Source organism: Astatotilapia calliptera, chromosome 10 (genome assembly GCF_964374335.1).
Source record: "Astatotilapia calliptera chromosome 10, fAstCal68.1, whole genome shotgun sequence".
In the NCBI taxonomy this organism is placed as follows: domain Eukaryota; kingdom Metazoa; phylum Chordata; class Actinopteri; order Cichliformes; family Cichlidae; genus Astatotilapia; species Astatotilapia calliptera.
This window is the reverse complement of record NC_137431.1, coordinates 30,801,177-31,089,534: the sequence shown is the minus strand read 5'-3', so window position 1 is coordinate 31,089,534 and position 288,358 is coordinate 30,801,177. Positions and strand designations below refer to the sequence as shown.

At 40.2% G+C, this 288,358-nt stretch overlaps 1 protein-coding gene and 1 long non-coding RNA gene across 6 annotated transcripts; one reads left to right on the top strand and one right to left on the bottom strand.

Moving 5' to 3' along the window:
• Positions 1–45,000: 45,000 nt before the first annotated feature.
• LOC113030063 (uncharacterized) lies at positions 45,001–47,745 on the bottom strand. 4 transcript variants are annotated; one of them, XR_013911603.1, is made up of 4 exons: positions 47,433–47,511; positions 46,769–46,893; positions 45,434–45,821; positions 45,001–45,187 (listed from the first exon to the last, which is right to left on the bottom strand). It is a non-coding gene; the product is annotated as an uncharacterized LOC113030063 (long non-coding RNA). The 4 variants fall into 4 exon arrangements; XR_013911604.1 differs by having other exon boundaries at positions 45,001–45,821; positions 46,778–46,893; positions 47,433–47,745; XR_013911601.1 differs by having other exon boundaries at positions 45,001–45,821; positions 47,433–47,523.
• A 44,867-nt stretch (positions 47,746–92,612) lies between these two features.
• On the top strand, positions 92,613–214,591 carry LOC113017693 (polypeptide N-acetylgalactosaminyltransferase 10-like). Of its 2 annotated transcripts, XM_080307335.1 has the most exons (12): positions 92,613–92,907; positions 131,348–131,450; positions 132,482–132,620; positions 141,443–141,609; positions 172,773–172,958; positions 176,237–176,420; positions 188,180–188,297; positions 196,068–196,175; positions 204,501–204,722; positions 205,357–205,473; positions 211,992–212,141; positions 212,883–214,591. In XM_080307335.1, exons 1-12 carry the CDS (start codon positions 92,749–92,751, stop codon positions 213,045–213,047), a joined length of 1,818 nt encoding a protein of 605 aa, XP_080163461.1. In that variant the 5' UTR covers positions 92,613–92,748; the 3' UTR covers positions 213,048–214,591. The 2 variants fall into 2 exon arrangements, with proteins under 2 accessions (XP_080163461.1, XP_080163462.1); XM_080307336.1 differs by lacking the exons at positions 211,992–212,141; positions 212,883–214,591 and adding an exon at positions 205,602–207,938.
• The last annotated feature ends 73,767 nt before the right edge of the window (positions 214,592–288,358 follow it).

The window sequence follows — 288,358 nt, the reverse complement described above, 5'->3', positions numbered from 1 at the left end:
AAAAATGTTGTCTACCCCCTGTGCTGTTAGTTTTTTCACCTTTTTCAACTGGCACTTTTTATGGACTCAAATACACTTGCACTGCATGAACAACCTGTACCACAAACATTGGTTTGACGCTTTTTCCACTACTAGAACCTCTCAGCCGGCACCACCACAAAGTGTTTTTCTTTGTAGCTAAACCTCTGCTTACTTCACTTCTATTCAGCTGCTCTGTGCTGCTTTTTATTATATTTTATTTATTTATTTATTTATTGTGCATGTCTTGAGAAAGTCATTTTTCTCTTTTGCTGCTTTCAGCATAGTGTAAATGTTGCTTACAGCTGCATAGCCTGTGTGTCCTTTAAAGGAAAATATGCTTTATTTTATATTTTACATGCAGTAAATCATGTTTCAGTGTTAGTTGTTATACAAATACATGTATAAATTTTATTTGTATCCTCATGTTGCTGTGTATGCATTTTTGTTATGTATTTTATGTAATACTGTGTGTACTATTATGCAACAAATACTTGTTTCTTTTCTGAGATAGTCCCCTATCATAAATATCAGTTTGGTGGTTTGCAGACAGGAATCAATCAGATCGAAGCAGTAAAAGAATAACTATTTAAGACAAACCTAAAACAGACAATTTCTTGAATCAGTGATAATAAATAAATAAATAAATAATATATTCCTCATTTTATTAGGGAATGACAAAAAGGGAAAACCAAGACCAGCTGTTTGTCAAATCCATTAAATTAGTGTTTTTTTACCTGAACATGTTCTCTAACACTGAATGAAGTTCTTTTTTATACCTTATAACTTTCCAGTTGTCGACATGTCATTAAAGTATTCTGAACTGCACAAAGAAATTAATGTATTTTCAGTATAAAGTCTGATTTTTGTACTAAATGAGGCTGTTGTTCTGCAAAAGTATTTCACAGCAGTCGCGCCAGCCTGGAAAAGTGAGATTACAACATGTCTGGAATAATAAACAATCAGCCTGTCATTTGTTCAGACTGGTACATTCTTTCCTGTTAAAGACATTTTTGTTATTTGTTTTTAATTAGCGCCACAATTTTTCCCTTCAACATATTTTTTAAAGTATTTACGAGTGTTCCAGGGTATTCTTCTCATATTTTCTGGGTTTGCCTGACAGTCTCATCCTATAAACAGCCACGCCAGACAGCCAAGACTTAAAGCTGCTATCTGATTTAGTGGAGAGCTGTATTTGGTGCCGCAGTAAAGTATTGAGCTGCGTGAAGTTGGTGTCACAGTGAGACGGGAGATGCTAGTTAACCTGCTGTGATGAAGTGCTTCAATGCCATTTGCCCAGCAGCAGACTGTGACATTCCAGTTAAACTCGGGGGGGACAAAACATATAAATAAAAGACTTTCATACAGCACTAAATGGTGTAAAAGGTCAGATTTATTTCCAACACAAATCAATATTGTTATCATCCTGCCCGAGTTGGGCTTTCTTTCTTTTCTGTAATTTGTAACAAACACGGGCTTTGATCACAGAAACACTGTCTAGGCAGTGTATTTATGAGTAAAATCAGAAATTGTTTTATTGTACATTAAATATGTACTGTGTAATTTATAAAGGGTGAAAAAAATGTCACACCAGGGAACACACTACCTGAATAAGAGTAGTTATAGGCACACAGGCCATGACAAAGAAAGGTGATGCCCTACCAGCCATAAAATTGCACACAAATTTCATAGAAATTGAATTCTTATTTATTTATTTTTTACAGTCAGCAGCATAACTTAAAAACTAATGAAGTTAACTTGGAAGTATGTTTCTTGTAGAGCTGTCGAATGGAAGAGTCACATCATCTCCCTTCCCTCCAATGAACTATTTTTTTTACAGCAACGGTGGATCATGGAGCTTCTCAAGAGTTCTGAAAGTTAGCAATGTATGCTAGCTAAACCATAGAGATATAGCAGTAAAGAAGTTTGAGATGCATTTTTAAAAGGTAAGAAATGAAAAAACAAGTCTGTTTGTTATCAGCACACATTCCAACTGCTCGTTCAGCACTTGAGGGAACTATTTGAAGGCTAAATGACCCACATGATGACCTTGGATTCTGAACCAGACTCTGGACAGGACAGAATTCAAACTTACTCAAGGCCTCTGGATTTGGAAACCATTATTTATATTAATAATATTTTAATCCAAACCATCATCTTTTCCTTAGCAAAAAACATGTTTTTTATATTGGTTATTCTTAACCAAGTACTTTAGGTGCTCATTCGACAAACCTAATCACAAAACAAAGTAAAGAGCAAAAGAAAAAGCATCTGTGTAAAATATGTCTGTGAAGGTTCTCAGTCATCCAGGCCATCGTAGTCAAAGGAGCTTGCAAAGAAAAGCGTCTGGACTTCTTTAAGTTGCTTGAAGACGTTTCACCTCTCATCCGAGAAGCTTCTTCAGTTCTAAGGTCAAATGGTGGAGAGTCCCAGATATAAACTTCACAATGAACACACCCGAAACTCTGGCTGATTGGGACCCACGCCCAGTTTCCCACCTTGGCTCAGGCGATTAGAGGATCATCAGGGGGTCCTTTTGTCCCTCTGTGGGGAGAAACTCCCACTAGGTTTATATCTGGGACTCTCCACCATTTGACCTTAGAACTGAAGAAGCTTCTCGGATGAGAGGTGAAACGTCTTCAAGCAACTTAAAGAATTCCAGACGCTTTTCTTTGCAAGCTCCTTTGACCATCTGTGTAAAAGTAATATCAAAAGTGTGAAAATGACCAACTCAGCCTGAGGTCTCTTGTGTGAGGGATGGAAACATTCCAACAAATCTGAACTTGTAATTTGGTAAAAATGCTTCCCCCAAACCCTTAAGTCTGGCTTTTTAATGAGACACCTGCAAACTTACCACAGCATCTCCACAACATGATGACGGTGCTGCCATACAGCAGTACCTGGTTCTTTGCTTCGCTGAAGGTCTCACGCTGAGGGAAATGAGCTGAGCTTGTGATGTGTTTTTTGTTGTGGAGGACATTCTACAAGGTTCAATCTGCTATGAAATAAGGCAAGATCAATACATTCAGAGGTAAATGTTACACACACAGACACACACACCATTTGGACAACATCACATCTACAAGAAAGTGCAAAGGGGTTTCTCAGTTGGTAATGCAATTTTTATCTGCCTTGAGGTTCCTTTGCAGAGTGTTTCCTCATATCATTTTTTTAAAGGTTTTTCCGTTGTCATTTCAGGATGTTGTGTGGCAGATTGAGATGATGGAAATCAAACAGTACGTCAGGGGTGGGCAATTCGAGGCCTCGAGGGCCGCTGTCCTGCAGGTTTTAGATGTCACCTTGGGTCAACACACCTGAATCACATGATTAGTTCGTTACCAGGCCTCTGGAGAACTGCAGGAGCTAATTTAGCCATTTAAATCAGCTGTGTTGGTTCAAGGATACATCTAAAACCTGCAGGGACACCGGCCCTTGAGGCCTGGAGTTGCCCACCCCTGCAGTACGTAGTCTATGTAGCTGTGCACAAATGTATACAAAATGAGCTGAAGAAGACTTGAAATGTTTATACTGTTGTTCACTCATCCAATGTCTAAGGCAATAAACACTAGAATAATATGCAAAGGACATCGGCTCAGGTCACATAAATTATACTTCTCTAAATGCTTCTGAGACCTTGACAACGCTATAGACTCTAGTTGCACTGTTCCTATGTCATCTTCATGTTTGCACAGTCAATTCACAGCATTTTATCAGATTAAGGAAAACACTCTCTTTCTTAGACTTGCTGCTGTTCAGAGAACCTGGCTTGAGGACAGTTATTGTAAAATTCCAACTAATAAAACCACAACTATGAAGAACCATGGAAGAGCTTCTTTTACTTCATCAGTGAGATTGATTTGCTCCACAAAGCTTTTATTTTGGGCAGAGAGAGAATAGATACAAAACTCTTAAACTCCATGTTTTGCAGCAAAAAGGAAGTTGATTAAGGTTTTAACGTTTGTAAATGAAAGATTAAAAAGTGAAAGAATAAGTGAAAAGATAACAAATTTTATAATTCTATCACAAAAACTCAAATTCATCAATTCATGGTCAGCTGAGGTTAACATAACTGGCAAGAGTTCTTAATAGAGGTCTAGATGACACCTAGTTATTGTTTCAAAATTGCTAAGACATGGTTTGTTTGTTTTTTAGATTTTAGATTTATTGTTTATTTTATTTCATTTTCACTTGCTACACACGGGACAGACTTGACTGGGGAAAAGAAAAGAATAGAATAGAATAGAATAGAATAGAATAGAATAGAATGCCTTTATTGTCACTATACAGTTGTACAATGAGATACAGAGCATCTCCTACTCAGTGTAAGCATGCCGGGGGGGGGGGAGGGGGGGTACAGTTCTGCAGCGCTATGTACATATGGACAGTATTAACATAGGGAATCACATATATATATATATATATATATATATATATATAGATAGATAGATAGATAGAGATATATATATATATATATATATATATATATATATATATATATATATATATATATATATATATATATATATATATATATATATATATATAGATATATATATATAACCTGCCAATAACCTGCCTCAGTACTACATGGAAGCTCCTGTCAGGCATCATATCGGCTAAGATGAACAGGCACATGGGTCAATACATGAGCGGGACACAGAAAGGAATTGGCAAGAATACCAGAGGTGCAAAACACCAGCTACTGGTAGACAGAACAATCAGCCGAGACTGCAAGACCAGACTGACCAACCTGTGCACTGCCTGGATTGATTACAAGAAGGCCTATGACTCAATGCCCCACAGCTGGATACTGGAATGCCTAGAATTGTACAAGATCAATGGGACCCTAAGAGCCTTCATCAGGAACTCAATGGGGATGTGGCGTACAACACTAGAGGCCAACTCCAAGCCCATAGCACAAGTTACCATCAAGTGCGGGATCTACCAAGGAGATGCTCTGTCCCCACTGCTGTTCTGCATAGGCCTGAACCCCCTCAGTGAGATCATTAACAAGACTGGCTACGGATACCGACTACGGAACGGAGCAGTTGTCAGCCACCTCCTGTACATGGATGACATCAAGCTGTATGCCAAGAGTGAACGAGACATCGATTCACTGATCCACACTACCAGGCTATACAGCAATGACATTGGAATGTCGTTCGGACTGGAGAAGTGTAGTCGGATGGTAACAAAGAGAGGGAAGGTAGTCAGAACTGAGGGGATTGAACTACCAGAAGGCAACATTGCAGACATAGAGGACAGTTACAAGTACCTGGGGATCCCGCAGGCAAATGGGAACCATGAAGAGGCCGCTAGAAAGGCTGCAACCACCAAGTACCTGCAGAGGGTCAGGCAAGTCCTGAGGAGTCAGCTGAATGGTAAGAACAAGATCCGGGCCATCAACACATACGCCCTACCCGTGATCAGGTACCCTGCTGGGGTAATAAGCTGGCCAAAGGAGGAGATAGAAGCCACTGACATAAAGACAAGAAAGCTCCTGACCATGCATGGAGGGTTTCACCCCAAGTCCAGCACCCTGAGGCTGTACGCTAAGCGGAAGGAAGGGGGCCGGGGACTGGTGAGTGTCAGCACCACAGTCCAGGATGAGACAACGAACATCCAAGAATACATTGGGAAGATAGCCCCAACTGACCGAGTGCTCAGTGAATACCTCAGGCAGCAGAAACCCAAGAAAGAGGAGGGAGACGAGGAACCATCATGGAAGGACAGAGCCCTGCACGGTATGTACCACCGGCAGATAGAGGAGGTGGCTGATATCCAGAAATCCTACCAGTGGCTGGACAAAGCTGGACTGAAAGACAGCACAGAGGCACTAATCATGGCAGCACAAGAACAAGCTCTGAGCACAAGATCCATAGAGGCTGGGGTCTATCACACCAGGCAAGACCCCAGGTGCAGGCTGTGTAAAGATGCCCCAGAGACAATCCAGCACATAACAGCAGGGTGCAAGATGCTAGCAGGCAAGGCATACATGGAACGCCATAACCAAGTGGCCGGCATAGTGTACAGGAACATCTGTGCCGAGTATAACCTGGAAGTCCCGAGGTCAAAATGGGAGATGCCCCCAAGGGTGGTGGAGAATGACCGAGCTAAGATCCTGTGGGACTTCCAGATACAGACGGACAAAATGGTGGTGGCTAACCAACCGGACATAGTGGTGGTAGACAAACAGAAGAAGACGGCCGTAGTGATCGATGTAGCGGTTCCGAATGACAGCAATATCAGGAAGAAGGAACACGAGAAGCTGGAGAAATACCAAGGGCTCAGAGAAGAGCTCGAGAGGATGTGGAGGGTGAAGGTAACGGTGGTCCCCGTGGTAATCGGAGCACTAGGTGCGGTGACTCCCAAGCTAGGCGAGTGGCTCCAGCAGATCCCGGGAACAACATCGGAGATCTCTGTCCAGAAGAGCGCAGTCCTGGGAACAGCTAAGATACTGCGCAGGACCCTCAAGCTCCCAGGCCTCTGGTAGAGGACCCGAGCTGGAAGGATAGACCGCCCGCAGGGGCGTGCTGGGTGTTTTTTTAGATATAGATATAGATATATATATAGATATAGATATAGATATATATAGATATATATAGATATAGATATAGATATAGATATATATAGATATATATAGATATATAGATATAGCGTAGTGGGAACAGCTAAGATACTGCGCAGGACCCTCAAGCTCCCAGGCCTCTGGTAGAGGACCCGAGCTTGAAGGATAAACCGCCCGCAGGGGCGTGCTGGGTGTTTTTATATAAAATGTGCAATATACAAGACATGACTAATATGTAATAAATAGTGTTATGTATATACAGTTGAGTTATTGCACATAGAATTGGTATTGCACAGTGGTGGTCCATAGAGGAAGTGGGAAGTGGGGGGCTGTGTTATCTGTGCATGTGTGAGTTCAGGGTGGTTATCGCTTTGGGGAAGAAACTGTTTTTGAGTCTGTGGGTTTTGGTGCTGATGCACCTGTAGCGCTTCCCTGAGGGAAGCAGGCTGAACATGTTGAAGCCAGGGTGGGAGCTGTCCTTGATAATGTTTGCTGCTCTGCTGAGGCAGCGGGAGGAATAAATGTCCATCGGGGAGGGGAGAGGGCAGCCGATGATCTTTTGTGCTGTCTTGACCACACTCTGAAGCCTCACTCTATCTGCTTTGGTGCAGCTGCCGTACCATACCGTGATGCAGTAGGTTAGTAGGCTCTCAATGGACGAGCGGTAGAAGGTCAGCAGCAGGTTGGAGTTCAGCTTGTACTTCCTGAGGACTCTCAGGAAGTGAGCCGCTGTTGGGCCTTCTTGATGACCGCTGAGATGTTTCCTGTCCAGGAGATGTCAGCAGAGATGAGGACACCAAGGAACCGGAAAGTGTGGACCCTCTCCACACACTCCCCGTTGATGTAGACGGGGGCCAAGTCAGTGCTGTGTCTCCTGAAGTCAACAATGAGCTCTTTGGTTTTCTTAGTGTTCAGTGCCAGGTTGTTTTCTGAACACCAGGCTGCCAGCTTCAGGAATTCCTCTCTGTACTCTGCCTCGTCTCCCTTCGAGATGAGTCCGACTACCGTGGTGTCATCAGCAAACTTGATGATGAGAGTGTTGTTGTGGGTCGAACTGCAGTCGTGGGTGTAGAGAGAATACAGGAGGGGGCTCAGCACACAGCCCTGTGGGGAGCCGGTGCTCAGTGTGCGAGTGGAGGAGAGATGAGGGCCGAGTCTTACAGTCTGGGGCCGGTTTGTGAGGAAATCCTTTATCCAGGCACATGTGAGAGGAGGGAGGCCAAGAGCGACCAGTTTGGTGATGAGGATGTCCGGGATGATTGTATTAGAGGCTGAGCTGTAGTCCACAAAGAGCATTCGGACGTAGCTTTGCCGCTGCTCTAGGTGACTCAGCACAGCGTGGAGGGCTGTGGCGATGGCGTCTTCTGTGGATCTGTTTGCACGGTATGCAAACTGGTGAGGGTCGAATTCTGGGGGGAGGTAATCCTTGATGTGTTGAAGGACTAGTCTCTCAAAGCATTTCATGATTACCGGTGTGAGGGCCACAGGGCGGTAATCATTCAGGCTGGAGATGGGAGACTTCTTCGGCACTGGGATGATTGTGGCTGATTTTAGACAGGATGGGATGGCTGCCTGATCCAGTGAGAGGTTGAAGAGTCTGGTGAAGATGAGGGTGAGCTGGTGTGCGCAAGGAAGAAAGAAAGAGGGAAAGTAAAACAGCGGGGAAGAGGAATGGTGATAAAGGGCAAAAAACAACAAAACAACAAAACAAACAGACAAAAAATGCATATATCAATCACCTGGATCACCTGTTGAGAAAGAAAAAAGAGAAAACAAGCAACAAAGAAGAGAGCAATATAATAAACAACATCATCGCGATGATCTATGTGAATATACCAGTAAATACTAAATATTGAATATTATTGTGCAGCACGTAAGATCGACAGCACACCGTTTGCTTTGAGGTAGGAGCCAAAAAAGGTGCTGTTTTTGTGTGTGAGCGCCCGTGTGTACACCTGTGAGCATGAACACGCTTGTATTTAAAAGGTTCCTTCATGTAATGATTTGCTAGAGGGTGTGGGGGGAGCCACAGCCCCGTCCTCCAGGGCATGAGGCAGGTATGGAGGAGATCAAAACTCCAGACATCCAGAGGCCCTCAGAGCACAAGAGAACAAGGAAGACCAACAGAGGGGCAACCGCGCCACTCTCCCCGATGTATGTCATGTATGTTTCTCAGGGTGTCATGCCTTATTGCCTGAGCCTCTGGAATGCTTAACTCTGCTGCACCAAGGGAGGAAGATCCTGCATCAGGTGATCGGAGGAGTTTGTGGAAGTGTCGACGAGGGCAAGAGTCCTTTCACTTTTATACCGAATTCAGGCCATTTCCTTGACTCCTCAAGACACCTTCCACTTTTTGACCTATTTCCAGATTTATTTAAAGGTATTGCAGAGTTATCCTCCGCATTATTTTAGTTAGTTTTAATCACTTGATAAAAAAGTAAAATCATCATGAAACTCAAGACAATTTTATATTGCATATTTTTCTATTAAAAAAAAAAAGAAAAAAAAATAGTTTCATCCACTATATAATAATGGGTAGAATAATGGGTCAAAATGTTAGTATTAATAGGGACATCTACAAGCATAAGGAGACAAGCTCCAGCAAAGAACACTGGGTAAACTTCAGCACCTTGGACAGAGATGCAACCAATCAAAGTGTCTTAGCAAGATGAACAATACCATTGTCTGCATATGGCCATCCAGACCCATGTATGGCCCCATGTTTTTCTTCGTTTTTTGGAGACCATACACTGGAGCATTTTATGCTGCTCAGGTACACATTAATGATGTATAGTAGTGTGATTTAAAGCGATTCCTTGTGCACTCAAATAAATCTTAGTGTAATGGAGGCTTTAAGCATTATAAACTTCTCTCAAAGTGATATTAGATCATATTTTTCTCTTTGAATTGGACAGCGGATACAAGCAAGTGATGGGACAATAATAACCCAGCCTTTCCAATTGCAATTTACTACAGTAGCTGGAGAAAGCAATCAGTGGCTGTGTGCATTGATGGGTTTGTCTGATATTAAGGCACAGTTTCACTGACTTTTCATTGACTTTGACATACACATTTTTCACATACACTAATGAGACCGTGGAGTTTGTTTTTGTACAAACATGCACAGATATCCCTAATCACAGAGATGACTGCATCTGATTATGCTTGATGCACCTTTGTGATGGAATTTTAATGAATGGGATTCATTGGAAAGGAGAGAAAGCACATCCGCGTCTGCATAACGCTCTCAGAGGGGGAAAAAAGAAAAAAAGGAAAGCAAAACAGGGACAAATACACAAATTTTTCCGACATAACAATTTGTCATTTCATTAGTTTGCACAATACCAGCAGGATAGGCACCTGCTGGCCCTGGCTGTACCATCCATCATGAAAATATGCCACCAGTGTCCATAATCACTCTGTGCAGACAGAATAACGAAACAATAGGCCACATTGCATTCACTTCTCCCTAACCCCACCCCCCATCTCTCTCTTCTCTCCCTTTTTTTCTATACCCAAGACGAGGGAAAGGTTGACCCGCTGTTTTCTGTTTGCCATTTAGTGAGCATCTATTATGGAGATGTCAGAGCACAGAGACTTGGTCTCCCACCAAGAACCTCCAGCAGGCAGATATACGTGAACTTTGTTGCCACACTTCTCTCCATCTCTCCAGTCGCGAGCAGCTTTCTTATCTAATAAAGTAGAACCGACGTGAAAAACAACCTTTAATAACAGAAGTGACCTTTTAGCAGGGAAGATGGTGTGTGTGTGTGTGTGTGTGTGTGTGTGTGTGTGTGTGTGTGTGTGTGTGTGTGTGTGTGTGTGTGTGTGTGTGTGTGTGTGTGTGTGGCGCTGTGACGTGGGAGATGGTGGTTGTGAGTTGTCTAGATCACGACCTCGGGTGCTTTCATCTGCCTGCATGGCTCTGTCGACATGGTGGATGTATACATTTTTAACATTTCAGGAACCAAAAAGCATACTTGTGATCCAACAGAATATTGGTGTGAATACAGTCTGGTGACGGAGAAATTACCTCTTTAGATGATGTTAAATACCAACATTTGATCTACATGAGGTCATGTAGCATGGTAGCACTAAATGGGTTTTTGCATCAGTGCTGGTTATGCTGCCATCACATGAACTCCAAGGTAAATCATATATGTTTGAACAGTTTGTTGTGTTTCTTGAGGCTTTGTTCTGGCTTTTTTGACCCAGTAAAATAACATAAAGCGAAAAGAACAATATAGAAGAGTATGTGGCTCTGTTGTGTTAATTGATTTGATTCATTCCCAAAGTCAAGAAAATCTTGAGAAGAGAAAGTGTAGATAATCATTATGGGCATGGAAGCCATGAAATAAATTCTACCTTTACAATGTATTTAAAGAAAAATATGAAATTCTAAAATGAGCAGTAAGAAAGTACACATTTGCATTAATAAGAAGAGGGACTGGAGGGAAATAAATGAATTCTTACATCTCCACTGCTTCCAGCATCCACAGCTTGTGCCTTCACCTTTTTTGTTTACCGAATAAATCTGTTTCCGTTCCTGCCTACACTTCAGGCATCTTTGTATGCGTCTCCGGCTTTGATGAAGTGATTAGCACCATGCTGTTACCCTTAATTGACTGGCATCAAGGAGAGAAGGAATGAATATTAGGAAGCCCGGCTGAAAGATGGAAGACAGGGGTCACAAATTGCAAATAATTTTGTGAGTCCTGTGTTTATTCGGGGGTAGCAGGAGTCACATGGCATATGGTGTTGTTGTTTTTTTCATTAGCAAAAAAAAAGGAGGTAGATGTTTGGAAAATTAGTCGAAAATTTAGGCCAGCTGCATGCTCCGCAGGAAGAAATGGCATCAATTAAATATAAGGGAGAAAAGTGAGTGCAGGAGCTGTACTTGTATACCTGCATTCATTAGAAAGTAAACCTTTTTACTCCACTTAATGCAATTGTGTTGTCTTGATTTCCTAATGAGAGGTTGTACTTGAACCATTAAAGGACTGTTTCTGTGTCTGCTTTTCAGCATCTGGATGAGATATTTTTGCTGCCCTCGCTTCAGGCAGCTATTTAATGCTATTAAGGCTCTGATGAAGTGATTAGCAGCATGCTGGCTCAAAGACAAAGAGACTAAGCAGGGAACTGTGATAAATAGCAAAGGTCAGATTTTGAGATTTTGTTTAAAATAAATATATGGATCCTGAATTGGATAAGCAGAGGAAAATGGATGGATGATTTTAGGGCTTCGCATTTTGTTCAGTGTCATTTACTTAAAAAAAAAAAAAAACTTCACAGTTAGAATATAACAAAACTATTTTTCATATTAATATGCACTAAGGAATATGTTAATAAAAACACAGGGTTATTATTATGTCTGTAACACCACCCAGAAATCCAAAGGCCTTCATTCAAATTAAGCAACCATTTGGATTTTCCCTTTAAGTGTATCAACCATGTCGGGAACATTTGTCTATTTCATTTAATAAAAAAGTTAAAATATTTTTAGCATTTTTTTTAAACGTACATCATTTACCTTCCTACAGCATACAGTCACTGATGACTGTTGGGCTGAATATTGAAGAGTTGAAGTAGTAACGCAGAGTAACACTTGATAATGGTTATAAGGATATTCTCTGGGCCAAGGGGAATTCGAACCGGATTTCCTGATCTAGATAGTAGTAGGATAATTAAAATAAGAGATGTGTTAAAAAAAAAAGAAGCTAACTTTAGCTAGCAAAAACGAGCTTAAAAAAACTGAGCAGATAACTCCTTAGACTACTGCTATTGTTGTTATTATGATTATTATTTGTAGTTGTAGTATCAGAACATAACAAAGTGAATGTAATATTGTCATCATAGCCATACACAAGCATACAATTAAAGGATGCACATTTTAAAATATAATTCTGTGGGAGTTGACTCACTTTAGGCACCAGCCTCAAGTTGTCATTTGAGGAAATGCAATTTTTTTGTGCCACACTTTATTCTCCAGAACCAGAGGTTGCCACGTGGGCAAAGCTTAAATTGTACTGTATACACAACTCTCCCAACATTTAGCATGCACAAGATCTTAGTGCTGCTTTCTTATTGGCTGAATGTTTACAAAATAATCCAGCACAATATTTTAAGAAATGTTTGATCCATTTGTTGATTAAATGCTTTCCTTCGAGAATGTTTTTCAGTGAATATTTTGTTACCATAGCAGTCATTATTCTTAAAATATGTAAAGCAAATATGGCAAACATAGTTTAAATTTCCATTAAATTAGGATACATGAGTTACAGTAGCTAGAGGAAAAGAAACTATCTAGCAGAGAGGGGGGGACAACAGGGGGCCATAATTTAGGAGTGACAGGCCTCTGTGTTAGCCTATAAATAAGCTGATTTGTGGAAGGCTGCGTGTCTGTCATTAGAGTGAGCTGGCCTGAGAAATGCTTGCAGAGAGGGACTTTAAATCTAGATGAAATCTTCCTTTGTGGCTGCACCTGCTTGTGATGGAGTAAATATTAGACAGTAAATGAATCACCGTGGATGGAGAAATGGTGGGAAGGTTCTTGTTGAATCAGGGCCCTTCGAGAGCCTCTACAGCCTGCGCTGTTCCAGAACAATAGCGAGAGAATGTAAATCACATGCAGAAGTAAACATATGACAGGACAGATAACGGTGAAGAAGGCTGGTTGGAAATGTCACCCTAATGAAAGCAATGGTTCAGCTCTCCTCCTTGTTTAAGTGCCATATATATATATATATATATATATATATATATATATATATATATATATATCTTGAAAGAAAAGCGACAGCAGAGCCCTGTCTGTTGGAGGAAAGCAACTGCACACCCTGCTAGAATCTGCAAACATAAAGAGGTGGCTTGGCTGGCTTGCACTGTCCCTCCAAAGCCTAATACCTCAGCATAATTACTCTGATGTAAAGAAACTGCCTACCACCCACCAAAAGTAATGAGTCAAATGTGCTGTCCTCCCATCAAAGTTCATTTATCTCAAATGAGGGAATCCATTACTGCGGCATCTTAGCATTGCAAATGCATCTCATGGAAGTAATTTATTGTACAAGGATTTACTTAGGCCAGCATAATGTTGTCATGATTCACAGTTAAAACACACACAAATACACACACACAAATACACACACACACACACACACACACACACACACACACACACACACACACACACACACACATATATATATACATATATATGGCTGTTGACATGTGTCAAGACATGTCAGGATAAAGACTGGGTGAAAGTCTTTATCCTGACATGTCAAGAATCCAAACATTTCTGTTTGGAGCCTGCTTGTGGTTCAAGTTCTATTAGACAGTCATTGTTGAGGTTGCTTCGGTTGAATTCAGGTAAACTGTGTGTGTAAAACAAATGCACCCAGAAATTGCCCACAGAGACTCAGTCAGCAGACTAGCTGCTGGGATTCCTGATTGCTTTCATTCCAGCCAGTTTAGTTGAGCCAATCCTCTAACAGACAGACACATGAATAGCAACAGAACCTTGCTCCAGCACCAGAAGATAATGTGTTCTGTGCAAACAATCTTGAAGCAAAGAGGCAGGTGTGTTTCTCTGTATCAATCTGCCACAGCACTCTGGCTTAAAAAAGGGCATCCAGTACAGTTTGCCTAAAACAGCTTTGTTTTAATGCCAAGGGACTATGTCGTGCAAATAATTAGAGGCCTTTCTCACTTGCGATGAAGCACTGCGACATTCTCATATGGCCTTAGAAAGCATGAGGGATAAGGTCATTGAGGATGACTGGGTAAGCCATGTGCCTAAATTCAACACGGGCAAATGCAGAGCATTTTTTAAAGGCATAGCCCTGCTGTTGGCTTTTCATCATCTAATTGTCATCAGCTTCTTACAGTTAAATCAAAATGTTAGGGATTACAAAGAGATCATCTTTATGGGGATTCAGTCTTCCAACTCATTCCTTGTTGCTGCTCAGAGATTTTAAAGTCACAGTATTTAAAATCTCACAGCTAAATCTCAGTAGATTGAAGTCAGCTGAATTCTGTTTTCTTACCTTCTTTCTCAACTTCTTCCTATCTTTTAAGTACTTAATCCCGACTACTGTGGCCGCTGTAGGACAAACATGATTTAGTCAGCCACAAGAGCTCAAAACATTAAATTTAAACGGTTCCCCATAATGATCATGGCTGGCATGTTTCTACTATTCTTTGCGGAAAAAACACACTTTTTCACTATATTTTAAGATATTTAAATGAGATCAACACTTAGCAATAAATCAGAATTGCTGCAATTATTGTTCGGCCGTATTTAACACTTTTACCTCATAGTCTCCTCAACAATGCAAAAATAAAAAAAGTGAGCAAGGCTATCAGTCCACTGTTTACCTCAGCTTGTGTTCATGTCTAATTGTCACAGTTAAATGCAGGAAGCTGTAAATTTTATGAAAGCAGTCTGATACAGGTTGATGAGTCGGTGAAGCTCACTTACGGCTAACGACAGCAATACTGTGGTGAGAAAGATCTTGAACTTTTCTGTTGGAAAGCACTGCTGTTTTTCTCACTGTTAGCTGGCATTAGTAAAACTTTCTTTGAGGTTAATCTAACATTGTTGGACTTGGACACTTAGCAAATAAATAATACATTCTCATATAACTTGAGAATGTAAGTAAATTGCTTATCAGATGGAAAATGTTTTAGGACATTCAAGCATAACATTAGGTCTCTGACACACTGTGTACAATTATAAAACTAAATAAATAAAACAACTGAGATTTGGTTGCAGTGAAGACTTTATTCTTTAATTCATTGAGTTGAGCAAAAAGATTCCATAAAAATGTGACGAAATAAAGCATTTTTTAACACAATCCCTTCATTTCAGGGACTCAAAAGTAATTGGACAAATTAAATAACCAAAAATAAAATGTTCAAAAGAATGTTTATTGGATTAATTCTTATGAGAACGAATTAATTTGTTGGATTGTAGGATTGTAATTACACACTAATTAATGTATATTTATTAGTAAGATTTTTCTGACAGTGCTCCAGGTCGGGTCTCTTGTCACGTGGAGTGACCTTGAAAAGGACATGTGCAATTATATCACTACATCTCGAAGTCAGCAGTCTAAGCAGACATGCCCAGACTTCCACTCTACAAGGTCACTGCCTTCAGTTGTGGATGAACACCAAAGCAATCAAACGCCAGCCTGGTGACATGTGCCCAGAACACATCAACTGGCTCTTCATTGTGGAAGAGCAGCAACTCTACTCCAAGGACCTTCGATTGACCAAGATCCTCATCCTAAGGCTGAGTCCAGCCACCTTTCTAAGAAACTCATTTTGATCATTTGTATGTGCAGTCTCATTCACACCCAGTCGATCAATCGACAAGTCTTGCTTTTTTACTCTCACCTCAGTCTTCACCACAACAGACAGCATTTGCATCACTGCACTAATCCATTTGTTCTGATCCGATCTATCAATCCTTCTAGCCTCATTTGTTAATAAGGCCCTGAGAAACTTACATGTTTCCACTTGAGGCATCAACTTGCCCCTGACCCAGAGTGGGCGTGCTAGCTGTTTCTTCACACTCATCCGCAAACGACCCCAGTGCAAGCTGGAGGTGATTGCACACTGAACGACGTCATGTGCAAAATGCAGAGATGAGATCCTGAGGTCAGACACCTTCAGAAATATTTCATTTTGCATATAATGAATATAAATAACATGAAAGATTTTAATTACATTTTGAAAAAATATTATATTCTAAGATATTCAGATGCACTAATAAATGTTTGGTAACTGCTGAGAAGCTCTACTTAACATTTTGAAAAGAAATCAAGAGTCTTGGATCTTGAATCTTGAACACATGCATGTCTAGTAAAGTTAAGGTAATGAAGCTGGTGCTACAGCCCAGAAACTGCAACAGGTTTCAGTGTTTCCCAGGAACACATTTCAAGGAAATGTCAGCAGTATCAGCTCTCAATACTGACACTGTAACCTAACATTTCCTTATTGTAATGTAAAACATTTCAACTTAATGGGATTCCAACCCCAAGCTGACAGTTCAATTTTATAGTTAATTATAAAGAAATGTGTAGTTTTTGTTGGCTTGTTTGTTTCATATGAAACCATCATGAGCTCCAATGTGTTTATCTTTTTAATAACAGCCAAAGAATATCGTGGTTTTGTTTGTTAAGTTTTATTCAAAGTACACATCTGGCCTCAAATGCTCTGCATCTGGGCCCTCTCCCTGGAAAACTAGTCACACCAGCAGTCAATTCCCATTTGTTCTCTTAGGAAGAAAGAAATAATCAGCAGGAGGGTGATCCAAAAGTATTAAGTGTTCATGAATAACTGCCTGCGCCAACGGGCAAAGATTACCAGATAATGTTTTCATGTACTAGCAGAGAGATTCTCGCTTTCATTGAGCACAGAGTTCATCCTTAACAAAGTGCCTTGGCTTTAGCTTAAAGGCAAGTTTTCACCCAACCCTACTGACAAAAAAAAGAAGTACTAACCCTTCACACTTTTTTTCTGTTCTGACTGCCGGGAAAACAGAGAAACAAACTACTGCAGAAAGCGAGAGGCAAAGCAAGCACTATGTTGACAGTAGAAAACATCTTCCAAAACAATGTCACCCAGTAAACCTCAAAAAAAATACATATATATCATTTAGGTTTTATCCGATACCGGTGCCAAATCAGTACTTTTGAAACGGTGCCGGTGCTCAAACGCTGCTCAAACGGTGCTCAAACCGGTGCTTAAAGAATGGAGAACACAAAATTGGTCCAAAAACCTCTCATGTTCAGCTGTTTTTTTGTAAAAAGATAACAATGTTAGCCTTTTCTGCAGCTATAGGGCATATATGGTATCACTCTTGGCTGGAAGCAGTGCTTAAACAATGGAAAAAACACAAACTTTGTCCAAAAACCTCTCATGTTTAGCTGTTTCCCTCTTTTTCTTTGGTCATTTTAGCCTTTTTTGCCAGGGTGAAGGGAGTATCTGCCATCAAAGAAGAAGACAGCCGCATGTAGCTATGATGATGTTTGCTAGTTCACCTTACATGCATTAATCTAATAACGTGGTTAGCCTACTCAACGTAAATTACACACGAACAACATTAAGCTACTCACGCAGAGAAGAACGGCTGCTGCTGCCATCATCATCCATCATCATTTCTGCTACACTGGCAGGGCTAGGGCCCAGGACTCTCCTCCTCGGGTTTTTGGGGGATGTTGCTAAATCCGGGTCCGATAACAGGCACCACACCCGCAGTAGATGTGCTCGGTGTGAGGTCTCGCAGCAAGCTATCAAATACGGCACATTTCTCGGCTTTTAAAAAAAAACGCTATGCGTCGCCAGGTGTTTCATCGGATTCGAGGTGTTACCTCCTCTGACAGTATCACAGTATCAGCTTAAAGCACTTGTTGCAGGCTGCTGAGTTTGCATATTTTGCTGTGAAGTACAGCCAGACTTTTGACCGCCTCGCCTTGGGCATTTTTAATCTGTTGCTCTACTCTAAAAGAACGTACGTACCTGGACCCGCCTACTATCCTCGGAAACGTAAAATGATTGACTAGAATCTGAAGTGTATCACAGCTCAGGAAAAGAAAGCACCGAAATAAAGCACCGAAATAAAGCACCGAAAGGTGCGTTGCTTTTCGGTCTGGTTACTACCGTTTATGTCAGAACCGGTGCCATCATGGCACCGGACACCGGTACTCATCCCTACTCAGGGATTTCCCAGTCGTCTTAAGGTTTTCACTCATGTTACAAGCTTTTGCTCCCATGATGACTCTATCTTTAGCCAAAGCTTCCAGTTTTGCTTCCTGCAGGAATCTCAAAACATGTTGCCTTCTAATACAGTAACAGCCCCAGGCAGCACTCCACAATATTCACATTGCAAGGGAGCAAATTTATTTTTGACCTGAGAAACAAAACCAAAAAAAATATGCCTAGTATCGCTAGTATCGCACATAGCAACATTGGTATGGCCTGGATCTGGTGGATCTGGCCCAAACAATGTGCTTACATATGGCCCACATACCGCAAAGGATGACGGCCATTTGGTGGCCCAGATCAGGTTTGCCAGAGGTGGCCCACACATGGGCCAGCACAGGGCCAGTTGCAGACACACTGGTGGCCCTCATTTATCAATGAGCACTAGAGTATAAAAGCTAGGGAGATTAGCAGGCTGACCCCAGCTGGCCAGCTAATGTGCTGAGCTACTAGTGAATTGTGGTGTCTTCAGGCTGTAGAGAAGTCGGAGGGGGTTTTATGACTCTTAAATCCCTTTCTTTCCGATTTCCCCATCAGTTTGGGGTTTGTTTTTGTCTTGAAAGACATGGTAAAGCCATCTCTTTAATTTAAACCTTTTAATACAATCTTGTTTTATTTGTTAATTTACCTTGACACTGTTTTTTCCACCTTTTTAAATGTGTCCCTGCTGAAACACCTGAATAAATTTAGTGGATCATTAGCAAGACTTGAGTGCATGCTGAGGTGGCAACCCTTGACTCTACTCAAGTAAATTTAACCTCCTAGGAGCTGGCGTCCACATATGTGTTACCACATATCTGCTGTAACATGACTGAAATGGCTGAATAGCCACCTCAGCATGCAGCCATGTTCTATAGAGTCTTGCTAGTGACCTACTAATTTTATTCAGGTGTGTTGCATGTACCATTGCTTCCAGTCTACACCCTGCCAGTTTGTTAGTTTAATTATTAGGGTGTAAACTGTATAATTCTAGTTTTTCCTTTGTGTAAATTTGCTTCTGTTCAAACTTTCCTGTGGCTTTTGTCTCGTGGTTACTACTCAGCCTTGCCCGTCAGCACACTCCAACTCAGCCTGACCACTTGGTGACCCAAGCTCTCTGCTGCCAGTTCCACACTCAGCCTGTCACTCTCCACTCATAACAGCCAGCCAGACTTCCTGACTTCCCTCAACTATGCCCTGACCTCAAGGCCAAGACTCAATGTGTGACTCAGTACTTGCATTAAACATTTCCTGTTTGCTGGAACATCAATATCTGTGCTCTGCTTCTGGGTCTCTTTAATTTGTGTGACAGTTATTGGATTTTTTTTTCTGTGGGTTTTTTTTTCTGTGTGCCAAAGGTAAGACTTCCACCCAAGTATTCTTTCACTTCTTTTTTTTTTTTTTTTTTTTTTCCGCCTGTCCCATTTGGTTCTTTAGCCATTAGAATTGTTGTCTGAAGACCAACAAGGATACCCAATGGATTTACTTTGCCAAATGGATCATCGTGGCATTGCCGTATTGGTCCATTTGGTCGATCTTTGTTTTTATTATTTATTATATTTTATTTTCAGATGTTACAGACGGGACAGACATGAGTGAGAGATAGGAAAGGGAGAAAGAAAGAGGAAGGAAAGGAAAAACAGAAGGGGAGAGGGACAGTGAGAAAGGGGGGGAGAAAAAAAATCTCCTGGATCACCTGTTGAGAGAAGAATAGAAAACAAGCAAAAAAAGACAAAAAAAAAAGAAACAAAGCAACATACTAAACACAACACCATCGCATTAATCTAGCTAAGTGTAAACAGCAGTAAATACTAAATATTCAATGTTGTGCAGCACGCAGGACAGATGTGCTTCGAAGTAGCAGCCAAGAAAGGTGTAATTTGGGTCTACGAGCAGTGAACACCCGTGTGCATACCTGTGTGGATCAGCGCGCTTGTATTCCAAAGGTTTCTCCATGTAACGATCTGCTAGGGAGTGTGGGGGGGCCACAGCCCCGTCCTCCAGGGTGTGAAGCAGGTATGGAGGAGATCAAAACTCCAGCCATCCAGAGGCCCCCAGAACACAAGAGACCATGGAAGACCAACAGAGGGGCAGCCGCGCCACTGTTCCAGTAAGAGCTGAGGAGAGTCCCAGATGAGGGTTCACTCAGCAGCCGCGGAGCAGAAGCCAGGGGGAGTTGCAGTGACGCGCCCGTGAGCTCCGCCGGCCGCCAGCTGTGCCTGAGTGACCGAGCCCCAGGCCAAGAGACCGGGGGCACCCCACCCCCGAAGGGGCCCGAGTGAGCTCCAGGCCCCGATAAGCGGCCGCCAAGGAGTGAGCCGGTGTGTACCTGGGCGCCCACCCCCAGACACAAAGAACCACCAACGCACCGACACCTGAGGGAGTCCGCCACCGGCAGGGGAAGTGGTGGTAGGTGGAGATAGGCCTCCAAACCTTGGAGGGCCTGAGGTGTCCCCAGAGAGGTGGCATCTGATACCCAACCTGACATATAGACACAGACATACAGGCACACACAGACACAAACATCCATTCCCCCCCTCATGCTCTCATATGCACTCACTCCACACTCAACCAACGTGGAGACAGACATAAAGAGACGCTGTACACCCGATCACACTCCCCAAGCGTACTCTACAAACCGGGTCTAGGTGCCCCCGCCCCTGGAGGGGGGAACTGCACCCAGACCCAGGTGGTGTTACCCTTTTCCCTGCGGTGGGGAGAGGCAGACCACCCCGACTCCGTAGCCGCAGGGAGGCCCCACACTCCAGACCGCAGTCGGACGGCCAACTCCACCTAGCCCTCCCGCTCCAGCAGGCCGCAGAGAATGGGGGTGGGAGAAGACTCCAAACCTCCCTCCACCCGCTCATTGTAGTGTTGATGCATGTGTGTTCTAAGGTGAAATTAAAACCCAGGAGGGCATGGAGCTACCTGCCAAGGAGCAGCAGGTAAGCGCATAGTCCCTCCTGATAGCCCTCAATGTCTAAGTGTATTTAAAATTGAGAGGTGGGCAACGACGCCAGGGGTGAGGTGTACACCCTGATGGTAATTTGGACTCCGTGATTGTGCCCACCCCCAAGATCCTATATCGTTAGCTTCATAGCATAAGTGCCTAAGTCATTGACTTAGTCAAATGACTTAGGCAATTATGCTATGAAGCTAACGATATGTATGTGTAATGAGAGTGTGAATAATGTGAATGTATAAGTTGTGGGATAAAATTGAGGCAGAGGCAGCCAGAAGGGGACAGAGGGGGGGGTAGCCTCCTCTGCACCCTGGTGACATACCCCTACTCCAAGGCCCTGCATGTGTGGGTGGTTGTGGTGGAGCGGGAAGAGAGAGGCAGCTGGAGATGGGGAGGGAAGGAAGGGAGGGGCAGGTAACCCCTCCCTGGGGCCAGCTCCCCCGCTGACCCCAGTAGGCACTCCCACACTCCGCGACCCGCCAGGGAAAGGGGGCCCAGGCCCATCCAGACCGGGGCCCAGTGCAGCAGCGCCTCCCGGCCCCACAGAGCCCGGGACAGTCCACCCAACCCCACCACAGAGAAAACTGCACCCACCCCACCATCCACTCATCTTCCAGACTACATAAGACAGTAAACGCCCAGGCTGAGATCTTCCTCCACCTCTCCTGTATCTCCCCCTCCTGCAGAGAGTTCCTGAAGAGAGGAAAGCTCCTGCAAGATGTGACCATCTCCCCCACCAGTTGAAGAGCCCCCCAGGTGGTTCGACGCACCGGCGGCACCCTGCTCCAGGGCCGGGCCCCCATGCACCCACCCGCCCACAACCCCGGCAACACACCAACCAGGATCCAAGCCCCCGAGGCCCGGCCCGGGCCCCAGCCCAGAGACGGAGCGCCCCCAGAACCTCACGCCCATCCCGGACCCACCCAGGGCCAGCCAGGCTACCAGGTCAGTAACCCACGTCCGTCAGCACAGACCCTCCCCTAGCCCCGCTGCACGCAGCCGCGAGGAAACAGTCACCTGAGAGCCAACAGAGCCCCCAACCGGACATGACCGCTACCCCGGTTGAGCCCCCCTGAGCAATTGATCTGATGTGGTGGCAGAGGCTGTATCAAGACTAATGTAATCTAATAGATAATTTCTATATTGGTTAGAATTAAGATTATTTTTATTTTTCCAGTTCATGAGGACTGTTTTCTTGGCTATGCATAGGGCAGTGAAAATCATATGGGCTATATTCTTTTCTGAAGTGACATTATCTAAGCTGCCCAGTAAACACACTAAGGGGGAGGTTGGAATGTTACATTTCAGACACTTTGATAAGTCTTCACATATCTCGCGCCAAAACTTTTGCACTGGTGGACAGAACCAAAGAGCGTGGATGTAATTGTCTGGTGTATTGCCTTGACAGTGTGAGCAGTTGTTGGAAGATGTAAAGCCCATCTTGAACATCCGATGACCTGTATAGTGCACTCTATGTAGTATTTTGTATTGTATTAATTGCAGACTGGGATTTTTAATTAATTTAAAGGTTTTTAAGCAAATCTGAGACCAGAAGTTTTGGTCTAAGCTGACTGATAAATCTGCTTCCCACTTTGCAATAGGAAGGGATATTGATTCATCTAATTTAGAAAGTGTTCTGTATATTTTAGATAATAATTTGGGGGATTTAAGAGTAAGAAAATGTGCCGCACTTAGTGGTGTTTGTAATTCAACTTGACTGAGGTTAAATTTCTTTTTTACTATGGATTTAATTTGTTGATATTCTAAAAATCTTGTCTTGTTGATCCCATATTGTGCAACTAGTCTGTCAAATGGAATAAATTCTGTTCCCTCTAATATATGTTCTAAGTATTTAATTCCTTTACAACTCCATTCTGGGAAATTAATCATATTATTGTTTTGTAATATGTCAGGGTTATTCCAGATAGGTGTACGTTTGCATGGGATTAATGAAGACTCCGTTATTTTTAGAAACTCCCACCATGCTGTCAGAGAAAAGCTGATGTTGATACTTTTAAAGCATTCATGTCTTTTGATGTTTGAGCTAATAAATGGTAGGTCTGAAATCTCTAGATCCTTGCATAGTGCCTGTTCAACATCTAGCCAGGGCTCAACTAAGAAGGTATGTTTTAACCATTCTGAGATGAACTGAAGCCTGTTGGCTAAGAAGTATTGGTGAAAATTAGGCAGATCTAATCCTCCTCTATCCTTGGTTCTTTGTAGCGTTTTTAAGCTGATACGCGGGGGTTTATCTTTCCAAAGGAATTTGGAAATATATGAATCCAGAGATCTGAACCAATCTTGTGATGGTTTGTTAGGGATCATCAAAAATAAGTAATTTATTTTTGGCAAGATCATCATTTTTATAGTGGCGACCCTTCCCATGAGTGATATGGGTAAAGATTTCCATCTAGTCAGATCGCCTTCTACTCTCTTTAGAAGTGGGATGTGGTTTAATTTAGTTAAGTCTGAAAGCTTAGGAGAGACATTAATACCTAAATATTTAATATTTCCAGATTGCAGTGGGACAGAGGAAGAATTATGGAAGGAGCAGTTAATGGGGAGAACTGTAGATTTTGGCCAGTTAATTGAATAATCTGAAACTCTTGAAAATCAGTTTATTAAAGTAATTACCTCAGAGAGGTTGGTTTGTGTGTTTTGCAGAAAAAGCAACACATCATCCGCATAGAGACTGATTTTATGTTCTATGTTCTTACATTTTATGCCCTTAATTGTTGTAGCCTGTGTAAATGCTGCTGCTAGAGGTTCGATAAAAATTGCAAAAAGTGAGGGGGAGAGTGGGCATCCCTGTCTGGTGCCCCTCAGAAGATAGAAGCTGGAGGATGTCTGGTCATTTGTTCTGATACGAGCTGTTGGGGAATTGTATAATATTCTTATCCAGTTTATGAAAGAGTTTCCAAAACCAAATTTGTGTAAAGTTGCGAATAAAAATTTCCAGTTAACTCTGTCAAATGCTTTTTCTGCATCTAGAGATAATATTATGGTTTCGATGTTTTTATCGTATGAGTAGTCTATTAAATTAAGTAATCTACGAGTGTTTGTTGAGGAGTGCCGACCTTTTATGAAACCAGTTTGGTCAGGATGAATTAAGAGGGGGGTCATTTTCTCTAATCTCTTTGAGAGAGCTTTGCAGATTATTTTAAGGTCTACATTTAAAAGAGAAATTGGACGCAAGATGGAAGGAAATTGAGAAAGAAATCGAGGGAAACAACATTCAGATTTTTATCTCTGACAAACATTTAATGACAAAGAATAAAAGTGGAATGAATCAAATTGTGAAATTTACATTAGACATATGGCACACAGTAATAGAAAAATGTCAGTTAAAAGAACAATTATTTATACTCAGATGGTTTAGACATGATAAAAATTTCAAGGCAGGACAATTGGACCAAACATTCAAACAGTGGGAACTAAAAGGGATTACAGCAGTTTGTACCCTTATGAAAAACGGAGGATTAATGAGTTTCCAATGTTACATCCCCCAGGAGGATGTCTCTTCTCCCTATTAACCCTTTGTTTTGTCCAGGCTCCACCTCCTCTGTCCTGATTGGATGCTGTGCAGAGTCCGGCTGATTGGTAATCAGCAGAGCACTATTTAAGGCCTGTGGAGCTGTGCTTCTGGGCCCTCCGGCCATTTTGGTTGCCATACTGGTGCAGGCTTGCATGCCTTTGTATTTTGTGTGAGCATTATTGTTTCATGTTCAGACTGCTTGTAGGGGAGAGCTGCCTTTTGTTTTGACACCCTGTTTTCTCCTGTTTATGTGTTGTTAGGTAGGTTATGGTTATAGGTTGTATATTTTGTTTCTTTGGAGTTAGGTAAGTTTCTTTTATTTCTACGTCAGGGATGTTTTGTTTGTTATGTTGGCCTTGGCTCTCCCTGACGTTACACCTCGGTCTGAACCCATGTCCCATCACCAGTATTAAATAAACCTTTTAAATTTACCATCTTGGCTCCTCCTTCTCTATCCACATTTATGTTCGTCCCTTCAACCCCCTAGACTAGCCAGGGGACGTAACATAAATTGGCGGCTCGTCCCGGATAAAGGTCCTGGTTAATCCATTTGTGGATGGTGAAGGTTTGGAGTTGTTTGTTTCTGCTGGTGTATTTGGCAGAGGTAGTTAGTATGGCAACTGGTGTTTTTGCTTTGAGTGCATTTTTGAGTAATCCTTCTTGGGAGGAGCTAAATGCGTGTAGAAAACGTGATTTGTTTGCTATAGCAGCACACTTTGAGTTAAATGTATCAAGGCAAATGGTGAAAGAGGACTTGAAAACTGCTGTTTCAAACAAACTTGTGGAAGAAGGCCTGCTTCCTGTTTCTAAATCACCTCGTTTGCCAGTTCCTCTTGACAGGACCCCTAATGAAGGACTGAAGCCTGCTGTGTTAAAGGACCAAGGGCAAAACCCTGCTGCTGTGGAGCAACAAATGGTGGAAAATTTAAGCACTAATGGCTCACCTTCTTTTGCTACTCCATCTTCTCCTCGTTCAAGACAAGAAGTATTACTCAAGGTACGTTTGGCTAAATTACAATTTGAGGCTCAGGATAAAGCCCAAGCTCGTCAGGCAGAGTTGGAACTTCGCAGGTTGGAAGCAGAGACAGAAAAGGTGTTAAAGCTGAAAAAGTTGGAGCTGGAGTTGCAGATTGAAAGGGAGGTCAGACTGCGTCAGTTGGAGCTACAGGCACAGACTTCAAGAAGTACCACTACTCAACCTAGTTCTGCAAATTCATCTGTTGGTGAAACAACCTCCTCCCATGTAAACCCAGGTGGTTTCAATGTGAGTAAAAACATTGTGTTGGTACCTCCATTTCGTGAATCAGAAGTTGCGCGAATGTGTTTGAACGTGTGGCTGCCTCATTGCACTGGCCAAGAGAAGTTTGGCCATTGCTTCTTCAGTGCAAATTGGTAGGCAAAGCACAAGAAGTCTGTTCTGCTTTGTCTTTGGAAGAAAGTTTGAAATATGATGTAGTGAAGTCTGCTATCCTTGCTGCTTATGAACTTGTTCCCGAAGCGTATAGGCAACGCTTTCGCAATCACAAAAGAACAGCAAATCAGACTTTTGTAGAGTTTGCTCGTGAAAAAGCTACTCTTTTTGATAGATGGATAACAGCAAGTAAAGTTCCTGACTACAACTCCTTACGTGAACTGATACTGCTGGAAGAGTTCAAAAATGGCCTGCCAGAACGCATTGTTGTACACCTTAATGAACAGAAGGTTTCCACTTTGAAAGAAGCAGCTGTGATAGCTGATGAATTTGTGCTGACTCATAAAACTGTTTTTGTGCAGAAACGTGAAGTTACCACCAGAGAACCTCCCCCACGAAAGGATCCTTCAAGCCCACGACAGACTTTTGCTCCAAGGACTGAAAGGGAATGTTTCTATTGTCATAAACTTGGTCATGTTGTTGTTGAATGTCCCGCTTTGAAGCGCAAGAACCAGTCACCAAAAGGAGTAGGATTAATTAAAACCATCCGTGCTGAGAGAAGGGACCAAAGTGAAGGAGTTGATCCCTGCTTCAAACCCTTCCTCTTAGATGGCACTGTGTCATTGACTGGGAAGCCTGAGGATGAAAAACCCATTCGAATACTCAGAGATACGGGAGGGTCAAGATCTGTGATTTTATCTGATGTATTACCCCTGAGTGACCATTCCTCTTGTCATGGTAGTATTCTGATTCAAGGAGTTGAAATGGGCTATGTCGAAGCTCCTTTGCATTATGTACACATCAAGTCAAAGTTGGTTAATGGCATCTTCTCTGTGGCAGTACGCCCCTCACTTCCCATAAAAGGGGTGCAGTTCATTTTGGGAAATGATATTGCTGGTGGAAAAGTGCAACCTGTTCCCGAAGTAATAAATGATCCAGAATCAAACTTGAAGAGCAACGACCTAGCAACATGTTTTCCATCTGTTTTTCCTGCTTGTGTTCTCACCAGGGCTCAAGCAAGACGTAAAGCTGCAGAAATTGATTTGTCAGACTCTTCGTTGGCTCAGGCTCTGGCTACAGATGATTTGCAAACCCTGATTGATCTTAAAAGTGGTTCAAAGGATACTACTGAGAAGTGGAAGGATCTACATCTTCCACAGTTAGACTTGCCAGTCACACGTGAAAGCCTTGTTGCTGCTCAGAAGTCTGATCCCTCATTGACTAAATGCTTTACTTCTCTTTCTGAAACAGGAAATAAAAAGGCTTCTTATTTCTTGGAAGATGGGGTCTTGATGCGCAAGTGGACTGCCCACCCAAGTCTAACAGCAGACGTAGAGGAAAGCTGTTCTGATGACTGTGACTGGAGCACTACTTATCAGATTGTTGTGCCTCTTGAGTATCGTCACTACGTAGTCTCCCTTGCACATGAGCACCCTCTGTCTGGTCATTTGGGAGTTACAAAAACGTACAACAAGATACTCAACCATTTCTTTTGGCCAGGATTGAAGGCTGATATAGTTGAGTTTTGCCGCACTTGTAAAACATGTCAGATTGCAGGAAAGCCAAACCAGACAGTTCCTATAGCTCCTCTTCATCCTATACCAGTACTTGGTGAACCTTTTGAACGTGTCATTGTGGACTGTGTTGGTCCATTGCCCAAGACAAAGAATGGTAATCAGTTTTTACTGACTGCAATGTGTACTTCGACTCGTTTTCCAGAAGCTGTCCCACTCAGAAGAATAACTGCACCTTTGGTGATTAAAGTTTTGACAAAGTTCTTCACTACTTTTGGTTTACCAAAAGTAGTCCAGACAGACCAAGGAACTAACTTTCTGTCTAAACTTTTCAAGCAGGTCATGCAGACTCTGGGGATTAAGCATGTTGTGTCAAGTGCATACCATCCTGAGTCTCAAGGAGCATTGGAGCGCTGGCATCAGACACTCAAGGCAACATTGCAGAAATACTGCTTGGATACTGCAAAAGAGTGGGATGAGGGAGTACCCCTGATGGTGTTTGCCATGCGCGAAGCTAAGCAAGAGTCCCTTGGGTTTAGCCCAAATGAACTAGTGTTTGGTCATTCTGTCCGGGGACCTTTGAAGTTGTTGAAAGAACAGTTCTTGTCAACAGACCATGTTGTGAAAACTAATGTTCTGGATTATGTTTCACAGTTCAGAGAGCGCCTCCATAAGGCCAGGTTGGCAGCTGCAGAAGCCCTCTCCTCTGCTCAGGGGAAGATGAAGAGTTGGTATGATAAGAAAGCCGTTCCTCGATCTTTCAATCCAGGTGACAAGGTTTTGGTTCTTCTACCAACTGCTAGCTCTGCATTGTCTGCCCGCTTCTGTGGACCATACCAGGTGGATAAGAAAGTAAATGACACTGACTATGTGATTAAAACCCCAGACAGGAAGCGTAAAACACGCTTGTGCCATCTCAATATGCTCAAATCTTTTCATTCTAGAGCTGACTCTCTCTGTGGTCCTGCAGATAAGTCTGTGGCATCTCCGTCCGAGCCAATCTCATCTCCAGAACCTCTCTTGTTGAACTCTTCCTCAGGATTGAGGTCAAGTTTAGATGAAGACGGGCTCAAACTTTGTGATGCCAGCTACCAGAATGCCAGAATGCTTAATTCTGAGGTACTGTCCCAGTTGTCTATATATCTGTCTCACTTGACCCGTGAGCAACAGTTGGACATTGAAAGGCTCGTCACCATTCATTTAACACTCTTTGGGGACATGCCTTCCCGTACTACTGTAATAGAGCACGACATTGATGTTGGGAATGCCGTGCCTATTAAGCAGCATGCTTACCGTGTGAATATGGCAAAAAGGGAAATGATGAACACAGAAGTAGACTACCTTCTGAAGCATGGATTGGCTATCCCAAGCTATAGTCCATGGAGTTCTCCGTGCCTGGTTACGCCAAAATCAGATGGAACACCTCGCTTTTGCACAGATTTCCGCAAGGTAAATGCAGTAACAGTGCCTGATTCCTTCCCACTGCCCCGGGTTGAGGACTGTATTGACAGCGTCGGATCTGCTGCTTATGTGAGTAAGCTTGACCTTCTTAAAGGTTATTGGCAAGTACCTCTGACAGAAAGAGCATCAGAAATCTCAGCTTTTGTAACACCTGATCACTTTTTACAATATACAGTCATGGCGTTTGGAATGAGAAATGCTCCTGCTACCTTTCAGAGGTTAATGTCAACTGTATTATCTGGTGTGGCAAACTGTAATGTTTATCTTGATGATGTGGTCATCTATTCTTCCAGCTGGTCAGAGCATGTTGACACCTTAACCACTGTGTTCAAGCGTTTAGCTGATGCTTCCTTGACCCTCAACTTGGCTAAATGCGAGTTTGGTAAGGCTACAGTGACCTACCTTGGAAAGGAAGTTGGGCAGGGCAAGGTTCGCCCAATCAGTGCAAAGGTTAATGCCATTCTTAACTTTCCTGTGCCAACAACACGCCGTGAGCTGCGCAGATTTCTGGGGATGGTTGGTTACTACAGGTGTTTCTGTAGGAATTTTTCTGAAGTCGTAACACCACTGACAAACCTGTGCAGCCCGAAGGTACCATTCATTTGGAGTCCTGAGTGTCAACATGCTTTTGAATGTGCAAAAGGTCTTCTGTCGAGTTCACCTGTTCTTGTCGCTCCAGACTTTTCTAAACCTTTCAAGCTTGAAGTGGATGCCAGTGAGGTGGGGGCTGGAGCTGTTCTTCTTCAGGATGATGGACAAGGAGTGAGTCATCCTGTCTGCTTCTTTGGCAAGAAGTTCGATACTCATCAAAGGCGGTACTCGACAATTGAAAAGGAGACTCTGGCCATGCTTCTGGCTCTTCAGCATTTTGACGTGTATGTGGGATCTACTTCCCAACCTGTGGAGGTCTTCACTGATCACAATCCTCTCGTGTTCCTCTCTCGTATGTATAACAACAATCAACGATTGATGAGGTGGGCTTTAATTTCACAAAACTACAACATTGAAATAAAGCATAAAAGAGGATGTGAAAATATTGCGGCCGATGCCCTCTCAAGAATGTGATGGTGTAAGGTTAACAAACTTATACGTTTGTTTTTCTGGGTGGGGGTGTTACATCCCCCAGGAGGATGTCTCTTCTCCCTATTAACCCTTTGTTTTGTCCAGGCTCCACCTCCTCTGTCCTGATTGGATGCTGTGCAGAGTCCGGCTGATTGGTAATCAGCAGAGCACTATTTAAGGCCTGTGGAGCTGTGCTTCTGGGCCCCTCCGGCCATTTTGGTTGCCATACTGGTGCAGGCTTGCATGCCTTTGTATTTTGTGTGAGCATTATTGTTTCATGTTCAGACTGCTTGTAGGGGAGAGCTGCCTTTTGTTTTGACACCCTGTTTTCTCCTGTTTATGTGTTGTTAGGTAGGTTATGGTTATAGGTTGTATATTTTGTTTCTTTGGAGTTAGGTAAGTTTCTTTTATTTCTACGTCAGGGATGTTTTGTTTGTTATGTTGGCCTTGGCTCTCCCTGACGTTACACCTCGGTCTGAACCCATGTCCCATCACCAGTATTAAATAAACCTTTTAAATTTACCATCTTGGCTCCTCCTTCTCTATCCACATTTATGTTCGTCCCTTCAACCCCCTAGACTAGCCAGGGGACGTAACACCAACAACTAAAAAACAAATACAAATTGGAAAATAGAGATTTCTTTAGATATTTGCAAGTTAGGGACTACTACGCAAAACAAATAAAATCTGACTGGCTTGGGAAACCACTGGGGGTTGTCGGAAAAGTAAAAGATTGCTATGAACATAAACAATTTAAAACTATTTCCACCTTCTATAGGTCATTAGAAGAAAATAGACAAGATTCAACACTCTATATTAAAAAGAAATGGGAAGTTGAACTGACCATAAAAATAACAGAGAAAGAATGGCTCAATATGTGTGAATTGCAACACAGTACAACTAATTCGCCGTTGTGGAGGGAATTTTGTTGGAAAAATTTGACACGTTTTTTCATTACACCCAAAATAAAAAGCAAACTGACCTCAAGTTTACAAAATTGTTGGAGATTGTGTGGAGAAATGGAAGCGGATCATTCTCATGTATTCTGGAAATGCATTAAAATTAAAAAGTATTGGGAAGACTTAAAAATGAATATGGATAATATTTTGAGTTATACATTCCCAAATACTTGCCAAGTGATGTATCTAGGAAACATAAAAGAATACATACAAAAAGAGGACGTGTATTTAGTCAAAATAATTCTGGCCGCAACAAAAAAAGCAATTACAAAGAAGTGGTTACATCCAGATCCTCCCACCCAGCGGGATTGGATCAGTATTGTAGAGGATATCTCAGAGATGGAAAAAATAACACTCAACATTAGACTGATGGGAGGTAAATACGACAGACTATGGAGGAAGTGGAAAACATTCAGAAGTGACACAAATGAAATAACATAATAGGTTTTCTTTTCTTTTTTTTTCTGCAACGTGATAAATGGAGAAAGATATGTAAACTCCAGACTCTATGTTTGTTTATATGTATGTCTGTTTGTTATTTTCTTTACTGTATGTCCACAATGTCAAATTAACCTAATAAAAATCAAAGTAAAAAAAAAAAAAAAAGAGAAATTGGACGATAGCTTGAGGGAAATAAAGGGTCTTTGCCTGATTTTAGCAGGAGACTAATGTTGGCAGAATTCATATTTGGTGGTAGTCTGCCATTTTCCTCGATTTCCTGCAACATGCCGTGGAATACTGGTGCCAAAATTATCCAGAATTCTTTGTAGAATTCTGCAGGGAAGCCGTCTGGACCTGGAGCCTTATTATTGGGCATACTTATCAGGGCTTCCTGGAGTCCACTTGGCGTCAGTGGCGAATCCAGTTCCATTGCTTGACTATCTAGTAATTTTGGAAGAGTTACGTTGTCAAGAAACAGATCAATTTCATTTTTAGATGGGTTTATTTGTGGTGAGTATAAAGTTTCATAGTATTCTTTCACTTCACTTAAGCACTGTTGTCAGTTGATTTGATTTTTACCTTCATGCACTGGCCTCGGGAATATAGTATGCTGACAGTTAAAGCTCTGTTTTAAAGACATTTAAGGGTACATTTGTAGGGTGAAGTGGTGTCACAACATTTGCCTTTTGTTTTGCTTTGTATCCAGTTTCCAATTTATTTTCACCACATGTCACTGGTTCAAGTTCAGGCACTAAAATATTTTAATAGTTTTACACAATAAAAGCATTCCATTAATGAAAAGACTGAAAAGATTGGATGGTTTTTCAGGTTTACATTAACCCAGCAAAATTTATATTGTGAATAATGCCCCAGGAATAAAAAGAAAAGCGACTTAATAGACCAAAACATACTTTAACTTTGAGATAGACTGAGCAGCAGAAAGGAGAGAATGATTAGGAAATGTGGCTGATGTCATCTGATTTCAATTCAATTTTATGTATGTGCCACCAAATCACAATAGCATCACAATAGCATTTGCAATAAGGCGTTTAATATTTTAAGGTAATAACAGTGAGAAAACCCCAAGAATCAGACTACTACCCCCTTTGAGACTGGTGTATGCACACATAGTGAGTGAACAAGAAACAAACAATTACTCAGGGTCACCTGATCAAGTCTTAACTATATAACTTTATTGCTGTATTTAATCCGTTTAAATCAAACTCTCCTTCGTTTCCTCACTTGAAATGGTTCATTTGTGCACGTATGAACAGAGTAATTGCACTCGTGTGAGGACCAAAATAACCACACCGAGTGCACCGTTGGAACAACTGGCCTCCTTACAGGTCCAAACAAATTCCAGAGTGGTTTGTTTATGGTGTGAACATGATGCAACCCCTATCTGAACCAACTACCAGGTATACATTGCAGCTTTGCATTCTCAGTACTGGAAGGTACCGCAGATGTGCAAAGGTCTGTACAAGCTAGCAACTAGCTTTTAAATGAACATAAATTCTCTATGTTCTCCAGCAGTCCAGACATAAGCACCTTCTTCCTGTATTTACGTTTGTTGTTCCTGCCCCAGAGACATCTGGACACTGGTTTGTACTGACACATTTTGGTTGGCTTGGAGTTCACTTGAATTTTTCTCTGTGTGAAAATAATTAAAACCACTGGAAATAGCTACAAGTTTACATGCTCGTCAACTCATTTGGACCAGAGTAAACGAACTGGAGGTGTGAAAACTCCCTTAGACTTCAAGCCTATTTAACAAAAAGTACAATTAAGGACCTCTTAAGGGATATAATGTTTGACCAAACATTTGCAGTCAATGCAGCGTGGAGGGTTAATACTAAAGCGGGCAAAGAAATACTAATACTTTATAAAAAGCAGGGCAAACTGGGAATGTTTATATATAGCTTTGTTGGGGTTTTTTTTATAATAAGCACCTTTTTTAACGCTGTTTTTACAGTTTGTAATGCCTGAGTTTTAAACAGACTGGAGTTGTACAACACATTACAAATCCATTACAAGGCATGTGCTTTTAAAAGGTAAACCCATTGTGAAATAAATACCAGGAGGACAAAACTGCTGCTGAATTTCACTCTTTTGTGCAAAGGTCATGTCTTTACATCTGTGCGGGTGAATAGACTGAAAACCCTCTTTAGGCCGTCATGTCTCTTTCAGCTTCACCACCTATTCATCACTAAAGTGGTTTTAAAGAACCACAGCTTTTCTATTTACCTGCACAAGTGTGCTTACTTGACTTAATTTAGAGAGCAGGGCAGGTCATTGTTTTACCTTATTCTACTTTGTACAGGTCCCTTTATTGTTAAGATAAGATAAGATACCTTTATTAGTCCCACGGGTGGGAAATTTCTGCTTGTGCAGTTTTGTTATTGCACAAGCAGATTTTAAAGGTGTTTGCACTGAAAGGAATGCATCCACTCTAATCATGTTCATAGTAAAGGAATTAAAAATATGAGTGAATGAACCAAAATTACAATTTGACAATAAAAATGCATTTAAAATTAATAGAAAATAGATCCATAATGCATTAATATGCAGTGTTTTCTTCTCAAAAACACTATAAATGTTACCATTAACTGATCTAAAACCATGTATGTTTTTTTAATTCTTCATTTAATTTCAAATAAATCCAGCCAGATAACAGTAGTCACCATTCTGCTCAACATCCCCATCATCTTATTTTCACCAGGAACCACAGCAACCGGGAAGTTTAGCTGATCAGTAATCACAATCTCAGATCTCCTTCTTCAGAGTCTCTCCCATATCCAAGGATTAACTTTAACAACTCAGCAGGAACTGCTGTAGATAAAGCAGTGTGGTCTGATTCATGCAGTGGCTGCAGGTACAGGAGTTTCTGTTGTAATATATCACCATCTATGTTAGAGAGATTCTGTTAATGTACTATTGCGTATCATTTGTTTTCAGATTTATCAACACAACACAAATTAGTGCTACATAACCTGGGATAAGCTGTGGCCCGGGAGGTATTGCCCTTTATCCACTAAGTGATTAGTACATAAGTGGTTAGTAAAGACTAGAAAAACACAATCTATACATGCTGGTACATTTACCATGGATATTCCATTTACACTCAGCTTCTTAGGACTCATTCCTGGAAGTTTTGTGTGTTTCTACAGTATATGCAGACTATGATTCTAATGAGTCCATCTTAATTAAAAGAATTATTTGTGTATTGTGAGATCCTTTTTAAAACTCTTTACCATTGCATGTCTTCAGGAGTAGCCTCAAGGCGCTTAATGTTGTAAGGTAGACCCTACAATAACCCATACAGAGAAAAACCCAACAATTATATGACCCCCTATGAGCTAGCACTTTGGTGACAGTGGGAAGGCAAGGCAAGGCGAATTTATTTGTATAGCACAATTCAACAACAAGGTGATTCAAAGTGCTTTACAGAGACATTAGAAACAAAAACAAATAAAAAGCATGATTTAAAATTGATTAAAACAAGCAAACAAACTAACTAACTAAACACACACATTTCACACCTGTTCGCGCGATCTGAACCCTTATCGTAAGGGGAGCTACCAGAAGGAAAAACTAGATAGAAGACATGCTGTGGAAGAGAGACGGAGATTAATAACAAGTATGATTCAATGCAGAGAGGTCTATTAACACATAGTGAGTGAGAAAGTTGACTGAAGAAGAAATACTCAATGCATCGTGGGAATCCCCCAGCAGCCACACCTATTCAGGGTCAGCTGGTCCAGCTCTAACTATATGCTTTAGCAAAAAGGAAAGTTTTAAGCCTAATCTTAAAAGTAGAGATAGTGTCTGTCTCCCAAATCCAAACTGGAAGCTGGTTCCACAGAAGAGGGGCCTGAAAACTGAAGGCTCTGCCTCCCATTCTACTTTTAAATACTCTAGGAACAACAAGTAGGCCTGCAGTGTGAGAGCGAAGTGCTCTAATAGGGTGATATGGTACTACAAGGTCATTACGATAAGATGGGGCCTGATTATTTAAGACCTTGTATGTGAGAAGCAGGATTTTGAATTCAATTCTGGATTTTAACAGGGAGCCAATGAAGGGAAGCCAATACAGGAGAATTATGCTCTCTCTTTCTAGTCCCTGTCAGGACTCTTGCTGCAGCATTTTGGATTAACTGAAGGCTTTTCAGGGAGATTTTGGGACATCCTGATAATCCAAGACATTAGCATAGTGTTGGAATACACTGAGGTTGTTCTTTGTCACTAATCTTGTTTGTGATATTCAGAGACAGGATCTCAAATTTTAGCCAGTACAGAAACGATGGTCATTTGTGGAACTGCAGTTTGGCAACTTTTCTTTTGGAAGATGTTGGCTTAATCAGAATAAAACTGACAACACACACTAGAATCAGCACTTCCAAATCTATATGTTTCCTCCATAGGCTGGCTGGACTCATCCTTAAAAATTGAGATGCTTCTTAAGTACCTCCCCCTTGAAGGTTTTACAGAATTTTACAGAAATACCAGCCAGGTCAGTCTTGTAAAATGACTATTAGAGATGCATTTATAGTGCAAGGGCTGGAAGATATTGCTTCTCACTGGATGTACTGCCTTCAGATTTGGACACTGTGAGTCAAGTGAAAACAGTTTTCAATTGAAACCTGGTTGAATAGTGAAACTGCAGTGGCACTGCAAACAGTCAACACTGAATTTCCAAGAAGCAATGGAAGAAATGTCCAGATATGCCAAAGAGGTTGTACAACATAGAGGTATGGCCATGTAGCCGTTTGGTTTCTAGTTATACCAGAGAGTTCAGTTTAAATTAAAATATACAATCATATCAGTGCTTTTAGCAGCATCTGATAGTTCGCGTGTTATGCAACTTTGTGGACATTTAAATTAGAATTTGGACAAAGAAAATCAAAATAGAAGCATGAGGCATATGGATGGCAGATGAAAGAAGAAAAAACAAACCAATACAAAATAAAAAACGCCTGTTCTGATAATCTGCATTAAACAACATTTTGCATTGTCTCAAGTGCCTGAGAAATCACAAAGACATGTTTGACGTAATTCACTTCGTTATCCCTGCAGAGATCTCCTTTGCATCAAATAAATGTGATAGGCTGTGTGCAGCAGACAAATCACCAAGCAGCTGATAAATATTCACTTAACCTTGTGTATGCTAGTGGCTGTATGGAGCTGTGACACAAACGACCAATTATAATGTAGGAGCCTAATTTAGTTAGGAAAACTGTCAACCGATGACTTAAAAGAAAACATTTGAAGTTAAAATCTCATGTGTTCCCCTTACTTCCAGCATATCAGTGACGCAGATCTTTTATCAGTAATCTGATCTTTCATCTCCGTTGAAGCCAAAAATAACTCACAAAACTCATCTCTTTCTGACATCCGTTACTTTGTGTGTGTTTTCTCTGATAACACCGCTGGGCTGTGTTCACCATGACTTGTGCTTTTAATCAGATGTACCTCCCAGCAAATGCAGCTCCCTCATTAGCATTCACTGTGTTCACCTCAGTGCACTGCTGGCCGCTCACACTCCCACTCACAGTGCTGTCTTCTTCACTGTAGGATATGATACATAATGCATGTACTCCAATGGCTCCCCCCTTGCTCTCTCTCGCTCCTATTCTATTCCCTTATCCTCCGGTCCAATGAGAATAATGGGGTAAGGGACACAATATTAACAAGAAAAGAAGGAGATTCATTACCTGGTTATCCACTCAGCTGAACTGACCTCAAGCACTATATGAGCAGCCAAATGGCCTTTATGCAAATGTTGTTCAAGTCAACAGAACTTGTGCTGTGATAAACTGCTGAGGATGGGAAGGATAAAACATAACGACTGGGGAAGAAAAAATCAGGTTTGCTCAAGATAAAGTAAAATAAAGCTAACAAAACAGGCACAAACATAAAAGGGCTGTCAGGAAGTAACAGCACTATGCAAAGTTCTTAAGCCACTGCTCGTTTCTTTAGATTTTCACTTCCAAGGAGTCAGACTTGCTTGTATTGTTGTTTTAAAGTGGTCTTAAACAGTAGTTCTCCAGGTTTTCTTAAGGTGTTTCAAAATGTTTCTTTGGACATTAGTTCCTTTTACACTCATTTTCAGTCTAGTCATTGTTCTTGATCATTTTCAGAGGAATGTGGGGTTTGTTAACTTGGACGTATTAATTAGTCCATCTTCTCCCATCTTATCCTGGGCCAGGTCATGGGGGCAGAAGCCTAAGCAGAGAATCCCACACCTCCCATGTTCCCAAGCAAGCCGAGAAATATAATCTCTGAATTTTTGAATAATTCAAGCATAAAAAAGACACCTTATTTAAGAGAAGTGTCATTGCTAGCAACCTGTCAGAAACCCCCAGGTTGGACTGAAAATCAGTGGCAACAGGTTATATGGAGTGATACATCCAATTTTGACATTTTTTCTTAGAACCTTTGTGAACATGTATGGAGTAATAAGAGTAGTACAACAGCAAGTAGCTATCTCTAAAACATTATGGCTACTCTGCCATGATTTGGCACTACATTTCAGCCAGTGGTGTCAGGGATCTTGATTATCAATATCACTTATTGATTCTAATTGGCTCCATTTTGAGAGTCACCACCATCTCTAAGAAATAGAGAGAAAATAAAGGAGGAGAAACAGAAAACAGCAGGTGGACAAAGGACAGTCAGGGGACACTGACAGTAAAGACGTGAGTGGCTCACAGTTAGCCTAAAAAGTAGCTAGCTAGCCAGCTAATATCAATTTTATCCATTCAGTGTCAGATGGATAAACATCAGTGTGGGACAAGATGAAGGGACTGAAAGAGAAAGCAAATGAATGTGGAGGTGAAAGAGGAAGAGCCATTACTGCCCAGTGTCTGCAGGACAGGAGGACCATTATATTCTGGTATAACAGCTGGCCTGATTACATTCAGTCTGAGATAGTTACCGCAAAGATAATGCACGTGTGTTTCAGTAATTAAAGCGTAAACCACAGGCTCCATAAACACCTAACCTGCTTAGAATTTAAATGTGGTATCAGTGGGATAGCACATTTAATTTTTATCTAACTGAATTCAAATCCATTCAAACTCAAACACAAAGTCTAAATAGAAGTGGATTTCACAATTCTTTTTGTATGCTTTGGCAGAAAAGTCAAGTGAGAAGTCATCGAGAACTAATACAAATGGATGGAAAGGACAACGAGGACACCGAGTACGAGAACACTGAGACCGAAATGCATGAAACAATGTAAAGTTGAAGGCAGAGAGATAAAAGGAGAACAGAGAGAGGGAGTAGAGAGACACAGTAAAGGAGCTCAGGAGACAGAAAAAGAATCAAAAAGAGTCAGAGACCACAGAAGTCATTTTTACTCTCCAAACATCTTAAAATGCACATATAGATCAAGGAAATCCATTTTTCCTTCTGTACACACTAGTGCACCTCTGCTAATTTCAGATGCACCCCAAGTCATTTTTTTTCCAGAAAAAGGGTTGATGGTCCCTCTGCTGTCCTCAGGTTGTGCAGAACCATGCTAAAAAAACAAAAAAAACAACAACCCATAAATAAAATCTTAGAATGTGAGGTTCATTTACACTCAAGGTCAGGATCTGTCAGCCTTTTTTTTCCTTGGGGAGAGGGACTAAAGGACTACAAGGACTAATCCTTTTAAATAACAATAAATCTGGTATGGAGGAATGTAATCACCTCAATATTAACAATATTATCCACTTTTATATGACATCTACAGTGTCTGAGGGCTACATAGAAGAATCAAAGTTTGAGAACTTCTGGAAATTTTGAGAAGTCCTCTGTAAAACCGTATATAAGACTTATAAGATGTTTTTATTTCACTGACTTGCTGTGGAACGAGGACAATTGTACATTTAATGATGCTTTTCTTTTCCCTGTGCTGTTTATTCTACCAAAAAAGAAAATCAATAATGTGTGGTTTGGACTGTTTCATTTGAAACAGTTGTTGGCTGTTTGCTTTTAGCCTGTGATTGACAATAGCTTATGTGATTAGATTTGTTTCTTAGCAACAATAAAAGGACACTGCTGGTGCTTTTGCCTGTGCGAGGTTGTGAGAATACTGTGAGAGTCGTGCTCATCCGTACGTCTTTCCTCTTGGCTTCCATCACGTTCTTCTCGCACCGCGAACACCTTGTACGAAGTAACTAATTCCCTTCAGATTGGAAATTCCATTAGCACTCTTTACTCCTTCTCCCTCTCCTTATCTGTCAGTGTTCCTCTCTCTGTCTCCCAGCGTTCATTCTGCTCCTCTAAATAAACCTCATCAATCCACTGCAACAACAAAGTCGCTACAGTCTTCAGAGGCGGTGAACATCATGCTCTGCTGCACCTCAGACACCCCTCCGATCGAGCCTGGAGGTGAGAATTCACATTTCGGCCGAGAAACTGCAATTCAAGGCTGTTCGTTGGACAGTGGGAAAACAAATTTTGTACCACCAGCTCTTTTAGAGGGTAACATTATCATTTTGTATTGGAATTTGTAAAAAAAAAAAAGAACATCTGGAAACCAGAGTTGGTCGTCTACACGACTGCTAAATTTAAACTGTTATTCTAACATGTGGCCTTTCACTGATGTCTCTCTAACCTCGACATATGAGACAGAAAATCAAAGAGGAAACTCGGTGTGATTCCATAGAAATCAACCCAGCAGTTGCTTTATATACTTTTGCGAAATTGAGAAGAGTTTGTTAAATTTCAGCCTTCACTGGCTTTGCGGTTGTTTTTCTTGGCTTCTCTTCATCGGCTCCCTGTTTAATCCAGAATCGAATTTAAAATCCTTCCCCTCGCATACAAGGTTTCAAATAATGTTATTGTTGCAAAACCGTGCAAAGAGAAGCACAGTAGTAGTAAAAACATGACAGGCTATAATTTTATAAATTCAATCCTGTCTCAAAGATGCTCATAGACTAACTTTGTTTATATCAATACACTAAAGCAGCACAGTGCATGCCCCAAATCCTCACATTAATTCTTTTTGCAGATACAATGCTAACAATTAGCAAATCAGACATGAGGCTTCCATCTAATATGATCACTATTTTGATGATAATGGAGTTGTTAGCAGCCATGCATGAGAAGCACTATATTGTGAATTTATTACTGAACCCTCTGTTTCTTTGGTTTTATAAATATTAGATACTTTTGTATCCCCAAGCCTGATAAATGTTTGTCTAACTGGACCAGAAAAGGATCCAGCTCAAAATAATAAGAGCTAGAATATCAACAAGGGCACCTTGGGACCAAGAACCATGCACTCCTATTAGTTCAGCCTCAGTGTTTGCTTAGGGCTCCCACTAGGTCAGGAAAAGCCAACAATAAAATCAGAGCCGCTGGTTTACAGTCACGTAAAACATGATTTAGGTAAAATCAATAGAAGTCGTTTAAAGAAAACCAAGAACTAGCATGATAAAAAAAACAACTACACAAATAAATACAAACAATAAAAATGTAACTATGATTAAAACTAGGCAAAACAGTCTGTGGCAATCTTTGTTCTGCAGTTACATGAAGACTTACATGAATTTTGGACACGTTTAATCGCATATATAATAAACCAACCTGACCAACCATACACAGACAGCACTGAACCACTGGATGAGGTTTTTTCTCTTGAGCTCATTTCGGGGGTTGGAATAGTGGCGGGAGAGAACGAAACAACTTTGTCATACTGCGGTTAGTGTCTCATTTTATTTTGTTTTGTTTTTATTCATATTTTTTCTCCTGCTTTCACTTCTTAGTTCAGTTTAGATACAAAAAAATGGATAGTTTGCCATATCACAGTAAAATACGGCATAACTGTCGCATTTAAATATGACTCATGTGGGTCATTTGTGACTGTTCTTATGGGAAGATTTGGGAGTGGCAGCTAAATTGTTATGCTTAGCATGAGCAGGGACACCAGGGAGCAGTAAACAAAAAACAGCCTTTTTTCCAGCAGTCAAAGAGGAAGTTCAGCTCTTCTATTACTACGGGGTGTTTATTTCCAGGGGAGTGATGGAAATTGTGTTAATTTGCAGGTGTGCTTGACAGAGACTGAACCTGGCAGTTATAGCTGTAAAATGTCAAAAAAAAATAGAAGAAAGAAAACAAAACATACCACATATATATTTTGTGGATGATGAAATACATTTTAAAGATACATACAATTATTTAGCGAAACAAAAAGAACTCATTGTTGTGGTAGTAATGCCACTAATGGAAGCAACACTCCCCACTCATGGAGCTGCAATATTTGAAAATGTCTTTTGTAATACTCATTAGCATTCACTTCATGCAGCAAGGAAATAGAGATAAAGGGAGAAAGGGAGAGGCAGAGAGCATAAACAAAGACTGAATAGGCAAATTGGAAGCAGAATAGTTTAGCAAATTAGGTGACAATGAGTGCTTCACCCATCACCGGGCCTCAAGGCTCCCCTGCTGTTTGCTTGAAGTCGTTTAAAAGAAAAGAAAAACATGTCATAATGATAATAAGCTGCTTTGAAATGAAGGAAAAGCATTTAAGGTCCTGCGTTGTTGTCTCTCAAAACTCAAAACAACTTTTAGCCAGTTGCACCTCAAGTGATTTATATAATCTTAGGTGAAGAGGTTATAGGTATAAAATAGCCAGGTGATTATTTAAATCAATTGTTGTTGTTATTGTTTTATTAAGGGGGCGGGGATTATTTATCTGTATGCGAAATAATCACATTAGCATTACTAAGCAGTTATTACATTACATGCATTACATAATTTCTTTAATTATGCTGTGCATTCACTCTTTTAGTCCAAAGAATGATTTTAATAGATTCGATCCACCCCACATAAGGGTGGATCTTTCCACTGTGTCCTTAACCAAACAAAGCTAAGAGCTTTATGTGCAAAGTGATGTTAAACCTGAGTTATCCAAGCTTCATCTTCAGGTAACGAAAACAGTGATGAGCAGCTCGGCTTGTAGCATTAAAGCCTCGATTCCTACACATTTTCGTTTTCAGCTTTTCACAGTTCCTGTGTGTTTCCCTATGAGGAATTGTGTCCATGTGTTGGATTGTTTGTTGTTAACTGATAATTATGTGACTGTATCTGAGGCCATGTCAGCAGGTACTAAATATTTTTTCAAAAGTATTAAATACTGGGTGATGTAATTTTTAAATGTACTTTTCTTTATATGTAATCCTCTAAAGTTACTTTTTATGAAAACAATCATTTTTATGCATTAACCAAGTTTGAATGCTCTGTGCTGTTATGTAACTGACAAAGTTCCAGTACAAGTATACACAGCCAGACGTGGCCAACATAAATAGCCCACACAGTCACATTTGTATTAGATAAGGCTCTGTGGGTGGGAGGGGCTGCCATAATGTCACTGCAGCTGGTGGATCATCTTCTAAGGTTAAAATGTCCACTGCTCTGGGTGACTTTAATCTGCCCTGGTGCTGCTGGAATGCAGCAAGCCTCATCTCTGCCCGACCTAATCTTCAGTGTAATCCACAGACCGACTGCTTTCCCAGCACTATCCTCTGCACCCACCACATGAGCTATTTGGAGGCATTAGAAAAAGCAGAGAAACTGTCGCTGGCTTTGTCTTTTACTGCAGAGTAGACCAGTGCTTTTTAGATTTAGCTGGCCTGAAAATTCACTGGATTTTTCTGTCTTAAAATCAGATGCCACTGAGGACACGCATAAAGCCATCGTCTGAGACACCCATATGGCTTAGGAGGCAAACGCCTTATCTTTTAGGCCACTGGGGCTAATAATACATATATAGCAGACTTTCGTTTATTATGCCATTACAGATGCCGTTTCTTAAACTTAACCAAGACTATAAGACTTGACACATGTTTATGCTAGAGCGAGTTTTAATGTCAACTGGAAGGGAGGAGGGCAAGTTTGGGTTTGACTGTGAACTGAAATCAGCTGAAAGAAGCTAAAAGTAAAATGGAAGTAAATGAAGTAAAATGGTGAAAAATGATCAAGACTAATAGATGGCCTCTTTTTAAAAATTTCAGAGTTCAGTCTGCGCTGAATTTATTTTATTATTTGTAAAATAGTTAGTACAGCCCTTGACCTCAAAATTCTGCTGGACTCTCAGATGGCTCCGCCTCTATAAACTCTCAGTCTGACACAGACTGCACTGTATTTTATTTTATGTTATTGCTTATCCAAAGCCATGACTGTGAGGTGTGGCTCATAAATGAAAAATGTGGATGCTGAAACAAATCAAACAGACAAGGCCAACTATTATCAGCAATTTGAATCAAATGTGAAACCCTCCACCAAAGTGAGGACAGGCAAGGAATTATATATTTAGGAGAGCCACGGCAACTCTTGAGCCGCAGAGGTGCTCGCATGGCTTCACGAGAGCGATATTTTTATTTGGAAAAGCGGCTCACGGTTTATCAGTGTGTACAGTGGTTTTAAACTGATACACGCTCAAACTTTAATGGATTAGTCTCACTCATTACACTGTCTGTCCGCTCTACTTACCAAAATACACGTTTATCTTCGGAACAGGAGAGAAGGTTATCAAGCTCGGTGTAAATAATTTTACCTGTGGCACTGCTGCTTTATGGTGACGTTCAAGGTGAGAGCAAATTGAAATTTTAATGAATTAGTTCCACTTGTTTCATTGTGGTGCTTTATGGATGTGGGTCAAATGGGGGTTATCGGGATGATAGTCTCATGGCGTGAAGACAAAAAGGTGAGGGAGAGCTGAGAAGTAACAAACTGAAACTTTGCTTTTATAACCTCACAACATCTGATAAGATGAAACGATTCGAAGCTGCGATCGCACACCCAATGAAACTCCCAGTACCTGCTTTCCAGATGGACAAAGGGCAGAACAATGAAAGGAAAGTGTCTCCTGCTGTGTCTCTACAGTTCTTCTCCTCTAAGCAGAAAGCTCCACAAAGAGAGGGAATTGCGACAAATGTAATCTGGGAGAAGATTGAGCTGCTTTTTAAAGTCAGCACCGTCTCACAATGAAATGCAGCACGCCGCGGCGAGGTGTCTGCAGCTCCCAGGGGAGTTATGGACATCAAGTAAACAGCAGTTGAGTTGTAGCTGTCAGGGATTTGAAGGTCAGCTACGCTTTCCTTTTTATGCGTCCATCACCTAAATGCACATTTTCACACACCAGTTAACGTCACTCAGAAAATAGTGCGCTGTCAGTTCTGCGATCTGGTGACTTAAAGGTTCGTTTTATTTTAGCTGGGAGGGGAACTGATCCATACATCGTTAAATGAGGGAAACCTTTAAAACAAAGCCTTAGTGGAGTCCGGGTGCTGTTAACAGTTTTTACAGACTCGATCAGCTAAAAGTTGAATCTTTTTATGCATCTTTATTCAGATAAAAATAAAACTGAGACATGCTATCAAGTTTCGATCTGAAGTCTCCAAACCTCATGGAAATACATGTTTCATAACGTGCCTTCTTCTGTCCCCTTGTTGGAATCTGAAATTCCCGATCCATCCAATATCTTGAACATCACAAGAAAGAGGTCAAGAAGTCACCTGAAAAAAAATCTAGATCGATCATATGGCTGTGGCCAGTGTGCTTCATCACTCTAAAGCTTTTGTTTTTATTAAGTCTCAGAAAGTATGAGATTAAATGAGAGGGAGCAGAGTTTATTTCTCTTAAATTGTCTTGCTATTGATTTTTGAAGTTCCTGTTTCTCTTTTTTTTTTTTCCCCTCTGGGTTTCTATAAGAAATTAGGCACAACAGTACAATCACCTGCACAACAACATAATCAACTTACAGGGGAAAGAGAGCCGTTCGATGAAGCCCATATTTCCAAAGAGTTGATTCTACAAGGTTTATGATTAGTTCAGTAATGGAGTGCATTTTCACTACGGACCAAAAGCAACAAAAACAAAGCCTACTCTACGAATCCCTGGAGATCTGCGTTGAGTCTGACTTCTAAATGTACTCTTCCCATCTCCTTCCCGACTTTTCATCCTTTCTCTCCGTCTATCTCTGCAGTTTTGGAGGTTTGTGATGCAGATCTCGGCTCCTGCGCCCCTCTGCCCCTGAGTTATCAGTCATTTGTGTTCTAATCGCTGTGTCCAGGAGCAGCCCTGGTCTGGCTCCAAATGGTGGCAGCTCGCCCTTTATCACAGCACAGAACCCAGCCAGGTTACACACCGCTGAAAAATCAACATGACGGTGAACAAACAGCGAGACATGTTAATATCTGTTTACACAAAACTGTTCGAGTTTTTGATGTAACAAAAGAGAAAAAACATCCTCTTCATTCACCTAACTCGTCTATTTTTACATAGGTAATGAATATAAACATATATCAGATCCACTTTGAGGGTTTTTTGGAGGTTTAGTTCCTGTTGGGGTTTTTTACCTTTAATTAAATTAACAGCATTGATTGCTATAAAAAAAATCATGTACTTTTAAATAATGTGTTATTTGGACTGCTGCTATTAGAAAATATCATTTTAATTTGATTTTTGTTGAACATTTAGAGCAAGTTGACATTTTGTAAAAATCTGTGAAAGGACAAAAACTATATAAACAAAGAGCCTGATAGAATTGGATGTTTCCAGTCTTACTGGCTATTCAAAGCACTTTGAACTGCAGTCTACATTAAACATGTTTTTATCTACCTCACACGGTTATACGTGGCTCATTCAGGACATAACCGGTGTTGGGCAGGTTACTTTGAAGAAGTAATTAGTTATAGTTACTAGTTACTTCTTCAACAAAGTAACTGAGTTAGTAACTGAGTTACAATGTTACTAAAGTAACTAATTACCAGGAAAACAAACTGTGTTACTTTAAAATATGTTTAAATATGTAACTTAGATCCCCTCTTAATGGAATTTACTAAAATATCAATTACTAAAGAAAGGAGAATAGCAAAAATAATAATAATTATGTGCTAACATGCAACTAAAATTAGAAATAACTACAACACAGGTTGTCTTTCTGCTTTGGTTCTTCACTGGGTGCCAGCCTTCTGTGAGGAAGGATAGGAGGAGCTGTTTATGAAGACCTGGACAACAGGAAACAAAAACAGGCCCACAAACAATAACAAGGCCGGAGCCATCACAACACAAGTGCCCTATTTTTGTAGCCTTACATGTCCTACCCTGCACGTCCTGGGCTGGGAGAAGACCCAAACAGCTACAGGGCAAACGTGCAAACTCCACAAAGAAAGGCATCGGCAAACCAGGAACCGTCTTGCTGTGAGGCGAGAGCCCTAACCTACAAGTACAGTGTCACAGCTTAAATAAGCTTCCTGGCTGACAGCAGTCATATTTGACTATAAAGAAATAAGGACAGTTTCATTTTGTGTTATTCAGAGTTGCAAAACTGCCAAAAAAGGCACAAGCGAGTACTGGAGATGATGTGGCTGACAAGCCAGAAAATGACTCATTCTAATTACATTTTCTACAGCTCGAATAAACTCAACAACCTGTAGGTGAGTGATTGATACACTGCTTGGCCTGAATATACACATTACTCCACTAATGCATTCTGAAAATTTTACAACAGTCTTTAGACTATATGAAAACAGACAGGGAAACACCTACAGAAGCACATTAATCCCATTTAATCACAGGAATAATATTCTTTTACGAAGCTCACAGAGAATACAGAGTGTTGTTGATGGAAATGATTGAACTAATTTCACGGGGAAAATTGCAGGTTTGACACAGATAGCACTTTGAGGCATTTAATTTGGTTATTAGAATTTCTAATAGCTCTCGCTCATACACACATTTTCACTGTGAACTACTCACCACGCACAATTGTGTAGATGCGTCCTTTCTAGTCGAGCATCAGCACCCATTGTGTTCAAGTCCCATTGTCAGATTTGACACATGATGAAATGAGTATTACAGCACTGAAAGGGAGAGGACCCCTCTGACAATAGCCACTGCTGTGGTATGACAATAATGAGGGATAATGGAGAATTGAGCTCACCATCCTGCTGTGTTCTGACCTGACAAGTGACTGTGGAACCATGGTGGAAAAACACAGAACGGTTAACATTTCACCTGATTCTCCAAGAAGGCTGACAGACTGACCTGAGCCAAGTCCAGTGATAAAAAACAGAGAGGAACACAATGACAGTATCAGTGTGCACATATCACAGAGTCACAGGTGAATTGGTCACACTGAGTGATTTTTCTTTCTGTGCCTTCTGAGAGCTTTTCAGAGTCCACTCCAAATGTGTGTTCATCAACAATAGGTGTAACCATTTAATGAAACTCTGAATCAGTGGCGCATGATACAAACACAGTCAGCTTCATGCACTATTGTTTCCATACCTTCTGCATTTACTCATCCTGAACCGGTGATGCTATCTTGAGCTTCACCACTATTGGTGAGTCAGACCTTTGCAGGTGAATGCACTTGTCATGAAGTGCTTGTTTACACTTAATTAGTGTCACTTGTGTGTAAGTAAATGTGCATTAAGTTGCATTAGTAAGTGCGAGGCTTTATCATTAGCATAAGAAACACTCCTGTCTTGACTGCATTAATGAAACATTACCCCCTTTTCTTCATAAGAAGCTGTTGTATGGAATTATATTTGTGTTATGAATAGCGTGCAAGCTAAAACATAATCACAAGCAAACAATTTCCCTTCACAGGTGCAGGTATTCATTCCCATTCGTGCAATTAAAATCCTTGTGCGTGAATTCAACAACCCGCACGTGTAGAACTCATCAGCCAAAGAAGCAGAAAGTACAAAGAAGCCATCGCTAAGACAAGAGCCTCCACTTGATGAAGGCTGCAGCAGATTCAAGCAGCTCTCACATGCAGGTCTGCTCTCAAAGCTGATTTCTGTTCGCTCAGATTAATCAGACTTTTGATATTATGAAAGCAGAAGCCGACGGGAGGAAGACCCCTAATGTGACTGGTCACTGTCAATGCAGTCACGCTACAACATCTGTGATTGATGCGTTCAGGCTACATCAGCAACATGTTTTATACCATATTTATTTACAATTTAAAGGCAGAAATTTCAGAATTTGCTTTTGAATCCTCTGGTTTTTAAGATTTCTCCAGCATTAAAATATTCCACAGATTGTTGCCACAGCAACAAAGAACTGTTATTAATTCATCAAACTTCCTATTCCAAGTTGTAATCACAGTAAAATGAACTCAGTGACAGTTTGTTTAGCATCACCACTTTGAAAATGATCGGTCACATTAGAACTCTGGCCTCCTTCAGTGTGACTGTTGTGGATTCACTGCAGATCTCCACATGCAGACTCTCTTTTACACACCTGGTTTGTTTACACAGGAGCACTGTTATTGCAGTGTGCACCTGTGCCTGTGAAATAACATTTTTTGCTCATGATTACGTTTCATCTCACATGAAACTTTTGACACAAATATAGTTCCCTCGGGGTAACAACTACTGGCTAACAGTTCATCGTTTCACTTTTAAACATGAACACAGTTCAGAATCTGACTGAATGTAAACCTGGGGCATTTGTACTGAACTATTTCGCTACTTTCTGCTCCACTTCCCTGTCTTGTTTTCCTTCACTCTCCAACCAGTAGCAGCAGATGCCCCAAGAGCTGAGTTGTTTTAGAGGTTGTGCTCATTCACACAGAATTGTTTGTTGGAGTTTTCTCTATAATATTGTAGATTCTCTAAATTAAAATACCTTAAAGTAACTAGCAGCTATTTAAGTTGTACTGAATTGACATGTTTAGGTGATATGTGGAAGGTTTTTCCATACATTTACATTTGGAAGAGAGGCTGTCAGGTTAGTACCCAAATGCATGGCACTGAGGCATGAGACTCGGTAGATCAAGGATCAAGCCTATATTCTGGCTACAAAATACTAATCTAACTCAAACCTAAAATGCAGAGTAACAAAGGAAGCTAAAAATCAAACTGAATACTTGAATAATCATTTAATCGTCCAAAAATATAAAAATCCTCGGTGCAAGAGTCAGGTATATCTGTGACGACCCACTCCACTCTGCCCTTCAGCCTGTTGTGTGGCAGGTCTCATCTGCAGGCATGGACAGGTGGTGTGGCTTGTTTCCAGTCAGTGAGACTGGCAACACCTGGGCCCAGTGTGCCAGTGCTCAGCTGCTGTGTGACTCTCCTGCCTGGGACACCTTTTTGGAGTTTGGGGCTGTTTTGGTTTAGTTTTCTGCACTAAACAACGTTACATACACCATTTCTGTCCCTGATTGTACTGATTACATACAGAATGGTTACTTTAAGTTCTGACCTTGTTTCTTTCATTTAAAGTAATGTTTATTTCTTCTAATTGGCACTCGTGTGCATTTCCCTCGTTGTCGTGGCTGTGCGGCACGGTTGGTGACACTATGAAAGAGGCAAAAAGAAAATAACCAAAGAGGAAAAAACAAAGAAGGGAAGAAAAAAAGGATAATATGCTCAAAATCATGACGAAAACCCCTGCCTGCTATCATAAAATGGCCTATAAATAAAACTCCAGTATTCCTCTTTTAAGCATCAGCTGCTCTCTGCATGTTATTTCACACCATGTTGTGTGACTGCACTCAAACACAATCCTGTACTCAAAGCAGTTTGCACTAAAATTGTATGTTATACATACATAAACCCATGAAAATCAAAGCATTACATCCAATAGCATCAATAATTGGAAATCAGCTGCTTTTCACATTTGGAATACTGAAAACTCCCTAAAGTTCATGCATGGGTTCGTTTTTCTAAAAAAAAAAAAGAAATTATATCAAATAAATGAAAATCGTGTTTTCTGTCATGTTAAAAAGATGTCAAATATGTGTTTCTCAAATATACATCACATCAAAAAGAGGGTTTCATCAACATACTTCTCCTTATCATGCAGAGACAGAGAGGTTTCTTATGAAGAAAAAGGGAAAAAAAACACTTTAAAATAACTGATGGGTTTCATCACCAAATGCTGCACTTCAATTTAGGTAGAAACGCACTGCTCAGGACTTAATAGTTCAGAACAGAAGACGATTGTGTCTTTGAAATGTAACTATTTTGTGACTAAAGCATCCCACTTTGCAAATCACTTCAATCCCCCTGCCACACGGAGTTTCATTTTCATGGCAAAAATCATTTTGTCTGAGCAGGCGTCTCATTTCAGATGGTGAATTTCACTGTGAAATGAGGCTTTTCAGAGGAACAAGTCGCTGTTTGCTGTGATTACACTTGAATGTCAAACACTTGCAGGAGCTATCCGAGTACTGCGTACCAAGTATGGAAATAAAAACCCAAGGAAGAAAAGGCATGTATGGAAACAGACAAATTCATATTCAAACTCCGTGATGATATTTTACTGATTAGACTGAAAATCACAAAAACAAAGGACAAATATTTTTTGACATATAATTTTTACACTTTGGGGGGTTTATCTGGAGAGAAACATCAGGAAGAATTTGACCACCTAAGATGACTCACTTGTGTAAAATAAATAGGTACTTGCTCTGGTAAATTTTATACTCTCTGTCCATATCTGTTTTAAATGATGTGAGTGTATACACACACACACACAGAGGGATGCTTTAAAAATAATGTTGGGACTCTAGTGTGTGGAATTACCTTTGTTTGACTGTAAAATCTTTATGAAACTATCCCATTTTTCTTTTCATTTTAAAATAAAGTCAAAGGAACGAGCTCATCTGTCGTCTTCACAGATCGCAGAAGGAGGTACTATAGGTCAGCTTTCGCCTGCATACAGTTCCTGCAATACTGCAAACCTCTTTGAAACCCACCTCTGCCACAGCTCATTGTTTCATGTTGCACATAATCAAACCAATGTGATATGTGTTGTTACTAATGCCTGCTCTGCTGCGTGAAGGGGACTTTTTAAAGTGCTCTTCTATAAGCACTCCAGGTACACACATGGGAGGTTTCAGAATAGAGCCCTATAGCCAAATGTAATGACAATGGTAGTAATAGAGGACTTGACCGAAATAAATATAACACACGTGTTCGTGGCCATACCTTTTCCACGTATCGGAGCAATAGGTTCTTCTAAACAGCTTAAAAAATGAACTACAGTATTTTTGTGGATTTGGATACAGTCTGTCTCTTCATCTAATCCAGACTAGCCCATGGTTAAAGTTGGGGCGGAGTTGGGTCCAGACAATGTGTTGCAAGTCACTTTGTTCCTTTCGTCATTGAAGCTCTGTCTTAATATCTTAGTATGTTTGGAATCTTGCTTCAAAGTTAATCTGGGAATCTAAGTATTATTTGTAGTAGTACATGGCAGCAGCTGCAGTGACAGATTATAACAGGAGATGGTAATGTGGCGTCTTACCAACTTTTGCTGTTAACTATTCATTTTGTTTCCTCCCAGCTTGTTGAATGGGTTACTGGCAGAACCCACTGGTGGTAACCCACTCAGTTTGCTGTAAATTTTTATTTTCCTAATGTGAGCACATTTGTCTTACTCTGTTTTGACAAATAAAAAGAAAAAACAGCAGCTCAAATACTTCAAACAGTTAGTATTTGTCTTTGAAGTATTTAGACTATTTTGCACTCAGAGAAAAGTTAAGCTGAGAGGATGTGGAGATCTCTCCACTTTTTCTTTACTTATCTTTATTTGTACCTCAGAACACTCCACTCTCCATCTTTGGCCCCTTTTTTTTCCTCTCTCTGTGTGTCTCTGCACCAGGCATAATTAATCGCCCACAGACTGCTGTTTACACTGTCTGATGGTTTCAACAGAAGGAAGCTTCTCTTAGGCAAAACTCTCTACCTCAGCAGAATCAAAAACACTCCTAAAAGAAGAGAAGAAGAGTTTATTTCCCGATGAGTCCTACAGGGGGTCGGTTGGGGAAACATACACCCGCATTTAGGAATTTTCACAGACTTTGAATGTGCTTTATTTTTCTTTTCATTTAATTAGCACATTTCCATATGTGGAAAATATTTTTTTCTCGACATTTACTTGGATATTAAATAAAAGAGAAGAATTACATGATGTAGGTTTCTGTTTGCAAGCTTTGTGATTACATCTGTGTTTTTAGCTGACATACTCCCACTGACGCATTACATAGATTTAAGTTTCCTTCATCAGCATCTGTTTAAATGTATTGTTCTGAAGTCATTTAATGGTGAAAATAAATTGTACTTTGCTTGATTATATACAGCAACGCTGCTGTTGAAACTTCTTTTCTGTCACAGTTTTGGATTTTGCTGTGTTTCTGTGATTCATCATATTAGGGAAGCATGATAGCCCATAGTATATATGTTACCTGTTATGCCAAGTGAATCAACTGAAAGGGATACATTTAACCTCATTAGCAAATATTAGCTTAGTATATTGGTTAATTCTATTTAAAGCTCTATTTAAAATATGTTTAGATTACCTAACTGTTTATTCACTACATTTAGCTATTATGCTCTAGCATACAATTTCAATTGTTTCTGTTTTTTTGGACATAGTATGTATTTATTTATTCATTTATTTATTACCTAGCTATTTCAACTTGTATTCCCTTACTGACCCATTTAAGTTTTCTTTTTTGGCCTTGTACTAGTTATCCATTTCTTTTATGTAAGTGTTTTCTTTCTTCTCTAAAAGCTTCCCCTAAAGACCTTTTGGAAGTCACTTCATTGATGCTGTGGCATCATAATGTTCTGATACATCTCCTGCAATTGAATTTGGTGTTTATATCCAGAATTGTACAAATCTTGTGCTCAGTGGAAATAAAGGAAATCCCATAAATCAAATTCTGCTTATTCCAGTTCAAACATATTTAACATTTGATGTTTATATGGAACATAGTGCAAAATGTCATGATAAATACTAACGTTGATGAGCCTTTATTTGTCGCTGCAATGTTACACGTACATGTTACATGCAGTGAAAATTGGACCCCTTCCAACCATATATACAAACGAGGCTAATCAAGAGCAGCTGTGTCCTGGGGAGAGAGGAGAGTGAGAGAGACAGAGGGGGTAGGAGTGGCAAGAGAGGAGGAGGCAGAGAGAGCGGGCAAACACCCCACCCACACACTCCCACAGCCTCACAGGATGTAACATCCCCCCCCCCCCCTTACATTCACGCTCTACCAAAACAACAACAACACCTTATTGTGAGCTGCGTGACAGTGCATCAGCTACTATATTGTTAGTACCTTTCTTGTGTTTGATCACCAGATTATAATCCTGGGCCAGCAGTGCCCAGCGCATCAGTCGCCGGTTGTGGTTGTACATCCGGTTCAGAAAAACGAGGGGATTGTGATCTGTGAACACTGTCACAGGGGAAGAGCTGGAGCCCACATACACTGCAAAATGCTGCAGAGCTAAGGCTTCCTTCTCTATGGTAGAGTAGTTCAGCTGATGGCATTTGAACTTCGCAGAGAAATAACAGACCGGATGGCACACACCCTCCTCATCATCCTGCAGTAGAACAGCCCCGGCTCCAGTGGCACTGGCATTGACCTCTAGCTTAAAGGTCGAAAGAAGTTAGGAGCCACCAAGACAGGGGTGCTGCACAGGAGGGATTTTGCTGAGTCAAAAGCATCCCTCTTGTTGTCCATTTCCCTGATTGCTCCCTCTAGATATTTAAGCCCTGTGTTCCCGTTTGTCATGTCGTTCTTCCCCCCGGTTGTATTTGTTTGGTGTTGGATGTAATTAAATGGCCTATTTTTGCTTTGATGAAAGTCTGTGTCAATACTTTCGTTTTTTTGGGATTTTTTTGGAGACCCGTGTTAGTCTTTTTTGCTGGCTCGCCCTCCTCAAGAGCGGTGAGCGTGGGGGCATTTTTCCCTTATTTCTATTTTTTCTGTGTTGCACACCGGTTGCCTAGGCCGGGGTGTAACAAACAAGTCAAGTACATCTTTACACTGGGACGGAGGAAGATGAGACAGGTGGGCCTCGGCCTTAGCTAAAAAAAACAGAATTTGACAACCGCCCACATTGCTGTCCCTCAGAAAGGGTACCCAGATCATCATCACCCTTAACTTCTACACTTAGCAGGGTAACAGGGACTGAACCGGGGACAGCCGTCCCAGCGGTGTCGGATGGTTCTGTCATGCTGGTGTCTCTGGTATGGTATGATTTCAGCATGTTAACATGACATAGGCGAGTCTTCCTTCTGCGTTCTGGGGTGTTGAGAATATAGCTGGTGTCAGACACTTTTTTCACTATCACATAGGGGCATGAGAAACGAGCCATGAGGGCAGAATTAGGCACGGGAAGCAACACAAGAACTTTGTCCCCAGGCTGAAACTGTCTTTCCACTGCTTTTTGATCAAATTGTCTCTTCATGTTTGCCTGGGATACACAGAGAGACTCTTTTGCTAACAAAGTGCCCGTTGCCACCTGTCCTTGCATGTTTTCACCACATTAGTTTTAAGCACACAACTGCTGAGAAAACTCTCCTTCAGCACATCATTTCGTCTCCCTGTGGCTGTGTCCTGACTGCTATTCGCATCTTTGTTGCATCACAAGCCTGGAAGAAGCTGTAATGTTGTAGCTCAGCGGTCCCCAACCCCGGGCCTCGGACCGGTAGCAGTCCGTGAGTCGTTTGGTACCGGGCCGCGAGAGTTGAGGCTCAGGTCTGAAATGTATGTTATTTTGTTATTGTTTTTATCGTTAACACGGTTTTCCTGGGTCTTTTCACGTGTGTTATGAACAAATCTTCTTTTTTTCGGTAACAATACTAGTTTTATTTTGTTGTATTTATCCGCGACACCTTAAGGGCTGGTCCGTGAAAATATTGTCGGGCATAAACCGGTCCGTGGAGCAAAAAAGGTTGGGGACCGCTGTTGTAGGTGGAGCAGTTTTGTGGTTTGCTGTTTCAGATAATTTTGAAATAAATGTTTAGAAGTGCAAATGCAATCATGAGATGATACATATTTGCATATAAGAATAGATCTACGGTGAGCACAAACACACAGGTATCCAGGTTTTTGTGGTTTTGTCCATATTCTGAATATGGCATCTACAGTAGAGCATAGTTTTGTTGATCAACACTCCTAACTGGCCATATATCGAAGCTCTGCAATTAATTTTATGTTCCTTGTGCACAAACAAAGGGCAATTACTGCTGTTTTTTTCACTTTAGGGTACAATGTGTATATGGTTCCTAGATTAATTATTGTGCATGGAGGGAATGACTCACTTCACTTGAACTATTTAATTTAGGTTTGGTTGCCATAAGAACACAACTGGCATAAAAAAACACAGTGTAAATTATTTGACGGGTAGTTTTTCCATCCACACTTGTGCGCCTTCTCATTTATCACTCTCCTTATTTTCAGATTTTTACTAACAGTAAAGTGTTGGGTTTTTTTTGTTCAAATTCTTTTAAATGTGTAAATAGAACACAGAGCCATTTGGGAGAGATGGAACATAAAGGTGTTATGCAAATGTAAAGCTTACACTAAAATATCACTCAATATTTGCAGTTTTAGAGCCTAAAAAAAGAGCGGAGGAGAACTGCACGATTCGATTCAATTCGATTTGAATCTGGGAAATTTTGCCTCAGACAGTCAGAAATATTATAATTCAGATCAGTACATTGACATATTTTTTGTATCTATAAAAAGGAAGCTGACACACGCAAGACTTTATCAAAGGTGTGAGCATCACAGCAGATGCCTTTGTCTCAAAGTAGCTGAAGATAAAACACAGAAAAACATGAAGGTGATTTTCCTGGGATTTTATAAAAATATTCTGCAGTACATCAAAAACGAAAGAAAACCATTAATCATCATATGAACATTACCTCTGAAGTTACAGCAGTTTTATTAGAGACACAGCTAAGCATTTTGCATTTTGTATAGTTTTAAAAAGTTTAAATTTGTTCAGAAGCCTGTTGAACGGCAGAAATTAGGTTTTCTTTTTGGAAGTAAGTAAAAGGAAAATAAAACAGCGTCCGACAGCGCTGTAAACAACAGTAGACTTGTGCGTAACAAAGAAGCGAATAATGCAGAAAACAGATTTCGGGGATAGACGGGAAACTGTTCTTGAAGTACAGAGAGAGAGAGAGAGCTGTGCATGAAGTGTGATTTTTATTGTGGTGGAAGCAAAACAGTAAAAGTCAGAGTGAATTCATGACGATGTTTATGTGAAGCGTAGTTTGGATCTTCTTTTGCTGCTGGTTCGGTCAATATTGTTTGGAAAGAGATCAAACTAACAGCTTTAGAATCAGTGCAAAAAGGACGTAAACACAAAGCGTGGACCCGCCGAAACATCAGAATCAGCGAGCTGTCGGCTTTCAGCCCCGACGGTGTCCGTGCCGTCGGGTGAGAAAGGCGACATCTCAATGATTCTGATCCGTCGGCGGGTCCGCGCTGTGTTTACGTCTTTGTGCAGAAGCCGTGTTCCTGCTCTCATTTACTGTTTTAGCTGTTTGGTGGTTGTTGAAATTTTGTGACGTTTCACCTGAGATTCTGGAATTTTGGGCAAAATACATTTATATAAAAAAATCGATTCAGGATTTTAATGAATCGATATCACGTTATCCAAGCCAGAATCGATTTTAATCGATGAATCCAATATTAAAACCCACCCCTACGCTACGTCTGCCTTCTGTCCGCAGCTCGGACACAAAACATTTCACTGCATCTTGTACTCTGTATGATTGTGTATATGACAAATAAAGTTTGTTTATAAAATTTGGACACCTCTGGACACTGGCAGAGGGAATTATGTTAGGCTGCTGTTCGTGGACTACAGTTCAGCATTCAACACAATAATTCCCTCTAAGCTTTTCACCAAGTTGACGGATCTAGGACTCAGCTCATCACTGTGTCAGTGGATCCTCAACTTCCTCACAGACAGACCCCAATCAGTGAGGGTGGGAAAACAAGTCTCCCCCTCCATCTCACTCAGCACTGGAGTGCCTCAGGGCTGTGTTTTAAGCCCCCTGCTGTACTCACTGTACACTTATGACTGTGTAGCCACATCCGACACCACCTCCATTGTCAAGTTTGCTGACGACACTGCTGTTGTGGGCCTGATCTCCGACAACATCGAGACGGCCTACCTGGAGGAGATTAGGAACCTGGAGACCTGGTGCCAGGAGAATAACCTCCTCCTAAACATCAGCAAGACTAACGAGCTGATCGTGGACTACACTACAAAGCAGGCGAGGAATTACAAACCCCTCATCATCAGTAGCACGCCAGTGGAGAGAGTGGACAGTTTCCGATACCTGGGTGTCCACATCACTCAGGACCTGTCATGGTCCTGTCACATCAACACCCTGGTTAAGAAAGCCCGTCAGCGTCTCTTCTTCCTCAGAAGACTTAGAGACTTCCATCTGCCACTGAAGGTGCTCAAGAACTTCTACTCCTGCACCATCGAGAGCGTCCTGACGGCAAACATCTGCACCTGGTTTGGGAACAGCACCAAGCAGGACAGACGAGATCTGCAAAGGGTGGTGCGCTTGGCAGAACGCATCATTCAATCAGAGCTCCCTGACCTGCTGTCCATCTACACCAAGCGGTGCAAGTCCAAAGCTAGGAAGATTATGATGGACCTCTCCCATCCCAACAATGGACTCTTCTCACTGTTGAGGTCTGGGAAGCGCTTCCGCTCCCTTAAGGCCAAAACAGAGAGAATGAGGAGGAGCTTCTTCCCCCAGGCTATTCGGGGCCTGAACCAGGTGTAGGACTGGACTCTCCCAAACACGTCACTATAAGACTGGACTCTCACACACGTCACCACACGCACCACCACACATTTCCTATAATCCTATAATTCCTATAATTTATAATCCTTATCTTTATAATCTCTTCTGCTATTTGCATATTCTTTACTGTAAATTCCTAAGCTAATTTGTAAATTTTTGTAGTAAACTGTAAATTGTAAATATTGTAAAACTTTTCTTCTGTCATTTAATGGTCGGGCATTGTACAGCTACAAGCATTTCACCCCCATGTCATACTGTGTATGGTTATGTGTGTGTGACAAATAAAATTTGAATTTGAATTTGAAATTTGTTTGAAAAAGACAAATTCGACTCTTTATAAACATGGAATAACAATTGAATAAGGTGAGTCATTAAACCAAATTCAAAAATCTTCATGTTTTCATGAAAATCATATCTTCATGTTCATACTTGTTTGGCCAAAGAAATTTCAAAAAACTTTTTGCTCTGACCAAAACAAAATTTGTGTTTTTTGTGCAAATGTTAATATTTTGAGTTTTTCCCCAGCCACACTGTTCACTTTACCCCACATTCTTTACTAATCATTTTCATTATTGATATTATTGGGGTTTTTTAAGATCTTGTATGAATCAACTTGTATGTTTTTGATATTTAATTTCAGTATACCATTTCTATTTCATGAGATCTCTGTATAGTACATTTTTCTTTTTCCATGCTTTTTGTCATTCACATCAAGTCAGTACATTTATGTTTTCCACCATATACTTTAAATCTATTTTTGAATAAGCACAAACTTGTAGAGCAATGCTAAATGTTTTCAGTAAAATATCATATAAAAAGCTATTCTCCCAGTTATGCATGCACTTTTTCCAGAGACCGTTATTACACCAAATGAAGTAAGCATTTGGATTTGACTGCCTTTGAGTTTTAATCTCGGTTTGCAGTTCGACTCTGCAATGCAGCAATCACTAGTGTATAATTTCTTTCCTGTGGTTCCAGTTTACTCATCCCCAACAAGTGCATTAATATGCCAACTGTTTATATGTTTGCACTCCTTCCTCGACTCAGTCTCGAAATCTCTCTGCATGAGAAGGAATTATTAATCAGATACTAGTTTCCCTGACTGCTTCCTACTGTTATACATTAACTGTTGCATCAAAAGCTGTTTGTGCAGCTTATAAGTCGAGGATGCGCTCTCCTCTGTGTATTGCTTCTACGTGCAAGAGGAGGAGAAGGAATACCCTTCAAACACACATCCCAAAAGTAATTATATCTGCTCCTCTTTTTAGTATTTTGTAAACAACAACTGAGCAGAAGTTGGATTTGTTTTGCCTAAAAATGAGATCAAAACATAAGACACAAAATAGCCCCTACACTTCTAGTTCATTTTTAGGTTTGCATCGCATCACATTGGTTAAAGTTTTTCATCTTTTCGAGAATGTCTTGCCTCGGCTATCAGTGGTTGCTGAATATAATGTTCTGTAACAGTTTATGAATATCTAGATGTTAAATTGTCACACATATATTTAATCTGGTGCAACTTCTTATATGGATTTTACCAAGCATACAGTTCCTTTATATATTTGTGCACAATCTGGTAACCAGAACACGTATTTGCACTGGTATGTGAGTGTAGGTACTTTTCCACAGACATCAGAGACCGTAATAGTGTTTGTGTCACACTCCATATATTTTTGACAGTTCCAAAATAAGAAATGAGGGAGGCACAGTAATCAGACACTATCTCACCATAGCACTGTAGTGCAAATGTCTGTTTTCATTATAAAGTCCAGTTGTGAAGTATTAACGAGACTTGATTTCCCTGCATGCTTTTATTGATGTGAATGCAGAGAATGCAGGGCCATTCTCACACAGACTCTATCAGCCAAAGTATTCTCTCGTCTGCCTTCACACGCATATGAATTTAACTGACATCCCATTCTTAATCTGTAGTGTTTAACATGATGTCGGCGCAACCTTTGCAGCTATAACAGCGTTAACCCTTCTGGGAAGGTTACCACATGGTTTAGGAGCATTTACAGGAATTTTTGACCATTCTTTCAGAGCCACATTTGTGAGGTCAGACACTGTTACTGGACGTTGGATGTTGTTGGACCAGTCTCCGCTCTAATTCATCCCAAAGGTTTTCTATTGGGTTGAGTTCAGGACTCCGTGCAGGCCAGTCAAGTTCTTCCACACCAAACTCGCTCATCCATGTCTTTAAGGACCTTGCTCTGTGCACCGGTGCACAGACATATTGGAACAGGAAGCGGCCATCCCCAAACTGGTTTCACAGTTTGAGGATGAAATTGTTCAAAATGTCCCGGTATGCTGTAGCATTGAGTTCCTTTCAACTCCTGAAAATCGCCAAATCCAGATGTCAATGGACAAGCAACTACTTTTGACAATATAGTGTATGTTTCACACTATGATTTACTCATGAAAGGTATCATCAGTTCTTTAAGAGTTTTGTCATTGTTTTTTCTTTGTTTGCCCATTTTTATTTATTTATTTATTGTACCTTGTGTGACTCCTTATTTTAGTTTCCTGCCTTTTTAATTGTCTGGCCTGTCTGAATTCATTTTCCCTATGTATAAGCACCTGCTCTCATTTCCCAAATCCACACTTTCAATCCTTGGACAACAGACATTTAACAAAACCTGGAGTCTCATGTTAAAGTGATGTCAGCTAAATACGATGATTGACATAACTCCGTAAAAGTATTGTGTTATAACACGACTACTGCTGTGTTGTTTAGGGACAATAACATTTCCGAGGAAACACGTAACCTTCTGAGTTTCATGTAATCATAGGTGATAATCCCAACTCTAAGCCTACACTAACCCTACAGTTTGGAAAAAGGCAAAACTGACTTTAAGGGGGGGGGGAAAAGTGTTTATCTGTGTCAGTTAAAATATTTTTCTTCTTAGTTCTGTGATTGCTGAAACTTTTGAGAAAATTTATTAAAGAACAAAAGTTAACCTAGATGAGGACATGCTGTACCGAGACAAATTAACATGACACAGGCAGGAATGACAGAGAACACAAGAACGTACAAATTAGAGAAATTAGAAAAGGTTGTAATTTTATTTATTTTTGTCTTTGTCACTAGCAGTTCTTTATCTGGTCTTTGCAAAAGATTTGTTCACTAACATTCCTGGTTTCAGATCTGAATATAGATCAATAACTCTAAAGACTTTCCCCACGTAAAATCTGTCCAGAACTTTGAGTAATCCTGCTATCTAACAAATAGAGAAAGAAAATCAAATCACATTCTGTACTTGATGGAGGGAGGTGAGTAAAGAGATGCGACAAAGAAGAATTTTTGAGGAATTCAAAACAACAAGTCCTATAAGACTTGGGAATAATCTAGCTGTCCCCATTCCCTTCAGTAGTGAAGGCTTGTTTTATATTTCTATTCCATACGTAGAGAGGAATATTACATAATCTAGATTGTATCATATAACTATGTCCCAAATGGTCTCAGCTTCTTAGTCACCACAGGTCACATTAATGTTTACAGATCTTGATTTTTAGTTTGAAAGCACATTTTCAATCATTAACCATCTGAACTGTACAGATGGTTATTCCAGGTGTCCAATAAGCACAGTAAAATCCGCTATGCACAGCTTTTTCTTCTCATTATTGGTTAATGGCACAAAAAGTTTGAGCCGAAAAGCCATGACACTGAAATTACTGATGGTGCAGATTGTATATGAATATATTCTTGTTATCAGCCCACTGAGAATACAGGATCACGTTCAGATCGGTTAAGCCATGACGATGAAACAGATGAATAATGTTTAGGTTGATCATGCTCTGGGACTCAGATTTAAATACTGAATTTAGATGGTGATGGGAAATAAAGCGAGTTGATAGGGCTCAGGGGTAGTATCTTTGAAAGGATGAGCTCATTCCTAAATAATGGTGAGCTAATTCCTATACACACTGTAAAAGTTGCACAACCAGCAGCTTGTGAGACTGTCAATAATGAAAGAACGAAGGGGGGATGCTGAGGGGTTTAACGTTCTGATTATTGCATATCCAGTGTGCTGTCAGCTTTTTTACTGCTCCAGCAGATTTGTGGCATCTGACAAAGCCCCGGGTTTAAAATCTTGAGTCAAGCATTGTTTCCATTGACATAAAGCTCATTGATTCCACACTGGACTGCCTCACTCTTGATGACCTGCTTGACTTGCATTCACTGTTGCCATTGTAATACTGTCCTCCTGCACTGGTTGCAGAGGGGAGGCATAGGGAGCCATTCAGACCTGAGAATCCCTATTTGCGATGAAAAGAGACAGAAATTTCTTCTTTAAATTGGACAATTGTTAGAATAGAGTCCAAGCAGAGGTAAAGGCACTGGTACTCTACGGTTGCTTTGTGGTTTCTGGCACAAAGAAGTTGACAATGGTCACCTTTCAGCCCAGTGGTTAGAGGTGTTGGGCAACCAGGTTGGTGAACACTCTTGGCTTTCTGTTTCCTGAGCAGATTTTTTCATGTTTTATCGTGTCATATTGCCTCGATTAAGAAGGTAAATAACAAAAGGAGGTGTAGTTTGCATCAGAGAAGAGGTGACCTGAGTGTAGTTTGGATGACTTGATGATGAAATCCCACATGTTGGGAACGATCATAAAGGAAACCCTTTTATTTTAGGCATTTGTACAGCTAGTTTTGTAATGGAGAAAAGCTTTTCCCAAATTGGGCCAAAAATAAAGTGGTGCATTATTAATTTAGTTCAATTCAATTTTATTTACATAGCACCAAATCGCAACAGCAGTCGCCTCAAGGCAATTATTAAATCCTTTGAGTGTATTATTTACAAAGTGAATAGCTTATTCACCTCTATCGTTTTCTTACTGGTTTTTCAGCTATGGTGGAAACGGTCCTGGAGCAGGTCCCACTTTTTTTTGTTCATTACAATCTGGGCAGGACTGACAGAGAGAGTCACAGAACCATTCAGGCTCACATCCACACTAAGGCTACGTCCACACTAATGCATTTTCGTTTGAAAACGCATCGTTTTCTCTCCGTTTTGGCCTCCCGTCCACACTGAGACAGCGTTTTCCCCAAAGGAAAACGCATCTTTTTGACAACGCTCTTGAAAACGAATCCATTTGAAGACGGTGCTTTCGCGTCACAATGTGGACAGCAAAAACTGAGACTTTTAAAAACGATGATGAATTTTAGTCATGTGACCAATTAAACAAAGATAGTGGAGGGGATTATACAGCACTTGTTTTGTTTGCTCTCAATCTTGACAGCCCTATTAAAGATTAATGGTAAATGGCCTGTATTTATATAGTGCTTTACTAGTCCCTAAGGACCCCAAAGCGCTTTACATATCCAGTCATCCACACACACGGCATTGTAGCCACAGCCACCCTGGGGCGCACTGACAGAGGCGAGGCTGCCGGACACTGGCGCCACCAGGCCCTCTGACCACCACCAGTAGGCAACGGGTGAAGTGTCTTGCCCAAGGACACAACGACCGAGACTGTCCAAGCCGGGGCTCGAACCGGCAACCTTCCGATTACAAGGCGAACTCCCAACTCTTGAGCCACGATCGCCCCAGATTAATATCAGTCTGTACATGCTCCAGATAGCTTTTCTTCAAGTTCTTTAATTCTCACTCGCTTTTGCAGCTTTGTACTTTTGTGTTACTCGCAGCAACAACTCCACCTCATTGTTAGTCCATTTAAAAAACTCAGTGCTTTTCCTCAACATTTTGCCGCGACGTTTCGAGCCGCAAAGTAAATAAACGGCAGACAAAAATGAGGCAAGCCGAATTTTCTTGCGTTTCACGCATGCGCAGTACAGGAATGTAAGCGTTTTCGGCCGTTTCAATGTGGATGCACAACTCTGTGAAAATGACTGAAAACGCTAGTGTGGACACGGAGTGTTTTCAGATGAAAACGCCGTTTTCAAATCTATCCGGGCTAGTGTGGACGTAGCCTAAGATTAACCTAAAATTCACATGTCTGCACTGTGGGAGGGACCCTACGCCACCCAGGCACAGGGAAAACATACAATTTCCATTCAGAAAGGTCACAACTGACCAGCAGGGTCAAACCCAGAACCTTTGTGCTGTGAGGCGACAGTGCTAACTACTGCACAATCATGCCACGTGTAACCTTCAAAGATACCGTATGAGTCACTTCTTTTTTATTGCTCAATCCTGATAAAAGATGCTTCCTATAAATCACATCAGTTTTCTTCCATACTGTAAAAAGTCCTTGCTGTAAAAAACTCTTGTGGTTTGGCCATATTTCAACCATCCTCTAAACATGTTGCTGGTAACAAGCATACACTGTTCCAGCTACATACAGACATAATTTGCTCTCGCAAAGCTGTCTTGTACTGCAGACCTGCCTTGTCTATACAAATGACCAGTGAGATGATGAATGCTGTTGTCATTTCTACACAGCACTGCAGTTCTGGTGAGAGACGAATCAATGTAAAAACTCCCCAGAGATCCATGCTTCTCTCTATATCCCTGCCACAACACATACACTCACAATGACCACAGCATGACAGTCCCAACAATGCCTCGTTTATCATTCAGTCTTTGTGCCCCTCTCATTGTGAGCGACAATGAGAGGGGCACACTTTTCTCACCTTGAATTACATGCATGTAACAAATGAATGCCACAAACACGCTCCTCTGTCCTGTGAATGTGAAAACATGACCTACACTGTAACTCACTTCCCCACTGATCTCACATCACAGTGTTTTCAAACCTTTAAAATACTTTATCCCGCTTAGTATAGAGTGAATAAAATACCTGTTTTTTTAACTGTACATTATAATTAAGGGAACCTGACTGACATATAGAAGTCATTGACATTTGTAACCTAGCATCTGATCAATCACAAAGCACCCGTGCATGAAGCAAACCCTTATTTCTTGATTATTTTACTCTAAATGTCACCATAATTTATAAAACAAACATTGTGCTGTGTTAAGTAAAACTCAAAACTTTCCAGTCCAACAAATAAACTCATCAAAAAAGTTTTTAATAGATGGATCAGGTGAGTGATAGTGTCCTTCTGCCATAGACCTCAGACTTGTTTTTGCTAGACGATTGGCCCCCTGCTGGCTATTATGCAGCTTTATAGAACATGATACTGTTTTCTGACCCCACATCCATATTTTATGGACTCTTTAATTTGTGAAAACATTTGGTTCTTAAAATGTAAGAAAGCAATAAGACATATTACATTTTTTGTTTTTGACACATGTTGATTGAACCATGTTCCTTTCTTGTCTAAATAACATGTATTTTATTTTAAGTACCTATTTTAACTGCCAACACTACAGTAAGGGAAAGCTTAAATCAAATTCCTTATTCTTGGTTAAATATGTACAATCCCACTTCCAAAAAAACTGAGACGCTGTGTAATTGTTTGCTTATTTTACCGATTAAAATGTGTCCTGTTTTGGGAATTGTGTTTGTTTTTCACTATGCTGCTCTTGGTTGTATTTGATGTAATTAAATTGGAAGGAGCCAGTATATTGAAATACTTGGAGCATCTTAAAAAAGGCATTTCCAAAAAATAATTACCACTCTCATGTCTGTAAACTAAATGTGAAGAGAAGCCAGGGTGTGAGTTTAGCCAAGTGCTAACACTGGGGAGAACGACGGGCTCTGCACCGCTCTGTCCAAAATGACTCTCTCTACAAGCATCTGTCTGGATCATTTATGTCTATTTTTGCTGGTGTTTATATGACACTGTATACATACACACAGGCAAGTTTGTGTATGCCATCTGTCTAACCATACAGACTGGAAGAGTCCAGCCCAAGTCCAACTCTCGGCCTCACACACTAGCTCAGGCAATTTCCCCACTAGAGAGATGATATTCCATGTCCCAAGAACCAGTTTCAGCAACTGGAGACCAGTCTGCCAAGATACACATTGCACCGAAACCATACAGCACTCCAGGAGGTGTTGGGTCCACCTGGAGGGCTGACCCATGTGCCTCTGTTAAACTGAACCTACCTGCTGGGCCCCAGTGAGCTAGACCTCAACTAGCAGGAGCTCCCCAGTGAGCCCCTTCCTGCCTCCAGGGACGGGCTCCAGGGTAGGGCCCCAGTAACCCAGATCCAGGCCCATGGTTTTATTTTTCATCAAATTAGTCTTTTAAAGGCTTGTTCTGGCCTCTTACTCAGGACCAGTTAGTCTTGAGAGACCCTAGCACAGACAAATTTCCCCCAACAAGATAGTCCCTGTGATCATTAGGACATACAGACTCCTGTACTACAATAAAGTGGTGATTTATGAGGGGAGATATTTTTTTTTTTCTAATAGAGTTTTTGCATGACTTTTACTAGTTCACTTTTTTGTCGTTGAGAGGGTGTACATGCTGACAGCCTTTGGGAAGGTAGGGCTTTTCAAAAACTGCAGACCTCAACAAGCAAGTATACATTTAAGTGGTGTGGCTTCTTGAAGTGACACAGAAGTCTGCATATGACTGCTGTCAAGTGTGACTAAATGTAGGCTTATTTTTGAGTTATTTCAAAAGTCTCCTGCTGTTCATATTTCAGGATTTTGCTCTCTGGCGTTTCCCCTTCTTCCTCGTCTTCAGACTTCCTGCTGTTTTAGAAAAAGAACAAAAACACCGTTGATGAATAAAAGAAAACAACTTTCCTCAGCACATAGCACCTCAAGCTTTTTGTGGCCGACACAAATCAGTGTGATATCGGGGAACACAACAGGTGATCGCTCTTTTATCAGAACAGTAATAAAATATGATATATAAAAACCTACAGTTTAGTTCCTACCTGTGGTTTTATTATACATGATTCTGCTGAGATAGTGTTGTTTACTTTCCCACACTGTGAGGGAGATGTGGTCTGGAATTTGGCATTTCACTGTCAGGAGTTTTATTTAGTTAATCTCAGACCACATTTTCATTGTTCTTCCCTGACCAAAGACTAGATGATAACAAGTTAGCAGACCATCACAAACTGGAGAAAACACTTCAGCCGGAGCCTCGCTTTTAAAGTTTCTGCGCATAACAGCAGGGCCAAACAGCACTGAGAGGGTTTTTTGCCAGAAATTGTTGAGCAGAAGTCCAGCAGTGTCTCGTCAGTAAGGTGCACAGACCCTGCTCTTGTTTTTCCAGCCCAGCCACTCTGTGCTGTTTTATAGAGACAAGGAAGGGAAAATATTTGATGTTATTTACTGCAGCTTTCTCTTAGCAAGGTGCTCTACTGACACTGGTGTCAGCCAGTATATACCACAGTCGATGTTAATTTCAAATGTAACTCCATTGCTTTGTCATTGGAAACGACAGCATGTTGGTTCAATTAGTGAAAACTGGAATTAGGATGTCTTGTACTGGATGGATGTGGAAGCTGGCAGTAAGTTTGAAAATACATGACTGAAAATAAAGTTTTACATACAAAACTTACATTATGTTCACTAGTGCTAAGCATGCTGTTGTTATGCTACCTATGGGCAACCATGTGAAAGTCACAAATCCCCCCCTTTCTAAAATTATCCTCAAAGAATTCAAGGAAGGAGGTATTAATTGTGATATTGATGAGTCAACCATTTAGCACAGAGAGCAAATATTAACCTCTGTGTCAAACATGTTCACCTTTCACTGGTGACAACAGCAGATACAGCCCAGAGATATTAAAACACAAAGATGGCACAGCTGAGTGGACACAACCAGTTCTCTCTTTTTTAGAGATGGACCGATCCGATATTACGTATCGGTATCGGTCCGATACTGACCTAAATTACTGGATCGGATATCGGAGAAAAATTAAAAATGTAATCCGATCCATTAAATATCACGAAAGCAGCTCACAAAACTTGCGACACGCCGTAACTCACCTCAGAACGTTAGCACGTCGGAGCAGTATGCATCACGTGATAGAGCGGCTGTGGCATGCGGGACCTGTCGGTGGTCTGGATAGCATGTGGAGCTTCGCTAGCAACCCGGCATTTCATCTCCGACAAAGTTATCCCCGAGAGAAGTAAAGCAAGTGTGTAAGTCCATCTCTGAATGTTTGTAAAGCATTCCTGCGTTAAGCTTAACAAGCGATATATGGAGCGACTGCCTCTTCTGGCTGCTACTTCAATCATGAAACTGCTTAACGATCAGCTGATCGGCTTTTCTGTCACGAGTCCGTGTCTCTAGTTTGCTTTTGGCCCACTTTGCACCAGAAAGAGGAAACCAGCGGCTGAACAACAGCAGCACGTTTAAGCTTGATCAGCTGTTGTTAGAATGTATTTAATATTACTTTCTACTTGAGGATCTTTTTCTATGACGGCTGGTAACTGTGCAGGGGCGGATCTAGCAAAGTTTAGCCAGGGGGGCCGATAGGGCATTAACAGGGAAAAGGGGGCACAAAGACATACTTTTCTTTCTTATTCTCATTTAAAATGTCTAGCTTTTAATAAGTAATTATCTGACACCCAAAGTTTTAATTTGATGCAAAATGAATAGAAGTCAATTACTGTATATAGTAACTATTAAGTCTAATATATATACCCTAGTAAGCTATAGTACTTTTTCCTTTGGGAAGGTGCCATCTGTGCAGTCTGCAATTTTGTTGAAGAAAGATGTTGAATCTATTTAATATTTTAATATATTGAAAAATAATTGATTTCTGTGCATTTTTTTTTCACACTGCATCAAATTAAGGTTGATTACGTCGATTAAGCATCATGAGGTGGAGCGTGAGGGGTGGTTCCCTATTTTTTATTTATTTATTTTTGTTGTTGCTGGGAGTTGGAACCCTATTAGTTAGGTTGCTTAATATTTACACTAAGTACTCTTTAAAATACCAGAATAGGGAGGATGGTGTAGGTTTAAGTTTATTAGATTTATCAGTATTGCTGAACTATGAAATATTTTTTTTGCATACAGGTATAACAGAATAGCTTTAGTGTAGTTGTTGTTTTAAACTTGAGTATGAACTTATACAAAATGCAGCAAGATATTTAAAAAACAGTTTTGTTGATTAAAAAACACTATATCGGATTCATATCGGTATCGGACTTTAAAAAGTGGTATCGTGCCATCTCTACTCTTTTTCCCCGCAAAATTCACGTAACTTGAATGCTTTCCAAAGGATCAGACAACAAACGGCCTCCACAGTGCACCCATGCATGCCAACGTACAAATCTGAATAGGCAAAGTTTGTTACCAATACAGCAACGTTGCCACAATACCATCAACTTTTTCCAGAAATGAAATTAAGGTTAAAGGGTTCTCTTTACTAACACACATAAGTACCTCCAAACAACTCAAACACCACAAACACACTACTGCTAGGACTCTTTATGACTAGTATTGACAAATTGGTGTCAAAGGAAAAGTTATCACAATGAGGAAATGGGCGGTGTGAATATTCATGAAATTCCACACCACTCTCACCTTCACAGAGGGACTTCACCATGAAAACTAAAGTTTGTTTCAAGTTGTAGACATTTTTCCTCACTTGTCAATTAAATATTATAACAACGGAAAACATAAATAGGTCTTAAGTCTTTTCATGCCTGAAATAGTGAAAAAAATCTGAATTCTCTTTTGCACTTCAGAGTTTATATCCTCTAGGACACATGTCTAGGCTCCAAATTCATCACGAATATAATGCGGTCCTGTAATATATCCACAGTCCTTCCCCCGCTTTCAAAGCTGGTGTGACAACTTGAGCATTACACGACATCTCATGAGACTCAGGGAAATGGGCCACACTGCAAAGGCAATATCTCCCAAACTATGAAGACATCACTGATTGCTGCGGACTACCAAAGCTCATAGGATGCCAAGGGAAATGATTAAGGGATTAACGTTTAGAGAAATAGTGCTTTAGCATCATCAATGAGGGAGACAATTAAAGTAATATAAAACCCACAACAAGAAGTGACAAGGGAAGGAAATTAGAAAGCTGTGGGCAGTAAATGTTCCCAAGGAACTTATTTAAAAATGACTATCATGTCTGGAATGATGGAAAACAAAGGAGGAAGGAAAGAAATGTTTGCCTGTGAGAAATTCAGAAAGGACAACCAGAAGTTTGTACATTGTAAGAAAAGGAACTAAAATGTATTATATTTATATTCCAACATTTTAAGTTTTTTTTTAAACTGCATGTCACGGTGATAGGGTGATTATCCCAGCTGTCATAGGAGGGGAAAAAGACGGGTACATCCTGGATGGGTTGCCAGTCTAGTCCACAGTACAGTCAACAGTGAACCCTCACATTCACAAGTACAGACATCTTGGAATTACCAGTTAACCTAATATGCATGCCTTTAAAAAGAAGATGCAAATACATAACAAAGAAACTGGTGCTAACCACTATACCACTTCTTCCCCATCTGAGGCCATACTTGTGCTTTTCATGCAGTCACAGGTATGCTCTTAGATTCAATTTTGCTTTCTCAGTGAAATACCTTCTACCAGACCCAGTGAAGGTATTTCACTGAAAAATGAAAAAGAAATGCGAGAGCATACCTGTGCTTTTCATGCAGTCACCCGGGAAATGCAGCTCACACTAAAGATTGAAATACATCAGAAGGTCTGAAATCCAAATTCCTCAAAAAACTGGAGATGAGTCATTCAAAGCACAAAAATTACAAACAGTTTCTGTATTTTATTTAAAAAAAAGTCATCTTTTGCCATCTTGCTAACTAAAAATCATGTAGCAGTCAACAGCTCTGTTTGTGATCCACAAGTTAGCAATTTTAGTGAACTAGTTTGGAAACTTGCTCCTGAATAACACATCATAATATTAATAATCATAATAATAATAATAATAATAATAATAATAATAATATTTCCCATGGTGGAGTTTGTGAAAAACTGGATAAAGTCAGCTTACACATGTGCACCCATGTATCTGTATCGCCTGCTCTGCCATTACAAGCAAACCTGTGCTGTTCATGGTGGAATTGGAGCTAAAACCAAGAATAACACCATATGTGCACTGATGCAATACCTTGTTATAAAGCTAATAAAGCAGTACTTTATTATAAAGCACACTGAGCAAGCTAGTTTTACAACCCATCACCCATTTGGCATCATCGTACCTTCAACGTATTTTTAGAAGAAGAAGAAAGTGTGCTTTATTGGTCCCCGTGGGGAAAATCCCTCTCTGCATTTAACCCATTCACTCAGTGAAGCAGTGGGCAGCCACTGGGCGCCCGGGGAGCAGTGTGTAGGGACGGTACCTTGCTCAGGGGTACCTCAGGGTTGCTGTTCAGGGGAATCGAACCCCCGACCTTCCGATCATGGGGCCACCACTCTACCTACTGAGCTATCCCTGCCCTACAATTTACAATTGATATCTACAGTTAAACATTTAAGCAATGCCACATCACTTACTACATAAAGAATTCTTAAATAACATAAGAAAATACAATATTAAAAATATTAGTTAACTATTACAGAGTGGTTAAAGACAGTCTTGTTGCTCCTTCCAAGCCTAGCCTCCCAGTACTTGTGCCTACTTTCTTCATCTCTCTATCTCACTTTTTTGCTAACTTCTTTTTTTGGAATACTCTCTGTAACTTCCTCTTTCCACCACCAAGTCTCACCTTCTTGGCAGTTCCCCTCACCACTCCAGCTGTACTTTTCCAGTCATCTGATAAACCTTTACCTACTACTGAGTCTGTCTCAGCTCCTCCCTGAACTCTGTGCAACATTCTTCCTTTTTCTAATTCCAACAAATGCCTTACCGCTACCTGTGTGCACCCTCATCCCTCACTCCTTTACATCACCCTGTGTTGCTCCCTCTTCCAGAAGTACGTGTTCAGTTCTTGGGTAATGTGCTGAGCCATTGACTGTGGATATTTAAAAACCTTCTTTCATGTAAAATTTTAACATGGTTGCCTCACAGCTGGGATAGGCTCCAGCGCCCCCCGCGACCCTGAAAAGGATAAGCGGAAGCGAATGGATGGATGGATGCCTCACAGCAAGATGGCCCTGGGTTCCCCCCGTGTCGGCGTGGGTTCTTTCCAGATACTCTGGCTTCCTCCCACAGTCCAAAGACATGCAATTGTCCATAAAGTGTGATGTGAGTGCAAATGGTTGTTTGTGTTAGCCCTGCAACTGACTGGCGATCTGTCCTGGGTGTAGCCTGACTCTCAATCTGTGACAGCTGGGATAATTGCCATAGCTGCCCGGGACTTCATATAGCACATAATTTACTATTTATATATTATATATCACCCACTGCTAACTCCTAATATGTATGAGTAATAACTATTAAACAACATCTTATTATTTAGACAAGATGAATACACAGATTCAGGTGTGTATACTGATTATAATAAAATTTATACTATGAAAAAAGTCAAGACATATTAAACATAGATTTTTGAAATGCAGAATCTATTTTTAAATTTGGATTATCATCGCTTAAATTTCATGTGTTTGAAGAGCAACACACATGCATTCATTCATACATGAATTTTGCCTTTCAGACTTCACTGAAAAAAAATGGAAGGACAGAGGAGAGAGAGGGGGCAACTAATTGACTCTCAAAGGATATCGCCCCTGCAGGATTTTATCGATCTCTGTGACAATTTCACTGACGAGCAGATAAGGACCCGTGATCCGATCATTCCAGCCTCACCTGTGCACTCTGCCTGCAAGCTCAGTGTCCTTGACGTTTGTGCTGCAGAGAACTAAACATTAATTATCAACAAGGGAAGGGTAATTGCAGTGACACAGATAATATGTTACCATGCTATTACTTATACATAAATGCATTTCAATACAGAGAAATCATTTGGAAAAACTGAACATGTTTTGTTGAGATAGAGAAAATAACTAATGTATGTGGTGATTAGATTCCAAGGATCTCAGCAGTGATTTAAGAGAGGACCTCCCAGAGTCTAGACTGGACGTGATGAAGATGATTGGATGGAGCTCTGAGTGACTTGGTTGGACTAGTGTAATGATATTAGTTTGGAGTTTGATAGTGTGGGAAAGTAGCAGTGGTGTAGAGAATAGACTAGCAGCTGAGCATCCAGGAAAGCAGGGAGATGAGTGATTACAGATCTTCTTTATTGAACTTATGCATAATCTTGTTTTCATTGAATTTTATGTAAATTATTCGGGCATTGGTTCAAAACAAGTGGTAAATATTTCCTAGATTAAACAGAAAAGGCCAAAGGGTTCAGTTTTTGTTAGTCTCCAGAAAGCGAATATGCCCTCGTTCCAAAGAGCTTTATCACTCAGGGATAAACATTGGCCATGTATTGATTTATATATGAAAAAAAACAAAACAGAGAGTATCGATGTTATGTCTGCAAACTGCCCAGAAGCTGCCGAGCCTTTGCGGCTCAAAACGCCGTGCATTAAGATGTCACCATGGAGCCAAAAGTGCACCAAGTACACAGACTAAATCAAACACCTAAGCCACTGGCTCGAAGCAGCAGATGAATGTGTTAATTGATCACACAATCACAGCTGTCTGCCTGCAAAGTTTTTCTGCCACCAAGTGGTCAGAAAAATCAATCAGTGCAACTTTAAAGAAGCAAATCAAATTGTCACCCAGGTTGGTTTATCTGTTGTTCTTTAAGAGTCATTTTCAAACGTTCAAGCTACTGCTGAACATTTTCAAGGTAATCAGCCTGCTTCTCTGCACCTCCATCCACATCTTTAAAGTTTGTGCATGTGTGTCACGAGTAAAGAGAGGATCAAACATGAGTTCATGAATTTGTTTGATGTGCTTAAACCGCAAAATATTGACGTGCAAAAAAGGAGCTATGGATCTTTCCACCTGACAGAAACAATTATGCTTCCTGAAATGCTTCCTAAAATGCCAGCATTCCTGTTTGCATAGCATTTGCATCACAGTCAGTGATTCAGTAGAATATAATAAGATTAACTGGATTAGTTAACCGGAATTGATTTTTCCAGCCCATAAACCCTAATGAAGATTCCACTGAATCAAGCCATCAAATAACAAGCAATCCAGATGCCAACAATAAACACCAATTGCCACCTTCAGTGGCAACTGCTGTGCTACATTCTCACTGTGAAGGTTGAGGACAGTGTGCATGCCAAGCTCTCCATATGGAGCAGCTGTTCCAATCTAATCAGATGCTTCTACTGAAGCCTTTTTATTGCATCAATATCTAGAAGATTATTTGGGTTTAATGGACAGGTGGCCTCAAGATAGCACATGTGAGAGGTTTAAAATGCCAGACTTTGGGCCACAGGCGTTATTTAAAACTGTGCACGGAAAAAGACAAACTGTCTTACTCGGTCCTTTCAAAGTTCCACAGTGTAAGGCTCACTTGATATTTTTTGTTGATATTTTGTGTTTTCTGATACATGAAACACAGTGTGGTGGATCCACATACACCGTACGTTAGTGCCGAGAATTTAGACATTTTTCAGATAAATTTTAATAGCTGTTTTCTCAAATTCCCAAAATCAATTATTTAATACTTGAGTGTTTGTATTCTTGTTAAATTTGAATATATATATATAATATATAATCAATCAAATGCAAAAATCTTTGCCAGTGAATTCACTGGTTTCAGATCTTTCACAACTAACTGTCAAACATCCAAGCGTGAACTGAAACTTACAGATAATTAGAAGGTAAAATAAATCCAATTAAAATCTTCTCTGGAAATGTGGAATTGATCATGCATCCATCTGGTGTTAGACTTAAGTTAATTTTTAACAGGGAAAAATGGGAAAAATGAAAATCAGAAGGTTGCCAGTCACTGAAATTTTGGTAAATGACCTGCGATGCTGTTACCAAAAGATGGGGGTGGGGGTCAGGGAGCTTGGGGGGTTAGGGTGCTTGACAAAAATAACCTTTACCTGATTCAAATGTGTTGAATTTCCTATTCAGGGTCAGATTCTCAGACATGTTGAGAGGACTTCCTGTGCAGCAGCTGTTTTTAGATCACTCCATCAAAGTTCTGTTATTTCTCCCTGTACTTGTGATGTGCAAGTCAAAGATAACCTTTAGTGATCTTCAGCTTGACTTTCATTTTCATGAAGTTGGTAAAGTGAAAGGAAATCTATCCAAGTCTGGCCAGCAGGCTGTTTGTCAAAGATTGTGTTTGTGTGGCCCAAAGCTTCCTGCATTTTCAGACTCTGCTCGTATATAAAGGCACTTTGTCACAGACCAAACTGCAGGTAGTTTAGACTGAATGTTTTCCTTAGAAGCGCCACAATGTTACAGTAGAAACTTGTAACGCGTTACTGTAATCTGATTACTTTTTTCAAGTAACGAGTAAAGTAAGGGATTACTATTGCAAAATCGGTAATTAGATTACCGTTACTTTCCCGTAGGAACGCTGCGTTACTGCGTTACTAAAACCGTGATTTTTTTTGCGAGAATGTCTCATGACAGTGACGTAAGCAAGTGCGACGTTGGTGACAGCAGCTGTGTGCAGATCAACAATGGATAATATATCGAGTGCGGGAGAGAGTATGAGCGTGCAGCGTTTAAAGTGTGGAAGTACTGACCTTACTTTGAGTTTGATTCCATAAAAAGTGACAAAAACATTAGCGTCCATCGTGCGTGGGAAGAAAACTTCTTTTTACAGCGAAAAAAAACCCTAAACTTCCGAGCAAGCACCGAGTAGCTACGACGTGATGGGAAACTCACAGAGACACTCGCGCGGATTCTTCAACTGACCGCAGCACACCTACACCAGGGTAACCCTCCGCCTACCCTGCTCCTGCTTTACAGGTGAAAATAGAGCAAAAGGACCGCTGAGTCTTTGACTTTATTTATTTTCTGCTGTGTTTTACTTGCATCTGTTTGAAAGAGTGAGTGAAAACACAAAAAATATTTTATTTTATGTGCTGGAATGTGTAGAAAATAGGTTTAAATGTTAAACTAATTTATTCAAGTCAGAGAATGTTGCATATAATTAAATGTTTTGCTTGATGCATAAAGTTAAAAGATTAAAACTGATAAAACAAGTTAAAAAAAGAGACTTTTCCATTTGATTACATTTTGTATGATGGATTATGTAGAAAAAGTAGAATTGGGCTGAAAGATCTATCACTTTATCACCTCTTCAGGTTGTAAATCGTGTTTTTAAAAAGTAACTAAGTAACTAAGTAACTAAGTAATTAATTACTTTTGAAAATAAGTAATCAGTAAAGTAACGGGATTACTTTTTGGGGGGAGTAATCAGTAATTAGTTACTGATTACTTTTTTCAAGTAACTTGACCAACACTGGTGATGATGCTTGATATGAAATTCGGGTCATTCTGAAAAAGAAGTTGATGCAACTCTGAGATCACCCACGACATGCAAACGGTGAGAATGGGACATCCAGGGAACAATATGGAAAAAAGGAAGGTGCACTAGTCCCACTAGAAACATGATTTTGTTTGTTTTTGGTTTTTTGTATTCCCAGATGCCAGGGACCAAGCAGTAAAGCATAGAGGACACAGGTGTTTAATTCAAAAGTGGGGTTTTATTTACCCAAAAATATGAAAAATAATTAACAAAGCCAAAAATTTAAAAGGGCAGATCAATAAAAGAGGTCAACTCAATAAACTAAACTCAAAATAACAACTAACAAAACCTCCAACAAACATAAGACAGAATGCCTTCCTGAAATGACATATAAGGGAACTTAAATAATTGAATATAAATAATAATTAACTAATTTTCTCACTCACTATGTGTTAATAGACCTCTCTGCACTGAATCATGCTTGTTATTAATCTCTGTCTCTCTTCCACAGCATGTCTTTTATCCTGTCTTCCTTCTCTCACCCCAACCGGTTGAAGCAGATGGCCCCGCCCCTCCGTGAGACAGGTTCTTCCTGGTAAAAAGGAGTTTTTCATTCCCACTGTCGCCATAGTGCTTGTTCATAGGGGTCATATGATTGTTGGGTTTTTCTCTGTATGTATTACTGTAGGGTCTTTACCTTGCAATATAAAGTTCCTTGAGGCGACAGTTTGTTGTGATTTGACGCTGTGTAAATTAAATTGAATTGAATTAAATACTGCTTAGCTAAACCATCTGACACTCGAGGGGAAGCCTGCCATATAACCAACTAACACAAAAAAATAAACAAACTCCAAACACCCCCCAGGCAATAAAGCATGAGGCTGTCAGCAGTACTTCAGGTCCCTCAGCCCTTTGACACATTTTGCCAACCAGGAAGGAGAAGCCAAACCCCTAGGTAACTCAAACAAGGAAAGATGTATTAATACAACATAAAACAGAACTTTGACCTTGCGCTGTCCGTATGTGTGCACCCAATAGAATAGAATAGCACTCAGAATAGAATAGAACTCAACTTTATTGTCAATGCACATGTCACAAGTACAAGGCAACGAAATGCAGTTTGCATCCATCCAGAAAGTGCTTCAGCAATAATATAGATATATTACAGAATATGGATCTATTATAGGTATGTTACAGTGTACACGGTATGAAGGTATGTTATGAATATGCTATAACTATAAGTATGTACAGACATATTTATATATCCATATCCATATTTATATAAACATTGTAAGGTGTGATGGAAAAATAATAAACCAATTTAATAAAGAAACAATACATTGGACAATAAGTAAAATATATTTAAAGTAGTGACTGCAAAAACAAAATAAAGTGAAGCAAACTAGTGGTGAGGTGTGGATCTTACCGTGTGTGGCTTGCCATCACACCAGAGCACTTCAGATTATGTGTTGTATACTGGAAATTACTATCAGCTTTTTATGTACAGGTTCTGAACACCAAAACACAGCAAATCACACTCCTCCATATTCTTATATGATCCACTTCCATCATCAAAGTTGGAAAAACTCCCAGATCAGGAACAGATCAGAACAGCTTAATACACAGTACATATGCACAATTTAACCAGGTCCTTGACCTTTTGAAGAGAATATGAATGTAGCCCAGGAGTGTAATTTATTTTTATAGTATAATATGCCAAGTGAGGTTATGGGAGTCAAGGTGGTGACAGGTAATGGTTCAGACATCCAAGGTTGTGACAAGCGTTTGCATCCTGTCGTGAACCTGGAATTAACATCTGCCCTAGTACTAGCTACAGTTAGGATCCTTCTGCATGATGTTCAGTTGACTTTCACTTAATCAGATTTTATTTGTTATAACCTTGATTATTCACTGACATTAACAATAATGAAAATTCTATGCACAGATATTGCTGAGTGTCAGTCAGGCTTTATAAAAATCCATCAAATCTGACAAAAGCTATTCAATATTTTACCTTCATACAATGAATGTTTTCCAAGTTACAGCCAAGTTACAGGCCCTTACTCTAGATAACTGGATGCATTTGTACTGTATGCTGCTTCAATTTTCCCAGCATTTCAAGCCCTCAGAACTTCAAAAGGACACAAGAGAGCCACATGAAATTTTTAGGACTGAAAAATACTTTTTGGCTCTTTGAAAAACTGTAACCAAATTAATTTTAGACCAACACCAAGTGTCCCAGTGTAATTTCAAATCTTGTTTTTATTATCCAAAATTTTACATCAAATATGGACTATATCAAAGATTCAGTGGGAAAATTGCACCAGTCTCGTGTGTATAACACAGAGGAATGTTTTTTTTTTGAAAAGCATTGGTGCTGAGGCTGTTTGATCTGTTTAATGAAAATTCTCTGGAGAAAAATTCAAAAAGTGCATTCTGGGTAAACTTTAAAGGGTTACATTATCATGTGGGATATGTGGCTGATCAGAACATGTCATAACATGTGGAAGGGTTTCTTTTTTAACTGCATTTTGCTGCGTGCGCATCTTCTACCTGTGATTTCATTTGTGTCAAAGTCATTTTTTTAATTTGGTACTTCCTCGCAGTCACTAGCCTCCCATACCCACCTTGTGTACCATTCCTCCCTCAGCCGTGTTTCGCTTATATCATCAGTCTTTTCTGTCATTTCTACTTATGTTGTTATACTTTTGTCACTTAGTAATCTGGTCATGTTTTCTGCCAAGCCAGTAAAATAAAGTCACTGAACTGAGTCTGCCTGTTTGCACACTCTTTACCTTTTGTCATAGTGGGGACAATTTTTCTTTGAAAGGTACACAACATCACCAACAGAACACACATTAACATAATATCACTTCTTGCTGGGAAGAAAAAACATGTTATTGACTTGAATTGAAAAGTCGAGTTTTTCCTCAAAGTATTTTTGTGAAGCCAGCACTGGACAAACCACGGAGGCAACGCATTCATCCAATTCAATTCAATTCAATTCAATTTTATTTATATAGCGCCAAATCACAACAAAAGTCACCTCAAGGCACTTCATAGATACAGAGAAAAACCCAACAATCATATGACCCCCTATGAGCAAGCACTTTGGCGACAGTGGGAAGGAAAAACTCCCTTTTAACAGGAAGAAACCTCCGGCAGAACCAGGCTCAGGGAGGGGCGGGGCCATCTGCTGCGACTGCTTGGGGTGAGAGAAGGAAGACAGGATAAAGACATGCTGTGGAAGAGAGACAGAGGTTAATAACAGATATGATTCAATGCAGAGACGTCTATTAACACATAGTGAGTGAGAAAGGTGACTGGAAAGGAAAAACTCAATGCATCATGGGAATCCCCCGGCAGCCTACGTCTATTGCAGCATAACTAAGGGAGGATTCAGGGTCACCTGGTCCAGCCCTAACTATATGCTTTAGCAAAAAGGAAAGTTTTAAGCCTAATCTTGAAAGTAGAGATAGTGTCTGTCTCCCGAATCCAAACTGGAAGCTGGTTCCACAGAAGAGGGGCCTGAAAACTGAAGGCTCTGCCTCCCATTCTACTTTTAAATACTCTAGGAACAACAAGTAGGCCTGCAGAGCGAGAGCGAAGTGCTCTAATAGGGTGATATGGTACTACAAGGTCATTAAGATAAGATGGGGTCTGATTATTTAAGACCTTGTATGTGAGGAGCAGGATTTTGAATTCAATTCTGGATTTAACAGGAAGCCAGTGAAGGGAAGCCAAAACAGGAGAAATATGCTCTCTCTTTCTAGTCCCTGTCAGTACTCTTGCCGCAGCATTTTGGATTAGCTGAAGGCTTTTCAGTGAGTTTTTTGGACATCCTGATAATATCCGGATAACATCCAGGAGCACGTTTAACATGCTGGGTCAATAAGACTTTACATTTCTACTGCCGTGGACCTGTCGATCACAGAGTTATCATTGACTGGTTTCACTGCAGGAGAAAGGAGAGGCCGTGCTCCACACTGGGGGATCAAAATGAAACATCATCAACAACATATGTTCAATCAGTCTTGCGCAGCAGAATGTCCATTAGAAAGACGTGCATCAATGTTTATATGGGTTTAATGAGCAGGTGAAAACTAAGTCTGGGAATTCAAGGCCCATTCACACACAGATGCACACTCACACGCAATCTTTACAAACAAAGTGAACAAGTCTCCGAGGATTGTGTAGGACTTTAGTGGGATTATAAACAGATGTTGGGTACTGTAAAAGTCAAATGAAATCTGTACAGTGAATGAAGGTCAAGGACGTACTTAAAATGTGTCGACATCACACTTTAATCATATTTTAACTCCGTAATGCCAAATGTATCATATTTAATACATTAATTTTAATAGATAACTAATTTTAATTAGTTTTTGAGACCTCGACATTATCAGTGGGATTCCCTACTGAAGAACCTGAACAAATTGCACAATGAATTTTGAAGGAATAAATTGCACAGAAATACCAAAAAATATCAGATTCAGCTAAAATTATACTTTTCTTTAATTTATGTATTTATTTGTCAAAAGGTTAAAAAAAACTCTGTATGACATTAGCTTAACCACAGTTTAACACTGCAGCAATAATGCATTATAAAGCTTAATCACAGACTCTATAAAAAAGATGGACATGGTTACCGTGCTGTTTTCTTTTACATCCATCCTCTTATCCAACTTTAGGGTCACAGGGGGACTAGACCCTATCCCAGCAAGAGATAGACGCTGGACAGAAGGTCAGTGTGTCGCAGAGCCGACACCTACAGTTAATTTAGAATCACCAGTTAACCTAACCCCACTATCTACAGGTTTTCTAACTGTGGGAGGAAGCCAGAGTACCTGGAGAGAACCCCCAGAATTGTGGGGAGAGCATGCAAAGTCCACACAGAAAGGCCCCGGCCAAATGGTGGATTCGAACCCAGGACCTGATTTAAGTTACCAGTGCTAACCATCATATCCTCACTATCGCAATGTTGTTGATTTGAAGCCAGATGTGATCACAAGGTAATGTTTATAATTGTGATTTGGATAGTTTTCCCCTTCATAACTGTGCAATGGGTAATCTTTTTTATCTTTTGATACCTTTGAGCTTCAAAGTTGGCTGCTGTGACTGTCAGATGTCCTGGCCGGATGGTAAGGCCCAGCAGACAGTTATCAGCTGTTTGGCTGCTCCCTTGTAAAAAAAGAGTTGCTACAGAGGGACATGCTCTGCATGTTTGATTTGACAGAAATTTATGCTGGACGTCTCCAACTGGAATTGAACCTGCAACATTTCACTTGCCACGAAAATGTGTAAACCACATACCCCAAATCTGACCAAATCAGACCTCGGGTACATGAAATTCCAAAGATGAGGCTTAAAAACGGTCTGTTTTAACCTTTCGGTCAAGTACATCATTTTTTTTCCTTTCCTTCAAAATAAAAGCCTGATTACTGCCATCCTGAAAAAAAGCAAAAAGTGATGTGGCATTCCTCCTAACCATGGTATCATAAACCAGCTGGGTGTATCTTTTGGCCTGTATGAATACTCATGTTCAACATGCTGGCATGTAACCGGTCATTGTGGGCAAAGATTAGCTCCATTAAAAGACAGAGTGGAGCTGGAGGTGTTGGAATTGCTCTCTGTACTAATTCTGCTCTCTCTATTCAGGACTTACAGGGAGATAATGGCTCATTCCTTTCTCGTTCTCCTCGTCTGTACCAGCCCGAGTTGTGACAATTCAATCTGTTCAGTGTCTTCCAGCATGAATTATGGATGAACCCCGCAACCTCTGAGTGTGGTGGGGATTTACGTTGATCGAGCAGCCTTTTGCTCCGTAACTCCTCCTTTTTGTGTCAAAGGCTCGGTGTGGATTTGAAAGAGGTCAGAGAGAGAGAAAAAAAATCAAGGTAATTTGCAGCGCATCAAAGCAGAGTATCCTGTTAACATGCCGTTACTCCCGCGGTGGCAGACTAGTGATTGACTGCTGGGAGCTGAAACCCATTAGCTGTGTTCATCCTGCCATCGAGCCCCTTCTGACAAACAATTAGTACACATCAGCCCATTTAAGCAGACAGTGCTTTGATGGTGCAGCCCAGGTCAGGTAAATAAAAGGCACTGATTTGCAGAAAGATGTTTTTATCTATAATCCTGTGGAATGCAACTACAAAAAATTCTGAGGGTGAAGATCAGTGCTAAAAGTTATCAAAAAAAACAACTGCAAAGCATGTCTGTTTCTATTACCAGCTTTGGAGAAATTCTGACTTCTTCCTGTTTTTGTGGCTATACTCTAGAGATGCCAGTGTCGACTTGCCAGTTAGTCAGCAGGCCCATCACTTCAATACATCAGCAGCTATGGGACGGATTAAGATTAAATGCTTATGCCCATTTACAGTGTCTACTTTGGTACCCAGACTCTTGACCTTCCAACGGCTTAAAATAATTCAATTTTGTCAAAGGCTCCAGCAACCCATGGTGTCCTTTGATACTAATGCCATAATGCACTGGGTTATTAAAATATAGAGATGGATGTCACTCCCACTTCATCATATTGTTAAGGACCCCTTTATTAAATTTAAATCTACCAGGTAAGATAAAGGATGTGTTTTTAATGAGGGCATTTTAAAGTAGACTATGATCTTTAACCTAAAAAAAGAGTAAAAAGCAAGTAAAGAAAACTCCACTAATCAGTGTGTGAAAACTAAACAAACGGAGTGTCGAATCTGAACTCTGGGTGACAATGTTGTAAATTTCTCAGCCAGGAAACCAAAGTGTTGGACTTTGCCTCTCAAAGATAAGATAAGATAAGATAGATAAGATAGAACTTTATTAATCCCTCGGGTGGGTTCCTCTGGGAAATTCGATTTCCAAAAAAGCCCAGCACCGACAGAAGTTACAGAGTTATACACACACACATATATATAAATACAGAGACAATATAAATAAAATATACGAAGGGGCTAAATAGAATAAATAGGAATAAAAATAAAAATACAAGTGAATTGCACATTTCAAGTATTGAGTCTATTGCACCGTTGACTATTTACAAAAGTATTGCACAAAAGGTATTGCACAGTGAGGTGAAGAGGCACTACAGCTTAGTTGTTCCCTCCTTTGTCCTCCTGTTTCCCCTCCCTCTCCCCTCCAGAGAGGAGTTAAACAGTCTGATGGCCTGAGCCATGAAATAATTGCCAGAAAAAAAAGTAAATACCAGCTACATCTGACATTGTTTGTGCATTTTGTTTAATAATGTAGTGTGCAATTTATATGCTGATGATACAGAAGGCTCAAACACTCACAAAAACTCATGTAGATGATACACTTACAGGGTTAATTTCCAAATTTAGCTGTTTTCAGTCCCATTACCACAGATGTATAAAATCAAGCACCATTTAAGAGCTCACTTTATTTGAGCACGCTACTGTAATATGATGCCCCCATTACTAAAGTCATTTTGTGAAATTTCCTAAAATCCTAGCTATTCCACAGTTGACTTTAAGTGGTTTTACTGCAAAGTGGGAATGTTATGAGTTATGATGATCTGCCATTTTAATGTGCAGAAAGAAGTCTCCCACTGCTGCCAGTGCTCCTCTAGCAAGAATATGTATACATATAAAACCATCCAACATATTTATGCAGCACTGCTGCCTCTAGATAAAAGATTTCCCAGTTCATCCAAATGGGTCTTTTCTGGGCTTTTTAATATCCTCCCAGGTTACCCCACCTCTCACCCTCTGACAGCTGGGACAGGCTCCGCCACCATTAACTGGCTAAGCAGGAAAATAGATGGATGATGTCATTAAAAATGGCCAAAAATTCAAATATCGAGGTCAGTGTTTGTCCAGATAATGAGCCTAAAGCTCAAACTGTTCTAAACATTCTGTTCATGGCTTGATTTTAAATTATTGGTTGTGTTTACTGTTAATGAGAGCAGCAATTCCTAATATGGTCATCTTAAGCACACGGCTCTGGCTTTGAGCTCACGTTTGTTGGAAAACCCAAATAAATATAGATTCCTTCCCTCGTGCAGAAACAACACACAGACAAGCAGTTGTTACAATTAAAATTATATGAACATAAAAGTGACAAATCACATTAAGTCTAACAAATCAATACGTTTAATGGGCATAAACTAGAACTAAGTCCACAGTCATGTACCTGCAAAGGCAGCAACACTCACTCTTTTTTGAACTTAAAAGCCTTACAAATATGAACAACAGTAAAACAACATAAATCCAGTAATCACATCACAGTTATTTCATTATCTGGTTATTATTTATCACAAACACTGTTCAGTTATCTGCACACTTGCACTACAATCAGCTTACAGGAAGGAGGAAAACGATGGCGTGGTCTGCAGCTGCTGACATTAGTTTTATTTTTATTGCATCAAAGGACAAGAACATGATGGCAAAATACAAACTGTAAAAGAAAGATGTGCTCCCTAAGTCTAAGGTTTTGTTTGTTTAATGATCTCAGACCACGTTAGAGAGTAATGCAAACATAATGTAATGAATTAATTTCCCCAGGATGTAATTAAATAATAATATAGTACTTCATTGCTTTTTCAACAAGGTAACATGTAAAACAATATATATATATTGAGAAACAACCCCTGGGTCACAGCCTACGTGTGGTGCTTGCACATGAGCCTGAAATGATTTCATTTCTTTCCGATGAATCAGCTCTGTCTCCAGCTAGTACAGTCTAGGAGTCATTAGGGATGATCTAACGTCAGATCAAATTTTATTTAGCACTGAAGAAGAGTGATATCACTGTGTAGTTTGTCATGTAGGATGGCCGGGGCCTGCAGGATACAATTCATCTTAACAAACATGTCGCTGGGACTTTATGTCTTTAAGGGGAAAAGCTGACAGGGTTGATTAAAGGATTGCTTTGTATTTTCTTCCCGAGTCTTTCTTAAAGCAGCACTCCCATGCAGTTTTCTGTTGCTGTATTTGTCCATACTGGGCGTGACATGATTGCTTCCTAATGCATCTCTTGTACAACTGATAGATATGTGCAAATTTGCATCCTAACAGTTAACAAGACTTAAACACAGCAGTCATATTATCAAATGTTTAAATAAAACAAGAATTGTGCGCTACAGGCCATGTTACGGCAATGCCCACACCTGTTTTATGAGGAGATTTGCTATTTGTTAATCAGTCACAATGTTGTGCACTTCGCACATCAGTATCAGCTTATTGTTATCCACATAAATCCAAAATGTTACCCAACCCAACATCTATTGGGGCCGTAAAAGAGTACGTCTTTCCACATCAGATCACAATATATGCTTTCCAAAATGCCTAATTAAGTTAATCTTTATTATCTAAAGCTTATATATTATTTTAAAACATCCTATAGTGGTGGAAGGATGTAATCTTTATATAATATAGAAATTAATCTATTCAGAGATTGGGTTCAGTACTGTCTGACAGCATGCTGTATGGCTGTGCATGTTTCAAAGAATTCTCTGATAGTAGGTCATCCTTCATATTTTCCTTTTTGTTCAAGCCTGTTGTGGTGTCAGCCACACCCTGTGGTCTGGTGTCACATTGAGTTTTGCCAAGTATTTTTTTTTTAAATCCTTAACTGTGCTGGTCGCATGCAGAGACAGACAAGCAGCAGTGGTGTGGTGCTAACACTGATGCAACAAACACTGAATAAGAGAAAGTCAGCAGGCATACAACAGGGCATCTCAAATTAAACTGAAAGCACCTTCTTTCCCCTTCCTCTAGACCATCGTATTGCCATACTGTATAGTATGTAGGAAACGGATATAATGCGTTCCAATGCATAGTACAAACTCAACTCTGAAAAAGCTGTAACACTGTGTAACATGTAAAGAAAAAACACAATGCCATGAACTGCAAACTTTATAAACCTATATTTTATTCACAACAGAACAAAGAAGACATACCAAATGTCTAAAATAAGAAAATGCAGCATTTAAAAAATATATATTAGCTCATTTTGAACTTGATGACAGCAACATTTGTTAAAGATGTTGGGACGGGGCCATGTTTACTTCTGTGTAGTATACCCTCTTCTTTCAACAGTCTGTCAGAATAATGTTCTGAAATATGTCCATCAAATTGAAAATGAGCCAATATTTTTCTTAAATGGTAAATTTTTTTGTTCAGTTCAAATATTTTCTAATCTTTTCTTTCCTATATTCTGTGGTGAATAAAATACAGGATTGTAGATTTACCTGCTTAATCACAAACACAGACTGTATATAAAGAATGGACGTAGGCACCACAGCATTACCCACTGGTTAACTGGCTCCAAATTCTGAAGTACCAGTGTTGCTGTTCATGTTTGTTTTTTGGGCCCAAAACTCAATATATTTGCAGGAGAGGATTAAGGCTTAAATAATCAACTTAGGCTAGCTAGCTTATAGGGGTGGTGGGGGGGGATCGATGCAGCATAGTATCACGATATTTTGTGTGCCAATGTTGTATCGATACAGGGACAGCAAATATTCACCAGATAAATATTTTATTAAATAAATTAAAATTCTCTAGATGGTGGTTCATGAGGTGAGCCCTCATGTTCTTAGTATTTCCAAAGATAAGGTTTGCCAAGCAAACTTAAAGTTAATCAGCTCAACCAAAAGAAAAAAACAAAAAAACAAAAACACATCCCACACTGGACACACTCAGGTTCACAAATCTGCCTTCTAATTCAGAGCAAACAGTAAAGTAAGTAAACCTCCTTACATCTATTAAATACATACATTGGTAAATGGCCTGTATTTGTATAGTGCTTTACACTACATTCAGTCATCCACCCATTCACACACTGGTGATGGCAAGCTATATTATAGCCACAGCTGCCCTGGGGTGCACTGACAGAGGCGAGGCTGCCAGACACTGGCACCACCGGGCCCACCACTAGTAGGCAACAGGTGAAGTGTCTTGCCCAAGGACACAACAACCGAGACTGTCAGAGCCGGGACTTGAACCGGCAACCTTCCGATTACACGACGAACTGCCAACTCTTGAGCCACGATCGCCCCATTGTTCACATTTTTGAACAATGGTGACTTCCTGGTGATTGTACTGAGGGCGAGGCCCACTTATGGTCAATTTTGATAGCAAGGGATTGCACAGATCGCCTGATGGGAGGCAACCTTTCAGCAAACAGTTGCACTCAGACTTGGAAAGACTGCAATCACTCAGAGAAACTGTTGCATGTTGACCGATAATTGCTATCTAATTTATGAATACAGATGGCTTGCCAACATGTTGCCATCAATCTGAATGAGTCTGTCAATGAGGACAACTCGAGAGGATTCGACTCAACTAGCTGCCTGCTGGTTGTATTCTGGTTATATTTCTGTACAGCAGGAAGGTTGCTGTGAAGTTCTGTTAAATGTCATTTTCTTTGTAGACAGCAGCAGTGTGATTTTTGATAATTTATCACAGTGAATTGCTGTATTATCAGAAACAGATTGCATGTAATTGCCAACTTCACCCTATTCACTCTCAGATTGATAGCACCAGCCATAAGTGATGGCATAACATTTATAGCAGGTTTTACAGAGTTGCCATGTTTGACAGTCAAGATAACTTTATCTTATCAGATAAAACAGATACTGACAAAGTTTAACTGTGACGACCTTGAAAAAAGGAGATAAACTGTGATAGATGTGCAATACTCATCATAAATGGAAAAACACAATAATATTGTCTTGTGAGTGAGGTATTATGATAATATCGTATTGTGGGGTGTCTGGTGATTTCTGCCTCAACTAGCCTGGTTAGCAAAGTACATCCATGACTCTTTGGATGATCTATACTCCATAACACACAAATAGTATAGGAGTATTTCCCTCTTAAAAATGGAGCACAGGCTTCTCGGACAGTCTACTGATCCAATTAGCAGCAAGAATATTCTTATTATTGTTATATATAAAAAAAATTTGTTCAGTTCAAATATTCAGCCACTAGCTGTCTCATTATGCTAATGCCATCTGTTTCTGTGCTTGACTTTTAGTCAAAGTGGCCATCCCCCTAATAATGCAAACCTTTATACTTCATCGAAAAATAAATAAAATAAAATAAAACTGGTTAATTATTCAAAGGTTCAGACTTTGCACAGATTTCATGGATGGAGAAGTTTGCACTTCAGACCAAAACTACATTTTTGCCCCTGTGCTGTAAATTAGCTTATTTTTGCTGTAAAGATGAGCATTTTAACACGGCAGTTTGAAGAATGACTCACAGTCAAATTCAACATGTTCTTGGGACGCCTGGTTTCATAAGACTAAGAGGATGGTGGGAAAAACTGTTGAAAGAGGCTTTGCAAACTAGTCCTGATGCCACAAGTCTCAAGCTAAAGGCAGCGACAGAGATATAGGACAAGAGGATGAATGATCAAACCCAAAAGAAAATCCTTGTTTCCTGTTTGTTCACACATAAATAACGACTGAAAAGGTATTGAATGGTGGGACGTGAACAGCTCCCAGACATTCCAGCTTGCAGCTTGAACTTTTGCATCAGCCCTAACCAAGCCCAGTGTACCCAGAATAAAAGCTACAGGCCACAAATCAATTTTCTCGTAGCAAGTTGCTTTGCAGGGCATTATGGGTTTCCAGATGACTGGAGACAAGGAGTTAGTCAGAAGCTGTTTTAATGCAGATGAGGTGGGAAAGTTGTTGATTTTTTCTTTCTGTTTGTCAATTTGCCACAAGACTGACAAAATATGTGATATACTGGTGGGTCAGGAAGTTCATTCATTACTTGTTGTAGGTACATGTCCACCAGGGAGAAGATAATTATTATACTGTGTTTATTTCATGCCCAAACATCCAACTAGGCCAACTCATACAGAATTGATGTTAATTAGCTGCAGCTGACTTAGTCGTCATTTATGGCTGGTAAAATCAATGGCAGTATAGCTGATTAATTTCACCTTGGACAGCTCATTAATACACTCTTATAATTAATGATATTCTGTGCATATGGCTTTGCCTTTAGAAGCTCGCACTATGAAAACTCATGTGACAGTCTCTTCTCTGCTAACAACAATTATTTCAAAACTACACTCACACAAGCCCACAGCAGACTACAATACACAACTAATGCTTAAAAAATAAGTGTGCTGGCTGCTTCTGTCTCTATTACAGGCACGGTTGCTTAATTTCTTCCACCACTGGCTCTACCTCAGCTGTATTAAGGGGCTAAAGGTTGATTTGGACCATGCTGGATCAGTAAATACTAGGGGTGGGTTTTAATAATCGATTCATCGATTAAAATCGATTCTGGCTTGGATAACGTGATATCGATTCATTAAAATCCTGAATCGATTTTTTTATATAAATGTATTTTGCCCAAAATTCCAGAATCTCAGGTGAAACGTCACAAAATTTCAACAACCACCAAACATTTAAAACAGTAAATGAGAGCAGGAACACGGCTTCTGCACAAAGATGTAAACACAAAGCGCGGACCCGCGGATCAGAATCAGCGAGATGTCACCTTTCTCACCTCACGGCACGGACACGGTCGGGGCTGAAAGCCGACAGCTCGCTGATTCTGATGTTTCGGCGGGTCCACGCTTTGTGTTTACGCCCTTTCTGCGCCGATTCTAAAGCTGTTAGTTTGATCTCTCTCCAAACAATATTGACTGAACCAGCAGCAAAAGAAGATCCAAACTAAGCTTCACATAAACATCATCATGGACTCCCTCTTACTTTTGCTGTTTGCTTCCACCACGATAAAAATCACACTTCATGCACAGCTCTCTCTCTCTCTCTCTCTGTACTTCAAGAACAGTTTCCCGTCTATCCCCAAAATCTGTTTTCTGCATTATTCGCTTGCTTGTTACGCACAAGTCTACCGTTATCAGCTTCCTTTTTATAGATACAAAAATATGTCAATGTACTGATCTGAATTATAATATTTCTGACTGTCTGAGGCAAAATTTCCCAGATTCAAATCGAATTGAATCGAATCGTGGATCAAATCGATTCAGGACCTTGTGAATCGATATCGAATCGATTCTCGAAATCAGTGACGATACCCAGCCCTAGTAAATACCTTCTCTCGCTCTCTTTTTTTTTTTACTGCGATGTGCAATAGCTTTCTTTGAAAACTACTCCCAATACATCTTCCAATACAATCGTTACACTGAGATTTTAATTTAAAAAAACACCACTGACAGTATTTTATTAGTGATCTGCAATGATATGATGAAGTTGTGCATGCATAAAATAGAGCACATAAGTCAGTTACTACATGCAGAAGGCCAGGGGTTTTCTTTTCTAACTGTAACATTCGTAATTTGTTAAAAGAAGTTTTGTAAACTGTATTTTTTGTTTGTTTGTTTTTGTATAGTACATACTACATGTTTCACACATCACCGAGATGTAGTGAAGATACCAACTCTGCATCTGTGGCATTGCTCAGTTTAGTAGATATGTTTGCAGTATAGCTGTTTGGGGTGTATTTCTTTACTGTGACATCACTGAAAGCACAGAGGTAATTCCCTCCTGAGTGGCAAAGACAAAATAACCAGTGTCATTCGCAAACACTACTAAAATTGGAAAGTCCTGCCTGTGAAATCGACTGCACAAATATCCATCCATCCATTCTCTTAACCACTTATCCAATTCAGAGTCACAGGAGGGTATCCCAACTGACAGTGCGCAAGAGGTGGGGTACACCCCGAACAGGTTAACAGTCCATCGCAGGGCTAGCACGTAGAGAGAGACAACCACATGCTCTCACATCCACACCTACAGCCAATTTAGAACCAGTTACCTTAACAAGGTTAGGTTGGGATCGTGGCTCAAACATGGAACCTTCTTCATATAATGGTGGAAATGGTGGTGCACATTATCACCTAACTTCATCAGAGTTCCTGGTTCAAATCCTGGCTGGGGCCTTTTGGTGTGGAGTTTGCGTATTCTCCTTTTGCATAGATGAGTAATCTCCAGCTGCTCCAGCTTCTCCCAGTCAGACAAAGTGGTGATTTTACATTTTTCATGGATGTGAGGCAGTTAATTGCCTTAAATCAAGCGGTCTACGCATGGTTAAATGGCTTGTAGTCTAAACTGCTTTGAGTGGTCAGTAAGACTAGAAAGCACTGTACAAATACCAGTCCACTTCCACTACACCTGTGGAAATGCGCTGTGGACTTTACACATCAAACGACTTGCTGTATAGAATTTCTAGAAGCAGCCACCCAATAGCAGGAATCAGCCACCATAACAAGCGACTTCTTATGTAGCCATCAAAGGGAGTATATCCAGTCTTGACTTCCTAATAAAATTAAACCTAAATGTTGTTTAATTTCAGTTGTGACATAAAACATAGAATTTTTTTCTTCAGAAGCATGAAATAATTTTAGACAGCTGCATTCACTTCTATTCATTTAAGACGATCTTCTAGGTAACCTACAAACAATTTCAGTACAATGCCACAAATAAGATTAAATGAAATATTACCCAAATTAATGCTGCTTCATAAATTACCAGGGGGCATCAGCTGAGATGAGATCTGGTGATTCAGAAGGTCGCACCATGTGACTCATATGATTTATTTAAATTCATACTAAATCATTAAACGACTTCCCCCCTTCTCTCTGTGGTAGACAAGTAATTATGTCTCAAGCAATGCTGGATTCCCAAGTTCAGGATAATTTTTTGAAAACTTGCCTTTCTGATTATTTAGCTTTCAGCTCATACACACAAATCGGTCAACGAATTCAATATCAAAGCAACTCTAGCAGTCGTACACACAATCAGGTGCTTCAGGGTCAAAGTTCACGACTTTATAATCTCTCAGTTTCACGTGCAGAAGCAACTCGAATATGGCGGGTTTCACATGTGTGCCGACACTTTCAAGCAAAGTTGCAAAAATAAAACTGGACTGATAAGGAGAAGGCAGCGAACGCTCTTAAAGTTTGGCATATTTACGAGGCGTATTTAAAGGCAGCACAGGCCGTCGGCTGTTTAGAGAACTTTCCGGGCTCATAGACGGGATGATGGTGCTGTAGCTTCACTCTGTTGGCTATAAGTACACAACAGAGACTTTTAGTATGAAGAGTAGTCTTAGTTTCTCTTCGGAAAAAAAAGAAAGGGAAAAAAAGTCATCTGTTGAGGTTGAACCTCCAGCTTCCCTCCTCCCCCCCCGCTCTGGTTTAACTCCTCACTCCCCCTAGCGGCGGAGCTCCCAGCCGAAGAGCGTCACAGTGCCGGTGTCGGTCCCCACAGTCGGAGTGAAAGTTGTCTCCGCTCGGAAAAGCGGGGGTTCGGGACTCGCCAGTTCGCACCGCCGTAGATTCACGCACTTACTCCCGGAGAGATGAGGCGGAAAGAGAAGAGGCTGCTGCAGTTCGCTGGGCTGCTCATAGCGGCTCTTCTTTTTCTCCCAAATGTCGGGTTGTGGTCTTTGTACAAGGACAGAGTCTTCGACAACTCGCCCGACTCAGTGGACGGTCCGGGCGGCATCCCCCAGATACAGGTAAGGGAGGCTCGGCCGTAGCGGCTTCTGTCGCCGTGTGACCGCGGTGGAGGTGTCCGCGAGAAACACTTCAAATGGGAGTTTGTTCGCACTGAGGAGGCGCAGATTCCGCGGAGTACACACTCCACAGTGCCCCTGTTCTCGCTTCGGAAGGTTTAACCCCGATATATCAAGCTTTTAGCTGCATTCCCATGCTGTGCGTGCGTGTGTGTAACATGACTTGCCAAGATGGACTGTGTTTTAGCGCTGTCTTAGCAGTGGGAAGACAGCGGTTAGAGCGACTAGGATGAACGGGAAGCCACGTAGCTAACCCCGACCTGAGCGTGGCAGTAAACTTACAATAACACAGACTTCAGGAAGTTGTCAAAAAATGTGAAGCTCGCCGTGCTGCGTTCACAGGGTGACAGACGTCAGATCGCGGTTAAAAAGTGCAGGGAAGGATTACTTTCACGTGATCGTTCCTTTGTATCCAGACTCTGTTCTTTATCACCTACAATGTATCGCTTTATTTAAAGAATATGAAAAGAACCACCTATGTGTAGGCCTACATAAACGCATGTAGCAAAACGAGGCTCTACAGTCTGCTGGCTAGTTTCAACACAGACGCCCAACCTCTTTTCCCCCCACAGCTCAAGGTATCAGCTTCAAACTGCGTGTACTGCCAAAGTAAGCGAATGACAACCAAAGATGTTCAAATCAGAGTGACATAAACCGTGAAACACTCCCGGGCTTGTCATACTGGGAAGCAGATACGTGGTGGCGGTGTTGTGAATCCATTTTTGAGCGCTCTGTAGAGAAATTGTGCCACAATTTGCAAAATGTTACTCATTGCAGAGCTTCTGCAAGTTCTTGTTTGACAAGATTTTCATGGGCAGCCACTCATGAGAAATAAATGAACATCCTTACAGGCTCTCCGGTCAGAAAGTAGTAGACAACTTTCTAGCTCTGTGAAACTTCATTTTGCCTAAACACAGTTTTTCCCTCAATGCTTTCACATTATGTGTATTATGTGTTCAGTGCGTAGGTTCTCATTGGGCCTTCATCTTAAGGTGATGTTGAAGCAGCTGATAAAGTTGGACTGAGATATTTAGCAGTAGCTGCTATGGTTAGCATCAGCTAAAGTATGAGTAGGAATGTTAGACGCCTGCATGTGTGTAAAAAGAACTTTGCGTTGTTATATCGCAGCATTGTATTTGCTGACATAACCCTTTTTTTGTGCAGTGAGTCATTTCTGTTACATGAAACTGACTGAACCTGATGGGTCACATTTAGAATAGAATAGGACAATAGCTTTTAGTTGTCATTGTACATGTACAACAAAATTGTAGGTGCTTCCTGTGTCTTTGCAGTAGCCTACATAAATGTAGTGTGATGGCACACACCCACATATAGCACTGCTTGAGTGCCATGCCATATAGTAGCTTGTTATGCCCCTCTGCGGCTGCACTGCCAGAGACTTTAGGTGTTGTCTGGGTCTAATTGCTGATTGTCTAGCTGGAAAAGCTAACCTCAGGCAGGTCTTTAAACACACCTCGTCAGCTGACACAAAGGCGTGTCTGAGGTTAGCTTGGAGGAGTTGGCACTACTTCTAATCACCGTGCTTTTTTTTTTTTTTTTTTCTCAAAAAAAAAAGCTTAGGTTATTACTTAATTTAAAATAAAAGCCAATATTTCATCAAACTCTGTCAGTTTCCACTTTATGTTGCAACTTTGAGCTGTGTTGTAACTGTATCTTTGATTCCTTTGCTCTAAGAGACTATGAGAATTAAACCAACACATTGGTTGTGCAGGCATGCAGTCGTAAAAGACAAGACGCACAGCTCAGGGGGGATGCTCTGGATGCTACGCATTGGTCACATGCTAATTGGCACCTACAGACTAACAATGCACAGCTGTGTGGGGTGCTTCTTGAACATCACTCATCCAGCGTGTGTGGAGACGTTGCTGGGTACTCTGGCTGCCCAGAAAGACGACAAATGAAAGACTGCCAGAATATTCCTAGTGGAGCTCATGCTCAATAACTTGGATATAGATTTCTGAAAGTAATTATTTGGCTTGTATGGAACACCAAACTAGTGTTACATGATATTTGAGATTTTCTCTTACATTGTGCATTTGTATCCTAATGTTGTATGGGTAATGTTGTAAATTTGTAACCACACCCTGAAGGTTCAGCAGCTAACAATGACTAATGATATATTATGATGTACTTGGTTTGAAAAGTGCACTAAACAGGCAACCTGTAGAAGCCAAAATAAAAATCTGTTGACAGATGCCTCCACTTTCAGCCTGTAAATGAACATACAGGTGGGGATAACATGACATTGAATTTGTCTCAACAGCCAACAGAATGTTTCTGCAGTAGGGTAGAAGAGTAAAAAGCTTTTGGAAATAATGTCATCAGATTCAGTTAGCATGGGCTGACATAAGTTAAAAAGGAATGAACAAGTGAGAGGCCCAAGCTGATGCTGGGTAAGTTATGTTGGTCCACTTTCCTTTTTTTTCCCCAAGAAAATGAAAGGGCCCAACAAATCAGACCACATTTGGTAGACAATGGCAGCTTCTCTAATTCAAATGAGCCAAAATCTGCTGAATAGAGGCTTTCATGGATGTACGGGCTTGCATGTGTGTTAGTGTGAACTTTGTGGTGGTTGCCGATTGCCAGTTGCCCAGTCTAGCAAACTTGGCTGGAGTGGAGAGGACAGAGAAAAGGCAGCTTTGGTGCATCAGTTAGAACTTCTTTCATATCTCTGAATTAATCAAACCACTTTGCTATTTAGCCCGCAGATGTTAATAAATGCCCCCTCAGAAGTCCACAGTGGTGTCTTCTGTGTCTTGTTGTTATCTGTGAATAACATTGCATTGTGGGAATGATAAAGCCAGCCTATTCTGCACAGATCTCTACGGATTACTTTCCCCCGCTCAAGTTTGTATTTGATATCTTAAATGACAAAGAAATGTTTTGAATGGGGATTAAAGGACATCCGCAAGGCAGGGAAAGCCTGTTACATATTAGCAAGCTGTGTGATAACAGCTGTCAGCCGCCACAGCGGTTTGATAAGGGAGTAGACGGCCTGATCTGAAGAATGAAGCCAACTTATACCATTAATAGAAGAGAATTTAATGGCACAAGAATGCTGCAAGTCATTTAACAAGTTCCGTCTTTAACAAAGACGCCAACTCAACTTTTTCGATGTGGCACCTTCAGTGTAGATGGACATGTTCATCCATGGCACTCTGCACTCTGCTAATATAATTCTGTCTGCATCAGGTGCACGTAGTGTAAGCTGTAATCATGTGCCCGTGCATATGGTCTCTGAATGAGTAGTCCACACTGCTCCAGAAAACACAAGCTGGCTTAGCTCTTCCCCACCGTGACAGTGACAGAAAGGTAATTTGCACATTTCCTGGCTCATATTAAGGACTCGTGTTGAAGCAGAGGTGGCTCAGCTTCCTCCTGCCTGCTCCAGCAGTTCAGGTTAAGTGGAGGTTAGAGAAGATGAGAAGAGAGGGTGGAATTAAAAAAAGAGGCTGTGTGGTCTGACCTGCTGCCGGTTGTGCTGAGCAGCTAACTGATTGCATGAGTGGACTGGCTGATAAAAGCATTTATGCTAACTTGCTAAAGCTTTTAATTGTTCTTACACAGTGTTTTGGTATTTTGCTAAAAATGTTTCTTCATAAGCAGAGTTTTGGTCAGGTCTTAACTTCCTCATCAGGAGTGACATCATTGACCTTTCGAACTTAAATACTATTCTTAATGGTCTTGAATATTTTTAAAGCTATTCAAATCAAGTTGCCTGATTTTATTTTATTTTTTTTTTAAACATTAATCTCATTTGTAAAGGGTGCCTTTAATGCTCATTTTCAGAACATACTTTTATCCCCCTTTGGCAGGCAGCACTGTGGGCATCCAAGTTTGTGAATACTAACTCGAATGGAGCCACGTAGGAATATTCAAATTGACACCATAGATTTATCCACTAAAAATCTCAGATGAGTTTGAATATGAGTGCCCTTGAGGTCAGGTTTTCTGAGAGTCTTGCCATAACCAAAGAAGGAAGTGACCTAGGATTTTGAAATTGATACCATAGGTGTATCAACTTGAAATGTTGGATGAGATCAAATCTCGGTGATTTTGACTGTAAGGTCAAGTTTTATGAAGATCTCATGAACATGATTACTCAAACGATGCAACTTAGAATTTAGAAATTGATTATCATAGATGCATCAACTTGGAGGCTAAGGGGTAGCCACTATTTTTATCTTTACAGTAGCTTTACTGAAATAGCTTCACATCATTGTGTGGACAAAATAATCTGTATACTCAGGCTTGGTGTAGGCCTTCAGGTCACCCTCTGTCTGTAAGTTCTGCTCTCCTTCTAAGGCTAGTTTTCCTTTAGCTCGGCTTTCTTCTGATTGGCTTCTGCTAGCTCTGTGCTTGCAGCCAGAGTTGAGTGCCTGAGATGACCAACGTTATTGTCATCATGCTGAGCTGAGATTAGGAAAAAATGTGTAAAGTGATGCATTTAGAGCAGTCTGAATCCTGAGCTTTTGGCTGCGGCCAGCATGATTATGAATCTGAATAAAAGGTCATTTTAAATGAACAATCTCCAAATGTCACCGCTTATAGTTTGAGCAAAAACCAAACACAGGGGACAGCTGTACAGCATCTAGCCTTTATTGGTAAACGTGAGTTGGGGCGATGTGCAAGTGTAAGGCAGGTCTTACAAGTCTATCACAGGGTTAAAAGAGAGAGACGGAGACCAATTCACACCCACTTAACATGCATCTCTGTGGATTGTGGGACAGAGCCGGAGTACCTGGAGAGAACCCACTCGGGCACAGGGAGCACACACAGGAAGCCGTCAGCTTTATGACAGGTTCAGACTCTGCTGTGAGGCAACGCTCCTATTCACTGCACCAACGTGCCGCCCACAATTTTTCAGAAAACCGCTGATGATCATTTTATGACTGGGGCTGCTGCTACCAGATGTGCCCAGCTGTTATGTAACAGATAACTATGTTTGGGCCAAGACTTTCCATTCATTGCACCTTTCGCTGATAGAATCTAAGGATGAACGCAGGTAATTAAAGCTAGCGAACATCGAAGGCCTGCTCGAATATCATTGGTCAATCATGCCGGGACTACAAATGACTAAAAGCAGAAACTGGAAAGCTTTGGCACAAAGTGTCATCCCTTGGCTGCAGATTCCTCGCTGCCACTATATGTTTATAGAGGTGATGATGGAGAGACTCATGCTGTGTTTACTTAGTTTGTTCAACGCCTGGAAACGGCTGGTTAGCAAGAAGAGATGTTCACAAATAGTGTTGCAGTCTGTCAATATTTACTGCCAGTGATAAATGTACTCAGGCCAGGGGAGTGTCATTGATACAGTATATCGGTTGTGTTTTAATGTCACTGGAGATGTGTTACACCTTTGTGCTGCAGGCTACGTCAACATCACCATCGCAGTGCTGCTAAAATTACCAGTACTTGTTTTTTGTCTTACAGTTTTGGTTGTCGATTTTTTTTATTTATTTATTTATTATTTTTTTTAAAGAAAGTCTTTGAGGTATGTGTGTGCGTTTGCTGATTTTGGCTGATTCGCATTTCTGGTAACATCTTTTTACTTTAACCTCTTTTTGACTGTTTTGCATTGGGAAACCTGATTTATAATATTTCTCGGTGTACTGTGGAAGTTATAGGAGTGACACTTTCATTACACGCATACTACATGTAAATGTAGTGATATGAAAACAGGCTGGGTCTTTTTTTCTTTTTATGTGTTAAAGTGTTGATGAAAAACATGTCATAGCGGCAGTGATTTTTAGGTAGCTCTGCTCTACACACAGCTCTGATTTTATGGCTCTGAAGTGGTTAAAACTTGAATTTTCACCATTGCAGATACTTATTGTTTTGTTTTAGGCACTGATGTGATGTTTGTGAAATTTCATGTGATTTTTCTATTGCATTCCAAAACAGCTGATGGCAGTTTCTTTGTGCCTCCTGACTGTAAACGGAGATATAACATTAAGGTTGAATATGCAGCAATAAGTACTCACCACAGCAAGTAGCTCCACATGTTGGACTTTTTAGCCTGGATGCCCTTCCTGATGTAAACTGCAAAGGGATTTGTTTCTCCTTCCTTTGAGCTTTCACTTGTTAGGCGAGTGTGTAAACAACTATGGATCCACTGATTATGCAGTTATTTAAAATTTTCAATGATCATTAGGACAAATACTGACCTGGAGGAAACTCAAGCCCAGCTGAGCCTAAAACTAGATTGAACTCCATATACTTGTTAGTCGTCCTAGGTCAGGTTCCATTTATACTGGCTCCTGCTAACTGGATGTGATCAGTTCTGATAAGTCCAGAAGATATAGTGTGCACTTGGAAAGAAAGTTGGCCAAGATTCACAACCCTGTCACAGCGAAATGAGAATCATACAGGCTTCTGTACACTGGAGGCTACATTTATGAGCCACACACTATAGGGTGGGTTACTGTTCATTCATCACTGCAGGACCTTGTGCATTTCGCCTCTGACACATGTGCAGTGCGGTACACTCTTTGACTCACACGTACTTGCATATACTGCTTTTACAGTCAGCAGAAGGTCACTCAATGACAGCCTGGTCTTATTAATGAGCAGAGCTCATAGTAAACAAGGACATTTATGTAGAGTGCCTCAGGAAAAGGGGAATCCTAACAGGGGAAAAATATTGCAAGAACATCTTGTTTAAAATTTTTTTTTTTTTTTAAACTGCAGTTTGTTGAACCACAGCTTACTGGACAAATTACTCGAGCGCGCGCTAGTTTCTGTATAAATACCCCCAGTGCTTCAGTCTGATTTTGAATTCCCTGGCTGTCTGCTTGTGATGTATTCCTACCCCACAGTCACAATGCAAATCAGATATTTGTTTGACCCTTCTGTCCTCCAGGCTTCCCACGGGCCTCGAAAAACATTGAAAGTCTGACATTTGTACTTTTGGGGGAAATAAACAAACCTTTGATGCTTTATTTACTTTTTATTAATTCCAAAGAACCATTTACGTGCTGTTATGTAGCTGCGGCTTCACAGACGTATGATTGGACCCAATGAAAGGATTTTAATTGGGAAACTGCATTTTTAACCTACATTGTTATAGACGAGCAAATACTTTAATGGCAGTGTATTGTACGCAGAGACTCTCTGTACATATTAGCATAATGTGGGTGTTACTTATGAAGCCCCTTGAAAAACATAACACGTTAAATAAATGATATCTCCTTTGGCAGCCAAAACTTCTATAGGGAGACGTGTAGAAGTAAGACTTGACATTTTTCTCATCTACAAAACTAAATTCTAGGAACTGGGCCAGCTAGACACAAAGTCATCTAAATGCCCCAGATTCCGATGCCCCGGAACGATCGTCTTCAGGGCCTGGTCCCTGCTTTTCCTCAAACTGTTTGACCTGGAGCTATGTGTCTGTTTCCACTGTTGCTATTCTGATAAACATTAAAGTTGAATAAGAGTTTAGCCTTTGGTCCTGTGAAAAAATCTCTTTTCTGCTCTATCGACGTTATGTGGGAGAGAGGGAATGATGTTTCATGCCAATAGCAAGCAGCGATTTCAGAGTGCTCGGGAACCTCGAGGCTGCGCCTACAGGAAATCTGAATCCAAAGTGTGCAGAAACAAAATTGAAATTGAATGGATTTAGGCTGCCCTCGCAAAACATGTTCTTGCACCAAAAATACACGCACACAGGTCTGGCCTTCCAGGCACGTTTCTGGAATTGGGAGTAATTTTAGGCTGCACTGAATTTCTTTATTTGACAGCAAGTGTAGGAAATGCAAGCTCTCTGCAATTAAGGAAATCACATCAACGCTCCGAATCCTGTGGGGTTAAGAGCAATTAGAGGGGCTGTGAGTGCAGGATTAAGACAATTTAACATGGTTTATGATAACCGCAGTGCGAGTTCATTACACTGCACACAGCTGTACATTAGGATTTGGTGAAAATAAGAGCTCCGCACTGCATTCATTTTGTACTCGCTGAGGTAATTGCTGAGATCGTGAATGTGGATTTAAAAAAAACAAAAAAGAAAGATGAAGAACTTGTTGGACCTTTTTTTTTTTTTTTTTTTTTTAAATTAGGATTTTTGTGTGCATGTATTGCTTAGTTTTACATTAAAATACTTAATTTTCATATAATCTAACTCCTTACGTGATTTGCTGTGTTGGGCTGTGCATTTAAATAAAATGCTGCCAAGTTCAAAGATACGAGCACTTCTTTGTTGTTGCTAGCATGGTCCTTTACTTTAGCTAGAGCTTAAACACGGATGTGCTGCATTTAGTCACATATTTCATTCTTTAACTTTTCTTTTTTAGCTGATGCACTGAATGCAACACTCTGCTGCTGATTCCAACACGCAAACCTGGCGCATAACCAATGCCAATATTTATTCTGCTTTTGTTTAACGTTTGTATTCCAGTGAAACAACTGTTATTATATGTCATTTACCCGCTGAGTGATCTTTCACCTCTTAATCATGCTATCACCAGCACAAAAACACTCACCCACCGATGACTGTAAATTCCTATATATCGGCTGATTTATGGAGATTGGCGCGCGGGTATGTAGTAAAAAATGCACTGATTGCAGTTTTCTTGGTCATTCTGGTGTTTTTAAACATTAGTAAGTTGCACGATCTTCTCTCACTTCCTCACAACAACAGGAAATAAAGCACTCTCTTCTATAGGAAAGAAGTACAGATAATTAACAGGGGAAAATGTTGTGTTTTCTCACTTTTGCCTGACATATTTTACTTTACTAAGCAAAAGTAGGTGCAACAGGTTTGTATAACAAAAAGCCAGCAACTCCATTTTCTGGTGTTTCTAACTTCACAACGTAACGTGATGTCAACTCCTTCTGTTTGTCACTCGGCTCCATAGTTTTCCTTGTTTCTGCTTTGATCCTGTGACTGTTCATAATGAAGCTCCTGGCTTGCGGCTGGCTCTGAGCTCTGGGAAGCTTTAGCTTTAACCACTTTTTCCCTTGTTAGCTGCTTTTAAAATGTCCATGTTGAGCTGTTACAACTCCACGGTTTGCTTCACTAGCAGCTGCCGACCTGTTAGGTGCGACTATTTGCCTGTGACGCTGGCTGTGTGTAAAGCATGAAAGGGCCCAGCATATAAACAGACTTGCGATCACCAGTCTGAGCTGAGAACGCTAAAAATCATCCAGCTCTGGTCAATCTCTAATGTGAAAATGTCAGGGGGCATTCTTTTCATATTTACATATAAAAACATACAATGCGTTAAAGTGCAGGCAAACACCTTTGCCATGCTGTGTAACCCCTAGAGGGTGCTAAAAATACAAAGCAGAAACCCCACAGATGTCAAACAGGATGAGGGTACAGAAACTCAAAATATGTTGAAATGACAGTGAAGACTACTGATCATCTCACAGCCCTGAATGATCGAGGTGAGGTAGGTAACAGAGATGACGTTGTGTTAGCAGCATGCATGTATGATTTATTGATTAGAAATATGAACCAGCAGTGAGAATATGCCACTTGCATCTTATCTGAATCTTCGGTGGGAAGCTGTGACTTCTTTTTCTGGACTGAACGTATGAAAATTGGACAGTTTACTGTTTCGTATGGTAACGATGAGCAGCATATTCTGTTTTTGGAGAAGATGGGAACTGAGAATGTTTTCTGCTTGTTCTGCTGGAAATTAATTAGTTGCACGATCCATCGAGTGCTTGTTTCAGCAAACACTAATGCGATGGTGCTGTTTTCATACAGTTCCACAGAGGGCTTTTTTTTTTCCTGCTCTGCAAAAGCTGAAATTTTCAATGAAATGCAAAATATGTAATAGAAGCAGCGAATTGTAACATGAGATGTGGTCGTAGTGAGATTAGAGCGAATCACCCGGCTGCAGGATTTTGCGATCAGGAGAAAAGCTCTTAACATCAGTACCTGATGCAGTCTCACTGAGCTGTGGGCTAGCTGTGCTGCTAGACTGGGAAATGAGATTTTATCTTTAATGTGTTAAGCCTCTGGAAATGAGGGAGACTGAGGGGTGAAAGTCATTTGCAAAGACAAGTGGAGTTACTCGCTGCAGTCTCAAGTTGTTGTATTTTATCACTCTGAGCGGAGAGAGAGAGAAAGGAGGGAGGAGGGGAGGAAACACCTCAGGAGAAAAAGGCAGAGCACGCGGGTAAAAGAGGTGTTTGTTCACAGTCTGACTTTGTTGGAGAGCGTTTCCTCCCCAGGTTCCTCACACAAGGCAGACGTTGAATCGCTGCTGGCTGCGGCACAGACTGAGCGCGTGCAGAGGCTGCTTTGTATGCCTGGCAGGGATCTGCTGCCCCAGATCAGCACAAGGAGCCAAAAGAGGGACAGGTGCAGCTGAAAGCCTGTGGATACAGAGCAGGGAGTCAGGCTTTTAATTACAGCCACGTGGGTTATGAAGCCGCTTTTTTTATGTTCAGATGATTAAGCTAATCCCTGGATGCTAATTTAAGGCCCACACTGTACTTCACTGTGCTGAGCCTCACACAGAAGAAGGTGCACTGTTTTATGTGGACTGTATAATATGTGTTTATTTATATAATTAGAGTGGCCTATTTCTAACATAAATTTGTCTTTAAATCTACATAAAGTCACACTAACCACTGGTCAGGTGTTTTAATTTCCCCTTTCAGAGATTTTTCCAGAAACTGTTCTTCCGTATTATTTCACATAGAAACGGTGGCCTGAATAATTTAATCACTGATGCAATAGTTTTTCTGTTAGTTTTAAACACAAGCAGAAAACCTGCGTTATAAACTCTGGAACTTTAAAAAATCTCAGCACAGAAATGAATGATTATATTGAATTAGTTCCTATTAGGTTATCGCTGAGTGTTGTTTGATTGGATACTGTTTGTGTGGTACTAATTTGGTGTCAGACCACCTTAAGAATTCCACTCAATGGATAAATAGTTGGAATTGTGTCACAGGTTGGGACTGCCCTCCTATCTTTTGTGTTGAGCTTGAATACAGACAATGAGTCTCAGCATGCAGTAGCAGCCAGTGGGGAAACCCTGGACTGAAGGCATTTGTGTAATGGGTGTTGACTTGTTCCCTCATGAAGACGACCTTTGATGACCTTCCTGTACCCTTAATGAGGAGCTTTGGCACCATATCCTCCCCTCCTCCCCTTTGTGAGTGTGGACGCTTCATCTCTTTGCTCTTGAATGCTTTGCTTCTTATATTGATTTTTATTGATTTTTATGCTGATTTTTTCCCTTTTTTCCGTGTGAGCTTACCTGCGATAACTTCTGGACACTTGTAGATCATTAGGACTAGAGTGTTCTTAACAGAAACAGCAACATTTTATGGTTACCTTGTCCTCAGCGCTCCGTGTGTCTGTGGCCTAGACACAGCTGAAGCCTGATTACAGCGTCTGGGCACCGAGCAGCCTCAATAGCCTGGAAAGGTGCTAACCGCTAGGCTAACTAGCAACAAGATGCCTTCCCTCTCCACAGATGACTACCACAGCCTCCTGCAGAAGATTGCAGTACTGGAGACAAAAATTCATCGCTTAGAAGTAAACGTGGAGGTAAATGGACTGTGTGGAAATGAAACAACCTTGCCTTTGATTCAAAACAATGGCGATGAGCAAGCTAGTACACAGCTAAGGAGCACAGATAACATGTGCATTATTATAAATCCTCAAGTGATAATCCCCCCTTAGACTGTCTTGGTGCAAAACCAAGACATAAATCATGTCTCCTGGAAGGGGGAGGACGTATCACAGGCAGGGCACAGCGAGCTGAAATCTCTGAAACCGACTGGCCTTCACTTCCTACGAGACAGAGAAGCTCTTCTACCCCTATATACGGGAGGAAACAGGACTGGACAACCGTGAATAGGAAGGTTAACAACAAACCTCCAAAACAACTGAATGTGAAACTGCAGAACAGATTTGCTCCACTATCAAAGGACCCTGGATCTATATCGGACAACCATCCATCTAAAAGCAGCGAAATAAGGTCTGAAAATCTGTTGAAAAGTGAAAGGCCACAGGGAAAGCTAAAGGCTAGGCCTGAAACTCTGATTGTGGGTGACTCTGCCGTAAAGGATGTACAAAGGATGTGCGGTAAGAACACTAAAGTCCTCTGCTTTCCTAACGATATGGTCAACAACCTGAAGGAGAGAATTCTTCAAATTGCAGATGAATATCCAACTGTGACAAACATTGTTCTGCATACAGGGTCAAACGATGTGTCCAAACAACAGTCGGAGGTTCTGAAACGGGACTTTACTGGATTATTAAATACTGTAAACTCTCTGAATGCAGCTGTATTCATCAGTGGACCTGTACCGCCGGTCAGAGGAGGAGACGAGAGATTCAGCAGGTTGTTTACACTGAACAAATGGCTTATATCAGCATGTGCTGACCACTCAGTGCACTTTATCGACAACTTTAATATTTTTTGGGAACGCAGGCATCTGTTCAAAGCAAATGGATTTAATTTTAACAAGTCAGGGGTGAAACTGTTCACCTCCAACTTGTTTTATTCCATACGTCATCCATCCGTGCTTGGTGCCAAGGCTGAGATAAACGAGGAGTTATCTCATAAAGAGGAACAAACAGTACTCCAAGAACAGACAAAGCCCAGCAGAAACCTTGAGGAGGAGCTCCATTTGCCCCCACCCGGGAAGAGCCTCAGAAAGGAGAGACATCCATGGCATCTGAGGAAGAGCCTCAGAAAGGAGAGACATCTAAGGCAAGAAGAGGGGTCCCTATTTGCCTCCAACTCTCTCAACAACACCAACGACCAGGACAAGGGACCACGACCTTCCCCAGTCCCCCAAACCCCTGACAGGCCATCACCCTCCTCCCCCTCCCTTTCTCCCTCCTCCCCACACCTGAAATTCACTGAGGAGATGATGGAGCGGGTCAATGCTGGGCTCAGATCTACCCCGTCCCAATCCCTTTTTGTCCCCCATAAACCCCCCACCAGAGCGGCCAAAGGTTCGCCATCGAGCCCCACCCTCAACAGAGCAATCGAAGTCACATTGCCCAGCCTCGCCCCCCTTAGTTCCTCTTCATGCCCTGTCTCCGCAGTCTGATGCGTGATGTGTGAAGGGTCCGGGCTGTGAGGATTATGGCAGTGATGACTTTTCCCAGGAGAAGCTGGGACCCTGTTTACTAGAAGGTTTTAAAATTTCTGTACTTTTAGGTGACAGGAGACATGTGGCCTGGTCAAAACACAGAGAGCTGCACTCTAAAAGATCTTTAAACATAGTAAACATACCTTGTGTGCCACAGACTGCTCCCAAACACGAGGGGACAAGTACCGTAAATGTCGGGCTATAAGCCGCTACTTTTTGCACAAGCTTTGAACCCTGCGGCTTTTAGTCAGGTGCGGCTTTTCTATGGATTTTCCATGATTTTTGTCATATCGTAAGACGATTTGTTTTGTGTGTTCCGCTGTTGTACGGCACTACGTTGCCTGGCGGAAGGATCGGGGTTCAAGAGTGGTATGTTAGTCACATGTCCGTCCGCCAGGCAACGTAGTGCCGTACGAAGTAGCGCGAAAAACAAACTTCAAAGTAGCGCTACGCGTTCAGCGGGAGTCGTGGATGATGAGCGGCGATAAACTTGCAAGTTATGCCCAAAAAGCAAGTTATGCCCAACTCTACCGGTGGATTCTGACAGCGTGGAAAAGTGTGAAAACATCCACGATCACCAACGGATTTTGAAGGGCTGGACTGCTGCATGATGGAGAGGAGGACACCGCCACGGCCCTTCTGAGGGTGTTCGACTCTGACTCTGACAATGAGGATTTCTTTGGTTTTGAAAGTGATAACGAAGGAGAGAAGAAGAGTGGATGACGAAGCCATCCTGAGCCTGTTTGTATCCGACACTGGAGAAGAGGACTTTGGTGGTTTTAGTGCGGAAGAAGAGAAAGATGGTGGTGAATGACTGACTTTTCTTCTTGTTAAAGCTGTGTCACTGCACCTGAGCCTAAAAGGTAGGCCGAATCTATTGTTCTGGTGTGCTGTAGGTTATTGTTATGTACTACATGTGCAAATATGTACCCATAACTTGTTTTTCAAAATATTAATAAAAGTGATGTCTCCAAACAGCCATCTCTTTCCTGACAATTCCCTTTGTGCATATTCTCTTACATATGATAAGTCAACATTGAAACACCTGCGGCTTTTAGTCAGGTGCGGCTAATGTATGTACAAAACAGGATTTTCCCCTGATTTTAGCTTGTGCGGCTAATATTTAGGTGCGCTTTGTAGTCCGGGAAATACGGTAATACCTCTAAAACACTTAAGTTGGCTTTATTAAACATTAGATCTCTAGCTGGGAAAACATTTTTAATTAATGATTTAATCACTGAGCACAGCCTTGATTTTATGTTTTTAACTGAAACTTGGTTGGACCAAAGTAACAGTGGAGCTGTTCTCATCGAGACGACCCCTCCTAACTACAGTTTTATCAGTGAGGTCAGGCCGAGCAGGAGAGGAGGAGGGGTTGCTGTCTTATTTAATGAATCATTTCAATGTAAGCAGCTATCTCCTGGAAGTTTTCAGTCTTTTGAATATGTGGCTTTACAGCTGAAGGCCCCATCCAAAGTTGTGTTTCTTAATGTTTACAGGCCTCCCAAATACTGCACAGACTTTTTTAATGACCTCAGTGAACTGCTGTCTGTGATCTGTGTTGATTTTGACTGTGTAATTATTGCTGGGGATTTTAACATTCATGTGGACAACCCTCAGGACAAAGGGACTAAAGACCTGAGTAACACTCTGGGCAACTTTGGGCTGACTCAGCATGTAACAGAGGCCACACATAATAGAGGACACACTCTTGACCTACTGATCTCCAAAGGCCTGAGCATTTCAAAGGTTACTGTGTCTGATGTGGGCCTGTCTGATCATTACTGTGTTTTCTTTGAAAGTAAAATCTCAGCCCACACAAATATATCAACAGCAGTGATCACAAAACGGTGTATAACTGAACACAGTAGTGCAATTTTTAACCAGGTCTTCCCATTAACACCTGACCTGCCCAGAGGGTCAGGGTCAGTCAATGAGCTCGTCAATAGCTTCAATGCTAACATGTTAAATGTAATGGACACTATTGCTCCCATTAAGGTGAAGGTTATCTCTGGAAGGAAAGTCTCCATGGAGAAACTCCACACTGGTGAAAAAAGAAAAAAGAGAGTGTAGGAAAGCTGAGCGCAGATGGAGAAAAACAAACCTCCAGGTTCATTATGACATTTATAAAGAGAAACTTCACAATTATAATTTACAACTGAGGAGTGCAAGGAGGTCCTACTTCTCTGACATCATCACTAAAAACAGCCATAATGCTCGGGTCTTATTTTCTACAGTTGACAGGCTAACAAACCCTCCTGTGTCAGTGGCAGCTGAACTTCATTCGACCATGGCCTGCAATGACTTTGCCAAATTCTTCACTGAAAAAATCCAAAAAATTAGACAAGCAATTGGTACATCAACAGCAGATCCAGGATATGTACTGTGTCCACCAAAAAACTGTTTAAACACCATGAAACAGTTTCAACCTATTAACAGCAAAGACCTGGAGGACATCTTAGGTCAACTGAACTCCTCCTCCTGCTGTTTAGATGTCCTGCCAACAAGTTTTTTCAAAAAGGTCTCAAAGACTTTAGAGTCAGACCTGTTACAGATCGTCAACTTTTCTTTATTATCAGGTGTGTTTCCAGAATCACTAAAAACTGCTGTAATCAAACCTATACTGAAAAAGGACAATCTTGACAAGACACAAATGAACAACTACAGGCCGATCTCAAATCTCCCGTTTTTAAGTAAGATCATTGAAAAAGCAGTTTCTCAACAGCTCAGTTACTTCTTAAAACAGAATAATTGCTACGATGCCTTCCAGTCAGGTTTTAGACAGAACCACAGCACTGAAACCGCTCTGACCAAAGTGTTTAATGACATATGTCTGAATACAGACAGTGGAAAAATGTCAGTCCTAGTTTTACTGGATCTCAGTGCAGCATTTGATACAGTTGACCACAACATATTACTCAAACGACTGGAGAACTGGACAGGTCTTTCAGGAACTGTACTAAACTGGTTCAAAACATACGTAGAAAACAGGAAATACTTTGTATCAATAGGTAACTTCACATCTGAGCAGACAAGTATCACATGTGGAGTTCCCCAAGGTTCCATCTTGGGACCCCTTCTGTTTAACATCTACATGCTCCCACTGGCACAGATTATAAACAACAACAAAATAAACTATCACAGCTATGCAGATGACACACAAATATATATCACAATGTCACCAGGAGACCGAGGCCCTGTACAGGCTCTTGGTAAATGCATTGAGGAAATCAATGACTGGTTGTGCCACAATTTTCTCCAGCTAAACAAAAACAAAACTGAGGTAATAGTCTTTGGCGCCAAAGAAAAACGATTACAGGTCACCAGAGAACTTCAATCTATACATCTAAAAACCACAAACCAGGCGAGAAATTTGGGTGTAGTGATGGATGCAGACCTAAACTTGGAAAAACACATTAAGACAATAACAAAGTCAGCTTACTATCACCTCAAGAATATATCAAGGATAAAAGATCTGATGTCTCAACAGGACCTGGAAAAACTAGTCCATGCATTCATCTTTAATAGGCTTGATTACTGTAACAGCATCTTTACAGGTCTACCTAAAAAATCAGTCAGACAACTACAGCTCATTCAGAACTCTGCTGCTCGAGTCCTCACTAAGACCAAAAAAGTGGACCACATCAGTCCAGCTCTGAGGTCCTTACACTGGCTGCCTGTCCGTCAGAGGATAGACTTTAAAGTTCTGATGCTGGCCTATAAAGCTCTGAATGGTTTAGGACCAAAATACATCAATGACCTCCTGACCCAGTATGAACCATCCAGATCCCTCAGGTCATCTGGATCCGGTCTTTTATCAGTTCCCAGAGTCAGAACCAGACACGGAGAAGCTGCATTCAGCTTTTATGCTCCTTATATCTGGAACAAACTCCCAGAAAGCCTCAGATCAGCTGAAACACTCAGTTTATTTAAATCCAGGTTGAAGACTCACCTGTTCTCAGCTGCATTTGAATAAAGCACCAAATCCACACTTTAAGCTTAAATTTCAAAACTTACATTTAACTACTGATTTTATCTACTGTTCTGATTTTATCTGTTTTGATTTTATATACTGGTTTGTTTGTTTGTTTGTTTGTTTGTTTGTTTGTTAATTAGTTAGTTAGTTTATTTGCTTGTTTTAATCAATTTTAAATCATGCTTTTTATTTGTTCTTGTTTCTAATGTCTCTGTAAAGCACTTTGAATCACCTTGTTGTTGAATTGTGCTATACAAATAAACTTGCCTTGCCTTGCTTTGCCTTGCCTTAAATATATTAATAAAGTTATGGCTTAATGGCCATTAGAATAGACTCTGAATTTTTTCCAAGGGTAGCTGTAGAGGCAGATACTGTCACTAGTTCTGATGCTATTAGCAGACTTGAAATGTGACGTGTTTCTCCTAGTAGGGTTTTAAGAGGTAAAGTGTAAAATACTGTAGGACAAAGCACCAGTGTTGACACCCCTGTTCTAGGTTATTCTTGAGTGAGTGTCATGTTGCTATATTTGCTGCAGACACCATCATTTAATAGCGTATGTTACGCCTAGGGCTGCTCGATTATGGCAAAAATGATAATCACGATTATTTTCACTGAAATTGAGATCACGATTATTTGACGATATTTATTTAACCCTTTAAGACCTACTATAGAACCAAGTCCACCAGAGCTTATATTATTTTTTTTACATGCTGTAGTGCCATTTGTGGGAGCATTTCAAGTTGCTATACATCAATACAACTGTTATAGCCCATATTTTAATAATATGTATGCATTAAGTGCATAGTAATTACATAAATTGCAAAAAAGTGCAATAAACTACAAAAAAAATTGAAAATCGCTTTTGTTTTTTTACATATATTTCTACTTGGAGAAATTTAAGAGGTTTATCCCTCAAAACTTTAAATACAATAAAGTTGCAAAAAATAGTTTCCCACCACAGGAAATTTATTTTGAGTGTCTTCATAGTTTTATTTTGGAGATACAGCAATTTTTATATACTGCAGGAAAAACAAAAAACAATCCTATGATGCAAATTTGCAAAGAAAACAGCATGTGCATCATTTCACTGTGGGAAGTGTTACGAACAGCTGATAGGAACGGCAAAGCGTGTTTCTGGAATATTATGTTTTTGTTCCTGCAAGCGCTTTTTATGCAATTTTTGCAAAGCTATATGTGGAACGAAACCGTGACCGAGGACAAGCTGATGGCATCAGATGTAAGTACAACTCCTCCGGTTTCATATGCAAAACAAATTATTGCGCTAGCTTACACGGTTCAGGTTCTACAGGGATTTAAAAATAGTTACGCAAAACGGAGCGTGCTGCTCTGACCGGCTTTAAAGGGTTAACAATGACTTTAAAAAAATAATATAAAATAGTGTGCAACACCACTGAAGTTTTTTTTTTTTTTTTAAACTCTCTTTTCAACCAACGGCAGTCACTCTCCAAATAACTTCTGCTTAGGTTTCCGAGCTTCCCTCGGGTCCTCTTAATCAGCGGTCTCCAACCTTTTTTGCGCCACGGACCGGTTTATGCCCGACAATATTTTCACGGACCGGCCTTTAAGGTGTCGCGGATAAATGAAGGAGGGGCTAATAATCGGCTCAGTCATTTTTAATGATCGTTGAAAGCCAAGATCGTAATCGTGATTAAAATTCGATTAATTGAGCAGCCCTAGTTACACCCACCTGTTTTCTTTTTGGAGCCAGGTTTGTAAAAGTGCAGCTGCAGGCCAGTGGCAGGCCTTGGTAATGTATTATAGTTCTGCAAACCCAATAAGGAAAGATTTCATGCTGTGCTATGATATAGTAGATCTGACAATAAGACAAGAGGAGCATTTCTCAGCAATTTCTGCTGTCTTCTTCCAGCCATAATATAGACTAAAACTTCCTAACACTGACAAATAAAAAATGTACAAGCTGCTGATGGTTTTAAAAAGCAAACAAATAAAAAAAAAAAAACAAACAGAAATGAACACAGGCTGACGGATGCTAGTATAAAGCAACACTCTGGTTACTCACATTATATTTATATTTTGTACTGAAAGTGTTTGACTGCCACAAAGAAGAAGAGAACACAATGATAATCCGGCTCTTAAAATTGGTACTCAAAGCGTAGAGAACCTTTTTTTTTCCCGTTTAAAAACAGTAATAATGATGCAGAATGTTGTTGTGGTTTTGTTTTTCTTTTCTGCTTCAGTTTTGCTTCTGGAGGTGTCAGCGGGTGGGCTGAACATGCACACATGCATCCACCCACCGTTTGGTAATGTATCAGGTTTCTGGGTGATTTTAAAATATGACCCAACCCTAATCTACACTAACCAAACAGGTTGCTGTTGCCATCTGGATTACCGTACCATGAGAATGGATGAAATGTTTTCAGTGAATGGAAATCCCAAAGCTTCCTGTCCAAACCATTACCGATGTGTCTGTGCCGGTGGGCGATGGGGAAATATTTTCAGACTGCCAGCGAGCTATTGTTGCAGGTTATCTGTCCCGCTCCAAACGCTGCCTACATTGTAGATTATCTGTGTTTGTTACATTAACCATGTGAACACTGGCTCTGCCCCTTGTACTCCTCATTATCAGCTGCTTGTAATTGAGATGAAGTAGGAATTAAAGGTCACCTACTGCTAACTGCACTAGCCATTAGTGTTACTCATCAGCTGAATTCCTGAACTGTAAAACGTTCCTGATTAACTCGTAGCACTGAGAATATGTTATTAACTGTTGCTTGAGCTCTTCTTCAGACCAGGTTGTCGGTGTTGTTTGCTCACAGAGCACAGACTCGGTTTCCTTTTTCTTTGCTGCAAAAACTCAGTGTGCACTTGACCGCAACGCCTGACTTGTGATGAGTTTATCTTTCTCAAGGGAAAATGCACCATTGTAGTTTTTCTAGAGAGATTATTTTTGTTTTTGCTTGTGTTCTTTCAGTGTTGAGCTTTAAAGTGTGAAGTGTGTGTGCCTTTCTGCAGCATGTTCTCTGAGTCTGTGCCTTTTAAAGGTACTCCGCTGTGGGCTTTGTGCATATGAGATAAAAAGCTCTGTGTGTGTGCGCACAAGCACAAAAGACAAAGCAAGATCTTTTCTACATCACCTGCCTGGCTGCACAGCAGTAAAGATAAGTTGATAAGGCAAACTGCAGGCATGGCAGTTAAGTCAGCCAAGCATCATGGAGGAGGAGGGCAGGCGTCGGCGTCCTTAGCACGTGATCCACTTCATTCGAGGCAGGTTGCTGCTATGGTATGTTTTTCTCATTCAGCTGTGTCCATTAACAACTGAGCAGAACCTCAGAGCACTGTGGTGTGTTCACATGCCTTTCAGTATTGTGGTTATTCTCCTCTCTGGGGAGGAATGTGAATCAGAAATGCCAGTGGGAAATCCGGCTTCCTTTTCCAGGTTCAAGGATTAAGAATAAGTCAGTGAAATAAATGTGGATTTCTGTGAGAGAAACACATTACACGGCTTATAAAGACTTCCTGACTGAATTTATTCAGGTCCTCCAATATTTATTTTTTTCTCACAAAATTTACATAAAAAAAGTTTTTGCAGAGCGAAAGCACTGCCTCGGCAGGAGCATAGCTGAACCATGGCACAACTAAGACTGTAGTGAAAGACAACTGGTTATATAATGGTGCTCATAATTGAATAAGTGTTTCCCCAGATTGTTCAGTGATAGAACCAGAAATGTAGGGGTTTGTTTTTCAACACTTCTGAATGCTTAAAACACAAAACTCATGTCTAGTGTTGAAGTGATAATGGCTGATACTGCATTATATTGAACAGTCTAATATTCTGACCCATAAACGAGGGGGGCACAATATTAAAAAAAACCAAGACCTTACCTGATTTCAATTATGACACCCTATTCCTCTTCAGCACGTCTCCTTGGCTGGCAGTGCACTGCTTCTAGTGCTCCTGCTTTAGTTCACTTCCTGGAAGAATGGCCACTTGCGTTTGAGCATGTGAGCATCCCACACACACACACACACACACACACACACACACACACACACACACACACACACACACACACACACACAAAAAACCCCCTGCTTATTCATTGAAATGTGAGTGGTCACTGATCATTATTCAGGTCAGCTGCTTGTGGCAAATCCTCTGGACTTTGTAGTCAAATTCTGCATGGACAGTCTGGCCACTGGTTAGCCTGCTTAGCTTCTGGGGGTAGCCGGCAATCATCCAAAAAAGTGTAGCATTCCCCCCTCAGCTCGCCAATGAGACAATAGAACAGGGACTACAAATGTAAATGGCGCCAACGCCCCTTGCCTATGTTCATTACTATAATGCCATAACTGCCCAACCTAAGTTTGGAGTCCATATTAGTGAGATAAGGATGTGTTTTTTTTTTTTTTTTTTTAAATTAAATTAAATTTTATTTATTTAATTATTAAAACCATTGACTCACTTTTTCATTCGCAAGACTCTTCGCTTAATGCTTGTCATTATCAGCATACTGGATATATTAAAGGATCATTTTTCAGCACTAGAGTTGTCGCAATGAAACTATTAACACAGCAGTATTAAAAGCATACATTTCTCCATCCCTCTGCTTTCAGTAACACCTGATTAAATTCAAGGAAAAAAAGAAAAAAAATCTGAAAAACCTGCTCGCATATAGAGCCCGGTGGGAGCAGGTGTTGTGTTGTAAAAGCTTCCAGCGTTCCTGCATAGCCTGATTATCCAGAATAATCCATGTATGAATGAATGTAAACATAGCAACGAAGGCTTCGGCTCTCTCCTCGGTGGCACATCAGCAGCTGCTTCTTGCATAGCTTTGTCGAGCTTGCCTCGCTTGCATTCCCACAGTCGTGATTCATGCCATCAAGTTTCCAGAATGAAACCTTTCTTCTCTCACCATTAGGCTATTGCCATCCCGGTTCCCTGTGAAGTGTGATGCCTTCATTTCATTTCTGACAGACTGTGGTGCAATAGATGTTTCCTCTAGTTCAGACGGCTTCAGAGGGCTGGTTTGAACTGAGGTAGTCGGCCTCGTTTCCTAGTCTTAAAGTACCGGTACTTTTTTTTTTTTTTTTTTTTTTTTTTTTTTTTTCTCCTCAAACTGCAAAAAAGGCTGCCACCACACCAGCACTTCTGAACAGCTGTTTGAAGATTGACATGCTGTCTCTGGAAGAAATTGCTGCATTTTTTGCTCTGCTGGACCATGGCCTTTCTTACTGAGCCACTCACCGAAACAGCAGATGATGTCACTGCCAGAATTCATGAGATTTGAATTGTGTGTATAAATATATATAAAAAAGAAACACCGCCACCAACAGAAGCAGCCTACTGGGCTTGAATTATAGTAAGGAGAACATGTCCTATTTTCCTTGTCTAGGTAAAGTGAATAAATTGATTAGTTATGCAAGCTGTGTGGGTGAGGAAAAGATAAAATAAGCAATAAATGTTAAGATTTATTTCTAAGCTGAGGCAATATGGTAGCTGATGCAATGTACAACAAGTCCAGTTTAATGTCAGCACCCTGTCGCCTATCAGCTGCTTTGCACTGAGCAACTTTTTGCCGTTTTCTTTCTGCAAAATTGCTCCAGATACCCGTTACTTGTACAATTTGTGGTATTATGGACATAATTTAACATTTGTTAACACGTATACTAGAACAAGAAACCATGAATGCAGATCACTAAATAAACCAGTGAGCCACTCAGTAACTGGAAGGTCAAGAAGATCAGCACGAGTTGCTGTTGCTAGTTGGCACAACGTTTTCTTTCCTCTCTCTCCTCAGGTTTGCCAAGCTGAACCAGCATGACAGTCTTCACTAGTGGGGATAGTTACAAAGCTTTCTTCATTATGAATGAGCATACATGTTTTTATTGAACATTTGAAGAACTAGCAAAAAAAACACAAACTCTTGTAGAGGACACAAAGTCCGAGATAGAAACGACAAGGAGCAGGTGCATCTAGTACAGGTAGAGCTGCTGCAAAAACCCACAGAGTTCAGCAGCCAGCGCAACAAATTCTGGATCCTTGGCTTTTAGTTGGCAGTTAGCAGCACATCCTGCGTCCAATGTGAAAGGACCTTTATGCTGTGCACTGTAACTCACAGCCATGGTCCTGGGTCAGCCCTGACTTTGTGTTAAAATAATCCTAAAGTAATAATGGTATTTCTAACCACTGATATACTAAAACTTTATCCTTTCAACAGCTGCTGAAAGTTAGGGGATCTAACTGCTATCGGATATTTATATAGAGATCCTCCGGCTTCAAACTGTATTACCCTTCAAGGACCTGCAGTTCAAAAAAGCGCCCCTCCGACAGCCAAACCATCTGTTCTCTGATTTGATAGTTACATTTGTGATTGACATGACATTGGCCAATCAGATGAAAGGAAGAAAAATAGGGTCAAAATTCGTACTTGTAACTTGCAGAGTTTCACCCGTATTTTTTGGCTAAGCCCACACACAAATTCTTTTTACACATACAAAACTGATTTACAAGTACAAAATATTTATGACCACAATTTGAGCCCGTAGATGTCTGCCTTCTCGGAAATGATGAGCACAGAGCTGATTGGTGAATCACCTGTGTTGCTGCATGTGGAAATGGGATTTGAGTTTCTTTCAGCTATGAACGGTTGACTGGCACGTATGAATTAAGCTCATGACAAATATGTCATGCTGCGTGAAAAATAACTCATCATCTTAGCTGTCATTTAATTTTACCATCCTGCCCCTGAGAAGATCCCACACGCCTTTAGTGTCAGCATGTTTCCAATTCTACTGGCAGCAGTTCAGCTTCTATAAAAGTCGGATAAATAATCTCGGCGTTAGATTTACCCTTTCAGTGGAGGTCAGAAGGGTTCTTCTTTATGTGTGTCTGGTGGTTTTTGGACATGGACGACACCCAGCCTCAGTGGTTAATGTCTTTGCTTAATGTTTACAGTTTTTTTCTTTCTGCACATTAATGAATAAGAAAAATACTGTTGATGTGAAATGAAAATGCAATCTTAATCTCTCAAAGTAATAATGATTTTTATTTTGTATTTTAATTAAGATTACACCGTGCCATTTAGGAAAATTGCTGCTTTCATAGAAGGAGGCAAACTTTTTCTTTAGCGAAACCTTCTACTGCCCTTCTTGAGCAAACCAAATGATAAGGAATGATGGCAACAAAGTCTGTAACCTTTAGAAAATGCTAATTGCTCTGCATAACTGGGGGGAACAAAGAGCGAACCACCGTTCTAACAGGCTAAATCGTTGAGTGCGTTAAATGTCCTGCCCTGCGTTATTTGTCAAATGGTATTTCATTTGTGTAGCTCGAAATATTAAAGCATAAAGTGGGATGACTTTCCAGAAGTCTCTGCTGGGGTCAATATTTTTCTTTTTGCATCTAGAATTGTCCTGTAAGAAAAATGGTAACTAGCTGCATCTATGAATCACCGAACTTTCTGTAACTGATCAATCCTTTGATTTGAAGAGGGGAAAAAGATATTAATGACTATTCTACTCAAACCCTAGAATAATAAACATCCTGAGGGTGTTTTTTTTTTTTTTTTTTTTTTTTTGGTTCAATGTTGTTTTTAGAAAAGCTACTGATAATTGAAGGGAGGTTAATCCCTTATTAAGGAATCAGCTTAAATTATTATTGTTGAACACCCGCATTCACAAACCAGTAGAGTGGAAACTACTGTGAACTTTTCATTTTTTTATTTGAATCTTATATCTCCTTCCCCATTTCTTCTTCCATTGTTGGGTCCCTTCATTGCTTAGGGGAACTGGTGCTTGTCATTTGTCTCTGTACCCAGCCCTGATGTGTGCAGCAGGCTGAAACAAATTTGTAGATGTTCAGCTTGTTATTCTATTATGAACCAGCCACTGAATAGGGTCTTTCTAAATATTCACAAAGCGTTGCCTCTCCCTACTTTGTTTCACATTATGTTCTCATATTGGACTGTTGTCTGCTGAACCTCGAGCTATCATCCGGTGGCCTGATTGTCCCTTTACTGAAAAATGTTGATAATTGCCTTCCAGTGGAGCTGTAAAAGCTCTCCCTGCTGAGTCCATTGATTGGCTCTTTCTAACCAGTAGTGGAAGGAGCAACTTGCCTGGGGCTCTCTGGCTCTGCACAGCACAGTAAGCTTGGCATGGCTTGGCGAAGCAGCCGTAGGGAGATGTATGGAGGGATGCTTGCAGGATTAGGGGCGCTGAGAACTGATTTGCTGATCATTATGTAAGCCACATCTGTCCTCTGTCCCCTCAGTGGCAGCCGGCCTCCCACGCTGAACACAGCCAAACCCGGCAGCAACGTGAAGCGATGAGACTGAGTTCTGCTTACAGAGTGGAAGCCAGGGGATGAGGCGGGGGGGGCGCTGAACATTGTCCTGGCTACTCGTCAGGAAAAAACATGAAGCAGCACGAAGATAGGGGTAGCTGGAAAAATGATATCCATATAATGGTGCTTTTAATTTTAGTATAAAAGCCTGCAAATGGATGTAGTAAATCATATTATCTTTGATTTAATGCTGTAAGAAAGTTGTTTTGTTCAACAATTTGTCTATATTTTATCATTTAGTCTGGAATTGTCATGACTGTTTATTCAAATAGTCACGATAGTCATGGCTCGTTTGAAATTTTACCGCATTTTGCTTTCAGAACTACCTAAATGTTTTCAGATCCTCCTTCTGGGTTGCTGAAGATTTGTCATCTGCAATTCCATCACATCCCATTAGTTTGAGATTATTTGAGCTTTGTGACCTAGTATCCTTCTTGAGGCAGCCATTCTAACATGGGTACACTGTGGTCATAAAGTGATAGACACGATGAAGAGAAATAGACCTTCATATGATGCTCACCTGGTAGCATGGGGCCAAAACACTCATGTAGACAACTTGCTGGAAAAATGCGTCCTTTTGGTTTTCTGCAAAAGGAATGATATGTAGCGTGACAGGACAGAAATTTATTGCCTTGCTTAAGGATACCACATCAGTGCACGTGGTTTCTATCGCTGTACCTTGATTGGATGTAGGACTGAAAGCAGTTTGTGCTTTTGCATTTAAAAAAAAAAAAACGAGGACCGTGGGATGACGACATCTAGCTCAGTTGGATCAACAAAATGCTCTTTGAGCTGGCAGTATTATAGTAGTGTAAAGTATTTCCATTCATTCACTTGCTCAGATGGGATATTAAGGAGCTTATCTGAATGTGTTTTCTCTGATAGGTTTGGACAAGAGCCAACAAAGGCTGTGATCACAGCCATGGCATTACTATTGGAGTGCCTTAAACATCCATTATATTATCTGTCCTCTGATAATTACGTTCTTTTAAATGGCACGGTGTAATCTAAAACCTTTCTAGAAACAAGTCCTGTCACTTGGCAATCATCTCAGTAATACCTCTTGGCAAATTTTTGGGCAGTTTTGTTTTTTAAGCATTATCTAAATTAACTAACTTCAATGGTTATCCTAAAAAACAGACTGCATGTGTTAAATTGCCAATTTCCTGACCTTGGTCCAATTTAGGGATTTATTACTGTTAGTTTACCAGGAAGTCCCGTTGAGATCACAATCTCACAATCAAAGTGTGATCTGGGCTAGGTAGCTGAAATACAACCCGACATATCTCAAAAATGGTACAAATACAACAAAAAAATATAAAATCTATAACAAAATGCACTATATATAATATCCATAACATAAAACGTTAAGTGGCTTCATGAAACAAACGTCCATAAGTCTTCTTCCCTGCATCCGTATAACTTCATTCATGTTCAAATTTAGGCCTTTCTGTAAAGTATTCCATGTCCAACGTGCATACTCAGAAAATGCCATTTTCCCAAGATCTGTCAGAACTCTTGGTTCATAAAAACAAACCATTCAGAGAGTGAAGCTGGTGACTATTGGTACTGGGAACAGGGATGGGTTTATAGGTAAACTATTAGTCTAGCCATTTAGAGGAAAATATACAAGTGCTGTTTTCTTTCATTGGTTAGTCAATGCCAACATGAAAAATCATAAGACATGCAATTATGAATCAGAGACGTTGCATTTGTAATCAAGCATGGTTTTAAAATTCTGGTCCCCTCAACCAGATTTTCGCAATCCTTGCTGTTGCAGAATCCTTCCATAGATTCCAATACCTCTCTCACAGAGTCTTTGGTGTAATTTCTCTTTTTCAATTGCATTCCTCAATCTCTTCATTAATAGATGTATATTTCATCTGGTACTAATTTTTTTTTTTTTTTTTTTTTTTTTTAGTACCTTCAAACTGTCTTCACATTAATGAACTAGATAAAACACTGACAGTTTGTTTTTTTTAATTGCAAAATAAACATCATGCAAGCGGTGAAACTGTTCACACAACATTTTAAAATCTCGAAATTGCCTTTTTTTTGTGTCTGTGTGTCACACTTCCAAGAATTAAAGAGTTTTGTGCCAGGAGAAGGCAGAGAAGCAGCCATCTGTCATGGCCTTTGTCCAGTCCTCTGCTCAGTATCTGTGGTTGCAGCAAAGCTGTGGCTAATGACTCTTATTGGTAGCTGAGACTGTGTGGCAGAGCAGCTGGGCTCTTTTTTCAGGGAGGTCTCAGCGCCTCAGTCGCCGCCCTGAGAGCCTGGTCTTTAGCAGTGGAGCTGGAGCCCAGGGGACATTTGAGAAGAGTCAGAACTCCCAGTCGGCTTTTCTTAAACTCAGTTTTTGGGTTGATGGGGAAAAAAAGCTACAAACACTTTATTTTTAATGGCATTAAAATATTCTACTACTTGTATTATGTTTGTACTCTTTACTGTCGCAAGTTGCTCATCTCTTAAATTGCATTTTTTTTTTAGAAGTAATAATTTATCCTTAAGGTTTATTTATCTATTACCTGTTCTCTTGCATATTGGTTTGACACCAAAGGAGATGCCCACATCTACAGTTTTGTTGAATCTCAGGCAATTTTGGCTGGTGGTATTTACAGTGGTACAGTGCTCTGCCTTTAGAAAGTACAGTCTAATGCTTCTATGTGATGAAGCAGGACAGCTGGCGCAAGCTGACGTGCCCGTGAAGAGGAGGGAAGAAGTGGAGGTAGAGGAGGAGCAGGGGGTGAGGTGAAACAGGAAAGGCAGGTAATTGTGTCTCTTGGGGTTGAGGTGGATCTGCCTGTGATCTGACAGAACAGGAAAAGGAATTTAAAAAAAAAAAAAAAAAAAAAGCACAGAAAGGTTTCCTCTTCTCACGCTGAGCTACTGACTGCTCTCAGCAGGTGGAGAGGAAAGAGAAAAGAGAACTATTGACCCAAGGTGGTCTGATTCATCCTCCTCTGAGAATGAATGGGCAGTTCTGTTCTCATCACATACCGCACCGCTGGTAATACCAGCTTTCCTTCTACTTCAAACATTATCCCAGACACCAGATTTCTTTCTTTCTTTTTTTTGTCATGAAAATTCAGTTCCTCAAATGCAGGAAATCTTTCTGAAGCAAATACACGATTAAATTGCAAAATTCACTAACAGAAAGTATTCACGAATATTAGGTGATCTTGATCCTGACTTGATTCCTAGTCTGTGTGATGTCATATTACGTCGACGTGTGACCAGAGTAGTGAATTTTCCAGCGCGTGTACGACTAGCTAGCGCGCATGAGGTTTGCCCATCTCCTCCTCCAGCTCTGTTCAGCCTGTGTTGGAGTCCTTCTATTGGAACTGAAGCAGGCTATTTCATTGGCCTGCGATTCTCCCAAAATCCAAAAAGTGGTCACCTTTCATTTACCATTTGAATCTTTGGTAAAATGATCAGTTTCTTGGTCCTCCTCCTGATTAAAGCTGTTCCTCCTCGATTACTAGTTTCACAGTGTGTCTTTTGTTCTGTCTCCTTCTCCTCACCTGCCCCTCACCTCCAACGGGTCGTGGCAAATGGCTGTCTCTCCCTAAGCCTGGTTAAGGGAGTTTTTCCTTCCCGCTGTCACCAGGTGCTCATAGTGGGTCATGTTCTCCCCGTGTTAGCGTGGGTTCTCTCCGGGTACTCCTGCTTTCTCCTGTAGTCCAAAGACATGCAGTAGTAGGGTTCTGTTAATTGGTCATTCTAAATTGCCCATAGGTACGAATGGTTGTCTGTCTCTGTGTGTAAGCCCTTCGACAGACAGTCAACCTATCCAGGGTGTTCTGTCTTTCACCCTATGGTAGCTGGGATAGACTCCAGCCCACCCGCGACCCTGAAAAGGATACGCAAAAGAGAATGGATGGATGGATATATGAAAATAAACATGGATTTACTAAAGTCAATTGTTACAATTTCATGTGCAGTAGCACTCAGCGGTCACTGCGGATGAGGCTTTTTTGTGGAACGGCGGCTGCAACTTCTGAACAAAGGTGTACGTGGATGCTGGGTTGGATCCAGGAGTGGCTGGGCTGGATATGAATAGAATCACTGAGAGTAAAATAAATTAGAAATTTTTGGAGGACATTTGCTTAAGGACTACTTTCAGCTGCGGTCAAAATCCAGAATTGAATAGCTATGATCTTTGTGCAGCAAAAAGCAAAGTAATCAGATTTTGAGCTAATTTTGCCTGCAGTTTGATTGCAATCTTTGTGGGTTAGGAAAATCCATCAGGTGGACACAACAAACAGGAATTCAAACATCTGACTTTCCTCAAATTGTCTTTCTTTTAAAAAAATAATTTTATTTTTATTTTATTTTTTTTTACAGTCAGTAGGCAAGAAAATGAATTACAAAACGAGAGGAAGAGGGAAATACGGGACCAGTGCTTTTATTTTCTTCCGTCCTTTTCAGTCCTTTTAAGGTGGCACTATTACCTCGGCATTGTATCCGTACAAATAAAATACCAGTCTGAAAACATGTCAGTCGCCAGCTCACATGTGCAACCGATTCTGCCGTGGGTGTCACAACAACCTTAGTAGAAAGACTGAATTCAGCTTACATGAGGGGCAGTGTTTTGTTCAACTTTCTAGTTGGATTTAAAAAAAAAAAAAAAAACTGTTCCGGCTTTCATGAATTAAAAAAACAACATCTGTGGTTCATCTGTGAAATCCCAAACCTCAAGCAGTCTCTGTACCCACGGATGGGAAAGAAATAATAAGACACAGAGCGGAAAAACAGAAATGAATGTAAGCCAGACATCTGTCTCTGAGTGACCACACATACACTACCTTTGATTCCTTTGCTCAGGCAGAAGCAGACCTACTGCTGCTTTTGTGAGTGTCTCTGGCATGTTGGAACTGTGTGGCTCTGATGTCCCTCAACAGCTGCTGAGAGTCTAAACCCACAGCACCAGCATCAGTCCCACTATCTGACCAAATAGCAGACATAATCTGCTGTTGGGCAGATTAGCAGAAGACCACATCGGCATGGAAATGAGGTTAGGCAGCCAGCGTTTCAGAGAGCCTCGCCATAATCTGAAAATCCCTCCATCGAGGTCACCAGGAGGAAAACCGATGGACCAGTGACTAGAGTTTCACTACCCTTAAAAATGCCCCCAATTCAGGTGATGCCCAGGCTGAATATATGCTATCCTTATTAATTTCCCTCATATCATTAAAACATGTGGACTTCTTTTTACGCAAGATGTTTGCATGTAGGTCATTAGTAGCCACTGGCACATTAAATCACATCATTGCTGTGGAAAATGCTCCTCTTTGAGTGGCTACAAGTCGTCATAGTTGCCCTGCCACATAACAGTTTGCCTTCATGTTGCAGCCTATGCTCTTTAGGTATACATTTTTCTCTTTGAGTAAACTGATGCTATTGTAGTATGTGAAAAATGTGCAAAACACCTCTCCCACGAGGCATCCTAACCCTGTGCCTGAAACACATCAACCCCTTTCCAGAACAGAGGAACGGCAGCTCTGTTCCCACCTCTAAGCGAGTGAGTTCCTCAGCATGCTTCAAAGGAATCAGAATTCTACCACATGTATCTACAATTGACTTCTTCCTGTCACTAACAACAGTCCATGGGCACAGGTGAGGGTAGGAGTGTAGATGCACCTGTAATCTACAGGTTCAGCTTCACGCTCAGTTGTCTTTAACAAAAACAGATCGGTTCTACGATGGCCGAGGCTGCGCCGAGAGCTCTGTAAACCGTCTGATGTTTGGGAGGAGGAATACAGGGAGCAGTCTAGAGCTCAGTATTCAGAGGGAGACACCTTTTTAATAATGCGTGTCGCTCCAAGGAGACAAATTCGTCAATTTGAACAGACTGATATCACATTTTTAGGTAGATTAAGGAACGCGGCTTTGTCTCCATGTCTTATGCAAATACTCACACATTTGCTGCCTGATACTCTCGGTCTGTCTTTTATGAGTCTGTGTGCAAACACTGACTGACATGTGGCCTTTTGTCATCAGTTAAATAGACCACTAAAAGGCTACATTAAATTTAATGGGGGCTCATGGTGCCAGGTGACAGGAGTTACATCCCTGTGCTTTCAGCTCTCTCGCAGCTTTTCTTCTTCTCTTCCCTCTGCTTTCCTTTAGAGCATTTGTTCCTGTTTGCGTTGCATTTAAGACGTTTTGGGGGCCTGTCAGTTAATATGAGAGTGCTGCATGGAGACAATGTGCCCTGTGAGGATCATGGTGTCACTCTTTCAGTGACTTATCAGGGTGTTTGGGCTGAGTCTTAAATATTGATGGAGCCGAAAAGTGCCCAGAGTGGAATGAGTTTGTGGCAGCGTGGATGCTTTGTGATGATGGTGATTAGCAGAAAGGAGGGAGGCAATACTCTGCTGTGGAGTACCGCAGAGACGCAGATGATCATGTCTGGTATCGCCTTAGTTTCCGTTCCCTTTCAAGCCGCCTCTGGTCCCGTTGTGTGTTGCTCATGAATATTCATTCTCCGGCTGAGATGAAACTAAATTTAACTTTCACTATTGTCAAAAAGATGGTTTAAAGGTACTAAGGTCATAATAAAAGTAATCATTTATATTACAATATTTTAATGTGGTCGTTTCACATTGTTTAACAAATATACAAGGTAGAATATGAAAGTACTTTATACAAACTGTATGAAATGTACTGATGCTTGAGAGGGTCTAGACAAACTAATTTATAAACATTTTCTTCAGTAAAAAAAACAAAAAAACCTCACAAAAGAATGAAGTCGTTAAAGGGTTTGTGTTCCGTGACAAACTCTTTGCTGCTTCTGGCTGCATGCCTGCCTTTTGATCAGCGGTTTTACATTTTCTTCAGCACATTTAGCAGCTATTCAAACCAAAATCAGCCATGCATTAAAGCAGCACAGCTGGCTTTGTTGGGAGAGTCTTGCTTCAGGTACTTACGAAACATGAAATACAAAAGATTTAGCAGGTGTTCAAACCAAAATCGGGTTCTTGAATTTTAAGCTTTTTCACATCCTAAATCGCTGAACAGTAGTGTATCAGTAGTTTGTCTGGGTAGACCCGGAAGTTTGGAGTTCTGTGTCTATCCTGCGGTCGTCTGCCAGCTACTTCTGTTTGAAGCAAAGGAGCAGGGGCTATATTTTAGGGTGAGGCTGGACATCTATCGCTAAGGCAAAAGAAACTCATTCTGGATGCTTGTATCCAACACACCGTTCTTTACTACCCAATCTCATCACCAGAGCTGATGAAAATAGGTTAATTGATTGACGAATTAAAAGTTCGCTCTCGCTTGTCCACAGTGGGCCAGTGCATCCGTATGAACTCGTCAGGTAGGACCTATAGTGCTATACCTGGAATCGAAAACCCAGGCACTACACCCTACACTACGGGTGTCAAACTTGTGGCCCCGGCAAACGAAATAATTTCACGTCAGCCGGTATGTGTGAGCCAAATCTTCAGCCCTGCTAAGAATCCATACAGGCAAATGCGAGACTTTATTTTGATGGGCACATGTTGTAACCAATCACGTGCAAAGATGGACTGGGGTCAAGAAAGAAAGAAGGAAGGGGTGGGCAGATGTTCTGGGGAGCAGAGATGCAGAAATGTGTGCATGTAGCACAGAGTCACAGCTCAGTGTCTGAGTGTCTAAATGAGGTTCGCAGGCCCAACTGTGTGCTTGAAGCCATTTATAATCTAACTCGCCGTAAACAAGCAAGCAGAAATTTTGGACTTTTAACTGTATTTTAATAAGTTTTACAGTTTTTTCCTACGGATTAAAAACCTCCCTTGGCCATTCATACTACTCAAAGTAATGAAGCAATAAACAACTAAAGATTGAAACGTTTGTTTTTCACTTTCTACTATAGAAATGTCAGTTGTTTAAAAAAAAAAAAAAACAAAAAAAAAAAACGACTACAGTTAAAAAAACAAAAAACGAAAAATGGGGAAAAAAAAACCTGACCAGGCTGGGCAACGAGCTACCAGAAGTTTCTTACAATTTGAGTTCAGAGTTGTCAGCTTTTTCTTTATCGCGTAGAAAATGCAGTTAAATGTAACTTCTTTACACTGAGAGACAGGGGAGTTTCACTGGTCTGGCCCACTTAAGATCGAAGTGGTCAGTATGGACTGATTCTTATATAGCGCTCAGTGCTTTCTAAGTACATTCACACACACTCATACTCCGATGGATGCACCTGCTCTACCTCCTGAGCCACCCCTTATTATGTGGCCTATGAGTTAAAATGAGTTTGACACCCCTGCTCTAGACCCTTCGTGGAGCTCTAACCTGTGTCTTTCGTAGCTGAGCCTTGAGCAGTGTTTCAGGTTCAACCTAAATAAATGACATAGATGCAACACCCTGGGTCACGATCCCTGCCATTGCAAAGTTGTAAATTAAACTACACAAATTTGGCACCCTCATTACAAAAAGTAATTTACCACAAGCTTGTGTGATTGGACAATGCTGCATTCTTTCATGTGCCATTGAATTTGAGTTTGGCTTCATTAAAATTTGTCTGCTACTGTAAATCAGCTCTGGGGTTACTTGTAGAGCTTTAGGAAAATGTGTGAAATGTAATGAAATCCTGCTTAATCCTGTGAGGGCTAAATCCTTATAACAGTCACTGTAACCTTAAACATAACTGGTGTTTTTGAAGAGGGGTGGGGAAAAATAATTTTTGTAAGAATTGCAGATAGTTTGTATGTTTCAGAATGTTTCTCTTCCTCTAAGTCCAGTCTGAATAATGAGCACAGCATATAACCTTGCAAGGAGCAGCAGTAACCAGTTGGTTGGTATGACACGCAGTGAAGTATTCAGGTCAAGTTGTTTTATTTTCCCGAAGTAATGACATCTCCATGAACCTTAGCAACAAGAATGACTTAACTGTAATACTCCATGCCTAGCTGTGCCACAATCCAGTTAACTAAGAAAAAACAAGTAGATTTTAAATGAATACACTCAGTTTATGGGGTTTTCTGGTGGCCCTCCTTACCTTCTTTTACTCATCCAGACCATGTGGGCATCACTGTTAACCATGGCCACCTTGAGCTGAATTAATCCTGTTTGCTTGTTGTGTAGAGAGAACTCTTTTATATCCTCTACCTGACTCTAACCAAACCTAACAGTTTAGTGCGACTCTGATGTGAAGGTTTTTGCATCTAGATATCAGCTTTATTAGTTAGTAGAGATGTTCACTTTTAACTGCTGTTGTTCTTCACATTTCTAGCTTTTCAGTGACAAACTTGCAGGCTGCTTTTAGTGTGAAGCTCTTTTAGTCACTGTGTTGTTTTAACCTGCCACCCACAGCACAAAACCTTAAAACTTTGCAGACTTTTACTTTTTCTTTTCCTCTTTCATTACCCACGTGTGGACAGTTGTTTTCATGCCCATCCTTTTCCCGTCTATTTCAATTACTTTCTTTCCTTTAACCACCCGCCCACGTCCTGCGTCCACAAAACTAAACATGTGCACACATTAGCTGAAAACTTTCCCCCCTCTCCTTGTCTTGTTTTTCAAGGTCTTGTTGAGCAGCAGGAAAAACCCCAGAGGAATATTGTGGCGATGTGCGCTGAAATTTTAATCAGGAGGAAATGGGGCGGCACAGTACTGTTCCTTTATAGTATGAATTTGCACAGATGGACTCTTGCTGCTTGTCAGATCCATATGCGACACACTGAAGGTGTCTGCAACAGAAAGGGAATGAAGTAGTGAGATCATGGGGTCGGAAAAGGGAGACCATGAAAGAAAGGAAGGACGAGTAAATGGAGCGGAATCAGTTTAAAAACAAACAAAACTTATTTCATTTATCCACACCGTCTAGTCAGTCATCTTACAAATGGGCTGAAGGTTTTCTTCGGTTGACCTAAGAGGTTGAGTACTTCATGAAGGGATGATGTCTTGGAGCACACAAGTCTTCATTGGAAAAGTCAGAATTTAGATTGAATCGTGAGTTGATGCAGTTTTCTTCACACAATTTAATCTGCTCTAATCAATGTACGAAAGCTGTCCAGTACAGTTATTACAGCTATTAAAGTTACAGAGTATTCAAGTACAATTCAAGTTTACCATACTAAAATTGGAAGTCTAATTCAGGCACTGAGAATGTTTGCGGTGCCATTTATCAACAGAAGCTATTACTGGCTGCCCCGTTATTCTCAAGGGGTTGTTACAGCGGGCAACTCCGCATGTCTGATTTACCAAATCAAATCAAACCTTTCCTTCTGCAACCCCAAAGGGATTTCTCTCTCTCTCATCCTGGGACTGAACCGCAGATTTTCTGCTTGTTAGCCAAATGTGTGAACCATTAAACTATGCAGCCATGCTACGTATCAAAAGAGGATATAGTAGTAGTTCCTGTATTTCAGGCAGCCCCAGTTGCCTAAGTATAAGGCCTCCCAACTCGGGGATTGCTGGTTTTTGAGCTTCGTGTGGTGTGTGAGAAGCATGGCAGGTTATTTACTTGGTTAACTAATTAACTGATAAAACATAAGCATTACAGGGTTAGCTGGTGGTTTGATATCCACTTTCTTCAGTCTGTATGTCACAGTCGATGAGGATCAGTTTATCGCAGTGTTGCATACAAATATTGCCTCTGACATTAGTGCCAGTTTTGTGATACCACGCCAATGGCAGCATTTTGGCAGTAACTGTTGTCTGATAGACTGGCATAGAATCTCTTTTAGTTTGAGGAGGGTGTTGGTGGAAAACTGGTATTTGAGTGGTCAAAAAGACAATAAATATGCTGTTCAAGGTTTTCCACCCCAAAGTTTACCAGCCAGTTTCTATGGTTTGCTTGTTTTGTAGTACTCATGGCCCCAAGCTAGAGCATGGCCCCTGGATGTGTAACTATAAATTCCTCTTTTGTCAGATTTGGTCATCTTCAACCGTCATATTTGTTACACCAGAAACGCGTTGTTAAGCTTGTGGGAATGTTTTGCCCCCAGATGGAGCAGAAAATTTCCCATACAAGGTCATACTGAGTAATGCATATATTAACTTGACAAAAATCTAAACCCAACATAACCCTTAAATTGTCAAAATGATCTCTGGGTCAAAGGGGTGGGGGTGGGGGGGGAGTCTGTGCCTGAGTCTGAAGGCTTAATCAAAAAGATTAACCTAAAACGAAATCTTTGTAGTTATATACTGTCCATTAGTTTGTTATTCAGGGTCGTATTCCTCTAAGCCAGCAGTCTGTTTAATAATTCATAGTATTTCATGCAGTCAGTGGTGCCATTTGTATTTAAAGTGTTTCACTAATTGCCTCCTCCCATCGAGCTAATTATTTCTCCATTGTGCTGTGATCCTGTAATTCACAATGCAGAGTCACTGAAAGTCACTCAGCGTGTAGAATGACTAAGTGCAAGAAGAAACAGCCTCCACCTTTGTATGCTGAGCTGGTGTGTGTGTGTGTGTGTGTGTGTGTGTGTGTGTGTGTGTGTGTGTGTGTGTGTCAGGGCATTGATATTCTCCTCACAGGGTTGTCAAGCATGAAATAGAAGAGTACATTTTCTGTGGATGAACTCTCAGCAGAGCATTGTTAGATAGTGAGAGCTGATGCTCTGGAGAAATCTCTTAGCTGACACAGATACTGACGGGGTGAGGTAAAAAAGACTGAGTGTGCTGCTCTGTTGTGTAAACGACTTATGTTGGTTTTTCACATTTTATTTCATTAACAACAAAAAAGGTGTCTTTTACCATCCTCCTGACCATTTCTGTGTGCGAGGTGGCTGAGCCTTTGCAGGTTTGGCGTGGGAGGTTGTGCGCTGGTTTGGAACAGAAATGTCTAGCACTTGAGATTCAGCTTCAGTCAACTGGACAATCAATGATTATGTGACTTTGCCGTTTTTACTCTTCAATCAATCTCCAATTTTCACTGCACTTCCACATTACTAACCGCTGGCAAACGTTATTTTTGGTGCACATCCAAATTGATCCCCAATCACTGGATTAGCAGATGTTTTAGAGACATGCTATTCTTCTGTTAGTCAGTCACAACTCTGCTCATCCTTGTTACCACATTTATCTAAGGGCCTCCCCATGCCTGCCGCCTAGTGCCGGGCAAACGGCACCTTACGAGAAAGCTGACGCCAAATTTACATCACATCCCCTGTCGCAAGCCGCCATTTTTGCTGATCGTGCACGTTTCAACTGACTTTTACTGAAATGAAGAGATGAGTCGACAGTCATGTCTCTTTTATATATATCAGTCCAGAAGCTCAGCGATTCTACAGGTGGAGGTGCTGCAATAGTTTGAAAAGATGGGATCACTCTGTATTTCTTTTGTTTCTGTTTTTGTTTTTTGCTTCCACTTTTTTTTCATATTCACCTTCTTGTACCAATCCTGATGTGGAGGTTTTGTCTGAGTGATTTAGTTATTTACACAGCATTACAAGCTTGGCCCAGAAAAGAACCACTTCTTTTGGGCTGCCAGCAACCATTTGATGTGGTTTGCGTGTCTGGCCTGGGTGCCACCTGGATACCTCCTTGGTGAAGTGTTTTCGGCATGTCCTACTACTTACTGGGTCAGTTAATGCGTTTCACCTAAGCATTTACTTCATTGATACACAGTCTACGATGTGGCACTTATTTCCAAAGAATTACTAAAATAGGAGGAACTTGAGGAGCAAAGTTAAACCAAGATACCAACTTGCAAGCGTGCATAAGAAGCAGCTGGTTGTGACTGAAGCTAGAAGTTCTCTTACATTGCTTGCTTAATAGCTTCAAGCTGAAATTGGTTGAACATGTTGTGAATGATTGTTATAAATCAGGAAGTTCTGGAAGCTCTTCCCTACTTAAAATATCCTTTTGCCGTACAGTTGTAAGACACACTGGAGTACAAAATATGAACATCTGTGGAAATGTGTGCTGTATGTCCACATGGCAGCCAATATACTGTTCACTGGTTAATCCAGCCATCAGAGCAGAGCAAATGCAGATGTGTCTGTGTGTATGACGGTGCTCATAACCATCCCTCTGTCCAATTCTGTTTTTTCCATCAGGGAGTGAATCGTGCGGGGAAGGGCGCTCAGCTGGGACGCAACGGTGTGCGGCGAAAAGACTGGCATGACTATGAAGCAATCAAAAGAGACGCATCTCGATCTGGTTTGTCAAAATCTCTTTTTACAACTCCTGAAAAAATGAAACTTAATGAAGAAAGATGCTTTTGGATTTGCACACACACACACACACACCCAGAGCGTTGCTCTCCTGGTATCCAGCAAGGGTGTAAATCTGTGCTTTGGATACATTACTGGTGCCATAAATACTGTTTATATCTTCTACAATCATCACTGATTGGGTTTAATTTTCTGTTCAGGGAAAACAGCTTTTACACACTGAGTGTAAATTAGTCCAAATGGGTTTATCTCCTGAAATGAGCCGTTAAAGGCTAAAAGTTATTTTCCACTCTTCTTTCCTTTTGGAGGGAAACGTGGGTAATTTCTGCTTAATGAAACATGCATGTCTGTAGATGATTAGAGTTGTTTTTTGTTCTCCACAGGACCATACTTCTTCTTTTAATGAATCCCCAAAATATGGTGATGTAATATTATCCTGTGTGGCTTTTTCTTTTGTCGTTTTGTTCTCAAACATTAATCTCCGATTTATATATCCAGAGACAAACTAATATATTTTAGATTAGTTTTGACTTCAGCTATAGTTAACAAGTGGGTGTGGAGAGTGTTCTAGGATGGATGCAGCTTCTAGGTCTAAAAGGTGGAGCTTTCTAAGCATGAGAAGGGGGCGACTCCTGTGGGTCCAAAGGGGGGGGGGGGGGGGTGTGTGTGTGTGTGTGTGAGAGAGAAAACATTTCCTGATGAGGTCATGGACTCAATTGCTAATTTGAAGTGTTCTTAAATAAAACACAGCATTCATTTGAGTAAATTGGTATTACAGTGAATATAATTTTAATTCCAGTTATAATTCTGTAATTCTAGTTCGTTAAGTTCTTTTCTTTATCTCGTGCACGCCTCTCTTCCTGTAGTGATGCAGTCACTAAAAGCCCAAATTCACTTACTGTTTAATTTCTCCCCTCTTGTTGAATTTCTGTGAAGAGAATGACGTGTGAGATTTGCTTGCTCCCTTTTGGTCTGTATAGATTGAAGTTTTTGTGATGAAATGTTGTTCATTTGTAGGTAACGGTGAACAGGGGAAGCCGTTCCCCCTGACTGATGCTGACCGGGTCGATCAAGCCTACAGAGAAAACGGCTTCAACATTTACGTCAGCGACCGCATCTCCCTGAACCGCTCTGTTCCTGACATCCGCCATCCAAAGTGAGTTATGTGTGTTTTCGGTAGAACACCAAAAAACTTGTCACTTTATAGTCTTATTCATATGTTTAAAGATAAATCTGCAGAGTCTCTAGCGTCACTCTGTATATGAGACTGCACATTACTGGCCTGCGTAGTAAAACACTCAAAGTTTTACTACACGAGCTGCCATTTGATTAGCAGTAGAGTTTTTACAGAGGTAGACTTCATGAGTCAGTGAATAACTGAGTGTTGTTCAGTGCTGTTCCAACAGGCTTATGTTGGGGATTTTTATCACATCTCAATCTGCCATATCAGTCATTTCTATTGAGTGTGAGGTGGGCACCAGATGAAAAGAAAAAGAGAAAACACTTCTTAAAATTTCTAGCGAAGTGGCCAGTAGCCTCAGGCAAAACTGCCATTTTCTACAAAAAATACATCTCTGTTGGTGTGAGCATTTTCATCATAGAGGCAAAAATGGGCCACACAGGACCAAGGGTCTGCAGGTTTTCATTCCAGCCAAAGACTGCAGCAGGTTATTTTACAGATTGGCATTCCATCAACCGGAGAGGAAAAAAATGAATCACCTGCTGCAGTCCTTTAGCTGGATTGAAAACCTGCTGGTTCTCAGCTCTTTGTGTAAGATACATGTTGTGCAAGGCTAATATTTGAAATCAGTGATTCAGATAAGCTTTCTGCTCAACAAGATGCTGATTTACACTAATTAATAGTGAAGGTCAGTGGAAATGTTTCTTTTTTTTTTTTTGCCTTGAAAAGGACGGGAAAGGCGTTCATAATGTTTAGGTTTAAGCATAAAACTGTGTATTACAGTGCTTTACAGAACAGAACACAGGCATACTCGCACAAACACAATCAATGTGTTCATTGCTGTTTAGCTGAGAGTACGGATGTCAAACATGAGGCCTTGGGAGTAGCCAGCAGGCTGGCTTTTGGCTTGAAAGAAAAAACAGTGAAACTTGCAGTGAAATATATTTTAAAATGAAATGCATTGCTGTTACCAGCATGGCTATGTTCAGACAGTAAGACTATACAGGAGTGAAAATGTATGGAAAGTCCACACATCCTCACAGGAAGCTGGCAGCAATGTGGTGACCACAGGCCATAGAACCAAAAGAAACAAAAAACAACTTAACTTAACTTTGGACCTACTTTAAGCTTCGGCAGAGTGATTCAAGCAACTACTGATGAGAGTGAAGGATACTGCTGATTGACATTAGAGGGATACAAATAACCACTAAACTGGTATGCAGTTGTAAGGAAAGTAAATGTAATTAATGTGGAGACATTATGATGCAATTACATTTATTTTACTGAGACATCAGGCTGTTCTTCATATTTGTAGGATGCACTTGTAGTTCTTTAGATAGGGCATTTTATTCTGTTCTTTTCTTCCTTCCTTTTGATGTTTGGTTTTACTACCTCAGGGATCGATTCGGGCTGTATGTGGCCCATGAACTAAAATAAGTGTGACACCTCTGGCTTAGAGCTAGCATATAGTTGGTACATTCGCTGTTTGGGTCAGATAAGGAGGTCAAATTCCTACCAATGATTAACTGTGTCTGAAGACAACTTTAGGCTTAAACACTACATTTGGTTTAGTTTGAATGTCCAAAAAGAGCCTTGATATGTCCGTCCGTAACGTCATCTGACTGGTTGTGTTACTTGAACAAAGAAGAATCGACTCTAAAGTTCAGACCTGATGAAATTCCACAGCAATAAAAGAGGAAAAATGTTGTAAAGCTGTTTAACCAGAGTGAAAGTTTAATGAGTTTGGAATGGGTACTTTTTCTGCAGTATATGGTAAATGGCCTGTATTTGTATAGCGCTTTACTCAGTCCCTAAGGAACCCAAAGCACTTTACACTACATTGTATAGTAGTGTATAGTGTATATATAAATATTATGCTATTTAGCAACTTCAAAATCCAAATGGTTAAATATCCTTCTTTTAATGCACTGTTTAAAAAGTCTCTTTAGTCTAATTTATTTTTAAACATAACAATTTTTAACAGATTGAAATCTTTTGATTAAGTGACAAATGTTCACTTAGATCCACAAGTTTGATGTTTGACAATCACCAACAACTGCATTATGTTCACGTTATTTTCATTTTACAATGACCAGAGCTTAACTGTATCTGTGCTGAAATGGACGTATTCATCAACCCAGCAATCCACAGGTTCCATACAGGCATCATCCAACTCTCCTGACACGTGCAGACATGATAAAAGTAGTCAAAACTGAGAAAATTGTCACAGAAACTCAAGAAGCTTAAATTAATTTAATTTCTGAATACATTAACACTACTTATTGAACTTAAAGAGTAGGTGCATTTGGGTTTAGCGTGTGGTCAAAATCTGCTATGGAGGCTTGAAAGAGTTTAGTGATTTCTAGAGGAAAAAATGCAAAATGTCCAAAGTGAAGCAAATACCGATTTCAATGTAAAGCAGAAAGCCATTATTAGACACCAGGACAATTCTGCCCTAACCAAAACCTACTTGGTAATGTTTGCACCTTTATTATCCAGGCTGGCTTTGGTCCAACTCATTACGACGAGCACTGTTTCGAACAATTGCTCCGATTATCAACCTGACCAGCCTATTAACAGGAGAGAGTTGGCTTTACACACAGAAGTTGATAATGCACCATGTGTCGCCCATGTACTTGTAAACCATGTTCTTGATAGTAATTAACAGTGTCATTGATGTCCCCCTGTGTGCAAGGTGTTAGGAAGTGACAGAACATGTGTGCCACGTTGTACGGGAGCAGCTTTCCGTCTGGCTGCTGTGGGGCTGCGAATATTTTTCAACCAGGATTTTCTTGGGAGGAGAATGAGTGCAGAGGATGGAGAAAGTGGAAAGTCTGGCTCTTTTTGATTGGTCACAGTGAAGCAACAGGGAAGCTTAATAAACGAGACAAACTCAAAAACCCTTTATGACCCCCATTTCCTGCCATGGTTATTGAACTGGATGGAATGAATAACATATTGATGATTTTGCTAATCTGTGGCCAAGAGGCCATTAGAGTCCAATGGGATTATCTCCTTTGGAGTTTAAATAAATGTCTGGCTTTACTGTTGGAGTCTGCAGAAAGCTCGTGGAATAAAAATGGTGTGAAAACAATTTTGTTCTGTGGGAACATGAATGTGCATAGCAAACGCCACCCATCAGTTCTCATGTTTCTAGTTAAAGGAGGGGTTCATTTGTAGAAGCATTCAGAAGGCAGATTTTATGAGCAAGAAGTGTAATGTGTTAACTTCATTGATTGGAGGTCATTTTAATCAATTCTGTCATCTTTGTTTGATTACTCCGAGATGGAAGATGATCCCAAAGGCAAAGCCTTGCTCAAACTTCTAATAAAGCCAAATTCTGCAATTCCTGAAATGGCCACTTGAGGCTCTCTTCAAAAGCAGGTCTATTCCCGTAAACATCCATGGAAAATGCCGCAGCTTTGTAGCAGAAATGAATGCCTTACTAGCCTGGTACAAAAGGCGGTTATATCTCGGTTGCTAGTTCAACATCTTCATAACATCTTTATAGGAGTTATGATTTTTATAACGCATCTTTTTAAATTTTATCGAGGCCTGTTCATTATTAAAGATTTTACCTGTTTTGAGTGACATATTCGTGCGAAGTAGGCTGCTAGCAGTCCACTAGGCCTCACTTCAGCTCACTGACTGGGCCTTGTTTTTTTTTTTTTTTTTTTTTTTTTTTAATGCTGTTGCCTTATGTAACGCATTTAATATCTGACAAATAAAAACTGCTGTGTGGTACAGTCCATCCAAAAAGTCTGTGCTTCAGTTTGGACAATGACATTGTAGAATATTAAGCTGTTTTGCAGCACTGATTAGCAGAAAAAAACAAACCATGCTGGAGACCAGAATTGGGAGTCGGACCCAGCACGCTTTTGTTCTAGAATTTATGCCTAAAACTAGAAAAGACCAGTTGAAGAATAACATGAACAAACAACAAGTGCAACCGCTAGCACTTAACTTAACTACTACTTGGCTTTACTCTTCATGAATAAGATGAGACAAGATGTTTGCTTCTTTGTTTACTGCCCCGGTGTCGTGGACTTGATGCGATGACGAGGTGCACATTAAGCTGAGCATTTTCTAGTATTCAAAGTATTCAAAGACAGATGCTGTAGAAGCACGGTGAGCCATATGGGCCCGTGTTTGCAGTACAGAGTGCTGGGTTCTTTCCAGCTTCTCCTCTGACTCATTTAAGAACAAAATACTGAAAATAAACTCAACGGCAACATTATAAATATCATCTGCTTAACAGCTTTGGATCTGGTGACCCGATTCGTCACAGATCAGCCTTGAGCTCTTTCCCTCTACCTGACAGGGCTGTTCTCTGACCCTGCTGTCACTTTCTTGTGGGAAGCAGTTTTAAATGCTTTCCCTCGCAAGGTCCCTCCAGGACAGCATTTATGTTCTTTCTGATTCCCCCCCCCCCCCCCCCCCTTTTCTTCAGATTTATAAAGTTTCCACATCCTGTGACCTTTATGAAGCATTTTCCATCACAGAGCCAGTTTCCACCAGTACGGCATCACGGTGGCACACTTTATCAAGTTTATATTGGACAGGGAAAGTCTTTATTCAGTAAAGGTACAGGTGCTGGCACAATGATAACTTAATAGAAAAACTTGGAGTTCTTGTTCTTGCCTTTTTTCTGGTTCAACATTTTGGACATGTCTTTCACAACCATTATTTTAGAAGAGGTTTTTCATTATATATGACAGCTTTGAGTTCATAACTGGATCTTTGCTCAGCCAGAACCACCAACGGGCGATGGTTAAAATCTGACTCAACAGAGTTCTGTTGAAGACTGAACATTTTTATTGTCTAGGCCACTTGGGCTTGTGGGAAACTAGCATGAGGACCCAGATGTAGGGCTGGGTATCGTCACTGATTTCTAGAATCGATTCTATTCCGATTCACAAGGTCCTGAATCGATTTGATTTGAATCTGGGAAATTTTTCCTCACACAGTCAGAAATATTATAATTCAGATCAGTACATTTACATATTTTTGTATCTATAAAAAGGAAGCTGACACTTTCCAGACTTTATCAAAGGTGTGAGCATTTTGCACCTGAGATTCTGGAATTTTGGGCAAAATACATTTATATAAAAAAATCGATTCAGGATTTTCATGAATCGATATCACGTTATCCAAGCCAGAATCGATTTTAATCGATTATTAAAACCTACCCAGATACTTCACACAGGGGTAACGGGGATGGGGGAGGCCAGCAGGTGTATCTGTTTTACTGGTCAAAGTAACAGAGTGACGGGTGTCCGACAGCTGTGTGCCAAATCTATTCACATCAGGCTCGGGCACCTCTACAGGATTCGTATATCCATTTCGCTCTCGCTCACTACCTGAATGACATGATGGAGAGACACAGAGGATGGGTTTCAGGCAGCCACACGGGCCTTGAGAGACTTAATTACTGCCGCGATAGATTCTCCTCTTGATCTTTCAGAGAGCGAGAGAAAGAAGAGACAAATGTCTAGAGGGGCAAGCCAGCAGGTGGTATGCTTCATTAGATCTTATTAAAAGAGCAGCTCATTGTTCAGGTTGGGCTGGTAGAGGTCGCACAGCAGTACAGCAAGGTAAAGGGCAGCTCCACAGGTTCCAGAAGAATTTCTACCACGCTCTCCATTAGCATTTTAAATAATAACCCCAGCACAGAAACACATGGAGGATTATTCTAACTATGTGGTAACTGCATTTTGGTAAAGGCCAAACAGACATGATGATGAGGCTCTATGAACCTTTGTTACAAAGAGAAGGGCTTACATGTACAATGTACCCAAAGAAAAGGTTGTATAGAAAATCCGATGAACTTGCAGAGTTAAAGGTAAAAGAATAAAACATTTTACAATGCTTGCCACTGAACTAATGAGTGTGGGCATGCCTGTTGCTAACACAATACTATAGTACGCTAGTATGCTACATTATACAGTGGGGCAAAAAAGTATTTAGTCAGCCACCGATTGTGCAAGTTCCCCCACCTAAAATGGTGACAGAGGTCAGTAATTTGCACCAGAGGTACACTTCAACTGTGAGAGACAGAATGTGGAAAAAAAAAAAATCCATGAATCCACATGGTAGGATTTGTAAAGAATTTATTCGTTAACCAGGGTGGAAAATAAGTATTTGGTCAATAACAAAAATACAACTCAATACTTTGTAACATAACCTTTGTTGGCAATAACAGAGGTCAAACGTTTACTATAGGTCTTTACCAGGTTTGCACACACAGTAGCTGGTATCTTGGCCCATTCCTCCATGCAGATCTTCTCGAGAGCAGTGATGTTTTGGGGCTGTCGCCGAGCAACACGGACTTTCAACTCCCTCCACAGATTTTCTATGGGGTTGAGGTCTGGAGACTGGCTAGGCCACTCCAGGACTTTCAAATGCTTCTTACGGAGCCACTCCTTTGTTGCCCGGGCGGTGTGTTTTGGATCATTGTCATGTTGGAAGACCCAGCCTCGTTTCATCTTCAAAGTTCTCACTGATGGAAGGAGGTTTTGGCTCAAAATCTCACGATACATGGCCCCATTCATTCTGTCCTTAACACGGATCAGTCGTCCTGTCCCCTTGGCAGAAAAACAGCCCCATAGCATGATGTTTCCACCCCCATGCTTCACAGTAGGTATGGTGTTCTTGGGATGCAACTCAGTATTCTTCTTCCTCCAAACACGACGAGTTGAGTTTATACCAAAAAGTTCTACTTTGGTTTCATCTGACCACATGACATTCTCCCAATCCTCTGCTGTATCATCCATGTGCTCTCTGGCAAACTTCAGACGGGCCTGGACATGCACTGGCTTCAGCAGCGGAACACGTCTGGCACTGCGGGATTTGATTCCCTGCCGTTGTAGTGTGTTACTGATGGTGACCTTTGTTACTTTGGTCCCAGCTCTCTGCAGGTCATTCACCAGGTCCCCCCGTGTGGTTCTGGGATCTTTGCTCACCGTTCTCATGATCATTTTGACCCCACGGGATGAGATCTTGCGTGGAGCCTCAGATTGAGGGAGATTATCAGTGGTCTTGTATGTCTTCCATTTTCTGATGATTGCTCCCACAGTTGATTTTTTCACACCAAGCTGCTTGCCTATTGTAGATTCACTCTTCCCAGTCTGGTGCAGGTCTACAATACTTTTCCTGGTGTCCTTCGAAAGCTCTTTGGTCTTGGCCATGGCGGAGTTTGGAGTCTGACTGTTTGAGGCTGTGGACAGGTGTCTTTTATACAGATGATGAGTTCAAACAGGTGCCATTCATACAGGTAACGAGTGGGGGACAGAAAAGCTTCTTACAGAAGACGTTACAGGTCTGTGAGAGCCAGAGATTTTCCTTGTTTGAGGTGACCAAATACTTATTTTCCACCCTAATTTACGAATAAATTCTTTACAAATCCTACCATGTGACTTCATGGATTGTTTTTTCACATTCTGTCTCTCACAGTTGATGTGTACCTCTGGTGCAAATTACTGACCTCTGTCATCATTTTAAGTGGGGGAACTTGCACAATCGGTGGCTGACTAAATACTTTTTTGCCCCACTGTATATCTCCAGTCCATCTGCAATTTATTTAGGTTACACTTCATCGAGCAGGTTGAAAAGGAATAAAGCTATTTTTGCAACTTTTTTGGTCATTAAAAATATTAAAAGATTATTAGGAGGAAGATTTGCACATTTTTCCTAACTTCTAAAAATAAAGATTTCTTCCTCTTCTTGTAACACAACAGCTCATTGAATGTCCTTGAATGTTAGACTGTAGCTCAACAGAATAAGACATCTGAAAATGTCGTCTTCACAAAAATCAAAAACTGTCCCTGATTTAAATTTGGCCAATCAGTGCTCATAGGTCATGTCATTGTGTGCTTCAAACTTGCACTTGTACACAGAAAGTATTTAAACTGTTAATCTGTTTTAAGCTGGCCTTTTCAAGTCAAGGACCTTCACTGGTGATGAGAGCTGGATCTCAAACTCCAATCCAGAGACCAAACAACAGTTTTCAGCTCGCAGCATCCAAGCTTGAAAGCAACGGTCAGGTGACCAGTAACGTGTTTGTTTTTCCAGCGTTCACAGGGTTTTGCTGTGAAACTTGATGTTCAGACTGTCAATGCAGTGTTCTGCTTTAACAAACTGAACTATGGTGTGTATCTACCATAGTGTTTTGGCACAAAGTGGATGGAAAATGCAGGCCATTACTGGTCACACCAACACAGTCGTTGCTCATCAACCACTTGTTCCAAGATTTATCTCCTGTAGATGTATTACCCATGTGAATACTGTAATAGGGACAACTTTGATCAGAACAGACCAATAGTGACCAATTCCAGGGAGCAATCCAAAATTACATTTCTGTTGGGGCCAAACGAAAAGGCCTATAATCCTTTATGGAGTTGGAGGCCTTTGTTATCACGCCTTGAATTATAGCTATTTTTCACTATTGTCTGTCATTTTCTAGATGAGATTTCAGAGTACTACTGAGCATTGGATTGGTTTGTCGTACTCCCCCGCCCCCCACCCCTTTGCATGTACTACACAGAAAGCAGAAGGCGGGAACCGCAGTAGCAACAACCGATTTCAGAATACCACTGAGCTTTGGATTGATTTTTCCTAGAAAGAAGTGTGTGTCGAGATTGTTCGTGGTTGTTAGTATTACTAACAGTAATTGGGCATCGAAGTCATCAAACTTTGTCCAGTAGTTAATGAGATACTTCACACTGGCTAAAAATATATTATTACATATTTCCCTTTTGTCTATTTCCCCTCTTATTTGTGTCTTCCATGTGTTTGTGTAGCTGTAAACACAAGCTGTATGCAGAGAAGCTGCCCAACACCACAATCATCATCCCGTTCCACAACGAGGGCTGGTCGTCGCTGCTCAGGACGGTTCACAGCGTGCTGAATCGCTCTCCCCCACAGCTCATAGCCGAGATCATCCTGGTCGATGACTTCAGCGACAAAGGTACACAGCGCACACACGCTCATCACTACTGAGGAGAAAACACCTGCGTTCGTGTACATACGCACAGTCTGTGTGGCTTGCTACAGATAACTGAACTTTAGGTGAACTATTTCTGCTGTTCTGTCCTCCCCTGCTCCTTTCCATGCACAAACACAAACCACTGAATCATTTGTTTGCTAGTAATGTTGACTGTTGCACAAATACCGAGCTGCTCAGAAGTAAACGTGGCGGCCAGCTTCTGCGGAGGCCCAAAAGTGATCCCAAGACACTCATGCGTATGTATATTATAAACAGACCGGGAGAGAAATGGAGACACACTCTCTCATAGTGGTGAGTCAGGATTTCAGAAATGTATCTCACTGGGCCTGTCGGCCATTTCTTAACAAGACTAGAGTCTTGTTGCTGAGAGCCTTGCCTAAATTCACTTCTGAGCATTTGGTTGGTTGTTCTTGCCAGTATGGTCAGTAAAAGTACAATAAAATAAGAAACATAATGCATACTGCAGAAATCTTATTTGTAACCCATTCAGTATAATTCCAAGAATATTATTTCTATCTGCAGTAGTAATACTTGGGGTCAAGGCTGTTTTCTAGGTCCTTCCTATTAAGCTGGGCCATATCATACCGTTCATGGTAATACCGGTATAATGTTGGGCAACGATAAGAAAATGAAATATCGCGCTAGAATATGGGTAAAACGCACATGCGCAGTGCCTATGTCTTCATACGCACATAGCGGCGACGGAGAATGAGAAGAGCGAAAGCGGATTGGTTTGTAAAAATGCTGCAACTTCAGTGGTGTGGAACTGGTTTGGCTTTCGTCCGTCAGATACACAACAAAACACTATCTTTGGTAGAGCATGCTAGCGGGCCGTCGTTATTACTGTTTTTTGGAAAATACGGCACACTTAAAATCAATCCTTTGATTTTTCTGAAAGTCAACAGTGCCCCTTATAATCCCGTGTGCCTTATGTATGAATTCTGGTTGTGTTTACTGACCTCGAAACGATTTTATGTACACGGCGCTCGAAAATCTGTCAAATGTTTCAGTACGACTTTGCTGAGCTACGAAGCCGCACCGCTTGATGGATTGTCGGAGCATTACAGCTATCGTAGGCAGGCGCCTCGCGGAGTGATACGTACTGTGCTTCAACATAATGTTACTGTATTGTGTGTGTATAACCTCTTTTTAAGTTTTGTGCATATTATACATGGTTATGCTGAGGATGTGTCGGCCAGTTTCCACTGGAAATGCCTTTTAGTTAAACTGTCAGCAAGGAATTTGCATTTGCACTGTTAAATTTTTATATAACTTTAATGCAGATAAAAAACAGCTGCTTGTTTAAGTGAAAATGCATTGATGTTTTTTTTCCCCTAATAAAGTTGTGGAGTTGTAAAGTATTTTGTCTAGTGTCAATTATATCGTCAGTTATATCGTTATCACAAATTTTCAAATGTAAATCGTGATAAATATTTTTGGTCATATCGCCCTGCTCTACTTCCTATCCTCGTTTCAACTTACTTTACGCAGGCAGCTGTAGCAAAAACCCAACACAGACCACTTAGAACAGCTATGATACTGAATAAGGCAGAAACAGCAGGAAAGGGACAGCTGGGTTTCAAAGAGGCTTGCAGTGGCGCAGCAACTTAGAGGAGTTGGTGTGGTTCAGCTAATTTGGTGGTGGCCCAAACTAATATTACACTTGGTTATATTAAATGCAAGTCCTAACCAAGCTCTATGTGCAAGCTCGTAACATCAGCTGAGCTTTTTTGTATCATTGTAATAATGCCAGGGCAAATGTTTAGCTTAAGCAGCTAATGCTAGATGTTTGTCATGGCTGTTTGTGTATTTTCCTTCTAGTGGGTTAGTTTTCAAAGCAAAGCCTAAAGCTTCCCTGTCTGCATAAAAAGAATTTATATTGTTAATGTGTTCGGAGCTGCTGCCTGCAGCCGTCTCTGAACAGATGCTGATGATGAGGGGGTTCTGTGGCCCGGCTAGTGTTAGCGAGGTTAGCAGCAGAATAATCTACTTTCTGGTGTGAACCGGTATTCTCACACAGACAGCTTAATCAGTTTGAACTCTGGAATTAATGTACAGCTTTGAACCCTTACATAATAAATCGGGGGGACAAGTGCAATGTTATCAGCAAGGCCTCGATGGAGGTGAGAACACGATATTAATCACGAAGCCTGCTGCAAAGCCACCGTGTGATGCATAATTTCAGGTTCACTTTTCCAGCTCCTTAGATATTAAATAATTTATGGAGAAAAAAGAAGAAGAAGAAACTGGCATGAAGGAGGATTTTTACTCGACTTTCAGAGGTGAACTGCTCTTGTCGGTTGTTAAGGAGACAGGTAACCGCTCACATTTTATCAAACCCTGTCACTTTCTTTCAGGCTGATTAACAATCTCCGTGCTCCATGGCAGCAGGCTAGCCCGCAGAGTTACTGATGGCCTGTTATATTAATTGGCGCTGTTTTGTTTTGGTGCCTCACTGCTGACATGAGGAAGATAAACAATTGATGAGATGTTTTTGTCAGTGCAGTTATATTTTCTGAGGTGCTAATTAGTACCAGGTTTATATGTTGTGTAATTATAGCCTTGTTGCAGAGCGGCGTTTCAGGAACAGCCTCTTCTCTCCTTTTAATATCATAATTAATGCAACTATTCCTGTTTGACTTAGAGGATACCTGATGATTTATATTATCTCTGTGCTTGCTGTGCTCAGCTTTGTGTTGTATTGACGCAACAGAACTTTTCTCTTTGGGTTCAGGAAAGTTTTAAGTGGATTGTGAACTTCTGCTCATTTCAAGCTAATTTAACTTCTTGTGATGTTATTTTTAGATGTTAAAAGTGTAAGAATCTTAAAATAGATTAAATTAAATGTGAAATTAGAGTACTGTTGTTCCCAGTTTACATAAATTGCAATTTTGTAATGTGCGTGTAGGTGTGTGTCAGCTTCAGATCAGTTCTTGTGCTCAAAAGTTAGAATTCAAAAGACTATTATTGGAACCGAACATCATGTTTAATGAATATGCAGATGAAAGATGTAGCTCTAAAGTTATATACTCGATTAAATCCTCCCCTGAAAATCATTTTCTTGCGTCTTTTGAAGATAACATTGTTTATTTAAGTTTAATGTGTTGCTATAGATTTTCACTTTCTTTGGTCAACCAAAAAGGAAAGGGAAGCGGTTGCTGGAGCTGTACGTGGAAGTCATCATTATTGTAAATACTAAGAAGGGAGTTTTGGGTAGGAGATTTTCTTTTTTTTTTTTCTTTTTTTATTCTAATGCATTATTTAAAAAAATGGGACCAGACATTGACTTAAGATACTTAAAAACAAGTCGAATTAGTACAAGCACTGTGACAGGTTAGTGAGAGTGAGGGTTATTGCTTTGTAACAGAAGGCTGCAAAAGGAGGTGGGAAAGAAGGATGATGAAAGTTGAGGGGAAAAAAGGCACTAGGAAGAGATACTTAAAAAAAAAAAAAAAAAAAAGATTATAACTGTCAATATTTTAATCGTTAAACTGTGGCTGCCTTGTTGGGATGCATAGGTGTAAGATGCGTTACTTACAGGTCTTTTTGGTAATTTGTCAAACTGTGGCGCTCTGGTTTGGGGCATCTTTGAAAATTTTGAAGTTATTCCTGACGTGACTTTTTGTTTTGGTTTTTTTTGTGTTTTTTTTTGGGGGGGGGGGGGGGGGTTGGTAGCATCAGAGAATCCTAAATAATGTAGATGTCCAATGAATAATGCCGAATTATTGTTTCTTAATTCATCAGCTGTTTTGAATTTGTGTGGTAATGCATGTATTGTGAAAAGAATAGATAAATTTACATATTTGAGTCCCGGTTTGGTTGAAGCTTTAAAACATTCAGGTCACTCAGTACTCCAAATCATTATTATTGCAGCTGGTCCACCACTGTAATTCTGCCTCTAGATGACAAATAAACAAGCACGTTTTTGTTTTGTGATTCTGAGAAACTGACAAATTAAATCTGTCTCATGCAGTGTTGTAAAGTTTCAAAATCCACTCTTTCCTTGTGCTCCTTCTAATTTGAGGGTTTGAACTTCTTCACTCCAGCTATGGAAGAACTGTGAAATCTAATACAAGCTTATTGTAGGTTATTTCTTTTCTTTTTTTTGAGTGACTCAGTCAGTTATACTTTTTTGTATATTGACTGATTGCAAAGCACAGCCTGCCTCCTAACACAAAGAACAAAGCCACACAGAATAATTGACTGTGGCTGCTGAGCATTCACACCTATAGATGATTTCAGGAATACCTTAATGGGTTCTGATGCCTAGTGGTATTTAGTTGAACGAGACTTGAATATCCACAAGTAATCTGAAGAGAAATAAATCAGTGTCATTATAAAATGAAGCCCAGAGGACGATCAATGATGAGACCTAGAAGTGTGACAATAATGTGGCTTTATAGTGTGAATTATCTAACTGAGTATTGCAAAGGTTGTTGTGATGACTCATGCCTATGACCACACAAAGGTCACTGTTCAGTTGTTTTTGCAGTACCATATGGCATTTCCAGGTGTCAACATTTTATAAAAAAAAGAAAAAAAAAAGCAGACTTTATTTACCCTCTAATATGTTAAAGAAGTTTTATTCTGAGCATATTATCATAAAAAATTCAAATAAAATTGAAGGAAGAAACTGGGTAAATGGAAATGTGCACAATTTCTGATGATTTGGTAAGATTTTATTTTTATAATTTCTTACTGTTAAAAAAAAAAAAAAAAAAGTTAGACTAGACTCTGTATTGTCATCATACATATACAACCAAATTGTGGAATATTAAATACAATCTTTGTAGTATCTTCAGTTCTCAACTGTGTTCAATCCAGGATCATTCATGAATTTTAACCAATGGGAGATGAAGTGAGGATAATGTCATAGGAATACCAAAAACAGAAAAAACACTTATTACATTACATTTTTGTAATACCATTTACAGGTGTGGATTCAAACGGTAAACTTTTAGATTTTTGTATGTTAAAGCTATTAATAACTTCATAAGTGAGTTATGCCACTACTGGGCAAGTAAAGTACTGTAATGTACATAAACAACGTCTTAGTATATAGAAAATAATGTCGTATAATATAGAATGAATGGTTTACGGTATAGCTGTAGCTGTATATACATAATTTCTCCATAGGCATCAGTATTTACAGTGTTTAGATGTGTTAAAATGCGCTACGTTGTTGTCAAAATGTCCTATAATTGTACAACAGTTTGTTACAGTGCAGTAAAAATGCAGAAAATCTATTTCCAGAGTTAATTTATTGTGTTTAAAAAAAAACACCACTTAAATAAGTAGTGTTGGGGAGACGCAGTCTAAAGTTCTATATACAAGAGAAGTGCACTGTGGTAACCTCGTATTGTACATTTTGCTTGTACAGGCAGCAGTTCAATAAAGCTGGGACTGTGACTTGAAGCTTCTCAAAACCAGCAAAGACTGCTCCTCCCAAACTGAATAAGCAATGTAACATTCACAGATGTTTCTTTTTTCAGTTTATCAGGCGCAAAAAAACACATACTGAGTGAATCAGTTATTACAGAGACAGCACACTGGGATAGATGGGGTATGATTACAGTGGTGTCCTCAGGCAACCGAACAAAAGTGCACAAGAACATAAATTCAGTTCCACTGCAAAGCAGACATGGGCGTTTATCAAGAGGTTGATGTGCAAATTTATGCATCGCTCTGTGATGAAATGGGAAATAATTATAATGGGGGGGAAAGGGGAATTTAATTTGGATGAGATGGAGGATGGAGAGATATGGATAAACTCATCAGAACAAGCTGGAGGAGAGAACTTCTGTTGTAGCTCTGAACTAGAACACATCAAAGTGGATTATAAAATAAGAGCACTTTTTATTTTTTATTTTTTTTGGTTTCCCACATTATTTATTATGCTCATGCATTTATGTCTTCATTTCTAAATGCCAAATAATGTTACAAAAAGTCATGAATATATCTGAGCAGTTCAGCAGGCCATCAGTTACCATGGCAGCTTGAGGTGAACATTTATTATGAATAGGAAGAAAAGTTTTTTTGTTCAAACTATAGAAGGGGTGTCAGGTCCCTATGCTGTAATCCAGGTAAGAACATCCCAGGTTGATTCTGCTCATCTGAACACAACATATTTATCACGCAGTTGATAAAAACACTGCAGTCAGATGAGCAAAATCATCTTTGTGTCTATAATCATGTAAATTTCTACTGATGTTAGCATTTGATTGTAAAATTGAATTCAAACTGCCAATAATAGCTTGTTGATCTTCAGGGGTTTAGGTTTGGGATATTACAGGTTGTGCTGTGCTTGTGTCACCTTGTTAGCGGGCTAGCGGCTGAAAATGTTTTACAGGCATTGCCTGATAAACTTGCATGTGGTGTTGTTCTGTCTTAAGTGGCATCTTCAGTGCAGAAGAATTAGTTATGTATTCATCTTGTGTCTTTTATAAGAAGAAATTACTTAACTTTGAAGCCTTCTTTTAGATTTATTAATCTCATTTTAAGTCTATAGATGTCATCACAAGTACTAAACAAAACAAATTATTCATACTTATTTTTAGCTAATGAGAAAACATTTGTTAATTCCAGACATTGTGTGAACTTGACATCTTAGCAGGGTGAACATTTGTCCACATTGGTTTGTCCTTCTGCAGTGGGAACCAGCTGCACCAAGGACAGCACAGGTAACTTTTAAAATAATCTGCACTCTGAGCACCGTGGGAAATATATATAGACTTCCCACAAAACCCATCTGACCCCTGCCTTGAGTGTTATGATCCTAGACTCATGAACAAGCCTAAGCTACAGGAAAGCTTTTTGCTACTCCTTTGTTCTTTGATTCTCATCGTTACTGTTTACCTTTAAACAAAACAAAAAACTAACTTGCACAACATAATCTCTCTTTAAACCAAAGCCCAATGTAAACCAACCCCACAAAAAAGTAAGCTATTTAGTGTATCCGAAGCCAATGCGGTCAACACAGCCAGACTCCAAAGCAGCAGATTAAAATATACATTTGAAGTTGTCCTTTTAAATGTCATCTTTAATTATGCAACCTGTTTGGGAAAATACAAAAAAAAAGAAACGTTCACACTTTTCTGTACAAAATGTTCGCTGCCAAGTAATGTTTGTGTAAAATCTCTGCTGTAATTTCAAAGTGATGCTTGATTTGGCTGTTGCCACCCACCGGCGTGGAAGAAAAATATTACATTTAGCAATATTTGCATCCACATTCATCTGTTTTTCAATACGTTGCACCTTGTCAGGGTAACGTGATCCCTACCTCGCTGTACCCTTCTCACACACGCTCGCCCACGCTTACCTCTGAGCTGCTGGAGAAGTTCATTCAGGCAGAACACTGACTCATAGGTAACACGCAAAACACTGAAACCTGCTGTTTTTGTCTTCTGTCTTCTTTTATCTCCTGTCTTCCCTCCCGTTCTTCTTCTTTTTGCTGTTCTCCTTCTCTGCATTTTCCCTGCATGTCTCTAATCTTTTCTTTGAGTGTTCACGTTTCTGTTTTGTCATTTGTTTTGTCTTATCTTTAGGATAAGACATGTCTGCCCTGTTTCATCTCTTTGACGTCTCATCTTGTTTGTGCTTCTCCTTTCTTACTTTTCAACTGTACCAAAAATAAAAAATAAGATGAGTTAATGTAACTTATTTTAACACAGCTGTTACTAAATTAAATAGTAAAGTTAATCCAGCACAGTATGTGAAATTTGTGTGGCTCATCCTGTGTTTTAAGTCAGCTCTGCTTATTTGCAAGTTTAATGCACTTAATGCTATTTTTTTTAGTTAATGTTTGCACTATATTCCACACTAAGGCTGTTCAATATAAGGATATTTATCGGATGATAATATAAAAACATCTATCGTTTCATTTTACGCTATCGTTTGTTTCATGGTGTCGCAAAATAAACTGTTTACGGAAATATTTTTCATCGTTTTAATGGTCATTATAGTGGCTATATTAATCTGTTAAAGTTCTCTCTTATATTTAATATGACAACACTACGGACAGACAAGCAACTGTTTTTACGCGTTGTCGTTAGCAACCACGACGGTAAAACAATGGCGTTGCTCCGCCTTCCGCTTGTTTGTTTTGCAAATAAACCTTTCACAATAAAGCTCAAGATCCTGTTGAGGCTTTTCAAAATAAACTAAATCGTGAAAGAGTATGCAGAGTTTTACGGATGAGAAACAAAAAAGAGGCGTTAGGTGCTAAAAAATAAACCTTAGACTCAAACATTAGAACAGGCTTTCTAGAGCACGCTGTGTAATAAATACTCGCAAAGAAAACGGCGTCCGTTACAACTTATGTCTAAAAATGTATAGCTAAAAGTCTCAACTTTAGGTACACAGCACCCAGCTGAACACACTTCATGCAAGTCGAGCTGCTCAAGATTCACAGAATTTACAGAAAATGTAAAAATTTTGTGATTTATATCGTTATCGGGATGATAGATGTCTTATATTGGGATATGAGATTTTGGTCATATCGCACAGCCCTATTCCACACACTGCAGAAGTACAGTGACACGGTACACAACATAAGTTATTGGGGAAAAAAATACAGTCCCGATCCAAAGTTTAAGACCACTTAAAAGTTTAGGACCACACCTCCAAAAAAAACTCTAGTTCAAGAAGACAAGGCCTTTGTTTTTGAAGCTCTTCAGTCTCAGATTCTGATGGTTATGGGTCTGCAGTCGACACCAGTAACACCCTTAATTTGGGTCGACGATCGTCCAGTGTCTTGACGGACGGCCAATTGGAACCATCAGCGCAGTGCTGGTTACATTTTTTTGGGGGTCTTCCACTTGACTTTTTTTGTTCCATAACCATCAGGATCATTTAAGAAATCCCAAAAACCTGTCTTACTGCATCCCACCTCAGCAGCGATGGCACACATTCAGCAACCCTTTCCCCTTTGCCATCAGAACATCATGACAGTGTGACTACCTGACAGAAAATGACACATTTTTGCACAGATTTGGCCTTTTAAAGGCATGTGGTCTTAAACTTTTGATCAGCTGTGAAACTGCTTGTTTCATTTTAAGTGTTGTTTTCAGTAAATTGCATGCTCAAAAAATGTTTTGTCTCAGTCCCACTTCTTCTTGTTGCATGTTGAAGCTCTACTTTGGAACCTTGTTAAGATCCAACCATGCAAAGTATGAATTTTTTTTTTCTTTTCTTTCATTTTATTTTTGGTGCCATTTTTTTCAAGTGGGCTTAAACTTTTGATCAGGACTATATGGGAACACACCTACAAAGCTGAGTGTAGGCAACTACGCTCTTCTTTAAATGAAGTTAAATGCACAAATTTAGCTCAAGCTATGACTGCATTATGTGGCTTTGAATCCATTTCAGTGTGGTGGGTTTACATTTTTTTTTTTTTTTTTTTTTTAGTGGTTTAATATCATATGTTATCTGACTTTGACATTTCTTCATATTTCAATTCTTGGTTATTTCTGTTGACTCTTGCTTGCTTGTTTTATTTGCCCTGACTGTTGCAAAACTTTCCAGCGTCGTTCATTTGTCATCTCACATTAATGCATTGTTGTCCTTTTTATTTACATTTTTTTTTTTTTTTTTAATTAGTTTTCTTGTGGTCTTTTACCTCACGGCTGTGACATTTTGCAGTTGCAGACAAAGAACAAAACCCGCCAATGGGCAAACTATGTAATGGATCTTATTGGAACACACAAACCTGACATTCAGAGAGTAGTTCCTGTAGTGCTTTTTCCCCTTTTTAGATCTAAACCAACATGTTTCCTGTCTAATTGCTCGATGTTGTCAGTAATGTAGTAACAGCAGTTCTGAGCAGTCTCCCTTTTCAAATGACTTCCTGAAACAGATTCCCTTTGTGAGCTAAATGGAAATAAATTTCTTTGTATCAAGTCTGCTGTGTTGCAGTGAAATCTTGGAGTATTTAGTTAACAAGTAGTTTATAATCACTTTTCATTTGTTTTTTGTTATTTTGAGTATTTTAATTGCTGTATTTTTTTTTTAACGGTATTTTTTTACTGTTGCCTTCAGCTGCTGTTTCTCAATAATTTTTCAAATTTAGGATAAAACGTTCTTTCATTTTTTTTCTTGCCTTCCTTCCCTCCTTCCATTCCTTTCTCCATCCTTCTGTCTTCCTCATCCATCTTTGCCTTCTTCTTCTCTTCCATTGTTCTTCTTCTCTCTTCTTCCTTCTTTTCATGAACACATTTCATCAAAAGTCATCATATATAAAATCATAAAATTTTATTTTTAATTAATTTTTTTATGCAACGGTTTCAAAAGGACAGCCATCAAATTCCAAAGAGGTCATTTTCCCCCCCAATTTAAACCAGGTTTTCTTTTGTAAATGAAATATGGGTTAATGAAACCTATAAATCACTACATCATGTTAATTTACACACTGTCACGGCTTTTTTTTGCAGTATGATACATGTGAGCATGAATAGCTTTATGTATCAATATTAGCTCAGTACAGCAAATTACATTAGGTGAAGAGCAAAGCTGAGTTTAGTGCAGATCAGGCATCTAATCAACACACAGCTTGCTGGTTAAGGTCTCAGTCAATGTACATTGATCTGACAGAGTGGATTGGTGGATCTTTTCTAAATTACCACCACTGTTAGTCATGATATGTGTACACTCAGTGCTGTGCACGCCTGTGAGAAGCTAAAGGAATATAAAACTGGCCACGGTGATGCATTGGTGTGAGTCTTAAAATGATCCTGAGTTGTCATCGTAATGTTTTCTGCTTGTTTCTTCTTCTCCTCTTTTTTGGGACTGTGATATGTGTAATCTGTGGGAGTGATCTCCTTCTCTTCCAGGCATCAGATCAACAAAGCTCCTAAATCTGACTCTGGTGGAGCCTTGAGCCTGATTGGCTGCTGGGATTGTTGGCTGCGACATTACTAACCTCAATTCTGCTCTCTTCTAATCTCTTTTGCTGCCGACATGGAAAAACTTTAATCATTAGAAAATGATTGGCAGTAAATATCAGTTTTCATTGTATTTCAATCAAAGAACAAGTGTTGCTCTTTTTTTTTCTTACTTTTTTTTTTTTATTGCCACTGACATTCAACAGTCATAAAGTAAGAAATTCATCATAGAAAAGCAAGAGGGACCAATTTCCCCTCCTACAATGGTCTCAGTAGAAAATGATATGATGTACCCTCAGCACCTGCTGGGTTTTGATTAAAGCCTACGACTGAAAGAATTCTGCTTCTGGTCCAAAATCAGCCCCCTTTCTTTTTCCTTCTGTAGATGAGAGGGAATCTCATCATATGATCTGTCATGGCATGCCTGAGGTTGATTACTCAGCAGAGTACCACGCACACGTTATCGTTAAAAGAACACATAAAGCACTTTTATTTGGTAATAACCTAAATCATTATCAGATGAAGAAAAGAGGATTACCTTATCTACTGTGTACGTATAGTAAATGATTAAAAACACCATGACATAGGCTCCCCTTATCCTTAAAATTGCACTAATCAACACTTCCTTTCCTACAATAGATGATATTACTGCAGGTAATTTGATTGGCATTGCATAAAGTGATTAACCCACGGTGCATTCTCACCTGATCCTGCAGGTTCCCTGAAAGAGTTGGTTTTCCAGCTGTTTGCTTTGCCATTTCAGCCCTTCATTTTACTTTGTTTCACGCCCATTGCTTCTACTAAGCTTTGAACCAAATGAGAATGATGGCAGACAAAGTTTGTAACTAGTTGGTGAGCATAATGGAGCGTTCAATGGCAAACAAAGAAATGTTTGGGGTTTTTTTTCCCAATTCCGTATTAGAAAGCTGAGAAAGGATACTTTGAAAAATCTCAGTACAGCTTTTTATAAGAACTTTATCCATTAGAACCAATAACACCTCCAAACATGTCAGTATTTCAACTTTGCACTTTTAACAATCACAGTTGCTACACTAGAGAAAACCGTGGTTGAAGACCGTAGCGCCACCAAACTCTCTGCAGTGATGTCATTGACCTTGAAATTGTTGCTATGAATCTAAGATCAGGTCTTTGTCTTTAACTGATAAATTGGCAAAAATGTACATGGATGTCAAGCAGTTTAACCGCCAAATGGCGTAGGCAGTTGTCAGCCTTGCTCTGACATAAGAACATGACCTGAACACAACCGTTAGCTACTAGCTGACTTGGGTCCCCTAGTACAACCGTCCCCAACGTTTTTTGTGCCACGGACCAGTTTAATGTCAGACAATATTTTCACGGACCGGCCTTTAAGGTTTCACGGATAAATACTACAAAATAAAATGATACGACCAAGACAAAAACGATGGTGTTTTGTAAATATAATAATAAACACGAATTCATGTGTAATTGTGTAACTTTATTATCAGCATCCTCCTGAAATGCGCCAACAACACTGAGAGTAACATCCTCCCCTCTGCCCCTTAATGCTCTCTGATCGCTATGGTAACACGTAAATATTTCTATCAAAATAAGAGACACAACTACAACACGGGAAAAGACCCAGGGAAACAGAGTTAACGCTAAAAACCCTGAAAACCATAAATTTCACACCCGAGCCTCAACTCTGGCAGCCCGGTACCAAACGACTCTGCCCGGGGGTTGGGGACCGCTGCCCTAGTGCAAAGAGATCTGCAAAGATTCTCTCAGATTGACTACAAGATGTTGGGAGTCTGCTTGTGTTTATACATTGGACGACACTTGTATGCAATCCTTTATCAGTCTGTCTGACATTACACCGCGGCTGTTTGGTGACAGATTTCCATCCACCTTGCAATTGAAAGTGGTTGTTGAATGTTGAGGGTCTTGCACCCTTAACCGTCGACCAGTTGGTGATCACAACTGCAAATGTAATAAAACAACCAAGCAGCCACCGACTTTTTTTTCTTTCTGTCTCTTTCCCTTCCCTGTCTTGTTTTACTCTACAATGATTGAACCATGAAACGGTGGTAGGCACTTCAGCAGCCTTATCTCTGGTTCGAACGAGTCGTTAATGTCTGATTTGTCAGCTCTAAAAGTTGTCAATTATCACTTAATGATTTTTCTCCTCTTAATGAAAAACTAAATTTAGAAAATAAAAGATTTTTTTTTTGCTGTGTTGTTAAAGATAAAAAAGAAAAACCCAAAGGATTTTGATTTTGCAGCTCCATTCTTTCTCTTTGGCGTCTTATCTCTGGCATATTATTGTGCTCAGACATCGTCGTAGCACAGTTTCATTAAACCAGGCACCATGTGAATCCAGATGTATCCATCACTGTTAACTGTGTTCTGTGACAGTGACGGTCCCGCTCAGCAGGACCACCGAGCCACACTGCAGTATTCACTGGAAGCCTGTCACTGACTTGAGATTGATAGTTGGATTATTCCCTCCGCTGCCTGATGGGATCAATTAGACAACTGTCTGAAAAACAAACATAACATTTGATAACACTGAATTTTAATGAAGGGAGGAAAAAAATCGGTATGGTAGAATGAAAGTATTAAACTTGACACTGATTGTATTCTCAAATGTTTAGTGAACGGCTCTAATTGTTTCCAAACATGTAATTAGTTCTATATCCTCGGTAGGAAATTTGTTGCCAGCAATTTGAGATGGCATGACACGTCCTAAATGATAGTTATCGTGTTTTGGCAGGAAAATGAAAGTGCTGTGTAGAGGCAGGTGATAAATGGGCATGGGAAATACATTTACTCACAGAGTGAGACAATCAAGAGGCGTGAAACAACATTCAAAGAGGGGAAGATGGGTGAGAGTTAATGGGAATGACAATGTCAGAGATGTGAGCTTGGTGCTTTGTAGAAGAATGAAGCGATTTATGACTTTCATCAGACCATATTAGTGAATACCTTGGACATTAGGTCGTCTCTGGCACACCTGATGGTTGACCATGGTTGATAGATTGGACTGTAAAAGGCACCTTCACATTTGAATGAATACAATGGATAATTAGAACAGAGGTTTAAGAGAAATATGTATAGAAGAGGCCTTTTTTCAGTATGCATAATTATTTTATTTTTTTCCCACTTTTTAGTGTGAGATCAGTGTTGACTTTATATTTGCAAGGACATCTGAGAACATCAGGACCTTAAAAGGGAGCAATTAAATGCTAGTGCCTGGCAAACATTGGCCACTTTGATCAGAGTACTTTACTGACACTGCAATCCGGTTGTTCAGTGATGATGCGACGAATCCTACTTCCGGGCCTAAAGTAGTCTGCGTTTAATATGGCTTTTGTGTTGATAACATGTTTAATGTTATGTATTTTCTTCTATTTGATCTCAAAAAGCTCCTAAAACAGTCAGTGATGACTGTTGACCTCCCTCGGCTTTTATTACCACTAATCATTTATTTAAGCTCAGTTTTTAAAACCTTAGGATGTAACTACAGCCCAGCCCATGCAGCAGTACATGAATGACTAACCTCGTATTGTGGATGGATTATCTCAGTTGTTCTCCTGGCTGAAGTTTGGTCCTTTTACAGCATCCTGCCATGCCATTACATTTGTTCCTGACCACCGAGAAGACTCACGTTAACTTTTATCGAGTGGAAAAAAAGTTAGCTTGTTTATATTATGCTAACATAGCTGTGTCGCTAGCACATCATTATATACCAGCTAGCCCAACTTCAGTAACCCTACAAACGTCACTGCTGTTTAGTTTTCTGTCTTCATTTATGCTGGAAGTGATAGCAGAGCTGTACGTTTTAATTTGTTTCCAAAACCCTGCAGTCAGGACATGCTATATTGTATTTAGATAGAAGCTAGCGAGCTAACTCCCTGCTAACTTCTAACTCCGTTAAATGTCATAAATTCCGTTTTCATGGATGCCTGGATGTTAAACTCAATTGTTACACCTGGTAGAGCAGAACGCTGATCATTTTATTAAAGATGAAAGACTTTAGACAGTTTTTCAACTCTCACTAATGCCATAGTGATCGTTTGATATATGGACCTGCAGCGGAGTTTAGGCCCAGACACGGCTAGTGACGTCAGACTGAACAACCGGATATCAATTGAGAACTTTAAATTTGGGAAAATAGTCCCCCTCTTTTGGGGGTTACAGTTATTATAGTCATCATACACATTCCCTTTTCCTCGCACCATAAAAGGTAAGAAAACTAAACCTTTTCGGTGGTTACTGTCAGTCATTTAAATGCATGAACTGTTCCTCTGCCTTAGTAAATGCTTTGAGTCATTGGTGTCAATTAGTCCTAGAATTTCATAATGGCATTTCCATTTGAGTGGATAGTTTGAAACAATCAATTTTGTCTTTTTATTTCCTGATTTTAATACCTGCTGTGTTTTTAGATAGATGGCATACTTTTAGTTTTATAGAACATTACTGGGAGAATCACCGCAGCTTTTTTTTAAGTCTCTGGAAGTCGAGCATATTATCTGACAGGATTCATCACAGGAACATAGATTAGAAAATGCAGTGAAATTATTTCATTCCTGTATATTTGATTTGATTTTTATTGAACCCTGACAGTTTGTGCTGCTGATGGGAACCTTTGAACACTCCCCAGACAACAAAGAGCCAGAAATGTATAGTGTGAAGCAGGGCTGCGGATAAACCACTTAGTTACTTTGGGGTACTTGATTATACGATGTCAGTTTTACCAATGAGAACCTACTTATGCTTATAAGAGACTATAGCATGAAGTATGTGCTGTTCTACTGGGTCAAGTGTTGCAGGGATCTTTCAATAGGTTGGTTGTGCTGCATGTAAATATTGTCTTAGGAGGGTTAGAGAAAGAGAAATTTCCAGAATGTCCAACTATAATCTGTTTTCCTCTTTATTCAGCAGGCTAGAAAGTCCACCTTCAGAATTGGTTTTGGTGTTCTTGCTATTGTTTTGTGGCACATTGTGAACTGGATGAAACACACATCTAAAGCATATCATTAAACACATCTCTTACTGTTTGGCTACCATCTTCTTCTTACTTTGAGGAGTCTCCACATAATGTGGCTCCCTCACACTATTCCTAACATCCACCTTTGTTACACCAGCCCTCTGTATGGCCCCTTACCGACACTCAAGAGTCTTCGGTGGTTTCTTTTTCTCTTACCTGGTGTTTCAAGTATCCTTTCCAGTCTATCCACTGTCTGCACATGCCCAGACCATGTTAGCTTTGCCTCTCTTACTTTTTCTCATAACTCCATAACCTCTGCTGTCACCCCGGACTCATCTCCCACTCCTCCCACTCCTCCCACTCATCTACATTTACTACCTCTACTCCTTATTTTACCGTTACATCTGTTCTGTGTTGCTTTAAGTTTTATTCCTCTTCTCTCCAGTGCATACCTCCACCTCTGCAGGTTCCCAGCATCTGTTCCCAGCTCTCACTACAGATCAAAATGTCATCTGCAAACATCAGTCCATCGAGACTCCTCCCTGACCTCGTCTGTCAACCTGTCCATCACACTACAAACAAAAAGGGGCTCGGAGCCAATCTCAGATGGAATCCCACCCCCAGCTCGATTCAATCTGTCACTCCTTCCACATACCTCACCGCTGCCTCACTGTCCTCATACATGTCCTGTATCACCGTCACACACTTCTCTAGATCCACAGAGACTCAGTAGTAGCGCCTTCTGACCTGCTCTGTACTTCTCCATCAGCACTCTCAAAGCAAACATCACATCTGTAGTGCTCTTTTTCAGCATGAAGCCACACTGCTGCTCACCTCTCTCCTTAACCTAGCTTCAAAAACTCCAGAGCTGCTTTGCATGTTGAACTGCTCTCTCTGCAGAGCAAAATTGCCACTAATTCACTGCACAGTTGAGAGCAACATTGGGCTGACACAGCTACTCTATATATCATTAATAAAGGTTGACGGTCCTGCAAAAGTCTTGGAGCTTTCTTTTTACAGTTACTATGATGTGGTGCATCTCATGCCTGGGTTCTACTACTTTGATGAGAGCACAAAAACTCATATTATCTCCAACTGACAACAGCTGGTCAGTGTATTGGGGAAGAGCTTGTTATTTTCACAGGCTGGGAGTCGTCTCTGGACGTTTTCTTTGGCTTCTTCAGTGCTTGCTGAAAAGCTGCCTGTTGTCGTTTCCTACTGTATGCTTTAGTAACTCCTTAAACTCTGCGTTTATTGAAACTGGCTTTTCAGATGTGTTTTTCATTCCTGTTTTTTGACATTTTAACACAGAATAGCAGAGCACAGGATTTGCTTTGTTTAGTCATTGGTAGTTTTACAAATATGCATGTGAGTAAATGAGAATGGCACAGTTTCCAATTCTGATATTTTGTGGTAAAGATAATTGGCTTGAAGAAACTAGGAAACAATTGCTCCAAGTACTGACCAAAATAATGAGCCAATTGATGTACAAATATAGGTATCAACATGACCCTGCTGACTATTATTGGCACACTGACTATTATTCATCATTTATTTCATTTGTGATACCTGAAGAACTTTAAAAGTAGCCTGTTATTTCTGTAAATACTTCCTTGTTACCTTTGAACAAATAGGGGAAGAATAGAAACAAAATCAAAACAAAGACCAGGATGTGAGGGAAAAATAAAAGATTGATTGGACAGGAGGTTATTCGTTCTGTATCAGTATTAGTGGGCTAGCGCTGAGAGCTTCTGTGACAATGATTGTGACAAAATTGAGTAGCCTGTTAGCCCTCAACTTAGTAAAGGAAAAAGAAGACAGATGGCAAAAAGAGAAGGATTTAGAAGGACAGAAATAACACAATAGGGCAGGAATCCATTGTACACAAACAGTGTAATGTCAGGAGACATGGATATTCTGTGGACAAAGATGCCTGCGGTCTCAGTGAAACCAGTTAGACCTGCCAACCTGCCCAGCTACAGTAAATGATGAGCTTCAGCTTGGTGAGAGGAGAGAGGGATGAAGGAGGAGGGGTGGCGGTGCGGGGAGGTCAGCTCACTCTTCATTAGGCTGTAATTGAATTTCCACAGCCCGTGCAGGGAGGATGTTCAGCTCTCGCTCTCCCTGCAGGGGACTGTTGGCTTGCTCCAGCTTCCCAACCTCCCCAGTACTTTCAAGGTTAGCTCAGCTAATGGGCTAGTTTCTCCATGGATTTTTCTGCTCACCATCTGTCATCTGCATGTCTGACCATGTAGGCGAGTAGGTGCACACTCCATTATGTGATGCTGTGGTTACTAGAGAAAGAATACAGTAGGGGTGGGCAAAATAGCCCTAAAATTAATATCACAGAATTTTGAGAATTTACACTAACAAAATTTCTGAAATGATATAAAAAGCTGAACAGCGTTTTATTGATGCTCACAGCATGCAGACAGCAACATAAGTAGATGCATTAAGTAAAGGCATTTTCCATTATTCTTTTCCAGTGAGCTACTGTCACTGATGACATTCTTCCGAATTTGAAATGAGAATCTATTGAAACAAGATGCACCAGCAGCATTATAATGTAATAATGGTGAAGCAGCAGAAATCAAATGTAAGCACAAACTGTAAAATAACTGCTTAACACAAGTTTATCCATAACTGTCACATAATAAAACATACATTTTGTACAGATCTTGGTTTGAGCCTTTTAACCATTTGCTTTAACGCCCTCCTTTACGTCAGTCATTTCCATCCACCTCATGTCATATGGAGCGCATCTACTGAGTGCTCCAACGACTGGTGGAGTCATTTTAGATTTGGGTTGCAAAAGTTCCTAAAGTAGTCAAAAAGTTTGTTTCCACTTTTAGAGGATCATTTTCATGCAAAGTACTGTTTTGTTGGAGGTTGTTGAAGTAACTCGCTTTCCTGGCACTAAATCACTATCGGAGGCTGACACGCCCGGCCTGGTCTTATTGTTGTGCGCACCAGGAAAGGCATGGTGTTGCTATAGCAATATTATTGCCATTACGATGACATTTTTATATTATATAAAAGTTAATTGTGAAATAATCATAGAAGATATGATATGGAGCAGCTTTACTAGGAGTGCAGAATGCCACCTCTGTCCTGACTCAGAGGACTCAGCAGTGTCTTATTGTTAAAGCTGTTCACAGACTCCAAAAATGAGTCTGTAGGTGGCCTGTGTCTAAATCCTCAAGTGACTTTGAACAGTTATAAAAGAGAGTTGGTGTAAATTTTGTATTTTTGTATTTTCTTTTTTGTATTCATTGATAATGTGCAAAATAGAACTTCATAAACCTCTGCAATCTTTGTCTTTGTTTTTCACTGGTGGTAGACTATGGTATGGACTATGGCAGATTAAATGAATGAAAAAGTGCTAAATAATGTTTTAAAACATGAAGGTCCAGTGGGACACAGGCAAATGTCTCCTGGCTGCTAACCCTACAGAACTGGAAGCTATGCCACCAGTCTATTTCAGTGTCCTGACTAGATCCCTACGATGGGCACGTTGCCTCTCTGTGGTCGCTATTGTTTCAGCCAGTGCAAAGAAGAGCTGCAGGCAGTAGCCTCAAGGAATGGAGACTATACTTTAAAATCCATATAAATGGTGTACAGCATGTGCTTCTGAGAAGGTGACCCCAGTCGTTCTCAGTGTTCTTGTCTGCATTGCTCACCTGTCATGTCATGTTTAATTTGGGGGAGCTAATGTTGTTTCTCTAATAAAGCCGTTTTGAGGGCCAGGGGGTAAAAGGCGGTGCTTTTTGTATTTTTTTTATTTTTTTTATTTTTTTTTTTTATGTTACAGGAGAGGCTGTGCGAAGTAGTGGAGCATGTTATGTTTTATCAAGTGTTTGCCTTTTTAATTGGCGTATGCTTTAGAGATGAGAGCTGTTCTCTGGGGAGGCTGACTTCATTAGCACCTGTAAGCATCCAGATATGTTGGAGAAAAGTGAAAAATTGAGCGAGACAGAGAGCGGCACATAAAGATCTTTGTTTTCCAAAAAATTCTTGCCACAAAAGATTTCGATTCAAAACGTGTCCAGTGTTCTGTACCCAGCTGTGACTTACAGGGATCATTTGCATGTATATTAGTGCAAATGTCTGGCACTCTGCCAGTGTAAAGGAGACAATCTTAGTATCAAAATAATTATCCATATAGGTTAATAGTTGAGCACAAAACAAAAGAGAAGGGGAGGAACAGGGGAGAGAAATGTACAATGATATGAAAAATGGTCAATAATACAGGGGATAGTTTGAGCTGGAGAGCTGTTACTGTGCTTTAATGGCCTTCTCTGGAGAACAGAGCCCATTTGTCTGCTGTGCAATTTGGAGAAGGAAGAAACTCCAAAGTAAGCACCTGGAACAATTAGTGGCTGTACGCTAGCTGAATGTTCAGCTTTTCACCAAATCTGAGACGTGTTTTATTACCTCCTATGTAGGGATGGGTATTTATAAGATTTTCACGATTCCGATTCCATTTTCGATTCTGTTTAACGATTCGATTCTTTATCGATTCTCTTATCAATTCTTTTTTAAAAAGAAGATTAGCTTAGAACTTTGTTTTATATCTTCTCTTTGAACAAGATAGAAATTTAGAGGTAACATGGCCTTACAAACCCAACTGTGAGATCTTAAGAGATCCAGCCTACGGTTCTTCCATGGGGTGTCACAGGGTCCCCAGGAAAAAAATTTGTAAATATAAATTAATAAAATGAATACTCTTCTGTAGCAATAACAAAGTATAACATAAATTATTCTGTAGCAATTACACAAGAATATCCAGTAATGTCCCTGCCTACAATTAAACACATTCACTTACCGAAAATCGAGGGCATCTGCTGTGGCAAATGGGTGCAAGCCTTTGACCACAAACTTGTCTGTCCTGGCCTGAAAGGAGACTCTACCGGTAGACTGCAGCGACAACTGCCAGCATCTGAGCCAGCCAGACTCTGTCTGTCTCTTCGTGGTCGCCTAAATGCACAGTAATGGCAGGTTTGTAATAAGGCAGATCGCGCTAACATAATATGCACTGTTAGTTGATTATTTACCTGCCGCATTAACAGGAGAGGACGTGCAAACGTTACCGCTGCTGCTGGGTTGAGATTCACGAGTCGAGCGGAATTAAAAACACGACATTCATTTAAGGTCATCGTGTGTTTTGTGAACAAATACTTTTGCATATTCGTAGTGTTTCCTCCCTTAAATGAAATATCTACTTTGCAAGTATTGCAAGTTGCCCTGTTGTCATCCGTTCTCGTAAAGTATAATCAAACTTTTGAGCGTTTAAGCCGCTTAGGCGCCGTGTTTCCTGCCAGATAAATGACGCTCCGCAATGTGGTGACGTCATTCGGGGCGACTGGAATCAATAAGGGAATCATTTACAAAAATGGCAAACAATTCCAAGGAATTGGAACAGTGGGAACGGCAGTTTTCGATACCCATCCCTACTCCCATGCATATTGGTGTAACATTTGCTGCGGTCTGAGACTGTCTTGATAAATAGAACTTACCTTTAATGCACACCAAGTCACGTGATCACTCCTTGCTACAGCAAATGTTCCCTCTGTTTTCTTCAGGGCAGAGCTATTGTTTACTGGCCGCTTTATGTTACTAACCTGACCTGCAAACTTAGGGAAGTGACTAACAGAATAAGATGAGCAGTAGAACTGCTTCCCTGTGAAGCAGGGGTGTCCAACTCCAGGCCCCAAGGGCTGATGTCTTGCAGGTTTTAGATCTCACCCTGGGTCAGCACAACTGAATCAAATGATTAGCTCATTAACAGGCCTCTGGAGAACTTCAAGACATGTTGAGGCGGTAATTTAGCCATTTAAATCAGCTGTGGATCAAGGACACATCAAAAACCTGCAAACCTTGAGGCCTGGAGTTGGACACTCCTGCTGTAAAGGGTATATGGTTTCAGCGAGGGTGAGGAACTTGGATATTTGTGAGGGACTCAGATTTGAGCTGGTGCTCCTTCCACATTGGAAGAATCCAGTTAAGTTGCTTCTGATCTCCTGGACACCTCCTAGGTTTGGTGTTTTCGGCATGTTCACCTGGTGGGAGGCGTGGAGGGGGGGGAGTTGAATCCTTTTATAATAGGAAGTAACTGCTAGGAGGGAATTAAAGAAGAGACTAGAGAAACAAGATTATAACTATAAATATTTTTTTGGCAGATCAAGAACTAGACAGTCAAATTATGTGACAACAGGAGGCAGCTGACGTATCTTTAATCCCACATAACACTTCTTCAAAACAGACAATTAAGGAAGGCTTAAAATCACAAACCAAACCAATAAGTATATAAAACCCCTCCATTGACACTCAAAAGAGAAGTGTTTGTGTTTTAGTTTGCATCATGTACATTTGTTGGCATGAAGGTGTTTAAGCACACATGATAAGTGTTATTGAAAAATGACTTATTGATCCAAACATCCAGCGTGCCATCACGCTTTGCCATTTCTTTCCTTTATTCCTAAACGGTACATAGAAGAATACAAAGTGAGCAGTTTGATGGCTGTTGTTGCTTAACAAATAATAAAGCACATCATACAAAGACTAAAGAACTGAAGCATAGTTTTGAGAATTGATAGTATGAAAAATATTGCTTATGCCAAAGGAAAAAAGCATTTGTTTCCTTTCTGAATTCTTCTTCGCTTGGCCTGAAACAAAGGTTGGGTTATGAAAAAGCTAAATGTAGTTGAGCCATCGAGTTTAATTGATTTAAAAAATCACATTGGGAACCAAAAGCTTATATTTTCAATAAAATATTTTTTTGCTATTCCATTGTCAACAGAACCTGGATGATAGTATCTGTGACAAAACTTAAATTCTCAGGTCCAAGCTGGCAGTCTGTTCAGACCGTGGAAATGACTCTCAAGGACTAACAATCCCCACAGGGATATTTTTATAGCAGTCGACAGCAGCAGTACGGGGCTGCTTGACAGGATGAGGTTTGGAGATTTAGAGTGAGCACAGCATCAGTGCTGCCACGTTAGCAGTGACTCTGTCTTTGTAGCTGTTGCTGTTCTGTCTGTTTGGCCACTGGCTTCCTCTGTCATATCAAATGCTCCCACTTCTGCCCAGTTTCATCTTTTTTCATTGTTTACATTTATTTTTGTTTTTTGCAGACTACTTCTACAGCTTTAAGCGCAATGCGTAAGCATTTAGAGAGTTGGTGTATTTCAGAGAGTAAACATGGAAAACAGTCAAATGCGTCAATGCATGCATATTCCTTTCTCACTGGTCCAATCTTCCCAGAAAGCTCTTCACACCCCAATAATATGAGCTTGGTTTGAATTATAAAATGTTTGATTTTTGCTTGTAGCTAGTTGGAGAAATTTATAAATTCAGTGAATCAATATGTGAAGCATTTGTGATTCCTTCTGGGCCAACATGGAAACTATTTTTTAACCAGTTTTGCCATTTGGCTCCTTTCTGCTGTTTCTGTGGATAGAAAAGCAAAACATGGTCTGAATCAGGGCAGACTGACCTGATCAGAAGAGCATGCTCTCTGCTAATGCCTCGCTTTTAATGGATTCCCTCTTAGACGCACTGACTGAATTTTTTTGCAGGCTTGACAGTTGGTCAGACATATAAGAGGTCAATTTCACTCGTAGACCAGAAGAAATGGAATGCAAGAACAAATTTTCTTTAAAAAAAAAAAAAAAAAAAAAAAAAGGAATACAGAGACAGGAAATTGTCCTTGAAACATTACCACCTATAACCTAGAAAACAACTGGAAAGCACGGATGAACTTTTAGCCTTTAGTCTCTTTAAATCCAGATTCTGAGCTTGCTTGTTGGTTGGATGAAGAAATATGTTTGACTGTGAAGGATATTATTTAGAGTGGGTCTGAAATAACTACGCTCTAAATGCGGTCCACCGATATAAAATCCAAATAAAAGAGAAAACCAACCATTAGCTGTAATAAAGCCAAAGTGGTATCAACCATTAGTGAAGTCCCTTCTTCAGGATTCAAGGTGAACATCTGGGCTATCTTGGTGTTTTAAAAATGAATTAGAGCAATGGGTGGAACTGAGTCACAGAGGGCAATACGACAAAGTATTTTCTAGGGGGTTACTGATTAAGTGGCAATAAGGTCATTTTCTGTACTAAAAGAAGTCTCCAACAAGTGTAATTACCTCCTGCTTGGATCTAGTATCCTCCTTTTTAAGGCAACATTTTCCATGTACATGGTCCTACATGTATAAAACACATCTTACTTCTAGTGTCCTATTTAAGGGAAATGGAAGAAACATGGAAAAACCAAAGAATTGAAATATGCAGGAGAACTGAGGCAGCCCCATAGAGGCGGTAGTGTTTGCTGTGAAGCAGGAGCTTGTGTGCCTGTGCTCTAAATGTTTGACAGTGCTTGAAGGCAGAAACATGAAATTGTCCGTCCTCTCCTTGCTTTTCAAAATATTGCTTTCATCATTTTATGATGTGACAGCAAAGTGCACATCTGTAATACATCTCTTATCATTGGCTCAGTAGATATTTAAGCAGTGTATATTTTGTGTGACTGGGGAAGATGAGGGGGAGTGTTCTTGAAAAAGAAGGGGAAAAAAATCCCTCAGACTGGCTTATGTCATCACGGACTTTCCGTCAGCATCCTTCTTTTTTTATGACTGTTGCCAAAAAAAAAAAAAAGCTGCTTCAGATGTTTTCAGCTTTGGCTCAAAGAGAGGATGTGTGATAGAGTTCACAGAAGCAGCCGAATATTTTGGAGGAATAAATTAGCAGCTTGGTTCTTTGGTGCTGTGCCAAGACTTCTGGGAAGTAATCCAGCACGTTGGAAAGATGAGATTTGGATGACACATTGGATTCACTCTAATTTGAGGTTAATTGAATTGAAAATCCCCCCAGCTTCTACCAACACAACATATACAGGAAGGAATGATGAACTGTGTTATGGATGTGTTGGTTATTTTATACAGCTGGCGTTTCTGAACCCCTCAAAATATTCAACAAATCTGGATTATTGATCAGGATTACAGATGCTTCAGCTTTTTAGTCTTTGTTTTTTCTTCTTACTCTAAGGGGGTCTCTTAAAACTTTTTTTTTAAACAGGTTGCCGAATAGCTACAAGTAATGTAGAAAAAGTTTCCAAATAAGAGTCAAAATGAATGAATTCATATATGTAACAGACAAGAAAAAAATTTGTCATATGTTTAAAAACAAATTAGAATTTTGGTAAAATAGCAATGTTAATTGTTAGCTAGAGGATCAACAATCAACCAAATTGGTAGCTAATTTAGTCCATCAATGGGTAAAATAGCTAAAATTATAAAACAAGAAGACTGAAATTTATAGTAAAAAAATATGGTTAACATAGGACATTCCTAGCTAGTATAATGTCCAAAGTTGAAATGGCTACCATCATCATAATCATCTTAGTTAATAGTTAATTATGGTTAGCAGTTTGTTCTTTTTTTTTTTTTTTTTTTTTACCTACCAAGGTGGATAAATATGTTTTAGCAAAATCAATAAATAAAATGGATAGCTTAAATTGTTATGAAACTAGTTGTAAAGTTATATTTTAAAGTATGGCCAGCAGTTGATGGCTAGCTGCACTTGGGTTACTTTTTTTTTTTTTTTTTTTTAAATATTGACATTTTAGGCTAACAGTTGAAATAGCTAGCTAACAACCTAGATTAACTCTCAAACGTTTTAGCTTGACATAATGAAAAACTAGCAAGTGGGATAGTAGCTATTTAAAGAAGATGAAATACTAAGGCAACAATTAAACACCGGTTAAGACAGAAACCATACCTGTTAAACGGTAACCTGAAAGCAATGCATCAGTAAATGATGAGTTGTAAACGTCCACATACGGTTTAAACTGAATTTAAATTAACACATTTGCCACGTCATATCCACATCAGCAAATGTTTAAGGATTTTTATCCATTAAAATGGGTAAATATGCCATTGAAGGCGGAATATTTACCCTCATGCATAATTTTCATGACAAAACTTTTGTGATTTCCCCCAACCCCAGGTTTCTCATGGTTATAATACAGGGGATTTTTCATCTTTATATTAAACAAAAGATATTGCACCACAAGACCCTGTACACTTTTTAAATATTGAAAGGTAGTTTGTTCCAATCTTTGCAAATTTGCAAAACATTTTTGTTAAGCAAAATGAGGCGCGTTGAAGTTGTGGATAAAGTTAAGTTGATGTGATTAAATATTTTTATAGTTGATATTGTGATTTTTTTTATTTTTTTTAAAGTGAGTTTTTTTTTCTTGTTTAGCATAGTTTCTTTGCTATAATGTGTTTGGAAGGTGGTCTTCATGATTACTTTTGAGGTGCTACTAAAACTGGTATTTATTGCATGTACAGTATCTTGGTCAAATTCATATTAATCTTTTCTGTGATCTGGTGGTTCTGGGGCTGAAAGATCTTGGGAACCACTGTACCAGTTAAATACTTGCTCTGGTGCCCACGTTTCACCCTGACCTCTTCTTTTTTTCCCCTCTTAGTTTTATTGTTTGTGGTTTAATTCTAATAAATGACTAAGAGGAAGATGCATTCCTGGAACAGAAAGAGATTGAAGGCAGCGATTGTTTGTTAGTTCGGTAAATGGGGTCTACAGAACTGACCCCGGCATCGACGATGTCCGAGCCCTCTTCATGTCCTGGATTTCACATTCTAATAATGACTAATGTGTTTGCCGATGTCAGCCTGCTCTCATTAGAGTGATTTATAACCCTGGCAGTTTTCAGTAAACCAGAGGAGCCGTATTCCAATTTATTCAGGTCAAATTAACCATTCATAATTAGACACCATAACCTTTCCCGCTTTCCTTTCCTAGTCTGAATGCGCTTTACATGAAATGCAAATGTTCATTGTTTAATCTCCCTGCTTGTCATTAGGGAGGCTATGTAAGAATCGCCCCATGCAGGGCAAAAGTTTAGCCTGAATCAATCTCCTAATGCTTAATAGCTAATGGGCTGATTTATTGCCATGTAATGAAGGTGAAGGCCTTCTTTTCTCTAATGGTGGCATTGACCCTATGGAGCCCCTCAGCCATTATTCCAATGTCAAAACTGTGTAGCTTATATTATTGCTGCAATGACTCATTTTAATATAAAGTATATCACCTATAAACTTACTAATCTCCAATTACTCTACTTGGCTGTAGGAATTATTTGAAAGATTTTACAAGTACAGAATTGGCAAGTATTCTGAAATCTGTTACATTATATTGATTTTTTTTTTATTATATAATGAGACCTGAAACACACACACAGAAACATTTTGTATTAAGGTTGGGTGATTTTTTTTTTTTTTTTTTTTTTTTTTTTTCCTCCCCCTCAAAAAAATTTCCAACCAACCATAATCCATCCAACCACCAGTAACTGGTGATACATCCATGGAGATCTATGTATATCTGTGTCACAAGATTATGTTAAAGGCACATAGGTCATCAGGAGGGAGAACAACAGTGCTTATATTTTATCTCACTACATACATATTTGTCAGCCACAACATTAAAACCTCTGACAGGTGAAGTGAATAACATTGATCATGCAATAGCCTCCTGTGAGTCTTTGGGCTGTGATATGTCATGCATTTTGAGGTTACCTAGGCATGTACAACCTAGCTAAAGGCTATTGTACACTCCTCAGTGTCATTGGCTTCCCCCAGCAGGACATTATGTTCTGCCACAAAACAAACTGCCCGGGAACAGCTGAAGAAACATGACAATGAGCCCAAGGCACTGACCCAACCTCCAGCCTCCCGCCTCCCCAGATCCCAATCCAATCTAGAATTGGCACCATTCAGTGGACCTAGCCTCCTCCATAGAGGCTGCAGCCCACAGCCCACATGTCCCACAGGAGCTACTGCCAGCATTTTGGTTACAAACACCACAGGATATCCCCAAAGGTCCTGTTGTAATGCCCCAGACAGGTCAGAGGCATTTTGGTGGCGTATAAGGAAACAACCCAATGTTAGGCAAGTGCTTTCAGAACTTTTCCAACTATCAGAACTTATGCCAGTTTTAATTGGATTGAGAAGTGGGGCACGTCGGGTTGTCGGTCTATCACAGGACCAACAGGGAGAGACAGAAAGTTGATTTCATTATCACTTTGCTAAATAAATTATTTCCTGGCTTTAAAGTATTTTTTTTAATATTTCAAATTGGATAGGGCTAATTAGAGCCAGACCACTTGAGGCGGGCTGCATCTCAATTGAGGCCTTCAGGATTACGTAGCGGAGACCTCTGTGACAGTTTGATAGACAGCACCTCTCACTCTGGTCTTGATTACTGCTGTTGTCTAATTCGCTTTGCTTTGCTTTAATAATGTCTGATTGGGGAGTGTTTGGACCAGGTCCTGTCTCTTTGGACTAGCTGGGAAATGATGGTGAATTTTGGTGTTAGGCTTCAAGTGATGAGCTGTCATCTTCTTAGCCTCAGTTTCATTAAAAAGTTAATGAAAGTTAAAAAAAAAAAAAGGATGAAGGGAAAGTGTGAGGATGGAGACAAATCGGAGGACCAGCTGGCGTCTGGTTTGTTGGTTTTGGCCAGTTCTCCCATTTTCAGTGCCTCTGATGTCTGTTGGGATTAGGAGTACCTCTCCAAGAGGCAATGGCTGCCAAGCAGCATCAGAACAGAGACGAGCGGAATGAGGGATGAAGGTTGGGAAGTGAAGCAACAAAGGTAGAACAAAAAGTGAAAGAATTACAGCTGGAAAGAAACAACTGAGTGCAGAGATAAAGACACTGTCAGTCATTTGAGCAGCTGCAGATTACAGTTTGAAGGTGTAAAAGGACTGCCGCCTTTCCTCCTTCTACCCTTCTGATATTCAAAATCCAATTAGTGGACGTGTTAGAGGGAGCTCCTTTGTGACAGTGGGCCATTTGTAAGGAGGAACACTGACAGAGGTAATATTTTAATGTAAAGCGTATCTTCCTTTATTATGTATATAATGTTCTCTTTTTGTAGTCCTGAGAAATGTTCTTGTTCACATTTTTGATGTTGATGCAGAGAAGAGGTGCAAAAGAGAAGAAAAAATGGTACAATGAGGCACATTTATTTGTCTGAGTCACACTGGACCTCATTCGTGTATTACTATGAATGATTTAGACTTCTTTAAATAGAGGCGATATAGTGATGGGCTTGTGATGTGCCTGCAAAAATTTTGCTTGAAGCCTCAATGGTGTCCCTTCTATGTTAGTTAGTTCTGTGTTAGCTTTTTGGGGAGCTGGAAGCTACCATGTTTGGACAAGAGGGTGAAGTACCAAAATGATGAGCTTGGATAGGTATTTGCACATGAAACTTGTATGAACAATTCACAGAAACACATGTTTTACTCTGTTAATTGGTGTTGAGAAACTATTAGTGCTAATAAAATGGTAGACTCTAACTTAACAGAATGGAAACACAACCCATCTTTGCTGTGTTTGATACTTCTGTGCAGGCTTCTTTTTTTTAGCCCCAGAGATTGCAGCATGGATATTGTTCAATGAAAGCAGAGTTTGTTGGGTTTGCAAGGTCTTAACTTTATAATGTAATGTGTCCTAATATATTGTGAGTTAGCACTAAATAAATACATTTTTAATTGAGTTGGTCAGTACCTTAGAATGGTGAAGGCACACTTTGATCATGACGTCTTTCTTCTTCTTCAAAAAACCCAAGCCTCTGCAAATGATTTTTGACCTCAAACCATGTGCTCAAAGAGACTTGATGTGACATTTGTTGCGTTTTTGTTTTCTGGCGCTGTAGTTTGACTGTTTGGTGAGCTGGAACATGATCCTCTGCAGAGTCACTGTAGACGTCAGATTTGGAGGCAATTAAATCATTTGTCTAACAGTAGACAGATGGATTAAAAGACAGTGCTGAGTCATGTCTGTCTGTTGGAGACTATTTAGGAAGCACAATTTGTTTGGTTTGCTTTTCCAGTGCATCTGTTTTGTCTTTGCTCACAGTGGATAACATTATAACTGCGACCATTCACGTCCAGTTGGTTTGTAACATATAGCGTCTTATCAAGATGTTCCCCTTTTGAGGTTTAAGTGCAAATGATTTTTTTGGTGGTTACTGAATATTTAAACAGAAAGTGAAAAGCGATGGATGGATTGAGGTGGAGTACATTCAGTTTTCTACTACAACACTGGACTTTCTGGGTTTTTCTCTGCAATGGTTGACAGCTTTAGAAACATTAACACTAGACAGATGGCCAGTGAAACATGGCTTTAAGTGTGACTTATTTTTATATTTATTGACCTGTCACAGCTGACTGGGCGTTTGAGCAGAAAGACTTAAAGGCTCCATTTAGAGCAGGATTGATTTCTGTCAAAGACGAGCTGTGATGAAAGATTGGAGAAAATGTGCATGTATAAGCCCAGTCTCTGATTGATTGACGCTTTCAAGTTGCCCTGTCTTTATATATATGTCGCCATATATATAGATCCCCCCCCCGACACACACACACACACACACACACACACACACACACACACACACCATCCACCCTGTTCCAGTGTATTTGCCATTTTAGGCGATGGAACTGACCATTTGACTGACACCTCACTCTGGGTTGAGATTTACTGTCACTGCTGCTAGAGAAACACGGGAAAATGGCACAGCTGCCATGCATAGGACCAGTGGCTCAGACATGAACTTTAATAAAACTCTTTGATCGTGTAATTTACTCAGTGAAGGGATTGTTGTTGGGAAAAGGGTCCATAATGGGACATTATGAGTTTTGGGTAGAATGAACATCATCACAATTTTGGCAGCAGCACTGTTTCTTTTTGTTTTGTGTTTTTTGTATTTCTTGCCAAAAGCCTTTATGACCGCACATTAGAGGGGCTGATTTAATTCTTTTTTCATTCCTCGCAGTTGGTTTCTTCCTCTTGAGGGTAACATTCTGTCTAATGACTGCAGATATAAAAAAAAAAAGGAAAAAAAAGTCAGTGAGTGTAGAAAAGTAAGTAATATAAAGTTTTTCTCTGTATGGGTGAAAGTACGTTATGATGTAGAGGCCTTAAGGGGGACATTTCAGTGTGGAGCATGTGGCAGCAGCAGATGTCGTGTTTGATGGTGACAGCTAATGGGTTAGTTTTCTTTTCATGTTTTTTGAAGAGCATTTTTGTTGTGAGGGTTTCCTATTTGTGGACAGTTTTCTGAAGCAGTTCATGCCAGTAGATCCGTATTTACCTGCACGCATTAACAAGGTATGATATTGATCCTCTCTATACCATTATGGCATTTTTTTTTCCACTCTTTAAATTATGCTCTCTCTCATGTTGTCTCTTCAGAACACCTTAAGGTGGCACTAGAGGAGTACATGGTACGGCTGCCAAAGGTTCGCATCCTGAGGACCAAGAAGAGGGAGGGTCTGATCCGGACTCGCCTGCTTGGAGCAGCTGCTGCTAAAGGAGAAGTCCTCACCTTCCTAGACTCGCACTGTGAAGCCAATGTGAACTGGCTGCCTCCACTGCTGGGTGAGGACTTCATTATTGAGCCATGACCCTTAACATGAGCCCAATCCTCAACCGGCCTGCACTGTGTGCCTAGGTCATAACCTTAGTGATGGCTGCTCTTTACGTGTGACGTTAAACTCATTTTGGGGAAAAATAAAAATTCAAATTCAAATTTTATTTGTCACGTACACAGTCATACACAGTACGATATGCAGTGAAATGCTTAGACAACTGCCCGTGACCTAAAAAAAAGAAAAGGCTATGAATAAGAGGAAATAAATATGAAAAATTAAAAAGGGTAAATTTAACTAGGAAGGAATAAAATATAAATTAAGGTTAAAAATGAAATAACTGTACAACACAATTTAGAATGAAGGGTAAATTTAACTGGGAAAGAATAAGATAAAATATATAAATTAAAGTTGAAAATAAAATAACTGTACAACAAAATACACAATACACAGCATAGAACTATATAAGAATGTATGAAGAAATATAAATAAATAAATATAAAAAAATATATATATATGTGTGTATATATATATATATGTATATATATATATATATATATATATATATATATATATATATATATATATATATATATATACCGTAATTGTCGGGCTATAAGCCGCTACTTTTTGCACAAGCTTTGAACCCTGCGGCTTTTAGTCAGGTGCGGCTTTTCTATGGATTGTCCATGATTTTTGTCATATCGTAAGACGATTTGTTTTGTGTGTTCCGCTGTTGTACGGCACTACGTTGCCTGGCGGAAGGATCGGGGTTCAAGAGTGGTATGTTAGTCACATGTCCGTCCGCCAGGCAACGTAGTGCCGTACGAAGTAGCGCGAAAAACAAACTTCATAGTAGCGGTACGCGTTCAGCGGGAGTTGTGGATGATGAGCGGCGATAAACTTGCAAGTTATGCCCAAAAAGCAAGTTATGCCCAACTCCACCGGTGGATTCTGACAGCGTGGAAAAGTGTGAAAAAATCCACGATCACCAACGGATTTTGAAGGGCTGGACTGCTGCATGATGGAGAGGAGGACACCGCCACGGCCCTTCTGAGGGTGTTCGACTCTGACACTGACAATGAGGATTTCTTTGGTTTTGAAAGTGACAACGAAGGAGAGAAGAAGAGTGGATGATGAAGCCATCCTGAGCCTGTTTGTATCCGACACTGGAGAAGAGGACTTTGGTGGTTTTAGTGCGCAGGAAGAAGAGAAAGATGGTGAATGACTGACTTTTCTTCTTGTTAAAGCCGTGTCACTGCACCTGAGCCTAAAAGGTAGTCCGAATCTATTTTTCTGGTGTGCTGTAGGCTACTGTTATGTACTACATGTGCAAATATGTACCCATAACTTGTTTTTCAAAATATTAATAAAAGGGGTGTCTCCAAACAGCCATCTCTTTCCTGACAATTCGCTTTGTGCATATTCTCTTACATATGATAAGTCAACATTGAAACACCTGCGGCTTTTAGTCAGGTGCGGCTAATGTATGTACAAAACAGGATTTTCCCCTGATTTTAGCTTGTGCAGCTAATATTTAGGTGCGCTTTGTAGTCCGGGAAATACGGTATATACACAATAACAGCAGCTGTACAAGTGTAAAAGTGTCCAAAAATCTATTAAATACGATTTTAAAAAATAGAATAAAATATACCAAAAAGTGGGAAATTTGCTGGGCCAAAAAATTAGACAACAGCTCTCACTCTTCATTGCCTCATTACAACAACCATCATGTTTGTTTTAATGTTTCAAGCACATCTGCTCTTCATCAGATAATGAATGTTGTTGGTCATGTGAGCTCATCACGTGAAGATGTCCATTCAGAGCCCATATATTACATAGTTGCTAGATAAATAACATCTCAAAGTCATGTGTGGGTGGTGCATTACACACTGTTAACTGTCTGAAATATTATTGAATCTCTGAATAAGTAAATAAATAAATTCATCCAAGAAAGAAAAATGTAACACTTGGGGGGTAAAAGCACTAAAAAATAAATGAAAAATGAAATAAAAAATGAAGGTTGTATCATTGTATACAGACAGCCAGAAGCTGAACCAGCCAGACATAAAAATACAAGGGATCATAAAAAAAACTAAAATAACATCAATTTATTGATTGAGACCTTTAGGAGCCAAAGTGTAAATCCAGAAGTGTTCTTATTGTTAGAGTAAAGTGTTCTCTCCTTGGGAGATGTACATGCTCAGTGCCAGCATAACTCAAGCAAGCCACAGTGTGATTCATACGCTTGGTGATTAGCAGCTGAACTTTCCTGATCATGCTTTCTTGTAGCACTCGATGTTTATGCCAGCCCACACAGACATTTAAGCATACATATCACATTTTGAAATCCAGGATATGAGTTAGAATGAGTAAAGAATACTCATTCTATGGGCTTGGACTGCATATGGTTTCCATGTAATGTGATCATGTGACCAGCAGCATTTGATCTAAGGTGCCTCTACTCTGTGTATTGCTGTCTGAAGGGCAGGTCTGTTTGTTACAACTACCCGAGGTGTGTGAGCTAAAATGGTAAATGTGCTTATCAGAAAAGTGTTTGATATCATTCAAATGAGAAGTAGGGTCATTTTCTGACTCCTGTGGGATCTAACCTGCTGTAGTCAGAGGAGTGGCTCCCTTACTGACGACTAGAAAAACCGCAGGTTTACGACATTTTTACATCTGTACGCTGCTTCGATTATGCGCACACAACTAATGACAACACAATGACACATGTAAAATAAGTGAGCGTTATAATTCATCCATTAGATTTCAGCCAGTCACAAAGCAATAAATCTAAGCTAGATGGAGCTGAGAGATATGAGGCGATGGTTACTGATTTATACTGAAACCTTTTAACCTTTTTTCCTGTAAAAGTAAATGGTAGAAAAAGAAATTAATATTTTGTAAAAAATTATCAATCATTTTATTTGTTCCTAAAAACATGTTTTTTACCAATGGTAAAAGATAAATCATGGTAAAAATGGTCAGGATTGATACATTTCAGTTTGTAACACAGGAGCAAATTTTCATTTTGTACACACACACACACACACACACACACACACACACACACACACACACACACACACACACACACACAGAGTTTCACCAGTTGTTTAAACAGCCCACCGACCCCTCATAACCTGCAGTCTGTGGACAGGAGGGTGGGTAGGCTTTGCTTGGCTGTAAAAGGTCTAAAGCCACAAAGCTTGGAAACGACTTTTCTGCACCATCTGTTGTCATAACCTGCTCGCCATCGTGTGTGCCTCCTTCTGTCCCTCTCAGACCGAATCGCCCAGAACAGGAAGACTATCGTATGCCCGATGATTGATGTCATCGACCACGACAACTTTGGCTATGAAACACAGGCGGGCGACGCCATGCGAGGGGCGTTTGACTGGGAAATGTATTACAAGCGGATCCCGATCCCCACAGAGCTGCAGAAGGACGACCCCAGTGAACCCTTTGAGTGAGTGACTCTGATACTTGGTTAGGGATTTTTTTTATTTTTATACCCATTATCTGATTGTGCCATGACTAAATGCATGCATCTGTTCCATGGGTGACCCCAGTGGGACTTAAAGCTTTTCAACTGGGTTTGTCTGAGCTGTGCACCTCTGAATGATTTACACCACACCGTGTTTATTCACTGAAGGTCTTTGTTGGCACTGCTATGCTCATACACGCGTTTACACCTGAGTGTTGCATAGGATGGATACTAAAGCACTCGACTACTGCCCCATTAAGCTGCAAAACATGAAAATGAATTCCATTTCCAAAGTGGATAAATGCCAAAATCCCAGTCTTACATTCCAGAGTGTACAGAGAAATGGAAGCTTTCTCGGATTTCAATGAACGAGTGTGGCGGTGAAGTGAAGCTGCCAGCTCGCTGTCTTAAATGTTGTCTCTGATTTTTAATGCCAGTACAATATCTATATCAAAAGCTATGTCATTATAAAAGACTGATTATGTTGCAGCACTGAACTATGACTTACTTGGTTTTTCTTGTCAGGTAGGGTTTATGAGTGGGAAAAGAGCGACATTCAGCTATTTTTATATTATTTTGCTACTTCAGTTAGGGCAGAGCTCTTCAAGGAATTACTTAACCTTTACTTTTAGCTGCTATTGTATTAGCTTTTATGCAGCAATAGCTTAAAAACAGATCTATGTAGATCTGTGAGTTCTAGAGTTAAAACAATTTAGAGATCGGTGGATATTTAGGTCATTTCACAGTCACCTCATGTTTTATACAGCATGACAATTCCAAAAAATGCAGTTTGTCAAATGGCCTCAAACTAAGTCAAACTCTAGCTAATAAGACGAAACTTTATAAAAATGAAATGGGAAGTGATTCATTTATTTATTTTTCTAACTCAGCCATATAGAGATATTGAGAGACGGGTGCCTTCGCTGGGCTGCAGCTCAGCTTATTCAAGTCATTAGGTCCACTTCCAACAAACACAGTTGGAAGTGGACCTTCCAACTGCGTTTGTGCTATTTGGAGCATTTGTAATGCAGTTGTCTGGCAAATCATGTGGCCCACTGTGTGGTTAATTGTACTAAAAACCCACTGAAAATGTCTATGCTTCAGGTTTGGTGAGTGAAATTCTACCCAATTATTTGTACCTGCAGTAATTAGCAGGTATTGGTGTCTGTGTTGGACCCATGTGGTGCCTGGGTGCTCTTTGCACTAATTGACATTGCTAGCTTAGATGATAACTGGCACTCGACTAGGGCTGGGCCATATCATACTGTTCACGGTAATACCGGTATAATGTTGGGCAAAGATAAGAAAATGAAATATCGCGATAGAATATGGGTAAAACGCGCAGGCGCAGTGCCTTTGTTTTCATACGCACATGGCGGAAAAAGCATGGCGGCGATGGAGAATGAGAAGGGCGAAAGTGGATCGTTGAATGAAACGGATGAACCAGAATTGGTTTGTAAAAATGCTCCAACTTCAGTGGTGTGGAACTGGTTTAGCTTTCGTCCGTCAGATACACAACAAAGCACTATTTTTGGTAGAGCATGCTAGCGGTCCGTTGTTGTTACCGTATTTTTTTTGGAAAATACGGCGCACTTAAAATCAATCCTTTAATTTTTCTGAAAATCGACAGTGCCCCTTATAATCCCGTGTGCCTTATGTATGACTTCTGGTTGTGTTTACTGACCTCGAAACGATTTTATGTACACGGCGCTCAAAAATCTGTCAAATGTTTCAGTACGACTTTGCTGAGCTACGAAGCCGCACCGCGGCGTAATTGTCGGAGCATTACGGCTGTCATAGGCAGGCGCCTCGCGGAGTGATACGTACTGTGCTTCAACATAATGTTACCGTATTGTGTGTGTATAACCTCTTTTTAAGTTTTGTGCATATTACACATGGTTATGCTGAGGATGTGTCGGCCAGTTTCCACTGGAAACGCCTTTTGGTTAAACTGTCAGCAAGGAATTTGCATTTGCACTGTTACATTTTTATATAACTTTAATGCACATAAAAAAAAAAACAGCTGCTTGTTTAAGTGAAAATACATTGATGTTTTTTGTTTTGTTTTTGTTTTTTGCACCAATAAAGTTGAGGAGTTGTAAAGTATTTTGTCTAGTGTGAATTATATCGTCAGTTATATCGTTATCGCAAATTTTCAAATGTATATCGTGATAAATATTTTTGGTCATATCGCCCTGCTCTACACTCGACCCTCTCCCTTAAAAGCAGGATCCTAAAAAAAACAAACAAAAAACATATTGGTGATGACCACGATGCTGAAAGTGAACATCACAACCCAATGAGTGACATCATTGTGACTACAGTTGTCCCTCATATGGAGTTTTTTTAAATTGTTTATGTTGACGTTTCAAGCTGTTGGTTGGACAGAATGAGCTGAGACATTTTTGTGTGTGTGTTGTTATTTTTTGATAATTTGTGAGTCTCTTGTTTAAATGATTGGCTGCACATGTAGTTAACCATTTGAGTGTTGTCTATAAAGTTTCTTTTAAACAAAGATCAGTCACAGATTAATGTGTTTACAGTGTCATTGGATATTATTGGAATGTTTTGACCTTACAATATAAAGTGCCTTGAGGCCACTTTTGTTGAATTGATTCCCCGGCAACACTGCCTCTCTGCAAAGAAGCCTAATAGGTTTTTGCCATACTTTCTTCCCCTTTCTGTACCTTTTAAGTAATGGACGCTGAAATAAATAAATAAATAACCAAATAACTGCATGGGATGCCAAACACTCCATTTGTGAGCTTTGAGGGATTAGTTAGACATTTGTCTATGTTTGGATGCCAGAGAATATTTGACTATCCTGGGGAAATGCTGTAGGCATGATCAGGCGGTAATGCAGGAGGATAAGAAACTAAAGAAGAAATGAGCTGCAGAACAATCAGAATCAATCCTCATTTCGTGAATTAGTCTGCTCTTCTTACCCAATGAAATGACCTTCATCAGTGCAAATCCAATTTGAGTCGCAAAGATTTTCATTTTCACTCTGACATTGCAGCAGTGGAGAACGAGGCATGGTGGGCTGGCAAAATCCATCTCGGAGGTGTGCGTGCGTGTGTGTTTGAGGGTAATGGAGTATGATTTTTATCCCCGTCCTCATACCTCTGTCACTGTCCCTGTCCCTTTTGTTAATGCCATCAACACTCCCTTCATTTGTCTCTCCCCCCCTCGCTCTCTGTCTCTCTCTCTCTGCTTCTTTAAGTTTCATTTAGCAGTTAGCTCAGGCTAACAAGGTCAGTAGACTGAAATGGAGAATATCAACTTGAGCATTTGTAGTTTAATCTCAGTTGTTTGTTAGAAAGACCTGGACCATGCTGTCCTTTACCTCAAATACACCCAGAGATTCTGTTCCTTTGTAGGAATTGATACTTTGTCTGAGAAGATGGTCTAAAACGAGCAAACTTACCATTCATCAGTTGCAGTTAAAACAATAAATAAAAGTACAAAACTAACAGGACAATAAATATAATTTTCACAGGTCTGACAAATGCTGTTAACAACTTTGCCAAAATCAAATGTAACTTAAAGGTTATGAAATCATGATTTAATTTAAACATAATTGTTGTGGTATCATCAATCTGATTTACTCTGACAGCAGTCAAATGGGTACAGAGATTTTATATTCTGGCAAATGTACATGTTGAGCCCAGTACTTTACTTATGGTATTGCATTTTCTTGCTGCTTCTGGCCTGTTAAGGTCACTTTAGTCGATGCCGGTCAATATTAATTCAGTAGAGCTGCTCTGTGGCGGAGGGCTGAAGTCTGTACTGTGCAAATCCAATTTGCCATTTCCATTTCTATTGTGATTTTCTTTTATTGAAAAGAAATAAAGTTTAATGTTGACATGCGTAGGAAGGTAATTACAGGCATTCAGAGTGGTGGAATTTCCGTTCTCGTCTTTAAACACTACAGCAGTGTTTCGCAAACCCGGCTGGACAAATTTGTGGCCACCATCACACCGGTCGATGTTCAGCTTGCACTTCACAGTGTGGGTGAACAGGTAATCAAAAAGAGTCTGTATGGGGTCCTGGTACTAGCAGATGGTCTGCAGACTTTCACTGTGTGTGTGTTTGTGTCTGTTCAATATAAAGTAATGACATTTTTAAAGTAAATAGACTGTCCTGTCTGCACATGAGACTGGGACCCACGCTCTGGACAGATTGTTTTTAGTGTGCTACAACACTGAATTACGTTGACAAGGCGAAGACGGACCCACATTACAAAAGCAAAGAGGATCTTCGGTAGTGCTGGCTATCCACTTCATCCATCTTAAAAGGTTGACCGAGTCAGGTAAAGCATGAGATACTTAAAGACCTTTCAGGTAGTGATTGATCTGGAAATGGATCAGAATATATTTTTGTTTATTTTGTGGTTATTATCAAGAGATTGGGGTATTTTTGTCCCCCCTTTCTTGTACTTTATCCTCACTATAGAAGAACCATGTTATGGAGAGACACATTGACCCAAAAATAATGACGTTAACTGTGGTTCTGCACAGTTGCTACTCCTCTAAAAACCACAGTACTAAGAGCAGTGATGGGATTAACGGTGTTGCTTTTTTTCAGTAAGGAGTAATCTAAAGAATTACTATTCCTGTTGTTACAACGCCGTTACCGTTACTAACAAGAAAATGCGGTGCGGTCGCGTTACTATTTTTCAACAAACAGACGGTTGAAGCTGTGTTCAGCTTACTGCAGTTTATATCAGTTGCACGGAAGTAGCTGTTGCACGGAAGTAGCTGTAAGTAATCTGGGCGCTACAGCTTTAAGCAGCTGCGCGCGCTCCCGCGGGCGGCAATCACTGTCTGGTAGACGATCACTTTTTGGCACAACACCTGGGGCTAAAGGGGCAAAACAATCGCATGAGTGCTGCTGTTTGTCTGAGGAAGAATAAAGTAGTCGTGGTAAGCCAATCACATGACCACTTTAAGATGACAAAGCAACAAGGTGAGAGAGAGAGAGAGATAAAGACAGCAGAAAAAGAGAGAGAGCGAGTTTTGAGATGTGAGAGATTTGTGATGTTCAGCGTGTTTGGAGTGTGTAGTTACTGTGATGTCTTGTAGTGTTGTGGATAGTTTTGTGTTGCGTCAGAACAATGAGGCGACTGCTGTCTGCAGGTAGAAACAGGAGTGATACACCTGCTGCTGTCAGACCTGCAGGTATCAGGCTGTGATGTTCTCCTTTATAGTGGACAAATTATTTTTTTGAAGTGGCACAAATAATTTGTGTGGCATCTTATTGAATGCAGAACAGCTGATTGTTCTGTAAATGGTTTGAAATGGTTATAAAAAAAAGGTCAAAGGTAAATGGCTGCAAATAACTTTGTTGTTTGCAAAACTTGTGCATAGGATTTTGAAATTGACAATTTATATTTGCATTTAAAGTTATGAAATATGATCCATTAAACATGTTTGTGGTTGTCACAGTAAAAAATATAACTTTTTCTACTCGGATTTTATGTTTTTTGTGTGATTTCTAGATCAATTGTGTTAATACAGTTTGTCAAAATGAAAACATAACTGTAAATTCAGACACGTGAGGTTGTGCTGAAAAGAATGATACCAAACAAGGGAAAGGAAATAGTTTTTAAAGGTGAAATGTAGAGGGAAAATCATAAGTAGTCAAAAATGGCCAATTATACCCTGGACCCCAGATAGATAGATAGATATATATATATATATGTGTGTGTATATATATATATATATATATATATATATATATATATATATATATATATATATATATATATATATATATATATATATATATATATATATATATATATATATGTGTATGTATGTATGTATATATATATATATATATATTTTTTTTTTTTTTTTTTTTTAAGTAACGCAAACGTTACTTTTCAAGTAATTAATTACTTTTAGAATCTTGTAAATCAGTTACTAACTCAGTTACTTTTCTTGAAGAAGTAACTAGTAACTATAATTAATTACCGTAATTGTCGGGCTATAAGCCCCTACTTTTTGCACCAGCTTTGAACCCTGCGGCTTTTAGTCAGGTGCGGCTTTTCTATGGATTGTCCATGATTTTTGTCATATCGTCAGACGACTTGTTTTGTTTGTTCCGCTGTTGTACGGCACTACGTTGCCTGGCGGAAGGGCATGTGATCAGACACACAGTATCGGGTTCAAGAGAGGTATGTTGGTCACATGTCCATCCGCCAGCCAACATAGTGCCGTACAAGTAGCGCGATAAACTTGCAAAAAGCAAGTTATGCCCAACTCTACCGGTAGAATCTGACAGCGTGGAAAAGTGTGAAAACATCCACGATCACCAACGGATTTTGAAGGGCTGGACTGCTGCATGATGGAGAGGAGGACCCCGCCACGGCCCTTCAGAGGGTGTTCGACTCTGACACTGACAACGAGGATTTCTTTGGTTTTGAAAGTGACAACGAAGGAAAGAATCTGAGTGTGGATGACGAAGCCACCCTGAGCCTGTTCATATCCAACACTGGAGAAGAGGACTTTGGTGGTTTTAGTGGGCAGGAAGATGGTGGTGAATGACTGACTTTTCTTCTTGTTAAAGCCGTGTCACTGCACCTGAGCCTAAAAGGTAGTCCAATCTATTTTTCTGGTGTGCTGTAGGTTATTGTTATGTACTACATTTGTTACTCATTCATGAAGCACAGTACATGTTTCGTACTTGTAATTACTGCTACTTGTACATATACCTGAAAAGTTATGCAAATATGTACCCATAACTTGATTTTCAAAATATTAATAAAAGGGGTGTGTCTCCAAACAGCCATCTCTTTCCTGACAATTCGCTTTGTGCATATTCTCTTACATATGATAAGTCAACATTGAAACACCTGCGGCTTTTAGTCAGGTGCGGCTAATGTATGTACAAAACAGGATTTTCCCCTGATTTTAGCTTGTGCGGCTAATATTCAGGTGCGCTTTGTAGTCCAGGAAATACGGTACTTTTTCAAAGTAACTTGCCCAACACTGCCAAATAGTCAAGGCACCTAACTGTAAACCCACAATTGTTAATCCCATGTTTCAATGAATGAGATGTTTAGTTTGGCTTTAGAGATACAGATAACTTTGACACAGGTGGTGCTGAATAGAGGAACTAATTCGGGAACGCCAAAGTCAGAGTCATAAATTCATAAATTCATTTCAGCCACTGGTGTTGGGGGTCTTGTCAAAGCTGATGGAAATGTGAATACTCCATGTAATACCATTTGGAGACCAACCAGTAACTGTCACTGACTTCATTTTTCAGCCCTCAGCCATGATGGGCTGCTAGAGTATTGTGTTGACTTTAAAGCTCATAAGAACTGAAAAAGTCCTGTTTGCCCAATATACTGTGTTACTGAAGTGATTTATGTTTCAGTTAATCACTGCATGCATTTTTCATTTCTCTAGCAAAATATAAAGAAATGAGGGGCATCTCAAGACTTTTGCACAGTACTGTGTATACGAAACGCTGATTAAATTATATGCCTGAATAAGATGAATTAAATATGTCCTCCCAAAACGTTTTTTTTTTCCTTCCACAAACAGATTTTTTTTTCTGCACAGCGGCAAAACAAAGTAGTTGCTAAGCAACTCAGGAGCAGCAGTGTGAGTAGTGACTGGGTCAACTCATTATCATTTTAAATTAAGTGTTTTGCAGCAACAGGGTTTTTTCTGGCTTTGAGTAGTGGCTCCCTGTTTGAAAGAGAATGAAATTCATTGTTTTCAAGAGGTCTTTGTGAATGTTCACGTGTGTGTTCAGGCATTTGTGAGAAACAAACACGACAAATGACCACGAAATGATGAATTAGAGGTTCCACAGAATCTGACAGAAACGGAAGCTGAATTCAGTTTTATAATACAGGTATTAATTGGACATTCATGCATAGAATAATATGTCAGATGTATTCAAAATTGCGTATAGAATTAAGTGAAATGCCCTGTTTTTCTTTGGTGTGCAGTATATCTGATGATGCTAACCAAATGTGGATTTTGTTTTCAATTTAATTTTATATGAATCAAAGATTTAGCAATGTATAATAATATCCTACAGTCCAAAAACAGCTTTTTGATCTCATAGACAAAGACAATGTACTGTCAAGTCAGTCCACCATGACATTGGACAAAATCTAAACAAATCAAGCCATTAAAACTCAATTCCAAACATTAGAGGCTGTACAGGTGCAGTCATTAATACCATACACTAGGGGTGGGCAATATGACCCAAAATTCATATATCGATATTTTTAAAAAAAACTCTATATATCGCCCAGTCCTACCATACACTACAAATTATAATTGACTGTGAAGTCAATGACCAGTTCTTGAGGGGGAGGCTGCAATTGAAACAATCAAAAGCTGCTGATCCATTGACCTAGTCAAGCTAATTGATACGAATGGAATAGATGAGACTATCTTGAATGGGACATGGTTTGTTTCCATCACCTGAAGCATTTTAAAGCATCTGCACCTGAGATGATGTCGCCTGGCCTGGCGTACAGTGGAGTGCAACTGGCTCCCAGGCAAAATCAATAATTGTTTTATTATGTTTTATGCTTGTTATCAGTATAGTTGAACATACATGTGGTTGTTACCCTGCCAGATTAAACTTTAACTTGTGGTTAAGTGATCTTCATATTGACTAGCTTGCGAGATGTCAGTGCTGTCATTGCCGCTGGGTTTCCTTCCACGCAACTCTGGGAAGAGTGTTTGTGTTTTCTCCCTCCGGTGAACAAGAGCTAACAATCACCACCCCATAAATCAGTGCCCACGCAGTGTCTACGCTCTCTTTGCTAAACTCACACAGTCTGCTGACCATACCCACCATCAGCACTCACACACAGACATGCAGCACTGTTTCTCTGTGCCCCTGCAGCTACTGTTGTTCACCCTTTGTCCTGTGATGAAAGTCTGTCTGGTGCATTTCACTCTGCGCTATTCCAGGGAAGCAGATTGTGTGTGTGCGTGTGTGCGTGTGTGGCAGCTTTGTTTGCTTCACTTTGTTTCCTCCAGCATACAGCAGTCACCAGTTATGGACAATGAACTGCACAAGCACAGTTATCTGGTCAGACAGGTCAAGTATGCCTGTGTGAAAGAATTATTCAAACTGTTGCAGAAAGCCGCGCTTTATCAGAACAAACGTAGGCAGGGGAAAACAAGCAGCGACCTCAGCTCGTGTTTTTATGGCCTTTACGACGCTTAATGTGTGATTTAGGCTCAGTCTAGTTTCCATTTTAGTTTTTATCACTATGATCACAAAGCTGGTTGTTAAGGAGCAGTTACGCATTACGGTTTATATTCACCGTTACCACCATAATACATACTTGGACTAACGGTAAAAAAATGGAAAAGTGCTGCTGGTAAGAGGCAGATTAACTTCCATGTGAAATTTCTTTGATTTAATGATTAATTTAAGGGGAAAAAAGCCAAAGTTGGCAAGCGATCTCTCTGAACACTAGGGCTGGGCCATATTTTACCGTTCACGGTAATACCGGTATAATGTTAGGCAACGATAGGAAAATGAAATATCGCGATAGAATGGGAGTAAAACGCGCATGCGCAGTGCCTTTGTTTTCATACGCACATGGCCGATTGTTGAGTGAAACAGATGAACCAGAATTGGTTTGTAAAAATGGTGCAACTTCCGTGATGTGGAACTGGTTTGGTGTTTGTCCGTCAGATACACAACAAAGCACATTTTTTTGCAGAACATGCAAGCGGCCGTTGTTATTGTCGTATTTGTCGGACTAAGATGCTCTTAAATCTGGGAGTAATCTGGGTCCTAAACTCCGTATGCTTCAGGTCAAACAACACTGCAGCATCACTGAGCGTTAAAAACTGTCTAAATTCTTTCATCTTTAATAAAACGATCAGCATTGCTGCTTTACCAGGTGTAACTATAAAGTTTAACTTCCAGGCATCCATGAAAACAAAAGTTATTACATTTAACGGAGTTAGCAGGAAGCTAGCGGAAGTTAGCTCGCTAGTTTTGCTAGTTAGCTAAGCATGATATTGCATGTTCTGACTGAGAGATTTCTGAAAAAAATCAAACGTACAGCTCTGCTATTACTTCCAACATAAATGAAGACAGGAAACTAAACAGCAGTGACGTTTGTAGGGTTACTGAAGTTGGGCTAGCTGGTATATAATGATGTGCTATGTGATCGCTAGCGACACAGCTATATTAGCATAACATAAACAGTGAAGCTGGAGGACGAACACTAACACTTTTCCACTTATAAAAGTTAACGTTAAGGTTCTTCATGGTTAGAGACAAATGCAATCGCATGGCAGGATGCTGTAAACGGACCAAACTTCAGTCAGGAGAACAACTGAGATAATCCATCCACAATACGAGGTTAGTCATTAATATACTGCAACAACATGGGAATAGAGCAGCTGCCAGAGAATTCAACATTAATGAATCAATGGTACAGAAGTGGAGGAAGCAAGAAGAATGAGTTTAATAAAGTTTGATTTATCTGACTGCTTTGTTTCGCTTAATGTGCCTTATACACTGCAGTTTAATGTTGCAAAGCACCTCTTTTTAACTTCAGTGGATATTATACATGGTTATGCTCAGGATATGTCAGCCCATTTCTACTGGAAATGCCTTTTGGTTAAACTTTCAGCAAGGAATTTGCATTTGCACTGTTACATTTTTATAAAGCTTTAATGTACATAAAAACCAGCTTCTTGTTTAAGTGAAAATAAATGGAAGGTTGTCTTTTTGCGCTAGTAATGTTGTGGAGTTGTATTTTGTCTCGCATCAATTATATCGTCGGTTATATCGTTATCGCAAATTTTCAAATATATATCGTGATAAATATTTTTGGCCATATCGCCCTGCTCTACTGAACACTGATGGGACCTGAGATTATGGTCCAAGCCCATCATATCGTCCATGCTAACCGCTCTAGACTCATAATTCACTAACAATAGTATCCACCTTGGTTGCAACAAAGACAAACGTGGTGTTTCAACATGAGAATGATTGGAAAATTAATTCTGTAGTCCTCAAATTTATTTTCCTTTTATACCCTTTGCTATTAATTCCCATACTGCTACAATTTAGATTAAAATAAAAATAAAGCTCTGAAATTCTGAGCACTAGTGTATCACTAGATAATAACTCTGGGCACAAATGCCTTGTAATGTTTCAGGAAATAGAAGGAAACGAGGCTTTTCTTGGATTTATAATGCTCTCTGTGAGGTTATGTTCTCATCTGTCTTGCATTATTTCATAGTTCAATACAGAATATTCCCCGTGGATAAAACTTTTCTTTCTCTGCCCGCCTGCTCCTCCCGTTTTCCTCTTGTTGTTGTCGGTGTCCTGATGAGAAGCTGTTCGATATTTTACGTTCAGTTTTGCTGCAGGGAGAAGCTCCCACTGCACTCTGAGCTGAGGACTATTATGTTGTTTGGCACTGCTGAGCTTGTCATCCCAGTCAGTATTCTCACTGGTTCAGATGGGTTAATTGGTTTTGTGCTGTGAAGAGTGTCACTGGGTTGCCACACACACGTGGGGATGTGAAAAACACAGCTCTGGAGTGGGATAGAGCCGGAATTCTCTAACACACTTTTCTGTTTATTTAATCCTGTGTGCATTTAGCAAGTCACGGGATGTTCAAACCTGGCACTTTATGTGTGTGGCTAGCCTGGAAGATTTGAAGTCATTTTAATACTTCCTGTTGTATTCCAATATATGCTCAACTGTGCCTTTGTGTCTTTTAGGTCTCCAGTGATGGCAGGTGGACTGTTTGCTGTCGACAGGAAGTGGTTCTGGGAGCTCGGGGGATACGACACCGGTCTAGAGATTTGGGGAGGGGAGCAGTACGAGATATCCTTCAAGGTAAAAAAAAAAAACCAATTTAAAAAGAGAGAAGAGTGCACACAAGTGCAGTGTAGCGTCGAAAATAATCAATAAAATCACTTTGACGTCCGTGAAGAAAGCTGACTTGATTCCCAAGACGTGTTGGTCCTGGTTTAATGTTTGGATTCAGGCATTTCAGTTTGGTACTGAATATACTAAACCCAGGGTTATGAACCGTGTGTGTGTGTGTGTGTGTGTGTGTGTGTGTGTGTGTGTGTAAGCAGAAAATGACAGCACTGAAACCTCAGTCATGCTTGTCACTGACTCATGATCTTGTAAAAATTGCTTTTTCCTATTATTTAAAAATTTGTATCCAAAAGTCACATGACTAATAAGTCATAATAAAACTGTATAGAAGTGATGACATCATAATTGGAAAAGAAATTCATTTGAAATTGAGATTACAGTGTTGAATCATTCTCTAGTATTTTGGTGCAAAATCTCCCTTATGCATTCAGCTGGGTTGAGATTTAGAGACCATGAAGGTCAAATTGCATAATTCACATCATTTCATAAACCTCAAGCCATCCAGTGAGCCCTGGTGCCCTCGGATTACCTGTGTCCTGTTTCGTCATAGGATAAAGATGATCACGCTTCTAAGAGGACCCAAAATGCTTGCTGTCAGAGCGCCTCAGAACTTTTATGGTTTTCTTGTGGAATTCCTTTGACCTGCCAGTTTTTAACAGACAAGTCAAATCATCCATTAGCAGGAAGCAGTGGTGATTCAGGAGACTGGGGTCAGTAAGAAAACAACAGTTAGACTGTATGCTGTCTAGCTTTTTGCACATCCTCTAGCACTGAGAGTGGGCAGAGGAAGTGGTAGAAAGTATAGTCATCTGCAGTGACTCAGTGTTGCTGTCAAAGATTAAAGCCGAATAAGCCCAAAATCACCAACAAGTATATGAAATACTGTTTACTGATTCAAGGTTAGCCTGTGAAGGGGAAAAATTTGAAGTTCATGTGAGTACTGACATACTCAGAAAGCAGACACACTGGAAAAAAGAGGCTGTCAGGAGAGAATACGTGTTCATGGAGATATTGTCAAATTTGATGAAAATCAGAGAGCAGAGTGTTCAGAGGAAATGGGAACAGTAATGGCAAGGTGCAACAAAAGGAGAGGGTGGGGGGGATAATATCAGAATCAACAGGAAAGACCACGTCATTGTCACTAAATTGAGAATTGGTTACAGTCACTTCAAGAGATGTCAATGTCAGGAAAAGAGACGAAGGAGAGAGCTTGTGAAGAGAAAAGAGGCGAGAACAGGTTAGAATGCATTAGAAAGCAACTGGACTAAATAAAGACTGCAATAGAAATGGGCAGACCTGGATGAGAAGAAGATAGTTGCACAACTTAAATTGCTGTAAAGCTATTAAGAAAAGAGGTCTTGTTGCTAAGTGCAGGAGTAAATGAAACATTTTTCATTTTTCCTGAACCACCTCCTTCTTAATAAGCGCTTACTGATTTTAATGCTCATATGCTCAGCATTACTATATTTTGACATTAAACAGCTTTTAAAGAATTTTGGTCCCATGTGCTTCCCTCTCTTTGGTTTTCCCCGTATCTCTTTAACTAAGCAGCTAAAAGACTTGTAAAGCAAATGGTGCTTCCCTCATTGTGGTTTCAACTCATGAGCCAAATATAATCTGTTGCATCTACGACTCTCCACATTAATCATACTCAGAAGTCCCTATTAGATTATGTTTTTGTCTGGTACTTCACCATGAATTATTCTACAACACAGCCATAACTGCTTGCGACTTGGCCAGTATGTTAAGCAGTGGTCTCCCCCTCCTCTCTGCGTGCGCCGGACAGACAAAACGGCCCGTCACAATAATTGAATTCTGGTTTGAATGAGTAAGGACTTTTGTCGTCTCACTCAATTAGACACAAAGGCCACTGCTGTGTAGTTTGATGAAATTGGACATATGCTCCTGTGTGATAGTACTGCGATTGTTCCTTAGAGTGAAATTTCCAGCACAGAGGCATTGTTGTTTATACAAATTGAACACCTAAATCTAATTTTCCATCAAAACAGTTTTACTTGTGACTGCCTCTTCATATTAACATAATGCCATTTTGCTATTGATACGGAATAAGAGAAATTTTAACGTATGCCTTGCATGAAATGTTGCCTATGTGAAAAGTTTTACTTTCACATAGGCAACATTTATGACCAAAGGGCAAAAAATATTTTTTTTTTACATCATTATATACATAGATTTACAAATTTATTAGAGCATCTGTCATAAAAACAAGGGAACACTATTAGTTAGTATACGATACAGAAATATTTCAAACATGTTTAAGACTAAAATTGTTACTATTTATTATATAAAACCAACTGAGTTCATATTCTTATAACTAAACTTGAGCCAGCATACTGGATCTCTCTGAGAAGTTGGAAATTAATCAAGCGTAATCTACTAAAACTGATTTTTAGATGAGTAAATAACTAATCTGGTCAAATTCATGGATAACAACAATTTTGAGCTTTTGCAAACTGGTGGATTAGTAAAGAGCAATATTGTTAGTTTAGGGCAACCGTGGCATACATTTTAGATGGTGGTAATAATTTTGTAAACCAGCGGTCCCCAACCTTTTTTGTGGCACGGACCGGTTTATGTCCGACAATATTTTCATGGACCGGCCTTTAAGGTGTCGCGGATAAATACAACAAAATAAAACTAGTACCGGTACCGAAAAAAAGAAGATTTATTCATAACACACGTGAAAAGACCCAGGAAAACAGAGCTAACGATAAAAACGATAACAAAATAACGCTGAAAACCGATAAAAACCCTGAAAATTATACATTTCACACCTGAGCCTCAACTCTCGCGGCCCGGTACCAAATGACTCACGGACCGGTACCGGTCCGAGGCCCAGGGGTTGGGGACCGCTGTTGTAAACGCAAAAACTCCTTGACAAATGCCAAAAAATAAAAATAAAAATAGTCAAAGCATCCATCCATCCATCCATCCGCTTCCGCTTTTCCTTTTCAGGGTCGCGGGGGGGCGCTGGAGCCTATCCCAGCTGTCATAGGGTGAGAGGCGGGGTACACCCTGGACAGGTCGCCAGTCTGTCGCAGGGCTAACACACAGGGACAGACAACCATTCGCACTCACATTCACTCGCACATTCACACAATGGCAATTTGGATTTTCCAATTAACCTATCCCCTCAAGCTGCATGTCTTTGGACGGTGGGAGGAAGCCGGAGTACCCGGAGGGAACCCACGCAAACACGGGGAGAACATGCAAACTCCACACAGAAAGACCCCGGCCTGATGTTGGAATTGAACTCAGGACCTTCTTGCTGTGCGGCAACAGTGCTAACCACCGTGCCACCGTGCTGCCCTGCCCTGTAGTCAAAGCATGCATTGATTTATCTCTAAGACTTTAATTCTGTTGGTAGAATATATATTTACATTATTATATTAGCATTAGTTCAGTCAAATAAATAACCATTTTTTCCACATCTCCACAAGTTTTTGGTTAGGTTCCTGAATTTCTTTCAGTGCTAAACATAAGCTGATACTATAATTTTGCATCAATAATCTCTTTGACTTATTTGCCCAGTTGCTCCGGTTGTCCGTAGTTGCTTTGCAGACCTCAACTTGTCTGCAAACACTCACCAACTACTGGCCAAGCAGCAGTGGAACATGAGAAACACTTGAAATCACTCTGGTCAGTGTTCGCAAACAAGCTGGTGTCTTTCATGCAACTAGATGCAAACTTGGTCGCCATGATCACTTGCAGATCTCTGGGCCTGAGTGATGGAGGCCTAACAACTTAATGTCATCATACAGAGCCTAATCATGGGTTCTTTCACTTGCATCAACATCTCTTTGACTATAAATTTGTAGTTGCAGTTAAATGCTATCAAATGCAAGTTCAACACTTACCTTTTATCTATTGGACGTCACTACGGAATGACAAGAAAAATACTCCAGCTAAATGACGCACGAGAAAATTCAAAAGCACAATAATAATATACAGGGAGAAGCTAAACAATAAGGCAAAGGGTTGCTCTTAGGAGTGGTTGATCCATATGAACACTAAGAAAGGTCAAATGTTAAAAATAGTGCTGTCATCTCATTAAAATGACGTTTATGAGCTAACTGCGCTAACGCGTTGACACCGTGCAGCCCCACACGCGGGGCGATCTGCAGTAACTCTCTAACAGAGATTTGCCGCATTAATGCGGTTATGGCATTAACGTCATGTTAACGAGATTAATGTTGACAGCACTAGTTAAAAATAAAAATCCTTCAAAGATAAAGTGGGTTTAGTCTTTTGTTACTATTACATTACAGCGCTCCATGTTTTAGAGCCGCTGCATGCAGGAGACTGCAGCCTCATTGTTCTTGATACCGGTCAGAGGCTTGTAACAACCGCAATCAGTCGGATCACATGGTTGTATTACAAAACCTGTTTTTAAACAAACAAAATCATAAAGACTTTGTTTGATTCTAGCTATGCTACCATGTAGCTACAGCCAAGATAACTGCCACGTTTCTTACAAAATGCTGTTGTTGTTTCGTTCTTCTGACTGCTATCCTAGCCGTCGGTTATCTTTTTCACCTCAGTTTCTCTTTGTTCTTTTCAAGCTTGACTCTTGTCGTTGTTGCCCTCCCAGTTCTGTACATGGGTCTAGGTGTGGCTGTTGTGCCTTGGTTCATTTTAAAAAAACACAGTTCATTTGAATTCTGACATGAGCAGCATCAAAACTTGCTGCTGATCAGCAGATGAAGAGCTGTGGTTCAGTTTTCAGTTTAGAGGTGGTCTAAAAACAAATGTAGGAGGAAAAAATATATGAACTCACAACTTTAAACCATTTGCTGGCTGATGAACACTGCTGCCCGGCTGACAGCTGTGAAAGCTTGAAAGGAGTTTTATGAACCACACACACATTTTCTGTGCATCAGGCTTTACTAGCAGACACCATTCATCTTTAAATAAATGCGCCGTTCATTTTTTGCTTAATTGGGCAAGCAAACTCTGCATGAAAGGTTAATGGATTTAGTGACTAAAGCTTTGAGTTGGTAACAGGAAGATTGAGAGATTCTTGGGTGAGATTAGTTTTATTTGGACTAAAAGAAGAGACTCATTCTTCCATCATACTGTTGTTGCTATAGCGTTTCCTTCCCTCTTTGTCCTTTTAAATGAAAAGACATCAAAGCCCTTCAAGAGACATTTGCAATGCTGATTTGTTAAAAATAATTTAAGAGCTACATTGCTTTCATCCATGTTTACTCGTTTGCATTCTTTTCCCGGGTCTTTTTTGTTGGTATGCTAGATTTCTTGGCATCTTCTCCTAAAAAACATCGATCCGTAGCACCACTGCAGTTGGAGTGCAGAGCCAAAATATCTTCTTAATACATTAAGAAGGATTCCCTTTCTCTCATTAAGGTAACCATTCCTCACTTTACTTTTCAGATGTAAGTTAGTGCCAAAAGTCAGGTATAATCAGATTGATTATGTGTATGGAATTAAATTATTATGCCAGTGTAATTGCATTCTATAATTTGTTTTTGAAAGGAGCTATATAAACAAGATGGTACTTTAAAAGGACACAGCTTTTAAAGCTGCTCTGGGCCGCCGTGCTGTGGTTTCTGGTGTTCATGTTTTGAGGCGAGCAGATTGTAGAGGTTGAGGTGTTAGAGGTGAGTGATAAGACTTTTAATTTAATCTGACTGCCACTGAACCCGAGCTCTTGATCCCTCCTGCGGTGGGGCGCCCCTGTTATTAAGCTCAAGTGCTTCAGTGCAGGGATAAAGGGGATGGAAGGCACCAGTGCAGCAGGTCAGACTTTTCCCCCCTACAGCACAGTGTGGAGAGGGTAGATTCAATCTCTTATTTCCCCCGATTCTGTTTGTCCAAGCTGGAGCGATGCAACAAACTTGACAAGGAGTAATTGAATTGAAATAGCAGCCAGCTGATGTCCACTCTGGAGAATCGGGAGGGGAATGAGAGTATAACAACATTCAGGTGGGAAATTATAATTTTGCTCTCGTTACTATATGCCTGAGCTTAAATACAGCCTCTATCTTCATCACCAGAGAGGTTTCTTTCAGAAAATGTCTTGACCTTCAGCCGAAGGCAAGGAAGACTTTTCTAGATTAAAGTGTCTGAATTTCAAATTGTATAAAGACAACATATTATGACTGTTATATCATCAGACGTTCAGGCTTCAGAGGTTCAAGTCACGACAGAAGTAGGAGGAATGCAAGATTTAGGCGGATATGGAGGACAGTGTGCTGTAAAGGTCATGGGAGGTTTTGGTGGAGATCTCATATAAAGTACACTCAATAAAATCTTACATAAATCTTAAATCCTGATTTAAAGTAGATGTATTTTAATCTGGCTTTTAGACAGATTTTGATCTTCTTCCCTAATCTCCTGAAATGCTTTGTCCATAATATTCATAATCAACTAGTATGTAAGCCTTAAACTGGCTAAACGGGCCAAATATTTATTGGTATTTCATTCACTGGTATTGATGTTAGTTTTCTAAGGTGCTATGAAAATGAGTTACACTAGTTTGTTTGGAAGAGCAGATTTTTGCATGTCTATATATAGACGAGAACACCTCTACAACCCACATGTCCCATCCGATCTCCTTAACTGGAACATCTAATTCCCAGTAGCTTGTGGAGAAGTCAGCAGCACACATTTCTAAGTAACATGTTGTAGCCTAAACACATCTGTATTGGATATTAGTTTGATCGTTATTGTGCAGCACACTGTGTTAATGTTTCAGCTGAATCTTTATTAGTTTTTTTTCTTGCATATTTTATCGACACGTTTATCTGTTAGTCAGATTGTGTTTGTGCATAATTGAGACTTAGATTAAGATCAGACTACATTTTATGGTTGATACCAAAACTCTGATAATTAGGTGGTAATTAATTAATAGGTGGTAATAATTAATTTCTTTCAACTGTTACACGTCTGCATCATTCAGCTAAATAAAAAACGGGTTGACATCAACAGCACACTGAGAGAATAAATTCAAAGCTTGTAATGTAAAAAAGATAATCCCGAACTCTTTGGGGTCAAAAGTTCATATAGTCAAACTTTTGACCCCAAAGTCTTCTCATTAATTTAAAGTGTCTAATCACTTAAATTCTAGTTTTAAATTACTAGATTTTCACACCCTGTAGACTTGAAAGGTAGCTCTGCTTTTGCTAAGTAGCATACCAAATCCAATTTGAGTCTTTGTCATTTAGCTAAGCATGATTGACTTGTCTCATTCTCTTCGGTGTAATTTCCTCTCTTTGGTCTCTGAAAAAAGTTCATGTGTTTCTAGATTGCACAAAGTTCTATCACCTCTGCAGTCCTTTATAAAATAGGATCCATATCTGTAGTTCTTTGAAGTTTTCAACTCTCTTTGTGCTACTTGAACCTGCTGCTTTTGTTCCTCTCTCCAGGATTTCATGACCAAGTCAGCATACCTTGCACCCCTGTGCGTACCCTATACAGTCCCTACCCTTCTTCAGTTTAAAGGTCCCTCTCCTACTTCTCCCATTTATCCTTTTTTTTTCCTTTTATGTTTTGACCTTGTCTACTCTCAGTTGCTTTTTCCTGGTCGTGTCTTCCCACATTTTGTCTTTCTCACATAGTTTCTGTTTCATCTCGGAAATGTTAACCTCATCTGCCCCTCTCAATTCCAGGCTGTTCAGTTACACAAATTCACTCTCAGATATGATCTTTATCACTGCTGAGTCCCCGTCTCTCTCTCTGTAGGTGTGGATGTGTGGTGGTCGGATGGAGGACATTCCTTGCTCCAGGGTTGGGCACATCTACAGGAAGTATGTCCCCTACAAAGTTCCTGGTGGTGTCAGCCTTGCCAGGGTAAGTCTCAGATCTGTCTTAAGCATTATGGGAAAGCTTGATGTTTTCCATTTCTGGTGCCTTGTATTTGTTCAGTGACCTCATGGTGAAATGTCTTGCCTTGTGCAGAGGTGTCGGTTAGGAATTTCTCACCTCAAAAACCCTTTCTTCTCTTTACTGTCCAAACAACAAAAGCCAATGCGCTTTGGAGCGCCACAAACATAATAACCAGTCAGTCTAGGTGGTGCTGAGCAGAGTGTAATGAATAACTACACAAAGTAAATGCAAAGGAAATCCATTAGTTTCTTTAATATGAAAGGAAACAAAATCCGAATCAGGTTTAAATAACTAAATATCAGTATCAGTCTTAATAATGCTGCATTGGTTGGGCTCTACAGATGTTGTGTGAAAATCTATAATGTGTATGACTTCAACTTTGGTCTCTAGTGTGAGTGTTAAACTCCTTCCAACCTCCAAAAGTGGATTTCTTCACGTCTCCGTCTACGCGCAATATTGATGTGTATTTGGACACAACTCGGTAAACAACAGACAGACAAAAATCGTGATCAGGGACATTAAATGTTGGGCCATCGCATAAAAACTGTTACACTGATTTGTGTTTTTGTGCATGAATGTATTAAAAGTTGCAGCTATTTCACAAACCCTGCTTTCGAACTCGGTTGACATGCATGACCTCCACCTGTTTCTTCATTTAACTCCATCTCAAAGTTCTTCATTTAAGTCTCTCAGTGAAATGGGGGAATGATCGTTGCCATGCACACACAAACATCAGCAGCCTAAACTTTCTAAAAGTTGTCACCTACACACACAGCATACAACTTAGGGGAGCTAATTATGAGAAAATTCTTTCTTTATTCCATGGCAGCTTTAACACTGTGAAACAGTATGAGAAGTGTTAAAAATGGCTTTCTGGCCTGTAGCTGAACATTATTCATTATGCATGACTCAGCCTCATTCTGACACCTGGCTCTGTTTGGCTCAGATGAATATGTAATTAATCCCTTTGGCCTCGGTTTTTGCCTTCTTGGTCTGACCATTAGCCCCACAGTGAGGCTGTATTGAATACTGATAGCAAACAAACAGGCTGGTTTTAACAGTATAAAAGTATTGACTGTACCTGGGGCTGTTATGAATCTGGTTTTTGTTGATTTCTCTACTAGTTTACAAAGAATCAAATAATAATACAGGTTTTTATTTACTACTGACTTGCCCCATTAGACTAGATGAATTAGCGCGATCTTAGGTCAAGATAACTCTGAACACCAAAGGCTCTTTTTGTACCACACAGTGATGGCTGAAGTCACTGACCAACTGTTGTATTTCATTTTAATTTTTAATTTTGGTATTAGCTGGTATATTTTATTTTGGCCATGGCTTATTGTAAAAATGTAAATAATATAACAAAAAATCTTCATGTTCGGCATGTATGGCTCTTCATTTATATCTGTTTTCAAACACACCTGATAGAAGATCTGACGGAAAAAATGTTAGGAAGAGTGGAAGGTGTGTGTGTGTGTGTGTGTGTGTGTGTGTGTGTGTGTGTGTGTGTGTGTGTGTGTGTGTGTGTGTGTGTGTGTGTGTGTGTGTGTGTGTGTGTGTGTGTGTGTGTGTGTGTGTGTGTGAGAGAGATCTACAGAGCTTTTTTTGTATGTCAGCTTGGGGGGAGAAAAGATTGGCATTTTCTTGTTTTGTTTTTTAGTATATTTTTTTTCTCCACATGTCATTATCATGTAAGTCATTTTTAAAATGACTTACATGATAATGACACAAAGCGCTGTCACACACAAACAGCACTTTAAGATTTACCTCTGTTTTGTGGACCTTAGTTATCAGTTCAGCTCTAAAAGCATAAGGTTGGTTAGCACAATTTACAAAGTGCTCTTAAGCTGTTATTTTTTGTTTTGTTTTGTTTACTTTTTATTTGTGATTTTTCTTTTTTTAAACATTGGTGTGAAAAACACTGACCAGTGTTTAATAGACACTGAATAACATCCTTATATAAGTAAATACTTACTGTACATGGCTGGCAAATTTGAGAGTGCCCAGGTCTCATTACTATATATATACATGTTCACTTCCACGGACATGACCCCCTCCAAATGACAGTAACAATCACTGAGCGTATTTTGGATCATTTGTGTTGTCCAGACTCTTCAGTAGGGACTGGGGGAAAAAAACAACAACAACTACAAAGAACTGCTTCTGTATATTTTATAATGGATTAGTGCTAAATTTATGAAGATAAATTTAGAAGTTCTAAATTTATGAGAATGTGTCAGTTGTTTTGGAAAACATAACTTCAAATATATCCTCCAACAAAACATTCAGAGAGATGGAGCTAGATGTTTATTTCTATATATCATATCAAAATAAATCAAGTCAACTCGAGCTCTAGTATGATCAGCAAAATGATGGAAAATTTCATTTAGCAGCACAAGTATAATGTTGTGTGAGGAACACAAATCAATAGATTAGTGCAGGGGTGTCAAACACAGCAAACATAATCACGTAATCAAACAGCCCATTGCATGACTTTGCAAAGTGTGAAAACTGCCAAGGAGGGCATAAATTTGCATTTTTAGCTGTGTTTTTGGCAGTTTCACAGTCGTCTTACTAACAGACATTTCTTATTTAAGATCATATTTGGACTTTATGTACCCCACCATGTAAAATGAGTTTGATAGCGCTGGATTAGAGCTTCGACTATTTCGCAAACATTCGACTTGTGCAAATCCACCCCTCTATCCCTCTGCTCACTGAAGCATAAAGTTCTCCTGCAACATGCAGGAAGACAGCAGACGGCTAACAATTCATAACCCCAAAATGTTAAATGTCACAATGTGACACCATAATATAAAATAACCAATCAAAACAGCAGGAGGTGGAAAAAGTTTAAGATTTTGTGTGGTAAAATTGCTGGGGGGGCGGGGTTGTCAATCTGATGATGTGCTCTGGCTTTGTGGGTAAATAGGGCATAAACTTAAACCACTATTGATTTCCCTTAGGTGGCTAAAATCCATTTTGTTGCTGACTGTGTCGTCAACAGTCCATGACTTTAGTTCCGGTGCCGGTCAATGCTCCCGTCTGCTTGGCAGCTTGACACCACCTGCTGTTGATGACACACTGTTTGTGGCTCTCACTTCAAAGCAACTGAACCAACCCCAACTGAGTAAAAAGAGTTTTCCCAGTAAAAAGCTTATCATTCTAAACATCCACCCTTTTCCCCCCCGCCACTTTTATCAAACTTAGGGTTGCAGGGAGGCCAGAGTCTGTCCCAGCTCCCATAGTGTGCGAGGCGGATACACCCTGGAGCAGTCACCAGTCCATCAGAGTGCCTTAACTGTTTCAGTTTTAATAGTAGAGATCTGCTGCACAAAATCCAGAATGTATATCTAGACATGCAGAACTAACGGACTGAAGAATTCCCTTAACAGGACTCAATAAAGACTTTGGTTTGTGTAAGGATTTAGTCATGGCTCACTAAGAGACACTTCTCCCGTGCTCTAAAAATCTTTTGCCTCAGGAAAGAATTAAACCTTCAAGACTTTTTTTTTTTTTTTCATTTATGTTGATTTTGTTTTAAGTATCGTGGTGAGAGAAGCATTTCAGCAGGTACAGATAAAGAGAACAAAGGATCTCCAGACATATTTATAGAGTTTTGTGTGCACGTATGTGTGTGCACATCAGGGAATCTCAGCCCCCGCTAAGTCCAGTCGGCACACAGGAAGATAGAACCACTGAACTGCACTTCACCTAGGGAGCACAGAGCTTGAGTTTTGCTGCAGGCGATGAGCTTTGCTACAGGGATTTTATGTGTGCCTGTGTGTGTGTGGCTGGAAGCTTTTCTTCACTACATCTGTACCTCCGAGGGTTGGAGGATTTGTATTTATTCCTTCCTGGGAGGATTGCTGAACTTGTATTCTCATTCCTTTCACCATCCCTGCCTCCAAGGCTGCTACCATCTATACTCCCAGGCATGCGTGCGCACCCCAGAGGCTGACGCCTCAAAGGCTTCAGATGGATGGATTTCGCATTGCTCAGGCTTTTATGTTTGCAACTCAAAGCAGGCTTAAAGAACCTGTGTCAGATGTTGTCTGTGCTGCCATTACTGTCGCTCATTTTGCATCGGATTTCTCTCCTCCTCACCTGTTTTATGCCTCTTAGTCATGAATATTAATGCTCTTATAATGAGACAAAAAGGGTGGGGCTTTTTCTGTGAGCTTATGTCACTACATGTATAATTTAGTGGCCTAAATGTACAATAAATAATGCATTCTTTGTAGCTGATGTCTTACATTTGGGTGTTCTTGTTCATTTTAAGTTGCTCTCATTAGATCTTATAACAATCTCTGTTGAGCGACGGTTCACAGTGGACATTGATGGAGTCCTTTACTCCTCTCTCAGATTCTCAAGACTTCTATTGTCCTGTGCACTTACTCCACCTACACAGAGAAGGGAAACTCTTTTGAGGATCCGAGTGTTCAATGTTGTACCAAGAAGTCCTGGAAGTCTTCTCGGGTGATTCGAGCTCTACTCGCATCTTGACATGTGTAGATTCTACAGTGTCTCTCAAATGATTCACATAATGACCAACATCTTAAGATATGGTAGGTCAGGAAATCTCAGTGCCTTGCAACCAGCACCATATGACAAATTTGACATGAAATTGACGACACCGCTACTGTCGTGCACGACCCGTTGAAAACAGCAGCTAACATCTTGATTTTTATAACCTGGCAGGTTGTGCCAACGGTGCGTTTGCCGAGTGCACAATCGTGCCGTGCACAATCGTGCCATGCACCTATCGTTCAGGCGAATAACGTAATGGATGTGGTTGTGCAATGATATTACCAGCACCACATGAAGCAACCAACACAACTCCGCTAGCAGTTAAATATCTGGAACTCTGTCGGCTTATAAAAACTAAAGAAGCATCTTGTTTGCCCAAACAACCTACATGGATATATTCTGTTTATTTGTTTTGTTTATGTAGCTTGCAGTAAGTCCATATTCTATTTTTTTTTCTCCTTGGTTTTCTATCAGTATCTGATGGTTTAAAAAAAAAAATTGTTTTTCCTCATGATTTTAGCAATTATTTTTTCAAGATGTGATCTTGTAAAAAGACATTAAATCAGACCTTTACGTGTTTCACTTTTTCAGAAGGGCTTCTTGTTTCGTAATCCTTATTTTTTATTCTCCAGGACTTCCTTGCACTAAGAGTAGCTCTTAGTGATGAAATACCAAGAAAAGTCTTAAAATTACCACTTTTTCTAAGAATTTCACCTTAAGGTTGGGGTTATCGAAATGGTTATTCCCAAGGCATATTAGCCCTTAAATCTGGTTGGAGTGGTGACTTTGACCTTTGGGTTTCTTTAGGGGAGGAGAAAAGGTGGAGCCACTGGAGTGCATCAAAAGAAGATGCCCCCCCTCTGAGTAAAGAGGAAGAATGAATGCAGTTGGCATTTGGGTTTTTCTTTCCTGATAATTCATCTTTTCAATCTTTAGTGAATAATGTCATCAGTATATAAATATAAAATAAAAACAAGTTGAATTGACAAAGCAGTAATACTTAAGTGTGGATTCACAACATCAACTCACATTATGCATATTGCTCCTTTTCTTCTGTTAAAGCCAAGCCAGTCTCACAGCTGATTTCAGATTTTCTTATTTCATAAAGCTACAAAGAATGTTTCAGATCCATGTGTAATGTCATTAGAGACCTAATTAGGCGTAACAGCTTCCCAACACCAAGTATATAGAAAAAAAGAAAAGAAACAGACAGTTTTTCATCCTTTATAAAGGCACCTTGTAAATTAGCACATAATTCAGTTCAGTGTTATATCTGCTTTCGTGACTAGAGACAAGGTACTTTTTTCATCTCTCGCCTCCCGGGGCACAATGACAGGTCCTGTATGATGACTGGCCTCCTTTCTACTGAGCGGCTTTGATCATTTTGTCATGTCAAATCAATCAAAACTTCAAGGGTGGCAGGATGTACAAATGATGGCTTTGTTTGTTGCAGTGAAGACACGATGCCCAGAAAGGCAGGAATTTAGCTAACAGGCCAGCTAACTGTAAGACATTAAAGCAGATTTTATTTATTTATATATTTATTACAAATATTTTCAGACAGCAAAAGCAGAAAAAAAAAGGCATAGGGGAGAATATTAAATGTGCTGCACAGCGTGACAAAACTAACACAGAATCTCAGATAGCTGTTCTGCAGATTACGAGTCTGGAATTAATCTAAAGGGAATTTCACCACTTTGATGATCAAACTGGTGGTTGGTTAGGGAATAGACGCAAGTACAATTGGTCCAGTTTCTCATTAGATGACTTTGAAAAACTGAAACTTCACAAATATTTAAATTTCTAACATATTTCATGACTTTTTATCAATGCATTTATCATAAAGAAAATTCATTAGATTTCTTCACCTATTTGCAGCTTTTGTGAAATCTTTCATGGCTCTTTTATGGAACAAAATATATTATTGATTTACATATGGTAAGATGGTAAATATATTAGAGGGTTACCTGCACAAACAAAGCCTGGAATATCCATTAGTAACCAACTAGTAGCCACAAAGGAATGTAATGTGCATGTGGACACTTGTTGCAGCCAATAGCCCAAATTGTAATACACTGAAACAGCCACGTTATTAAGAAAAAAGAGGAAATATTGGCTATAAAGGCTTTAAAGACAAAAACAACTTTCTCTACCTGAAAGTTGTTGTAAAGTTAACTTGGGCGTCTTTGAAGTAAAACTCTTAGTCTCCCACAACATTTTGATGAGATGTGATGCAGGAAAATGCTCCATTTTGTTGATGTTGGACCTCCGCCTTTGATACTGTGAACCATCATGTTCTGCTAGATAGGCTAAGACACTGGCTGGGTATATCAGGGTCTGCTTTGGAGTGGTTTGAATCTTATTTGCATGAACGATCCTTTTCTGTGGCTACCTCTGAGTACAGTTTCTCTTCTACTTTTCTTGCCTATGGTGTGCCACAAGGTTCTGTTTTGGGGCCTTTATTGTTTTTGTTGTATTTACTTCCTCTTCAGCACTTATTGAGCACTTTTAAGGACATTTCTTATCACTGCTATGCAGATGATATTCATTTATATATCTCCTTTAAGCCCAAGATGTTTCCATGCTACAGATTTTGCATAAGTGCCTAGACTCCATTAGAGGTTGGATGGCTGAAAACTTCGTTCAACTAAATGAGGGGAAGACTGAAGTCCTTGTTTGTGCTCCTAAAGGATTTGCATCTAGTGTTATGGAAAACTTGGGTCCACTTGCTACATTTGCCAAACCTTCTATCAGGAACCTCGGTGTAACTTTTGACTTTTGAATTATAAATTGTCATTCATGCATTTGTTTCATCTCGTCTGGATTATTGTAATTCTTTGTTTGCTTGTTTATATAAAGCCTCTTTGGAGCATCTGTAAGTTGTTCAGAAAGCTGCTGCAAGTCCTCCAAGTACTCCCATGTCACACCCCTGCTGATTCAGCTGCACTGGCTCCCTAATAAATTCAGAATCCACTTCAAGGTTTTGACCTTGACATTCGAGGCTCTGCGTGGACAAGCACCAACATATATCAGGGAACCTTTACATCCATACATTCCCAGCAGGTCCCTGAGGTCATGTGATTAGGGCTTGCTGGTTGTCCAACACACGAGGCTGAAAACTAAAGGCAACAGAGCTTTTGTAACTGTGGCCCCTAGACTGTGGAACTCTCTCCCTTTGAGCCTGAGATATGTGGATTCGGTGGTCTCTTTTAAAAACAGCTAAAAACGTATCTTTTTAAACTTGCCTTTGGTTGATTTTTGTTTTTATGTTTTAGCTTCTGTGAAGCACTTTGTTTTGGGTTTTTTTTTTCTTGAAAGGTGCTATATATGTTTTTATTATTATTTTTTTTTACTTTTAACTGCATTTCCTGCATTACTTGATTGTCAACCAAAGAGGCTGCTGTCTGATGAGCCAATTCAGGCACTACATACACAAATCACTGCTGTCAGTCAGTTTGTGACAGCTTAGCAAATTGGGGTATTTGTTGGTCCAGTTCGTGCAGAACTTGATCATGTAGTTGTGTAAGAAGCAGAATTTGAAAGAAGAATTTACTGCATATACAAAGAACTAACCTGATGGTAGCAAAGTTATTCTGTGAGCCTCGGCTTTTGCCAATAAATGAACCAACAACATTTTTATAAATATAGTCATTTATTTGATTGGTGTGAAAACTTGATGTCTGTTGTTCTGACAGTTAACAGTGTGAAATGTGGTCTGTAACTGTAGAGTTAACTGAGAAACCATTCTGATCTCAGAACCTGAAGCGAGTAGCAGAAGTGTGGATGGACGAGTACGCCGAGTACATCTACCAGCGCAGGCCTGAGTACCGCCACCTGTCGGCAGGAGACATGACTGTGCAGAAGGAGCTGAGGAACCGGCTCAACTGCAAGAACTTCAAGTGGTTCATGAGTGAGGTGGCCTGGGATCTGCCCAAGCACTACCCACCTGTGGAGCCTCCTGCTGCTGCATGGGGAGAGGTACAGTTGCTCTTATCCTCTAATTAAAGGCAGCCTAATTGAAAGATGGAACTAGAGCTACCAAGAAATGTGTGTTAGAAAGTCATGACAGTGAGTACTTTGAATATGTAATGTGAAGCTATTTTTTTCTCAGCTTCATGTAGTTTAGTTTTAAAATGCCACTTTGTGTGCCAGAGGTTCAGTCTAAAGATAGTTGGTCTTGTTACTGGTGTCTTAAGCAAATTCTTCCTTTTCTCCTTTGGTATGGCAGGCCAAAAGATAAGAGTAATTACCAGCGGTTTCCTCTAAAATAACTCAAGAAGCTGTCAGAAATTCTCTCCATTTGGCTCTAATATTCCTATCTGTCTGTCATACCAGACTGCTGTCTGGAGCTGTGCATGTCTGGAGCAGTGCATGAATTTAATTAGAGCTTAATTGCAGTGTTCTTGCCTCCTGAAATAACCCAAACTAATGGTGTAATACTACTTGAAGCTGCCTGATGATTTTTTTTTTGCATTATATTCTTTGTGATTTTGGTAGTTAAGAAAACCTCTGATCTCTGTTGAAGATGTACAACTCTTATTGCCTGAATAACGTCTTTCTGCCGTCTTTCATGCTTATGTGACTCTGCTCTTATGTGTGTTTTTTGGTGAAGATCCGTAACGTGGGTAGCAGCATGTGTATGGAGAGTAAACATTTTGTGTCGGGGAGTCCTATCCGCCTGGAGAGTTGTGTGAAGGGACAAGGCGATGTGAGCTGGAGACATGGACAGGTACGAAAAAGTCACTGAAGTCAGTTATTAATCAGTGTAGCTTGAATGGAGCCTGATTAAGGTCATGTTATTAGTTCACCTTTAACGTCTAATTATTACTCATTTAACCCAAGTTCTTCTGTATACAGGGAGAGTGGTGAGAAAGAAGTCAACCTGTGTGCTCACAGTAAGCACGCCTAACACGGTCCCATTGATACAATCACTGTAGGCGGCAATAAAGAAAACCTGCAAATCCAGAGAATTAATGCGCTGACATTGTCCAGATCATAACAAAATGTGCATCTTCATTAAATTAAAATCTCAAAATAGAATCCAGACATATCCTGAGGGGAAGCGTAAGCTGCAGCGTAACTGTATTAGGCAAACTCAGCACAGCATCATCGCTGCCTGTGCTGCTCGCGTTGGTAACCTGGAGTGTGTCTGCCATGTTGTCAGATCTTTCTACTGACCAAGCTGAACTTGCAGTACAAAGCTCAAAAAATGTGGCCTTTGCGTACAGATTTATAGGCGTCAACATGGTTTGACTTTTTAAAGACAAGCCCAAGTGGCCGGTGGAGAAACTGCAGGTTTTGCCAATCCGTGAGTCCCAGAGGATGTTATGATTCCAAGGATTTTGCAACAGAAACGGCCTTTTTGTTTTTTGTTGTTTTTCTTTATATTTTTCAAATTTCCCACGTGTGGGACTAATAAAGGTTATCTTATCTTATCTTTTTCTATTTCCATGGGAGTTTTGGTTCATCCATCATAATGTTTTTTTTTCTTTCGTGTTTTTGTTCAGGTTTTTTTGTTTTGTTTTGTTTTCATCAAAGACTTGCGTTCTACTTTATTTTACTTTTTTTCTTGTGGACCTGCCCTTAAATATTTGAAACCCTTGCACACACAGTTCCCTTTTTATTTTTAAAGCCTGTTTTTGAAACTTTTAACTGCCTCCTTTTTCATACATTAATTCAACATTAGGCATGCAGAAACCATACTTTGATCTTCTTTTGATACCCGGGCCAAAAGTCGTTATTTTAGAAGTTTTTAATAGTTTAATTTTCCCCATATAATTTTAATAGTTGATGTAATTGCACCCTTGATTTCATCAGGATCCTGGCACGCTTTATTAAAAGAAGTTGCTCTTTAATTTTGTCAGTGATGTGTTTCACTCTCCGCCCCGTACTTACTCAGAAGATTCATTATACTGTGGTCAGATTTCCCAGCATTCCCTGCATTGGGAGTTTTCTGTTAGCTTCGATAGTGTGGGCCAGTCCTTACATTGCTGAAGGTGGCAGGTGTACAGGTAGGAGTGATTTATTATAACGGCTATTTTCTTGCTGTGTCATCAGGCTGTCCAGGATGTAATAAGCATTATAGCGATCACCTATACTCCACAATGTAGATTTAAAAAGAAATCTAAAGGAAAGCGTAGTCTGGTGGTCCACAAATGTGCCTTTCAACTACAAAGTTGAGCGATTTTAGGTTTTTCCTAAGGGCACATTTATGAAATCGCTTAAGTAATTGGATTTTGTCAGCTAACGAGACATAAATGTCAAAAAAAATAGTGCCCGCATAGATGGAAAAGCTTCTTCATTATCTCTGCATTGTTCTAAAAGGACTCTGCACTCACACTTCACAGCGTAGATCTTAAAGCACAGCTCATAATACAAACTTAATGGATTGAATGTCCCCTTTTGTTTCCACAGCCAAAATACTGCGCCTCACAGCTCTGACAGTTTAATTGCTTTAATCTGAAGATGCATTGTAGTTTAATTTGTGTCACAGTCTCAATCTGTATTCAGAGCCAGCACGAAATGCATTCGCTGCAGCTCACAGGTGGCCTCTCTGGCAGCTGTCCTTGTCGGGGCTTTTCGATCCTGTACAGGAGGAGTGGAGCAAATCATTCAGACAGTGTTTGGGAGCCAGAGGGGCGACAGTCACCTGGACACAGATGGAGATTAAAAGTTTAATTTTGTATGTTTGGTTTTAAGTAAGAGCGAATTAGACTTTTTTTTTTTTTTTTTTTTTTTGGTCTGGATATGTCTGGAATCCAGAAATACTTCTACATTTACCAAATCAAAATGAGTCATTTGCTGGTTTTAATGAAACTAAATGCAAAAATCTAATATGAGTTGTTAGTTGAGACGTTTCAATTCATTGAACATATCAAGATTTATCATAATCGTTGATTTCACGGCTAAGGCAGCTTTGATATCAGCAGATTATGATATCAATCATTCTGATGAACTCATCGACATGTAGACAAATGGATAAGGATCATAAGAAGCTGCGTTAATCCATCACTGTCACAGAAAACAAACTAAGGGTCAAGAAAAAGAACAATTGATACAGCACACGTTGGTCTTTGTTTTTTAGGTTTAGAACCATGAATAAAAACTGTATGTAATTATGGATATACTCTGTATTCATAGATATAAGATAAATACAAAATTATTGAATCAAAAATAAAGCAGTTTTTACCAGAAGTCCCAACCGATTCTTATTCTTCACCGTCAGGTTGCCAAACCAGGCAGCGATACAAAAGAACATCACAGATTCAATAAAACTTCTATAAAACAAAGACAACATCTCAGATGAGACATTAAAAGATCTCGTTTTCCTTAAAAAGAAAAGTCTTTGTTGAACTTTTTTAGTAGTGGCATCAGTATGAGATTGAAAACACAGTTTATGGTCAAGTACCACACCTAGATATTTATAACTCTCAACTATCCCAGCTTTAATGATAATATGTGATGAGCTATCAGAGGACTTCCTAAAATCAATAATCATAGTTTTTTCCCCTCCTTTAGTTTAGTTTTAGACACATTAAGTGAAAAGAAGGACTCATCACACCAATTTACAAAATCATCTACAACCTGTCCATGGCCTGACTCGTCCCCCACTAGAAGACTGACGATCACTGTGTCGTCAGCAAACTTCAGGATGTATCTGTTCGTGAAATTACTGCGACACTCATTTGTGTACAGAATGAACAGAAATGAGTGTCGGCTATCAAATAAAACACAGTAAAATTCAGCAGTATTTTAAAAATTATTACTAATTTTCCCAATGACCTAAAGGCTACTCTAATAATAAAGTAGTAAAGTGTTGTTCTCATTTCAAGTAAAATAAGGCTTCTCCTTAAAAATAATAAGAGCTTGTCTTCAAATAGTGTTTAATTTAAAATAATGAACAGGTTTAGTTGGGGTTTCCCCTTTTCTTCATTGTTCTGAACTAAATTTTCTTTAAGCCTCCTTTCCCCGCCACCTGTTTCTCCTCTTCAGACTTCTGCAGCTCGTCCTCTGTTTCCTGTTTTCACGTGTGCTCTGAATAAAAGATTTGATTGACTGCTTAGAGAGTTACAAAGCCCGCAGTTGGGTCTGTGTTTCCTTTGTACATATACGTGACTATAGTAAAGACAAAGGAAAAGGCTGCACACATTAAAATAACCTTTGCAGAGAAAGATGGAAACAGTCTGTCAAAATCTAGTAATATGTCTGCGTCTGTGAAGAATGACGGGGAATCATAATAACAAAAGGTACACTATTGCTCATCTGTCAAAAACATGATACCTTGCTTAAGCACCTTCTATGACACCAGCAGTCCAGAGAGGAGGGTTTTGTAGCGATTTGATTATATTGTGGTCATAGACTGAACCTGACTCTTCTTTTACAAAACTGTGGTCTTCTTTCAGACCACATGCACTAAAATGCACCCAGTGTAGTGTATTATATTAGGACATTTTTCTGCATGCAGACATGTTTATGGGCTGGTTGACATGAGGACAAAGGATAAACATTTTCAGTAAACGGTTAAAAAAATATCTGCTGTGTACATAACTCTTTCATTTGGTTAGTATATATAACACCCAGCACGCCCCTGCGGGCGGTTTATCCTTCAAGCTCGGGTCCTCTACCAGAGGCCTGGGAGCTTGAGGGTCCTGCGCAGTATCTTAGCTGTTCCCAGGACTGCGCTCTTCTGGACAGAGATCTCCGATGTTATTCCCGGGATCTGCTGGAGCCACTCGCCTATCTTGGGAGTCACCGCACCTAGTGCTCCGATTACCACGGGGACCACCGTTACCTTCACCCTCCACATCCTCTCGAGCTCTTCTCTGAGCCCTTGGTATTTCTCCAGCTTCTCGTGTTCCTTCTTCCTGATATTGCTGTCATTCGGAACCGCTACATCGATCACTACGGCCGTCTTCTTCTGTTTGTCTACCACCACTATGTCCGGTTGGTTAGCCACCACCATTTTGTCCGTCTGTATCTGGAAGTCCCACAGGATCTTAGCTCGGTCATTCTCCACCACCCTTGGGGGCATCTCCCATTTTGACCTCGGGACTTGTAGGTTATACTCGGCACAGATGTTCCTGTACACTATGCCGGCCACTTGGTTATGGCGTTCCATGTATGCCTTGCCTGCTAGCATCTTGCACCCTGCTGTTATGTGCTGGATTGTCTCTGGGGCATCTTTACACAGCCTGCACCTGGGGTCTTGCCTGGTGTGATAGACCCCAGCCTCTATGGATCTTGTACTCAGAGCTTGTTCTTGTGCTGCCATGATTAGTGCCTCTGTGCTGTCTTTCAGTCCAGCTTTGTCCAGCCACTGGTAGGATTTCTGGATATCAGCCACCTCCTCTATCTGCCGGTGGTACATACCGTGCAGGGGCCTGTCCTTCCATGATGGTTCCTCGTCTCCCTCCTCTTTCTTGGGTTTCTGCTGCCTGAGGTATTCACTGAGCACTCGGTCAGTTGGGGCCATCTTCCCAATGTATTCTTGGATGTTCCTTGTCTCATCCTGGACTGTGGTGCTGGCACTCACCAGTCCCCGGCCCCCTTCCTTCCGCTTAGCGTACAGCCTCAGGGTGCTGGACTTGGGGTGAAACCCTCCATGCATGGTCAGGAGCTTTCTTGTCTTTATGTCAGTGGCTTCTATCTCCTCCTTTGGCCAGCCTATTACCCCAGCAGGGTACCTGATCACGGGCAGGGCGTATGTGTTGATGGCCCGGATCTTGTTCTTACCATTCAGCTGACTCCTCAGGACTTGCCTGACCCTCTGCAGGTACTTGGTGGTTGCAGCCTTTCTAGCGGCCTCTTCATGGTTCCCATTTGCCTGCGGGATCCCCAAGTACTTGTAACTGTCCTCTATGTCTGCAATGTTGCCTTCTGGTAGTTCAATCCCCTCAGTTCTGACTACCTTCCCTCTCTTTGTTACCATCCGACTACACTTCTCCAGTCCGAACGACATTCCAGTGTCATTGCTGTATAGCCTGGTAGTGTGGATCAGTGAATCGATGTCTCGTTCACTCTTGGCATACAGCTTGATGTCATCCATGTACAGGAGGTGGCTGACAACTGCTCCGTTCCGTAGTCTGTATCCGTAGCCAGTCTTGTTAATGATCTCACTGAGGGGGTTCAGGCCTATGCAGAACAGCAGTGGGGACAGAGCATCTCCTTGGTAGATCCCACACTTGATGGTAACTTGTGCTATGGGCTTGGAGTTGGCCTCTAGTGTTGTACGCCACATCCCCATTGAGTTCCTGATGAAGGCTCTTAGGGTCCCATTGATCTTGTACACACACACATATATATATATATATATATATATATATATATATATATACATACACACACATACATACAAAATGCAGTGCGAGTTGAAAAAATCTGCCTATTTAAAAGCTGCTCCCTTTTCACAAACGGGCACCACAGCAGGTAACTCCACGTGTTGGATTTGGCAGAGTCTTACACCAGATGCGTTTCCTGACATTTGTGTCTCCGGCTGGAATTGAACCAGCTACCTTTCGGTCATCAGTCAGATGTGTTACCCTCACTGGATATGGGGGAAAAATGGTGACTAAAGTGTAGTGAACTCTCCTGTCAGTGCTGCACTGCTTCCAGTACGGCTGCTATTTTTAGATTGCTCCCTGAAAGTCTGATTCACACTGAATGGACACAGACTGGCATTTGTATCGCACTTTTCTTCTCTTACTGACCATTCAGAGCACTTTGCACTGCAAGCCAATTTCACCCATAGCACTTCACACCTACAGCCAATCAGAGAATCACAAATTAACCTAACATGCATGTTGTTGGGTTTTGGGAGGAAGCCAGAGTAACCAGGAGAGAGGAGAACACAGGTTTCATACAGAAAACTCCAGAAACCGAGGTGTTCAAGTCTCCTCCTGTATAAAACAGGTCAGAAGTTCCCATCAATAATCAAAGGCCACAACTATGATAAACTTTTAGATTTTTATAAAATTCAATTCTGAACTCTACAGAAGCAAAACAGCACAAAGGAGCAAAAGCAGCTTAATAGGAAAGTGAAAGTTTCTTACAGTAGGTTATAAAAACGATTTCTCCCACATTGATATTTTAACCCTGTATCGCTCTTTTCAAAAGTTCTGACCTACAAAACAAACGATTCATTTCAAGTCCCCTGCAAGTCCCTTCACCCTGTGCTGAGAATTTTTCATGTCGCGTAAAGATCATCGCACTTCAAAAAAGGAAAAAATCATTACGTTATATCTCCTGCAGGTGTTTACGTTTGGCTGGAGAGAGGACATTCGGGTGGGCGACCCCATGCACACGAAAAAAGTTTGCTTCGATGCCATTTCCCACAACAGCCCCGTCACCCTGTACGACTGCCACGGCATGAAAGGCAACCAGCTGTGGCGCTACAGAAAGGTATGACAGAGATGAAGCGGAGATCAGAGTCGGAGCCTTCGGCGTGGTTATGTGTAATGTTTGTGTGGTGAGCTCTTTCTCTGAGCCTTTTTGTTTTCCTCTTACAGTACAAAACAGCAAAATTGCAAATGTAATTGCTTCAGAATGAATGACTTCAAGAATGCTTAATCAGTTCCCAAAGCTTTGCACTTTTTAACCGAATCTACGGGGCTCATTATGTTGTTGTGCTTTTATGCTCGGCTATTACAAAGGGCCACGTTTCTATTTTTGTAACCATTGTGGGATTTAATGTAGCCACAAAGAAACATGCTGGCAGCAGTAAACAACACAAGTTGAAAGCGTTACTTGCAAACATTGGTTTAAAGTGGACCTGTTATACCCATTCCCAGCTCTGTATATTCATTATTTGATTCTATTAGAATATCTTTGCATGAGTTACTGTTTAACATGAGCTGAGTTTTAGTGCAGTCTTTATCGTCCACCACAAACAAGCCATTATAGTTCCTGTCCTCCACCCTTAACCCAAGATTATTCTCATTGGCCGTCCCTCACAAACAGAAGGTTTGAACAGTCGAGATATCCCCTCTCGCTGACATAAAACAGACGAGACATGAAAATGTTGAGCATTTAGAGCAATAGCTGTCAGGGAGTCATTGTTTCAAACACTGTCCATGTTTCAAATGAGCTTCCAAAGAGTTTCTCTTTGACGCAGCCCGTCATCTCCCTTGTTTCTCCCTCCAGGATAAGAGTCTGTATCACCCCGTCAGCAACAGCTGTATCGACAGCAGCCTGAACGAGCGGCGTGTCTTCATGAACACGTGTGACCCGTCCTCGCCCACTCAGCAGTGGCTATTTGAGAAAACCAACGCCACCGTGCTGGAGCACTTCAATCAGGGCGCCAAGTGAAGTCCTGCAGCATCCACGAGGAAGGACTCACGCAGAAGTGGAGCTGCTGCTGCTGCTATTGCGAACTGGGGTATTTCCCATTTACCTCGCAATGAGGTGACAGCTGTTTCTCTTTGGGGTGCTGGGAGTGAGGCAGGACGGCACACAGAGGGGGTTAGTTAAACGCATTAGTGTGAGGGAAGATTGGGTTTGAGTTTGATTGATGGGATTTGTGTAAAAGTTACTCTGTGAGAGATGGGTGTGTTCTGTCGGGGTGCTGCTGTGGCAGTAGGTCTGTCTCACTTCCTGATTTTTATTTAATTTTTTTATCGTCTGCCATTCCTCTTTATTTCTTTTGCCCGTTTCAAATCTCCCTCTCTTCCCCTGTACTGTTTCCTCTCTGGGGGTTTGTTGTTTGCAGTTCTCTCTCCCTCTCTTTCTGTCCATCTACCTTTTATCCTCCAATCTCTCCTCCCTCGTTTCTCTCCCGGTCTGCCACTGCCTGCATGTCCGTCTCTATCTGCCTGCATGACTGCACCTTTGCCCACCTTTTTCATTCTCCCTCTCAAATATCCTTATGTCTCTCCAGCTCTGACAACCTCCCTGGGGGTAGATGAAGGGGGGGAGGGGCTCTTGCTGAGCCAAAGTCGTACTGACACCTGGGTGAAGCCAGGCAGAACCACTCTGAAAATCACCTGGTGAAGTGATTCTCCTTTACAACCTTCTGTTCCCTCCCTCATCCTTCCCCTCATGTGTGTAACTCCTGGTCTGCGGGCAGAGCTGCATTGAATGTAGTGGGTGAAAGTTGACAAAGACGGTCCAAGGAGATAAGACCTTTTGCACGTGCCTCACTTATTTGTTCCTTATTCTCTGCTTTCCTGTCTGTATTTATTGATTAGTCCTTCACAGATTTGTCACTGTGCCACGTTCTTCTTATATTCCTCAGAGGCGAGCGCTATCCGATGCCAGGGTATGTGCAGGCTGACTCCTGCTGGGTAATGGTGCAGTCAGACTAGATTTTGCTTTCTTCATAGAGGTCCTGCATCTCTTAAAATAGCCAATAAGAATGCAGGCTGTCTGAGGCCTACGCAGAGATAAAAGCGACAATGGCAAACAGAAGATCCAAGGTAAGGTCATCGCACTGCAACAAGGCTCCAACAAGTGCTTCCTGTGAGATCTCACCCTGGAGTGGGTCCATTTATTTGAGAATGCTTTGAGAAAAGCTCCTCAAAGCAGTGACCACTAAATCAGGAGGTATTTGTTCAGAATTTAGTTTTAAGGTTGCGTGGTTACTGCGGTTTGTTAGCTAAATAGCCGTGCTACTTCGCATCACTACGACGACTCCTCATTATTCATACTACATCTCATAGGATTTGCAGTATACAAGCAAGTGTGCTTTTTTGGCACTACGCACACAGCAAGATGTTTAAAGTTTGGGGCTCATTTGCCTGCTACATTCAACAGTGTGTACTTTGTTGGGGCTGTACCAAAAGCAAATGGAGAAAACAATATGCAATTATTATAATAATAATAACTAGAAAGTGCATTTTCTGAAGAAACTGCAGTGTGAATGCTTGAATCTGAATGTATGCATTGAAATGAAATAATTACTGAATTTAAGTTAAAAATTTTGAATGAGATAAAAAAAAAAAAAACCGAATTTAACCTGAAAACAAAAGTGCTGAACTGCTAAAAGCTGAAGGTTACACAGAAGAAGAAGTTGGAAAAAAGCTGAAAATGTTTTAATTGTAAATTAGAAAACCCTAAGAAATGAGAAGAGAACATTTAGAGTCAGAAAACATCTGAATGAATATTAAAAGTTCATATTCTTTGAATCACTGAATGACTAAAATGTGATCCCTCCACTTGGACCCACACAGTTTAAAAAATTTAAAAGTCTGAGCTTTGAAAGACACGGTGTTGGAAAGAGAACAACGATGGCGACGTTTTGAGGGTAAAATGATGGCTTTAACACTGTGGACACAGCAGCAGTTGAAAGAGAAGTGTTTAAGATGAATCTTGGCAGAGTGAGACAGAGAGCTCGTTAAGCAGGCAGGTGTGAGCCTGGTTGCTATAGTGACCGCACCCAATGGCTCCATACACACGTACACAGACATGCGCCTCACTTTTGCTGCTTAAAATGAACAGAAACGTCAGCCCTAAACAAATCGCTCCCAAATGAAAAGTATAGGTCGTATTGACAAAATTCTTTCACCGTGAGCGGCAGCAATGTCCAGTCTACCAAATTCTCAGTTTTCATGGCTGTGGAGTTTATTATATGGACGTGGTGACAGTGTAAAGACACCATGCTCTTCTGATTTTCAAACGAACCTTGTGAGCCATTTTAACATTAGAGTCTATGGAAGAGTTGGAGGGAGGAGGCTGTGCATTGGTGACATTTATGAAAGAACCATAACACCTAGTACAATAGTAAACACATTGGATGAAAGAGGACAGCCATGGCTACGTTTTGAGGGTAAAATCATACCTGTAGAGCAAACGCTGTGGACACAGCAGCAGTTTTAAAAAAGATTTTAAGATTAATTTTTTTGCTCCTCTCACTCTAGCAGTTGAGCTGTCTCACTCTAGCCCCAACATTCCGTCCCATACACACCCATTATAAACTCTGAAACGGGTGAAAAAACATCATGAAACTTAAACTGGAACTGAAGAAAAAGTATAATAGATATTGAAAAGATAAATACAAGTTGAATAGTTGAATGTCTTGTCTTCGTTTTAAAGTTTGAATGGTGGCTCTATGTGAACGTATGTTGAAGTAGTAAGAGTTTAAAAATGAGTAAATTGAATGAGAATTTGAAGGGTCTCCCCATTGAAATACATGGGAAATTTTTGTTGAATAAAGTTGAATAAAATTAAAAATATAAATGTTAAAAATGAGAAAAGTAGAAGCACACCATTCCAAAAGAAGAGGAATCTAATGGTGTTTGAATGGTTTTTCTAAGTTGAACGGTTTTGAAGGAGATAGTCGGCGAAAAACGTACGGAATAGAAAATAATAATAAAGATTAGAAGAACAATACTGTGAATGCTTTTCAAGCATTCACACTAATTATAATATGCACTGTAAGTTTTCCCAAGCCAAACTTCTGTCTGACTGCACCACGAGAGCTTCTTTGTCATTATTGTGGTGACAGTGGGAGTGGGAGTAGCTGTCACACCTCTTTGAGTTTCTCCTTTGCTTTCTGTGCGCTATTTGCCGCTTTCCACTCAGTCACTAAAGCAACCCGGTCACAGACGTCCAAGCAAGGGGTCTCGTCAAGGTGCGGAGCAGCAGGCAGCACCACAAATAGACCCCTGCGCGCCCGGATGGCTGGCCGTGTGACTGACAGGCCAGCTGATTCTCAGCAGGGCTGCCTGATTGGCCGGCCACCATGCTGACACATCACTTTAGAGTACAGTGTGAGCGGGAGTAGAGACCAAAAGGGGAAATTATCCAGGATAGCCTCGCCAAGGTAGCTCTGGGATTGAGACTAACGTGTGTGTGTGTGTGTGTGTGTGAGTGTGAGAGGGGGGTTTAAAATGCATTAAGCACTTATGGAATGATAAACTTGAATGAAATCTTAGTGCCTTGTTAGAAGAGGACTAGATGTTGCTGTGTGTATTTGCAGAAAATGTGTGTGGCCTGAAATGTCCAGATGAAAATAGGGAACAATTCCTCAATTCAGGAAGTGACTTTGCTTGGATTTTTTTTATGCTGTAAAAGACTCCTCAAGTCTTTGAACTGATCATGAATTGACTTCTGGTGCAGGACCTTGAACGCACCACTGGCTTTGTGAACACACGTGTAACTGCTGGCTGTGAATAGAGCTAAAAAGACTGTTTTTTGTTGTTTTCCCAGCATATTTGCTCCTGCTGTCAAAAGTAAACCACAACCCTAAGAAGACCTTTTGTTGTATTGAAATCATGATATGATGCTGTGTTGTTTTCCCACTTGTTCAATCCAGAATATTATAATGAGAGAGGAAATTGCTGTCTTTGTTTACCAGTGTCGCCATCCGCCTTTATAAATCCTTTTCTTCATTCTGTTTTTAATCAAATGTGCTTTCATCCTTTCTTTGATCCTGTGGTTTAGCTGATGGTGATTTTGCTTGAATCCCTGTTTGACACTATGTTTTGGGATGTTCTGGTCTGTCGCCTGCGCACATTCTCTAATCCCATTTTGTGAAGCAGAACAATGTTCAGTGTGTGCCATTTTAATCATCAGATCCAGGTATTGGGCTCTGGAAGATATTAACATGCAGTAGTAGACCAAAAGAAATGGTAATATTCACTATATATCACAATATTTCAGTATTTAAGTCAGATATTAGAAAATGTTGGGGAAAAATATATATTGAGCTCCTTGTTGTGTGCAGATTAAAACCTTTTCCAACACAAATGCAAAACGGATTTTATCACAATCAGTGCAAACAATGATTTGTTGTTTCCAATTCTGTCTTATCACATAAATTGTTCACACAAATGCTAACCAAGAACCCATATTTAGATAGCAGAGCTGGTAGATTTGCAATGAGATTATTGAGAGGTGAAGATAAATAACTATCACAAGTGTTTTCTAACCTGTTCGACTGTTAAGTTGTTAAAACCTGATCTACTTTTCAAAAAACCCTTCTTGAGTTACAGTAAATGGTTCATTTACCAGCATGTAACTGTTATTTATTAGCAGCAGGAGCGTACTAAATGAAACCTTTTTGTTGTACACTGTACACTGTCAAATTGTTAAAAGATGACTTAGAATTATTGTTTCAGACCACCGAGTAAGATTACCAGCAGATGATCCAACAGGAACAATTTGTTATCCACTGTATATCCAGATATGATTTCTTTGAATTTCTTTTCTTTGACATCATACTAGAATTGATAATGGGCTGGGCTGTTGCTGGGATTGTTTGTTTGTTTGTTTTTTCTAAAGAATTGTCAATACGAACACTCTTTGTGGAAGTTTTATAGAAGGTGGGTACATAAGGCAACATTTTTGGTTCAAATGAGACTGTCGAAGTACTAAAAGTTACTTTATAGTTCTCTCTGAGAAAGTGTACTATTCTTTAATATTTCATCTTGTTTTTCTTCTCTCACATTTATCCTGCAGAACAGTTTATTGCATCTGTTTTTCCTTGAGTCTGCCAAGCCCAACTGTCACATAAATCTTGGATAAAAAGAAGAAGATTATCATCATTACAGACTTTTGGCTGTGTTGTATAGAATTAGTAAGAAAAGTGTTTTAGGTAGCTGATGTGTTAGCTTGTGCTTTTTCAAAGATGTTTTAGGCATGAAGAGCTGTAGTAGGGCCAGAAAATCCCTTATTCCAATAAAACATCAGGGGCAGCAGGATCAAATGCAGTAGGACGAGCTGATTTTAGAGAAAATGTAGAACTTAGCTGTCAAATAGAACGCCATGATTAGTCAACTGGAAGGCCAGTGTTTAAACAGGTATCTGACAGTTTATTGACAGTAAATCATGATATAATTTGACCTGGAACGTGCTAAAATGCTTTATAGAATAGCCAAAGTCCTATTTTTAAGTAACAAAATATAAAATACAAAATTACAGCAAAAGTCTTATTTAGATGTCCTAATCTTCCCTGCAGAGTAATCTTCATGTTCCCCTTGCCTCAGCTGCGCAGAAAAGAAGCAGAGGTCATTGCTGGTATTTAGAGTTGAGTCTTTTGGGTCTCACAACCAGAATCGTCATTAACATGACTTTTTTTTTTTTTTTTTTCCCTTCAGGAAAATGTTTGGTAAAGCCCCAGTCACACAGGCCTGGATCCACCATGATTGAGATGTTGGTGCTATCACTAATAAATCTGAGGTTAAAATAACATTATCAGTATAACAAATTAAGCTATCTCACTACAGTCTAAACTCAGCTCTCTGTCCCTGTTGTTGAAAGAATAATCCCAAGCTTGGCATGTTTGCCTCGAGGGCAGGAAGACGAGGAGCACCTTTTGTGAATTTTTTTTTTTTTGACAGTTTAGTGAGTCGTCACAAAATGATGGGAACTGCATTCTGCAGATAGGATGATAGCACTGATAATCAGCTGTTCTGCAGGAAAGGATGGGGGAGGAAACGAGATGATGCCAAAATTGCGTTCATGCTCTTCATCTTTACTGTGTTTTGTACAAAGTGCATTAAATTAAAAATGAACTTAAATGGATCTGTGTCTCTGGGGAAATTTCACAGGATGTTGCCAACTGTATCCCTTCAATTATGTTTAATTGAATAAGCTTTTAAAAGTTTGGGTTTTTTTTCAATCAGAGTAATATGTACCTTTCCATTGCACATGTAAAGTTTGTTTTATTACATCAAAGGATAACTTGGGTCGAAGACTTTCAGGCACTGCTTTATTTCAGCTTTTATCCACTGTGGTAAAGTATTTAAGTAAAGAAAAACTTCCTTGCAGACACTAGGGATACGAATTTAGCAAATCGATTTCACTAGCACTTAACATAGATCGGTTCTCATTGGCACCGTTTTTAGAGTCGACACCATCACTAAGAAACATATCAAAGGAAAGGAATTGAACTACTGGGAACTGTTCCCTACAAGACCCGATCCTCAATTCCTGTCCCTAGCTGGCACCCATATAATGGTATAAACCACAGTTCAAGTACACAAACACTTCAAATGTAATACTTTTCCACAGCTGCTGGGATAGAGCAATCGTAAATGTGCTGAAACGTTTTATAACGTTAAGATCCAAATGCATTTTTACGTTTTTTTTTTCCCACCTTCACATGTTCAGTCGAAAGTCTGTTGGGCAGAATAATCGTAATTTACAGGAGCAAATGTTTTTAATGTCAGTGGCCAACGTGGCCCATCACACAATGTTGTGTAGGTGTGTGAGCTTTGATGTGTAGGGAAGTGTACATTTTGTATCTCAAAAATATCCAATATTTTTTTTCTACTGACATTGCAACTGTAAAGGTGTATTTAGGTATTTAACAAACTGTACAATTAAACTGGAATTGTATGATATTTTTTTCTGAAAATTGTAAAATAAAAAGGTTTCTATATTTGGATGAACGTCTGTCTGTGCTTCTGGGACTTAATTTTTAAAAAACAATTCTCCATAGTTGAATAAAATAGTTATCATCAAATCAGTTATCACACACAAATGAAGTTATCATCAAATCAAGTCCTTTTATATAGTTTTATAATGGGGGGGGACTTATACTAGAAGCCTCTCGCCTCTAACCACCTCTTTAAGCCGGGAGTGTCACTGCGATCCTGCACCCAGGGCACTTGGGGCTTGGTCCAATCTCTTGGGTTGGGGTGACGATGTCTCCCCCCAGCATCGTCCTGACTCCCCCTTGCTGTAGCATGCATCTTTTTTACCCCCCCCCCCCCCCCCCTTTCCTAACATCCAATCCATATAGCTTTCTCAGTTTTGCCCTCAGATGAGACGAAGACATTCTCAGTCTGTGTGAGGCAGTGACCAATCAGCGTCAGAGATGACAGAGCACCAGGTGGGCGAAAAGGCTGCTCATTCTAGTTGCGATCGTCTTCCCTAAATAACTTCAGCGTAAACGTCTGGTGCTCACAGCTTTCTAATTTCCTCCCCTTGTCACTTCTTGTTGTAGGTTCTGTATGGCTTTAATAGTTTCTCTGACTGATGGTGCAAAAACACACTTTCCACATGCGCTAATCCCATAATCATTTCCCCCAGCAACCCGCTAACTCTGATAGCTTTCAGGTTTCAGTGATTTATCCGTGGCTGGAGTGATATTGCTTTTGCAAGTTGGCCCATTTCTCCCAGAGTCTCCTGGGATGTGTCGTAACTCAAAACTTTTCATGTTGGCTGAGAAGGACTGAGAACGTTCTGGTTTGGTAAGAACACTTATAGTGTCCGTGTTATGGGAGCTTTCATGTAATTGCACAGTCACAACACTCGAGCAGCAACATGCTGATCAAAGGACTGGTTTTAGGTTTCTGAGAGTAAAAAAAGAGAAAAAAAAAGTTTCAGTGATGATGCAATGTATTCAGGGTGTGCAAACCAGACTGATGTTATCTGCATACTAATTGTTTTCATATTCATATTTATTTCCAGTTAATTAGCAAATAATCAACATTCCCTGAGACTCGGGAGCTGTAACTGGGACAGATCAGGCTATTACATTAGCACAGTGTTCCTCTAAAGATATCCATTAAGTTTCTTTATTGGGCTCAGCACCATTATAAAAAGAAAAACACAATCCAATTGTCTCCCATAATTCACTAATACCCCCTCTCTCTGTGCTGCTTGCTCTCTGGGCCAACAGCTCCTTCAGATTACACAACAAAATGGGAAGACGTTTCAATGACAGAGTGTCACGGTTTTGATTCCACGCATCTTCAAAGAGTACAGAGGGTTTGTCACATTGAACTGCACAATTATATGGGGGTGTGGGGAATATGGTTGCCTTTTGTTTTGCAATTTCTTGTCTCACGTCATTTTGTTCCATCCCACGCTGACAAGAAAAGTTTCGGATGGAGGAGGAAGGCTGTCTCACACATGAAGGCTTAAATTGCAACTACCTTTAAATACAGCAATGCAAGGGTGGCCACATCATATTGCATCTGGCATTGCTGTGAAGCAGTGCTGGGTTATCTCATTAATTCATCTAAATGCAGATGACAACATAGTCCAAATACATACTGAGTTGTAATGACAGTGATGCCATGTGGTCTTAAGGCTTAGCCAAGTATGGGTTTGCAAAATAAACTAAATGTCATATCAAATATATAATGTACTTCATTTGATGCCCTGGGAATACAAATGGACAGCCATTTAAGAAATTGCATTAAAACTTTGTAAGTAAATTTGAACCTTTGGTAATGCAAATTCTGTAATATCTGTACAAACTGCATTATGTATGTGTAGCATCCCTCTTCATCCACAGCATTTTGTTCTGTATCACAGGCGTATAACCTGCAGCATCAATTACACCCAGGTTTCATAGTTCTCAAAGCATAGTTTTATGCATATGAACATGGGGCGTCCTTGCTAATGGGAAAGTTACACAGCTGTTGAAAAAGAGACACACCCACGCACATCTACACATCTGCCAATAAATCTGTTATTCCTGTAGGAAAATGGGGGGGAAAAAAACATGTTGACAAATTCTTTGGTCATGCCTATCATAACACATTTTTCCCTGCAGCAAAATGTGAAGAAGGCATCATCGCCTCACATAAAATAATATAAGAGATGGGAAGAAACGAAAAAAACAAAAGCAAAACGTACACACGCCACCGCATGAACAAATATAATAAAAAGGAAGAACAAGGGACTAAATAACATTGTGTTTGTTTCCCATGGCGTCGCCCTTCTTCTCTCTCTCAGCTATCAGCCCTTTGCCCCTCAGTCTTATTATCTCGGTCTTGGGTCAGTGAAGGATAATACAACTCCAGCCTGAGAGATAATACATCTCCGGTCAGACCTCACTTCAAAGCAAACTAACAAGCTCCACAGACAGACACACTTAGCTGGTCCATGAAATTCAAAACGATACAGAGCTTGGGCTGAAGCGGCGCCCGTCATCGATTGATTCATTGTTAGTGGGAGCGTCTGTGGGGAGAAAACAGAGGTGCAAATTCACTGTCGGGAGGCAGAAGGAACTTAAATGTGGGATAGGGTTCTTGCCTGTGCTCTCCTTCTCCACAACTCAAACAAAAAGCAAATGAAGAACAATAGTGCAGACTTAACACTTCGCCACAATGTAGTTCTGCTTAACTCCAAACCACTAACATCTGTGTGTGTTCCTAAGAGTAGAGAGTAACTGATGCTAGCTGTTATGCAGGTGCTGTTTTGGATGTTGAACATCAGAGCAAAGCTTTTTAGTACTCTCCAGCTCTCCGTTTTTGCTTTTCTTCTCAGTTCTCAGACATTTGCTTAAAGCAGCTTCTTTCCTTATATTTTCTTAGTTCGGCCTATAGACTACAGTAAAAACAACAACAGCATACTGTGAAATGTGTCCATTTCTCTGTGCTCTACAAGTCTTTGGTGTTGCTTTGGTGACACCAGCTTAACCCTTCCCTCATGTCTCGATTCTGAACATTATTAGAAACATCTTCAATGAAAAATAAGCTATAAATTTGTAGAAGAATACATCATGTCAGTAGCTGTCGCTGGTAGATGTCTGCTTATATAAGTGCTGCAATGCACGGGGAGTTTGGGCTTGGTGGTAGGGGGTCAGCCACGTCCCATGGATAAACCTCTGGGACCGCTAGATCAACTCTCACTTGTGGTTCCAAGATGTTGCTTGTGCACAGCAGCAGCCACACCTCAGTAAGCTACTATTTTGGTTAAGTTGTCCACATCTTCTGCTTAAGCCCAGTTAAATACAGTAGACAGATGCATGAGTATATAGTGAGACCCATGCATGCGTCTGCCAGGAGGAAGTTTCTCTTTTCAAAGATTACTTAGAAAGGGAATCAAACATAAATAGCACAAAGTTTCTCTTTTCAATCACAACTTCTTACCTTTGCTGGTAAGGAGAGATTGCTAGAGATTTCAGAAAGTCACTGAATCAAAAAGAGGTGTGCAAGTACAACAAAATGTCTTTCTCTGACACCAAACTCGAGGTGATGGAGCTGTAACGGCAAGTTACATTTTTATGTGCGGCCAGACTCGTGGATGAATGAAGGCGATGTATGATCCTGGCAAACATGAACACGGGTGTTTTGCTTTTCTCTGTTTTAAATGAAACTTTATCCTTTGATTTTACATCAAATAGTCTTTATCTAAAACTAAGTGTTATAAGTAGAGCAGGGCGATATGGCCAAAAATATTTATCACGATATATATTTGAAAATTTGCGATAACGATATAACCGACGATATAATTGATGCGAGACAAAATACAACTCCACAACATTACTAGCGCAAAAAGACAACCTTCCATTTATTTTCACTTAAACAAGAAGCTGGTTTTTATGTACATTAAAGCTTTATAAAAATGTAACAGTGCAAATGCAAATTCCTTGCTGAAAGTTTAACCAAAAGGCATTTCCAGTAGAAATGGGCTGACATATCCTGAGCATAACCATGTATAATATCCACTGAAGTTAAAAAGAGGTGCTTTGCAACATTAAACTGCAGTGTGCAGTACGCATTTTTCGGACCATAAGGTGCACGGGATTATAAGGCACATTAAGTGAAACAAAGCAGTCAGATAAATCAAACTTTATTAAACTCATTCTTCTTGCTTCCTCCACTTCTGTACCATTGATTCATTAATGTTGAATTCTCTGGCAGCTGCTCTATTCCCATGTTGTTGCAGTATATTAATGACTAACCTCGTATTGTGAATGGATTGTCTCAGTTGTTCTCCTGACTGAAGTTTGGTCCGTTTACAGCATCCTGCCATGCGATTGCATTTGTCTCTAACCATGAAGAACCTTCACGTTAACTTTTATAAGTGGAAAGGTGTTAGTGTTCATCCTCCAGCTTCACTGTTTATGTTATGCTAACATAGCTGTGTCGCTAGCGATCACGTAGCACATCATTATATACCAGCTAGCCCAACTTCAGTAACCCTACAAACGTCACTGCTGTTTAGTTTCCTGTCTTCATTTATGTTGGAAGTGATAGCAGAGCTGTACGTTTGATTTTTTTTCAGAAATCTCTCAGTCAGAACATGCTATATCATGCTTAGGTAACTAGCGAAACTAGCGAGCTAACTTCCGCTAGCTTCCTGCTAACTTCTAACTCCGTTAAATGTAATAACTTTTGTTTTCATGGATGCCTGGAAGTTAAACTTTATAGTTACACCTGGTAAAGCAGCAATGCTGATCGTTTTATTAAAGATGAAAAAATTGAGATAGTTTTTAACTCTAAGTGATGCTACAGTGTTGTTTGACCTGAAGCATACGGAGTTTAGGACCCAGATTACTCCCAGATTTAAGAGCATTTTAGTCCGACAAATATGACAATAACAACGGCCGCTTGCATGTTCTGCAAAAAAATGTGCTTTGTCGTGTATCTGACGGACAAACACCAAACCAGTTCCACATCACGGAAGTTGCACCATTTTTACAAACCAATTCTGGTTCATCTGTTTCACTCAACAATCGGCCATGTGCGTATGAAAACAAAGGCACTGCGCATGCGCGTTTTACTCCAATTCTATCGCGATATTTCATTTTCCTATCGTTGCCTAACATTATACCGGTATTACCGTGAACGGTATAATATGGCCCAGCCCTAGTTATAAGGTATAAAAACATTTTTTTGGACCGGGTGAGGGCTTTATTGAGACATTACTGACATACTTTGAATTTAACAACTGTTGCGTCAGACAGTTTGGTTAAAAAAACAAACATAACCAATGCCTCCAGGTGGTTCTTCCGATGAGCGTATGATGTCTTTGATCATTTAAGAATTTAACCATGGTCAACTTTTGTAGCAAAAGTCTTTCAGGAAGGTTTTCTAAGACATACTTCAAATAGCGATGAAATAAAGAATGAAAACACAGACTAGAACCAAAAGGAAAAAAGACCGTTTTCAGGTGCAACAATTTGTTGACTTTGAATGCTTCTAACCAGATCTGTGAAAACACGTACATGTGTAAAAGGAACATTTTCACATCAAGAATGCATTGAGATTCCTCCTCATTGAGATTCCTCATAGTTTCCTCAAATGGTCCCCGATGCTGTAGTGTGGGCTCTGAGGACTGTGCAGCGCCAAGGTGACAATGACAAGAAAAGTGAGTTTTATCTCCCTGCATTGATTAAATAAAGGTCAGAACATTTATTTTTAGAATCATTACACACTCTAAAATACTGATGCTGAATTGATTTTGGTTGTTTTCAGCTGGTTCTGATTGATGAATGGGGCCCATTGGTGATTCTCATGCGGGTCGTCGTGTCTGTGCCGTTGCAGGGATACATGGAGCCAGACTAGGCTGCACGGATTTTGCATCGATTTGTCTTCTACTAAAACTTGAGCTATGTAGAGAAATGACAACAACATTCATCATCGTCTTTGCTGCTTTAAAGAACAGAGATGAGAAAAAGTTTTAGAAGCGCAAGATCATTATTGTGTCCAAGTCTGGATGAGCACACCGAGCAGAGTCTGGTGAAATACTGGGAAAGGGGCATGACGTCTACATATGTTAATGACTCGAGAGGTGACTAATCCTTTTTCCCCAGCATGAAAGGATTACACAACGAGAAACAGGTAGGAAGAGTTTTGACATTTGAAGAGCCTGGAAAGTAAGAGGATGAAGATTTATTCTAAGAGCAGCTTTGGCAATAGAGCAAATTTAGTTGCCTAATCTTCGAGCTTTTACTGACTTTCTTGCATTATTGTCATACTTTTAGCAAGTTTTTCAAGTTGTCATGTTAATTTGTCTGACAAAAAGAAAGCAGGAGGGCAGGAGACCAAGATAACTGTATAGTATGTATAAATACACACACACATACATGTATACACACATGCCACTCTGCGTGGTTTAAATCATTCTCCCTTCCAGAAACTGACTCATGCACGCTCACCCAAGTCACTCAGAGCTCCATCCAAGGCTCAAATTTTCATCTTTGTCACCACCAGCGTCCAGACTCTTGGGGGTCCTGTCCCTGCTGGATTCCATTCTGCCATGGAGGGTCATTGGAGTTAGACCCCAAATACAATCATTCATCTCTCTCTCTCTCTTTTAGAATCTCTTAGGATGAGGGTTAAGGTTAAGCCTAGGGGTTTGGGTTAAGTAATTCTTTAATAGAGAGAGTCAGTCGGCCCATATTAAAACAAAAGCTAGCAGCTACAGTAGCTGTTGACTAACATACAGTTATTGGTTGGACTCCTTTTGCCAACATGCTAAAGTCTTACCTTGTTTTCACTCATGAGTGTGAGTTTGGAGCTTTTCATTGCCAGCTCGCATTTTTTTTAAAAACCGAACAATACGTAGCATCACATGCCGTAAATCTGGTCAACTCTGGAGACAGAAAATAATGTTTAAATCACATACTTTGTGTGCCGATCATCTGTTGCCTGTAGTCCCTTCCATGAGCACTGATGCTTAGCAGCAGTTATTTTAACCAAGCTTCTGAGCTCCGTGCTGCTCCTGATGGTTGGGCCAAAACCTTGCATGGTAGCTCACTGTGTGTGTGAGCATCTGTGTGTGTGGATGTGTGAATGAGCTCCAAATGTTTTACCTCAATTTGCGCTGAAGAGAAAATACAGATTCTGTGTACAAATATCAGCAGCTCATATCTGTCGTGTTAATGTGTGAATGCCAAGCTGTTTACTCAGTATTCAAAGACTATTTTAACTCCATGAGGTTCCGTTTAAAATTCTATACTCATTCCTAATCTTTCCTATCTTTGAGGGTACAAAGTCAGATAGAAGCTATTAAATCAAGTACAAATAGACAAGAGATTAAAGTGGCAAAAAAAGAAAAGTGAGCGATGAGCACATGGTCAGATTGCTGAGCTGAGGTGATGAGAAGAGAGATAATAATGGACAGCAGAGAAAATTAGATGTGGGGAGGAGAAGGGGAGATAAAAAGGTGAAGTGATGCACTTTAATAATCCCCACAATCACTCACACTTTTTCCAGGTTTACGTTCAGGGAATTCGAATACTTTGCTGCAGAATTTGTAACAGATCATAAGTGATATGACAAGAAAAAGCCTTTTGAAATGTATTCCAGCAAATAGAAAAAAATGGGTAGACCACTAAAATAGTCCAGTGCATGAATAGAAACCTATAGAAAACAGGAAGGAGGAATGATCTGTGTTTCAGATTCAAAACACTGTAATCTATATTTAACTGAGCCAATGAATTCATCCGGCCAACATAAGGACTCTAAATGAAAAGGAAAGCAAAAAACAGGAGAAAGTAAAAAGAGAATGGAGCATATGTACCATAAAAAGGATCCAGACACCAGAGAAAGAAATAAAGGCAGAAAGACTGTGAAAGCAAGTGGAGTTTGGACAGTGACTAGGAGGCACAGGAACACAGGTGGATAAAATATAAAACAGATAAAAGACAAGCAGACAGTGCAAATATTTCTGGGCTGAAGACGTGTACAGCCTCATTTCCACTGCCGCCTTTCGTGCTCAATTCAGAGTAACCACTCATATCTAATTTCTGCAGTCGGTTTTTCAGCCCTGACATAAACTGACAGCGACACGTGTGGGCACAGCAACAATAACACAAGATGTCACATTTGTTTTTCTACCATCGCTTCCCCCGGCCTGCGCTCGAATGCATTTCAGTTCTGGTATCTGAGCTTTGCTGTTATGTGCTAAAGGATCTTCCAAGAGGTCTGTGCTTAACCCAGAGAGTAATTTAAATTGTAAAATATAAACTACTAGAATTTATTATGTACCTACCTGTATGATGCACCTAACGGTGCTAGCTAGAAATACCTTATATATCTCTCCATCCTCTAGTTTAAACATGATGACTTCTGGCTACACTAAACAATAAACAGGCCAACAACTAAAATGTGAAAGATTGGGTTTGCTAATGCTAATGCTAATCCACAGACCAGGATTGCTGCAGTTGTCTTTTATATCAGAATCAGAATCAGAATACTTTATTGATCCCTGGGGGAAATTATTTTTTGTTACAGTGCTCCATTTTAAACCAACATTAAGACAAGACAGACAATACACTAACTAAGAATAGTACAATATATACATATATATACATGCATACATACATAAGTCACTTATAAATAAATAGTTGGAAAAGAAACATGTGTAGTTGTAGCAGCAAACAGTGTGTTAAGTGGATGCGTTGTACAGGGAGCCACAGGCAGGAATGATTTCCTGTGTCGTTCAGTGGTGCTTTTCGGTAATCTCAGTCTCTCACTGAACGAGCTCCTGTGACTGACCAACATGTCATGGAGTGGGTGGGAGGTGTTATCCAACATTGTCTTTATCTTGGACAGCATCCGCCTCTCCGACACCACCTTGAGGGAGTCCAGCTCCATCCCCACAACATTGCTGGCCTTACGGATCAGTTTATTAAGTCTGTTGGCATCTGCGACCCTCAGCCTGCTCCCCCAGCATGCAACAGCATAGAGGATCGCACTGGCCACAACAGACTCATAGAAAATCCTCAGCATTTTCTGGCAGATGTTGAAGGACCTCAGTCGCCTCAAAAAATAGAGACGACTCTGGCCCTTCCTGTAAAGTGCTGTGGTGTTTTTAGCCCAGTCCAGTTTATTGTCAATGTGTACTCCAAGGTATTTATAGTCCTCCACAATGTCAACACTGACCCCCTGGATTGAAACAGGGTTCAAGTGTTTCCTGGTCTTCCTGAAGTCCACGATCAGTTCCTTGGTCTTTGCCACGTTGAGCTGCAGATGATTCTGCTCACACCACGTGACAAAGGAGTCGACCACAGCCCGGTACTCTGTCTCATCATCCCTGCTGATGCATCCAACCACCGCAGAGTCATCAGAAAACTTCTGAAGATGGCAGGTCTCTGTGCAGTGGCTGAAGTCTGTGGTGTAGAGGGTGAAGAGGAAGGGGGAGAGGACAGTCCCCTGTGGTGCCCCTGTGTTGCTAATCACCTTGTCAGACACACACTGTGGGAGACGTACATATTGTGGTCTTCCTGTCAGGTAATCAACAATCCAGGACACCAGAGAAGCATCCACCTGCATCGCTGCTAACTTATCACCCAGGAGGGTCGGCCTGATGGTGTTGAAAGCACTGGAAAAGTCAAAAAACATGACCCTCACAGTGCTCGCCGGCTGGTCCAGATGGGTGTAGACACGATTGAGCAGGTAGATGATGGCGTCCTCTGTTCCGAGACGAGGCTGATAAGCGAACTGAAGGGGATCCAGATGTGGTCTTACTATGGGTCGCAGCTGGTCCAGGATGAGCCTTTCCAGGGTCTTCATGATGTGGGAGGTCAGTGCCACGGGCCTGTAATCCTGGGGGCCACTGGGACGAGGCGTCTTTGGTACAGGGACGAGGCATGATGTCTTCCACATCACCGGGACCCTCTGCAGACTCAGACTCAGCATAAACAGTTTATGAAAGACTCCACACAGCTGGGGGGCACAGGTCTTGAGGACAAGGGGACTCACTCCGTCTGGTCCAGCAGACTTGCCTGAGTGAAGTCTCCTCATTTGCATCTCAACCTGGTATTGAGTGAAGGTGATGGGTGGGGGAGGGGTGTCAGGAATCTCACAGGAGGCAACATGTGAAGAGAGAGGCTGGCACAGTGGTGTGGCTCTGGATTCCAGGCTGACTGCAGGTGAGGTTGTGGGGGTGGGAGCAGACACTGTGGTGTCGAATCTATTGAAAAACAGATTCAACTCGTCGGCTCTATTCTCACCTCCCTCAGCTCCCCTGCTGTTGGTTGGCCTGAATCCAGTGATGGTCTTCATGCCCCTCCACACCTCTCTCATGCTGTTCTGCTGGAGTTTCCACTCCAGCTTCCTCCTGTAATTGTCCTTAGCCTCTCTGATCTTGTCCTTTAGTAACACCTGGATCTTCCTCACCTCCTCTTTGTTGCCCCCTCTGAAAGCCCTCTTCTTGTTGTTGAGGAGGGCTTTGATGTCCTTAGTCACCCACGGCTTGTTATTTGGGTAACAATGAACAGTCTGAGCTGGAACAATGGAGTCGGTGCAGAAAGTTATGTAGCCTGTGATACACTCAGTAAGCCCATTGATGTCCTCGGCGTGAGGCTCACAGAGTGTTTCCCAGTCGGTCACCTCGAAACAGCCCTGTAGTTCCGCTATTGCCTCCTCTGACCACCTCCTAACAGTCCTGGTGGTCACAGGTTCCCTCCTCACATATACCACCTGGGTTTTGATCCCAATCAAGAACTTCAGTCACACCAGGACTACTGGTAGTGTTTTGACTTTTCCAGGTTTAAACTCGTGTTTAAACCAGGATTAAGATGGTAACTGTGCCTCTGTCAGTCGTATAATTGAGCATTTAGCTCAGAACACTGCTGTGGATACACACAACAACACAGAGGAGCCAAAAAGGACTATATTCATCTTTTGCACACTGTCTCTAGTGTGACACAAGGCTGCAATAAGTTTTCTCTACTTGTCACCGACTTGGGTTTGAGCATTTGCGTCACCCCATGAACGTCCCTACACCAGGTGGCCTGAAGCCTGCCCGTCTTTTGCTTTCCAAGAGGATTCCATCTCAAGGCAGCTTTTGGAATTTTTTCCACTGGCCATGCCTAAAAATGCAGCAGAGCCAAGTCGCAGAAGCTTGTAATGAGCCAACAAGGACCGTCTGGTCCAAATATTCTTGGGACTTCTAAGGTCAATTTACATTTATTTCAGTTTGTCCAGCTGGGAATCATAGTGTATTAAAATACTTAACTAGGAAAAGTGTTAGCGTATAGAGGCAGATTTTCTCCAGGTTAACCTACATTTGTATCGACTTCAGCATTCAGTTCCTGCTTGATCACAGATGGAGTGAAAGAGCCTTGGAGACTGAAGGAGAAACGAAAGCTTCAGAGTGAATAAGCTCTGTGTCAGATTGCCACTGTGGAGGGATCCTGCTCAGTGATTACAGGCACAGTGTGAGGTGGCTCGCTCTCTGACAGCAGAGAAGGTGGCTGTCAGCCTCACAGCCCTTTGTTTTTATTGGATCAGACCGAAGGCTTGATGTTTATGTAAGAGTACACCTATCTTAACAGCCTAAATCACAAGCTGAGGGGCATCACATCACCGCTAATTGGGGTTCAGAGCCTAAATTGAAACCTCATGCTAGCTGGGCACTGGAAGGATTATTCTCTGCCAGGGAAGCCACAGATCACATTTTAGGAGCAAAATACAAAGTGGCAAACAACAGGCAGCTGCTTTGGCTGGGAGAGAGAGAGAGAGAGACTTTATATTCAGCAATCATTACTTCACAAAACATCATAAACAGTCTGAATAAACACCAAATACCTCACTGATGTTTCATTACAGGATGTGGTCACTGTCAGGGTCCTGAATTTATTAGACAAAAAGAAACATGAATGAGTAAGGGCAAAGACTGACAGCTCTTACATGATGCAGGAGGACTGGCCAGGCACGCTTCGTTAAATCTGCCTAGCAAGAACCTGCAAATCAACACAAAGGGAAAAACAGACAGCAATTCTAGCCCAGGCATGAGGGCCATCACATCATCTTATAGCACAATCAATGGTACAAAATATATGGCAACTCTGTTATAGTAACTGGCAGTGAGTGGTAATAAAATGAGGCCAGATTAATTCATTACAAGTTACTTATGTTACTTTTTTATATCCCTATAGATTTTCCATATCCCATTTCTCCATTTAAGAGCATTGCTACCAAACCATTGACATCAGTAGTTCAGGCTTTTATGTTTTAGGGTTTACCCCAACTTTAAGCCGAACCTTTCTCTATGTTGATGCCATGAAATAAGAGTTAAAGTAAAATGTCACTGAAAATCAAAAATGAACAAAATAATTGATGTTATTCATGTACCATTCAGTGATCTGACTAATCCACGTTAGCTGCATCTTGTCTCTAATGGGTGAACATCACCATGGTAGCATGATAACACAAGACAAACATGATGAATAGAACTGTTAAAACTTCAAATTAGCACTAAGCGGGCTAGTGTGGCTGCAGGCTCTTGGCTTTGTTGTTCAATAAATGGGTTACACCATCATTTCAGCACCAAGGCAAGTTAGTACCTTGCAGTCACAACTTTGTTAGTGCTCCAAGGAGTCACATATTACACATATTGTTTTGCTACAGCCACTGCCATCAGAGATATGAGACATATCAAGTCACGGCAGTCATCTGTCACTCCCATCTCATCATGGTGTTACTTTTAACTGCACTGTGGTGAGTGTCATTTTTCAGCCTGCCATCTCACAACTTCCTAATGTGGACTTTATTGTACTTTAAATAAAAGAACTGTTATCTTAAGGTAGACAGTGCATCAAGATGGCAACACCAAAGGATCCCTTGTGCATATCTTAGCATGCCTAATGTGTTTTCATCCCAGGGTGTTGAATGCTGCCGTTGCAGAGGTTTTTCTTTAGTCCTGCTGCTGTGTCATCTTTCCCCTCAGGATCTGACCACGCTGTTACTTTCCCATGTAGGAGTGTCGTGGAGTGCAGAACCCTTTTTCTGTTAATCTAAATGTGTACTGCCACTGTCATCATGCAACTGCAACGATGTAAGTATCAGTTTGTCTTTTCAAATTTTAGATGAAATAAAATGAGACGAAACAAGCTTGCACTGGTGAGCACATAGTTTCATTTACAAAACAGACATTCATTGTAATGAAAATGCCTGAGCTAATCATAATACATATATATAAAGATTTTTTTTTTTAAAAACCCTGATGAACTGGAGTTGATGTGAGGTAATGGAATCACAAGCTGTAGCTTTAAGGTAATCAGTGTCACACGTTCAGTTGATGGTTTCAGACACACGGAGGAGGAAATGGAGGAGGACGTTTGTGACTCCAAATTTTACTCTATTATCTCAGCACAAGTATGAGGTAAATAAGGAAATGACTTTGGATCTGGGTTGTTGACAATACAGACCTGTGTAGTCCATTTTCGACAAATTCAATCTTTTATGTCCTCTCTCTGTGCTGTTTGCTTCATACTGAGCAGATAACAGCCGGCCTTCCACTCATTTACCACCTTATTTCCTCTCCACTGCTGCCTTAATACCTTCATCAGCCTCTAAACAAATAACAGCATTAGTGGGTTTGGGCTGACATTTGTGTGACAGTGTGAAGCCAATTTTCAACAGGTTTTTTTTCAGCTTATGAAAAAAAATTAAATCAAACAGCTCTGTAGGAGTTTTGAGTTAAAGTTAGTTCTTCACACAGCATGCAACAGCACCATAGATCCTCATACCACCCATAGAACAAATAAGGTAATAGCCACTTTCTTCAAAATGAATTGAGCCTTCATATTCATTTATGGGAATTTATAAAAAGCAAACAAAAAAAAGCTTATAGCCTATATGGCTCAATCCTGGAGTTGTAGCCAGCCGCCAGTCTACTCTGATGCACTACTTCAAATCCGTTCCACTGAACTGGAACTGTTGGAACGCTTCGTATGTTTAGTGCAGTTTAAATGCCTTTTCTAATTAATAATTTGGCTTATAACAACATGGCTTATAATAATTTGGCATCTAAGAAGCTTATGTTTCAGTTTAGGTGTAGGAAATGTTTATATATTATTAGTCAGTTACTTAGCACTATTAGCAAATGCAGGTTTGCATCTGTAGTATTTGTTAGTAGCTTGAACTGCATGCACAAGTTTTGCACAAGTGGTGCTGGAGATGAAGATGGAGGCTTAAATGGAGCCTGAGTGGTGAGGGAGAGGTGGAGATGTGGAGGATGTGGGCTGCACAAAGCCATCTGCAAGGAAGAATGACAGATAAGTAGTGAGATTTAAAGTACGCTGAGTGAAGGCCGATTGGCCTGAAGAAGGGTGGCAGAAAGATGATTGGACTAGACCAGTGATGTCACAATCCGCTTGACACTGTTGGAAAGTGGAAGTTAGTTGGCAGCTAATCTATAAAGCTTAGATTAACTGCCAACACCTGGGAAGCAGACAGATGTGTGACTACAGATCTTTCTTATCGAACTTATGCATAAGCTTCCTTTGGTTTGAGGGGAAGTTGAAGAATTTGGAGGTAGTCTTCCTCCTTTGCACAGTGAATGGGGAAAAACAATGTACCAGCACCACTGGGAACAAAGCAGCATGAGAGTATACCTACCACCATCATGCTTGACAGTTGGTATATTTTTAGGGTGGAAAGGCTCACTTTTACTACTCTACTACCTCATCATTGTGGCCAAATAGCTCAATCTTTGTACTTTGTATCTTTGAGCTTGAAAAAATAAATTTGCTATGCAGTCACTTAAGGTTAATACATTTAAAGGCAAATGTAGTCGGCTGCATCGTTGTATAACCATTAAAGACCGCACAAAAAAGGGAGTGAATTGCAACACTCCACATTAATGGGACATGTACAAGGTTTCAGAACTCACCTTTAAGCTTCCACTTGGTCTCAGCAAAACTAGACAATTTCTGGAGAAAGTACAAAGTGTTTACGCCACTCTCATCGTTCTCATCCTTCTCACAAAGACAACATTGATCATTCCAGTAAATGCCCTGTAATAGCAATTCCTTTGACTCTGGTAACAGAGCCCTGTAGCCCTGTGAGGAATTCTGATCACTTTAAGCAGAGAGAATATTAAGGAATAGCGATGGTATTATATATGACCACTGAGAGAGGGTTTGATTTAGAACGATGCTGATCCTGTATCCTACCAACAGAAACCAATTTAACACTTATTAGTGCACTCTCGCAAACTAATTACAACTCAAGGTAACTTTTGGCAAGTAACTTCCAATCACTGGGCTTTAAACTCAAGAGGACCAACATTATACTACTGGGGAAAAACAGTCTGCAGCTTATTCTAATTGACTTAGAACCGTATTGAATTCTCCCTACAATTTTGATTCACTTCCCTTGCACTTTTCCATAACAAACAAAGCAAAGGCTCATGGGTATTTATATAAAATTGCTATGCCAAAATGAGAGAAAAAATATCTAAGAAATAAAGTTGAATTAATTACAACCAGTGGGCATAGCACAAAACTATTGTTACACTAAAATATATTGTTTAAAATGCAAAAAACATGAACTGGGAAAACACTGGTGGAAACAACAGCCAACCCCACTTTAGATGTCAACTTTTTACTGTTGAATTATGATATAGCAACACAATTGCTTATTTTCTGCGGGATCCATAAATGCGATCTAGTACCAAAAACAACTATTTCAAGGCATGAGCATGAATTTGCTTTTTTTACCCTTTAAATTGGCAACAGATGATAAATGAAACCTGCATCCAATATCTATCCATAATACCCGTGTTTTCAGGATTTTTGTCTAAATGGGGGTTGCTCATGGAGGGCTAACATCCACCCATCCCAGAGGGGATGCTCGCACCTATCCTCACTGTCTGAGTAATCACACATTGTGGAAAGATTGCCAATATGTTGCAGGGCCAAACACCAACTGACACAATACTAAACCAAACCCCTTAAAAAAAATGTAAATTTGGCAACACTATGATTTTAATTAGGGACTCTGTCAAACCCCATCCTAATCAAAGTCTGATTACAACCAGACCAGAAAATGGATTTCTATTTGAAAACTGTACAAATACAGACCAATAGAAAATGGTATTGGTGAATATTAGGCCACTGAACTGCCATTAGCTACTGTACACTGCACCTTATTATATCGTCTGGAATTCTACTGGAGAAATGGGATGGTTCTCTCCAAAAGATATTTCCTTTGATAATAGCGATGGAGAAGCTGTCCATCACTCTGGTCCAAAAATCTTCCACAACAAGTTTAAATATTTCTACCTAGTCATATTTTGAGAAAGAAAGTGAGGAACAGAGGAAGAAACAAGAGTGCAGGGAATGATGGAAAAAGATAAACATGACCAGAGAAGAGGGGAAAAGGTAAAAAGGAGAGGTTGTAAGAACAAGGAATGGAATGGGAAAAAAGGCTACTGCCTGAAGTTTTATTGATTGAAATATATTTTTTGTTCAATGCAAAAAACAGTCATGTGCTGTGGGAGGACTGAGGTTGGAAGGTGCTGCAGTGCAACGAGAAAGTGTTTTAAATTGAGCTGCAATATATCATTCATCTGAGTCAAGCGATGCAGGCCCACATGTGACACTCCTCGTTGTGTGCATGACCTTGTGAGTCAGAGTGAGAGTGGAAGAGTTTTGTGTTCTCACACTTTCTGTGCAAACAGTTCAAAGTCATCTCTTTGTCTCTCCTCGAGACAAAAACCATCTACGGAGCCACACTGGAGACTTCGGCTGCATGAAACCATATTAGGGTGAGATATGAACTATCACACAGAGGGAAATCTGAATAAAATGAACTCATGAATAACAAATATTTCATGCTTATTTTGTTTTTCGCCTTTTCTGTTTTCCCTGGTGTTGCATGAAAGCTGAGGAAAGTGAGCATCACTCCAGCCGGAGAAAGAAAAAAAAAAAGCCAGAGAATGATAATCAGATAGCGGCTGCAACGACTGTCTGATTGGTTTGATATTCAGCTTTAATCACAGAGAATGCCGAATTCATTATTTATACATTTCCATTCTTTCCTTTGTAGTTATGGCCTCTGAAACATTGAACTTTGGGAGCTGTGTAATTAACGGATTGCCATGCTGTGCTCTGGATTCACAATGGCAGCCTCTGTAGTGCATGACTGCGTGCGGTGTGTGTGCGCGCTCACGCGTGTGTGGGGGAGCGATAGAGAAAAATCAAAGATGAATACTAACAGATGTCTCGAAATGATATCATGATAGGTTTTGCCTCTAAATGTCACAGCATCATAAACAGAGAGAAGAAACAGATTTAAAAAGAGGGAAAAAAAGATGACAGATATTTCAAAACACCACACCATCACTGTCACTGCCTTAAGAGATGCAAAACTGTGTGCTACTTAGTAAAATTAGGAAAAGTTTCTGTTATAATGAACGTGTTATGTGGGGAGATTTTTCTTGCTCTTGTTCAAAAAGGATGTGAGGAAAAATGTAAAGGGGAAAAAATCCATGAGAGAAGAAAAGCTAAAGCGGATGAGTGACTATTTATTTTTATCCAGAAGGTTTAATTAATGCAAAGGTTAGTGATTAGCCAATCAGTGCCAAGGGCTAGATGAAATGTTAAAGTTGTTGTCCAGTGTTTTCAATCTTTGCAATGCAACACCGGGGGAAGGGGCTTGTCCCAGCTGAGGTAGGGGAGACCGGGGATAGTTGTAACGTGGGTCAGTTGTAACACTTCCAATTTCTCCAATCAGGGCTAAGTTTCAAATGATGTGACTCATCCTGTGCATGCCCAACTCAGTTCTGCTATCACATGTGAAAAATCAGCACATTTTGTCAAACACAGACAATTTAACATGAAAAAAAGTAATTTGTATGCGAAAAAGTAAGTTTTTCTACTTTATTTCAATGTTTAATAGCATTATCTGCTTTGCAGTTAAACTCATCAAACTTAAATTATGTTATTTGTATGTCTATGGGGATATATTCTGTGTAGGTCTTTAGTGCTAATGTTTTAGCCGTTGGCTGTAATGTTAGCTAGTTCATGGCTATAGGAGTCTGGGTCAGTTGTAACAGCAACAGTCTGGGTTAGTTGTAACAATGCAAATGTTACAAGTTGCCACACTATTACTTTAACTTATATTAAACAAGTTGGGGCAACGACATCAGCAGAGAGAGGTTCACTGGTCACCTTTGTATATGTGGTTAATGCCATTGGCAACACAATTCCTCCACTGTTTGTGTTCCCACACATACACATTCCCACACTGTGTCAGAGATGGACCAGTAGGAAGTACTGGTAGTGGAAATAAATCAGGATGGGTGCAAGAAACAGATTTCCTCATCTTTCTGAAGCACTTTGCAAACCACACCAAGGTAAGCCATGATAAAAAGTAATGGAATTGCGATGCTGGTGAACAACTACATTTTTTCAGCTTCATTGTTATGTTCAAAATTGGTGCAAGAGTTGTAGGTTATAATGCCCACTGAGCCAATGAGGCCAAACTCAAGGAAGACCAACCAAAATTAATGAAATATTCAGTTTCAGAAAATTCCATAATTTGTCTTTTTTGGGGGGTTGGAATATGTTCAAAAGTTAGATTTCTGCATTCTGTCACACGCACACACAGCTACATAAATGGATGTAAGTGCATCCATGTGTTGAATAAACAAAGATTACATGTTAATATTTTGTCAGTACCCTTATTTCATTGTGTTACATTTCACCCCAGGATATGTTACAACTAACCCAGACTATGGGGTTAATTGTAACATTTCACTCTTCGTGTTTGAGACCATACCATGCAATGGGTAATTGTGCTGCAGAGAAAATAGCTGCACTATTTAATAGCAGAGACATGTAAATACTTTGCATTACATTTTGAATCCACTACCTTAAAAGAGCTCCAATTTACAGACAGAAATGTCAAAAATGTTACAACTATCCCCGGTCTCCCCTACTCTCTGGACGTCTGCACTTTCATCCAGTTAACCTAACGACATGTGTTTTGGACTGTGAGAGGAAACTGGAAAACCCACAGAGGCATGAGGAGAACATGCAATCCCCACACAAGAAGGCTCCAGCCAACCAGGAGGTTCACACCAAGAATCACCTTGCAGTGAAATGCTCTACTATTCATGAGAAATGACCTCTTCCCAGGGACTCCCTCAGGAGTTACGGGTAACACTCTGCCATTAGTGATGTTTTCCCTCCAAGAATAACCTCGTCGATAATCCCGTATTTTGAGCATGTTTTTTTGTAATTTTGTATAAAGTTGCAGCATTATCATAATGTAATAACAAATGAAAAAAAACCTTCTAGATTATGAATTATATTCAGCTCATTATCAACAATTCCTTTTATGCAAAGTATGAAATCTGTTATATTTTAAGGTAATATTGGAGTTCAGTCTTGTTGGCCCCATATTTTCTGATTTTGGAGGTAATAATTAGAAGAACATGGAAGGCTCTCATTCTGAAATGCCTCTGAAAACATTTCAAGTGATTTTAGTTTTTTTTCTCACGGATAGATCAAAGTGGGCAAGGCTTAATGCTGTTGCCTCACAGCAAAAAGGTCCTGAGTTTGATTCCACCACCTGCCGGGACCTTTCTGTGTGGACTTTTACATGTTCCCCCCATGTTTGCGTGTGTTCTCCCAGATACTCCAGCTTCCGCCCAAAGTGAGTCATCCAAGTGACTTCTTTAGTTCAAGACCAAAAAACTCACTCGGATGAGTAACGAAACATTTCTCACACAGAAAACACCATGACCAGATGAAGAGAATCATCTTTTTGGGATTTCCTTATTACGATCAAGGCCTTCCCAAAGTCTTGATCATAACTCCATTGAAAATGTATGGACTACGCTTGAAAGCCAGGTCTGTGCCAAGAAACCAACCAATTTAAATGAACTCCAAGAAGGTTGGTCAAACATCCAGTCAGAATTTGCCAGAAGCTTGTTGATGGCTACCAAAAGCATCCAGTCAAGGTGCAAACAACTGTGTTCGGAAAAAACAGAACAGTTCAAAGAAATCATTAAACATCGTTACAGTGACGTACATGCCCATGGTGAGTGTTTGTAAACAGCTGTACTTACTGTAACTGACTCTAGGATCTTCCCAGCGGTCTTACCAATCACTCAATATTTATCACTCTGGTGATACTTTTGGAAAGTACATGAAGACTGTCACTCAAACGTCATCCAGGAGGAGGATATCAGAATTAAGAGCTCTCATATGTACACTCTAGATGATAATATTGTTGAATAATTTACAGAGGTTTTTTCTCCTAGAAATTCATGCACTACTAATCGTTTTTTCTAAATATAGTCACACTTGATTATGGACCACTGGCAGCGTTTTTGTGTGTGTGTGTAGGAAGCACTGATACAGGAGGTTTTTATGCTGGGTGGTTAGATTTAGGCAACATATACACTTTGTTTGAGGTTAGAAACATATGAAAGTTTTAATGGCAAATACAAATTCATGTTGAACACACTGGGAAATGTTTTTATTTCCACATTAAAACAAATAAATAATCTTTTTTTAAATGCTTCTCAGCCACAGAGGTGACAGAACAGGTAATCCTGCCAGCTGCAGAATCATCATCACCATCATTTAAACCACATTTTGTCAAATCTATTTGTGCAGTTCAGGTCAGTCTGCCAGGTGCTCCTCAAATTGATGCATACACAGCTGTCCTGAACAAGGACAATTATAATGGATACGAAAGATTCTGTGTTTTCCATTGTGTTTTGTTGGTCTTTGTCCCTCACAGCTGTTGGTCAAGCCTGAACACAGCAGGCTGCATGAGCCAGACTTTCCATTATCCTCAATTTACCCCCTGCTATTGCTCACCAACTGTGGTTACTTTCTGATGTCTGTGCTTCTCCTGAATGACCAAATCCAACCATCAGTCCTGTGATTATAGAACTAAATGGATGGACAGCTGTTGGCATTTATGGATGACATCTGGGCACAGGACAAATTAGCCAACCAATGAAACAGCTAGTTTAACCCTCATCCTGCCCACTGTTTTTTTGTTTTGTCATTCTTAATTTTTAGGACTTTAAGACAAATGTGTTCCTAATGGAGTGTTACATTGCTGCTTTGATTATTGTGTTTGCTGCCTTCATCGTCTGGATGGGGGACTTTCCAGACTGGAATTTAATATGTTGAAGAGGTCTCTTGATCTACTGTACCTGAGAGAGCTGTGACATAACGAGCCCCAATCTGAGCAGCAATGACTCTCTTGGGATTAAAAATTCACCTGCTGATGACTCAAAAGAAGTTGCATTTGCTCCTGAATCACAGACAGGAAGGTAACAACTGTTTGTTCCTCCTGTAACAGGGCAGCATGCTCCGAGCCTAGCAGGAGGCAAATTCAGTGCTATAGCTGCCTGTTGCGTTTGATTATCCTCAGTTGTTTCTTGTACAGCCACAGAGAGAACTTGGTTCACATTGCCAGCAATAAGTCAGATACAGCAGACAAGCCTTCCCTTTTTTTCACAGAATCTGTTCATAATATTTATGGACAGAATTTCTAAATACAGCCACAGTGTGGGGGGTTTAGGGCTTTCGGCTTCAGGCTCAGAGATGCTAATTCTCATCCCATCTGCTTCCCACTTAGCTGCAAACCACCCCCATTGGTCTCAATCTCATCTCTACTTCCTGAAGAGGATGCGCTTCTCTGGGCTTCATGGAGAGATGACCTCCAAGTTGCAATTGAGGCGGTTTGCAGTCGAGTGAGTCGGATGAGAATTAGTAGGAAAAGGTTGGAGTACCCACTTCAGGTCAAGGACGAGATGCTGCCTCAGGTGAAATGCATTGGGTCTTGTTCATAAGTGAAGGGAGAGGGGAGCAGGAAAAAGACAGACGGATTTAAGCAGCATCTGCAGTAACGTGGAATCCTGCTTGTTGTAGAGCAGAGCCCATTTAAAGGTTGCTCTAAATTCTGAACCTCACAAATGGTCACAAGCTCTGGGTAGTGAGTGAAAAAATTGAGTGGATACAAGCAGAAACTAGCTTCCTCTATGGGGTGTCTGGGCTGTCACCTAGAGATGGGGTGAGTAACGTGGTTGTTTGGGAGGGGTCACAGTAGACAGAGTGCCTGCTAGGTGAGGACTTTTAGGCATCTTCTTGGAGGAAGAGGAGGTGGGCATGTGAGAAGACTCCAGGCAGATCCAAGACACTGGACAGACTCAATATTCTTGGAATCTATCAAACTAGATTTAGAGCAGGTGTATCAAACTCCAGTCCTCGAGGGCCGGAGTCCAGAAACTTTTAAATGTGTCACTGCTGCAACACACCTGAATAAAATGAGTAGGTCATTAGCAAGACTATATAGAACTTGAATGCATGCTGAGGTGGCAACCTCTAACCCTACTCAAGTACAAAACTATAAGTGTTTGAAAAAAATGTACTTCTGAAAGTACTTTTATTGCACCATGTTCATTCACTCATGAGCTGTTGAATCAAATGACTGAATTACCATGTCAGCATGCAGCCAAGTTCTATAGTCTTGATCAGTTTTATTAATTTTATTCAGGAGTGTTGCTGCAGGGACACATGGAAAAGTTTCAGGACACCAGCCCTTGAGGACTGAAGTTTGACACTTGTGCTTTAGAGGATTCACTTACAGGATTGTATGTTATTTTTTCAGGCTGTGCCTTAGGCCTAACCAAACCCCGTGCACACAGATGTTGCCACTAGACACTTGCCTTTGAGCTCCTGGGGCCCGAATCCTAGAGACTCCCCCAGGATTCCACTTCTGTTTATAGAAGTCTGAAGCCTGGGATTTTGGCTAAGTGGCCACTAACGCTACAGTTATGGGATATAAAAAGATGTTGCCTATTAAGCCTAAAGAAAGCAGAACCCATACCAGATTTTAATTTGGCTTTGGCTGTGTACCTCCATATTAAGATTTTGTCCTGATGACTCATCAACAGCAGTTTTGGCACAGACCTGAAATTGTGCAGAGCAAAACATCCACCTCTGTGTCAAAGCAACCCAACTTTCATGTCAAAGATTATTACCAGTAATGAGAGCTGGATATCTGGTTATGACTCAGACCAAACAGCAGTTTTCAGTGGACAGGTCTAAGGGTGTGCTTCACGTCTGCGGCACAAACAGGAAATCATAATTTACTGTGCTGCTGCCTGAAACGTTATCACTACAAAATAAAATCCATATTGAAAGTTTGTTTACTTGACAGAGTGAAAAGGGTACAGCTAATATTACATCTGGGTGGTGTAACAATATATTGTGAGGCAGGCAGAGTTGTGGCCCCAAATGCAGGACTCAGACGCAGAACTGAACTCAAAGACAGCTTTATTGCTGGACTTGCAGGAACCGGAACACTAGCTAGGAAACTACATAGGAACCACAAAACAAACAGGACACACAGCTTAGAGGGAAATCACAACCAAGAATAGAAGAAAGCTAAGGGCTTAAATACACACATGAGGTAATCAAGGAGATGGAATACACCAGGGTCACAGGTGAACTAAATCTGACTAATGAGACAGGGGAAGCCTGAACACAGAGCACAGTGGACAAGAGACCCAGACTCAAGACATAAAAGCTAAAGGTCAACACAACAAACACAAAGACATCACTGAAAAGAGAAAAAAATAATCTGGAGAGCAGACAACCATAGAGACAGGGTACAGAGAGAATAGACATGGAGACAGGACAAGGGTCACAGGCTAAGACAATTAAATATTACAAAGCAAGAAGATAGATCAAAATATAAACAGATTAGAGACTATGAACTTGACATGAAGCTATAAACTAGACACAGACTAAGGTAAGCCAACATGGAGACAATGAAAGACTAAATACAGGAGATGCTAGGGAGGATGCACAGAGACGAGACCAAGGCAGACTGGAAATAAAAGTGAACTGACTAAATTAAACAACAGACTAAGACATAGAAATACAGATAACTAAACTAGGAAGAACTGGGGGGAAAAATACTAAACACTAAAGGACTAGTCAATGAAAAGTAAAATGTAATCACGTAAGACACTGGGTCCAAAACCCAGGCATACTAACAAAGGTGGTAGTAGCAGCAACACTTTAATGAAGTAAAGTTTTGGACTTTTGGAGAGGCACAGTAACAGAACTTTGATTGTACGTTGTGTAAATCCTCCAGCTTTTCTACAACTGCATCAGAGTTTAATTTGTTCTTTCTCACTGAAAATCTGCTCTTTCACATGAAAGATATTCCACCATGGTTTTAGTTGTAAAACAGCAGTTCCCTCAGAGTAAACAGATGTTTCCGTCTCCCACACCACTGGACATTTAACCACACATGATAAGCAAGAGGCAGCTGAATGTTGCCCCCACATTGGGAAAACATCTGTCTCTGGTTCCGACTGCTGGGGAAATGGATTTGCTTGGATTTTGCTGATTTTGAAATGACATCTGTGATAAGATGGAGAATCTGGTGCAAGATGTATAACAATTTCACACAACTGAACAAGTCAAATGTTATTGGAAATTCTTTAGTGCTTCCCTGCACATTTTAAACAAATAAAATGCGAGTGCTGTTGTGCAGTGCTGAATTCAGTGTTGACTGTATGATGACTCAGTGATTCAAGTAATTATTTTCAACTAATTTACCCCCTAATTTTGTTCTTTGTGTGAGAACATATTGTTGGTTAATTTTGTGTATTTATTTTCATGCTATTTCTGGCGGAGGGATAATGAGAGGCACCTTTGAATAGAGGCGTAATGAAGAACAGATGTGAGCTGCATTGTTCTGAGCACGTAATTCTCCACTGAGCAAAGGATGAGGTGTGCTACCATTATTATCAATGCTGTAATTGGGGTTAAGATCCTCTCTTTTTTAATGAAAATTTTTAATGAAAAATCACACACATAAAAAAAATGTGAATGGTACCAGGTGATAAGAAACTTTAGACAAGAGACACGGGTTAAACAAGCCAGGCAAATATTTCATAGTCTCTGCTGAGGCAGCAAGTTCATCAGTAAACATATAATATAAAAGAGATTTATCCAGTGTTTTTTTCTAATATCAATAACAGAAGTAGGACAGAGCAAACACAATCACAGCAGATCCTTTGTTGCCACAGTAATCTAAAAAAAAAAGGCAGTTCAGGTATTACATCACTGTTATATGGTTGAGGGTCACAGATGCCAATAGACCCAATAAACTGATCTGCCACGCCAGTAATGTTGTGGGGATGGAGGTGGAGAGGCAGATGTTGTCCAAGATAAGGACAATACCTCCCACCCACTCCATGACGTGCTGGCCAGTCCCAAGAGCACACTCAGGGAGAGACTGAGATTACCCAAATGCACCACTAAACAACACAGGAAAATATTCCCGCCTGTGGATATCTCTGTACAACTCCTCCATCTAATGCACAGTACACACTGCAATATTTACAGTCTTTTGCACATCCTCTACAGTAAAAATAATTTTACAGTTTAGAGTACACTATGTGCACAATTATTAGGCAGGTTCCAGTGCTCTTTGTCAATTGAAAATGTAATGTTTGGTTCTTCTCAAATCTTTGGTATTTAATATATGTCTTTTTTTTCTCAATATGTTCTTGAAACCCTGTTTGCTATTTGCAACAAAATGTTTGATGGTTCTGTGGTCACGCCCCAACATCTTGGCAAGTTCAACAGTGCTGCATTCCTCTGAAAGACTTTTTACAATTTCCGACTTTTCAGAGTCCTTTAAATCTCTTTTGGCCCATTTTCCCAGAGGAAGGGAAGCTGCTAAAAATTATGCCCACCTTTATATAGAGTGTTGAGCTCCTTAGGCCACACTCTCACTCATTATTCAAATACACATCAGCTGACATGCTTACATCCAATAAGTACTCGAGTCTATACAGCTTGCAGTTGGAAAATATGCATAAAAATGATGATATGGCCAAACTACTCACTTGTAATAACTGTACACACAGTGTAAAATGTCATTTATGTATATATTTCACCTCTGTAATATTCTGGATATTTATAATCGAACTATTTGTATATATTACAGCTATCTCTTATATTTTGTAAACTTTGGAATACATTGTCTTATTTAATTAATACAGTCTGTTATTGTTCTTATTGTCTTGGAGCAACTGTAACCACATCATCTCCTTAATAAAGTATTCTGGCTGATGTGAAAACAAACAAACAAACAAACACTTTGGCGTTAACTAAAATAAAAACAAAAACTAGACTAAGTGTCTGATATTTATTTATTTATTACCAAACTAACTAAATAAAATATAATATTAAATAAAACAAACATTACAGCTTGCCCAATGGGTCACTGAAAGACATGTTTATAGAAGCACTATGACACACTATAAGTCAACAGATTTAAAAAAATCATGTGTTTTTATTTTGGTATCTTAATTTCTCTAAATCTTGCCTCTGAGACATGCCCTCCCTCCAGTACAGCATTAGAAAGACTGAAACTAATAAAACTAAAATAAAAAACAAACATTTTCAAACAATAAAAACTAAAGTGAAACAAGAAAATCCCCTCTGCAATCTAAACTGAATTAAAAACAAAGTCAAAACGAAATAAAAATAAAAGCTAATTAAAAATACAAAACTTTAATAACTCTGTATGTTACTGCCAGTAACTCCCTTGAATTCGGCTATTTACCTGAAGTAGTTTGCATTGTTTACAGGTCAAACAAAACAGCTGTAAAGTTGCGTCAGGCGCTGTGGTTTTGGTCGCTGTCCGTGGTCCTGAATTTTTCATTGCATGTGTTGGGGTGCGGCTGCTGCTTTCTCTGGTGCTGAAAGTCTCCATAAACCAGTGGTTCTTAGCTGTTTCACATATCAGTAACTGATGGATGTGTTCCTGTAGTTCTTCAACTGAATTTAACCTTCCATGTTAACTTTAAGGTCATTGTTATATCATATGCTGGCTGGCTTAAGTGCAGTCATACTACTAGCATGCTGCTAAGAAACAGATTTGTATTCGATATCATTGCAGCTGACCATATGTTGCACATGTTTTGAATTCGCATATGTTTTGAATAACAATGCGGGTGATGTGTTAAGTAAGAATCAGTGTTACATTGTTCATGGCAGAAACATCATGCATATATACAACTGTCCTTCTTATCATCTTTGTAAAACTGCTCTTAACCCTGAGGAGCTTGTACTTCGTCCATGATCATAACTGTACCAGAGGCAAATTTCTTTAAATAAGCTCGACTATAGATTTGAAAGATGTCATTGATCAGTTATTACTGCACTGCCTGCAGGCTGTACAAAATGTTGCAGTTCGCCGTTTGGCAGGAAAGACATAGTATCACTCCTGTATTGACCTCCCTACGCTGGCTCCAGTTTAAAATTTTATATCTTGTTTTTAAGAGTTTCAGTGGTTTGGTAGGAGTGTGGGGCTGTAAAAGTTCAGTTACGTAGGATGGCCAAAGCCCAAGGGTCTACGAAGCAGCTGCTCGTGGATATTCCTGGATCTCTTGCTCAAAAACAAAGGCAACAGAGGCAACAACAACAGCATAAAAAAAAAAGAAAAAAGTTTACGTCACCTGCAGTGGACCCGCCCCTTACCAGTGAGCCCGCCCGCTGTTTGAGAACTACCACCTTAGGGAGTGACATGAAAGTTTTCCCAGTAATTCTAGATTTAGTTGTTGCACCATAGCCTATATTTTCTGGCATCATCACACACAAAGCCAGACCTGTCTTCTTGCAACATTGTGTGTGAAATACTTCTATAAGCTGTTCTTCTGTGACTTTTAGGGGTTGGGGGAAATTAAAAAACATTCGGGGAATGGATATCCCTGAAATGATATCAAGTCAATTTTTTGTAGTTTTTGAAAATGAAACTAACGACTGTTCTCAGTTCCCAAAAGACTGATTCTGTTCATTTGGACTGAGCATTTTCTGTGGGAGAAACGGTTCTTCAGTCTTCAGTCTGAGCTGACTGCAGGATTCCCCAGCTCAGACTTGATTTACATACACTGCAGAACCTGCCTTACAAAAATGCAGAACAAAGTGCTTTGCAAGGCAGGTTTAAAAGACTTGACAATAAAATATTACAGTTTTAAAAAGCTCCACAAGAAACCATAAATCCACGGCACTTACAGTGCAGTCAGACACAACAGTATCTGAAGAGGATTACAACTTAAAAACTAAGGCTATAATATTCATTACTCTAAAGCCAAGTCTACGGTTTCTTTTTTCAAAATAGCAAACTTAATATTTTGATATGAAAAGGTGGATTGCAGTAATATTAAGGAGACGGGGCTGTACAGGATGTTCTTCTTGCCCCTTTGTCTTCTGAACCAATCACAAGCAATTATCTTTAATATCCTGGTGAATGTAAACACTTGTGCAACAGATAGTTTCCATGCATCACGCCTAGAACACTGCAACACATTGTTTTATCTGCACGGTGAACCTGCGAGTCACGCTGATGATTAATTCTGAGTCAGCGAGTCACTCAGTTCAATGAAGTTACTTGACACCTGCAGCAGTAACAGCACTTCACCGGCTCAGGTGATTTATAATATCTTCTGCCTCTGTACAGAGACTCTCTATAAGGCTGTATATAAGGGGACACAATGATGCAAGTTTACAGTTTAATAAAAGCTTTCTTAAGGGTTTTAGGTTTTTGTCAAGGCAGCGAATGCAGGCAGAGATGATGATATCATGATGGTAGTTATCAGCTCTCTTTGTTAACCCAGGCTTTCTGCTTCAGGCTCCTACACAAAAGGGGCATTTACCACATGATTTGACTCTTCTTCTGCATAAAATGCACTGATTGAGTGCCACCTGCTTTCAGCCAGAGGAGAGATCTGAAGAATATAGATTAAAAAAAATAGCAAAATATAACACAGGTGCTACAAATAAGGCAAGAGAATACACAAGTTGATACCAGCTTGTTGGTACTGCCTCTGCAAGTTCATAATCACTATGGCTTCAGGGTCAACACTGGAAGTAAACAAGCATATTTTCAGCAGAAAAAAATAAAATAAAATCTGCACATAGACACTTGTCTTCAGGGTTTTTCGGCCAAAGAGAACAGACAGCAAGGCCTCATGGTTAAAACTGTGGAAACTGAAAATTCATAATTTCCTTTTTGTTTCACAAAAGACTTTTGTGTTTGAATCGTTTTTCTTTCTGTCTCAGTACTGCCCTATATTTCAAACATAATAAAATAATAATCAGTTTTCCCCATTTATGTTCATTTTGCTGAAATATCAGCAGTGTTAAAAGTACATCAGGACTAAACATAAAAGCAAATGTAAACATTCTCTGCATCATGAACTGAATACATGTTAATTCTCAGGGTAATGTGTTGCTGTAACTTTACTGCCCAACTTCATTTGGCTGAGTTACTAAAGTGAATTTGAACAGGCTGTATACTATCTTCTCCCTGCTGTGGCTCTATAGTGATATTTGAGCATACTGTCATCAAAAGAATCAGACACGTGGAGCTTACAGATGATTTTAAACCCAAACTCTAAACAGAGCCAGGTTATGTAGCCAGGTCAAAACAGAGCTACCTTTGTGACATAAAGTTTGGCTTTAAATTCAACACAGCTCATTAAAAGCTTATTATTCTCATGTTATAGTAGGCCCTTAAGGATTGATTGCACTCTGTGTGACCAGACACCTTGTGCCTATTTTTGATACTGACACACTGGGAAAAGAGAACAGGCTACAAATTTCAGCTGTTTGTACATTGGCAACTCTGCATGAGCAACTGTACCTGCACATGTTTGTCTGTGTGTGCTTCTCTGGGTTTTGCATTTAGAGATGTGCTTTTTTTGTGCATGTAACCTGGTCAGTCTCTGTTTTCTGATAAAAGGCCATCTGCTGCCTCTGCTCTCTGCCATATGGAGTCAGACCAAGGCTGCTCCTGGACGGAGAGATTAGAGAATAAATGACTGATAACTGAAAGCCAGAGAAGGCTCTGAGAGCAGAAACGCACCACAACCCACCGTACGGCAGGTAAGACAAAGAGCTTTGAATTGGGACGATGAATAAAAGGAGAGCAGGATGGACACAAAAGGAAAGTTAAAGATAAGGAGAAAGAAGTAGAGCGTAGAGGAGACAGAGTAGGAGAGCAAAGCAGCAGAGGGCTCCAGGATTTATTTTTCTTTATTACATTGCGTCCACCATCATTTGCTCAGGAAACACTCTAGAGCTCTAAACAAGCTTCTCCACAGGGTCCCCCAATCCTGACTGACAGCAGGACACTGGGAAGAAAAAGTGCTCTTAGGTTTTTGTTTTCCTCGGGATCCTCTCCAATCCTCCGCTGATGTATAGCCATGCAATCACAGCCTGTATTTGTATTTTCTTTATTTTCCAGCCAACCTACTGCTCGTTAAGAATGTTTGTGCGGAAAGGATTGTCCCATTTCTCCAAACAAAGCTATAATCTTCCTGTGCCACAATATTAAACTATTTTGATAACAAAATACTTACCACCACCAGTCTGAATCAATACGGCCAAATGAGATTGGAAGCAGAACAGATAAAATCCCAACAATCTGCAAGCCTTTTCAATGAGCAGGCACGTTTTCTTTGTGAGGCTGACTGTTCTAATCCTTTTCCCTGTAGAATGAAGGTGCTTCTGCACCTGTCGTGTTTGGGAGCAGTTGAATGGAAATTCGAAACCATCTGGTTGAGGGGAAAATGTGGTTCAACTGTGCTTTCAAAAATCTACACAGATGTTTAAACTGCTTATTTGCCAGACTTTGCAGCATGCTTCACATTGATACCACACCAGCACTGTCGAGTTGAGGAAACATTACATGTGATTTTTGAGCTTAGTCTAGACCAGATATTAATGAGGGCTGCACAAGAATAATATCCACAACATGTTTAATGTTAGTTATGCTGAATGTTGGCGTCGTCATATTTTTTTTTAGTGGAAATACTTTCATTGTTGAGAGAATAAAAGAGTTGAAGAGAAATGCACTCATGATGTCATTGTGAGCTGCTTTATCATAGTGAAGCTGAAAGGAAAGATGAAGCGAATAAAGGAAATAGGAAAATGTACAATTGTTCATTTTTCCTGCCTTATCGCACCTGCGGGCAGAACTCTGAGAACCCTTGGTTTAGACTTTGCTCCCAAAGACAAATGGCAGTTGAATTTATGATTACATGCCATGTGCACGTGATTGGAGAGCAATTCACCAATCAGAATAAGTCATAGCGTGTGGACATACACGCCACGACCAAGTTAAATTACGTTTTTTTTTTTAAAGGCTTTTAGTAATTCCACACTCTTTGTTGTTTTCAGTGTTTGCTCTGCATTTCATTATCATGTTTACTCAGAGAGAATGTCACCTGAAGAAAAGAAAGTGTCCTTCCAATAGAAATATCTCCATTCAGAACAAGAGCACTCTAACACTTTGTTGCAATAAAAAGCCTATTATTAGACGAGAAAATTACATACTCAACGATTCTACAAGTACTTGCTTATTGTTCAGTGACAACATTCATCCAATGCAGAGGTTTTTTGTGTGCTTTGTTGCAACTTCTAACTGCAGTATCCATACATAGCAATTATGATCTGACAAAGATTATGGAAAGACCAGTGCTGTGACTTTTGAATGGTTCGCAGAATTATGAATGCACTAATTAGTGTGCGAAAAACAAACAAACAAAAAGATGTACTATAAAGCTTCACTGCTGGGCTATTCCCATAGACTGTATTTAAAAGATGGATGTAGCCACCACTGTGACATCACTGAGTGGTTTTGCATACCAAAGTTTTAAGCAAAGTCATTGGCATTTTGAACACCGCCAGGTTGGGTTATTTTTGTAAACAGAGGATACCAGATTAAAGGGTACCAAAAGGGTGAATTATGAGCTAACATAAGCTCAGTCACTAACATTTATAAACTCCAGAGGTCCAAATGCTATCATATATGGATAAAAAGTTAATATTGTAAAATGCTGTAGAGCTCCACCCTGCAATGGCAAAAAACCCATTTTAGTGTCACAATTTCAGTTCATTTCAATTTTATTTATATAGCGCAAATGCATAGCAACAGCTGCCTAAAATAACTTAATATTGTAAGGTAAAGACCTACAATAATACAGAGAAACCCCAACAATCAGACCCCCCGCCGCACTTTGGCGACAGTGGAAAGGAAAAACTCTCTTATAAGAGGAAGAAGCAAGGGAGGCAGCCATCTGCCATATGGTTTGGGTGAGGGTAGGGAAACAGAACAAAAGACATTGTGTGGTAGAGAGACAGAAATAATAATAACTCTTAATTAAATGCAGAGCTGTGTATAACAGAAGAACAGGACGTCAGTAAACACAGACGTAACAATAACTATGTTCATTTTAATATACAGCCTATAGTAACGCAACGTGCAAGTTTTCCCTACAGTGAGATGATATAAAAATATAGTCTGAGCAAACAAAGCACAGACAGACAGATAGAACAATACAGGAAAGGAAAACCATAAAGCAAGCAGGAAAAGTAACCTTAAAGAGGTAGAGACTGAACACTTTACAGAGTTGTACAAAGAAAGAAAACCCAGAAGTACTTATATGCACAGGAGAGTCTAAGCTGATTTGAGATCATGAGGCCAAAAATTGGATGGAAACTGAAGAAAGACTGGAAGTATTAAAGGTCAAAACAAGGAAAGTAATTAAAATTAAAAACTGAAGAAATGGCAGAAGCAATAAACATAATCCAAAAGCATGAAGGAAAGATGCTCAGTGATGGATTTTATTTTTAATCCAGTCACTCTTAGAATAACAACAGTTATCTAAATGAGTCTGTTTATTCTCCTAAACTCTTTAAAGTGGGTCTTTTTTGGCTGATGCACACGGACAAGAGGGTAGTTCTAGTTTTAGCTCAGAGGTCGCATCAAACAACAGTACTGAATACCATTCATGCAGTAAACAACCAAAACGTGTGTACACCACACGTGTAGATTAAGGGAACGTACCTGCTTGGGGTCAGCAGATGAAAGAAGTGACCTAGATGTAATTTTCAATGTGATGGACACAAAGTGTGGCTGACCTTGATTTTCCTGACAGAAACTCACTGCAGTTTATTTCCCATCCAAAAGTCTGTGAGGGGCCTTACTCTAATGTGTTCCATTGTGTGTTATGTGCTGCAACCACATTGGTGCCTCAATGAGGCAGCGCTCGGTTTTAAAGGCAGCTTCATCCCAAATTAAATTTGCAGGTCTCTCTTCGATTTATGCTACCTTCTGCTTTATAGCAAAGAACCACAGGCTCCCCGGTTTAAACTTTTCTGTCGGCAGGCTGTTCTTGCCCTGTTATTGTTCCATTTATTCAGCTGCTTTGAGACTCCGAGGCAGTAAAGGTGTGAACCTGCTGTGTTGCGTGTTTCACCCGGTCTGTGTTCACATCTGTGTGCTGCTGCATCAGATCAGATGGTGTGAAGTTTTTAAAAGCAAAGTTTTTGCCATCTAACTTCTTCAGACTTCTGCCCTCGCCTTGAATGGCTGTTTGCCTCCGATTTATTCTCGCCTAGAAAACAATGTCTGGGCACAAAAAAACAAAACAAAACCTAAAACCAAACCAGGCAGTGTTGCATGTAAAAATTGTTCATTCAAGTTTTAGATGTCTCTTATCTGGAATAGCCTTAAAATGTTTAGGAGCACATGAAATTCTCACCTTTCTTTGTTGTTCATACAATGTTTTTGATTTCAGTTTTATTTATATATTTATTTATTTTTAATCAGTTAATTAATTGTTGATTTAGCATGTCATTAAAAGGTTGAATAGGGCAATATAAGTAATAAAAACATTTAAATATTAGAATGGGGACTTCACAATGGTATTCTAGAGAATCTGATGTTTTAAATGTTTTGGATCATTTCATGTTATGCGATCCCTGTAAAGATATGAAACTGACATAAGCTGCAAGTTTATTTTACTTAATTACATATAGATTTTTTTTAATTAGCAGTGCAGAAACCACAACACAACATACAATCTGTAGCTTGTCGTCATGTTTTATGTCACTGGATGGTCTCAAAATTACCACTGAAGCTTAAATCCTCTCCACTAAGCATTCCTCTGGCATTCATACTGAAGCATAATCTCCAGAGACAGCTGTTTAACCACACAATGTTCCACAGCCATGTTTCTACAGTAGCCTAACACAGACAAATCAAACACATGGTGGCAAACAGGACCTTTTGGTTTGTTTAGTTGCAGCTGTAGGTTGTTGTGCATGTTTGGAAGGAGACAACCTAACAGGAAGAGGACACTCTGTCTTACCCTTTGCGCCTTCAAACGAAGCCTTTAATATTTTTATCTAGTATATCTAACTCTGCATGAAAACTATTTTTATTTTATTTGTTCAGTCAGCCTGCTGAAGATGCTTTGACCTGCTGCCCTCCCTTTAGCTCCTTTGCATTGGAGTCGGTATAGCTGAAATGGACTGCTGAGGTAGAATCTTGGTATCTCAGAGCCGCCACCAGATAAATTCACATTTCAGCTCAATGTCTAAAGCAGAAAGAAACTGATGTGTGTGACCTTTCCTCTTGCCTCAGGGGCTCTGGTTAGTGATTGGTTCCCTGATTTTAAAACCCCCCCCACAAAAACCAATGAGACTACTGGCCTAGGTCACAGGTGAAAAATAATAAGCAGTTAGCGTATGTGACATGAGTTGCTCCTTAATATCCAGGTGACATTCAATATGGTGGGGCAGAAACCTGCCTAAATACACGGTCTCTCAATACAGGAAGCCGCACATATCAGGATGATCTGTCACAGCACTTTTTTTGGTGGGATAGAAAATAAAGCTGGTGCTTTTCTGACCATTTCTGACCCACAGTACTCTGCTCTCAGCAATGTAAGTTTATTAGCCTGCCTTTAAAACATGCCTGTGCAGTAAAAGACATTAAGTTCCTGGGGAAACGCAGCTTACATGATGTTTTTAATGTCTGATGAACATGTGGGAAATTATATGTGCTGGAAGTCAGAAAAGCATGAACTCTTACTTTCCAACAACATATGATAACACAAGCATTTGTCATTGCTTGGCATTTCAGCCCACAGCTGGGTTCCCTTTATGACATTTTTGGTATATCTGTGGTAGATAACAGGCTGAGTGCAACCCATCTGGGTTTGAAAAAAAAAAAAAAAAGGAAGTGGAAGAACCTTTTCTTTAGTAACACAAACTTCTCTTATCTAATTTGCAAGATCTAAATCCAAGAACATAGGTCACCCCCAAGGAAAGGGGGGCAAAAGCAGCCTCGTGGAAATGCTGTCAGTTGATGGATGTGCCACTAAGCAGCAAGCTATCCATCACCCTACCAATACTTCTCTCTTTATTAGCTGGGAGACTGTTGTAATTTAAACTCCTACTGTTAGTGGTCCAGTAATTCAGAATGAACACTATTAAGAAATAGATGAAAGGGGAAGACTCGGTCCTACACGATCCAAAACAGACAGAAAACACAAAAAAAAAGCTGTTTGATCAGCTACAAGCTTTTTGGGTACGAGGGAGAGGCAGGAAAACACATTTATGAAACTGCTGGATGCATCATTTAACTTTTAACTTGTTTGTTTTATTCAACTCCTATTTTATGTTTATTTCATGCTTTTTGTTTAGTCAACTGGAGAGTGTGTGTCTGCTTTATTATATTAGCTTCGGCAGTGAAAATAATATTTATTGAGTGATGACAACAGAAGCTTGGTCTCCCATGGCCTTTCCAGCTACCACAGGCTTTACTGTTTGACCATATTTCCATCTGCATGTATCGGTTTCCTTTTGGTACATCTAGAAAGTCACCGTTGATGCAATAACTTGTGTCTAGCCAGCCTAGCAAACTATTGTGAAAGAACCACGGAAGACCCGACGACATATTCATGCTTTGCAGCATCTTTCTTTATTCACCGGTTGCTGTTACAAACACTCAGCAGCAGCTTTGCAGCTCGCAGCCAGACATATACCAACAACAACAACATAATGATAGAACCCAGTTCCCATTTTATGTGGTGAGGCGTGATTGCGGATGCCACTCAGGTGCTGCCTCCCCTGCAGCGGCACCACAGACCACGCCCCGTCACAACTGTCTTTTTTCTTCTTTTCAACCACAACAATGGTCCTGAGTCAAAAGTAAAAATAAAAGTTATCAAAACAGTACTGTAACATACAGCAAAAGTCTTGCATTGCCTCTCATTTCTTCAAATTTCGATTCCAAGGAGCTACATTTACTTTAAAACAGTTCGGAGCAATAGTTCCCGGGGTTTTTAAAGATCTTTAGATACGATCTGCCTTTTCTCTCCAGTGCTTGTACCTTTGCCATTAGTGGGCTACTCTGGTTTGAGGAAAAACTGCAACACCTTTTTGACCTTGCAACACTCGTATGAGAACTACAAGGACCTGTGTACCTGTACAGTAATCCAATAACTTCAGCTCTTGTAAAGTTAAATGATATATGGACTGGTTCTTATACAGCACCTGAGCACTCCAAACACTTTATACAACATGCCTCATTCACCCATTCATACAAGCACTTTTTTAATACTTAAGTGGTTTCTAACATTCACACACAGAGGCCAACTTGGGGTAAGTATGTTGTCTAAGAATTGCTCAGACAAACCACCAAACCTTTTAACTAGTATTTTTTTTTAAATTAGACCTGCAGTTTCTGGGAACATCAGTTGGCTGAGTTGACTTCCTGTTTTAGACTTTTCTCTCATCTCCTGCTTCAGCATCTTCTTCATCACGCTGTATTGGCAAAGACTGAAGGATGGTACAACAGAGAAAAGGTAGAAAAATGCAGCTTATATCTCAAAATTTGAAAAGATGGGACAGAAATAGGTTCTTATCATCTCCAGAGAGTAGTCTCTTATGTGCCTGAGCCTGGACAGCCTGTTAGTGTACCTGCACTAAGCAACATTCAAAGCATACTGATATTATTAATTAATCAGATACAGAAAGACACTGGTAAGCGGAGATACTGGCTTGTTTTTCAGCACCCAGAAAAAACATTGCAGATGACCTGAAGATAAATCAGTTCAGTTCAATTGTATTTTATTTTTATAGCAACAAATCACAACTGCAGTCACGTCAGGGCACTTTATATTGTAAGGTGAAACCCCCCATAATTAGATGATCCCCGTGAGCAAGCACTTGGTGATGGTGGCAAGGAAAATCTCCCCTTCAAGAGGAAGAAATCTCCAACAGAACCAGACTCTGGGAGGTGCAGCCGTCTGCTGTGACTGGTTAGGAGTGAGGTCTCTGCACTAATCTACAATATTTTCAAAAAGTACACCTCAAAAAAGAAGAAAACATTTTCTTTCACTTTATCTTTATGGACCAACACCAACCCTAACCAAGCAGACACCAGGCTTCACAATTCTCATTCAAATGGCGTTCCCCTTTGGGATCAATAAAGATATTCTCATTCTTTTCATAACAGCTATATGAGGGCATCCAAAAGTATAAAAGTACTTCATGAGTAATAAAAAAGAAAGAAAGGAAAAAAAACCCAAGAGATTAAGTGCTGCAGATCTCTCTGGGCTGACCTCCAGTATTTCTAGTAAACTTAACAAATGGTTCCAAGGTAATGGTACACCCATTCCAAACTCCATGTTTTGTATTTTATTCCAAATTTTCTCATGGATTAAAGTTCAAGTACAATGCTATGGCAGAGTAGTGTGTCCAATTATGTGCAAGCTGCATGCAGTAGTACATAATAATTTTTTTTAAATACAGCGCAGAGCTTTTATACAGTAAAAACAAACTTTTGATGATTCAATTTCATCAAATGTCTCAGTGAACCTTGCCAACTGGCTGACATGCACAAAACCGAGACCCTGGAACTTTCTTCTCTAAATGGGATGAAATCATTTATAATGTGTTGTGCTCAACAACATTTTGAGCCTCGAATGCTCAGAGCATTCAGCGTGAACACTGTTCTTTCATTTATAATTAATGTCCAAGTCAAACTCATTATTTCTTTTTCAGTTACACTTTGCAGAGCACAAGGTTGTGTCCGTCCACGTCAGCTGCACACAGATGGACCATTCATGTGATACCCCTGCATCCCTCTGTGTTTCAAATGCATTTAAAAACAAACTACAGTTTAAATGACATCCACTTCATGCATGCCGTCAAAGATGTAGAAAGTTTGCACAGACTGCATATTGTCTCCCTGATCAGAACTACCTGTCATACTGACAGTCCAGTTAAGTTTCAAGTGAGAAGGAACGTTTAACCTGAAGTGTTTGTCACAGCAGCTCCAGCTCAGGAACATTAAGAACAGGATTTTTGCTTGTGTGTTCCATGTTACTACTGCTGAAATTCTCTTCACTGATAGATTAAACTGCAGTTGCACAGGCAAGGGAATGGGAACAGCAGGAGGCAGTGGACACAGCATGACACTTTAGCTGATGATGTGCAAAAAAGTGATTTAATTTAATAATGGTGGGAAGAGGGCTATGTTTCCAACATGATGTCTTGAAAACTGGTAAAAAATGTGAATTTATGAACTCGTATGGGAAATTTCAGCTTGAGATTTCTCAGCAAGCTCAGCAAGGATTTATGTCTGTCAAACTTTGTGTTAAAACACGCTGTCACCATAGCGCTGCATAATACCAACAGAGATGTCTGAGCTCCTTTCAGTATCTCTAAGATTGAGCCCAGCTGTCTTACGTAGGAACCAGTTTGCCTCATTCTTTCAGTCACTGCCCGATAAATCAGGTGAGGACTGGAAAGTAGATGGAGTGGTAAATCAAAAGCTTCGCCTTCTGGCTCAGCTCTCTCTTCACCGTGATGGTCAGGTAAGGCGTCTACATTACTGCTGACACCGCACCAGTCTCACGTGCCACCTTCCCATCATTAGCGAACGAGATCCTGAAGTTTTAAAATCCATCATTTGGGGCAACATCTCTTGGACAGCTGGTGGTGGATACGAGTAAAGTTGCTTATCATGTCAGTCATCCAGCAAATTCAATGAAATTTCAAGGATGAATTCCATTTTACCCAAAGACATCACCAACCATCTTACAAGCCAAATAAACAGCAATAAGCCAAAGCAATAATTACAGGAATCTATGAAGAAAAAAGACAGAGAAAGCCTCCAATTGTCCAACTGTGGATTGAACATCTAACTTGGCAATGGTCCTTCACAGCTTCAGTTGTTTTTTTTTTATCTCTAGAATTGTCTCCAAAACCACAACTCTGTGTAAAAATGGCACAATAACATATTGTGAGTGGGCGTAAGTGGGCATCTCTCCCGCCATTAGCAGCATTCACAGCGGCTATGCCACACTGAATGGAAAACCTTTGTAATTGAAACTGATCAGCCCTCAATTAGGTTTGGGATTTGGTGCTTTCCTCTGGTGCTTTTGGCAATTTCATGTGGGCAGCAGCATCTCTGAAGTTTCCTGCTGCAGTTTTACTGTAGCTCTATGAGTAATGAGCCTGAAACACGAGCTATGAAAATCAATAAAGAGCTCCAGCTGTGGATGCTGACAGGTTTTTTTTCTCTCTCTGCATTTAATTTAGTGAAAAGTCTCTCTGCTTTGATCAGCACTTTGAAATTCAACACAGGGAAAACAACCCCCCCCCCCCCCCCTCCCCAATATCTGACATATTTGTAAGATACACATTGTAGATCTAATTTTATGACATCCTAACAAAGTAGCAGCAATACAGAGACAGTGACCAAATAGTTCAAAGTTACTGCAAACAAACTAAAACAGCTCAGCTAGAGGCAACATGAAATGGCAATTTTGATTGTGTCCTGCTTCCTCAAGTGTACTGAAGTGAAACTGAATTGTGTGGATGACATGGATTCATTTAAATTATATGTCAAAGTCTGATAATCTCCCCCAAGAAGTAAATCCCTCAGTTTTATGGATTAGTTTGAAGTTTATGTTAGGATAATGTTGGACTGAAGGGTTTCGTCATCACTTTTTTGCTGTTTTTCTTTATGCTTAGTTTATTTATGGATATTTTTAAAAATTTAACAGACCACTAGATTCAAATTTTGATAACGCCAATCTAGTGGCAATTACAGAACTACTATCTTCATAGCATAGTGTCACTGGGTTCTACTGTTGCCTGGCAACGAGCAAAAAATTTTTTTATTTTAATCTCAGTGACCTTCTTGGTCGGGGGATTAAATTGGTGAAATTCTGTCTGTTTCTTTTTGTGAAAAATGCAAATTAAAGAAAAATAGAAAAAAAAGAAAGAAAATGACTTGATCTTCATAATAAACTAAAAAGAACTGTCTACATAGCCTCAGTGCTACAGTGCTGTATGGTAACTGTTTGTATTTTCTTTCTTTTTAATAACCCTCCTCACTACAAACTGGGAGCCAGTTGTAGAATTACTTCAGGGTCAGTCACTCTTTTTTGGTGACACCTCAATATTTTCAGAAAGCCTAAAAACAAGGACAAACAGACCAATATTGTCATCCCTTATGTAGCAGGTTTGGCTGTGTCTGAAGTACACTGGGATGTCATGCTTGGAGAAGACTCTTCTGAGTTTTTCTGAGAAACACTATACTACTATACACACTTTTTTTATACCACCGGCACTGTATTCACTTTATTCACTTACAGTTACTTATTCAGTCACTTTAATTTTAAAACTGCGTACATACTGTATATTCGGTGTATTTATTATCTCATTCTAATTGCCTGTTTATGCCCCGTCCTTATCTCTAACGTCATGCTGCTCTGTTGTATCTTAATTACCCCTCTGTCTCTCGCAAGCAAAGTTCACCCACACAACAAAGTAAAGCTACTTTTCAGCTATTTTACGTATTAGCCAGAGGTCCCTTTATTACGGCTCAGAGCCGCGGACCTTCAACAACAGTAATAAATCACACAGCAATAGTACATTCACGTAGTTGTAAAAAGCATGATAATATATTGAGTAATCTAAAGTATTCAGAATACGTTACAGTCATTGAGTAACGTAACGGAATACGTTACAGAATACATTTTGGGGCATGTATTTGGTAATCTGTAATGGAATACATTTTAAAAGTAACCTTCCCAACACGGTTGGAGTTTGTATGTGCTTTGTCTTTAGAGGCCACTGTATATATTTATATATAAACATATATAAATAAAACCACATTTTTTTTTACATTAGTAATTCCTTTTGTGGATAATTTTATATTGTTGTTGATAATAAATTAAAGCAACAAAACAACCTGAAGAGCCGGTTGGGAGCCGAAAGAGCCGGCTCTTTTTAGTGAGCCGAGCAGAAAGAGCCCGTTCTCTAGAAAGAGCCGGAATTCCCATCACTAATTTGCATTCTCTTGTGTTACACCACTGGAAGGAGGCCCTTTATGTAGCTGCGGATCACCAGTGTGTTTCTGCAGTAGGGCTAACCACAGAGGGTGTAGTTAGGTTTCCTTTGTTGGAGTACATTACAACTTTTCTTTTATACAGACACAGAAGGCCTGAAGTGAAGGTGACTGGGGCGCCTTCGTGATGGAACCTTACGTGTGCCATGCACCCTTGCTTTGAGCTGCACCATAGAGTGACTGACTGACTGGTATTCATTGGCGATTTTTCTTTCTGGACATGTCCTTATCTGGCATCTCATTCCCCCACTGGTAAGCCACAGCTCTGAATTTTACTGCAACATGTGCAACTGTTTCATTGCCTCTTTTTATGTGCTATTTTTCAACATTAAATTATAAAAGCTTTAAGCTTCCAGTTGCCGTGCCGCTGACATTACTGGTTCTCCCCTCCATATCCATTCTCCACCACCTCGTGCTGCCACAGAAAGATGGAGAGATCCAGTTCTGTGACTTCAGTTAGTAGAGGAGTGGCCTAGAGACCAAGCTAGCTGGTTACAGTTTGGAAAGGAGAAAGATCCACAGACTTGGAAACCCACTTCAAGTGGCGCTTACAGGAACTTCAGTTTGTGGCCTCATTTTTCCAGCCTCTTAGTTAGGAGTGAGAGACATGTCTCTGTTAAAAATGGCTTAGCAGTTTGAAAGAAACTGGGCCATATTGGCATGGTGCAGTCCAGTTCTGGTGAGAGAAGGAGCATTTAACCTGAAGCATTTGTCACAGCAGCCGAAGTGTCATGCTGTTTGTGTCCTCGGTTATAAATTGTCAAGCAGTTTGAAAGAAACCTGAGATGAGGCCTTTTGTGTGATACAGCAAGCTTTGTCGCTGTTACTTTTCGGTATCTTTTTTAATTTTCATATAACAATAAGGGTTTTTCTTGATATTTCTGCAAAACACAATTGGAAATGATTTATTGTGAGTGATATGTCACCAAAGAATTAAAAGAAAAGTATCAGAAGCTTTTAAATCGGTGCTGCAATCTGAAGCTCGAGCAACACAAAGAAGTTATTCAGCAGCAGTTCCATGTCTTGTACAGTAAGTATGCTTCAGTATTTTCTTACAACAGCAGGAAGTTCATTAAAATGTGTGTTTTTAGTGACACCAGTGGGTGTCGCACTAATTAAAATGGAAGGTTTGGTGATCTAGTGAAATTTCACAGTTTTCCTGCTGGTATAAAGCACATTTCAGTCGGCAGTGAATTCACGTCTACATGACTTTTAATGCCATGAGATAAGCTGGTTTGTTGTGGGTTTATGTTTCCACGTAGCCATTGTCAGTGTTTACTTTTTTCACTATGAAAATTAAAGAAACTAAAAAGTCCTTCAAATAAAGTTTCTTTTGGTTCTAAGGATTTACATATCAGGATATAATAGGACATTAAAAATGATTAGGCGATTAGGTAAATACAACCAGGTGAATGGCAAAATATGAAATATGACTCTGTTATTATTTTACAAAGACACAATACAGGAGCAGTGTGTGAAAACCGAAGTATCCCTCAGGGTCCTTTACCTCTCAGAACCACCTTTAGCAGCAAGAACTTGAAGTAATTGTTTTCTGTGTGACAGTCTCTCACTTCTTTGTGGAGGACTTTGGTCCACGCTTCTTCACAGCGTTGCTTCAGTTCGTTGAGGTTTGCAGCCGTTCAGTTATGTGCAGCATTTTTAAGGTCTCACCACAGCATTTCAATCAGATTGAGGTCAGGGCTTTGACGTGTTTGGTGTTTGCCAAACGTAGCGCAAACACAGTATTTGTATCGTACTGTCCAACGTGCGCTCCCTGGACAAGCCGGATCATGTACACTTACTTCGGTCCACTTTGAAGTCAATGAGGGGATGTTGTGTCTTTGTGTTTCTGGAAACATGGCTTAACAATAACATTCCCGACAGCGCCATTCAACTTGACTGGCTAACATGCTTTTGGGCAGACAGAGAGCTCGCACAAGGAGGCAAGACTCGTGGATTGGGACTCTGCAAGCCACAACAGCATCACAACACCAGGCATCGTTGATGCAAACAGAAACACTGTTCATTTCTGCTGGAGCTTATGATCATCAAGTGCAGACCGTCCTACCTACTGAGGGAATTTTCATTCAGTGTCTCACTCCTGTTGTTGTTATTGGAGGAGGGAGGGATATAGACAGCAGCAAACAGTATGGCTGAACTTCATCAGCATGTCAGTGAGCAGCAGACAGCCCACCCAGATGCTTTTCTCGTCCTGGCGGGTGATATCAATCATGGAGACCCAAAGACTGTGCTTCCCAAACTGCATAAACACATTAAATTTCCTACAAGGGGAAACATTTTTGAACATGTTTTTGAGATGAGACCTACTACAGGAGTGAAGAAGATCTGGCCAAGTGTTGCAGCAACCTGTCCTTGAATCTAGAGAAGACTAAGGAGATCATCATAGACTTCAGGAGAACTCGCACCCCACTAACCATTAATGGTGCTGCTGTGGAGAGAGTAAGCAGCACCAGGTTCCTGGGTGTGCACATCTCAGAAGATCTCTACTGGCCAGTGATGCGGTGTTTTTTCTCTATGAAAGCCCAACAAAGACTCCACTTCTACCTCCAGAAACTGAAGAGAGAAAGAGCCTCAAACCCCATTATGAGCACTTTCTACAGAGACACTGTCGAGAGTATCCTCACCAGCTGCATCACTGTGTCTGTGGCTCCTGCCAGAAAACGTTTCGAGTAGTGACAGAACTGGAGATGATCGTGGATACTTCAATTCCCTCCCTCTAGAACATCTACGGCACCCGCCTCACCAAAAAGGCCTCTGCATTACAGTTGACTCCACTCATCCGTCCAACAGCTTTTTCAGTTTGCTGGTTCTAACCAGGACATCTTTAGTCTCCTTCCTGATGACATCAGACTGAGAGACAGCTTCGTCCATCAGGCTGTCAGGATGCTGAATTCACTCCCTGTTCTGTCCCCCTCGACTCTCACACGCAAACTCCAGACCTGCATTGCCTGTTCCCTCTGAACCCCCACCCCTCAACACATACAAAACATACAAACCTCCACCATTGTCTTTTCACTGACTGCCCCACCCACCCCTACTTGCACACGAACTCTCACCCACAAGCACTCTTATTGTGTTAGACACTGTTGTTTATGTAAGCTTGTATTGTAATGTATCGCGTTGTATATAAAATACTTTTATTTTATTTTTATCTTTATATTGTTTTGGTGTACACTGAGGGCCGTGGGAGCATTGCAATTTCAATTTCCTGATATGGTTTTTGACAATAAAGCTGACTTTGACTAACCCAAAGTTAATCATGACATTTGGTCCGAGCTGTGCATGTTTGGTTTTTGATTTTGTTTGCATTTCTCTCTTTTTTTAGGTACAAGGACAAAACCAATGCAGCAGCTGGTTTTGGGAGACAAAGGGAGCGAAGATGAGCACAGAGAGATGACAGCCAGCATAATAAACGCTTACCTACAGAAAGGAACGGGGAGACAGAGGGGTCAAAGCAGCACTACAGGACAAAAAATAAAGACAAGGTTAATAGCATGTAATAGTGACATATAAATGCATAGAGAGCTGAAGAGAGGGGACTAAACAGAAGGTGCAACTGCATCATGGCTGGTCATTAAGCAGTGTGAGATAATAGATGCATAATGAAGGGATAGTTCAAGGCCACAGGACCATGTCTAACTAAATTTTGTCAAGAAGGAAAGTAGAATGGAGGTCAGTCTCTCAAACACAGACTGGAAGCTGTTTCCAAGAGCAGGGACCAATACATGCTAGCGGAAGCCTCTGCCACCCATTGTACTTTTAAAATCTCAGGATAATTTCTTACTGGAGATCATTTTTGTGAAGGTCAGGATGCAGACCACACCCCATACACTCTCTTTCCTGTGCCACACCTGCCCTTTGTTTTGTTCCCTCTGGTTCAGCTGCTGCTGATCCGTAATGAGGCCTTCCCCAAACTGTAGCCTCTGGCCTGGCGTGTTAACTTGTTATAACTTATGAAAACATGTCACTTTCACTCAAGGGGTCAAGTTACTTGCTAGTAACATGAAAAACTAGCATGAAATTTTTATGTCAGACACACACACACACACACACACACACACACACACACACACACACACACACACACACACACACACACACACACACACACATTAAGATGTTAATACCTTTCAAATTCTAGTGCTGGATAGACAGTGGACACAATATAGGCTACCTCTTTTCATTTGGTATGAAGCTGTTAATGGCAGTTTTTGGGCAATCTATTTTTTTTTTTCATATCTAGCTTGTTTTCATGCGTTTGGATGGATTCAGTCATTCTTTCCTCCACAGGGTGTTATTTGCTGAAGGAGCTCTAGCAGTCTTTAGCTCACTGACCTAGTTGTGTAAAGCACCAGGAGGGTAAATGGTCCCAAACCACATCCAAACTTGTCTCTGTCTGCTTGTTAAATTCTGGCAGCTGGCAGTGCCAGTGGGTAAGATAAGTCGGCGGGGACACAGTGTGACTGCTTCCGCTGACTCAGGAGTGCACTTGCTGCACCGTAGGTTTGAAAGAAGCAGCGTCGGACTAATAAGCGTGTACAGCCTGTAGCACCCATGGGTAAGCTCACCTTGTGAACAACAAGGTCTAAGGGAAGCCTTTAGCTTGTCTGTAGTGATTTCAGTATCTCATACAGCCAGATTTGATTTTGTCACATTGAGATGACAACATATGCCATGAGGTTATGTGGATGTCAAAGTCCTCGGTTCTAGAAAAAAAACAGAAGTGAAAAATGTGTTTGTAGTGGGGCGAACAAGACAAGTGCACAGAAGCGGGATTTGACTGAAGTTTTGATATTTTTTTGGATGTTTTGGTTAAATTTGGGGTCTTTTTTTGAACCGTCACTGGAATTCACTGCAACTGTTATAACTGGCCACACAGATGTTCTAAATAATGAAACGTGTGATGACGAGAAGAGCGTAACGTCAGTGTGTTAAAGCAAACCTACAGATATTTTCATTCACCGTATGTGAAGCATATTACTGTATGTCCTCCCCGTTTGGGGAAAACAAACTCCACATATGAAAACATGCACTTTTAATGAGCTGCCATATTTTTAGCTTTGTGAAAATGAATTTTCCAGCTACCCTACTTTTTTAAATTATTTTGAACTTCTGAAGCATGAGGAATTATTTAGACTATGAAGAAACATGTAATTCTTTAATTTAGTGGATATTTGAAATCACCATATGGATTCACTTGTGTTGCTTGCTTATGTTTTGGAAATCCTGACCATGTCAATAGTCTCTGCCTTGGTCACAGCTATGCAGTAAGTCTGACAAAATGTGACAGAACAGATTTTTTTTGACTGACAAACTTAAAATTAATACATTTGAATTCTGAAAATATTCTATGACATATTATTTGATTTTAGATCAGGGGCTTTTGAAGTCTCAAACATGCAAATATTTTCAGCTAAAGTGATATATATAAACGCATAATAAACAAAATAAATAATATAGAAAAATACTGAAAATGCGTAGCACTGTAATTCTGCTATTTTATAATAAGACATCCCTGTTTCCATTTAATGATTTTACACAAATTTATTTATTGCTGCCGTTTTTCCATATACAGTGATTAGCTTCTCTTGTTAAGGCTAAAAATGCTGCTAAAAAATGTACCTTAAAATCTTCCCTTTGTTTACAGCAAGGACAGCAACACTCTACACTACCGTCTGTTACCACAAAGAGTCAAAAACCAGGTTACCCAGTTGGTATTTGTTATTGCAGCTTTGGTATTGAAATGAAACCTGAAGGGAAATAAAACACAACCAAACCAGCAAATCTATAAACATAAGTGAATATAAAAGAAACAAAACAAAACATTAATTCTGACATTTTGAGCTTCGCATTGTGTGGTTTTTTTGCATTAAATTTTATCATCCATAATTTACTCCTGCAACCCAGAACAGACATGTTCACTCTGGATGCTACAAGAATATTGAAGAACTGCAGGCTTTACTGTAGTAGAGACATACAAAAGATTCATTTAAGTGGAGTATACTTGATCTGAGGGTTGTACCACAAAGCAAGATTAATGGGTTATGAGCAATGTTGAGCTTTGGGTCAGAGTTTCAGTGTCACACAGGTGGTTCTCTTTCAGTCAGGTGAAATCACCATGGCAACTCATTCTGAACGAAACAAGGTTGTGTCCAAAGGTTTGATTTCAAATGGGATGGAAGTTTGATATTTTCACAAATGCTTTTATTTACTTAATGCTTTACGTGTGATGTAGCTCAAGAAATATCTGCTAAAACAGAAATATTTGATATATGCAGCTGCTTAACAAACACCACCGTATGATGCACAGCTCGGAGAGCACACAGAACGGTAAAATGAATACCATTTGTGTCATGGTTTGCTGTGTGGCAGGCAGGACGTAGGACCCAAATGCAGGACTCATAAATGCAAGGGTGAACTAAAGGTTGCAGCAGCAAACATACAGAAAACAACACCGAAAGCGAGGAACTAAAAATACGAGTTAAAATCAAAACACAAAGACACTGGGAAGCTAAGGAACTAAACTGGGAAACAGAGCTAGAAAACTATGAGGCGCGTGTAAGAAAAACAAACAAAACAACCCCACACAGCATACTGAGAGTACGATCAACAAAGGGCAGAGGACAACACAAGGCATAAATACACACGGGAGTGATGAGGGAATGAGACACAGCAGGACAGCACAGCTGGGAGTAATCAAACATAACCAGACAAAGGGAAGCATACTAAATACACTGCACTCAGGACAGGGAATATCAGAATAAAACAGGAAGCACATGAAGCACAGGGACACGAGCAACAACATGAGACACGACTGACTGAAGAACAAGAAAATAAACATGAAGACAGAACTAAACCTACACTAAACACAAGAGGAACAGGAACAAAACCCAAGAACTAGAGAGCTAGAAATACAGAATCATAAACCAAAAGACTAGTAATGATAAACCATGATGAAATCAAAGATTAATTATTACACAAAACACTCGGTCACTGAACCAGGACTGAGACAATTTTAAATAATACATCACTTTTTTAAAAATGCTTGGGGTTGTTGTGATGATCAAGGTTTCTCAAGATTAGTGATTTATAGTTTTTTGGTCTTTATCAGATGACCGCGTGATGACGATCTATAATGTCTCTTATTTATCTCTGTGGGGTTTTAGGGTTTGTCAAGTGATACAAGCAAAGATAACCAGATACTACAACAGATGTTCAACACAGCCAGGTTAATTAAAAACAAAAAACAGAAACAAAACAGTGTCAAGATCTGAAAAGATAAAAGGTTACACAGGAACTGAGTATTTAGGTTCTTAGACAAGTTAATTGACTGAAATACTTTCAATAGCAGGCTTTAAGATCATGAGCAATTTCATGTTAGACTACGCACATCTGGTGCAGTCTAGCAACAGAGCATCGCAAATTTAATTCAGTCAGAAAAAAATCTAATTTTGTTAATTCCTGGAAAACTCTTTAGAAATGTGTGCAGATCCTACATGATTCCACATGTATTCATTATCCTCTCAGTTCCTAATCTAATCTTCACTTTAGTCTCCTCTGGTTTCAGTGTGTACTTTTTCTGTGTGTACTTGTGTACACGTTTTAGAAGAGCTGCGAATTCAAAACCATTATTTTAAATGTTAACCCAGGGCAAATAATCCTACAGGTTGACATCTCATTCTGTTCAATTCAATTTAAACTCAGTTTAGTTTTATTTATATAGTGTCAAATCAAAACAAGAGTCACCTCAAAGTGCTTTATATCGTAAGGCAGGTGTGGGCAACTCCAGGGCCGGTGTCCTGCAGGTTTTAGATGTGTCCTTGACCCAACACAGCTGATTTAAATGGCGAAATTACCCCCTCAACATGTCTTGTAGTTCTCCAGAGGCCTGGTAATGAACTAATGATTTGATTCAGGTGTGTTGACCCAGGGTGATATCTAAGACCTGGAGGACCCTTGAGGCCTGGAGTTGCCCACCCCTGTTCTAAAGTAAAGATCCTACAACATGGGTGTCGAACTCCAGGCCTTTGACAAGCTGGAGAACTCAGGAGTGGACCATCACCTGACAATATGGACACTGGACTACCTCACCGACCGACAACAGTATGTGAGAACTCAGGGCTGTGTGTCCGACAGGGTCGTCTGCAGTACAGGGGCCCCACAGGGAATGGTTCTGGCTTCGTTCCTCTTCACCATCTACACTGCAGACTTCTGCAGGAAGCACTGGGTGGAGTTGTGGTAGAAGTTCTCTGATGACTCTGAAATAGTCGGCCTCATCACTAATGGGGACGACAAGGAGTACACAGAATTGACCCAAGGCGTTGTGGACTGGTGCCAGCAGAACTACCTCCAGATTGTGACAGGTGAGACCTGAGACTGGGACCTGCCCCTGATAGGGGAGCCTGTTTTTTTGTTTTTGTTTTTTTTATAAGCACGGGTGCCCGCAGCACTTATCCTGTCTCCCCACTTACAATCATACAATTTTACAGTGTTAACCATATTTAATAATGTAGAGTTATTAATAGTTTTTGGTCCTACTTGTAACCACTGACTCATTTTAAATAGTTTAAGACAGCCAAACTACGGACGAGTTGCTAGGTTCGGCAGGGCTACAATAGAAAGTGAGGCGAATACAGAATGTGAAATGGCTGGAGACAGGAATTTGAGCAGCAACGGTTATTATTTTGCACAAAAATGAAATAAGACACAAATTCCACATTGACAGTAGTAATGGTAATAATAACAATTATAAGAATAAGCTGGCAAAACAAAAATAGTCCCTTTGAGCTCAATGTTCAATTGTCTTTTTGTCTTTGGTCATTCGTCATGTCAAAAATTCTTAGTCTAGTTCTTTTTCTCTTTCGTTTGTGTGTTACCACTTCAAAGTCTCCATCGAGGAAGAACAGTAAGTTCCTCTGCAAAGTTCAGTCCGGGCTCAGGCTCGCCATCTCCATCCGGAGAGAATCCAACGTAATCCAAAATCGTAGTTCCTTCCACACGAACAAGGAAAACAAACCTAGCCAAAATGTTAGAAAATTCCGCACGAGAGAGAAAAAAAAAAAGAAAAAAAAAAAAATTCCGCACGAGAGAAAAAAAAAAGGAAAAAAAAGGAAAAAAAAAAAAAAAAAAAAAAGAAAATTCCGCACGAGCTATCCGTGGCCTGTCTCATCTACTTCCACGTGAGAAAAGACCTAGCTCATGTGAAATGATAGTCTGGTGTTTTAGAAGAGGGGGCTAAAACTACTTTCAACCAATGAAAAAGGCATTTACCCCTTGTGATCCGGCAATAGAAAAGTAAAGTTTGCTGGAGGATCACACTTCCTTTTTTCAAAATAAATGTTTCTTTTCAAAATAAAAGAATGGAAATACATTTATACAAATAAAAAGAAACCAAGAAAGAATAACAACAAAAGTGGTTTTCTCTACTGGGTTACATACTGTTACATGTTCAATTTTATTTTTGTATCAACATTAAACCCTTGTGGACTGTATGCCTACGACTCCATCCTATTGAAATAGGTACCTCCTACGGGTCACAAGAGCAACACTGGAAAAACCAAGGAGCTTGTGGTAGTCTTACGCAGGCGCAACATCACTGCAACCACTAAACATCCAAGGTATGGCCATTGAGGCTGTGAATAGCTACAGGTACCTTGGTGTTATTCTAAAAAAATAAACTGGACTGGACTCACAATTCAGATGCTCTCTACAGAAAAGGGAAGCGCAGGCTGTACCTGCTGCAGAGGCTCGGGTCTTTTGGAGTGAAGGGCCCACTCCTGAAGACCTATGACTCTGTGGTGGCCTTACAGTGTGGTCTGCTGAGGCAGCAGCATCTCTGCTGGGGACAGGAAGAGACTGAACATGCTGATCCGGAGGGCTGGCTCTCTTCTAGGATGCCCTACGGACCCAGTGGAGGTGGTGAGTGACAGGAGAATGGAGGCTAAGCTGTCATCACTGCTGGAAAACATCTCCCACCCCATGCAGGAGACTGACAGCACTGAGCAGCTCCTTCAGCGGCAGTTTATGGCACCCATGATGTGGGACGGAGAGATTCCACAGGTCTTTCCTTCCTGCTGTCAGACTCCACAACAAAGACTTTGCAGCTGACCAGACACACAACCACGCATGTGCAATAACACTAAGTGTAATTTTATTTATTTTTTGACCACGTAGTATTTTATTCTATTGCATAACGTATGTTATTCTTTTTATTTTATCCTATTTTTTTTTATTCCTATTTATTCTATTTATCCCCTTCGTATATTTTATTTATATTGTCTCTGTATTTATGTGTGTGTGTGTGTGTGTGTGTGTGTGTGTGTGTGTGTGTGTGTGTATATATATATAATATTCTGTAACTCTGTAACTTCTGTCGGTGCTGTGCTTTTTTGGAAATCGAATTTCCCAGAGGAACCCACCCGAGGGATTAATAAAGTTCTATCTTATCTTATCTTATCTTATTACATTGTTTTTCTTAAGTTTTGCTGCTGTAACTTTGCAATGTCCACTTTCTGATTTAACACAATCCATTTCCCACATGTGGGACTAATGGACGGTTTGTCTTATCTCTTACCTTATATTAAGGACTTATTCTGGTCAAAAATGACTTACAGCCAAGGTAATGCCATCCAGACTAAGCATCGGGTAGACACCATCTTTTAAGATTTTTAGGACCAGGCAAAAAAACCTCAGTTTTACCTGAATTTAAAAGTATCTTGTTACTGCCTGTTTAGGCAGTAATGAACAGATTTCATGTATCCTAAGCAGAAAAAGTACCAGTATGCAATACGTTCTGCACAGTTTGCATATCATGTGACACTGGGATACAGCATGAGCGCTACAGAAAGTCCATTTTTTTTGCCATATGCATGAAAGCTCAAGCAGTATCAAACAGCTGAAACCCTGCAAACACTAAAGAGTAGCACAGTTCCTGATGTCTGTGATGAGACCCAGGGAGATGCTCCCCTCTGATCCTGTCAAGCATGTCCAGCAGCAGAGGATGATGATAGAGGATGATGAACCCTCCCCGAGCAGCACTGAGCTGATCTGCTTGCTGTGTGTCTGACTGAAGGACTTCCATGTCTTCCACTGGGGACTCTCGAGTTTCTCATGTAACTCACTACAGAGAAGGAGCAGCTGAAAGAAGGAGGAGACATAGCTCAGGATACAGTCCTGCAATCATATAATCCAATTTCCTGCTTTAAGTATATATTATAGACTTGGCTCCAATGCATGGGCCCACTTTAGTAGGTCAGGGATTTCAGGGGGAAAGGGAGATTGCAAGAGCAACGGTTCTATTTTTTTTTTTTTTTTTTTACAATTTTCATCCAGTCAAAGTGCAGACAAGGAGAAAAGGAAGCTACTTTCAATGAAAGATAGAAGCAGACCTCAGAGGAGCACATTCTTTGTGTTATTCTTAAAAGTAAAAAGATCTGCTTTGGTTGGGGAGAAAGAAGGACAGGGGGCGGGGGGAGTCATAGATGATCTAGGTTGAACACAGTGAATGTTAATGAAGGCAGTGAATTAGCAGAAAGAGAAATCTGACATGGATAAAAGGTGGAAAGGAGCTCACTCAGCACATGATGAAGAGCTGTTGTTTTTTTTAAAAGGAAGAATATCAGTTTCTGTTTTCTTTTTTGTGAATTTTTATGTGAAGGTGAAAAAACACCCAAGGACAAAGGAAAGGTGAGAAACAATAAGGTGAACCATTTGCGCAACTGGAAAAACATTTGAGTGTGATGCAAGCTGTTGTCATAAAGAAAGCATTACATAGAATAAAAAGAGCACGAAAAGACACGAAGAAAAGGTCTGAGTACAAGCTGAGGCTAAGGCACAACCTACGGCTTTGATCTGAAGAAAGACACTACTTATTAAACTTGAACTACTTAAGCTACAAAGTGAGACGAGCTTTCAATCTGTATTGCATTTCTGTAAAGCAGCAGACCGAGTCTGACTCATACACTATTTCAAATGGGGAAATTGTAAATCCTTTTTAGTTCATTTGATGAGACGATGCTTGCACTGCCAGAGTTGAGATTAGCGTAGCTCAAGGGGTGCTTTTAATTCTCTAAAAAATAAAACTTCAGATGAGGCAGATTTCCTTAACTGCTTTACTGATAAAGATATATTTTAGGAAGCCTAGTGAAAAGAAGTGACGCTGCAAGGGAAAGAATTTTAGGGAGACAGTGAGCGTTTATTGTAAGGACACCCCCCCACTAAGAAGAAAAGAAAAAAGAGTCACGTGACTGACTCTGTGGTTGGAAAACCATTGTTGTTATATAGTAGATCACATTGTTTTACCATAAACCTTTAATGTACATGAGTTACCTCTGCAATAAGAAGTGATTGCAGTATATACTAGTCTAAGATCAGAGTGGTGCAAATGCTAGCACTCCAACTATGCTGCAAAATGGATGTGGGCTGGAACTTTTTACCTTTCTGTGGAGTTTGCATGTTGTACTGGTTAGGTGAATTGGTGATTCTCACATCTGCCTTCTGTTTGTTAGCCCTGTGACGGTGGCAGCCTAAACAGGGAACACCCTGCCTCTCAGCTGGGATAAGCAATTGTATAGGGCTTTGGAAGTGACATAATGGCACAATGTATTGTGGGAGCACGGCGCCATTTTTGAAGGCCACCAATCAAAACAAATTGTGTTGGAAGGAAGATTGCTACGAACCATGCTTAAAAGCAGCTCAAAAGAAAAAGGATGGTATAGAGACAGATAGCGTCTGGATGGAAAGAGGTGGTACTTTCATGTTTATTCTTTTATATCCTTTTTATTACACTTTGAGCAGCGGCATTTGATGAAAACATTTATTCCATTTATTAAACATATAGTTTTTATCATGTTATTACACACATTGCATAAGTGCTCATGAAAGAGTTGTTAAGCACTCAGTCCTCAGAAGGTCAGAAGCTTCGTTCAGCGTGATGGTCTGAACTGATATATTGTAGGAATGACTTGGAGTGCTGTGAATGAATGCACAACACACTTACACACACACAGACATTAAGTAAACTTTCTAGGGTAAAGGTGAAAACACATCTTGCTTTGTCTCTGCTTAGCAACTAGTGATGCGGAAGGTGTTAAAGATAAGCATGCCATGAATAAGTCTACAGGAAACATCTGGAGAAGTCAGACAACTATACAGGACAGAATGTTGTTGAACACGGAAACTTGTTTAACTGTCATTAATTATAACCTATGCATGTGATATTCTTTCTGACGTGAGAAGAGGCGTGAACCCTGACATAATAAAACTATTCTGAAAGCATGCTTTGACGGGAGATCTGTGTTGACAATGTAGTGATGTGTATCTTCCCACACATGTGTTTAATAAATCATTGTTTTGACGCACTTGGACCAGTGGTCGTTTGTCTCACACCTCAATCACAAATCGGGACAAAACCCCAAAGACCGACCACCATTTACTTACCCTGATGTATTTTTGCACCTTGTCTGCTATTTTTAAGCCTCCACGTTGTGAGTACAGCTTGAGTACTGCAAGTAAAATGCGTTTGATTTCCCCACTCCCCCCAAACATTCAGATTGATTAGTGCAAGCATAAATTGGTGAGGGGGAAATTACAGTGAGAACATGTGGGAGAACACATGATGGATGACATAACATAGCTTGTTCGGTGCATTAAAGTGACATTGTCCTGAAGGATTTAGTTATTCTCTCTGGTTAAAGAAATTGCAATGTTTTATTCATATTTATTATAAATAATCCTAATTATATATCTTGCTTCTGTGTTTGTGTCCTGTGTCACTAGAAATATGTTCTATAGTAGTTTTATACATTGATTAATGAACTGCAGAATCTCCTCATCATATTAGGTGTCCATAATTGTCACTTAAAGTTGAACTTCATGCTTATTCCATCTTGAAAGTGATGACATCCTTGCATTACATACTTTAGGTTCATTTTCTGCAGGCAGGTTTCTGAGAGAGAACAGGCAGATTTAGAACATAACATGCAGCGTTCTATAGATGGATATATAAAAAATAAAAATGACATGTATGTGTTAACTTTTTAAATGTGTTCGTTGTTCAAATTGTGATAAATAGATTTGAAAGTACTTAAAGACGCATTGGTGCTGCGGCTGCAGTGATGTGGATGCTGTATTGGTCTGTTGTGGTGAAGAGAGAGCTGAGTGTAAAAGCGAAGCTCTCAATTCACCGGTCGATCTACGTCCCCACCCTCACCTATGGTCACGAGCTGTGGGTAGTGACCGAAAGAATGACACCGCGGATACAAGCGGCGCAAATGGGCTTCCTCCGAAGGGTGGCTGGCCTCTCCCTTAGAGATAGGTTGAGAAGTTCGGGAGGGGCTCAGAGTAGAGCCGCAGCTCCTTCGAATTGAAAGGAGCCAGCTGAGGTGGTTCGGTCATCTGACAAGGTAGCTGCCTCCAAAAAGTCTCTCGATCAAAACATAAACAGACCATCTGTAGTGAAAGGCAAAAGAAGCCGTCCTCAAAAAAGAAAAGTTCCACCTACTAGTCTGGAGTTGTCACCGCTATTAGATACACTGCTGGAAAAACAGAACTCATGTGTAGTGTTGGAACCCAGTCAGGATTAGTTTCATCCATTTCATTGGCTGGTTTGCCTGCAATAATGCCAAATAATTAGCAACTCTATAAATAGAATGTAGTTCTGCAAAATCACTCGTTAGGATGTTTGTTCTAATTTGCTATGACCTCGGGGCGCATCAAAAATAAAACTAATAGCTATAAGGAGTAATATGAACTTATTTAGAACTTGGAAAGCAAGACTTTCACTTTGCCATCTACCCTCAATTAAGACTTTAATACTCTTTCCTTTTAAATATTTCTCTATTTTTTCCCCAAACAATTCCTCCTTGAAATTTAGTTATCATACAATGAAACACACACACACAAAAAGGCTCTGGCACTCTGTAAGTTGAAACGGACATTTTCTACAGATTTTTTTTCTGCATATCTGTATATTTTCACAAGAGATATTCCCATTATGAGCCAATGTGATTGTTGCTTAGGGATATACAATTAAGTTGGCACTTTCTTAGAGAAATGGCAGATTGGGCAAAATGTGCCTGGACTTGCTTGATAAATACTATATAATTCTGCCTCACTGACAACAGTTACTTCTGTTCCAACTTTTTTAGACATTTACTGAAAATTACAGTGCAGATACACTCAAACTGACAGAATTGGACCAGATACAGACTCAGGCGATGTTACCAGTGACAAGGCCTTATTTCCTTTTTAGATAAAAATGCAATAAAATGAATGTGCAAGTTTAAAAGAAAAGAAAAGATTTTCAACAGTAAAATTTCTGGCATTCTTCTGGCAGTGCTGTACTTTGGGACCTCACTAGAATAGTAATAACTAATGATTGGCAGGAGCAGGTATTCAGTGCATGAATAATATGTGGAAACCATTCTTCAGCGAGAACATTCTTCTGCATAAACTGGCTGAGATAACTTTGGCGTTCTCAAAGTCTTCTCCAAATTAGATCCATGGGACCACCTGGAAGTCCCGGGAGTGGGGCTGCTGCAGAGTTGCTAATTGGACCTCAACTTTCTCCCTCTCCTTCCATCGATGCGTCGTCTTGTGTGGGATGATCAAGGTCTCAATTACAGCAGATTCATGGAATGTGGGAGCAGCAGGGCTAATAACAATGCTTGTTTTTACAGGAGACAGACAGAGACGGAGTTCAAAAACAGGAAGATCAGAAGGCACACCGCAAAGGTAAAAGTGCAACAGCGGCTTTGAATAGCAAGCTGTAGTAACAAAAGATTAAATTCACTGTTCAGAGTAATTTCTGAGGGAATCATCAGGATTTGCTATTGTGATTTATTTTTTCTTCATAGCTCTTAAAAACATAGTCAGCTTCAGAAGCAACCTGTGTCAGTCAAAAATTCGTTGTTTGTTCATGTGACATTTCTGCTCAGCTCTGAGAAGGAGGAAGGAAACAGAGCTGTGTTGTTTCCCCATCTTTTATGTTCCATTTGCACTCGTGGTATAATAAAAGTACAGGAGCAGGTGGCACCAATTTTAAGCTGCAGGAGACCAAAAACTGTTTAAGAAGGAAAAGAACTAAAGAATATGCTTGCCTATATTTATTTGGTGGAAGGGGAGCCTGCCAGGCAATATAGAAACCTAAAGTTTAATAAGACTTAGAGCCACCGTTGTGACACTTTGGACTTCCGCTAAACGTAGTTAAACTATTTGCAATATTCAGATATTTACATGTTGGAGAGAAATGTTTCTTCTAATGCAATGTAGTTACTCACTTTCAATCAGACTCTGACATAAAATGCATTAAATCAGGAAGCCATACTCAGACTCTCTTTTATAATAATAATGGATTGGATTTATATAGCGCTTTTCAAGGCACCCAAAGCGCTTTACAATGCCACTATTCATTCACTCTCACATTCATATACTGGTGGAGGCAAGCTACAGTTGTAGCCACAGCTGCCCTGGGGCAGACTGACAGAAGCGAGGCTGCCATATCGTGCCATCGGCCCCTCTGGCCAACACCAGTAGGCAAGTAGGGTAAAGTGTCTTGCCCAGGGACACAACGACCAGGACAGAGAGCCCAGGGATCGAACCGGCGACCTTCCGGTTACAGATGCGATTCCCAACCCCCTGAGCCACGGTCGCCTTTTAGTTCAATTTCCTTTTGTTACCTTGTTTTGTAGTTTGTGTTGTTGCCAGCACTGCAACAGCACCATTTTCTGCAGGGCTTTCTGCCATTGCACCAAGCATAACCCAATCGTAAGGGTCCTGCAGTCATACTTGCAATAGAAGACCAGCCAGTAGGGAACGCCCTCTCTGTGAAAATGCTAAAATAGCCTGTCATGTTATGCCTGTCATGTTGTCATTTTTCTAAACCCTCAAAACGGAACAACAGGAGCTTCAGTCTAGTTTCCTTGCTGAACGCTTGGGTGCAAGAGATAAATATTAGGGGTTTTGCCAAATGGAAAAAAGAAAGAAAAAGACAATAACTGCCTATGTGTTGTAGACATGATGATTAGACTTACTGTTAATTTGATTTTGGTTTGATCTCTGTGCAGGCCAAGCATTTAATATGGTTTAAAACAGCAAAAGCAGAGACTTTTAAAGCTACTGAAAACTCAAAACAATGATCAGCATTTTGATTGTGTTTTAACCCTAAAAACATTTCTGTTTTTCTAATTTTACAACATGCTAAACCCTCAAAGACCAGCCCAGCTCTAAGCATCTTTATTTATTATATATGATTTTTAAAGGTCTTGATGAGACAGACACTCCTACAATGAAACAGAGAACCTTGCACAACCATTTAACAGTTAGTGTACAGACTGTGGTCTTTAAAACACAAATTGAAAACAAAATTGTCACAGACACACACCATAGTTGTTTTAAATACTTATCAGACATAAAATAGACTAGTTGTGCACAGCACAGCAGACTGGATCCCAACACCATTGCTGCTCTAGTGAAAGTGAATTTTCTACATCTGAAACTCTGCTTGACTCCGTCTCAGGAGATCACAGTTGAAGGCCAGTGCTCAGTGACTGTCAAGGCCTCTGAAAGTCACAAAGCAGCTAAAAATGTCTGATGAGCCTCCCTAAGGCAGAGAGGACATGGATAAAGAAAGAAATGCAAGTGGATTTGCAGACAAACTGCAAATTCAGCCAGTTAAGACACAGAACATGTCATGGTATACGCCTTTCATATGTTGGTTTTCCTGAGTTACATATGCTTGACTCACTCCTCATTTGCTTTTCAAGGAGCCAAAGTTATTAGTCTATTTGTAAAGTAGTCTTTAGAAATAGCTCTCCACTTTTTCTGAAGGTCTTTCAAAGTTTTTCTTTGAGTATTGGCCGATTTTTTTTCACTTATTTTCAGTCCAGTCCTTAAACATGACCTTTTCAGTTTAAATTGTTTTATTTATATTGCACCAAATCACAACAAGGGTCACCTTAAGGTGGTTTATATTGTAAGGTAAAGACCCTGCGAGTGTTTACTGACGAGCCTTAAACACTACAATTATAATGTATGGTTAGGCCACTTCACTCTAACCCACGAATCATTCAAACATGAAAATGGCACATAATTTAAGGGATGAATCAATGCTGTGTCTACACACCAGCGAACTCAGAACTAGTGTTCAATTGTATCTTTTGGCATTTTGTTACTAGCAGCTTAACAAAAAGGAAAATAACCACATCATTTCTTCCAAGGCTCAGTTTGACAGGTATAAAATAGTGTTTTTGCAGCAACAAGATAATAAGAGCAAAAACTTGAAATATCTTGGTATGGTGTCTTTGTCCTTCAAAGAAAAGAAGAGGGAGAAAAAATGCACCAGACAAGTGGGGGAAAAGAAAAGAAGTGGCGGGCCTGAAAAACCATCTAAAGCACATGAAGGATATCTAAAAGTCATGTCCTTAAATTTAGCAAAGACCTGATACAGAACCTGAGAGATGCTTCTGGCTCTTCAGCTGATCCATTGGCTGTTCACAGAAGCCTCATCAGAAATGGCCTGAGTGGGAGGGTGACTATCAGGAAGCAACTCTTAAGGAAGCGAAGCAGGAATAAAAAGGGCTTGAGATACTTTTTCCATTTATGTTTGGACATTTCAACAAATCACTGCAAATATTTTCCAAGCAAAATATTAAGAAATGAGATGCGGCTCAACTTTTTGCACAGAACTGTACAATATATTTCTGTCTACCATGTCAGAAAGTCATCCTATGTGTAACACAGGCTTTCACCATCGGAACAAATTAGTCATTGTCCTCTAAAATGACTCATATCCTAGAATCAGAATTGCTGGTTTTATAAGTTCCTCTGAAACACTTACAAAAATTATTCATTTAACCATTTTAATGATTTCCTACCTCCATTAAATATTATGTAACGTTTTAAGCAGCTGCATCTATTTGTCTAAAGAAAGATTGTCAGTCATGACTTGAGAGACACGTTCTTTCACACAGAAACGTGAGCAGTCTCTAATACATCAGAATCCATCTATCCACATGATATCCACCTTAGTGTTTCTGCAGCAACGATTACAAGTTCAACTCTATTTCAGCTTTTGCTGTCCAACACAGTATTGCCCAAGCTTTTCTGCAGGGCCTCCCTTAAGTATTTTTTGGGCACGATTTAAAAAGCCACCTAACAGCTCATCTGTTCCGGTTCAGGGTCTGGCTGTTGCGCTGCAGTCGGCATTGGTTCAGCTTTAAAACATTCTTGGTTTCTTGGCTAGCTTAGTGTTAGCATGCTGTGTCTGCAGATCTTTGCAAAGAGCAGAAGTTGTGTTAGCAGCATAATTGGATAAAAGTAATATCCTGTACAAACTAAAATTAGCACAGGAATAAAGCATAAAGCACACACAACTTTAAAGTTTTCCTGAACCCTTCCATGACAAACTTCAAGAAAAAAAATTTGTAAAAAAAGAAAAACAAAAGTATCTCTTACTGATGGTCATTATGGGGAAAGAAAAATAAATTAGGCACAACTGTCTGTGCACAAAGATCTGAGGGATCATGTGGGAATGGGGACGCTGTAAGTGAAGACTTGATTAATTTAAGCAGTCATTTAGGCAGTAATTTTATGTTTGTACATTTCTCATTAGCAAAGCCACATACTTGAGTTTTGGTGGGTGAAATTCTAGTATTTTTATTAGCTTCTTATTTAACAGTAACTAGCAGCACAACCAAGCTTGCTAACATGGCAAACTGCTGATAACTTGGCAAGAAACATTTCAAATAATGATTGTACAGAGAATTACAGTAAGAAAGGTCTTTTCAGTGCATTCATTCATCCACTGAGCACATCATTTTTTTCTGAAGAGGAGTAATTATATAATGCTGAATACTTAGGGGCAGGGATAGCTCAGTAGGTAAAGTGGTCGCCCCATGATCGGAAGGTCGGCGGTTCGAATCCACTTAACGGCTACCCTGAGGTACCCCTGAGCAAGGTACCGTCCCTACACACTGCTCCCCGGGCGCCTGCTTAGTGGGCTGCCCACTGCTTCACTGAGTGAATGGGTCAAATGCAGAGAAAAACAAGTAATTTCCCCATGGGGATCAATAAAGTATCCATTATTATTATTACTTTCCCATAGTTTCTTCCAAGGCTGGTCGTAAAAGAGTTTTTGGAAGTGTCAGTGTGTCACTTTCCTACGAGGTATGAACACAGCGAAAGAATGAGATGGGGAAAAAAAGAAAGGAGCGAACAAGCAAACCTGAAGCTTCAGGCACAACACAACTCAACACAATATCAAAGAACTACAGTAGCTGTTTGAACCTGTGACCCAGAATAATCGCTTTAGCTGCATGACTGAGTAAAGTTGAATCCACTTTTTTCCCTTTGCTTTGTTCCTTAACACAGATTTCTTATCAGTGTGCATATCAGTGTGTTATCATAAAGAGTAACTCCTCTTCCGGGCCTGGGACACTGCGCAATGCTCATCAATTTTCATGCAGTTTGAAGCAACAGTGATGTGTAACGAATGCTTTTTTCCCCCAGGTCCCCAAAATAGGCTGGAAATGACTGGAAAGTTACTGTAATGTGAACCAACCTGCATGAACTTTGGGGGGGAAGCAGCAAACCATTATTTTAAAGCACAGCTGTATGGATTGGACCACATTTCTTTGAATGCAGAAAGAAGTTGGGGGTAAAAATTTGCAGTCCTACACTTCCTTACTTGACTTAATCAAATTTTGACACATGCATTTAGATCTAGCTCTGGCTCTGCATGCTGCAGCTGACCATTTTATTAATCATTGCAGCCAAAGGTGAGTTTGTGTAGCAATTGTTCAATCCCACACAAGCAGTTATATACTATCCATTATCATTACTCATAGTTTTCATGAAACAAGAGTAGTAGCAAATTACAAGGCAAAGCACATATGCCCATTTTCTCCCCTCTTTTCAATTAATCAGCCAAATGCCATTCGTTCCAATTAACAACAGAGAGAGAAAGAAAATTGATTTCCCCCAATGAGTCGTTGCAGCAGTGGAACACAATTGAAGATGTGGTTTACTACAGATTAATTAAAATCTGGAACTTCTTAGGCTATTACCTTTGCTAATCTGAGGCTGGCAAAGAAATTCTAAAGACTTTAATGTTCTTTTCAGTTTTTGGCTGTCTAATTGAATTCTTGGTGAACACACACTGTCTTTAAACAAAACAGTAAGCCTTGTCTTATTCTAACATGCAGAAATTATGTTGAATAATGTTGAAGTTGTTGCGTTGTGTATCAATAATACATTTTGTTATAAAAAGAAAATAAATCATTTTCCATGTTTCCTCCTTTTGAATTTTCCCTTCTATTGAAATTGTCTCATTCCTGTTTATTCCAGTCTTACAAAGGAGGCAGACAGGCAGGTGTTCAGGCGTGGAAAATGTCTTCTTCAAATGGAGCGACAGTCAGACAGGAAGTGTGACTATTCATGGTGGTTTTGCGTGAGCGTGATCGCGCTGTTTCCCACCATTGGATGCTTGACGGATGAGCCACTAGGCAGTGATGCAAAGAAGATGATTGACAGGTGAGAGGGATAAAATGAGCCTGAACTAGCCAGTGTTCCAGCCCACCATTACATACTCTACATACATGCATACTAATAATATCAAGCAACTTAAATTTTCATTTGGTGACATTCCATCAGCACAATTACCATTAAGTAAAGCAAGAAACCTTAATGTGTGATAACTTCATTACTGAAGGTAGATGAGTACAGAAGCAGATAATGAGAGATGTTCAGAAGGTAGGATCAGCAGTTGACATGTGATAAACAGGACATGCTTTTATTACCAGTTACATTTGATACGTTTCAGATATTGGATTTCTACATGATGGGTTGCTGAAGTTATCTGGTTTTTGCAAATTATAAAATATATTTTACAATGAACTAAATGATAACAGTTTTATTCAAAGGCTGGGTGAATATACCAAATTAATCCAGGCTACACCATGTTAGTGTCATGGCTGAGCAGCCAGTGTGTTTATGGTGTGGACTTAAAAGCAGAAACGGGAGAAATGAAAAGAAGTGTAACAAAAAGTGAACAGTTTATTTAGGCTGTTGGCAAAAAAACAAAACAAAACACGCAGGCAGAGCGAGCTGGGGTAAAACTAAACTAGAACCTAAGCTAACACTAACATGAAAACTACGAAGGCTGCCCCAAATGCAGCCGACAAATGCATCCTTCATTTCCCCAGATTAAATGTTAAGGTGAAGTTATTTGTTTGTTTGTTTTGTTTGGGGTTTCTTTTGCAGTCGTTAAACTTGCATAACTGTAAATGCACAGTCACGCTGTTTTTTAACATAAGGGTTAAAAGTGCTCTGACATTTTTGGAGACGTCTGTTACTCACCAGCTTGAAAGCTGACTGAGCCCGTGAGAACACCAGACTCCCGGCGTATAGTTTTCATACCCTGAAGTCTTTCGCTAATCATGTTAAACATGATATATAAGCAGTTTTGGGGAGTAACGGAATACATGTACCAGCGTTAAGTATTTAAAAAACAAAATATGAGTAACTGTATTCCGTTACAGTTACCGTTTAAAAAGGTGGTATTTAGAATACAGTTACGTGGCTGACATAAAGGGGTTACATGGCGGTCTTTTCCTGTTTCATATGTTAGGCAATGCCCTCTCTATTTTTGGTAATTCCATGTCGGTGGAAACCCAAACAAGACGCGCATTAAGAAGCTCTAATGCCTGTGTCTCAAACCTCTACTTGCAGCCGCAAAATGACGTGAAGAAATATTTTTTTAAATTATTATTCAAAAAGTTATTCAATATGAAGGCAATAGGCAGAGTGTTACAGGCATAGTCCTAAGGAATGTAGCCTCATGGCCACTGTAGCCCATTTGTAAGTTAGCTATTAAGACTCGACTGTACTCTGTTCGTGTTTTTCTCTGAAACAATAAGTTCTGTTGGAGCAGCCTTTCAACGCCTCTCTGCCTCTCGCTAGCAAAGCTGACCCAGACAACAAATTAAAGCTAGTTTTTGGTTACAAGCCCGACACGGAACCGACGTATTAGCCAGAGGTCCCTTTACTGTTAGAGAATTTACTCTGATGTCCTGTTATATTTTAGGGAGAAAGTAGCAGAAGGCTGAGTTCATTAAACTCTGCCGAGACAACAAATACCTTTTCACCAGTGCTAAAAACTCAGCTGCTGTGGGTTGGAGAGCAAATTTTGAGAAGATGGGCCTGGAGGACAAAATCACCCTTGTGTGTGTATATTTTTTTTAATTGTCCCATTTTTGGGGGGCCTGCAAAGTATGTACAGTAGTATTGAAATATGTTAATATTGTTAACTATTATCTGTTGAACTTACTCATGTAAACCTGTAGTGTTGCCTTTTTTGTCAACTGTCACTTCTGATTTCCTCTGCCTTTAGGATTGCAGGTATCCAGCGTCAGGTGAGGGAGTGAGTGGGAAGAGCACTGCTGCTACATTGTCCTTTTTTTTTTTTTTTTTTTTTTTGCCTGTCCCATTTGGTTCTTTAGCCGTCAGAATTGTTGTCTGAAGACCAACAAGGATACCCAATGGATTTACTTTGCCAAATGGATCATCGTGGCATTGCCGTATTGGTCCATTTGGTCGATCTTTGTTTTTATTATTTATTATATTTTATTTTCAGATGTTACAGACGGGACAGACATGAGTGAGGGATAGGAAAGGGAGAAAGAAAGAGGAAGGAAAGGAAAAACAGAAGGGGAGAGGGACAGTGAGAAAGGGGGGGAGAAAAAAAATAAAAATCTCCTGGATCACCTGTTGAGAGAAGAATAGAAAACAAGCAAAAAAAACAAAGCAACATACTAAACACAACACCATCGCATTAATCTAGCTAAGTGTAAACAGCAGTAAATACTAAATATTCAATGTTGTTGTGCAGCACGCAGGACAGATGTGCTTCGAAGTAGCAGCCAAGAAAGGTGTAATTTGGGTCTACGAGCAGTGAACACCCGTGTGCATACCTGTGTGGATCAGCGCGCTTGTATTCCAAAGGTTTCTCCATGTAACGATCTGCTAGGGAGTGTGGGGGGGCCACAGCCCCGTCCTCCGGGGTGTGAAGCGGGTATGGAGGAGATCAAAACTCCAGACATCCAGAGGCCCCCAGAACACAAGAGACCATGGGAGACCAACAGAGGGGCAGCCGCGCCACTGTTCCAGTAAGAGCTGAGGAGAGTCCCAGATGAGGGTTCACTCAGCAGCCGCGGAGCAGAAGCCAGGGGGAGCTGCTACATTGTCCTAACACCTCATCCATAAGGGCAAGCCAGGGCAGAGGCCTGGTAGAAGGCCTCCAGTCCTAATTGCCTCCATCCAGGAGGACACTGCAGTGGGCAACCAAGTGCAGGATCAGGAAGAGCAGCAAAATGAGGGCCAGCTGGAGTCAAGAGTGGAAAAAAGAAAGGAAGACAGGGAGGATGAATTTTTGGATTTAAAAAGAGAGGACATGAGAATGCAAAGGGAATACAATACAATACAACTTTATTTGTATAGCACGTTTAAAAGACCAGCGGTACACCAAAGTGCTTTACAATAAAAAATGGAGGAAAGAAGAGCAGAGAGAATGGACAGGCTGTTTGGTTTGCTAGAAAAAATGAATACATAATTATTAATATAAATAAATAAATACATAAATAAATAATTGTACATAGTTTGAAAAAAAATAATTCAAATAAAATTTATACATTTTGTTTATGTTGTACATAGTTAAAAGTTCTCTAAATAAACAACATTGTAAATACTTCAACTGTATTTTAATTATTTTCTCAAACTATGTACAACGTAACAATTTATTTGTAACTGAATTATTAAATTGTCTAAACTGAGAAAATCACAACAGTGAAAAAAATGCAACAAAATTATTAATTATTAAAAGTTATTATTAAAGTCCAGGATTAACCTCAGTGGCCCAGTATGCACAAGCACTTTGAACCAGGCCTGATCTTTGGTGGAGCAGGAAGTCTTTGATAGTGCTGCTGAATCAGGACCAAGACCAAAGAGATGAAGGAGGTGCCACAAGTGAGACTTTGGTTTGTGTTTCCAGCTACTAAGTGGAGCATCATACAGGGTGGTCTCCAGAAGTTGTTTAGAGATGCTCATTTCCACTGTCCACCACATCATCTATCACTTGGGTTTGTCATTGTTTTACAGCAGCCCTGCAATGTGATCTAATTACTTTCATGTGGTACGAAGATGTGGTGCACCTCCAGCGCTTAAAGGAAGAGGGCCTGGAATCTCGCCTTCATCATTCCAAAAGCACGCTCTATTATAGAGCGTGCCCTGGAATCCCACACCTTGGACTGGCCTCTTGTTTAGAAACAATCACCAAATTCCACCTTTAAACTACTGGCCATGGCTGAGCAGCTATAATAGTTTATGTAACACTTACATAGCATAATGCATGATGTCTAAAACAGCAAAGACCAACAGACAGAGCCAGCAGCACATGTCAGCCAGTCATAAAGAAGAATTAGCTCACAGATTAGTGGTCATTACAAGAGACAAGCACACATATGAACCACCAAAATCACATTTTACTTATTTTGAGACAAACAATGCAGATGCTGAATGTGTCTTCACTTTAGTTTAGTGGTTTGTTTTTGTGGGGAATTCCCAGAGGCATATTTTCCATACTGGATGCCCTAATGTGGATAAAAGAGTCTTGACCTCATCGACTGTGTTCCTTACATGCAATGTCGTGCCTCCAGAATGTGGTGCACAGCTGGTTACATAAAATGAATTAGAAGCACTGAAATGATGGCAGCACTGCTGCACTACTCTTAAACATCCGAGTCGAGTGCAGTTGGATTTATTTTTAGATTTCATGAACCCTAAAAGATTTTCTTGGAGTCCTTTTGCCTCATATTATGCCTTGACCTTTGCTCTTTCTTTCTCTTCAGATCTTGGTCATAAAATTTCTCAAATGAAAGGAATCTGAGGAAATTCCTCAAGCTAATGTTGTCCTGTTCAAAAGTCTTGACCTTTACACAATTTCTTTATATTTTCACTCTCCTTAAACGCAGCTGAACTAGTCCTTAAGCAGTGTTAAGGAGAAGTTATCCAGGCTTCTTGAGACATTTTTCAAACCTCTTCTTTGGAAGTCTGGCTTTTGCTCCATTCTGTGTCACGATGATCCCACATTGCTTTGAAGCCAATCCATGACAGATGGTGTTCCATTGTGCGTTTTCCTAATCAAGTATGCTTTTACAGCATTTGGGATCATTGTCATGCTGACAAATGTAGCTCTTGCCAGTCAGATACTTTCCCGGTTGTATTGCACGGTTGATCAAAATATTAGAGTATTTTTCTCTGTTCATAAGTTCATAACTTTTGACCACTAGCAAGGGCTGAAAAGCAAACCAAAGCCATGACAGAGCCTCTCTCCTGACCTCTTCCTTACATGATGATTTGAAACAGAAATATGAAGGTTGGATTCATCACTTCATAGGACCTGTGCCACTGATTTTTAGCCCAGCCAACCAAAAGGCGTTGATAAATCAGCCTTTTGGTTGGCTTAGTTTGATAGCCACACTTCACTGAGACCATTTCTGATGAAGATTTGGTGAGCAGTAGATAAATCATCTGAATGATCAGAAGCAAATTTTAGGTCCAGGTCTTTCGATTCCTTAACACCATGCTGAGCTATGACAGATTTCAGTTAATCGCTCTTTAGGAATTCCAAAAAAAAAAAAAAAAAAAAAAAAATGATTTTACTGTAATGAAACTGGCATTTTGAAATCAGATGGGAATACATTATGTTTGTGACGGCCTGCTGGTAAGAAAGTGAATAATGAAACACGTGGTAAGTAAGTAGTGTGTTTTGTATAAATAACAATTGTTTGTCCCTAAATTTGGGTGCCTTTTTAGTGCTTGCATGATTCACAGGTCAGTGTTACAGTGGTACAAACAAACATGCAAAAAAAAAAACATTCCTGTGTGTAACATTTTACTGCAAGTATC

Coding starts and splice junctions, on each gene's coding strand:
- LOC113017693 (XM_080307335.1), top strand. CDS start 92,749: ATGAGGCGGAAAGAGAAGAGGCTGCTGCAGTTCGCTGGGCTGCTCATA. Junction 172,959..176,236: donor CTGGCTGCCTCCACTGCTGG/GTGAGGACTTCA, acceptor TGTCCCTCTCAG/ACCGAATCGCCCAGAACAGG. Junction 212,142..212,882: donor AGCTGTGGCGCTACAGAAAG/GTATGACAGAGA, acceptor TTCTCCCTCCAG/GATAAGAGTCTGTATCACCC.